Here is a 244,851-nt window from a genome sequence, read left to right as displayed (position 1 = left end):
TCTCTTGTTTAGTCTTCCTCTTTTTCTACTCCCTTCTGTTCTTCCCAGCATTGTTGTCTTTTCTAGTGAATCATGTCTTCTCATTATGTGTCCAAAGTATGCCCACCCTTCCTTAAGTGGAGTGGTTTAAGCATAGCAGGCTGAACACATGCATCTTGACAAGGCCAAGTTTGTTTTTTCCCAACAGCTAGATTCATTGCTTAAGTAGCAACATATTTTAATCAGTCTAATTTTACATCAAAATGCAGTTTGAGATTCAATTGTTAATGCAACCAAAATAGAATAGAATATCTTATTTGAAACACAAAAGGCTGTCTTCACTATCATATGGCATTAACCAATAAAAAGGCGTTGAAATTAATAAAAATAAATTTGACACAGATTTCTAGGATGAATAATGAGAGAAATATACTTTTCTAGGTTAAATTATCAGTAGAAAGAATAGTAACAGGAAAGAAACAAAAAGAAGTACACCAACAGACATACAAAAAAATGTAATTCTTCATCTCTGCAGTCCTGATTGCAGGTGTTGTCACCATTCACCATATGCTCAAAGGCACATTGTCAAATTCTTCCAAGCTACACAAGAAGTGGATTGGACTGTGAAAGATCAACCCAAACTGTGTTTGCATTTTTACAAATTTGTAAGGCAGTACAATACCTCACAGAGGAGGTCAGGTCTCCTGCTCCCCTGGTGCATTCATTATAGCTGCCCAATTTCCCTGCTTTTTAAAGTTTGATCGAAATATATTATATATCGTTGTTGTTATGTGCCTTCAAGGCAATTACGACGTATGGCAACCCTATGAATCAGTGACCTCCAAGAGCATCTGTCATGAACCACCCTGTTCAGATCTTGTAAGTTCAGGTCTGTGGCTTCCTTTAGGGAATCAATCCATCTCTTGTTTGGCCTTCCTCTTTTTCTACTCCCTTCTGTTTTTCCCAGCATTATTGTCCTTTCTAGTGAATCAGGTCTTCTCATTATGTGTCCAAAGTATAATAACCTCAGTTTTATCATTTTAGCTTCTAGTGACAGTTCTGGTTTAATTTGTTCTAACACTCAATTATTTGTCTTTTTTGCAGTCCATGGTATGCGCAAAGCTCTCCTCCAACACCACATTTCAAATGTTTATTTTTCTCTTATCCACTTTTTTCACTGTCCAACTATCACATCCATACACAGAGATCGGGAATACCATGGTCTGAATGATCCCGACTTTGGTGTTCATTGATACATCTTTGCATTTGAGGACCTTTTCTAGTTCTCTCATAGCTGCCCTCCCCAGTCCTAGCCTTCTTCTAATTTCTTGACTATTGTCTCCAGTTTGGTTAATGACTATGCCAAGGTATTGATAATCCTTGACAAGTTCAATGTCCTCATTGTCAACTGTAAAGTTACATAAATCTTCTGTTGTCATTACTTTAGTCTTTTTGACATTCAGCTGTAGTCCTTCTTTTGTGTTTTCCTCTTTAACTTCCATCAGCATTCGTTTCAAATCATTACTGGTTTCTGCTAGTAGTATGGTATCGTCTGCATATCTTAAATTACTGATATATCTCCCTCCAATTTTCACACCTCCTTCATCTTGGTCCAGTCCCACTTTCTGTATGATATGTTCTGTATACAGATTAAACAAATAGGGTGATAAAATACACCCCTGTCTCACACCCTTTCCGATTGGGTACCAATCGATTTCTCCATATTCTGTCCTTACAGTAGCCTCTTGCCCAGAGTATAGGTTGCACATCAGGACAATCAGATGTTGTGGCACCCCCATTTCTTTTAAAGCATTCCATAGTTTTTCATGATCTACTCCAGTGGTTTCCAACCTTTATGAGCATGGAATCCCCTTTATAAGCTGAAATTTTTTTGTGACCCCCTCCCCCCAGGGAGGCAGGCTGGCTGCCAGGAAGGAAGGGGGAAAGCAGCCTTTCTGTGCAGCCTTGCTTCTTTTTGCTTCACAAAAAGCCCTCTCCTCTCATTCTAAGTAAGGGCGCTGTCAGTAGCGGAAGTGGAAGGAGACGGGAATCAGTGATAGTAATCCCCTCTTCTTCCTGGTAGCCCCACCCTCAGCCTCCTTTGGCATCTGCCATGTATTTTATAGGCAGATGCCTGCCCTTAGTGAGCCTGAAAGACACTCTGGCGCTTCAGTAAAAGGCCTCCCCTCTCATTTGGAGCAAGGGGGAGGTGTCATCTGCAGCGCCAGTGGAAAGCAGTGTCAAGGGAGTGAAGACGTTTTAAAAAAAATAATAAATAATTCATTTCTTTACTGTTCACGGCCCCCTCTGGATTACTTCCCCAGGTTGGGAACCACTGATCTACACAGTCAAAGGCTTTGCTGTAATCTATAAAGCACAGGGTGATTTTCTTCTGAAATGCTTTGCTCCGTTCCATTATCCAATGTATGTTTGCGATATGATCTCTGGTGCCTCTTCCCTTTCTAAATCCAGCTTGGACGTCTGGCATTTCTCACTCCATACATGGTAAGAGCCTTTGTTGTAGAATCTTGAACATTACTTCATTTGCATGGGATATTAAGGCAATAGTTCGACAATTACTGCATTCTCTGGGATCTCCTTTCTTTGGAATTGGATGCATATTGAACACTTCCAGTCTGTGGGCCATTGTTTAGTTTTCCATATTTCTTGACAGATTTTACTCAAAATTTGGACAGATTCAGTCTCAGTAGCTTGTAGCAACTCTATTGGCATGCCATCTGTTCCTGGTGATTTGTTTCTTCGAAGTATTTGAAGAGCAGCTTTTACCTCACATTCTAAAATGTTTGGCTCTTCATCATATGGTTCCTCCATGAATGAATCTTTCATCCTGACATCTCTTTTATAGAGTTCTTCGGTGTATTGCTTCCATCTTCCTTTTATTTCATCTCGGTCAGTCAGTGTGTTCCCCCTGTTGATTATTCAACATCCCTTGTCATGGTTTAAATTTCCCTTTCATTTCTCTAATCTTTTGGAATAGGGCTCTTGTTCTACCCTTTTTGTTGTCCTCTTCTATTTCTATACAGTAACTATTATAATAGTTCTCTTTGTCCCTACGTACTAGTCGCTGTATTGTTGCATTTAGGTTTTTGACCATGTTTCTATCTCCTTTTGCTTTTGCTTTCTTTCTCTCTTTAACCATTTTAAGAGTTTATTCAGTCAACCATTGAGGTCTTTCTCTCTTTTTAATTAGAGATATTGTCTTTTTGCATTCTTCTCTGATCATGTCTCTGACTTCAGTCCATAGTTCTTCTGGTTCTCTGTCAACTAAGTTTAAAGCCTTATACCTGTTCCTTATTTGATCTTTATATTCTTCTGGGATGTTATTTAAATTGTATTTTGGCATTATGATCGCTTTGTTGTTCTTCTTTAGCTTTACTCTGATTTTCAATACAACCAGTTCATGATCTGTACCGCAGTCCGCTCCTGGTCTTGTTTTTGCAGAAAGTATGGAACTTCTCCATCTTCTGTTGCCAATGATATAATCACTTTGATTCCTATATTGACCATCTGGTGATGTCGATGTGTACAGTCATCTTTTCGGTTGCTCAAAAAATGTGTTCGCAAGAAACAAATTATTGTCTTCACAGAATTCAATAAGCCTTTCACCTGCTTCATTTCTGTCTCCTAAGCCCCATTTCCACACAATTCCGAGTCCTTCTCTGTTCCCTACTTTGGCATTACAGTCCCCCATGATTATCAACACATCTTGTTTTGGTGTGTGATCAATTTCCTCCTGTACTTCTGCGTAAAATCTCTCTAATTCTTCTTCTTCTCTGTTTGCTGTTGGAGCGTAGACTGGGATGACGGTTATGTTAATAGGTTTCCCGTTTAATCTCACTGATATAACCAGAGCTTGGAAAAATTACTTTTTTGAACTACAACTCCCATCAGCCCAATCCAGTGGCTATGCTGGCTGGGGCTGATGGGAGTTGTAGTTCAAAAAAAGTAACTTTTCCAAGCTCTTGATATAACTCGCTCAGACCTTGCGTTGTAGCTCCTAATTGCTTTTGCTACATCACTTCTCACTATTAAACCAACCGTTTCTTCTTGATTTCTCATTTCCTGCATAAAATATTTTGTAGTTGCCTGATTGAAAATGTCCCATTCCCGTCCATTTTAATTCACTCATGCCAAGTATTGTAATGTTGATATGTTCCATTTCTTGCTTGACAATTTCTAACTTTCCATGGTTCATGTTTCTCACATTCCATGTTCCTATTGTGTGCGTCGTACAACTCTGGACTCTCCTCTTGCATCTGTGCGCATCAGCCTCTGGGCTTCCTTTCAGCTTTGACCCAGCTGCGTCATTAGTCACAGCGCTACTCGTACTTGTCCTTTGTTCTTCCCCAGTAGCTTGGTGAGTGCCTTCTGACCTGGGGGTTTCATCTTCCAGCACTATCTCGTGTTGCATTTTGGATACTCTGTTCATAGGGTTTTTGTGGTAAGTGGTATTCAGAGGTGGTTTACCATTGCCTTCCTCTGAGTTTGGATGCATCTTAGTCTGGTGTCTCAGCTTTGACCATTCTGCCTTGGGTGCCCCTGCTAGGAGTCTGGCCTCTTGGTCTAGACTCCTGATGGCTTTGCTTTCAGCTTCTTCAACACTGTGCATCCTAAAGGGGGATCTTATATATAAATACAGTACGTCCCCGCATCTTGGCACCCTGCTTTTCGGTGTTCCGCTATTATGGCGCCAGCAGGGCAATCAGCTGGAGTGGGGGCTGGAGCTCCCCACGCTCCAGCTAATCTCACAGGAGGAGGAGATCAGGTGTAGTGCGCTCCAGCTGATCTTCTCGTCTTCCTGCACTATCAGACCCCCGCACTCCAGCTGATCCCTGTGATGTTCCTGTATTAGTGTATATATGGTAAGTGCTGTTTGAATAGAAGATACATGGTAAGTGGAATGAAAGAGGAGGGGGGAGTAAATGGGCAGTAGAATGCTGGATGATTGGCTGAGTGTTTGGATGGCTGGAGAGTATAAATGGAAGGATGACAGTTAAATCTGGGTGGATGTTAGTGGGTTGTTTTGGTGGGTTTTTGAGAGGAGATTGTGTGGAGAGTTGGTGGATGTGAGGAGTGTGGAGTTCGGATTAATACTAAGACCAGTACCTCAGGGATAGATGGAACCATATGCCTAAGTGCCTTTATAAAGAAATCTTGTTATCTTTGTTATTTAATAAATATATTTGGTTTACCAAAGGCCTGATCCTTGGCTGGGGTTTCACAGACCAGAAGGGAGGGTAAGGTAAATACCAAGGCTGAAGGGAAACTGTAACAAATGGTGGCAGTGGTGAAGGGGATAATATAACACCACAAGTATTCAGAGCAAACCAGAATTATATATAAAGATCAAAGGGATTGGGGACAGCTTAAGCACTCAGTCACAGAGGTAACCTGATAGAGAGACTCAGGCAGAGTCTCTGGGAATACTGGTTATAGGACGTGACTGGTGGTGCTGCCTAGCAGGGGGATCTGTTGAGATCTGTGGTAGAGCGGGGAGAGAAACCATAAAAAGGACAGTCTGGACTGGTGGAGTCCCTGGTGGTGCCTAGTGACAGGCAGTAACCACGAGCAGGTAGGAACCTGACAGGGAGATCCAGGGAAGGGCGTCACACGTGGTGGCACAGCGGTGGGATACGAACCAAAGAGAGTCCCAAAGACACGTGGTGACAAAGGAGAATACGTCACAGGTGTTGGCTGTAGCGGTGGTACGAATACTAGAGAATCCCTAACAGTGGTGTGGCAAACAGAAATAACAAAACAAGATTACTTGTGAGAGTGACTGGCAAAGAGTGTGTGGCAAAGAGTGAGTGAACTCAAACACCATGGCTGAATATATAAAAATGAAAAGAGAGGAGCTGGTGGAGAAGTGCATAACATTCAATTTACCTCACGAGGGTAAAGGGGTAGATGAATTGAGGGTAGCACTTATAGGATTTGCAACTGCCCAGCAAAAACAACCTGTCAGGGAAGAGATCCCAGAAGGATACTTAAGCAACCCCGCTTATATAGAGTATTTGAGAGAGAAGTTAAGATGGGAGGCTGAGGAAAAAGATAAACAGCGAGAGTTAGAAACTGAGAAGTTGAGGATGGAAACTGAGAGATTGAGGATGGAAGCTGATGGGAAAGATAGACAGCGAGAGTTAGAAACTGAAAAGTTGAGGATGGAAACTGAGAAATTGAGGATGGAAGCTGATGGGAAAGATAAACAGCGAGAGTTAGAAACTGAGAAGTTGAGGATGGAAACTGAGAGATTGAGGATGGAAACTGAGAGAATGAGAGTGGATAATGAGATACAAGGGGAAAGATTAAAATTGGATAGAGAGAAATTTCACTCTGAGGAGACAAGGAAAGACAGAGATGGAGCAAAAATAAAAATTACTCCAAAGGACTTTGCTGTCTATGAGCCTGGTCAAGATCCTCAAATTTATCTCACAACCTTTGAAAAGGCAGCTCAATTGTGGGGGCTACCTGAAGATAAATACATGCAGTATTTATCAAACCTGATCAAAGGGGAATTGGCAGAGGTATACCAATATTTCCCCTCAGACAGGCCCGTCACCTATGCTGAGTTTAAAGAGGCAGTCTACAAAAGATTCAGACTGGGACCTGACTATTTTAGAAAGTTATTCCGAAACTGTCAGATCCAAGCAGGGAGGTCTTTTGTTAAACTGGGAGCAAAGCTGATGGATATATTTGGAAAGTGGATGAGTAGTGCCAAAGCTCAGTCAGTGGAAGAGGTGAAAAGCCTCATGATACTGGATCAATTATTCCATCAGTTACCACCAGAAATAAGGCTCCTTGTCAAAGACCGTTCCCCTACATCGGTGCAGGAGGCCGCAGAGATGGCGGATCACTTTGCCTCCAATAGAACTGGCTGGGTGGGGAAAACACCAAGAGAGTTTAAACCCAGACCATATAATGGTGGCAGAAAGGATGTAGTACCACAGCGAGTGAGTCCTCCAGTAAAATCTGAAGGGCACAGGACACCCCAGAGTGGATCTGTATACCCTAAAATGGAGGAGAAATTATGCTATAAATGTGGTAGACCGGGGCACCTACGTTTTCAATGTGAGGTTGCCAACCCCATTAGTAATCCTGCTCAGACAAGGGCAGTAAAGATAGAACCAAAAGAGCTAACAGCGAAAAAGGTTCAGTTCTGCCAGATAAACTGGACAGAAGTAAAAGACTTGGATTCGAGTCTAAGAGAGGAAGTGTGTGTTCAAGGGGCAAATTATTGGGCACTGCTTGATACTGGTGCCGCTCAGACATTGCTGAGGCCAGATTTAATAAAATATGAGGAAATATTACCTCAGGAAACAGTGACTATCCAAGGAGTGAGGGGAGATCCAGAAAGCTTACCCATAGCCCTAATGAAAATGAAATGGAGAAATAAAGAGGGAAAATATAAAGTCGGTATTAATGCCCAACAACAAGAACCAGTGATACTGGGAAGAGATGTTATGGGGGCACAAGGGAAAATATATGTGGTGACCAGACAGCAGCTTGGCAAAGAAACAGAAGCCATGTTAACACAGGCTGAAAAAAACAGGGTGGAATCTGTTATCGAGCCTCAGGTCACCATAGCAACCACCAGCAGGCCTGCTGAAGGAGACAAACTGTATCAAGTGGTCTCTAATAAGGAAGAGACAGAGCATTTCAGAGAAGAACTGAATACGGATACCAGTTTGAAGCAAATAAAGGAGCAAGCCCTGACCCAACAGATTCCTTTCACTGACAAACTGAGGAATCAAGTTGTGTGTGAGAATGGGATTTTATATAGACTGTGGATGCCTGCTGAGAGAAAGGATAAATGTGAACCAGTGAAGCAATTGATAGTACCTAGCAAATACAGGACCAGATTGCTAGAGGTAGCCCACAATGTCCCATGTGCAGGACATCTGGGAATAAAAAAGACCAAGAGGAGATTGGCTGCACACTATTATTGGCCAAATATCTCCAAAGATGTAAAACAACATTGTCTATCTTGTGGTATATGCCAAAAGGTGGGAAAAAGTGGAGTAAAGACTAAGGCACCCTTAAAGCCCCTTCCTATAATTGGACAACCCTTTTATAGAGTGGGAATAGATTTGGTGGGCCCTTTTTCCAAACCCACAAGGCATGGCAAGAAATATCTAGTGGTGGTGGTGGATTTTGCCACCAGGTACCCAGACGCAGAAGCACTAAGATCTGTAGAAGCCCCTGTAGTGGCAGAGGCTTTGTTAAAAATCTTTATGAGGCTGGGTTTCCCTCATGAAGTGCTGACGGATCAAGGCAGTGTATTCATGGGAGAAGTGATGCAATGTATGTGGAAGTGTTGTGGTCTAAAACATCTAAAGACCACTACTTACCATCCCGCCACTAATGGGCTAACTGAGAGATTCAATGGCGTTTTGAAGGGCATGATAAGAAGCTATGTTCAAGATCACCCACAAGACTGGGATGAACGGTTGGGATGCTTCTTATTTGCATACAGAGAAGTCCCTCAAGAGTCAACAGGCTTCTCACCCTTTGAACTGATGTTCACTAGAAAAGTGAGGGGACCTTTGGAACTGCTAAAAAATTCATGGGAAGGAACCCTGGGAGAGTACAAAACATCTGTAGTAGATTTTGTATTGGAATTCCGCAATAAATTAACATCGATGACGGAAGTTGTGAAAGAGAATCTCAGTCAAGCTCAGCAGAAGCAAAGTTACTGGTATGACAGAACAGCCAGAGAACATGTGTATGATGTGGGAGATATGGTTATGGCGTTCATACCCAGGAAACATGACAAATTACAGGCTAACTGGGTGGGACCATATACCATAAGAGATAAGCTTGACACAGTGACGTATGTAATTACCACAGACCAATTAAACAAAAACAAAGTGGTTCATGTAAATATGTTAAAGCCTTACCATACCAGGGATGCAAAGGTGTTGCAAGTTACCTTATTCCCTGAGGGAAGTGGGCCTGAACTTCCAGATTTGGTACAGGAAAGCAAAGACAAAGGAGGGGAAGATCAAGTGGAATGGTCAGAGGAGGTGAAGGAGGAAGTAAAGGAAGAGATTCTGAGAGTTTTGAAAAACTATGGGAATCTCTTCAGCAATAGACCTGGCCGAACCAGTATAGTTATACATTCCATTGATACTGGAGATCATGCCCCAATCAGATCTATGCCGTACCGCGTGAATGGGAAAGTTTTGAGTGAAATCAAAAAGGAGGTCAAAGATATGCTGGAACTAGGAGTGATCAGGGAATCTATCAGTCCCTGGGCCTCAAGTATTGTCCTGGTTCCGAAAAAAGATGGAATGACAAGATTTTGCATTGATTATCGGCTAATCAATAAAATTACTGTCCCAGATGCGTATCCTATGCCCAGGGTAGACGCAATGTTAGAGTTATTGGGGGCAGCAACCATTATCTCTATGTTAGACCTCTGTAAAGGATTTTGGCAAATGGAACTAGACGAGCAATCCAGAGCCAAAACTGCCTTCAGTACACCAGATGGGTTATATGAGTTTGTGACCTTACCCATGGGACTAAGGAACTCACCAAGTTCGTTTCAGAGGCTAATCAATACTGTGTTGCGAGGCATGTCAGATTTTGCAGTGGCCTATATCGATGATGTGGCCATTTTTAGCAAGTCGGTGCCTGAACATGTCCAACACCTGACAACAGTATTAGAGGCATTAAGAAAGGCAGGCCTCACAATAAAAGCGAAGAAATGCCAGTTTGGGTTGAAGGAGGTGGTCTATTTAGGACATAAGGTGGGGAGTGGGAAAATCACCCCCTTATTGAGCAAGGTGGAGGCAATACAATCATGGCCTATCCCCTTAACCAAAAAGTAAGTTAGGGCATTTCTAGGTGTGGCTGGTTTTTATAGAAAGTTTGTGAAAGATTTTGGGGAAATAGCAACCCCCTTGCATGAATTGACAAAGAAAAAGTGTTCTGAGCGTGTGGTATGGACGGATGAATGTCAGAAGGCTTTTGATCTGCTGAAGCAACCCTTGTGCCAAGGACCTATATTAACAGCACCGGACTATGAGCAACCATTCATCGTGGCTACGGATGTGTCAGACCTCGCGCTGGGAGTCGTCTTGCTGCAGGAGAGAGAAGGCACCAGACATCCAGTGGCGTACCTGAGTCGCAAGCTGACGCCGAGGGAGAAAAACTATTCGTCGGTCCAAAAGGAGTGCCTAGCGGTCGTGTGGGGACTGAATAAGTTGCGCCCATACGTATGGGGACGAAGATTCACGGTAACAACGGATCATCGGGCCTTGTTATGGTTACAGACTATGAAAAACCATAATACTATGCTGAAGAGGTGGTCCTGGGCCCTACAAGACTATCAAGTGGACTTCCAGTTCATCAAAGGCAAGGACAATGTATTGGCCGATGGACTGTCAAGGCAGGTGGCTGGGACTGCAGTGACGTGACCAGACGGAGGAACAAAGAAAGACATTTTCCCCAGAGAGACTTGTTTTACTTATTAACGCGACATATGAATCCTGGAACAGGAATAATACTTTGCCGTTATTTTAAGGGGGGGGAAATGTGATGTTCCTGTATTAGTGTATATATGGTAAGTGCTGTTTGAATAGAAGATACATGGTAAGTGGAATGAAAGAGGAGGGGGGAGTAAATGGGCAGTAGAATGCTGGATGATTGGCTGAGTGTTTGGATGGCTGGAGAGTATAAATGGAAGGATGACAGTTAAATCTGGGTGGATGTTAGTGGGTTGTTTTGGTGGGTTTTTGAGAGGAGATTGTGTGGAGAGTTGGTGGATGTGAGGAGTGTGGAGTTCGGATTAATACTAAGACCAGTACCTCAGGGATAGATGGAACCATATGCCTAAGTGCCTTTATAAAGAAATCTTGTTATCTTTGTTATTTAATACATATATTTGGTTTACCAAAGGCCTGATCCTTGGCTGGGGTTTCACAGACCAGAAGGGAGGGTAAGGTAAATACCAAAGCTGAAGGGAAACTGTAACAAATGGTGGCAGTGGTGAAGGGGATAATATAACACCACAAGTATTCACAGCAAACCAGAATTATATATAAAGATCAAAGGGATTGGGGACAGCTTAAGCACTCAGTCACAGAGGTAACCTGATAGAGAGACTCAGGCAGAGTCTCTGGGAATACTGGTTATAGGACGTGACTGGTGGTGCTGCCTAGCAGGGGGATCTGTTGAGATCTGTGGTAGAGCGGGGAGAGAAACCATAAAAAGGACAGTCCGGACTGGTGGAGTCCCTGGTGGTGCCTAGTGACAGGCAGTAACCACGAGCAGGTAGGAACCTGACAGGGAGAGCCAGGGAAGGGCATCACAATCCCGCCCGAGGAGGGGAAGATCTTCTCCTCCTCCGGCACGATCAGCAAGTTAGGTTCCAGACCCCCACGCTACAGCTGTTCCGCTTTTCGGTGGTTTTTGCTTTTCGTCGGGGGTCTGGAACCTAACCTGCCATATGAGTGGGGCCCTACTGTGCGTGTACGTATATATATACTTTTTTGTGAACAAATTATACCTCAATTACAGCCTCCAAACATGAGTACTGCTTGACATAAAAATAAAATTATATAACCAGAACAAACCTGAAATTCCCCCCTCCCCCTTTGCTGCAGAATATTGAATTTAAAGCCTGTATATAGTAAAAATCAAGAAATTCTTGAGATAAAGTTAAAAAAGAAAAAAAACAAATATAGGATGCATGCGCATATCAATATAAATCTTTAAAATGCATACCATTAACCACATACAGTTTTAGGCGTTCCAAATTTGAGCATAATGTGGAGGCTCTCTACCATGTTCTTTTTGATTTACATAAACTATAAACGAATACCAAGTTTCATAGAAATTATCTTTCTTGGTGATACCTTGGGATACTCTCAATTTAATTTTTCCATGAAAGCAAGAGACCATGTTCTCCTATACCAATAATCTACTGTAGCATCTTGTAATGTTTTCCAATGTGTAGCTATAGTGATCCTGGCAGCCATCAATAAGTGACCTAATAGAGTTTTGTAGATTGTACCTTTGTTTGCTCCTTCGAACAGATTCAACATTGCCAATTATGGTATTCTCTCTGTTTGGAGATCATTATTTCAATTTCATTAAATATTAAAGTCCAAAATTTTTGTACTGAGGCACACTCCTACCACATGTGGTGGTAAGTTCCGGCCACTGCACATCCTCGCCGACATCTGGGGGAGAGTACCCAATTAATTTGAGATAGATGTACAGTATTGGTGTTAAATACCATCTGTGTGCTATTTTTAACATGGCTTCTCTTATTTGATTAGAAGAGGTTTTCAGCAAAGGTTTGTTCCAAAACTTTTTCCATTCTTCCTCCTCGACTTCTACTCCCCAATCACCTTCCCATACTCTCTTTCAGCCAGATAAGTTCTCTCCTTCTTTATTTAATAAAAGTTGATACATTTTTGAAATAATATCCCTATCCCTGTCTCTTGCTGCCAATATAATATTTTCAAAGGGGGCAAATTTGCCCTTCCTGCTTGTTTAATGTTAGGACGGTGGATAAAATCTGCTGTCTCCAATGTAACCATTGAAGATTTTGTCCCTCCAGTGCTATTGTAAAGGTCTGCCGTGTTACTGGAGAACCGTTAACATAAAAACCCTGAAGACGATAAAACCTCTTCTCTCTCCACTGCTGCCAATGTAAGTATCTATTGCTATTATAAAATTCTGAGTGAAAAAAGAGTGGTGTCATAGATGATATCTCAGATAAAAGGTGTTTTCCCCCTCTTTGCCAGCTTTGTAGTAGTGTATTGCTGAAGGGACTTTGTTGTAACAAATCTTTTGAGGGTTTCCTAAAGAGTACTGCCCCCAAAGGAATACCTGTCACTAAAATATTTTCTAGCTGAACCCATCTTTTTATTTTATTATCCAATATCATAAAAATAAGATGATATAATTGATTGGCATCAAAATAATGTTTTAAATGTGGAATTCCCCATCCCCAATTTTTGGACTGTCAGTATAATAATGTTTTCTTAATTCGGGGTAATTTTTTATTTAAAATAAATTGTTTGATTTCTTTTTGTCAAAGCTTTGTTTTTCCGGAATATAAACAGGGAGTGCATGAAATAAAAAGGTTAACTTAGGTAACAATGTCATTTTTATTGTGGTGATCCTTGCTGATAGTGAAAGTTGCAACTTAGCCCACTTATTCATATCAGCTTTTAATGCATACCAAATTGGTCTGTAGTTATTAACCATAAATAGTTTATTAAGGTTTCATGCACTCCGAGGTATTGCAGCTGCTTTGGGCATAAACGAATACCCAGAGCAGCTGAGAATTGGCATTGTGTCTCTGGAGGTAAGTGAAAGCACATTGCTTCCAATTTTGTTAACGATTAATTTGTAAGCCGAAACCCCTGCGAATTGCTCTAATTCAGTTTTTAATGGGAGCACAGCTTCCAGAGGATTGGTCACTGTCAATGCCGTATCATCAGCATACAAACTGAGAACATGTGTATCCTGATTTATCTGTATCCCTTTAATATTTTGGTTTTGTCTCAGGTGTTGTGCTAAAGGTTCCATCACCATCAAGAGCAGGAGAGGAGAGAGAGAGCATCCTTGTTTCATTCCTCGGTGGATTGTAAATTGTGGAGAGTCTCTGCCATTTATCCAAATCACTGCCGTAGAAGGTGAGTAAATTTGATTTTAAATTGTTAAAAATCAGTTTCCAAAATTCATTCTTTTTGCTTCCTCAATAAAAAGGGCCAGTGTACACAGTCAAATGCTTTGTATATATCTAGAGATAAAAAGGCCATAGGGATGCTATTAGGTTTGCTATAACAGATTAAATTTATTATAATATGCACTGGGTCTTCAATTTGCCTTCTGGGTATAAGTCATGTTTGATCTTCATGAATTAGATTTGTGTCCATAGTCTTTAATCTATTTGCCAACCAGGATGTAAATATCTTGTAGTCATTATTTGATAACGCTATTGGTCTATAACATCCTACAATGGAAGGATCTTTAAAGAGTTTTGGAATCACTGTGATTCTAGCTGTTTTCCATGTTTGAGGGAAGGGGTCTCCATGAAGAATACCATTAAATAATTGTACTAATTTGGGGGTTAAAATCTCTTTAAAATGTTTGTAAAATTCATTAGTAAAACCATCAGGCCCGGGCAATTTGTTGGATTTTAATTTGTCAATTGTTGTATTTATTTCATCAGCCGTAGGTCTCTTATTAGGATCTCTCTCTCTCCTCTCCTGTTAGAGGGCGAAGACCCGCCTTATTTACATAAGTTTCTACTGCTGAATGGTCTACCTGACAGTCTTCATATAGATTTGAGAATTCTGTAAAAGCTTACCTGAGCTTGTCCAAACTCTGGAGCCATCTGATTTTTGGATTACATGTACTGTAATATGTATTATGCTTACGTTTTAATCGATTTGTTAATAATCTTGAGCTCTTACTGCCATGCTCAAAAATTTTTTGTTTTGTTTATGGCATACCAATTAAAATTGTGTTTGTTTCATTCAAGTCTAGTTCATTTGATGGAAATATCTGTTGTCTATAGGTAAATTAATAAACCACATGGTTTGTTTTGTTTTTGCCTATTAGTGAATTTAGTCCATAGCGGCACCGGAAAGTGATATGATCTGGCCTTTTAAGAACATAAGAAGAGCCTGCTGGATCAGGCCAGTGGCCCATCTAGTCCAGCATCCTGTTCTCACAGTGGCCAACCAGGCGCCTGGGGGAAGCCCGCAAGCAGGACCCGAGTGCAAGAACACTCTCCCCTCCTGAGGCTTCCGGCAACTGGTTTTCAGAAGCATGCTGCCCCTTTTCACAGACATGGACGTGGAAGTAGTCTGTAATGGCAGATTTGGAGGGCTTCTTTATAAAAATTCAGAGGCCGCCATCCCTCAGATCCATGTTTTCGTTCTATGGCAGCGCTAGGAAAGCAAGGGATCCACCACTTTTAAGACTTTTACAGGGCAGTTGTAGGGCAGGAGAGCTTGTAAAAATCATGCGAATGGAACAGCGTCTGTTTTGATCCAACTAGACCCGACTTTTCGAGAGTGTGAGCACAGCAGAACTGATTTTCGATTATTCATATGATCGGGCTACATATTTCCCTCCTTCCAATCTCCCCAAAAGCTATCACCCTTGACAGCCCATTCCTTAACTGGGAAACTGCGGCAATCCCCTGCACGCTTACTCGGGAGGAAGCCCCGCTGAGTGTTGCGGAGTTTTGCCTTCGAGTCCGCGTCCGTAGGGTCAGGATCGCCTTCGGTCTAAGCAGGCCAAGGCTAGGCAGGGCTAGTCACAGCAGCAGGCGGGGCGGTGCCGGGCCGCCGTCGTCCTGGGCACAGGAAGCGGAAAACGCTGCTATAGCCGCCAAGTCGAAGCCTGGAACCGACGCGGGGCTGCTGCTGTGTTGCTCGCTCCGTCCACTGGGAGCTGCAAAATGGAGCGGCGGCGAGCAAAAGGTCAGTGAGCCCCTTCCTTGCCTGCCCCTTCCTTCTGGTCTGCTACCCGGCGCAAGCCTCCTTCCCCTCTAGTTCCCGCGGGTGCGGCTTCTCCCGCTGCTTTGCCCATCGAGCACGGAGCCGTCCGACCCAGCCAGGCGTCTTCCTCTCGTACCTTCGCCGGGGGTCCCTCCAGCTTTGCCCTCGGTGACCCTGCTGGCCCGGCGCTTCCTTGCCACTCTGCACGTGCGGTGGCTCGACTTGCTTGCGTCTATCCCAGGACAGCAGCCGGGATGGGATTGTGGAAGCTCTTCGCTCGGGCCCTGCAACTGCAGCGCTGGGTACATGAATGCACAGCTGTACTTTTTGAAAGCGAGGGGCGCTTGGGCCGAGGAAAGGGTGGCGGTCTGTGCTCCACCCCCGCCATGTGAACAGAGGATTGCTAGGGGTCAGCGGCTGTCTAGGGGGGGCCCTTTTGCTCGAGCAACAGGCCCGGCTGCTTCGTCCCAACTCTCCACGTAGCCTGGGCAACCGGGTGGCACTATTCAAAACGGGAGGGGGTGAGACTCAACCTTCAGGGTGTATTGCACGCTCCTTATTTGTGGTGTTCCCTTTTGGCTTTGGGCTAACAAGGTATCACCCGCTGTCTCCAGATGCAAAGCCACTAGCTGCTTCTCTACTCGCTTGTAGGTATCCTTGCAACGTGAGTTGCTTTCACATCACATGCAGGACTTTGCAGACTTGTACTGACCCTGGCTGTGAAAGCGGCATCAGTTGAGGCACCCTGTTTACTGACTGCAGATGCGCAGTGTACCATGCAGGGGTCTGTAAGGGAAAGGCTAGTGAGAAGTGGGCAGATTGGGTGCTGCTGCGTGAAATTACTCTGCGCACTTTAACACAGTGGATCCCAACCCCACTGGCTTTTTGTAAGGCTTCTTTCTTTTTGGCATTCTGTGTCACTGCTTCAGAATACCCTAACTGCCTTCAAACAGCAGTGTGCAACACACACACACTCACCCGCCCTTCCCAAAGGGAGAACTGGCAGGGAGCAGGGTCAGTTGGGCACCTCTGCTGGAAAGTGGCACATCTTCAGACAACAGCATGCAACATTCTCCATCTGCCATTCCTGCTCTGGAACAAGAAAGACTAGGGGGACAGCTTGGTCCTGCATGGCCAAGGCTATCCAGGGCATCTGCCAAACAACCCCTAGCCTCCTTCTCAACTTTGGAGCTGGGAAGGATTGGGAGAGTGGCCAACTGGGTGCTGCTGGCATGGGGTGAGTTGGGGGGGGGTGTTCTAGTTTGCCCATGCACGGTCAAACCTCATCAAGCACCTCAAGCAGGGAGCTGCCACATCACTTCCACTTTGGAGTTCCCAACTTTGGATAGGAATTCCTCACAACTTTCAGCCAGGATGGCTATGCAATTGCCGAGATGATCTCTACCCAGCTCTTGCAGCTTCAGAGTTGGTAGGAACGCTGAATGCTTGTTGTGCTTGCCAGGGGTGCCTCTGCAGTTGCCATAGTGAGCATGGCAAGCAGAATTGCTGAAGTGTGCTGTAATGTGATGTTTCCTCCTACATTCCTTCCTTTGCAGGACACAGTTACTCCAAAGGGAATGATGTTTTGGGGAGTTGTTAACCAAAATAGACTAATTGATCCACACCCTTGACGGTTGCTTGAAAACTTGAGGAGAAGTTCAGTATTGTTACACTTTGAGGTTGCAAGATTTCTTCCAGTAGTGATAAGTACTCTTGTTTAATAGCATGGACAAATTCCATGTAGGAAATGCAAAAACACCAGCACCAGGAAACACACATACTTGAGATCTCAGTGGGTTATATGGGTTCTGAGTAAGCATGCATAGGATTAGATTGCATACAATAAATGATTCGATAGGTCTTTCCTATAGTGGAGAAAAATTGATCAATGGTAATCTCATAAAGCTGTAGCATTCAGTAAAAATAAGATGTTAATTAGTTGATGCAAGTTGGAAGCTACTGCATCTACAATGTAGCCCTGTGTGCAAGCTGAATAGTCTCAGTCTATCTGGAAAAAACTATAATCCTTAAGCCTCTAAGGAAAAAATCAGTCATGCTGAAAATATCCTTCAAAAACCTCTGAGGTGCCTTCAAGCTTGTGCTATTGGAGTGCCTTTGTTAGTGTGGTGTTGCTGAAGTGAGGGTCGCCCCCACCTAAGAAGATAGTTACACTTTATTTTTATTTTATTTTTAACTTGTTTACATACTGCCTTTAGTAAAAAAAAATAATATTAAGGTGGTTCACAAAATATGCAGTGCAGTACAATATACAGCGTTAGCATCCAAGCATTGAAAAAAGGGTAGTAAAACATTAGGAATGCCTGGGTAAATTAGAGTCTTGCCTATTGCTGAAAATCTACCTACTGGGGCTGGTTACAGGGAGCACATGACTGTCATTACAGGGAACCCCAGGCTCTGGAATTCCTTCTTGGGGAGGTTAGACAGGCTCCCTCCCTGTTGTCCTTCCATTGGCGGGTGAAGGCTTTTCTATTCCAACAGGCTTTTGGGAACTGACTGCAAGGGCTATTAATAGAGTGCGGTTTTACGGAATTTTATATTGTTTTTTAATCACTATGTTTTAAATGGTTTTAATTCTATAGATAGTTTAATTGCATTTTAATTATAACATTATGTATATTTTACTTACATGTTTTTAGCTCCATTTGTTTTAATTTTTGTAAGCAACCTTGAGTCCACAGGGGGTCGTAGACCTATTACTTCTGTGGGAGCAGGGTCCCAGCCAGGTTCCTATGTATGAGTCAGTCAGCATGAAAAGGGAGCGTGTTAGCCACTGAGAATAGTCCTTGTCATTTATTCATTCATTATTAGATTTATATCCCGCCCTTCCTCCCAGTAGGAGCCCAGTGCTGATTGGAGCTAATCATAGTGAAAGGAGATGAGTCATCCACTGAGAAGACTCTTCTCAATAGCTAACAGCCTCCTCTTTTATGCTGATTGGCTGCTAGAGATGTCTGTTGTACTGGAATGTGGACTCATGAGACAACAGGGAGAGCAAAGGGGATGAAGGAAAGTGGAAAGGAGTATGTGGCTGTGAGGGGGTGTAGTGTGACTATCATGAAGGGACCCAGCTCTTCTGAATTTGCCACTACGCTACTGCTAGTGATACATTGAAATGGTGGTAGAAGAGAGATCTAGATCCTTTTCTTTGTTAACCTTCTCATAGAGTAAGCAGAGGGTAGACATGTTAGTCTGTTACAGCAAACAGAAAAAATAGTCTTGTGGCGTTTCAAAGACAGACTGAACATTTATTGTGCCATAAGATTTCATAGACAAGAGTAGTTTAGCTGTACTGTTCCATGTTTAATTCTGAGGGTGCACAGCTGAATAGTTGTACTACTTTTCAGTAGAGGGCAGCAGTTGCAGCATAGTCGATTACACAAGCACAAGTTGTGAATGAAGGTTAATAATTCATGGTGTAATGGCACATTGGTTCAGTTAGGATGCTTTTGTATGTAGAAAAGAGACAGGAGTAATCAGTACAAACCTTTTTTAAAAAACCTTATTTATAAAAACTCAGATGTTAACAATCTTAGAATCTTACTTAGTGTTTGGGCATCTGATATAGGTGGCTCTGGTGGAATCCTTTCCTCAGAAATAGCTCCCGCTGTTAATTGAAGCTGACTGTCAGGAAAGTCTTTATGGTGCCACAATATTGTTTGTTGTTCTAATAAATACTTGTTCTAATAAATATTTCCTAACCAATTTAACTGTCCTGAACATTATATAGATTTTTAGTTCAGATTCCAGACTACTGCTCCAAATTACTAGAATTAGAACCAAGGGTGATGTTAGCCCTTTGTGTCATTGACTGCAGTGAATCACATCTTATAATAATAATAATAATAATAAATTTTATTTCTGAGTCGCCTATCTGGCTGAATCAACGGCCACTCTAAGTAATAGACTTCAGTGGTAGACTGAAGTAATAAGGCAAGATGTGTATGAGCCTTTTGCCTGTGCAAAGTCTCTTTGCTCCTCCCTTTGTGATGTGAGCTGTCCAAGTAGAAAGCATCTAATTAAACACAGTTTTCCATTTCAACTAAGCCAGGAAATTATGGTTACCAACTTTGAAACAAGCCAAGATAAAGCCGACTTTAAAACCATGGTTTACAGGGCAATTATATACATGTCTACTCAGAAATACATCTTAATTAGTTCAATGGGGCTTACTCAGAGAAAAGTGAGTATAGAACTAGATCCGTAATAGCTAGTTTGTTCCAAACCGTACTTTGGACAAAATGGTAATTATGATTAACTGTAGACTTCTTGTGAGCCAGTGTGGCATAGTGGTTAGAGTGGGAGACCAGGGTCTGAATCCCCACACAGTCATGAAGCTCACTGGGTGACCTTGGGCCAGTCACTGTCTCTCAGCCTCACAGGAAGGCAATGGTAAAAAAATTGGACTGCCTTCAAGTCAATCCCGACTTATGGCTACCCTATGAATAGGGTTTTCATGGTAAGTGGTATTCAGAGGGGGTTTACCATTGCCTCCCTCTGAGGCTAGTCCTCCCCAGCTGGCTAGGGCCTGCTCACTTGCCACAGCTGCACAAGCCAGCCCCTTCCTTGTCTGCAACTGCCAGCTGGGGGGGCCACTGGGCTCCTTGGGACTATGTAGCTTGCCCATGGCTGCACAGGTGGCAGGGCACATAACCCCTGAGCCACTCACTGTAGGGGTGATCTTTAGCTGGCCCTTGACACCCAGGTGACACGAGCGGGGATTTGAACTCACAGACTCTGGACTCTCAGCTAGGCTGTCCTCTCCAATGTGCTATACCAGCTTAACCCCCTCTGAATACCGCTTACCATGAAAACCCTATTCATAGGGTCTCCATAAGTCGGGATCGACTTGAACACAGTCCATTTCCATTCCATAGACTTCTTGGCTTGATCGCTCATGACATGAAGGGAGGACCAAAGGGGCTATATGCATGGACATAAGCTTTGTTTCTATCTCAGCTTGTTAAGCAGGATTGATAAAAAATCAGTGCTTTTTAAAAGAAAAAATGGTTTTTTATTTAAATCAATTTTTTTGATTTTTTAAAAATAAAATTGTAAATTTCTCTCTCATTCAATTCAGTTTTTTTTACAAACATGCTAAACCTACACTTACAGTCTCATAAAAATAAATTAATGGCTCTGTCACACTCACACACATTAAGTTACCTACCAATCAAACATGGGCATTCATTTCAATTTTTCATCTTATAAAAATGGCTGTGCTCAGCATAACTGCAAATTCTTGGAAGTTCTGGACTTTCCATTTCTGTTTCTCTGACTGAAGTTACATGTGCAAAGACCCAGGCTGGATAGGAATGGGATTGTTGTTCTGAGTTTATGTGCTGGGCCACACAAGGCAAAGGAATTAGGACAGAGACAGTACAGAAAAGGACAGCTGAAGGCAGAGTAGAAAGGAACAGTGGATAGGCCCAGTGCCAGCAGGCGGCCAGGTTGGGCCCTGGTGAAGGGCCCCTGTGGCTCAGAGGTGCTCCTGAGATGCCCCTCCTTAGGGTGGGAGGGTGAAGCTCCAACTTGGTGATCTGCAGCAGTGTCAGGCTGTGGAACACAGTGACCCAACTCTGCCACAGATCACAAAGGGGAAGCTTGTGGGAGCTCCCAGGCACACACCCCCCGTGTTGGCAATGCGAGGCTTAAATAAGCCTGTCTGACCTCCCTACCTGTCTTGTCAGCATGCACGCCCATGCACATGTCTGCCATTACTCAAGATGGCGCCAGGGCATCCCTAAGGGGTTGCCGCCGCCCGCCACCATCTTGAGTGATGGCAGGCATGTGTGCTGATGCAACAGGTATGTGGGGCAGGCTTATTTAAGCCCTATGCTACCTGTATTGGGTGGGGTGTTTGGCCTTACGATGCCGTGGGCCCAGGTCAGGCTGGTGCCCAAGGGGCCAGTCATGCCTGGTGCCGGCCCTGACAGTGGTAGACTGGAAAGAAAAAAGAAAGACATTATAGTATAGACACAGCTTCCAGTTGCTATATTCACCCACACTTTTGCCACAGAAGAACTGTCATGGCTTCTGGGCATAAGAGAGACCCTATCTGGGAATATTTTGAAGAAATTCCTTCCCTGAGCAAAAAAACGCAGGAGTTGAAAAAGCAGGAAAACTTGTATTTCTGTTTCAGTCTATAAATAAAAGTAACAATGAGAGCGGGGAAGATGAAATCTACTTGCAGACATTTTAAGGGCAATGTATGTTTAGTGTTGTGGTGACTTCTTTTTTAAGAGTTAATAAAATGTGGAAGTTAAAAACAACACAGCCGGTAACCCAGAAGACTGCTGCAGATGCATTGTTAAGACATTTATGTAACATTTAAGATTAGCAAAGCAATCCAACTCAGAGGAGGCGCGCAGAAGCGGAGCCAGTGGAAGGCGCTGCCACATCCAACTGCCTTTCAGGAACCATTCAGAGGGGAGGGTGCTGGCTGCGCTGACAGGGTACACCAGAGGGAAATGAAATGTGTGTTTCCTTCCTCCACCCCTATTCCTGGCATACTGGCTCCCAGGAAGGAGGGCTGTTGGACTAAGCCAAACAGGCTCAGGATGCAGCGCAAGTTCCTCTCCCATTGGCTCCGCCCCCGGAATGCTCCTTTTTCAGGCCTTCTGCCAGCTCCACATGCACTGGTCTCAGCTGAGCCAGCTGGGCCCGGGTGGCAGTGGAGTTCTCTAGCAGCACCATGCCCAGGGGGAGACTTCTGCCAGCAGAGGGTGGCAGGGCTTTCCCCTCCGCTGCAGCTATGCCACATCCAGCGTCCCCTCAGCCCGGCGTATCTAGGAGGTGGATTGTGCCCTTAGTTTAATAAACTATTAACTGCTGTTGCATTTGTGATGTCGTTATTACCATTCCTAATGTACAGCTGCAACGTCTGTAGCTTGACATGGGCAATACAGTAGTGTAGTGGCAAATTTAGAAGTGCAGGGTCCCATCATCAATCATCAGGATCGACATCACAGGCCCAATTTGATGGGTGGTGCTACCTGCCTGTCAATCACATGACATGATTATGATGTCAAGTGATTGATAGGTGGGCTCTTCAACCCACCTATCAAAGCCCCTTGCAGGGGATCCCCAAGCCACAGTAGCCCACTGGCAATCAGGTGCTTGGAAATCGCAGCATGTCGGGCTTTGCTTAGCCCTGCACTCAGCACTTCCCAAAGCACCAAACAGAGAGCTAGCAAAGTGGTTCTTTCTCCCCTTCCCATGGGGGTTGGGGACAAAGAAGCTGATAGTTTACAGGAATTGCTGCATGCAAGAGAGGTCCCTCTCACAGCTGATTTGCAAAAAAATGGTTTATTCTCCTTGCATTTTGGGTATCAGCTGAGAGAAGGATTTCTTTCTTGTACACGATGCCTGCAAAATACAAGGGGCATTGCTTGACAAGCAATTCCTTCTTCTTGCATAGAAACACTGCAGCCATCACAGAGAGTGCACGAGAAGGGAAAGAGAAAAGGTCTAAAAAGAGTGAGTGGAGAGTTTGGTGAGGTGGCACTTCCTCACAAAGAAGGGGACAAAGGAAGGAAGCCTGAAGAAAGGAAGGAAGGCTGCCTGTAAAATACAAGGGGGGGGTTGCTTGTAAAGTGGTAATTTCCCCTCAATTGTGCTTTTTGCAGATTGTGAGAAAGGGGGGGAGACAGAGAGACTCATAGATGGTGGAAGACAGAAAGAGCAAAGGGCCAGGAAAGAGGGCAAAGAGCGAGGCTGCCTGTATTTTATAAGGGGAAGAAACCTGCTTTTTGTACATCAGCTGTGAGGAGTTCTCTCGTGTGCAGTGATATCTGTAAATTACCCTCACTCTTCTTAGCCTGTTGCCTCCTCCCCATCCACTTTCTCACAATCTGCAAAAAGCACCATCAGGGGAGAAAAAAAAGCTTTACAAGCAACGGACCTTGTATTTTACAAGCTGCCTTCAGCCTGCCTTCCTTTGTCCCCCTTCTCTGAGAGAAAACGCTGCTTTGCCTCACTCTTAGCTCTGTGCTCCCACCCACCCCCGGGGGGGGCTCTCTTCACTCACCCTCCACTATGGCTGCTATTAGTCTGCTGCGACTGTTTCAAAGCCCTTCATTTTAGTAAGATTGTGATGCAAACCCCCTCTCAAATTGGGCTTGGCTGTCCCTCCTCTTCTCTGTAAACGTCCCACTCTTAACTCCTGCTGACTCTCCCCCTCCTCGTGTTTCTCTCTTCCTCACAACAACAAGGAGATTCATACCGACTGCTAACTGGCTGTAGTGACTGCTGACCTTGCTGGATTCTCCCATCTCTAAGGCAAGGGGAAAGGGTGTAGCTTTTAAAAGCAAGCACCCAGCCCTTGATTGGCTGTAGAGACAGACAGAGGGAGACTGGGAGGGGGCTGCTTGCAAAAAAAGTAACAGGTCGTTGTCCCAGAGAGTCCCCCCCCAAAACACACCTGAGGCAATATTATGTACTATTTCCTAAATTAATAAAAATCAAGTTATCTAAACAATTACACAAAGTGCACCCTTCTTGTAAAGTGCTATGTTAAGTTGTAAATTAACATGTTTAGTAATCAGATTTGCACCATTGTTTCAGAAATATGTGAAGAACTATCACTGACCAACCTGATTTGAAACAAGTGTTTCTCTTGGTGACTTAAATCGCCTTGATTTAAATCAATCCACCCTGTTATTAAGCCATTGTGGGCTAGTTCCGTTAGAATGCTAAAACACAGTTTAGCATGACGTGCATGAACCACAATGAGCCTTACATTCAAGGCCAGCTCCAGGCAGGCCGGGGCCCTTGGGCATCAGCCTGCCCCGGGCCCCTCCAGTCCCCTTCCACGATCTGCGGCAGGAGCCATGCTGCGGATTGCAGAACAGGAGCTTCCGAGCTGCCTGCCATCCCCCCGCTTCACCTACCTTTCTCTGCTGTTTTTTGCGGCTGCGCGCACTGCACACACAGGGTTGCCATCAATCAAGATGGCAGCCGAGGTTTCCGTAAGGGTCTGAAGCCTCTGCCACCATCTTGATTGATGGCAACCTTGTGCGCACTGCAAAAAACAGCAGAGAGAAAGGTAGGTGAAGCTGGGGGTGGTGGGCAGATCGCGGAAGGAGAGCGGAGGGCCCCTCACGGGCGCCTGTAGCTCCGGGGCCCTTGAGCCAGTGCCCCACCTGGCCGCCCTTTAGAACCAGCCCTGCTTACATTATTTTAACTTTTAACTTTCTGATTACTACAAGAAGCAAAATGATATCATTTTGATCTGAAGGCAAAGATCTTTGAAGCTGATGGCTCCTTGAGTTCCTTTGGAGATGTCTGCAGTTCCAGTATGTATCCATTAGGAGAAGCTTTTGTATGTTGTCTGGGCTGCTCCTGACCAAGGCATTGGGGTTGTGTTTTGATTGGTGGCTCTGGAGCTGATAGCAAATCCTCCTCCTGGCTGTGCCTTTCATACTGAATGAATCCTGTCACTGTTGTTGTTACTATTATTACTATTATACAAATTTATAGACTGCTTCACAGTATAAAGCCATCAAAGCTGTGTACAAGATAAAAACAATAAAACACACAAAAAGCAATGCACTAAAAGTAATAGAAGTCAATTCAACAAACTCTAAAAACAATAAAACCATCCATAAAGACTCCAGAACAAAATAATTTCATCAGATAAAAATTCTAATAGCTTCTTGGGGTTTTAAAAACGTTTATATGCCTTTGCCCACAACATAGTCGTTTCCCTTTGTGTCTTGTTTTATGGATGGGTCATTATAAACCATAAGCTTATAAAGCTGCTTCAGTCACATTTTGAACTAATTAAAAACCCATTTGTTGTGACTTGCAGTAATAATTCATAAAATCTAGAGCCTGCCCTGCCAGTGTACAAGGTAAAATTACCAATCTAAGATTGAGAAAATGCATAATGGAAACCATACAAATTGAACATGTTGTATGGTATAGTCCCACATTGATCATGGTATAGCTGCTCTAGGTGTGAGTTCATCTTTATTCAGATTCATGTGTTCAAATAGTAAAGGGCCAGGTTGCATGGAAGCTTTGGCAGAGGCAACAATTCTCATCTCCTCATGACAAGCAGCACCTGCAAAATTCTCTCTTCCACACAACTATTAAAGGCACAGAAGCCCTGCTATCTCCCTCCAGGCACTATAGATACAAATTGTTTGTATATTAGTCCCTAAAGGCAGGACAAGTATCAATGCAGAAGAATTTACCAATTGCTTGTGTTTAATACACCAAGTCTCATTATTAAATTTTCTTTTCCTAGGTTTATGTTGAAGATGCTTCTCTAGACCTTCTCTAGAAGAATTACTGTTCTTTCAAAATTTTATACTTGCGGATTATCAAGAATCGGATAATCCTATCAACGGTCTTCCTCTGGACTTAGTGGCCCTCTTGGGTGTAAGACGTGTGCCTTTCTCTTCTGTTACCTGGCTTCTCTTCTGCCATGGATACTGAGTCAACCTACTCTGGATATTCCCACTATTCAGGCCACTCCAAAAAGGCCCAGAGACAAGGGTATGGATACTTTTAATTGCAGTTCTGGTCTAACTCTACCCACTTCAAAAGCCCCTCCTTCCTTCAGTTGTGTAGTGAATCTTTTGTACTGCTTTGAGACTTGTCTTGGTGAATGCAGCAGAATCCAAAGAGAGAATGGTCTATGGGAGAGAAGTCTGAATGGTTTCTTTGGGGCTAGTTGTGTCTCTTGAGTTGTAAAGGAGAAGTACAGTTGTGTCTCATCTGTGACAATGCACTCCCAAACTCCGGATGACCCCACTCAGTGGTTCCATGTAGATCTTAAACAGTACGGGGGATAAACGTGATCCCTACAGACCCCGTTTTGTAGTCTCTATGGAGCTGAACATCTCCCAAATAACATCTTCTGGAGATATCCATCCAAGTAGGAGCAGAACCACAGCACAACAGTGCCCCCTGCTCCCAACTCAGTGTCCCCAGAAGGATACCATGGTCATTGGTATCAACAGCAGCCAAGAGGTCAAGGAGAATCAACAGGGACACGTTCCCTTTGTCCCTCTTCCAACAGAAGGCATCATACAGGGCCTGAATCACAATAGAAATGGAAGCAGAAAATGGGATTCATCCAAGACTGCACGGAGTTGGCTTGTAAATCTTTCTGTTCACTATACTGGTTTGAAGCTGCAGATTCCCTCCCCCCCCCCAAAAAAAATAAAATCTACAAAATGTAGGTTCAAAAGGGCTTGCTATAACTGCTGGTTGGTGGCTACATGATTCCTTGTGAATTCTTTTTGAACTGCAGAGGAAAAATACTCCATTTGCTATTTGAATCCAAGCTGATTAGAAGTTACAGCAAGCTTCTTTGAAGGCATGCTTCCAGCACCAGGGGCTCCTTGTCAGCACCTGTCAGGAATACTTTAAGCTCCTGATTGTTCCTTTTTAGGTTCATCAGTACCTGCCCCACAGTTGACTTCACATGTGACGTTAGGTGTGAGGCAAGAGGGTGTGTTTTGTGGGAAAGACCTCACAAGGTCTAAGTAGGCCTGAAGGCCAGAGGTTCACCACCAGGGCACCAGCTTTGAATTTTCTCTTGTCATCACATATATACGTTTTCTGGTTTGACACAGGTCTGTGGAGTCGGAGTCGGAAGCAATTTTGGGTGGAGTCGGAGTCGGTAGAAATGTACCAACTCCGGCTTCAAAATAAATTTTGATTGACAAATTTTTTAAAATATAAATTCAAAATGTCAAAGAAGCTTCCCATGAAGTCAGCTGTATTTGAGCATTTCACCATAACTCAAGATGGAAAACATTTTGTGTGTCAGTGTATGACACAGGACCCAGATGAAGACAAATGCTGTGATGCCAAGATCAGCGCATATTCAGGCAGCGATAAAAATGCTCCTATGAGAGCTTCCAATTTAAAAAGACATTTACAGCCCTTTCCAGGGCTGTGGATTTGGAAGCAATTTTGGGTGGAGTCGGACAGTAGAAAAATAGAGGAGTCGGAGTCGAAGGTTTGGCGTACCAACTCCACAGCCCTGGTTTGACAGCCCCAGTGTGGAACAACTTAATGCCTACCCAGACTTTCTCTGAGCAAGAGGGATATTTAGGGATTTAGCTGCAGGTTGCATAAGGTCAGAGATGGTTAGCATATGTGTGAGTTGGTGTGAAATTCCAATGGACAGGAGAATTTGAACTGCCAGGAGTATTAAGCTGTTGCTACTTCCCTTGAGGGTGGGTGTGTAACAGTATGAGGGCAAATACCAGAAGAAGTGAGAGCTGCCAACCAGATTCTAAAATATTTGAAGGCCTTACCATGCGATGTCCTCAGAAGTGGTAAATAGGACCTGTTACCAGTGGAGCCACAGCAGGTTAATGAAATAAGACCTCCTCAGTTATTCCTTACTGAGGGGATTTATCAGAGCTAAGGAGCTATGCCATACTGCACTTCCTTCGTAATCCTCGTAAATGTTCTCATGAGGGATTGGATTGCTCTGTAGTCTCTCTTTCTGTTGACGGGAGAAGTGGCCTTATTTCATTGAGTTTAGTAATAAAAAGTTTGTAAAGCTGCCACCATTTTTCACCTGCTGCTGGGCCCGGTTAGAGCAAACATTTGCTGAAGGATGGAACAATCAGCTTGTGAAACCATTTTCTTCTCTTTTTTTGTGTTTTTGTTTTTGATGATGGTAAAGAAGCCGGGACAGACACAAACCACCACGTAGCAAAGATGGCAGTCGGTCAGAGAAATCTGTTACCATTCAAGCACCAACAGCAGAGCCGTTACTGGGCAACGATTCTTCTCGGGCAGAAGAAGCTCAGGTAAGGGGTGAGAAAGGTGAGCAGAGCATGGATTGCAGGTGCATAATTTTGCTGGCAGTGAATATCTTGGCATGCTACTATTTTTATTGTTGCTCAAAATATGTTTTTCATGTTAATATCATTTCAAGTGTAGGAGCAAGATGCTGTGATTAACTGTTGATTTTGTTCCTGACATGCTTCTAATCTGACATTTTTATGCCAAAGGCTGTTAGAGTATTGCCTGGACAGTTTAGAAGTTATCAGCTGTTCAATCCTGCTTCAAGGTCACAGACTTGGAATATTTAAATGTGTCTAAATGCTTTTGGCCAATGCTCCAGTGTCCGGTTGTAATCAGAGTTCTTGACACAGGATGCTACATTATAAATGGCACATATTTGAAAAATATCCATTGGCTGTTGTCTGGGTGGACTCACTGCTCATTGCTTCCATAGAAACTGAGACCTTCTGAATGCACACCAAGAATAGCAGAACCAATTTCTTCTGCACTAGAGACTTCAGAACTGTGGAATGCTTTAAAAGAAATCGGGGTGCCACAGCATCTGATTGTCCTGACGCTCAACCTATACTCTGGACAAGAGGCTACTGTAAGGACAGAATATGGAGAAACCGATTGGTTCCCCATCGGAAAGGGTGTGAGACAGGGTTGTATTTTATCACCCTATTTGTTTAATCTGTACCCAGAACATATCATATGGAAAGCGGGATTGGACCAAGATGAAGGAGGTGTGAAAATTGGAGGGAGAAACATCAATAATTTAAGATATACAGATGATACTGTACTCTTAGCAGAAACCAGTAATGATTTGAAACGAATGCTGATGAAAGTTAAAGAGGAAAGCACAAAAGCAGGACTACAGCTGAACCGTGATCCTAGCAGCACCTTGAAGTGCTCTTTTTAGTCCAGTTACTGTCAGTGACACTGTTGGCCCGGATAGGCGGCTTCAAGTGGTTGAGATTTCCAAACTCCCCACACCTGCAGACACTGAGGGTGTTACTCTTCCTATTAAATATGAAGTCCTACTTGACCTCCAAGATACCTTTGATAAAAAGGAAGAAAGCCAGCTGCTCCCTGATCACATGACTGTGTTACAGACCTAATTCTATAGAAGAATTAGGAAGAGAAAGAAATAACTGCAGCTGCAGGTACAGCTCAATGTTACCCCAGCTGACACGATAGCTGCCCAGAGTTTAGACCGATTAATCCCTTGCTAAGTTTCTTTAACCAGGCTCATCTAAACGCTGATGTTACACATTACTCACAGAGTGAGGTGGTGAACTTTTAAACTGTGCCATTTCAGATGACGTGTGTGTGCACTTGGGGGGGCATCTTTTTGCCATGTAAACAGTTCCCAGATGTAGTAAACTAACACATCATAGCAAGGACTAAAACTATAACTAATAGAATCATAGAGCTGGAAGTGGCCTATAAGGCTATCAAGTCCAACTCCCTGATAAACGCAGGAATTAAAGCATAACTGACAGGTGGCTGTCCAGCTGCCTCTTGAATGCCTCTAGTGTTGGAGAACCCACCGCCTCCCTACGTAATCGGTTCCATTGTCGTACCGCTCTAACAGTTAGGAGGTTTTTCCTGATGTTTAGTTGAAATCTGGTTTCCTGCAACTTCAGCCCATTATTCTGTGTCCTACACTTTGGGACAATCAAGAAGAGATTCTGGCCCTCCTCTGTGGCAACCTTTCAAATACTTGACCAGTGCTATCATATCACCCCCTCAGTCTTCTCTTCTCAAGGCTAAATGTGCCCACTTCTTTCAGTCTGTCCTCATAGTGCTTTGTTTCCAGTCCCTTCCATCATCCTCTTTGCCCTCCTCTGAACCCATTCCAGTTTGTCTGCATCCTTTGTAAGTGCAGTGTCCAGAATTGGACACGCTATCAAGATAAGGCCTAACCAGTGCCAAATAGAGGGGAACTAAGTCTTCATGCGATTTGGAAACTATACTTCTGTTAATACAGCCTTAAATAGTATCCACATTGCCCTGTTGACTCACATTCAGTTTGTGATGAATAACAATCCCAAGATCCTTCTCGCTGGTAATACTGCTGAGCCAAGTATCCCTCACCTTATAACTGTGCATTTGGTTCTTTTTCCTAAATGTAGAACTTTTCAGTTGTGCTTGTTAAATCTCATTCTGTTGTTTTCAGCCCAATGCCTCAGCCTGTCAAGATCCCTTTGAATGTTGTTTCTGTCTTCCAGGGTGCTAGCTATTCCTCCCAATTTCGTATCATCTGCAAATTTGACAAGCATTCCCTGCACCTCTTCATTAAAGTCATTAATAAAAATGTTGAAGAGCTCTGGGCCCAGGACCAAGCCCTGCATTCTCTGCTCATTACCTCCCCCAGTTTGGGAAGGAACCCTTAATAAGCACTCTTTGAGTATGATTCTGTAGCCAACTGTGGATCCACCTGATAGTTGTTCCATCCAGCCCACATTTAACTAGCTTGCTAATCAGGATATCATGGGGCACTGTGTCAAACGCGGTGCTGAAGTTGAGATATATTATGTCCACAGCATTTCCACAATGTACGAGGGAGGTTACCCAATCAAAAAATGAGATAAGATTAGTCTGGCAGGATTTGTTCTTAATAAATCCATGCTTGCTTCTAGTAATCACTGCATTGTTTTCAAGGTGCTTACAGACTGAGCACTTTATAATCTGCTCCAGAATTTTCCCAGGGTCATCAGATCTCCATTGAAGGCATTGAAATGGATCCTGTTAAAGTATGGTCAGTGTCATGGGCCCCAAGGAGAATCCCTGGCAAGATTGGGAGAATGAAAACGGGTACAGACGTTGAGGAGAACATTGCCAGCATTGATGATGGAAATGAGGGGTTTATAGAGTGAATGCCTCCAGAAGCCTTAAAGTCAGCTGGCAGAGTTGCTGAAGAAGATTCAGGCAGCCTTTCTTTGTCTCAACCAGCTGGTGGGAACTTTCTGCTGGCATAAAGGCCAAGCACAACGGTTGAAGAGATCAGCCTAATAAGCACTTCGGCATGTCTCCAGCTGTGAAAAAATTCAGCAGAGGCAGAGATTGCTGTCTTCCCCCCCCCCAATGATAGCCCCTGCTTTGCAGCTCGTGCTAGAAAGAGCCTGAATTAATTCATAGAGTTAAGCACCCATCCTTTTTTGTACGTAAGAAGTAACACTGCTTGTATTTGCTGTCACAGTAACTTGTCTGCTGCTGCTTCTGATGTCTAGTATGCCTGTTTCTGTTTGAATCCCAGTCCAGGCCTAGTATGAGATGCTAGATCCCTGTATTGATTTATGGAATAAAGCTTTATGCAGAAAAACCCAGTCTCCAAGTCCTGAATCTGCTTCTCTGGTTGGGAGCCGGGACATTAGTGTTCTCCTGGCAATTCCCCTGGACTAAGAAAGACTTACAGAGAGTCGTCTGTTTTGCCAGCAACTACCTACTGTTCCTGCTGAAGTTTGCTAAATTCGCTGCATCCGTGACCAGCTAGTTGAAAAGGGAAAACAAACCTTCCAGTGGACTGAGGAGACTCAACAGGGCCTTCTGGCAGCTAAAGTAACTCTGTCTCTGAATCATCCTGTAGTACGCTGATGGTGTTACTCAGCCTTTCACCATGAAGATGGATGCTTCCGATGCAACAATCAGGGCTGTTCTGCTTCAGCTGATTCAGAAGAAAGCAGGTCTTCCCCTGTGTACATGCTATTCTTGGAAATTAATCCTTTCAGAGCAAAACTGTATCACCTGGGAGATATTTTGCCATCAAAGCAGCATTTGAGGTTTGGCACCATCATTTGGATGGAGAGTCCACCCAGTAAAGGTATAAACAGACCACTGGAACCCTGGAGTATCTACAAACTGCTGGCAAATGCAGTCCATGCTAAGTTCTCTTTCCACACTTTCGATTCCAGATCTCATACATGTCCAGTTCCCAGAACTAAGAGGCTAATGCCTTGTCAGAAGCTGGAGAGACAATCCCCCATGGCCCTGATTCTGCAGCCTGAGAACCTGGTGGTGGCCTCAGAGTCCCAGTCTTGGATACATCAGCTGTGCGGCAAGCAACTACAAGTCCTGTTTATGCTCATCAAACTGAAGGAACTCACAGAAGGGGAAGGAAGCAAAACCTCTCCCTTTTCCACACAAGAGGGCTTCCTGTTACCACTATCAGCGCATTTATGTGCCTCGTAATTAGTTACGAGCTTGGGTGCTCTAATAGCGCCATGGCAGCCAAATGGAACAGATGGCCATTTGGAGCAATATAAAACTTTACATACAGTGACTTCGGAGTGTTGGTGGCACAAGGTACGGCATGATATGGGACATTATGCGCAGTCCTGGGAAACATGCTGATGGGCTAAGAATGTGCCTGGCAAGCCTATCGTGCTTCTTCAGCTTCTGTCCTTGCCCTCTGGGCCCTGAAAATAATTGTCTATGGACTTCAGTGGTTCCCCTGCCCCCTGTTGTAGTGGACAGAGAGGAAGAATTTGAGGCGGATTAAATTTTAGATACATGTCACCAGTGGGGTCACTTGCAATACTTAATACACTATGGGCCAGAAGAGTAGTCTTGGAAACCAGCCATGGGCACTTGTGCTCCAGTGTTAGTGCGTCACTTTCACCGGCACTACCCTGCTAAGGCACACCCAGAGGATGCAGGGAAAAAGAGCTGTCGGGGTGAGGAGTAATGTCATGGTTCTCACTGGGCCCTCTGATTCAGAGCAGGAGTGGGAGGTACTTGAGGATGAGGCCGGACGGCGAGGGGGGTGAGACTGTGCTGCAGAGCCCACGGGATGAAGACCCCCTTCCTCTGCCACCAGACTAGCAGGACCTGATGAGGCAGGAGACCAAGCAGCTACTCCTTCCCTGCCTGTGGAGGAAAAGGGGGGCTCAGAGGCACAGTGGAAGAGTTCAGAGGGGAACCATGCCCAGCGATGTCTCCCAGGGAGAGGTGGTGCATCAAGAGAAGGGAGGAGACTCCTCCCCTTTGGAAAAGCACCTGCCTTCAGGTCAGGAATTTCCTCAGAGACAGGAATTCTCATGATTAGCTAAGCCTTGTACACCTCTGCTTAAAACCTTGGCGGTAAGCAGGAAAAACATTAAAACAACTTCATAGCTCCCATGCAGTCTTCATACAAATCTTGGACTGTTCAATCTTGTCTGCTCTCAGACTAGATTGATTGTTGCTACTTCCTTGCCTTATAAGAGTTCCTGGACTAGATTCTGCTCTTTCCTAGTCTCTGAGTTTGTACCATTAGACTGCTGTAATGAAAGTTTACTTTTTTACTTGCAAGTAAATGCATCTGTTGTCTAGCTTGGGGTGAAAGCTAGGACAGATCTACCAGTTATGTTTGCCATTGGGTTTAATGCCATTTGGAGTGCAGTAGAGTAAGCCAAATTCCATAGGCAATCTAATTTCCTTAATGGCAATTCTATTTCAGATCCATATTTGACAGTCTAAATATCTTGACATCTAGAAAAGGAAAAACAGCACAACATGCTGATATCTGGCACTATCTTTAGTTGACTTTCTTAGTAAACATAGCAGGATAACAAAGAATCTCCCACTGGCTATCTGCTGACTGCAGCCACCTCCAAACAGGAACAATAAGCAGTCATCAGTGGCAAAGAACACTCCTTAGTAGGTAGAGTTTTTTCTTTTAAATTTTATTTTTTAATTAAGTTTATATCTCGCCCTTCTTCCCAGAAGGAGCCCAAATCCTCACTCAGCCATGAAACTCATTAAGGCATGATTATCCCAATGCTACCTATCAGCCCTATCTCACAACTGGCCACCAGGATAAAATGGGTGAGGGAGTCAAACAATGGCTCTGTTCATACATCACGATAAACTCGACTTTCTGTGAATGAGCAGCATGCCTCACTCCTCCCCTGGAGTGAGTGGACAAACAAACAGGAAATCCTTGGCTTTCCGTTAACAACCAAACCAGAGATTGTGGTTTGTTCCTCCCTAACAACCACAATTGCTAGCCGGTTTTAAGCCATGAATTGTTGTTGACTGACTGATCATGGCTTGTTAGGGAGCACCAAACCACAATTCCTGGTTCAGATGTAATGGCAGACCATGTTTTGCTTATCCCACTATTCTTAAACCTTGGGTTTCCAAATGTTCCAGCACAGGACTTCATGGCCTCCATGACAGCCGTGGGGCTGTCTCAAGTTGTCACTGGTCCGACACATAGGGCAGGACACACCCTCGACTTGGTTTTTGCTCCAGATGGAGGAAGGGGTGGGCTTGTTTTACTATGTTTTAAAGTCTGTTTCAAAGATGTTTCAGAGTGTTTTTAGTGTTTGTTGCCCTAAGCAGGATATAAAATAAGTAAGTAAATGTTGTTGGACTCTTAACTCCCATCATCCCCAGACAGCATGTTCAATGGTCAGGGATTATGGGAGTTGTAATCCATCAACATCTGGGGATCTAAGATTGAAGAACACTGATTTACCCATCGTGTTACAGGAGTAAGGTGAGAACAATCGGGCTGTGTGCAGTAGCGCAGTGCTTGCTCTCAGTAAGCCATGATAAGCTAGAAAGGCTGGCTTATTGTGATGTGCAGACATGGCTATTTTATATTTCCCTGAACTCCTGGGAAGGAGGCTGGAATAATTTTTTTAAGTTAGTGGGCAGAGGTGTTACTGTGAAACAATGACATTTCACTGGTTTTTTTTATAATTAGAATAAGTATGAAGCCTATTAATTGTTGTTCTTCATAACAATGTTTTTAAAACATGTGACTGGTCAATTGATCAAAACAATTTTGACCAGTCAAATGCCCAGTTCTAGCATTGAGGAATTGTCTGAAACGTTTCACCTTTTTAAAGTAAAATATTTTCTTCACAAAATAAATCTAAGACTGAGAGTCTGAGAGGAAAGCTGTGCAGCTTCCTGTAAGTAATCCCAGGTAGGTGTGTTGACAGTCGGCTGAGGAACTTGGGAAACATCCTAGGAAAAGGCTGGTGCCCTTTTCTCCAGGGCATCCCATTCAGTGTGGAAAACCGTTAATGTAGAGCGCGTAGCTTGCTCTGGTCTCTGGTCAGCCATGTGGACTCAAATGCCCACGCATATGGACTGGGGGGCTGGAAGCACTGAACTAGCACTCTTCATCTGCAAAATGAGGGCCTGACTACCAGGAGGCGGTGGTGATGGTGATGATGCTGTCATCATCGTCATAATCACCAAAATCATTACCCGCCATTCACCAGCAGATCTCAGGGTGGGTTACAATAGTCTAAAATGCAATGTTTAAAACAAAACAAGTTACAGTTGCAGGAATGGGGGAGGGATCCTGAAAATTTATATCTTGTGTAAAGGCCAGGGTAAAGAGGTGTGTCTTCAGCATTTGAACAGTTTGACTGTGCAACTCTTCTTTCTTTTCAGGATGACAACTGGGGTGAGACCACAACAGCTATCACAGGTACCTCTGAACACAGCATGTCCCAGGAGGACATTTCCAGGATCAGCAAGGACTTGGAGGACAGCGTCAGCATAGATTGCAAGCGCTACCTTGTCTTAACACTGGCCGCTGTCCTGGGACTTCTTGTCTTCTTGACTCCCATTGCCTTTATTCTGCTCCCGCAGATCCTGTGGAGAAGTGAGTTGGAGCCCTGTGGAACAGCTTGCGAAGGACTCTTTATCTCTGTGGCTTTCAAACTCCTGATCCTGTTGATTGGGACCTGGGCTCTCTTCTTTCGCCAGCCCAAGGCTGCCCTCCCAAGGGTATTTGTGTTTCGCACCCTCATTTTGCTCCTCATAGTTCTGCTGGTATTTTCTTACTGGCTCTTTTATGGTGTTCGCATTTTGGAGTCCAAGGATCTCAATTACCAGGGAATTGTACAGTTTGCTGTGTCGCTGGTGGATGCTCTGCTTTTTGTCCACTATCTTGCTATTGTGGTACTGGAACTGAGACAGCTGCAACCAATGTTCACAGTCAAGGTGGTTCGATCGACTGATGGAGAATCACGCTATTATAGCTTGGGACATTTGAGGTAGGTCAGAGGCCCAACCCGCCTATGGAAATTTGGGAAGCCGGAGCAGCAACTCCCATTTGATCTACTTCATGCTTTAGTTTTTAAAGGGGTGGGGGGGTTGCATTTAAAGAAACACAGAATTTATAGCAACAGTCAGAAGAGAAAAAGTGAAAATTTAATCAATCCACTTTTTTAAAAAATCAACAAAACCCACCAGATCATCAGTATTATTGTAGCACAAACTGTTTAATTGACCAGTTAGGTACTCCACAAACATAGTAACCCACCCCCGTTTATTGGATTAAGATCATCATCACACAACACTCTATAAATTTGTTACAAATATGAGATCTATTCCTCAGTAGCTCAAATATATATCTTATCATACCCATAAACATGATACTGGTTTAAATGAGGAACCCCCCTCGATAATTAATTTACTTCACTTGAAGTTTACAGGTAAAAGACTTGAAATTTCTTCTTTTGAAGAATTTCAGGAGACAAATCCAACAGAATTAATTCAGATGGATGAATCTCCTATTTTTAATTTTGGTCTTTGCTACATGGTGTTTGGATCAATTTTCTTCATCCCATTGGTTACTTTTTCAAGTTTCAGTGGTGATTGTTGAAAGCACCTTCAGCCTTAGCTTGATTTTCACATTCTTCAAGGTGCATAATAACATCACCTTTAGGATCCACATGTGATAGCAACTCAGAACAAAATCCTTCTCCTTTTAACATCACTACAGCCTGCTGTTCTAGCTCACCCTCAACGCTTTTTGGCTCACAACCTGACTACTGAAAGGTGGTGAGATGACTGCCCAAAGAATAGTGAAATAAATTCTAAAGTTTGTCCGAATGTCTCCTTGGGTGCATGACCAGTACCAGGTAGGTCCCCATACTGATTTCCACTTTTAGTCCCCCATCATAAATGTGATCCATGCAGTGAGATAACTCAGAAGAAGAAATCTTATTTTTGAAACCATTTTACAAAAGAACTACTCCTAGCACAGCCATAAAGGATATCTTTGTTTCTAACATTGAACTTTACCTAAACTCTTTTATTTACCCTTGCCCTATGCGTAGACTTTATTATCAATCCAGATCATCCCTTACTCCCAACTCTTCATTAACTCTGATTGGCTGGAGGCAGAGGAAAATGTTCATATGTTTTATGTACATCGCCCTGGGCTCTTCTGGGGAAGGGTGATTAATACATAAAAATAAAAATATGCTGATTTTCCCTATGTGTTCTACATGAGGAAGCATTCAAAGACTCAATCCCCCCCCCCAGTCTGAAATAACACTTCTTAACTGCACTGGACTTCCTTGGGCTTCTCCTTGTCTAAGAGCTGATCTACACATTATTCAGCCCAAGTACATTTCTGGACCATACCACTCAAATTGTAGGTTGGAAGGGGTTCCATGCCCCATGTAAAACATTCCCTTTATGTAGTCAACTAACACATTAGAGTGGGTTGCATCTCACAAGAACTGGTAGGAATGTGTTTGACCACAGCATGGAGAAATTCATCAGGAGAGCTTTGAACTGAATCCTAAGGGGGAGGGAGACATAAACTTGGTGGTACGAATGACATAGTCTTGTGCACGGTCAGACGAACTGAGGGAACGGCTCTAATGGGGCCCAGTAATAGTCTTCATACAAATGTAGGAAGGAAGCCAGTCCATAAATCAAATGGTCTTCGATGTCTGTATACTAATGCCCAGAGTATGGGAAACAATCAGGATAAGCTCAAACTCTTAATGCAAGAGAGTAAATACAACTTGATAGGTATAACTGAAACTTGATGGGATGACTCCCATGACTGGAATACAGCAACTAAAGGATATAATTTGTTCAAAAACAACAGAAGGAATAGAAAGGGAGGCGGAGGCGTGCTATATGTTAAAAATATTTTTTCCTGCACAGAAATACAGGAGGATGAGTTTGGTAGCTCCACTGAGAGTATCTGGATTTTAAAAATGGGGCAAGAAATAAAAGGAACATGGTAGTTGGGAGTCTACTACTGACCACCCAATCAAGGAGAAGACGAGGATGAAACTTTTGCAAAGCAAATTGCCAGTGTTTCAAGGAGGAATGATGTAGTAATAATTGGGGACTTCAATTATCCCAATATCTGTCGGAGGACAAATTGTGCCAAAGACAGCCCCTCCAAGAAATTCCTAACTTGTGTTGGAGATAATTCTCTCCTACAGAAAGCAAAGGAAGCAACTAGAGGATCAGCTATCCTTGAATTGATTCAAACCAACAGAGATGACTTGGTATGAAGTAGCAGTTGCAGGAACTCTGGGAGTCCATGTTATATTAGAGTTCTTGATTTTAAAGGAAGTAAAACCTGAGAGTAGCCATACGCGTACCCTGGACTTCAGGAAAGCCAATTTTAATAAACTCAGGAAAATGGTAAGTAAGGTTCTGTGGCAAGCCATCCTAATGACAAAAGAAGTCCAAGATGGGTGGGAGTTTCTAAAAGAGGAAATTCTAAAGGCACAACGGAAAAAAAAGGGGAAGACAGCAGAAGAAGCCAGAGTGGTTTCACAGAAAGCTTAGAGATAACCTGAAAACAAAAAATAGGATACATATAGGGCCAGACCACAAAGGAAGAGTACAGAAAAGTAGCACAGTATTGTATGGATGGTGTCAGGAAGGCTAATAGCTGAGAATGAGCTGAGGTTAGCAAGAGATGCCAAAAGCAATAAAAAAGCTTTTTTTCAGGTACCTCGATAGTAAAAGACAAAGAAATGGTGGTACAGCTACTCCATGAGGATGGCAAAATGAAAACAGATGACAAAAGAAAAGGCAGAAGGGCTCAATTCCTACTTTGGCTCAGTCTTCTCCCAAAAGAGGGTCTGTGACCCTCCTGGGAAATGTCAAGTTGAAGGGGTAGGATTGCAGCTTGAGATTGATAGATAAATGGTCAAGGGATACCTAATCACTTTGAACAAGTTCAAATGTCCAGGGCCCGATAAACTGCATCCTACAGTATTGCAGGAACTGGCTAAAGAACTCTCGGAACCACCATCTATTATCTTTGCAAAATTGTGGAGGATGGGTGAAGTGCCAGATGACTGGAGGAGGGCTAATGTTGTCCCTATCTTCAAAAAGGGCAAAGAGGAGGAACCTGGAAACTACAGACCAGGCAACCTGACATTGATCCCTGGGAAAATTCTGGAGCAGATTATAAAACAGTCAATCTGTAAGCACCTTGAAAACAATGCTTCAAGCCAACATGGATTTATCAAGAACAGATCTGCCAGACTAATCTTACCTCATTTTTTGGTTGGGTAACTTCCCTGGTAGACTGTGGGAATGCTGTGGATAGAACATAGACTTCAGCAAAGCTTTTGACAAAGTGCCCCTTGATACTCTGATTAGCAAATTAGCTAAATGCAGGCTGGATGGAACAAGTTGGATCCACAGTTGGCTACAGAATTGTACTCAGAGTGCTTATCAGCGGTTTCTTCTCAAACTGGGGGGAGGTAACGAGCAGGGTACCGTAGGGCTTGGTCCTGGGCCCAATGCTCTTTGCCATTTTTATTAATGACTTGGGTGAGGAGGTGCAGGGAATGCTTATCAAATTTGCAGATGATACAAAATTGGAAGGAGTACCATGGAAGACAGAAACAAAATTCAAAGGGATCTCGATAGGCCAGTGCATTGGGCTAAAAACAACAGAATGAGATTTAACAGGGATAAGTGCAAAGTTCTACACCTAGGAAAAAGAAACCAAATGTACAGTTATGAGATGGGGGATACTTGGCTCAGCAATACCACAAGCAAGAAGGATCTTGGGATTGTTGTTGATCACAAGCTGAATATGAACCAACAGTGTAATGTGGCTGCAAAAAAGGCAAATGCTGTTTTAGGCTGCATTAAGAAGTATAGTTTCCAAATCACATCTCTAGTCGGCACTGGTTAGGCCTTATCTTGAGTCCTACGTCCAGTGCTGGACACGGCACTTTAAGAAGGATGCAGACAAACTGGAACAGGTTCAGAGGAGGGCAACAAGGATGATCAGGGGACTGGAAACAAATCACTGAGGAGAGACTGAAAGAACTAGGCATGTTTAGCCTTGAGAAGACTGAGGGGAGATATGATAGCACTCTTCAAGTACAGTAGGGCCCCACTCATACGGCGGGTTACATTCCGGACCCTTGCCGAAAAGCGAAAAGGTTGTCACACAGAGGAGAGCCAGAATATCTTCTCGACTGTCCCAGAGTGCAGGACACAGAATAATAGGCTCAAGTTGCAGGAAGCCAGATTTCAGCTGAACATCAGGAAAAACTTCCTAACTGTTAGAGCAGTATGGCAATGAAACCAATTACATAGGGAGGTGGTGGGCTCTCCAACACTGAAGGCATTCAAGAGTCAACTGGACAGCCACCTGTTGGGTATGCTTTAATTTGGATTCCTGTGTGGTGTAGGGGGTTGGACTCGATGGCCTTATAGGCCCTTCCAACACTATGATTCTATGAGTTATAGGTTTAGTTCTTGCCATGATGTGTTAGTTTACTACATCTGGGAGCTCTTTAAATGACAAAATGGCAAAATAAATGCTCCCCCCAAGCGCGCACGCATGCCATCTGAAATGGCACAGTTTAAAAGTTCACCACCTCACTCTGTGAGTAATGTGTAACATCAGCGTTTAGATGAGCCTGGTTAAAGAAACTTAGCAAGGGATTAATCGGTCTAAACTCCGGGCAGCTATCATGTCAGCTGGGGTAACATTGAGCTGTACCTGCAGCTGCAGTTATTTCTTTTTCTTCTTCATCTTCTTCTTTTCCCCAAAGTGGGTCTTTCCAGAGAAGCACATCAGGTGTCAAAAGGCCTAGTGAAGCTTGAATCAGACTGCTGTAGTTCAGGAGCAGGGAAGCCAAAGCTACCATTGAAAATGGGCAATAAAAGGGGCAGAACAGAAATCTCATTCTTTAGATGAAAGACAGTATCTTAAGAGATTCTATAGAGCATAAAATGGTATTTAGTTTTAGAACATTTTCCTTAAATGTTTTTTATTTATTTATTATTTGATTTATATCCTGGCCTTCCGCCCAGCAGGAGTTTTTCAGTTGTATACTACCTAAACATGTCTGACAGGCAGGTACGTAATCCAAATACACTCAGGAGTGAGCTAGAATTAGATGCGGATTTCTGTTGTGTGTACACTTGATGACAAGCCCATCTTTGTTTCTGCTTATACCAGACTATTACTTCAGTTCTTGACTTCTGGAGGATGTACTTTTGAAATCTCAGAAAAGAAGCAATCCATCCCTCCTCTCCCCTTCCTCTAGTCATGCTAGTTTTAGATTCCGCAGGAGAATTGTGGATTAGAGAGATGCATAGTAATTGTTGGTCTGTAAATTCAGGTAATTAAAGTCCTCTTCAGGTATTGCTGACTTGAAGAGGCAACACTAGGTAACAGCAGGGCTGTGCATTTAGCCCTCATCCTGAGGCTACATGACCTTCCCCAGCCCCTCACATGATGGGAATGAAGTTCTGTAGTGGGTTGCCATGTGTATCCATAGCAGCTCCTGATGTGATTCAGAACCCAGATCTTCAGGGTTCTCAACTGTGTAGGCTGGATGCATGGCCCCACTGTACCCATACTGCCTCTTCAAGTCAGTAATGCCGGAAAAGAGCTACAGTTACAGGTACTTGCTTAATTGTGAAATGCCATGACTTAGTGTCAGTTTCTGCCTGATTAATTAAGAGGTGAGGATTGTTGAAAATGTGAAGCATTTGTTGTTGGTTCTTTCAGAGGGTTCATTGTTTGCTCTTCACTTGGTATTTGTTGTAAATCCTTGGGTCTCCCAAGTACAGGGATCACCAGTCTGGTATCCACAGGCTCCAGCTTGATGGCCCTTGGCCATTTGTTTTTCTGTCTTTTTAAAATCGCAGGCTCTTCCTTTATCTGTGGAGGGGCTTTTTTGAATGTGCGTGTGGAGGGTGCTGAAGTAGCTATGTGTGTGTGATTGAGAGAGATGCACTTGGGCAGAGAGAGAGGGAAGTAGATATGGGCTGTGAGAGGGAGGTATGTGTGTGAGAGAGGGAAGAAAGTGATTTTGGTGTGGCCACCTTGTATATTCTTCCTGTTCTGGGGAATGTTCCCTGTTATTAGCAACAACATTGTTGTGTATGTGGGGGAGGGATCAGTATTGTGCCATCTCCACAGTCAGGACCAGCAGGACATGGATTACTTCCCACAGCAAGCATGAGATTGTTCTGGAGTGGGGTGGGGGAGCGGCAATGACTGTACTCTCTCTAATTTTGTGTTATGCCATGCCCACTCAGCAGCCATTTTTTGACTGGCATCTACAGCTCTTTATCAAAATTCAAAAGGTGCCCGTTGATCCAAAAGAATTGGTGACCTAGTAGATCTATTTTGACTTGGCAGTATTTGAAAAGCCAAAAAAAAAAAGCATCCATTCCTTCTGCTGTATGGCCTACCCTATTCTGAAGGCTCAGAGTAAATAATAGTGACACAGACCCAATACAACAGATGGATTGATGTACTGAAGGCTTACAGTCTAGAGACACAAAGAGGAATAGTGAAAAAAGACACACACACACATATATATGCAGGTATGCGTTTTCAGAGAGATGAAGTTTATTATGCTTTACTGAAGTTTATGATGTTTTCATTCTAAATTGTGTGAGTGTGATAGAAGCTTCCTCAGGTCATGGACAGGCAGAATAAAGGTGTTTTAAATCCATAAATGAGGAAGCAAAGGAGCTGTGGAGTTTAAAGGGAGAGTCTGGCAGAAGTTAAAGACTAAGCAACCCTAACCATGTCTAGCCAGAAGTAAATTCTGTTGAATTCAGTGGGGTTAGGATTGCAATCTAAGGCTCATAAAGATAGATTTGCTGGGTAGATCAAACTGTAAGTCAGAGAACTGGTGAAGGAAGATTGTGGTATTAATTTTAAAAAGAATTATTGGCATGTGTAATTCACTACATGGATGTGATGGACAAGATGTGATGACTTCTAACTTAAAGGGTTTTTAAAGATGATTAAATAAATTCATGGAGAACCAAGTCTGTCAACAGCTAGTGGCCTTGAAATGTGAATGGACATTTGTATGTTCAGAGGCAGTACACCTTTGGAGAGCAAACCACATGGGACGTTTGTTACCTTCAGTGCTCTGCTTGTTAGCTTCCTGGAAATATCTAGCTAGGTGCTGTAGGAAACAGAATGCTGGCCTAGACGGGCTTTTGGTCTGACCAAAAGTGCCATTCTGAAGCAGGAGAACAGTTTCTGTGGCATCAGGTGTGATCTGGTTCCAGCATCAGGGTCAGAATGTGATAAGGCAGAAGCACCGTTCAAGAGGAATTAGAATCTGTCAATGGCTGCACATGTCTGGGGTCCTTTGACAGAGCCAGCAAGCACTACATGTAGTCAGCCACTTGCAGGAGGGCAGCTCAAATTCTAAGCAGTGTGATGAAGTTTCAGATATTTTTCAGGTGGTGGCACTATTATGACCTGGCCTTTCCTTCAGTTTAGGATAAACTGCTTACATTTAGGTTCCTGCCATTGTCTGTTAGTTAAATATTGGGAACTGGTGGCTATTGGGGCAAATCCTCACACCTGGAGATGATGCCCTTTAATTATCTATCCTTTTCTATGGGCTGCCTCAACTGTGGACCAGTGTCTGGAAGCAATTGAGGGCTGGATGAGGACCAGAAAGTTAAGACGGAATCCCAACAAGACAGAGGCCCTGTGGGTGGGTGGTTCCCATGTCAAGGAATTGGGTAGGTTGCCTGTTTGGGATAGGGTTGCAGGTACATGGTTTGGGGGTACTCCTAGATCCAGTTTTGTCAGTGGAAGCACAAGTACGGTGAGCAGTGTCTTTTACTAACTATGGCTGGTTCATCAGCTACAGTTGTTACAGGACAAAGATAGCTTAGTCAGGGTGGTCCATGCATGTGTGACTTGATTATTGCAATTGTAGGGCTGCCCTTGGGTCTGGTTTGAAAGCTGCAGCTAGTACAGAACGTGGAGCCATCAGCCAGGCATGATGGTGTAACACCAGTTTTGAAGGAGCTGCACTAGCTGCCAGTCAGCTATTGAGCCAAGTTCCAGGTTTTTGTGCTGACATCTATCATACACAGCTCAGGACCTATATACTTGGATCACCTACTCCACTATACAACAGCCCAGACTTTAAAATCAGATGAAGATGCCTTCTTAACAGTGTTGCGTTTGCCAAATATATGGTTATGCTGCAACACATGAGAGAATGCTGTCAATAGCATCACCCTGATTATGGAATGCCCCCCTCGCATATTTGATTGGTGTCAACCCAAATGGGTTTTAGGAACCTTTTAAAGAAACATCTGTTCACTCAGGAATTTGGTTAAATTGGTTGGAAGTAGAGTACATTCACTGTTTTTGACTCTGAATTTGATTTATGATCGTTTTGTTGAGTTTTTAGATTTGTTTTTATTGTTGAGTACAGTAGTTCTCTTTGCTGTGACCCACACATGGTTTGATTTTAAAAGTGGCTCAGATAAATAAAATAAAATAGAAGCTGCTGGTGGAGTGTCCTTCCTTGAATTCTGAATACTGATTTTCTTTGACATGATGCAGCTCCTTTTCGGGAACTATTAAGACTGTGGGAAGACGTAGATCATGTTGACTTTGTTTTTTCCTGATTTCAGACCCTGAAACAGGAGAGGTTTCTTAAAAGGAAAATTGTCCTAGTAGTACTCTCTAACCAGCATCTGCAGGCTTCAGATCCTAGAAGATTACACTCTGCTGATAATACATATAAATTGGTAATTGCAGTTACTAGGAAGACTGAAAACTTTATTATAGTCTTACTCCTTCCCACGTAGGATTTGAAAAAAAAATTCCACCTCTTCTGACAGCATGCTGTTATACACAGAAATAATTATAAGTAATCGCTACTGAAGTCTGTGACTAAAGGTACTTAGGATACCACTGCTGGTAAGGAAATAGCTCCATAACATCAACGGTATTATATGTAAGAGAACATATTCATAACCTACACTTGTGATTATTGTACTACAGTGCTTCAGATGGTGTTGAAATAAAATCTGCTGCTAAACAACTCTGAAAAGGCATATACTGCTAAAAAAATAGTACTAGTGCTGTCTGACCATTTTCCTTAGCACTGCTGTTGTGTGTAAGCTGTCTATCAGAGTCTGCTTTTCACCTCAGCATTTCATCTGAATCTGCTGTTAGCTTTCTTGGTGTTTCTTTTGCTCGTCTCCCCAGAACTGATGACCAAATAAATTAACTCCATCAATAAAAAGACTTCTGCTTCAACACTGACCGTTGGTGGTTTGGAAAGGGCAGCTGAAATAACAGCTGGCTTAGTGCAGCCAGTTGTCTTACTGTCTTTGCAAGCACAGGGCAAAAAGTATTTTGGCGTGCTAGCTGTGCTGTTTGGAAGCCTTTCAAGATCAGGAGTTAGAAACAGCTTCTGCAGTCAAACAGTTTCCTGGGAGTAAGAAATCAGGACTGGGTTAAAGAATATGCTAAAATGGATTTTAAAAAGCTTAATTGTGGAAAAGTAATTTGATCATAGCATCAGTCTGTTAAGAAGGAGACTCAAAATTGAAAGATTGGCATCTTCTTTTTTGTACTCTTTGTTGTCATTTTAAGAGTTTCAAAATGCTTTTGCAATCCCCGTATTTCACATACCTCATGCTTACACTGAGAAGTGCAAAGCATTTTTTCCTTGTGATTAGGTCTTCCTTTTAAGCCCCTCATAATGAGTAAATAAACATACAATTTATTTTTAAAAAAGGAATAACTTGGGAACTACCACCACAGATACTCTGGCAAGACATAAAGAAAGCTGCTTAATCTTGAAAAGATTTTTTGAAAGATTAATGGCCCTATCTCCTTCCTGGTCCATTCTACAAGTCAGTGGGAGATTTGGCAGATTCTGCTTCTGCCGTCATAGTAATAGCAGAAGCAGCACCTGTCAAACTTTTCTCTGCCCACCTTCCTCCCAGCCTTTTGGCTGCAATCAAATAGTAATCATTCCTACTACCCAAAGATCTATTTTATGACACTCATTGCTTGCTAAATTAACTCTTGTCTTTTTGTAGCCCTCTGTGTACGTATTGATTTACTCTGCAAGTGACACTCCTGTCTTCCGAATCTTTTGAAGATTACATGTGTTTTGGATTTCTTCTATACTATTTGGCATAGTGGTTAAGGTGCTGGACTACAACCTGGGAGACCAGGGTTCGAATCCCCACACAGCCATGAAACTCACTGGGTGACCTTGGGCCAGTCACTGCCTCTCAGCCTCATGAAAACCCTATCCATAGGGTCGCCATAAGTCAGAATTGACTTGAAGGCAGTACACTTACTTTACTTATTTGGAAAAGTGAGTGGAATTGCTATTAGTGACTGGCTTCCAAGAATACTCTCCTACTGTGCTGCTTATGGCAAGCGGGGCAGGGGGAGCAACGTAAAAGGCAGGTTTTTTTTAAAGTGGAACAAATTTGTGTGCACGAGGTTTTCCAGCACTCCTGGTTTTAGAACGGCACACACTACTAGAGCTGCCGCCTTACTTTCCAGATCATGCTCTGACATGATCCTTCTGCTGAGTTCAGTACAGAAAGGGAATGGTGATGCATAAGTCTGTTAGCAGTGCAGTAGGCTAGGCAAGGTTGAAGCAAGTTGTTGCAATGTCAAAATGAAATTGCATAGTGCTAAAACGCCTTGTAAAAAATAAAATCAAAAGATTTTTAGACCTGAAAGTCTAATGTTTCATACAACCAGTATGCATGCTGTTGTAAATTTTGCCCTCTTAATTACTGGGAAAGAGTGAATGTGAAAGTGGCTAGAGACTTTTTTAAAAAAAGTCTTACAGAACAATTCTATATGTGTCTACTCAGAAGTAAACCTCAAAGTTCAATACAGCTTACTCCTAATTAAGTTGGTATAGGATTGCAGCCCCAGCATTCTTTAATGGCTGGGAAAGTCTTCCTGATGGCCTTCAATCTTTTTCTAAGCCTCTGGAAGACAACACCATCCAGCTTAGAGGGAAGGCGGATAAACAGTAAGGAGCCAGTTTAGCTGTTTGAATTTGATAAGACTCAACGGTGCAGCCATTGTGGGGCTGAAACAGAGGCTCTGTGGAAATCTGATGCAAGACCAGAATTTTGCTCCCTGTTTTTAGAAGTCTCTTTACTTCCAGTTTTATATTTGTAAATAATACAAAGATGCAATTTTGTCTATGATGCCAACTTACACATTTCCAAAAAAAGAAGGGCAGGAGAGAATGCATCACCAAAAAAGAGGGTACAAATTTCCATAAAATTTTGTGTGCATGTGTGTGTGTAATATATGTGCAAATTTAAATAGAATGTTTTATTTAGAAAATTTGTATAACACTTTAACATAAAAAATATATCTACGTGGTGGGCAATACAATAAAACATAACATAAGAACATTAATATGTCTCACCATGGTGCGGCAGACTGTGACTAGGTGGCCTGTGTCCCTGCTCAGGCTGCTGTCCAGAGGCTAACTGTGGAGGGCCAACTTCTCCCTTCTTACCTTTATCTTTAAACTAGACTTGAGCTAAACAGCCTTTCAAATAAAGGACTCCCTCTGTAAATTGGGCATGTGATCACCCTACACAAGACTCAAGACCCTCAAGCAACCTATACAAAATTGGAAATACGCCACTTTTGTACTATTCTTCCCTCCCCACCATTTCTCCTGTTACAGCCTCTGGATCTCACAGCCTCTCTTCTTCATGCCAACTGCTTAGTCCTTTTCTCCAACCTCTTCTGTGGCTTGTTTCTTCCTTTCACACCTGGCTGCTCATTTGCCCAAGGGGATCTTGTCCCCTTGCCTGTTCAGTCCATCTTTGCTTGCCTGTGCTAGCCCCCTCTCCATTGTCTGCAAGTGCTGCTGATCAACAGAAGAGGCAAGGGCCAAGGCAGCACTGGGGCGTAGGATATTCCTCCCCTGTTCCTGTAGGAGAAGGGATCCCCTTACAAAAGTACCCTAGGCAGCCATTATAGGTCAAGTCTACCCATGGGTCTACTTTCAGGAGAATGAACCCATTCAGACAGTACACGTTTCCCACCCCGCATCAAAGCTTCTTTCTAACACAACAGTATTGCACTGTGGGACAAATATCTTACGAAAATGCTGCCAGGGACAAATATTTTGATGGCTGAGGTGGAAAATCCAAAATGTGTCCTCTTCTTCTGTCACCCCATCTCCTTGTGGAAAAAACAATGCATTTAATAACACTTGCTGTGACATTCTCTTAGATGCACCAGTAAAGACAGATATCAGTCAGAGGGTAGTTTCAGGTAGTCATCATGGTCCTGTTTGTGGTAGCTGTTTCACATGCAGCCCCCCTCCTCCTAAGGCTCGACCCTCCTACATAAACCACCCCAGGGGTTTCCCACCATAACATAAAAAACGTCTTACAGGGACATCACCATATTTCCCTCTTTTTTATACTAATACTAATTGTTGATAACAAACAACAGTGCACTAAGGTAATATCAACACTTAACAACTTTCAGTTTGTCTGTCTGGCTTTCTCATACCTCTCTTGGACCTCCATAATTGTATTCCAGGTTCTGGTGCCTGTTTTCTCTTACTGTTACTGTTTTTCTTACTATTTGCTGGGGCTTGGGGAGTTGTTTCCCTGCCTTCCATCCCTTTTGTGGATTCAAGTGCTCATTCTGTGCTTCGTGGTAGGGGTTTCCTACAGTAGTTTCCGAGTGACCCTTTGGAATTGGTAGATTCATTCTGTTCCATCTAAAGGCGGGTCCCTGTGGTGTGATCTCTTGATACGATCTTGGAGCCACTTGGTGGGACACTGGAGCTTTCTGTTCCCACATGTGCCATTCGAAATCAACACATCATTTTCCTGAAGGGGTGGCAAGTCTTTAGCATCCTCATCATAATAGCATTTTTGCTTGGCTTTCCACAGATTTTGTGTGTGTGTGTGTGTGTGTGTGTGTGTGTAGATGTAACATTATTCATTGACCTCACGGTGCAGTAGCTGTGGCAGTCTTGTGATGAGTTTTCTGTTGAACGGCAGCTCTGCTAGGGATAGACCATGTTGCATAGTTCCTAGCAGGGCTGTGGAGTCGGTACGCCAGACCTTCAACTCCAACTCCTCTATTTTTCTACTGTCCAACTCCGATTCCTTCATAAATGGCAAATGTATATTAGCTAGTAATAACACATTTACTGTAGTAAAATGGTAGCACAAGGCATTTCATCACCACCACGTGAATCCAGAGCTTGGAAAAGTTACTTTTTTGAACTACAACTTCCACTAGCCCAATCCCTGGGGCTGATGGGAGTTGTACTTTAAAAAAGTAACTTTTCCAAGCTCTGGATTCACGTGGTGGTGATGAAATGCCTTGTGCTACCATTTTACTACAGTAAATTTGTTATTACTAGTTAATATACATTTGCCATTTATGAAGGAGTCGGAGTCGGTACATTTTTTCCGACTCTACCCAAAATTGCTTCTTACTCCACGACTCCGGCTCCACAGCCCTGGTTCCTAGTCCTATAATTAAGAAGTGCCAAATAAGGATCACCATTTAAGTCCATAGCTTTCCTTAGTAATCTTTTCACTATCTGTGCACCATTTTCAACATGGTCATTGGATTATGGATACTCTGGACTGGATGTTTTGTGAAGAAACCCATATAGCTTTGCAAATCCAGAACTTGTGGCAATCAGATGTATGTGCATTATCTGTTAGTACTACTCTAGGTGTGCCATGGCATGAGAAGACTGATTGAACATGTGTGATTATTTGAGTGGCTGTCATGTTGTCCAATTGAGCTATTTTAGGGTAGTTGGAAAAATAGTCCATTATAAGCAGGTAGTTCTTTCATGCTAGCTCAAATAAGTCAATGCCTACCTGTGGCTGTGGATGCAGGGGCTCCTCCAATAACATCATAGGTTATTTCGTCTGAGCTGACCTACATGTCTAACATATTGGGCCAGCTTTCACTCTTCTTTCTGTGTTCGTATTCATGTTTGGCTAGCATAGAGCATCCCATGCCCTCCATTTGCATTTTTCTATACCCAAGTGGCCTTCCTACATATCTTCCTGTAAAGCTTTGGGTACAATCAGTCTTGTCCCTTTGAACAAGATGCCATTTCATACTGAGAACTCTTCCTTGAATTATGGGTTTGATATGTGATTATTTGGCCGGCCCAACCCAATTACCTTTTCCGGGGTTTCATCTGGACCTGTAGCGTGGGCAAATATTGACTACATCTTTTCTGAAACTGTTACCAGTCTTTTGATCAGATTTACATGTGTTGAGTCTATGTATGGTATTGACATCTCATAAGCTTTGGGCAAGGCATCTGCTATCAGTCACTCTTTCCCAGGCTTGTAGGCATTGAGGAGATCATACAGGTGCAGCTGAAAAAATAAACTTTACAACCATGGAGGCATGTCTGCTAATTCCTTTAGAGTAATGGAAACTAGGGGGTTGTGATCAGTTTCTGCCAAAATCAGCCTCCCGTAAATGAAGATGTGGAATTTTTTGCATCCGTACACTGGAGCCAGGGTTTCTTTTTCTATTTGTGCATATAGATATTCAGTGTTGGTAAGTACCCTGGAGGTATAAGCTACCAGTTTCCACACCTCCCCATGTTACTGTAATAAAACGACACCTATAGCATCCTTAGAGGCATCTGCAGGGAGCACAGTTACTCTCTTGTGGTCATAGTAGCTAAGAACAGGAGCTTTTTTATCACTTGTAGCCGTGTTATGTGGTCAGTTTGAAATTCAGTGTTGTGATTGTCTTCCCACATCTATTGGGTATCTTTTTTTGAAAAAGTTCCGGCATACTTGTTCTTATCTGCTAAAGTAAGAATGAATTTTCCTATAAAGTTAACCATTTCCAGATTTTTTTGTAATCCTTCCTTGTCCTTTGGGGGTGGCATATTAGTGATAGTCTTAATCCTTGGGGAATCAGCTTGCATACCTTGGTCAATTAGCTTTCTCCCTATATACGTTACCTCTTGGACCCAAAACTTGCATTTTTGTTTTAATGTTAGCCTAGTTGCTCTGGCTCTTCCTAGTGCCTTTTTTAGTCTCATATCATGCTCTTTGATGTTTTTGCCCCATATCAGTATGTCATCAGTGTACACACCATGCTTCCTCCAAATATTTGTTGAATTTTTCTGTGAAATACTTGACTAGCAGAGCATAAGCCAAATGGAAATCTCTTAAAGCAGTACCTGGGTTAAAAGTACATAGCTTTGAGGGGCAGGGAACCTTCTTGGCTCCAAGGGCCAGATAAAGGTAAAGACTCTGTGGGCCAACTTTCACAGGTGGGTGGGGCAAGCCATCTGTCAGTCACGTGACATCATTCTGATGTCCCTCCCACCTGTCAAAATCCCTTGCCCTATGCAAGTCTCCCTGCACTTTTCCTTTCCATCCCTGATGTCGGAGGTGGAAAGAGGAAGCAAAGGGATTCTTGCAAATTCCTCACCTAGTGTCCTCACCAGGTGTCTATGGTCATCTGGCAGAACCCTACAGATACATGTACAGTGGAGAAATCTGGCATCTTCTATATCCCCAAAGAGGTCATTCCTTGTGGGAATGGAAAAATATTTTTATATAATTGTTCATGCTTGAGGCATAGCCTCAGGGAGCCGTCTTTTTTACTGCATAGTTTCTGAAGAATGCAACCAGGATGTAGGCTGTTCTACTTTTTCAGCAATGTCCAGTGCAGTTAATCTGTATATCTCCTCCTTCAGCCTTTTTCTAAAGGCTAGGGATACATTTCTTGAGGATGAATGGTAGGTTTATTGGGTTCTAGTAACTGTATTTTGTGCTCAGTGTAGATTACCATGCCTTCATAAACATCAACAAATTCATCCTTTTACCGTACCTGAAATATTTTTTTCTCTGCTGTTCATCCTCTTATTCAGGTCTCTGCATGGTTTTAATTACATGATGGGCATTAGTGACATTAGTACTGTTCAAAACTGTATATATATGGCATTGCCTTTGTGTGTAATTACTAGCTCACACATGCCCTTGGTTGGAATGGGTCCCCCATTATAAGTCTTTAGGTTAATATTCTTATATTCTAAAAAGATGGGACATACATTTTGTTAAGAACAGGTTCAGGTGTAATATTAACTTGTCTCCCTCTGTCTAACTTAAAGGTTACCATGAGTCCAGTGATGTCAAGGAAAATGATCCAGTCTCATGATGTATCTTCCTCTTGTATCATGCCAATATAGAAGTCTTAACCACCCTCAACACTGCATTCATTCCCTTCAGGCGGTGTATGCACCCTTTGTTATGCTGCATATGATGTCCTTAATTGCAGGCCCTTGCAAAGTGGTGCAGCCTCTTGCATATGTTGCAACATTTTCCATATGCCATGCACTGCATAGGTTCATGAACACAGCCACATATGGTGCACAGTTTCTTGTTTTCTTCCTTATTGTGTCTTGGTGCAGTTGCTTGCTTGCTTCCATCTGGAGCTTTCAGTTTTATTTGCATTCTGCATTGCCTTGCGTGGCTGTAATTTAAGAATTCCTAGGACTTCTGTTAAGTCCTAACCGCCTTGCAATGTTTGTATTCTCTGCTCTGTTACTTCAGCTGTTTTGCAAATTCTGAGGGACTTTTCTAATGCAGCTTCACGATCTTCTAGCAGTCTTTTCTTGGTGCTGTTGGCTTTGATTTCAATTACTAGCTGCTCACTTACGCAGGACTCAGTTAACTCTCCATAACTGCATGTTTTGCTTAGCCTGAAATCAGCCACAAAAGCAAAACTAAACTTTCTTTCTTTCTTTCTTTCTTTCGAATCTATAATATTTATTTATTTATTTATTTATATAATATTTATACCCCGCCCTACTTCCGGAGAACTCAGGGCAGTTTACAATTAAGAACCATAAACAATTAAAACAGTAATCATACAGATTAAGACGTTTAAAATGATTAAAAATCAAGAGAAAATAAAAATATTCGTCAATTTCAGTTAAAAGCTCGTCTAAATAAAACAGTCTTCACCTGGGCACGAAAAGACAAAAGCGAAGGGGCCAATCGAACCTCACTGGGGAGGGAGTTCCACAATCTGGGGGCAGCCAGCGAAAAGGCCCTATTCTGTGTTTTCGCAAGAAGAACTTGCAGAAAAGATGGAATAGTGAGTAAGGTCTCCAAAGGTATCACTGCTTTTAGGAAAGCAGCATTCATCAAACTTTTCCTGCACAATCTTTTAGTTAGGTTTTTCAGTGGCAGAAACTTGTAAACCGCTGTATAGATCCATTACTTCTTTGCCTGCTACATTGAAAGAGAGAGTGTGCTATCTTCTGTGCATCTTCCATTTCTGTTTTTCCACCAGCCATCAGACAGAGGCCAAAGTCTTAAAATACCCTTTGGCATTTCCTCTCATTAAATATTCGTTAGGCGCCATCTCTGTTGTATTTTCTGCACCTACTTGAAGGACTTGCTCTTCCAACAAGCCTATACTTTATTAGGGTTATTACAATAAAACAGTACAGTCCCTTATTCCCTCCCCCTGTGCCCTCCCAAATCCACTGCCCCCTCACCCTCATGCCCCTCTTTTTTTTTGTTACAACATTTCTGATGTTCAGTTGTTGGTGTGTCATACAGTGTTCAGGCTCACATGGAGATCTCTCCCAGATGGAGATCTCTACCGTGGGATGTTCTATCAGATGAACCAGTAAAGACAGACACTGGATTTTTTTGATATAATGTTGTTTCACTTATTTAACACTCAGGGGATGTAGAATCTTAGAATAGTAGTACCTCCCTAGGAAATTGGTTCCATTGTTGTACCGCTCTAACAGTCAGGAATTATTTCCTGATGTTCAGCCGAAACTTGGCTTCCTGTAACTTGAGCCCATTATTCCGTGTCCTACACTCTGAGATGATCAAGAAGAGATCCTGGCCTTCCTCTGTGTGACAACCTTTCAATTACTTGAAGAGTGCTATCATATCTCTCCCCTCAGTCTTCTCTTCTTAACGCTAAACATGCCCAGTTCTTTCAGTCTCTCTTCATAGGGCTTCATAGTCCCCTGATCATCCTTGTTGCCCTCCTCTGAAACTGTTCCAGTTTGTCTGCATCCTTCTTAAAGTGTGGTGTCCAGAACTGGACGCAGTACTCAAGATGAGGCCTAACCAGTGCTGAATAGAGGAGAACTAGTGCTTCACACAATTTGGAAACTGTACTTCCGTTAATGTAGCCCAAAACAGCATTTGCCTTTTTTGCAGTCACATCCCATTGTTGGTCCTTCGAAAGCATAGCAAACCTGTTAAAGCAAAGGTCACCAGCCTTTTTGTAAAGAGGACACATCTCAAATCTGAAAAAATGCTGGGAGCACCAATTCACAAAATGGCTGCCATGGGGGCATGGCATAACACAAAATAAGAGAGTAGTCATGGGGCAGCTTTTCCCATAATTGTATTTTCATACTAGAAAAGGCTTGAACTGGTGGATTTCTGCCTGTCATACAGCTGTTAATGACACAAGAACCCTGTTTTTCCACAATGCAAACCAACGCCTAGGCTGCCATGCTGTACTCAGCTTAACCTGGAAGTAAGCTCCATTAAATACAAAGAGAATTATTTCTAGGTTGACGTGTATACCATTGTACTGTAACTGTACAGTGAATTCTTAATTAGTCCCTGGTCTTTAGCTCTTGCAAAGCAGAAAACACACCTAACTCTCTTTGCAAAAGTTTCACCTTTGTCCTTGTGAGGGTGGGATTCTTTAACATTCACCCACACTTAATGTGCAGTAGTATTTGCAGAAAAATAATTCCAAGCACTAGCTGATCGCAGGCGAACTCAGCACAGGCAAGATTCATCATGGCTGTGAGGGAAAAAGGAAGGGCAAACTATAGAGATTCCAAGGTCTAGGAAAAAAAAGTCAGAAACAGGACAAATGAGCTAAAAGAGAGGGCAAAACAGAGGGATTCCTGTTGCCTGGTGTCCAAACAACGCATTTATCAATCACAGCTCTGACTTCACTCAGTTGGCTAAAGACGCTAACAGGCAGGAGCAGCCTTTCACAGAAATCGCTTAGAAGGGTACCTGTGCATTGTTCCATAACCTTCCTTCGAGGAGGGCTAGAGACTTACTGTCTCATTTTGACATGTGTTAGAGCTGACTAGAGAAAAATGGCATGTCTGGTATATAAGCTGGAGGTATTTTTTGTGTTTTGTTCAGTAAGAAATGTTATGCGAAACTCAATACCATATGCTCTTTGCAACAGAAATTAGTGTCACTTGAATGCAGAAAAAAAGGGGCTACTCATAATCAATTATCTGGAAGCAACAACCCTACAGTAGCACATATTAAAGTGTATCTGGTCACCAGCCAAATAACTTCGAAAAAAACATTGTGTCCCGTTTTCTCCCTATTTCAATCATTCTAGGAGGAAGGGCAGGGTATAAATTTAATAAATAAATAAATAGTTGAACCCCTTTGAAAGCTGTTCCCCCCCGCTGACAGGATTTCCATATTTCAATACCACTTGGTAATGTTTGCTTAAAGAAATGATTGCCTGTGTGGGAAGACAAGGGTGTGTACATGCACTCATGTTGGGTTGGGGGTGGTTCCCATTCCTTTATGGCTCATAATACGCAGCCAGCAAAGCTGAGTTACAAAGGGTGGCGCTTCTCCTTGATGTGGGCAGGGCAGGAACATTTAAGCAATGCAGCCCCAGGGGCCCGTTTCAGGCATGTGCTCATTCTGCAAATTATTGTGACCTTTCTGGTTTTCTTGTTGGTGCCATCTGTGTAATTAAAGTCTGCTCCTCCCTGCATCATTTCAGCTGTCTCCTCTTTTCAGTGGGCAAAGGAACAAGTAAAAAAGGGCCTTAGAAAACTAGGAGCCATATTGGATCCACTGGATCCAGTTATTTTTCTATTAAAATACTTAGATGGTTCAGTAAAAAATGAACATAAAGGAATTATTTCTTATTTGTTGACAGCTGCAAGATTATTATATGCAGGCAAGTAGAGATTACAGATAATAAATGGATTGGGGGGAAATGGTGACTTGCTTTAATGGCAAAATTGATCCATTTTATGAGAACAAAAGGATAGACGGCAACAAAATATTTTTGGGGGAAAAACTTGAAACCCTCTTATTGAATATTGTAAAATGAATGCATTACTTCCAAAATCAAAGAGGAACTATAAATTATTTTGAATTATACTGTTCTGAAAAATAATATTTCTAATGGATTAGCTTAATAACGGTCCCTCCTTTAAATGTTAAGTTAATAAAGAAGCATAATTCCTGTCTCTGTGTTAGGAGTTTTAAGATATTAGAGTACTACATGTAAATGTGTGTATCTATCATAGTAATTAACACAGATGATATATTGATACAAAAAAAATAAAAGGGGAGACACATTTTAAGATTTACTAAGCTGCAAATGGAATTACCAAGCTTAGTTTTCAATACTTGTCCAAACAAATAATGCAATAAAGTTACCATTTTTAAAAAAGGGAAGGGAAAGAAAGACCTATGAGCAAAACTAGGTGGTGGTCAAACATCTGTGATTGGATCTCACAATTGTAGCTTAAAACACCTGCAGGGAACCCCCCTCCCTACCCCCCAGATCAGTCTGGTGCTGAGATGATAGGGAAGGAAAAGTTTATCATTTTTTCCTCCATCCTTTTCCTGATCTAAATAATATGTGATACCTATATGTGGCTGCTCTGGCAAGCGTGTAATTGTAGATCAGGAAAATGGGTGTGTGTGTATAAAGAAAGGGTAAAAAGAAAACTTCCCCTAGTGCTGCAGCCCCACCCAATCCCTCCCCCCTAACCCACTGAGAGAGAGCTGCTTATAACTTTTTAAAAACACAGCTGTGTCCTCTAATTACAAGAAGCTGGATGGAAAGCAGTTTCAGTGTTTGAAGAGGCTTACAAGAAGCATTGTGGATGGGCAGTGTTGCTCAAACATTCAACAGCATTGGCGTTACATGAGAAAGGAGTTTTACTGATGTTTGTTAGAAGGCTGGAACTTTCACTGAACCAGTTTGGTGGTGAAAAATTGCAACAGGCAGAATGAAAAGCAGGTTAAAAGCAGCTTTGTAATTTTCCGACACTACAATACATAGTCCTGAGATCTATGGCCTAGAGCTGAAAGCAAAGGTGTCCCTGGGGTCAGGTCTGTCAAAATACAGAGAGACTGTGAAAATTGTTCCCAATTTATGCGATTTTTATTAACTACATTTTTTTTTTAAAAAATCATGTTTTTCCTATTTCTTTTTCCAGTATCCAGTGTGCTGCTTTAATCGTTTTGGAAAATTACTACAGAGACTTTGCTGTCTATAACCCAATGTTGTTAACAGCTTCCAAAGCACGTGCAGCAAAGCACATGGCAGGCCTGAAGGTCTACAGTGTTGATGGTAGGTTGAGAGAGGGGAAACGGGTGGGAGTGTTTGGAAGCTGCTGCGTTTCCTTTTTTCTCTTTGCCGCCGTGTCTCGGACTAGAGGAAAGTCTGGAAGGCTCTGTTAGGATCCTGCACCTAGGGTTGAAGCATCTAGCTTATTTTTCACATGCTGAGAGATGTAATTGCGCGTTATGAGTAGGGATGGGTGAGAATTTCAATTCAGTTCGCATCCCAAGCAGAATTTGTCAAATTTGCAATTTCCAAAATAATATGAGAACCGAAACACAGCCATCCTTTGAAATTCACATTTATTAGAATTTTGGGATGCGGTTTGCCAACTAAACAACATTTACAAAAATGCATATATTAGGGGAAAGTGTGCATAAAAATGAGTGAAAATAACATGCAAAAAGGCATGAAATGATGAGAAATTGCTTTGCAAAAATTGTACCTTTGTCAAAACTGCCTACAAAAATGTGTTTATTTGGAGAAATTTGCACTAAAATGGTGGAGAGTTTTCATGAGGGTTTTTTTTTAAAAAAAAAATTGCAGATTCCTGCAGAAATGTAGAGAACTGAATGTAACATTGGAAAAATGAGAAACTGAGAGAACTGAGACAGACTTTCTATCCCTAGTTATGAGCCCCCCAAAGGCACACATACACACAGATACGTAGGGACAGAGGGAAATTATTATTATTATTAATTATTATTAATTATTGTTATTATTGTTATTATTGTTATTATTATCTTTATTTATACCCCGCCCTTTTTCCAAACTGGAACTCAAGGCGGCTTCCAGATAAAAGTAAGTGCATATCATTAAGAACATATAAACATGTAAAAATCAGCATTAAAACAGGATTAAACTATTAAGGTGTTAAAACCAATTATATACACTTAAAATACTGCAACCCAGTTTAAGAGCATACAAGTAAAACAATAACATACAGCACCCTCTTCAGTCACTACCCTTAAAGCCTTCAGTTCCAAAGGCCTGCCGGAAGAAAAAAGTCTTTAGCTGTCAGCGGAAGGACTGCACAGAGGAGGCCATTCTTGCCTCCCTAGGGAGGGAGTTCCAGAGCCTAGGGGCAGCCACCGAAAAGGCCCTGTCTCGTGTCCCCACCACTTGTGAAGGTGTTGGGATTGCGAGAAGGGTCTCTCCTGAAGATCTCAGGGTCCAGGCAGGTTCATATAGGGAGATGCGGTCTGACAGATAGCCTGGACCTAAGCCTTTATCAGGGCTTTTATGAGGAGTGAGACAGTATTGCTTTTCTCATTACTGTGGCTGTGTGACAGGAAAACTGCACCTGTTGAATTTTTCAGTCACCCAGGAGTCTGTCGAAAAGGTAGTGTAATCTGATCCTTAACTTGGCACCAGAGGGAAGGTCTCTTTCAGAAAAGAACTCACAACCCCTAATTAAAATAAGGAGTTATAATAATGGGCGCAAATTACAGGAAGCCAGATTTCGGCTGAACATCAGGAAAAACCTCCTAACTGTTAGAGCGGTACGACAGTGGAACCAATTACCTAGGGAGGGGGTGGGATCTCCAACACTCGAAGCATTCGAGAGGCAGCTGGACAGCCACCTGTCAGGTATGCTTTAACTTGGATTCCTACATTGAACAGGGGGTTGGACTTGATGGCCTTATAGTCCCCTTCCAACTCTTCTGTGCTTCTGTGAACAGGGGGCCTAGAAATGTACATAGCTACAACTGCTCTAGAATTTGAGGAATTCTTGTACCAGCCTCTCTCCTCCTCTCCCACACCTCTCAAATATTTAGTTGCAAAATAAAACATTAGCTCTTCCAGGTAAATGCTTGGCACAGAAGTGGAGAGAACTGGGAATTCCAGTGTTCTGTGCCTCCTGTCCCAGTAGCCCCTTCATGTGTTGCTCACATGAGAGGACATCACACAACTGCTACAGAGCAGGGCTGTGTGTGCTGCCAGGTGCCACCGGTAGATGTCCACATGTCAACATAGTCATCTGCAGGGAAGAAGCCTATGAATAAGCAGCTGCTCTCACATAAGCGTCCATCTGCAGACCATCGCATTAATGCATGGACATCTGTAGGTAAGACTAGACATCATGCACAGGGCCAGAGGCAAGGTACCACTCCCCCAATAATCATGTGATGCTCCTGTGACATAAGTAATGTATGGAGAGGTTTTCTCTGTCTTTTTATGACAACCAAAAGTGCTAAAAAGCTCAGAGTCCAAAACACAAATCTACAATATAAAAGACATAGGATTTATGCTGGCAAGCAGCAAGATCGACGAGTGCCAAATATTGGAAATCACTGGACAGTTTAACACTGCAAAACTGGCAAAAGAAACGATGGGAAATCACTCTATTAGAGAAGTTAACACAGAATATAAGAATGACAGAGGGAAAAAAGAACAGAAAGGACTCTTTTGAAGTGGATTGGTGGCCTTTTATCTCGTCTGCTACATCAGACGCTAGTTTGGGACCAGTGCCCTACCCTTTCAGATCGTTGTGGATATCTTAAGAATGGAAGTTTCTCAGAGAAGAAAACTACAAAATAAAATCTTGAAAGTTCATAGTCATTAAGGGAAAGGGAGGGAAGGAGGGGTGATAGGGGTTGGGGAAAGGGAGAGAAAGGGCTTTTTGTATTGTAACTAAATACATGTTAATGCAAAATGGAAATAAAAATAAATTAAAAAAAAACATTTTTGTGTAGGCAAGCTGAGCTCATCCAGGCACGTCAAATGCTGACATGTATTTTACTCTCTTTTTGCTTATTATTTTAATGTTTTTAAGTACCTGTTTTTAGCTGTGTTTATTGATCATTTTAATGTTTGTTATTTTGTATTACAATCAAGCGGTATATAAATGTGGTGAAATAATTAAAAAAAAGCTCAGAGTCACCAGACCACTTAACTGAATGGCATGCATCTTTTCTCCTCCCCTTGACCCTAATATTCACCTCCATGATACTGTAAGCCAATCGGGGAAAGCTCTGGCTCTCCAGGTGCTGTTAGACTAACAACACCCATCATCCCTAAGCATTGGCCACGTTGGCTGAATTTGATGCTAGTTGAGTCCAACAACATCTGGAGGGCACCACATTGGCTACCCCTGCTATAAGGTGTTCCTATAGAAAATTTAAATCTCTCTAAAGGTGCTGGTGAACTTCTCCACGCTTGACTGTGGTGAAGAATTTCAGGGCTCCATTAAAGCTTGCTTTAGAGAAGTGAGCTTTCAAATTCTCTTAAGTTCTCCAGCTCAGCTCAGCTCAAAATCTGAATTAAAAGTCCCTGCTTTTATGTTGCCCCCACTGGCCCTGCCAACCCACTGGTCCCAAACACCCTCCCCCTTTCCTGGCAAGTCGTGGTGAAAACAGCAGGTACAAGGCAAAGGATCTCCCTTCCCCACTTGTGTGAGCTAGGTGCAAAGCCCAGGGACTCATAGGAGATGTTGCTCTCCAAAGCAAGCTTGGGAGACTCGCCCATCTTTCATTCTCCTCTCTTGCCTTTTGTTTTGCTTTCTGGTTTTGTGTTTTTCCAATGCAGCCACAGACTTAATTTCTAGACCTGCACAGTTAGCCCAACATCCGGATCCATTGGACTAGGTGGGGCTAACCTGCAGGCCACATGCAGCATCGCCCTCAAGCAATTTCTGGTGGCCCCCCAAGGCCACAAACAGCTTGGTTGCTTTTCTGTTTTGTCAAGCAGCAAGGGATGCTATGGAACCCTATCATTGCATTGGTGTGGGCAGAGAGGTTTCAACCTCTCAGTCCAGACCAGCACAATGATGGGGATGTGTGGATGTATGTCTCCATGTCCTCTCTCCACTCTGCTGTGCGAGTATGTCTGCCTGCCTGCCTGCCTGCCTCCCATTTCTATGGCCCCCACCACTGCTGAGTGCAAGGGTGAGTGTGTGCCTGCCTGGGTATAATGTGTGGTGAGTTTGTGCTGGCCACATCCACCACTGACATCCCAACGACCTCGGAAGGGTAGTCAACTGTCAACAGGCTCTTTGTGTGAACAAAGTGAGCCGTCCCTGCTTTAGTGTTTCCCTCTCTGGAGTGAAAATGAGACCTGCCGATAGAAAACAGTAGAGGCATCCAGGACTTTAGCATAGCTGTGATTGGGCAGCAACATGTTTCTCCCTCTCCCTTCCACCCTCCCCCAACATAAGCACAGCAGCTACTGCCTTTAGCCTTCAACATGAACCCCTGATGTATCTTCTCCAGATTGTGAGATGAATTAATTTCTTATATTTTCCCCCTCAACTTGCTACTGATCATGGAAGCCTACAAGGCTATTTTGTCCTTTAAAAAAAATACTATTATTTTAATGTACACCATGTTTAGTTTTTATATACTTCTGCATCCCTAGGGAGCCTCCTGAGTACGTAGAAAACATTGTCTTATCTTTGCTTCCCAACTCATAGGCATTCAATGAACAAAGCTTGCTCTTAAAAGGGTTCTATCCGTCCCATCACCCTCCGACCCCCAATTGGGCGATGTAGAAGTTGCTTTTGTACTGGGAGCTTTCACATCTCCCCCTTTCCATAGACCCAATTTAAGATGAGAGCTAAACTAGACATGATGAGCCAGCCGTATTTAATATTCATGTACCAGCCTCGTTCACCTGTAAAGCAGGATGAGTGTCACATTTAACCTCAGAAGTGCACACAGGTGAGGGGAGCTGCGCTCACCACCATCTCACCTCCCTGTACTCGGGCACTTCAGTCACCTTTCTCCTCCTTTGGGTATCAGCTGGGCTGAAAGAAAAAGGAGATTGGGCAATGGCGTTGAAGTGGAGGCGAAATCAGCCGCTCACCTAATCTGTGTACCCCTTTTGATGTTGAATTTAAAACCCACCATCTATAAACAAACATAGTTTGACCCTATGATGGAAGATCATGGGGCCATGAGGCACTTGCTCTCTCTGTGTCTGTACTCCATTCCGAAGCAGCCGTCAGTGGGAGGCTTGCGGTGCTGAGAGGAGGAAAATGCTTTTGTTCTGCACAGGTTCACGGCCCATCAGTGGTTGTCCCCATGCCCATTCTCAGCCACTGTCCACAGTATCCCATCGGGACTATCAATTTCCCTTTATCCCCACAGACATTCTGCCTAGGATCTAACTGATGGTTGAATAAACAGCCTGCCAATCATAAAGGAGGGGAAAGAGGGTTTTCTGCTGTAAAATATGCAGCTAGAACAAAGTGTACGCATAGATTTTATGTAATTTTGTCTAGTTTGCATAGTTTTCATGCCTCAGAATTCTGGTATATAGCTCTAGAACTCCTGCTCTTAAGTGCGTAATTCTTGGTTTCGCTGTGCTGAGAACTGGGGGGTTTGTGTAGATTTGCATTCTTCTGTTGGGATCAAAAAAAGTGCCATGTTGATTTTAGCTTCTAGCTAATTTCACCTCAGGTAGGGAAAGGCCTAGGTGTGCCCTTATTTGGGGGGTGGTTAACATGGATGACTTGGGCACGTCCTGGGAAGAGTCTATAACCCTCCTCATGCTTTGCATACAGAGGATCCTGGGTTCAATCCCTGGCATTTCCACCTTTTTACCAAAAGGATTGCAAACAGCGGGGCTGACATAGTCTTGGAGAGCCACTGCAAGTTGAGTAGATGGCTAGAGGGACCCAGTGGATCTAACTCTGCATAGGGCATCTTCCTATGTTTTGCTTTTCTGGTAGGCACCATCTTGCTTTACAGTGACTTTTCCCCCCCCTAAAAAATATTTTACTGGTTTTAGAACTTTATTTTATTGTGTGTGGCAGTGCTTTTTTTGGTCTCTTGTCTCATGTCACTTGATTTTCTTATTTTCTGTCTTTGTTTTTTCCTTTTGAATCTCTCCCCTTCCTCCCATTTTTCCTGTCTTCTTTCCCACTCCCTTTCTTGTTGCTGAATTGCCATGTGTGTTCCAGCTGCCCTTGTGGCCAAACTGAGAATGCATTTAACAGATCGTATATATGTTCTCTATCTATGTGTATTCACTCAATTCTGGTTTTGTGTTTGTACATGATTCTGTTGAATTTGGTTATATGGGGCTTACATCTAGGCTTCATTTGCTCGTTACGTTTTGCTCTGCTGATTTGAGTATGTCAGAAAAACTGTCCTCTTACTTAACAGCCATACCTTAAGGAATATTTGGGGTGTGAATGCATTTCACTGCTTTTTGGAATAAGTATATAAAATGTAGTGTTAAGATGTTGGCCTTGATGGCAAGTTGACTGGCACAGATCGATTCTTCTTCTTTAAAGGCTTTCCATTCTTATCTTCAGTCTTTCTGTTCTCCTCCTTCAAGGGCCAGATAACAGTGCTCCTGGGCAGTCCAGGGCCATGATTGCTGCAGCAGCTCACCGCAGAGACTCCAGTCACAATGAGCTCTATTATGAAGAAGCAGACCATGAGCGAAGGGTCAGAAAACGTCGAGCAAGGTAAGAACTTTCTATAGGCCAACCACAGGAGATGACACAATTCTTCCTTAGTCGGGAATGGGGATGATACAGAGTTTCTGTGTACTCCCACCTATACCCATCCCAATAGAGAGGTGTTGCACCTTCAGCTGGTGAAGTGAAATGAGAGAGACAGAGACCTGAGTCAAACAAGATGAACTTATGCAAAAGCCATTGCAGGTTCAGAGAGGCAGCTGTGACTAGAGTGGAGTGCATGGCTCAGCACAGCTTGCTGGCCTGGGACATGACAACACCCACCTGAGTTTTCCAGCCTTAGGCAAAAAAGGACAGCTTTCCTTGCAGAGTGACATCATAGCTACTCCAGCTCATCTCCAGGATGTGTTCAATGGGGTGCCAGGAAAGAATGAAGGGACAGGGTACAGTTAAGGTTGGGCACATGGTGAGGGAGTCAGTTCCTAGTTGTAGTGGATAAAGTGGGACAGGTGTCCTCCTTCCCATGCTGTCTTCCCAAAGTGTTCAGATTTCCCTCAATATCAGTAGCCAGCCCAGCTAGGGGAGGGATTATTACAGCTTGCCATGTGCTTGAAAGCCCTCCTGCTTTTGCAGTCTGGTGCAAGCAGTAAAAGCAGGAAGTCTGTGGTGGCCCACCAGGGGCTAAATCCATAGTGGATGGGCTGTATTTGGCTTAGTGGATCACAACTTGCAGAGCTTGGAAAAGTTACTTTTTTTGAACTACAACTCCCATCAGCCCCAGCCAGCATGGCCACTGGATTGGGCTGATGGGAGTTGTAGTTCAAAAAAGTAACTTTTCCAAGCTCTGACACAAGTTAACATAAGTCTTACTTCTAGTAAATCCTACCCGCTTGTGACCTGCTCAGTGTCCCTTCCCACAACTATTCAACGGTTTCTACCAGCACCTCCAGCCTTGCCAAGAGCTCCTATGACATAAATGGCTGAAAGACTGGAGCTACGAATCAGAAAATCTCTTGTTCAGATCTCACATCTGCCTCTAACTAGGTGGCCTCAGGCTGTCTCTCTTAGCCCTCCACCCTAACTTGCTATATGGAGATGATAAAGGGTTTTATTACGATAATGCATATGCAGCAGTCTGAACATGAAGTATGATTATTACTAGGTGGAAGAGCTTTACTGTTCTTCAGCCACTTGTGAAAATCCATTGCAGTTCCTATGTATGGTTCACTCACAAAACACAGTCACCATGAATTTGGAATCCATCTCATCCACAGAGGCTCAGGAAATGAAATTGCCAAACTCAGATTCATTTAAACAAACTCAGTTCATTTAAGGGCTGGATCTGTCTGGAGATCTGTGCTATCCAGATAGCTGATGGCGGAATTATCTCCTGTTGCAAGAATATTTTTGTAACCATTTTGCATGTCCATTGAGAGAGCAGAAAAGGAGGAAAATGAAAAGGGTGAGGATTCCAGATAAGGAGGGTATTAGCAGAGGAGGCCAATCAGCTGAGGGTTTAGTGCTGCAGTTTGGGACCAAAGCGTTACGCTTCAATCTTAGTGCCACAGAAAAGTGGGATTGGGTGGATCCTGATTCTCTCAGCCACTGCTTAATACAACTCCCTGGCATCATGGAGCTGAGTCATTTGCTTTTTGGAAATATGCCATCATTGCAACCAGCGGGGTGAGAAGCCATTTCTCGTTTATGTCTCTGTTTATATAGTCAACCGGGGTGGCACTGATATTCCTTGTGGAGGTATGAAGCCAGAACCAACTCTTTTGCCAAGCTGACAATATGTCTAGAAGTATTTGTAGATGATTCAAATTTCCATTCTGAGTGACAACAGCAAGCAATTCCCGCAATCTTTTTCCAACTCTGGCGTCGATTCATTGTGTGAACTGGGATTCCATGTGATTGTGTATTTGTGTAAAGAGTCTGGTTCATACTGGAGGCTGTCTGTTGGGGTGGAGAGAGCTTGCACCAGTTGTCCACCAGGCTCTGTCAGTGCCAGGTTCTGCTGAATCTATTAGCTAGTAGCAGCTGACATCCCTTCTTAGACAGCCACTAGCTCCTTCTGCCCAGCAGTGTGCCCTGTTTGAGTATCTGTATTTTACTGACATCAGATAAAAAGCTTTCCAAGAGAGTTTGAATTCAGTCACTAAACAATTCGATTATGTGTCCAGGCAGAGCAGGTTTGAGCAGCAGCCAGACAATAGGAAATCCAGGCCGAATTGAAGAGAGTTCCTGAGGAGATCACTTGCAGCTTTATTTCCTGTCATCTGTACTTCCATATTCACATGTTGTCAGGCTGACAAAATTTATTTCCGGTTTCATTCTTTTGCATGAAATTTATCAGTGGAATTCATAGGGCTAAACTACACATAACATTAGTCACAGTTCTTAAAAAGCATGCATAAGACTGGCATTTTTATTTTGAAAGAAAGGCAGTTGTGCCATAATCCAATGCAATAGGAACCCTATGCCAGTTTCTCTCCAAAAACCCCAACCCTGGGCTGCTATTTGAAGATGCTGGTTACTGCAAACAGTGGGATTTTTTACAGGAAACTGGCACAGGGTCTGGATTGGGAGTCCGTGCAACTGCTTTTCTGTCAAAATAAAAGTGGCAGTGATGAACACATTTAAAGAAAAATGTAGTTTGGCTTTTAGTGATCTCAAGGCCAAAGTAGATGAGATGGAGATCCCTGATCAGATCTTGTGCCTGGCTTAAACTAATTCAAAAGAAGCTGCAGGGGTGGGAGGATTGGATCAGGGTGTTAGTACCTGGGGAGGGGGCTTCATTGCAAGTAATGGAAGGCAGTTTACGTCAGGAAAATGGTATGGGGAGAATGATCAAGTGCCCGCCCTCCCCCCAGTGTTGCTGTTGTAATCCAGTTTCCTTCACCCACAGCTGCTTTTCAAAGAAATTAAAAGAGATGGAGATCAATCCTGCACTTTTAACTATAATTAGGTGTACAAGAAATGGAGCTGTTTGTTTATTTAGTATCATCTATATGTAAGAATCTTTGCAAAGAATGAAATGACAAGATTTACAGCCTTCTTCCATTTAAATCTCCTGTCCTTTCTTCCCCCAGTTTCCTTGCAGCACCCAGCTATGGTTGCTTGCCAACCTTCTTTTGCATTTGCTAGGAACTGTCCTGAGTTTGTTTGCTCAGCTGCACAAAACCACAGGTGGTTAGCGAAAGTTCCTGCTCTGCAGATTAAGAGAGCTGAACATAGTCATTTGAGAAACCTGCTTGCAGGGCAGGAGAAAGGGACCATCCCAGCTGCTATCTTCTCCAATACAGACAACCTCTGTGGAAACCACGGACCTCATAATATGCAGTAGATTTAAGTGTTGCTAGATTATTTGCCTGGAATTTTCATGCCAGAGCCACAGTATTCTCAGTTTTTTCTTTGAACTCTTGTATTCAGGTAGGTAGGTAGAGAGAAACCCAATTGTATCCATGCTTGGCACTTGATCCTTATCTCTTGCACAGCAGTGGCACAGGGGAAGGACCATAGCTCGATGGTAGAGCCCATTGCCCCAGGTTTAATCCCCAGCATCCCAGTGGGAAAGATCTTTCTCTGTTAACTTGGACAGCTGCTCCCAGACAGTGTAGAGTAGACAACACTGAGCTAGATGTGCTCATGGTCTGTCTTGGTGCAAGGCCACTTCAACTCAAATACCTCAGGGATACAATTGCTGTGTTGCTTGGCATCTTACTGCAGGCAGAAACAACTCTCATGCCCAACGTAATTTAAAGGGGTCTGCTCTCTTCTGCACCCTTCAGGAGGAAGGGAAGTTGGTTACTTGAGCCAACCGAAATCAATGGGCCCTGGGTGTGCATAACTTTGCCATGTGATTGGTCTGTAAACTGGTGCAGAGGGAGCCTTTTTCTTCTCTCTCTCTCTCTCTCTCTCTCTCTGGAAGGCTATGGAGAGGACATGATTGGCTAAAATTAGGGATGAGGGAGACAGCAGGGCTTGTGGATTTCATTGAGGATCCCATATCTTTTGGCCGCTTCATTTAAGCATTGCTGTAAACCATCCCTAGTTAGGGCAACCACAGAGAACCTCCATCCGCCCACCATGGACACTCTCACTCATTGTGTTAGATGTTGCCAGTGCATTTAAATATACTGTTTATATATTTTGGATGAGATTAGATATCTGTATATATATTTTAAAAAAATACTTCTGTGGAGAGGGATCTCCTGTAATGTTGTGAATACTTCATTGTTGCAAAGCAAACTAAGCAATACTGCTTTAGTCCAACTAAATGTGAGCCCTGTTCTGGTTCCTTGGTATGTAGGCTTGTGGTAGCAGTTGAAGAAGCTTTCACCCACATTAAGCGTCTTCAGGCAGAGGAGCAGCAGAAAGCCCCAGGGGAAGTGATGGATCCCCGCGAGGCAGCTCAGGCCATCTTCCCATCCATGGCAAGAGTACTGCAGAAGTACCTCCGCACTACACGGCAGCAACACTACCATACCATGGAGAGCATCCTGCAACATCTGGCTTTCTGTGTTGCCAACAACATGACACCAAAGGTTTGAAATGAGTGCTACAACTGGGTGCACAATTCAGCTCTGAGAAGCTTGGTTTTCGTTTAAAGCAATTCTTAGGTTACGGAGTTATGCTTGGAAGTGTATAGACACATAATGTGGGCAGGCTTGCTAAATTCTTTTGTTCCTTTGTTTCCTTTTACCACTGGCTGCCTGTAGTCCTCCCATGTGAATCCCGGTCTTGCTTGGATGCAGGCAGACAACGTTGGTGGGGTGGGTGTGGAGGAATGAGGATTGTAGCCACCTTGGAAATAAAATGTTACTAGATCATTGCTTATCCCTTGGTCCACTCACTTCAATCCCTCCCTTTCTCTTCCCTGACCACATCCCCACACTTGGGGTCTCCTTCTTACCTCCCTTGGGTTCATTGGGGAACAGTCCATACTCATCACAGACAATTAGGGGAGCAATCATTGACCACTCTGGCCTATAGAGAATGAACAAACAGCACAGAAGATTTGAGTGCAGCTGAATAGCATATCTGTCATATATTACCTTTTGCTCACAACATTTTGTGCCCTCCACTTTGCCTCATTATGTAGTACCATCTGCCCATGGGCAGACACCCCCTCACTCCTAGAGCTCTCCAAACTCTGCTCCCATTGTGGGCAGGTGTATTCCTGTGTGTATGTCTGTCTACCCACAGAAAGCAAAAAGTTCTAGATAGCAACTCTGCCTTCCAACCTTAATGCTCCCTTTCCAGTTATTGCATTTGTGTTCCATTTGATCACACAGTGGAATAGCCATCCCTGTCTTGAATTGCAGTTCAGTAGTCCAGCTGCTAAGCATCTAACCATGACTGTTTCCAGCGCTTTGAGCATGCAGTGTATCAGCTCTGCTCTTCATACCAGCGTGAGAGTTATCAGCAAGCTTGGCGTCATGTATTCTGGCAGAGTTTCCCTGCCCTGCCCCACTGTTTGCACTGAATAACATATAGGTGGTATCGAGCAAGCACCTGAAAGCATAACTTGTTCTTCCAGGTGTGTGAACCGAAGGACTTTGCTCCTCATCAAATGTTTTGGCAGCTGCCTTTGCTTTTACTCAACAGCATTCTGCCAGTCAATGATAGGGCTCTTTCGTAAAGAGCATCCTAGAGTTGAAGGGTGAGGGGCTGCTGATCACATAGGCCTGGTCTGGAGCAAATGGTCTTGATTCTGCACGACTGGCAGAACAGCTCATTTCACTGGGCCTGACAGTTGTATTTTTGAGTGGAGAAATTCCCTGGCTGGCACAAGACCTCATTTTTTCTTTCTCTGGCTGGTTTTCTCTAGGCGTTTCTGGAACGTTACCTCAGTCCAGGACCAACCTTACAGTATGACAAGAACCGTTGGGTCTCCAAACACTGGACACTCATTAGTGAGGAAGCTGTTACAAAAGGATTAAGGGACGGTGTTGTGTTCATCCTCAAGTGCTTGGACTTCAGCCTTGTCATTAATGTGAAGAAAATTCCATTTATCAAACTCTCGGAGGAGTTTGTAGACCCCAAATTTCATAAGTTTACTCTTCGCTTGCAGTCTGAAACATCAGTCTAGATCAGAGACCATGTAAGTGTGTGGGTGAGGATAAGGTAATTTCTGGCTTCATTCTTTCATGTGTTTGGGGTTTTTGCTTTCTTTTTATTCAGATCAAAAAACACCAGGCAGTGGGCCATCTGCACTTAACAGGAAAGAGAAAGGAGTAGAGTCCCTCTAGAAAGATCTGAAGAGCTCATGGATTGGGTTGGTCCATTCATTGGGATTGAGTGGCTACCTTTACTTCATGCACATTTTAGAGGCCTGTCAGCCAGTGTAATGTTCTGCTTTTGCCTGCCACCCTGCCTTGGATTAGCTGGTGTGTAAGTGATGCTGCTGTTCCACCTCAGCCTGCCTCTGTATCCTCAACAAACAGCTTTCCACAAACTCTCATAATTGTGTTTGGCTTTTGGCAGTCATCTCTGTGACTCAGTTCAGACATCATGAAAAACCATGATCTTTGCTATCCATAGTATGGAACCTGGGTTGAACATCCAAATATACAGTAGGCAATTTATGGTTTGAAGCAGCCTGTTTGCCTTCACTTTTTATGCTCTCAACAGTCAGCACCATAAATTCATTCCCATCTACATACTGCAGCAGCTTCTGAAGGGGGAAGAAGTGCCTGCAGTTGTGATTTGTCAATTCAGACATCACATCAAATTAAAATGGTTGAAGCTTCCTTCCCATGTTTTTATTATGTTACAACTGACCCTTTGTGAAAATGGAAATGGACTGCCTTCAAGTTGATTCCGACTTATGGCGACCCTATGAATAAGGTTTTAATGGTAAGCCATTGCCCTCCTCTGAGTCTGAGAGGCAGTGACTGACCCAACGTCACCCAGTGAGCTTCATGGCTGTGTGGGGATTTGAACCCTGGTCTCCCAGGTCGTAGTCCAACACCTTAACCATTACACCACACTGGCTCTCAGTGAAGGGGTTTGAATTAATCCCTTTGGGCACTATCTGCTGGGGATGTGGGAAAGGCCATTGTACTTCTTAAAGAAGGCCATTTATGTATTTTGAGGGGAAATGTATCTACATAACTCCACCTTTCCACTGGCTAATGAAATTAGTTTTTCCAGCACTCTGTATTGCAGCTCTTTGAGTAGCAACCAGTGGTGGGTGTCTGGAACATAAATAAGGGGTTTTTTTATTCATGGATTTCTGCCTTTCAGCCTCCTAGACTTGCCCTACTAGCATAAGCACCTCTGTTCTTTCCTTGAGTGTATGTGGCTGTTCAGCTATTTTTCTAACCCTTCCAGGGTTTGTCCATTTTTCCTTCTCCCTATATATATTTAAGTGCTGCAGAATGATTGAGAAGAGCATGGAGCTTACTGAGTCTGACCAATCTGATTGTGAAGTGGGAGGAATGAATAGGTGGTATTGCTTCCTATTTATAAAAAGGTTTTCTATATCCCAGGAGAAGAGTAGGGATTTCTAGTCTATTTTCCAGCACATGCCTACAGGGAAGGGGGATATTTGATTGAGAGCAGGGAATACTTTCAGCGATTGAAACAGCTGCTTAAGATTTGAAACCAAACTGTGTTGAGTGTTGCTGTTTCCTGGGCTCCACATTATTAGCTGGCCTTAGTAGTCAGCTCTTACTTGTGGTTGCCACAGACCCTTTCACTCCCATAAGTCTTCTGTCTTACGCAACAAGTAAAGGGGTCAATCTTCATTTTAGGCCACCCTGAAATAGCGAGTCTCTCTCATTGCTTCTGAGTGTCTCTACAGCTTGAAGCAAGTCAACCGCCCCACCTCCCTTTAACCATGTTTTCTGCTTATGGGAGAGGGCAAGCGCCGTCTCTCCAGTTTGTGGAGACCTTGGGAGAAATGGGGGAGGGTCTCTTTGCTGAGCGACTTTGTCAAATTCTGGCTATTTGACAACTGCATTTTTGTGGACCTCTGAATGTTTCTTTCTTGACCAGTGTTGTACGATTTGTGTTCCTACATACCAGCTCTTAGGTTCTGCTGACAGCTGCTCTTGTTTGATTTGGGTTTTCTTTTAATCTATTTTATTTTATTTTTTAAAAGATATGCAAATATATAAAGTTAATCAGATGTTTAACTCAGATGTTAATGAAAGAGTAGTCCAATAAACATAACACTACCACAATTTTTTTCAGTCCAGATATATCCATCTTAAGCCATAGTTAACACTTCGCGGTGTTCCAATAATTAACAAAAGGAGGTCAATGTTTGTTTACTTTTGCACACACTTGAATTTATTTTCTCATCCCTCAAATGCCTAAAACATGTTAACTTAGTCTTTGAGGCTATCTGCCACACTTTTCTCAGCTTTTCATTCAAATCAGGAAGCAGGCTGTTTACCAAAACTTTACCAAGAATACTATATATAGCTAGCAATAACAAATTGCCCATTAATACTTGATTCTTTCTCACAGTACCTGCTAGATAACTACTGATTGTATTTCATAATCAAAGTCCTTTAATTCTTAAAATATGTTTCCAATATGTTTTATCCACCTATACAACTCCTCCACATTGGTATCTGCAATTTTTTGTCTCCGGTGATGCCCTGTACAATTAGTGTACATTTTTCTTAATCAGACAGATTTGCATTACCAATTTGCACAATTCTGTAGAAATACTGCCTGTGGCACATTATATATAATTTTTATAAGCCTATTTTAATAGAATATAAATGTCGTTATATACTATTAATAGTATATGTCTTAAAAATTTGCTTAGAAATGCAAATTATTAAGTGGTACATAAATGTCTTAAATAATCAATTTTAATCAATCAGTAAACATGGGCTCTAAATTTGAATATATTAGATGGCGTATTAAATGGAGCAGAAGCTAAGTTCACACCTGGAGCTGATATTCCAAAATGAGGTCTTTCCAGTTGGCTGGCTGGCTGGCAACATAGAAAAGGTTCAAATTGCCTATGTGAAGAGTCATTCCAGCCTAGACAAATAACAGAGTGCAAATAGAAGGAGCAGGTTTAAGCAAGTGAGTAGGCCTTACTTAAATTTGGAGTCAGAGGTGCTTAGAAATTGTTTGGTTTCAAGTTGATGTTTGGGGCTTCAAGCCATGGATGGCCTCTGTGCATTCACCCTTTTCAAGGCTGAAGATGTTTCTTGTGTGATTGTGTGTTTGATACCCCCTTCCATTTCCGCAGTGGCATTAAATGAAGTAGCCAAGTTACTTAAAGAAAAACACAGCATGGGGAAGGGTATGCCAATGAGGTTTCTTCTTAATAAGATTGTGATTTTTCTCTTCTACCTCCCACTACGTCTTCAGCCAAGTGTTCTGCTAGCTTGGGTTTTTTATTTAAGAAGCAATAGTGCTTTCTGTCTCTTTCAGTTTGACTGGAACATACCTGATAGTTTTAAAGACTTTTTTAATGAAGGAAATAACAGCCTCATCTAGTGCCTTCATTGTTACAAACCCATCTTAAGGAAACAGCTGCAGCTGGGCAACCAGTTCCTAAATATAAATTCCTTTTAACCTTTTTTGCTTGTTTATTTGCCTGAAAGTCACATTGACGTGTGACGTGTGGATTCAGAGTCAAAGAGGTCCATAGCCTGGAAGCTGCAGAGGTATATTTCAAGCACCAGATACCTTTTCCTTTTCTTCCTTCTCCACTTCCTTAAAATTTGAAGGTTATTTGCTCAGGAAATGCTGACATTCTTAAACGTGTTTTGTACTGTTATGTGACAAATGCTTGTGAGATGTCAGAAATGTATAGAAGAACCAAACTTGAGGCAGCATTAGTTGCTTTGAAATTGGGGGTTTCTTTAGCTCCAATCTGCACCCTCCAATTTAAAATGCTGTAAAAAATTTTGTTAAAACTCAATTGAAAGTTCTTGCCTGTTCAAACACCTTAGCTACTTCAACCTGAGTGAGACAACAAACCTCTCCCTGTTTGCTTGGTATGTTTACTTTTGCATTCTTTTGAGATCTGCAAAGGTTGAAAGAATGTGGCTTCAGTGGGACTCTCACGCTGTCTTCCATCTGCCACAGATTGTGTGTGTGTGTGACAGTAAGGAAATCACAGCCTGCCTGCCTTCTTTTCTTGGTGCCTCTGTTTCTTGTCCGTAACACCAATGTACAATGATGCTGCCCATCTTGCAGGGGCATTGTGAAGTTGTAATTGATTATTTGAAAAGTGTGTTTAGGATATCAAATGTGCCATACCAACAATAATACAGGAGCTTTCATATTGCTGTGCAGTTCTTGTGGATATAAACTTCATACCTTTGAATTCCAGAGGGCTAGAACTAACAGTTCCACTTTAAAATCCTTTCTTTTTTTCTTTCCTTTTTTTTAAGAGGAAAAACTGTTCCGCCTGATCATAAATGTAGTTGGTATGTTCTTCAATGTTGTGTAAAATGTTTTGGGCTTATTCACTCTGGATTGATTCAGTGTTACCACTGTGAGCTTTTGTTGATCAAGTTCCATGCCAGACCAGTAAAATCCATATCTAGGAACCAGGTGGGATGGCATGGTTCCTTCTCTCAGGAGTGACATGGGAAGCGACCGTGCCGTCCAGTTGTCTGACCCGGATTGTCATGTGCAAGTGTAGTGTAGAGCTTGATTATTCATAAGTAGTTCCTGTGCTGCAACAGTAGTTACACATATGCCCTTATTTGCTTGCACTGTGGAGATCAGGGTGCCTTCTTACTGGTTAGTTTTCAGCCAACAACTTACTTCCTGTTGCATTTCCTGGTTTGCCAAAAGTCTGGATCAGTGTTTCATTCATTTATGCTGACATAGTTTGAATTCACACCCAACCTCTTGCAGGTTCATCATTTACATTAATGACATGAGAAATAATGGCTTTGAAACTAAGCTATTAACCCCACTAGTATGCTACTGGCAGCAATTACACATGCTCACTGGTTTTACAAATTACATCAACTAATCAAGCTGTAGTTACTGTGTTGTTATGTCCTGAGAATATCTATAGTGTTCATATAATAGCTGTTATCAGGTGTGGTCAGATACATGGGGTTTTAGAGTGCACCCAAACACGTTGGCTCCTGTCGTAACCAAAAACTCTCTCTGCTGGTGCTGTCCAGTCCTAAGGAAGGGCAGGCAACTTAACCTGCTCCAGATATTTTGGTGTGATGCCACCATTTCCCCCCAACTCCACAATATTTGAAAACCACACTTGGCTGCTCTGGTCTGTCACTTAACACAGACTTAACTGTGAAGTATTATAATTCTCCTCAGTGCCTGTTACATAATTTACTCTAGCATTATTGTATATTGGGAGTAGGTATTTTCTGCTGAAAACTCCCCTTTTGATCACTGTGTACTGTTCAGCCTGACAACTTTTTCTGCACAAATTGTATTAAGTATCTATCTTTTTAAAGACGGCTTCACTGCACACGTAACTTTAATGTCAATTATATACACAGTGTGCGTTTTTTTTGTTCTAATTGTGGACTGAAGTAACTTAAGTGGAATTCCTACTTGCCTGTAACATTGAATGTACTGTGTGTCAAACATAATCAAGTGTTTGTAATGAAGCTGGATTCTTGATAGCTTTTTTAAAATTGAAGCTATTTTACACTTAACATATTTGTACAGTTAATTTGAAATAAACTGAAGTCAGAAATTCTTATGTTTGTGGCATTGGTATTTCCTCTGATTTATCGGTATTTCCTCTCACTTAGTAGTCAGGCCTTATTTTCTTTAAAATTAACATTGTGCTAGATACAACAAACTGAGCAAAAGGAAAATAGCTGTTCGTGGAACAGCATTAACATTTGATTTTGAAATTAATTTGAAAATTCCTGAGAGAGATACCCCTGGGAAGGAAACCTACTAAGTTGCAGAAAAATAGAGTCATCCATAGGTTTTTGTGCTTGGAGTATTTAACATTGATGAGGGGAGGGAGGTAAGTAAAGAATTTTTTTTTAAAGAATGAGAAGGAACTCACACAACAACCTTACTACTAGAATGGGGGATAACTCACTAACAGAGGAGACCCCCAAGTGCTAGGTGTGCAGCCTCTTAGAGTTTAGTTTCACTTTTCTCATGCAATGCTCTAGGTGAGGTATAAAACAGATCTTCCATGACTGTGGAATCTTGGGATTGTGGGGGGTCTATCAGCCACAAGATTTGGTTCATGTCTGCCACTTAGGGAAACGACTATGCCAAGTCTTTCCAATTTAACTCATGTTTTGGGACCAAAGCAGCTCTGTTGAAAATGAACCTGTTTCCCACCATTCACTATTACAGAGAATAAAATCAGCTATAATGCTTTTCCTTTTGCTTGAAGTGGATGACGTTTGCAGACATAGCAGTCCTTCCATAGTGAATTAAACATGGCAAGTTATAGTGAAATTAATCCAGGGATTTTGTGGCTGGACACTTTTTTTTTTTTTTGAAAAAGAAAACATCTTTCATTTTATTTTGGAAATGATTGAATGAATTCTGCAGCCATGGCTGCCCATTCTGAGCCATGAACCCTACCAAATCTTAGAAGAATAGCTATAGTGATTTTCCTGCAAGGCAGTCTTCAAAGGTTTGGAATAGCTAAAATAAAAACCGCCAAATCTCCCCTAGTATTTTGTGGCCAATTAATTTGAAAATTCCTGACATAAGAGAAGTACCCCTGGGAAAGAAACCTACCAAGCTGCAGAAAAATAGATTCATCCATAGGTTTTTGTTTTTGGAGTGTTTAAAGTTGATGGGAGGGGGTAAGTAAAAAATATTTTTAAAAAAAGAATGAAAAGCAACTCACACATAACAGCTGTAACACTGCACTCTGAACATTTTTAATACTAACGGTTGGCTCAAATGCAGTTCCTCAATTATTTCCATTATGGGTTGCCAACTTTTATTTATACATAGAAAAATTGTTCCTAGACTTTCACTCTGGAGAGTGGCAAGATAGTGTAACTACAATGGAAGTCGTGAGTTAATAGCTGTGCCATGCATATTTATTTATTTATTTATTTATTAAATTTCTATACCGCCCCATAGCCGAAGCTCTCTGGGCGGTTCACAACAGAATAAGACATCAATATACAATTAAAACCACCTATTAGACAATTCAAACACACAAAAATACTAAAATGTTAAAAAACTAGCATACTAAAATGCCAAAAATATTAAAATGTTAAAAATGAGATGTTATAGTGTTAAATGATTAAAATGCCTGGGAGAAGGCCCCAAACAGCTCTAGATACTTGCCACCTAGAGTTTTGGCAAGCCATTTGGTGAAGATGTGACGGGTGGCCGTGTATCTGAGCCTTGGTGGTGTCAAGAGACGTTCCAAAAGCCGAAAGTTGTCATCTTGCCAGTAAACCCACAGCTGTTGCTGCTGGCACAGCAGCTCTTTGCCCGATACTCACAGCAGGACCAGTAATGTGTGACCCTCCCAGGCAAGGCAGTCTTGCTCCTGACCTGAGCCAGGTGTCGGCACAGCTCCGCCCACTCTCACATGAAGTGCAGGTAACTGCAACTATTCCTCACCCAGGAGCTCAAGGTCTGGCTGCGCAGGACCTTCCAGGCTTCTTGGTAACTGGCAGCAGCTTCCTTGTATTCCCAGTAAGTCTGTAATCTCTTCGCTCTGAGAGTTTCTGGCAGATTCTCTTGTGGGATGCTTCTCACCAGCTTCAGGAATGCCTGGAAGAGTTCCACCTTGCAGATCCAAGACCTGGACTTTGGACTCCCAAATGCTTTCTTGGTTGTCCCCTGCTTGAAGCCACGTGAAATGACATCTAGTGGGTGCTCCGGAACAGCACTCCAGCTGATAGCTGCACCACACGGCACCACCTTCCCTTGACCCAGAGCATGGCTGGCCTCAACTGCTTCGCGGCTGTGGACGAAGAGCAGCTGGGACTGCAGGGTTTCCACCTCTTGAGCCCAGAAACCGTCTGGCAAACCCAAGACAGGCCAACACCTTGCAACAATGGCCCTCTGCAGGGCCTCCTTGCTGTAGGGACAACGGCCCACGACCACGGCTGACAAGCAGATGGGCTGCTGGAGAAGATGCAAGAAGACAATAAGGGATGCTAAAAAAGAATTTGAGGAGCACATTGCTAAGAACATAAAAACCAACAACAAAAAATTCTATAAATACATTCAAAGCAGGAGACCATTTAGGGAGGCGATTGGACCCTTGGATGATAAGGGAGTCAAAGGTGTACTAAAGAACGATGAGATTGCAGAGAAGCTAAATGAATTCTTTGCATCTGTCTTCACAGTGGAAGATATAGGGCAGATCCCTGAACCTGAACTAACATTTGCAGGAAGGGATTCTGAGGAACTGAGACAAATAGTGGTAACGAGAGAGGAAGTTCTAAGCTTAATGGACAATATAAAAACTGACAAATCACCGGGCCCAGATGGCATCCACCTGAGAGTTCTCAAAGAACTCAAATGTGAAATTGCTGATCTGCTAACTAAAATATGTAACTTGTCCCTCGGGTCCTCCTCCGTGCCTGAGGACTGGAAAGTGGCAAATGTAACGCCAATCTTCAAAAAGGGATCCAGAGGGGATCCCGGCAATTACAGGCCAGTTAGCTTAACTTCTGTCCCTGGAAAACTGGTAGAAAGTATGATTAAAGCTAGATTAACTAAGCACATAGAAGAACAAGCCTTGCTGAAGCAGAGCCAGCATGGCTTCTGCAAGGGAAAGTCCTGTCTCAGTAACCTATTAGAATTCTTTGAGAGTGTCAACAAGCATATAGATAGAGGTGATCCAGTGGACATAGTGTACTTAAACTTTCAAAAAGCGTTTGACAAGGTACCTCACCAAAGGCTTCTGAGGAAGCTTAGCAGTCATGGAATAAGAGGAGAGGTCCTCTTGTGGATAAGGAATTGGTTAAGAAGCAGAAAGCAGAGAGTAGGAATAAACGGACAGTTCTCCCAATGGAGGGCTGTAGAAAGTGGAGTCCCTCAAGGATCAGTATTGGGACCTGTACTTTTCAACTTGTTCATTAATGACCTAGAATTAGGAGTGAGCAGTGAAGTGGCCAAGTTTGCTGATGACACTAAATTGTTCAGGGTTGTTAAAACAAAACGGGATTGCGAAGAGCTCCAAAACGACCTCTCCAAACTGAGTGAATGGGCAGAAAAATGGCAAATGCAATTCAATATAAACAAGTGTAAAATTATGCATATTGGAGCAAAAAATCTTCATTTCACATATACGCTCATGGGGTCTGAACTGGCGGTGACCGACCAGGAGAGAGACCTCGGGGTTGTAGTGGACAGCACGATGAAAATGTCGACCCAGTGTGCGGCAGCTGTGAAAAAGGCAAATTCCATGCTAGCGATAATTAGGAAAGGTATTGAAAATAAAACAGCCGATATCATCATGCCGTTGTATAAATCTATGGTGCGGCCGCATTTGGAATACTGTGTACAGTTCTGGTCGCCTCATCTCAAAAAGGATATTCTAGAGTTGGAAAAGGTTCAGAAGAGGGCAACCAGAATGATCAAGGGGATGGAGCGACTCCCTTACGAGGAAAGGTTGCAGCATTTGGGGCTTTTTAGTTTAGAGAAAAGGCGGGTCAGAGGAGGCATGATAGAAGTGTATAAAATTATGCATGGCATTGAGAAAGTGGATAGAGAAAAGTTCTTCTCCCTCATAATACTAGAACTCGTGGACATTCAAAGAAGCTGAATGTTGGAAGATTCACGACAGACAAAAGGAAGTACTTCTTTACTCAGCGCATAGTTAAACTATGGAATTTGCTCCCACAAGATGCAGTAATGGCCACCAGCTTGGACGGCTTTAAAAGAAGATTAGACAAATTCATGGAGGACAGGGCTATCAATGGCTACTAGCCGTGATGGCTGTGCTGTGCCACCCTAGTCAGAGGCAGCATGCTTCTGAAAACCAGTTGCCGGAAGCCTCAGGAGGGGAGAGTGTTCTTGCACTCGGGTCCTGCTTGCGGGCTTCTCCCAGGCACCTGGTTGGCCACTGTGAGAACAGGATGCTGGACTAGATGGGCCACTGGCCTGATCCAGCAGGCTCTTCTTATGTTCTTATGTTCTTAGGAGAGCACCCTGGCAGCCAAGGACGTTCCAGCGTGCCAGCTTATCGCTGCACGACATGGAGGCCGTCTGGGCCCCACAGCCTGGCTTGACCTGTAGAAGCCCCACGGCGTGGAAGTCACCACCAGGCCGGTGGGAGTCCCCTGCCTCTCCGGGGACACACTTGCCCCCAGTCCGGTGGACATCCACCACACTGGCTCCAGCACCATCCTCGGCAGGGAGCTCAGCACCATGGGCTGAATGGCTGTCGGCCACTTTCTGTCTCTTGGGGGAATGGACAGCTAGCATTCCTTCAGTCTCCCTTCCACAGTCACCGTGAAAGCCCCTCTTAGGGGCCTTTGTTGGCTTCAGAGGCTGGCAAGGCTGGGCTTCTGCTTCCCTCACTGGGATGATTGACGCATCCCCACAAGGCGTGTGGCTGCAGAAAAAAATAAAGCTGACATGTGGTTTGAGAATCCACTTCCCTTCCTTGGTTCCTGGGTGGAAGATGCTGGGCTCTTGGCACACAGCAGCCAGCCACAGCTGGTGAAGGAGGTACCTCTGGAAGCTCCTCTTGGCCACCACTTCGGCATGACTGTCATTGACAATGTCTCCAGTCTTCCTCATTTCTGACTGCCCAATGCATTTTGTACCAGTTCCCATGGCAACAACTTCCTTAAGCGCTGGCCCGCCGCCGCCCGGCTCAGCCCAGCGCTCCACCTTCAGCACAGCCGCCAGTAGCGTCCACTCGCGCGCCCCCGCGGCCGGCTTCCCTCGCCGAGGCAGCCGCGTGTGGTAGTGGCCGTAGCACAGGGCGGCCACCTCGTCCGCCGCCCACATCGCACCCCAGGCAGCTCCGTCACGGGGGTCATCTGGGGGCCTCCGGGCGTCGCTGGGATGCGACTCCCACCAGCAGCCGCTCACAGACGGCGCGGGCCGGGCCGGGAGAGAGTGCTGGAGCCCAGCAGCGCCCACGCCTGCCGCACGCGGACTCCTCCTGCCCCACAGAGTCCCTCCCAAGGCGGGTCGGCCTCGCGGCGGGCGCGGGCAGCGGAGGTGTTGCAAGCCCTTCTCGGGCTCCGGACAGGACTTAGGAGGGAAGGCGGGAAGCCGCCGCGGGAGGAAGGCCCGCTCCACCAGAGCCGCCTCTCTGTCCTCGAGTGCGCACCGGGTCAGCAGCTAAAGAAATCGCCGCCAGCAGGGCAGCTCTGCGGAATGGAGCCGGGTGGTCACCGTGGCGAGCGGGAAGAGTGGCCCTTCCTACGAGGAGCAGCGCGGCGACGCCTGACGAGGTACTCCACGCGCGCTCACAGGCACTCTCGCACGGGAAGGAGTCCGAGCCTCAGCTGCACTTCCGGCTCCCAAAGGGTCACGCTAGCTAAAGTTTTTACACTAGCTAAAGTTTCCATTCCATTTACAAAGAGAGTCTCACACATTGAAGTAAGTAGCAGAGGTTACCGAAGCATGGCTGAGATAAACATCCTAGTCCCCAAGAAGTGGCAGAATCAGCTCACCAACTTAAACTGCTGAACCCCCTCCCCCTCTCCTTCTGCCTGCTGCCATGTGAGAATGCGGCATTAAGGCTGGGTTCAGGGCTCGTGCAGGTGAATCTGCTCGGGGAGGGGGAGTATTACCCATCCAAGGTAGCTAAAACAGTCTCGGAATGTTCTGCGATCATAACCTCAGGCTTGGCTGGATTAGTTTTGAATGGGTTACCCTCATTCAGGAAATGCTCCTGGAAATTAAAAATAGTGGGGTCAGTGTATTGATGATGTTGCTCTCCAGACTGATAAATTATTTCCCCAGCAACTGTGTACTGATATTGAGGAGCACTGGGTACAAGACAGGAACTTAAAGCCGAAGGGGAGTGGAGCATGAACTTATGAACCATCAGGCATCATCCTTTGGGGCAGGAGTGGATGCTCCACTTTGCCAGCCATATCAGGCAGGGTAGAAGGGCTCCATGCAATTCTATTCCTCAAGCCTCCTCTAAAACCTGATTGGTAATTAGGCAACAGTGTGAGATTTTGATTGATGAGAGTTTGAAATGTGATTTCCCACTACTTGACAAGTCTGACCACAGTTTGAGTTGGATCCAGGTCCCTTCAGCTGCGCCCCTCTCCCAATGCAGTCTGCACCCAACGCTCCTTGCCAGTTCCCCTTCTTGCCAGAATCTCTCCTGTTTGGTAGTGAACTTTTCCTACCTCTCCCCCGTAGGCTGTTGTGGATTTTTTTAGCTACTACCATTTAAAATTCCCAAGGTTGCTTATATCACTAAAAAAAAAATACACCCACATTAAATAAAACAACAGTTCACACTTGCAATTAAAAGCATCAGGGGGGGAAAGCAATTAAAACCATAAAAGCTCTGGAAGATAAAAACCACTTTCACCTACTATCTAAAGGGCATAAGACTGGCACCAGGTAATTAGATATGAGAAAGTGGTGCCTCAGTTGCACAACCTCATTCAAGAAGACCAGTTCCTAGAAAATGCCCACTTTATCTCAGCTGGTGGGCCTACAAACGATCTTAACATCTGAACAAGTTCATATGGGAGCAAGTGGTCCTTCAGATACCTACACATCCTTAGGGCAGTGGGAAATCTGTGGCCCTGCAGATGTTGTTGTATTACAATTCCCATGATTCCTGTCCTAGGCCATGCTAACCGGTGCTCGTGGCCAACCAGAAGCTAGCGGCCAACATCTGGAGAGCCACAGGATAGGGCTTTGCATTATCCCTATAGACAGACTGATACCCAGTTGAGTTGGAGGTTGTCAACATGTGGCTGTTGAGGACTTCCCCAGCACCCATAAAGCTGCTGAGCCCTTGCTGCCCACTTTGTCATGACGTGGCACTTCAGGTGATGGCTGATATTTGTGCATCCACCTAAAGAGCTGGTTCTTACAGAAGCCCTCACCCCCAAGCTGAGGACCTTATACTTTAATGGAAGCTTCAAAACAGGCGGAATCCCCATATCCTCACCAACATGATGTTTGTTGGTCTATTCATACTTCATTTTGTGTTCTGTGTGCTATTATACCATTCCACTACAGGCACAGATGGAGATGTACTTGGGAGATGCAGGTACACCCCTTAAGGTATCTCTGAAACCTGAGCACACTAACCTTTAAGGCCAAGATAACCATATCTACCTTAGGGTAAGAAAAGAAGGAAGAGTGGCTTGTTTTCCATCCCTTACTTCTTTTGAAACCTTGGAAGGTTTGCCCAGGTGGAGATGTATCAGTTCTCAAAATTGTCTCAGTGCAGTGAGAAAACCCATGAGTCCATTCTCACTTCCAATGTGGTAAATGTGGCAGCATTTTAATTTACATGGTTCACATGACGTTACTGGCAAACAGAAGCTATCACAGAGTTTTTCCCCTGTAAATCTGTACTAACCCAATCCACTGATAATACAAAAAGTTTAGAACAATATGGCTCCACTCTGCTCCACACGTCTGTGAAGACTGTTTGCTTCAATGGTTTTTAGTGGGCAGGTGAATCATCACTTTCAGCTGTTCCCCTTTCTCCGCCCACTAACTCTCCCATGAATTCCATTTTATTTTATTTATTTATTTATTCCTGGCATTTGTTAGTCGCTTTTTTTCAACAGTAGAACTCAAAGTGACTTATAACAAGAAAAAAACACAATAATTGAAATAACTTAAAGAGCAAGTTGCATTATCTAGCAACTTCCGACTGCTCTGTCCTCCCCGCTTCACGGTTTGCCGCAGCCCTCCCTTCTTCCCTCCCTTTCTCCCCGAGTAAACTTCCTTCACTCCTTGTAACTAGTGATGGGAACTGCAACTGGATTTTATCATTCTTTCTCATGTTCTCTGTATCTTTGCAGAGAGAATTTTGAAGAAACCTCTCTCTGCACCTGGCATCCAATTTTTTCCCTAAAGAAATGTAACGTGGATTTTTTTAAAAGTCACCTCAAAAATATCATTATCAACATTTTCTCAAAATATCAACATCGATATTGACATTTTGAGATAATACTAATATTGATATTTTATTTAAAATATATTACATTGATTTGTTTTTCCAGTGGGAAAAAATTAACTCAGAAAAAGCAAGGGGCAGTGGAGAAAGGGGGGGCAGATGACCCACTTCTTTTCAACCACCAACCTTCAGGAAGTGGCGGGGACAGGAGGGAGTAGAAATACTGCACAGGACAAAAATACTTGCACATACCCAGTAACTGAGCAACTGGAGGGAGTAAAATTAGAGGGTGGGGCCACAAGGAAACAGCAACACTAACCCTTCCCAGAGGAACACCTACTTGTATGAATGGAAAACAAAGGATTTGAAGCTACCATTAAGCAGGAAGTATGGACCTTGCAAATCTATTATGATGGCAAAAGTGGCGTATTTGCTATGAAGAAATACTCCCATGTGAATAAGCCCTGACTGTGCATCTCGCCGTCTTGTCTAGCTTGGCCCACATTTTATTTATTTATTTAACTTGTGTACTGTTTCATATTTCAACAGAAATCTCTTACGCTGTTTACAATGCTACGGGGTTGTCATGTGGTCAAGAAGTGAGTGGTGTTAAAGGTGATTTATAGAGCAGTCAACAACAATCAACATCTGTCATGGCCAATGGGCCTCAAAAGGACATGGTTTCAGTATCAAATCTGTATTGTACTTCAGTTGGATTGTGTGTAAATTCACACACGGTTATTTTTATTCCCTTTTTCAATAGTTCTGTGTTCTCCACAATCACATTCTAAGCTGCCTTTCTTTCTATAGGATAAGGATTTCTTCACTTTTGCTCATGTCTGTGTCCACCCCAAGCTAGACGTACACTGAAATGCATAGCAGCCTGCTACGTATCTCGTTTTTCATAAACTAATTACAGGGGTGTAAGAGCCCAATTCTCACTGTGAAGGCAATGAAGGGGAGAATTATATTTTCATTCCCCCATGCCAACATGAATAGGAGCTTTAGAGAAAGAGTCCCTGTTGGCACCAATGAGGACTACACAGACACACACACACACACAATGTGCTGCCTTCACAGTGAGAATTAGGTGCACTGATCAGTTAAGAAAAATTGAGAAAAGACACATAGCTACTTGCTCTATATTTAAGTACATGTACAGTTGGGCCAAAAGAGAAAGAGAGAGAATATTCAATTTTTGTACAACTGCTTTATCCTCTCCTTACATTTGTTCTTCTTTTATTTTAAACCATTTTATGCTTAATATTCAAAGCTGTTTCTTAAACTGATATCCTGTAAAGTGTACTTATGATTCTCCTTGTGCCTCATCTTGAAAGGCTGTTTCAGAAATACAAGTCAGGCAAAGCACAACCAAAATATATATTAATATATTTTTGTCGTAAGCCAGGAAACTCCCAACTCCTCGTAAAGTGTTATCTATCTAGCCACTATAATAATTCCATACTTTTTCTACTATTCTTACCAATAAAGAGTGAGATTTACAGAAAGCAAAGATACCATGCACTCACCTTTTTTAATTGATTTCAGTATGTCATATGCTTGGGGAACAGCTTTTGGAAGCTAGAATAGGACATATGTTGGAAATAGGTACAAAAAAAAGAAAACAGGTCAAGGAGCTTTCAATTACCCTTAGAAACAGACTTTGGAAGTCCTACAGATAAATGCTTTCCCTTTAGATGAGGCATAACATCTTGAGGAATACAAATTTAAAGTCCAGGTGGTTTTAGAGAGCCATAAGCTACTCATCATCATCTTCATCATCATCATCTTCATCAGCATCATCGTCTTCAGTGTTTATTTTCCCAGAAAGTACATCTTCTATCCAGTCTTCCAGTTCCTCAGCTGTGGGGAGGTCATCATCATCCCTGATGTCCATCCAGACACTATCAGCCTGAAAGAAGGAAAGGCAATACAGAGAGAGGTGAACATTTTCTTCACATAAAACAGTGGGACTTCGGGCCAAACTAAACATTTTCCATCTGGACGAGTGTAATACATTGTATTTGTGGCTGCCCTTGAAGCTGCTAGGCTGGTAAGTGGGGCAGCCAAATGGCACCACATATCACCAGTCCTAAACACTGCACTGGCTGCCAGTGAGCTATCGGGTCCAATTCAAGGTATTAGCAACTAACATATAAAGCCTTAAATGACTTAGGACCCAAGTATATAAAAGATTGCCTTCCCTAGAATCAACCATTTCAGACTCTACAATCAGCAGATGAGGCCTTGGTGGTGGTGGTGGTGGTGCCACCGACCTATGCCCGGTTGGCAATGACCTGTGACAGGGCCTTTTCAGTGGTTTGTGGATTGCCCTCCCCAGAGAGGTCCATCAGTATTGACTTCCAGGAGGAATTTGAAAACATTCCTGTTTACCCAGGCATTTGATGGCTGAAAGGGACTGTTCCTGGCAACCTGAAGATTACTGATGAAAGAATGTTTTTAACTGTGAAATGGAAATGGACTGCCTTCAAGTCGATCCCAACTTATGGCGACCCTATGAATAGGGATTTCATGGTAAGCGGTATTCAGAGGGGGTTTACCATTGCCTCCCTCTGAGGCTAGTCCTCCCCAGCTGGCTAGGGCCTGCTCACTTGCCACAGCTGCACAAGCCAGCCCCTTCCTTGTCCACAACTGCCAGCTGGGGGGCAACTGGGCTCCTTGGGACTATGCCGCTTGCCCACAGCTGCACAGGTGGCAGGGCAGATAACCCCTGAGCCACTCACTGTGGGGGTGATCTTCTGGCCCTTGACACCCAGGAGACACAAGCAGGGATTTGAACTCACAGACTTCCAGCCAGGCTCTCCTTTTTTAGAATAATTTTGTTTTAGAATGTTTTTAATTGTAATAGTTTTTTTTAATGTTTTAAACTGTTTTAGTATGCTTTTCTTTTTCTTGTTATTTTGTTTGTTTGTTTATGTTTACCACCCTGGGCTCCTTTTGGAGAAAGGGTTGGGATATAAATTTTTAAAGAATTAATTTAATTTTAAAAATTAAATCCAGATCAGTCTCCATTACATTTAAAGTGAGAGCTTACCATCCCTCCTATTCTTTTAGGTGTTTTTTTCCTCAGCCAAGTTCAGACACTGGATAGAACTAAGCTTGGCCAGGAAAAAAGCACCCGAGAGAGGCTATAGGAAAGTAAGCAGTAGGTGCAGGAAGAGAGTTCAGCTTTTCTCATTCCTTCACCCCCTTTTGCTCTAAAAACTGACCCACACCCACACACATACAGCTCTTGCTTTATATGAGATGAAGGGCAGACCTGGGTTTTAAACAAATGGGGTTTGTTGCCATTACATCTAGTTTGGTTGAGAAAGAGAGAGGGGGAACGTACAAAGTGTGAGTGAGTGAGTATTTACCAGAGTTCACTTGCTGATAGCTCAAATAATCATTAACCTGGAATAAGCCCAATTCATTATTTGTAGTATCAGCAATCTGCAATGTGTATGGAACATTTAAATACCTGAAAAATCACAATGAATGGAATGAGGGATCAAAGTGATATTTCCCTTCCCATCACATTCCCTTCTGTTAGGACATCTGAGTTACTCCTCAAAACAAGATGAATTCTTTAAAAACTGGCAATTGGCAACTTCTACATTACATGTAGTTGAGTAGTTCGGCAGCTGTATCCACAACTGAGCAGTCCTATTCAGGATCCACTCTGCTCACCCCGTATGGGGAGGGGGCTAGAAAAGGTGCCCTAAACATAGTCTGCCTCATCTCTCTCCCTGACTGGATCACCGCGTCCAGTGGGGTCACCGCTTAGCGGTCGCAAAAGACAAATGAACTTTGGAACGTGGAATATATGGACATTGCTGGACAGTACAGATAGTGAACATCCTGAACGCAGGACTGCCATCATCGCAAGGGAGTTGAGACATTTTAATATTGACATAGCAGCACTCCAAGAAACTCGAAGAGCAGGAGAGGGGCAATTGAAGGAAGAAAAAGGAGGTTATACCTTCTTCTGGAAAGGACTGCCTGAACAATAATAACAAATACATGGAGTAGGCTTTGCTATTAAAAATGATCTTGTGAAGCTCTTGTCAGAAGTTCCTATTGGCATTAATGAACGACTCCCAACTCTCCAGTTAAAACTTGCCAAAAACCAGCAGGCAACTATTCTAAGTGCTTATGCACCAACATTAGATGCTGATGAGGACATCAAGGAAAATTTTTATACCCAGCTGGACACCATCTTATCAGAGATACCTAAGGAGGATAATATCCTCCTGGGCAATTTCAATGCAAGAGTTGGGCATGATTTTGATTTATGGCCAGAAACCATTGGGAAATAAGGAGTTGGCAATAGCAACCTGAATGGCATTCTACTTCTGACTAAATGTGCAGAGCATAATCTTGTTACAAACACACTCTTTCGCCAGAAAGATAAATGTAAAACATCATGGAAGCACCCTCGGTCAAAGCACTGGCATCTCCTGGATTGCATAATTGTCCGTGCCAGAGATCATCGTGATGTACTCCTCACCAGGGCCATGACGAGTACCGATGACTGCTGGACAGATCACCGATTAATTCGATCCACTATGGCCATTAATATTGTTCCTCAATGTAGGCTCCAAGGAAGAAAAACAAGGCGTAAAATGAACATCCACACCCTTCAAGATCCTATTAAGCAAGCTTGCTTCCAAACAACTCTCAAGAAACATCTACCTATGGAACTCCCTGAAAATGTTGAGGAACACTGGATTAAACTGAAGACTTCCATTATTGCAGCATGTGAACAAACTATTGGATACCAAACTGAGAAACATCAGGACTGGTTTGATGAGAATGATAGTGAGATTGAATATATCATTGACAAGAAAAGGAAAGCCTTCCAGATATGGCAAAAAGATATTAACTGTGCTGCTAAGAAAAAAATCTATGCCAGTGCAAAGGCTGAGGTCCAAAGAAGAACTAGAGAATTTAAGAACGCCCAGTGGATAAAGCTCAAGAAATCCAGCATTTTGCAGATGCTCATGATGCACAGGGCTTTTTTAATGCCACAAAGGCCATCTACGGACCAACAAATTATGGTAGAAATCCCTTACGTTCAATGGATGGTACCAGACTTCTAAAGGACAAAGAGTCTATTGCACTGCGTTGGAAAGAGCATTACCATGACCTCCTTAATCGTAACTCTAGTGTGGCTGATGAGGTCTTCTCGCAAATCCCGCAACAACAAATTAGAGATGAGCTTGCAGTATCCCCTAATTTGGATGAAGTCAATAAAGCCATCAATCAAATGAAGAATAACAAAGCTAGTGGACCTGATGGGATTCCTGCTGAAGTCTTTAAAGGAGGTGGGCCTGAACTTACACAACTTCATAAACTCATCAAAAAAATCTGGATGAGGGAGGAGATCCTAGAAGACTTTAGGGATGCCATAATTATCAATCTTTTCAAGAAGGGTGATAGAACAGACTGTGGGAACTACTGAGGCATTTCTTTTCTAGCTACCGCAGGTAAAATCCTTGCAAGGATCCTCACAACTCGCCTCCTACCTATCTCAGAAGACATCCTCCCTGAATCCCAAAATAGTTTCTGCCCTTCCAGGGGGACAGTGGACGTGATCTTCACTGCACAACAGCTTCAAGAAAAATGCAGGGAGCAAAACCGACCTCTGTATATGGTGTTTATTGATCTGACTAAGGCCTTTGATACTGTAAATCGAACTGCTCTCTGGACCATCCTTCTGAAAATTGGATGCCCTGATAAATTTGTGAATATTTTGCAATTCTTCCATGACAACATGACGGTGACAATTTTGGATAACAATGGCTCTCAAAGTGATGCATTCAAAGTGGGATCAGGCGTAAAACAGGGATGTGTCATTGCTCCGACCTTATTTGCTACTTTCATTGCCATGATTATACACTTTGTTGAGGGGAAACTTCCCACTGGTGTGGAAATCACATATCGAACAGATGGAAAGCTTTTAAATCTCAGTAGGCTGAAAACAAAAAGTAAGGTAATTACAACCTCTGTCATAGAACTTCAATATGCGGATGATAATGTAGTCTCCGCACATTCAGAGAAAGATCTTCAAACTATCCTAAATGTCTTTGCAGAAGCATATGGAAAGTTTGGCCTCTCGTTTAACATCAAAAAAACCAAAGTGCTTCATCAGCAAGTGCAAACCAATCCCTCTGTAGCACCATCAATCCAGCTTAATGGTGCAACACTGGATCACTTTTCTTATCTTGGTAGCCATCTCTCTGTAAAAGCTGACATTGACGCTGAAATTCAGCATCGTCTGAGCTCTGCAAGTGCCGCATTCTCCCGAATGAAGCGTTGAGTGTTCGAGGATCGGGATATTCACAGGGAGACCAAAATGCTTATTTACAAAGCCATTGTACTACCGACCTTACTGTACGCCTGTGAAACATGAACCATCTATAAACACCACTCCCAACTTCTTGAAAGATTCCACCAATGGTGCCTCCAGAAAATTCTGCAAATTACTTGGGAAGATAGGCGGACTAATGTTAGAGTATTGGAAGAAGCAAAGACCACCAATGTTGAAACAATGATCCTCCAACATCAACTTCACTGGACCGGCCATGTTGTTCGAATACCTGATCACCGTCTTACAAAGCAGCTACTTTACTCCCAACTTAAGGATGGAAAACGGAATATCGGTGGACAGCAAAAGAGGTTTAAAGATGTTCTCAAAGCTAATCTAAAAAAAAGTAACATAAGCATTGAGAACTGGGAAGCCTTGGCCCATGAGCGTCCCAATTGGAGGTCGGCCATTATCAAAGGTGCTATGGACTTTGAAGAAGCACGAGTACAGGGAGAAAGGGACAAATGAGCTAAGCGGAAGACACGACAAGCAAATCCTCATTGTGACCATCTTCCATCTGGAAACCTATGTCCTCACTGTGGGAGGCTGTGTGGATCCAGAATTGGCCTCCACAGTCACTTTTGGACCCACTGTTAGACCTTACCCTGGAAGACAATCTTACTCTGCCACGAGTGATCGCCAATGAATGAATGACATTACATGTAGTACTGACCAATGACCACCAATAAAACACACTATCAACTAGAGAAAAGAAAAAAATAGGAAGAATTGCAAGTGTGCTCTTCTTGAATATATTGAGAAAGCTCCAGGAGTTTTCTGCACTGTTCTCATGTCCTCCCAAAGGACTAGGGGACCACTTACGAGTGCCATGCTACTCCCACCATTAGAGCTTCTGTTATGGACAGAGGCTGACTGCAATATGGAATATATTGGACTTGGAGACACCCAACTCAACGAGTATTTATTTATTTATTTACATTATTTAAGAGACTATTACGCCACCTTTCAAAATAGAAACATCTTTCCAAAGCAGCATGCAAAATATAATTTAGAAATTTAGAAGCAAAACATCAAGATTCATAATTAACAGACTTCCGGGAAGGGTGACTTAGCCTGTGCCTGCTTTTGAGACGGGCTCCTGCCTCAAAAGAAGCTTATTCAGATATATCAGTCAGTTTTTTCTTTTTTTTTTGACTGATTAAACTTCTCCCGGGTAGGGAGAAACGAAGAGATTAACCTCAAAGCCTATTTTTGTTGGGACGACCAGATCTCATTAATTTATGGGACGAGGTCCAGCCGACGAAGGTGGGACGGATTTTCAACAGCAAGCTCTATCTGTTAAAGCGAACGTTCATCTTATCTTCTAAGAGAGAACGCACTAACAGGCAAGCACCCTTCTTTCTATATTTTTCTTTTACTTGACTTAAATTGTTGCTGTTTAAAAGAGATTTGCCAGATTGATCGGTTTTTGACATCTCACTGGGGAGCCGTAACTTCTCTCTGCTACGCACTAATTAATAGCTTATCTCTGTTTTTGTTGCAAAAAGCTGTCCTGGATTTGCATTCTAAAGATATACACAGAAGAGGGATTTCTATTCCAGATTTTTATTTTGAAAAATATTATACTGTTTTGAGACTACTCTCTTTTTGGTCTATTTTATTTTGACGAATCTGTTTCTTGACGATTGCCATTAATTGTTTCGATCCTGGGAACTGCATTTTGTTTACTTAACTATTGGAGAGATAAGGCTGTCTGCTCTGTTTATACTGTGATGTCACCAAGTTTGGAGTATTAACCCAATTGTTGCTGAAATAAGAAGTGGTTTTCCTATATTTTTCTTTTAAAATGGCAATTAAGAAAGTGGCTGAGAATCTGGAAATAACTATGTTTCAGAAAATAATGGATGAGATTGAGATAACGAAAATTGAATTGAGTAAAATGAAGCAGGAGATTAAAGATATAAGGGTCCCTGTGAGAGAGGTGACCCTGGAAGGGGTCCCTGTGAGAGAGGAGACCCCGGAGATTGGAACAGGGGTCCCTGTGAGAGAGGAGACCCTGGAGACTGGAATAGGGGTCCCTGTGAGAGAGGAGATCCCGGAGATTGGAACAAACGTGGAACAGGAACAAGATTTGGAGTCTATGGACTTTAGAAATAAAATCTATTGTTTGGAACTCAATGTTATCTCTGAAGAAATTAATGAAGATTCTAGAGATAAAGTTATCAATGGCATGGATTATCTTCTGGACTGGAATGATGTGATGGAGCCCAATATAGAGAAAATCTATGGAATTAACTGCAGCCATGTGACAATGGAAAAACTTTTAAGAGATGACCCAGTGTATTTTGAAAAAAAGAACAGAGATATGATTTTACAGCAGTATTTCAGCAACCTATTCAGAATGGATGGCAAGAAAATATTTGGGATAGAGGTAATTCCCATCAGACTCTTACTATATGACTATGGCTTTGACAGCAAGATTATTATGGAATACTGATAATGGAAGATTGGATATTGAAATTACTGGACTTAACAAGACTACTGAAGATGGAAGATGGAAAATGGAACTAATAGAGATAATAGAACAATGGCTACTGAAATTACTGAACCTAACAGATTCTGATGTGATGGATTAATTGAAATGTTTATTTTGACTATGGTTATGACAATAAGATTATCATAATTAGTAATGAGATGGATTAATCGTTATGCTTATCTGGAAAAAAAAATTGATAGATATATTTCTTAAAGAATTGAAACCTCTCTTTGACTTTTTGTGGAAAGAATAAAGTAATGTTTATGAGATTTGATGATTAAGTAAGATAACTACTGGAGGAAAGTGATTTTATAATATGACTTAAGAGACAGGATTGTTATATATTATAGACTTATAACTGATTTGATCTTTGACAAATGGGAAGTCAATATTTTACTCTTTATTTTTTATTTTTGTTTTTTTTTTCTTTTTTTCTTTTTGTTTAACTATTTTTGATTTTGTTTTTTGTCTTTGAATGTTTTATGATTTTGTTTTGTATGTTTTATGAAAATCTGAATAAAAATTATTGAAAAAAAAAAAAAAAGATTCATAATTAACAGAAAAAGAGCAGTAAACCCATGTCAAGTCATTCCTAAGATCTAAAACCCTAACTCTCAGCAGATGATGATGATGATAAGTTAATAATACATTTGTTAGTTGATGAAAGTGTTGTTGAATTAAATTCCATAGTCCCTGGCCCTGGCCGTGCTGGGTGGGGCTGGTGGAAGCTGTAGTCCGACAGCAAATGAAATGCACCGCACTAGATAACCTTTAAACCAACACGTGGCCAGAGTCTTGGGCTAGACAAAGGAGTGTTGTTAACCCTGGCTATTCATCACTGGAAGCTACTTATTAGAAGAGTGCTTTGTTTTTTGTTTTTTAAATTGATTTTCAAGAATAATTAATAAGCGTTTCCACACGCTCAAAAGTTTTATAGCAAGCACTCTCATATGTGTTCATGCAATATTGTTCATTCTAGAAGTTGAAATGTAAGTAGTCCAGCATGATGATCCCATATTATCTCATTTGTTTTTCATCCTAGGAGAGCCCTCTACCTGATTCTATGTATTGCTGGAAGAGATCTCCTGTGGTTTCTATCCCCTTACCACTGTTTGCCATACCTACCCATGCCATTCTGGAACCATATTTCCTTTCACTGATTTCCAGTTCTTGACAATTATTTTGCCTTGCTGTTACAAAAATGATAGCATTTCTATAAAGAATACATTTGCATTTATATCATCAAAATTGTTAGCAAAGCCAGAGAACTTGACAGATCTATAACATGTATTCTTGTTATCTTATTTGACTTTGTTGTAAACCATGCTGTGCCTTGTGCAATAGGGGGTATATGAATATATAAAAAAATAAGGTGTTTTATTTTTGCTGATACTGATTTCATCACTCTTTTGTTCCATTGTTTATTTGTTAAGTGTTGACTCTAAATACTAAACCTCTATTACCAGAACCATAAAACTTTGCTACTGCCTCCATCTCAGTTAGGGTCCTTGGGCAGGTGTGTGGACGTTCAAGATCTCAGGGAGATCTTAGACCCCTTACTTTTTGGGGAACCAGGTCCCAGCAGGATCCCTATCTCTCCTGTGTCTATGAGTCAGTCAGCATGAAAGGCAAGTGTGTTACCCACGAGAAGAGTCTTCTAACTTGCTTCCTTGTCCTGTCTTGATGACTGGAGCCATTCAGCATGAAAGGAGATGAGTCAGTCACTGAAAAGACTCTTCTCAGTCAGTGGCACACACTCCCCTTTCATGCTGATTGACATCATTGTGGGAGAAGGTGCACACAAAAAGGACTGAAGAGTATGGAGACAACGATGGAGAGCAAGCAAATCACAGTTTACAGAGGAGGGTGGATACAACCAGGACACGGGAGATGAGGGAATGAGGAACTGTGGAAAACTTGGGCTGAAGAGGGGTCTCTCTCTCTCTCTGCTACATGTCTTCCAATGTGTTTGTTTGTTTACAAGGATCTCATTCTCAATCCAGCAGCAAAAAAAGGGTGGAGGGGGAAGATATTTGGTTTTGTTCCAGCCCAAAGCCAGTGGGGGGGGGAGAGTGGTGTTTCAGCTTTTAATTATGTTATTTATATCTATGGTGTGCATGGAAAGGTAAAATGCAAATGAATGTGTGTGTGTGGTGCAGTCAACGCCAGAGGTTAGGATCAGGAATTTCCATGCTTAAGTTTTCTCCTAAAACTCATAAGCTCTGCCCACATGGAGTTACTGAGTCTTAATATGGCACCCAAGAAGGGAAGCTCAGCAAAGAAAATTCCTTATCTTATAGCATGATGATGAAGATGAAAAATTGCCTGAATGGGCTAAAACCTCTGTATTTTTCTAACACTCTAGGTAGGTGTGGATGGAGGAGTGGGTGACACAGGGAGGTAGAAGGGGTTGGAAAAATCCCTTCCTACATTTTAGAAGGCAGGGCCACTAACAGACAGGTAAAAAGAATCCATTGCTCCCAGGCCCGGGACCACCAAGGGCTCCAGACTCTTAGCCAGCTGCTCCAATCCCTGTCCTTTCAGGTTTTTATTCAATAAGTGAGGTCAGAGTTGTGATTGACAAGGGATTTGTTGATCTCCAGGCAAAAGCTAGAACCCCTTGCAAGTTCTGAAAATAGCTACCTTTTCCTGCTTGTCTGCAGATCATATGAGTTGAGTAAGCTTTTAGGAGCACGTGTGCCTGCTCACGCCCAGTTTTCTCTCTGTGTGCATACACAGAGCATGAACAGATCACAGCAGGACCTTGGTAAGCATTCATGGTACCCAATTTCAGTGATGATTATAATAAAAGTGTATATGCAGGGTTTTTTTAAAAATTATTTGCAAAAAATTCATATTATACATTTGTCTATCAAATAATTTTTGAACAGAAATAAAAAAGTGTGCATTCAGCTTAGGATGCCATTAAAAGGTAAAGGTGTCCCCGCACTTATAGTGTGAGTCGTTTCCGACTCTTAGGGTGACGTCTTGCGACGTTTGCTAGGCAGACCGTATATATGGGGTGGGATTGCCAGTTCTGTCCCCGGCCTTTCTTTACCCCCCAGCGTATGCCGGGTACTCATTTTACCGACCACGGATGGATGGAAGGCTGAGTGGACCTCGACCCCTTTCACCGGAGATTCGACTTCCTCCTTCCGTTGGAATCGAACTCTGGCCGTGAGCAGAGCTTCGGCTGCATTACCGCCGCTTACCACTCTGCGCCACGGAGGATCTGGGATGCCATTACAATGTGTTATAGTTTTCTAAATATGAGTCAAAAAAGTTTTAAGTTTTCCTGGGCTGTTGAAGAGAGCACTTTGTCTAATTCATAGCCTGTTTTGAAAACAATAGGGGAATTTGCCTTTGCGCATGTTTTCTCCCCTTCACGGCATGGTTTGTGAATATGACCTGATGTATTTGCATCTGCTTTTCTTCCCGGGTCCTCCCCCACTTTCACCTTTGCAACAACCCTGTGAGGTTGATTAGGCTAAGGGTTTCTTTAAGTTGCTCCAATCTTTTAAATGTTATTTTAATTTTTAAATGTTATTTAATAGTATAGTATAGTATAGTATAAGTTTATTCCAGGGCCAAAGGCCTACAGATATCAAAACAACAACAACAAAAAACAAATAACAGTAAAATCAGTATAACATTTGTACAGAGTTGCAAAACTAGGCAGAAAGTAATAAATAAAATACAATCTGAATAAAATTTAATAACTAACTTAAAATAGAAAAGGTTAAAATTTAGTTATAAATTAGCTCCATTATTAGCAGTATCCAATGAGAGCGTGCTTTTAAAATTGGCCCTTAAATTTCGGGCTGCTAAAGTAAACAGCGAGACATTATAAGTGATCTCGGGTTCAAGATCAGACATTAAAATAATTATGTTTCCCTGGATTGAGATTAGCCTATCGTAATGCTGCACAGACCTAAGAAATCTAGCTCGGGGATTATTATAGATGGGACAGGAAAATAGTATGTGAGGAAGATCTTCTGGCTCCGGTGCACCACAGATACAAAACTTTTGGACATTAGGAGTATCAGAGAGCCAGCCTTCTCTAGCTGCATTAGGCAGTGAGAAAAAACGTAGAGCTGTAAAGGCATGTCTTAAGGCTAACGGGAGGGGTGATAAAAGGTAAAGTGAGCAGTCAAAATCTGACTTGAATCTCCAAAACCATGGGGCAACCTTTGAGTTCATAAGTGATAGTCTATCTACACTGTGAGAGTGATGAAAAATGACTTCTTGAAGGTGAGTAGAATTTGAGATCGAGTTAAATTCTCGTGGAAAAATATGATAGATACGTAGTAAATCCTCTAGGTTACTAAGCCACAATTTAGAGGCCAAAGGATGTGCAAAACATGCACTTAAAAGTTTTCCATCCGGAAGAGAATCAAACGATCTCAAAAACTTCTAAAGAGCATAGTGAATGCAGGCAGATATTGGGGGAAAACCAGTCTCCGAACGCAACATTGCTGCTGAAGTGCCCTTTGGTAGTAACAGAATACGTCTAAGGAAGTCATTTTGGGAAGATTCTAAGATCTTTATAATATTCTTATCCCATCCCCAAACCGTTACGCCATAAAGTAATTGAGGGATCACTTTAGCTTTATAAATTTTCAAAATTGGTAAGATCAAGTTGCCTCCTGACGTACGATAGAATTTTAGTATAGCTCCTATTGTTTTTGCCACCATAGCTTTAATATGGTGTATATGGGGTTTCCAGGATAAAGTGTCTGAAAATAAAATTCCTAAGTATTTATATGTTCGTGACTGTATAAGCTGAGTGTCTGCCATCCGCCAACGGTGGCTCTTAAATCTCTTTCCAAAAACTAGAATATTTGTTTTATCATAGTTTACTTTTAGGTTTTCATTGGTACAGTAAATTTGTAAACTACTTAGTAGCCTCCGAAGACCAAGAGGTGTTAAGGAAAGAAGAACCATATCGTCAGCGTAAAGTAACACAGAAATTTTCCTACACCCAACGGACGGTGGAAAAAATTGTGGGCCCGATAATGCAGAGATAACATTATTCAAAAATAAATTAAAGAGAAGGGGGGCCAACAGGCAACCCTGTTTAACTCCCTTCTCCACCAATATTGGGTCAGATAAAGCTCCTGTTTTGCTGTCTCTCACCAGGGCAAAGGTGTTTGTATAGAGTGCTCTAATGAGAAAGAGCAGGCGCGGGTCGATGTTTAAGTCATGCAACTTGGACCACAGTAGATTCCTATCTATCGAATCAAAGGCTGCGGCGAGGTCCACAAAAGCCGCATACAGATGTTTTGTTGGACCTGCAATACTCTGTTTCGCTATTAAATGTTATTTAATAATTATATGATTATGGTTTTTAACTCTTTATAACCGTTGCAAAATGCCTTGTGAGGGCAGGAACTCTGAAAGGCAGGTTAAAATCTGTCAAATAAATACATTTTAAATCAAGACTGGATTCAAAATAAGTGTTCGTGTTGGAAATATATATACATAAGCAGCGGTTTTTGCCAATAGATAGCAGGGAGATGAGTGGTGGTGGATGGGAATGTAGGGGGCCCTATCTACATACAGAATACCGGGCCCAGGAAATCCTGCTGACACCCCTAGAAGGTGGGAAAGTTCAAAAGATTGCAAATTGCTTTGCAAAATGCATGGTCTGCTTAGAGAGTGTGAACTTAGGAAAAAGTGTAAATTTAGTGTGAATTTAGGAAAAACAGGGCTTGTCTTAACCCCACAGCAAAAAGCCCCCATAGAAGGAGTGGGATGGGGAGTAGGGAGGAGAAGCCTTCATTGCTATAGGGCTTTCTCTGAGTCAGTTATGCAGGCCCCAGTGAGTGTCAATTGCAAGCAAGCCGTTATTAGTTTCTGCTTCAAAAAGCAAAGTTGTGGAGAGTGAGAATTCTGTAGTTGCAGAAGAAGAGACAGTGAATCCTGACGATAGCATCCCATCTACATCATCAAGCACTTTGGTACCAGCAGGAGATAAATATTTCCTTAGACACTGAATTCAGTAGTTCAAGCAATATCTCTGACAGTGAGAAAGGACAGTCAAATGGTGACAGCAACAGAGAAGCAGAAAACAGTATTCAAGCCTGGCCAGATTATTCTATAATCTTAGATTGTATAATCTTAAATTATATAATCTTAGAAGGGGTGTGGCTGTGAGGAGCATGGCTGTGACTATAATGAAGGGACCCTGCATTACTGACCTTGCCTTTTCGTGTTAGGAACTGAGGCAAAATGCAACATGACCATTGAGTGTGAAATGTTATATGGGAAAGACTGATCAGGAGAGAAGGTAGGGGACATGCCTCCCCTTTCTCCTCAGCTAACAAAGATATAATCAAGATCTCTGTGTGTGCCTGAGGCTGTGAAAGGGAACAAAGGGGGCTGCAGTTTTGGAGGGAGAAGCAGGGAGCCCTTCAAGAGGCAGCTGGACAAGCACCTGTCCGGTATGCTTTAATGTGGATTCCTGCACTGAGCAGGGGGTTGGAATCAATGGTCTTTTAGGCCCCTTCCAACTCTATTAATAGCTGGTATAGCACAGTGGGGAGGAGAGCCTGGCTGGGAGTCCAGAGTCTGTGAGTTGAAATCCCCACTCATGTCTCCTGGGAGTCAAGGGTCAGCTAAAGATCACCCTATAGTGAGTGGCTCAGGGATTATGTGCCCTGCCACTTGTGCAGCCGTGGGCAAGCTGCATAGTCCCAAGGAGCCCAGTTGCCCCCCAGCTGGCAGTTGCGGACAAGGAAGGGCTGGCTTGTGCAGCTGTGGCAAGCTGAGCAGGCCCTAGCCAGCTGGGGAGGACTAGCCTCAGAGGGAGGCAAAGGTAAACCACCTCTGAATACCGCTTACCATGAAAACCCTATTCATAGGTCACCATAAGTCGGGATCGACTTGAAGGCAGTCCATTTTTTGTTTACAAACACCCCCTTCCTCCTTCTCATCTTGTTCTGATCTGAGCCAGTCAGCAACACAAGGGGGGGGGGTGAGGAAGCCAATGGGAACCCAACAGAAGCAGGAGTCATGGCAGGAGGCGGAGTCAGCATCACTTACATAGGAAAGTGTGAGACAAAGCAACCAGCCTCCCTCCTCAGCGACTATTTGTAATCGCTGTTTCTCTCCTTTTTGGTGTATAGTTGGTATTGGAAACTCCAGATCAAGGGAGGGGAAAGTGTGGGAAGGCAGTGATTAGAGGAGAATGTTATATGGATGAGGGTGAATTAATGGAGGTACAAGGGACTTAGATTACAGATTATATGGGTTATATGGATGTAGGTATGAGCCCAGTATCCGCACCTATGCTCAATCGATTCTATGCAAATAAAAGGACCCTGAGTAAGTGCAGTGCCCCTAGAACTTCCCACTGTCTGAAGTAGGGCAAACATAACAATATTCTGGAGCAATTATGTTTCAGACATGGAATTTCTATTCTCAAAGGTCAGCTGCTGAGTAGAAGGTTCTGTGATTTCAAGGCCTTCTCAATCAGCAACAGTAAGTTATAGCAAAACGAACACGAGGTACAAGATTCTTATGGCCTCATGAGTTCTGACTACATTCTGACTTCCTATCCATATAACTGTAAAGAGTAAGAGAAGCACTGCTATGATGCTGCATAAGTAATAGGTCTGTTTACTAAACTCCTAAAACCAAAGGTAGGAGAATCCACATTTTGCTACAACGAACCTCAGATTTAGTTATTAGAATCAATAAGGCTGCATACAATACACATTTACTTAGGAGTAAGTCCCATTAAGGAGTAAGTCCCAACGGAGCTTACTTCTGAGTAGACATGTATTGGATTGCAGGCTAAGGCAAGTATGTTGCATAACTAATTCTAATTGTAATATCTTAATTTTATACAACTTTACTGACTTTATGAGTCAAATGAAAGAAGCTGTAATTGGGAATTAACAGGCTTCCTTCCCCCCCCACCCCACCCCACTTACTACTGAACTCACTATCAGGCTGTCAGGACTAATGCCACAACAACAGTAAGTGAGAGACTGCTCCCACTACATATATGATCATCCCCAATATCCAGCCACAGTTCTGTCTCTAGCTAAGCAGGACTTAATTTGGCAGAGGTATGCCATAGGTACAATTTGTCCCTTGAACTTAATAGGAACTTGCTGATACTCACATCTGTGACATTGACCACACCAATCTGTGGCTTGAATAGGTTGATCTGGAAGGTCTTTTCCCAGTATGTGATGAGCTATAGGAGCAAAAGAAAACTGAAGTGTGATTATACATTGAGGATTTCATATTAATATGGTGATGTATTAAGCGCTCTAAGCAGCAGTGCAAAAATCCAGGGGAGCCCGTCTAAATAATTGGGCCTGACAAATGAGATTGCTGAAGACAAGAGGGAAAGAAGTGGGCTTGCCCTCAACATGTGATTTGAATTCCGTCCTGTCCAGTTTTGAATTCCCTGATGTAACTTTACTTTAAAACTCAACAGGAATCTGGCTCTCTTTTTAGACCTAAAGCAGCCTGGACAGACTGTGAGTCTGGTGGAAGAAGGGCAGGAGGGGAGAGGATGCCAAACCCCTTCAGGTGTGGTTTCGGTGGGGGGGATTAACCCCCCCATCTCAACAGCACTCTTCTCATGCTGCTCTTTCATTTGCAGGGGAGAAGATAGGGAGAAAATGTGGGAGGACATGTCTTCCCCCACAAAGGTGCAAAAGCAGCTTAGTGAGGGTGAAGTTCAACTGGAAACGGACCAGAGAATTAAGGGTTATGTAGCCCCCCTTTTCTCTCTGTTGGATGGCTTTAAAATAAGATTGATGCAGCTATCAGTGGCTAATAGCCATGATGGCTATGCTCTGCCTCCGCAGGTGGAGGCAGTATGCTTCCAAATACCAGCTGCTGGAAACCGCAGGAGGGGAAAGTGCTCTTTGCACTCAGGGTCTGTTTGCGGGCTTCCCATGGGCAACTGGTTGGCCACCATGAGAAAGGATGCTGGACTTGATGGGGATTGGCCTGATCCAGCAGGCTCTTCTTATGTTCTTCGATTGTCTTTGTGCCACTCTCTCCCTCAGATTCACAGCCTGCATTGTGTTTGAAAAGAAACCACATAGGAAAGAATCCTAGAACTACACATAATACATTGCTTGAGTTTCAACGTTATTGAGCGAGATACACGAGATAAGAATTGTAATGCTTATTTTTAATATAATCCCTTTTGCATATAAACATGTTCTAGAGCCGGGGTGCGGAACTAAGGTAAAGCCCTTTGTTACCTCCCCCACAGGCCAAGTTTGACAGGTGGGTGGAGTTGCTCACTTGTCAGTCAACTAAGATCACAATGACATCAGATCAGTTGACCCTTTTTGCCCACAATTTCAAACCTTGTAATAAGAGCTTACAAAAGTGCCAGCTGATTTATCAAGTCTTGTGAAGTCCTTTGCACAGATCTTTGCAGGCCCACTGATTAGGTGATCACGGATGCCATTTGACTAAGCCAGGCCTTTACTTGCTGCACAGGTGTAGGGAAGGTAGGCATGGCTTGATCACAATGGCCTTGTTGGCTAAATGGAGAGGACTGGCAGGCTTAACTAGGTCTGTAAGCCAGAGGTTCCCCACTCCTGTACCAAACAAATTATTAAGAAATGACAAAATGCTGGGCCATTATACTGACCAGAGGAAAGTCATCTGGGTCAATCCATACAATGCTTAATTCAGGATTGTCGGTGTTATCTTTAGCAACCTGCTTGACAACTTCCAGGAATTCAAAGCCATCTGAAATTTTAAAAAACTGATTAAGTTCCTCTTATGTATATACGTCAGAAGAATCCTCTGAGCTTTCAGTCATCAGGGTGAGAATGGTGTGCTCCAAGCAACCTTGTCAGGGGCAGGAGAAGAGAAGGTGCCAAGTTTGGGAATTCCTGGCACTTAAGATGGTGATGGAGAATTCATTATTTGCCTGTGCCTTATTTCAGAGTCTGGTTTCAAACACATGACAAGCTATTCAGCCCACTGAGGACCTACCTTAGAGCCGCAAGGAGAGAGAGCTTTTCTGAGGGAGAACCTTGGTAGGCCAAATTCACCAAGGAGTTTTGTCGGTCTGTCCTCATTGCGAATAGTAGGCTATCAAAACAGTGGAGTACCATTCTCCTTTCATTTCAAACCGTTTCATTTTGGCCTGCAAAGAAGTGGGAGGATATCCTCTCCCATCCCAACCCCCACTCCATTTTGACCACCTGGATTACAGATAAAAAATGTTGGATTATGGAGATGCTGAGAAAGGGATGTTTTAGAATGTAGAAGAATGTTAGGTTAAAAGTGGCAAAAGAATTAGAGAGGTGGGAGGGTTTGGGTGGAAATTTTAGGAAATTTGTTTTACACATGTTGCATTCAAGATGTCTTTGAGACCTCTGTTTATTTCAATTTATTTAGCTAAAATGTATCCCCCTTCCCATCAAATGGAGCAGACATCCCATCAGCATTAAGCGTGCAGTCCTTATTTTAAAAGCTTTCTTCCTCTCTACCCTAATGATATTTTCTGCCTTTTCTGTCCTCTGTCCACGTCTTGCACACAGCCAAATCTTGTCTGCTGTTGATGAGTCCAGGGAGTGGTTAAGGCATTTTTGTGCAAGAGGGTGATGCCTGACGCCTTGAAGGTGTAAGGAGTTTGACTATACCTAAAAAGACCTTCCTTGACAAACTATTGCTCAGTCACAAATACCCCTTTTGAGGATAAGGTCCCAGCAAGAGTCAGGGCAGTCCAGCTGCAGAAACTCTGGGATGAAGCTAATTATTGTGACCCATTTCAGTCAGGGTCCAGGGCAGTCCCAGTTTTGGTACAGACATGGCCTTTGTCACCCCAGTAGATGACCTTCTTCAGGAGAGGGCAAGTGGAGTGCCACCTTGTTGCTCTCTAGCTTGATGCCTGTATGCATTTTAACTGTATTTTTATTGCATTTTTATGTTTTTATTTTATTGTCCTACAATTTGCATTCCATAGAATTCAAATTGTAATTCAATAAAATACAATAGAAGAAATGAAAGAAGCAACAAAATTAAAATGTCAACATGAATATCTAATATGGACATGCCATGGACCACCGGAATTAAGCTTGTGGACTACTGGTAATTCTTGGACCACAGTCTGGGAACCTCTATCTTAGGTTTCCATGAGTTGGGAATTAGTTGCACTGTTTTACAGTCGTTCCAATTCTACTTATGGGACTGGGTTCAGAGAATAGCACTGGAGGATTATGGGTCTTCAGCTATGCTATCAGATGCTACAGGACACTATTTTGTCCCCAATGCTATTTAATATCTATATGAAGCAGCTGGGAGCAGCCATTGCAAGATTTGGGGCACGATCATCAGTACACTGTTACATCTGATTAAGGAGAGACTGTGCCTTTTCTGAACTAGTGCATGAATGCAGTGGCGGATTGGATGAGGACCAACATGCTGAGACGGTATCCTGGTAAGACAGAGACTCCGTGGGTAAGTGCTTCCAGATCCAGGAGTTGGGGAATGAACCAGTTCTGGACAGGACTGCACTCCCTCTGAATGAACAGGTATGAGGTTTGGGGGTGCTCCTAGATCCATCTTTGTCACTGGAGGCCCAGGTAATCTCCATGGCAAGGAGTACCTATTACCAACTTAGGTTGGCACACCAAATATGCCCTTTCCTGGACAAGGCTAGCTTGGCCACCAAGATTCATGCATTGGTGACCTCGCAATGGGACTACTATAATGTGCTTTCTGTGGGGCTTCCCTTGAGACTAGTGCAGAACCCTGCGGCCAAGTTGTTGAATGGAGTACCTGGATGCACACATATTACATCTTGCTGAGGGAACTGCATTGGCTGCTGATTACCTACATTCAAGGTCTTGTTACTAACATATAAAGCACAGAACCACTTGGGATCAAGTGACCTGAAGGACTGCCTCCCCCTGTGTAGACCTGCAAGATCACTTAGATCATCTGGACAAATTTTACTTATGGCACTGCACCCTAAAGAACATCACAGGGTAGTGACCAAAAAACCAGGCATTTTCCACTTTTGTCTCTGTACTTCCGTCTGCCATAAGTGAAACATCATCCCTCAGTTACTTCAGGTGTCTTGTACAGACATATCTTTTTGCCCCGGCTTTCTTTCTTTGATCCATAAGACTGGAACCTGTTATTACTAGATTTCTGGTTTTTGATACTGTGTTATGTTTGTATTTTTGTATTAGCATTTTTAAATATTAAGCAGTTCAGAAATGCTTTTAAATAAAACAAAACAAAATAAAAATATTGGCCCCATGCATGTTCCTATTCAAGGCATAGGATGTAGCATAGCATTGTCTTCCTCTCTTTGCCCTTCTCCTTCACATCAGGACCTTCCTCAAGACTCAGACTGCATGCAAACAAAATGTTTCTTGAGCAGTGAAGCCACTATGGAAGCACACTCACTGAGGCCTTTGCAAACAAGGGGGCTATAATAAGCTCAGGAGAAATTGTTTCTGTGAGCAGCAGTAGCTGGCTATACACAATGTGGATTGGCTGGTGCGTGTGATATCAGAGACCCACCTCCCCCATATTCATGAAGTACTTGTACAACTTTTAAAAACAGTATTTTTTAAAAAGAGGCAATAAATGAACATTGAAATTAATCAACATATATGCGGTATTGCTGTTCATGACCAAAATGCCATGAAATGCAAAATACGGACTCTGATAGATTGAAATACTCTCAAGAGTGTGTTTGCAACTTCTTTTTCAAGCAGTAGTAGCTTCACTACACTAATTTCAACAGTAAATTACTTCACATTTGTATTATTCACACATAGCCATGTCAGTGGGGAGCACATTATTGTTACCTTTGCTTTGTACCCAGGGTGAGAAGAAAAGTACCACCGGCCAAGTATCAATCCTACAGCAGTAGGAGTGTCACTGGGGTGATAGATATCCAAGTACATGGTTTTTATTCCAGGACCTACTCCCTTAATTCAACCTACTCTAGGTATGTACTTGCAGGAAAGGATGGGTGGTATTCAGCTAAGTCCTACTCAGAGTAGTAGACCCACTGCAGTTAATCAACACAACTAACTCTGAGTAGGTGACCCAATATGTTGCAATTTCCTTTTATCTCTGAGACTCAGAAAGCGCCTATGTGTATGAAAGAATCAAAAAGATCCCCTACCTGGGTCATCTTCTTCAGCAAATGCCACAATGTGAATCCCATCTAGGTCGTCCTCCTATGGGCAAGAACAATGTCACTGATCAGTCCAAAGATAAGGACAAGAGGGTACTGGGCATGGGGAGATGGATCTGAAGATTGGTAAACCAAAAAAATATAAAGAAATATCTTGAATCAAGAATTAAGGTGTTTCTAGAAATTAATAGAAAGATCAATATGAACAGAATCACGTAAACATGAGGCAAAGGCCAGTGATACTCTGAGAATAAATGAGAGGACACAAGCTGGAGGCATGAAGTGCTCTAAATGAGCTGCCTCAATACACTATTTCCACATTTTATACTCATGGCTCCTACCAACATAATGCTGCCCTTGTTTGGGTTCAACCCTGAACCCACTGAATGTTCATACTCAACAGCAATCAATGACAACAACCAGACAATGCATTTGAAGCTTTCTGTGATTCATGGGCAGGTTCTGATTTGGGAACCTAGACCTTTTCAGATTCAGCAATTGTTGTACTCCATCCATAAGGCCATTCCCCCCAGCAAGTGCTTTTGTTGCAGAGGAATAATGTATCCCTGAACTCATAGATCAAGCCACTTATTTACAAATATACAAGCAGAATACTTTGGGAGTACACAGATTCCTCCTAAGACATGCAGCACACCTAGTTCTGTATCTGGTTCACAGAATGAGGGAATGAGTGCCCTTGTGATGCTGGAGAGGTGGAAACAGTGACTCCATCTATACTGTATATTTTATCGCAATCTACAAAGAACTCCAACTGAACCACTCAGAGCTTGGAAAAGTTACTTTTTTGAACTACAACTCCCATCAGCCCAATCCAGTGGCCTTGCTGGCTGGGGCTGATGGGAGTTGTAGTTCAAAAAAGTAACTTTTCCGAGCTCTGCGCACTCCTATCAGAAACCTTAGGCTGATCAGATGCATATTACGTCCTTCTACCCCTCTCTGATCAAAATATTTGCACTGCTCTCAGTGTTGCCAAATTTTGTGCTGCAGCGATTAAAATTCGCCATGAACTGACTCTAGCCATCCAGTAACTCCTGTCCTTTGCTGGGATCTCATAATTATGTCCTTGACAACTCTATTTTATAATATCATGTTTTAATACAACGTAACATATTTTTATTCTACAATGTTTATGTTTTTAACAGCCTTATTTGATTTTATTCTATCCCGTTTCATTGTATTCTACCTTTGTGTATATTGGAATAATTCCCCCCCCTCGATAGTTTTATGTTCTATGCATTTTCCTTCCCTTGTCCCTTATGCTGGTCACCAACCATAACAAAGATATATATATATATATATATATATACACACACACACACACACAGAATGAGGGAATGCATCTGAGTGGCAGTTCACTAAACTTTTATCTGTAGTCAATTCACAGCTCTTGCCTGTGTCTCTGCCAGTTTTCCAACTTTTGAAAACTCTTTCTAGCCTTCTTCACATGATCCCCTTATCGTTCAGTCAATGTGTGAAGGGGAAGCAGGAGCATATCAGCTAGTCATGCCCAAATGGCAGCAAATCACTCTGCTCCCCTCCCCAGTCACCTTTGTGGCCAGTTGAACATGTGAAAGGGGCCTCCTGCATACACAGGGCTTCCACATGATGAGGAACCTGCACAATCAGAATTCTAGATTATTTGAAGAATATATTGGATTATTTAAAGAATAAAAGGAAGCCCTTTTGTACATACAATGGTATGCATGTAGGGGCTCCTTTTGAGCTTTCAGCTTAACATGTCGTGGGCATGGCCAGAACAAAATGCCAACATCGGAAGCAGGGTTCCACGGTTCTGCTGCCCTCTAAATGTGTGCAGTGAATGCTGGAGAGGTTAAGAGGGCTCCCATCTTTCCACAAAATTCTGATGGGTATAACATTCCAAAGGCTGCAGAGAGATTCCAAGTCATTAAGGACCAATAAAGCAGTCTTGATCATTCACAGTTTGTCAGGCAAAGCAACATACATGGTAAACAAGGCATCCAAACTATTACAGGAGGTTCTTTCTGGGGCTGTCCAGAAGTGAAAATTGAGGGACAGTGGGGCTATAGCAATGGGAAGGAGCTACAAAAGGATTCAGGTAGGGGTGTCTCTAAAACCTAACAAGAGGAAAAGAGAGGTTAGCATTAAAAAAAATTCTAGGTGGTTTTCTTCCTAAAAGCCACAAGGCTGGCAGCAAGGCCTGGGGTATCTGGGCACACTGAAAATTATATTGGCAAAGGCCATCTGAGTTGGCAGTCAGGCTGTTTATTGTGCACCTGCTGTGAATATCATCTTGGAATAATACCATGGAAAACCCTCATGTTCCTTGTCTTCCACCAATCCCAGCTTTCAATTTCAATTGGTATTAATGCAAGAGGAAAAAATCCATCTAAATGCTAATTTCTTTCCCCTCTGAGCCCACAAGTTACGGAACCCCTATAAAATGAGAAGCTAAAAGAATAAGTGGAAAACATCTCGGGGGGGACGTTGTAAGAACGAGACTTTAGAGATGTTTGAAGGAGATTTACTACTGAAATGAGAGCAAAAATAATCCACTGTAATGTGTGGTTTGTGGGTTTCTTTTCTCCTCCCCCCCCCGAAGACAATTCTGTCTTAGCACAAACACAATACCAAAGTCGATAACTCATTAAACACGTAGCAAAGGCTCCTCTCTGATGCTGTGGAAGAAACCCAGGGTTAATTTTCCCAGGATCATCTGGTACGAGCGTATTAGAGAACACAGGTTGTCATTCAACTACAAATGGACAGGTCTGTCCATTTTGGTTTCTCTCACCTAATTTTTCCAATCTTAAATTCAGTTTGCCTTATTTCTGTATCAGTTTGCAATTTTTTTTTTAAAAAAAGCACAAAAATGTGTATGCATTTTCACATGCATTTCTCCTAATATATGCATTTTGTTCAATATTTTGCATAATATACATGTTTTTGCAAGCAATTTCCCTAATATAATGATGTTTGCACACTTTTATATGCATCTTATATGCCCCAGAAGGTTTCAGGCGAAGGTCCTTCTCAGCCCTGCAACCCAAGATACTTTTAACTGGGGATGGCAAAGATTAAACCTGAGATCATCTGTATGTAAAGCAGAAATACCCAGCTTAAATAATTAGTCTAAGACCAACCTCAGAGAACCTCTAACCGATGGGCCTAATTAGTCTCACCAAGCCTCCCATTTGGCCCACAACATGGTTTTGCCCAAGCCACACCCACCTATCCATCACCTGACATTATATGATATAAGGCGCAGGACAGGTAAAGCTGCAGTGCCATATTCAAAAGGAAGAATCAGAGCACACAGGCGATAGGCACACAGAATGGTTTTTCTGGCTGTTTTGAAGCGATTCTGCCCTTTGTGGGTCACACCTCCTTTCCCCACTGCTGACTTCAGCCCTTTCAGGACCACCCGCAGCAAAGTGTTGGGTCTATCACTGTCTCTGCCTGAGCCTGCAGCAAAGCATTTCTATTGGCCATACCTGGAAGGCTAATGGGTTGATCTACCAACCAGTTGTGAAATCTGCCTGAAGTTGAATTTAAAAAATCATGCTGGAGCTGATCCGACCAGGGTTTTGGAGTAAAAAGAGGTGGAGTTTGAGTAGGGTCATGTGCCCCCAGTTTTAGAAAAGAGAGGTGGAGATGCACTGAAACCAGCACAACAGTAAGTGTATCTCTACCCTTAAGAGTGTCTCCCCAATCCTTCCTTTGCACCCGCAGCCATGGCTTGAATTCAAACTGGGGGTGCAAAGGAAGAAGGGAAGAATCAGGGGCACACTTAGAATGCACTCCCAATTCTTCCGTTGCAGCTCCAGGTGAAAATTTGAATCATCTGACGCCAAAAGATATCAGGTGATTTACAGGTGGGTAGCCCTTCCCATGTGTTAAAGTGGCCTGCAGAGGGCAGGCCAGTTCTCGATCCAGCTCTTTGGCCAAATCCAGTTCCCCATCCTGGCGTAGACAGTTAGACAAATAGATAGCTTTTGCCCTAGGGTTCTGAAGCTGAGAGATATGGAACAGAATCTGACCTATTTTAGCTGTGATAGGTTTTATTATTCTTATTTATTAAAATAATGAATATACCACCTTTCATTTCTAGATGACCCCCTCTAGGATGCACACCTTAACATGGTGAGGGGGTTTGAGAGTGTTGAAGAAGCTGAGAGCAATGCCATTGGGAGTCTAGACCAAGAGGCTAGGCTCCTAGCAGGGGCACCCAATAATGCTGGGAAAAACAGAAGGGAGTAGAAAAAGAGGAAGGCCAAACAAGAGATGGATTGACTCCATAAAGGAAGCCACAGACCTGAACATACAAGATCTGAACATGGTGGCTCATGACAGATGCTACTGAAGGTCGCTGATTCATAGGGTCGCCTTAAATTGTAATCAACTTGAAGGCACATAACAACAACAATTTCTAGAGGAAATACCAAGATAGTTCACAAACAAATAAAATCACAAAAAGCTTTGTGGAAAAACACTCTAGTATCTAATCTTTTAAAATACAGTACTGCCTTGTACTAAGTCATACCTTGTGTTCATCTAGCTTGGTGCTATCCACTCTGACTCTGTTCTCTACTCTGTGCTGTCTACTCTGGCCTTTCCCAGCTCTGTTACGTGGGAGCCTTTAAACTGGAGAGGCTGGAAACCGAACCCAGGACTCTTTACCACTGCACTATTGCTCCACCCAATACCTGTTAGAAGTGGGACAAGAGCAACTCCTGTTTTGTTCTTTTGTTTATGTTCTAGAAGGGAGATAGAGTTAGGGTCCTCCAGATGTCTAGGCTTGACTACCTTTACCTGTGATGCTCTGACTGATTTCCTTCCGTCGATATGCTTAGGGAAACTTATCTGCCACTCCTCCTTCCATCCTTTCCCTCTTCTCTTCTTCAACTGTCCAGACTGTCCGAGAGAGAGGAGACACCTTTGTCTCTGCTCTCTCCCTCCTGAGCCATGAGGGCAACTCCCAAACCTGGGTGTTGCATCTCCAACTAAGTGAGTTAGAACTAGTTACATCTTTCCCATCTACTATGTATTTCTATAAATAAACTAGCTTTTCTTATTTTACTAAGTCCTAAGTCTCAGTGATGCTAATGCAGGGTAAAAGCCTGCCACTTAGGTAAATGCACTCACTGGCACACACGCATCTCAGACCATTGATGATCTCTGCTAATATCTATACAAATGTACATAACAATACCTTCTGTCTTCTCTTATCAGCATTTTAAATACTTTTAGAGCCTTTCTTTTATGAGCACAGGTCCAATTGGCTGTGTTTTTTCAGCACAGATATATCCACATGTCTGCTGTGTGCACAAACCTGCTCCTGCACCCACACTCCCTAAATATTATGGTCTATTTACAAGAAATGTATCAAAAACCAAGCCAGGTATTTATAGCAGCAGACAGACATACTTTGAGTAGTGAGGCTACACTCACCTGCCTTTGGACAGACATACCAACATAAGTCTCAGGGTAGAGACACACTTGCGGCTGTGCTGGCTTCAGTGCGTTTCCACCTCCATTTTCTGAACAGGGGGACATACAATGCTAATAAAACCAGGGGTGTCACTAGTGGGGTGCGGGGGGTGCGGATCACACCTGGGTGACACCATGAGGGGGGTGACACCCAGAGCCGCCCCGTTGTGGGGCAGGGCGCCCGCACCGTTGCCCGGCAAAGGAGCCGAGAATCGCTATGGGTTGGCGTTAGAGCAGCCAACTCCTCCTCGGAGGCGGGCAGGCAAGACCGGGAGCAGCGTCGGCGGGGAGAGGGAGGTGCGCTGGCGTTCCCAGGCCTGCTTCTCTGGCTGGGTGCCCCTCCAGTGCGCGCCCTCCCAGGGGCATGGACAGGGGTGGCTGGCCTCGCGCACACACACACACTCAGCATAAGATTTGGGGGCTCACCAAGGGCCCCCCAGCACCCGGTCCGGTGCACGCCGAAAGTAGGCGCCCGCTCACTGGCAGTGAAGCTGGGATGGGCCTTCCACTGTCAGCCTGGAGCATGTGGTGAGCGCGCGCACGAGGCCAGCCACCCCCATCCATGCCCCTGAGAGGGCACGCACCGGAGGTCCACACCAAATCTCAGAAGTCACAGCAGCTCCAGCACATTTTAGCGATTACATCTTCTTACCCATTTCTTCTCAGCTTTTACACAACTAAACACATTACAAAACCTCAGTTGCCTGCAAAAAACAACGGTGCCATTTACAGAGTGATGCTGATTTCATTCACACCATACATTTATTCCATTGTCATTCCACTTTAAACAGTTTATGAAGGTTGCTGAGAGATGTTAGGAGACCCCTATTCTCCTCCCAGAGCTACAATTTCCAGAGTGGTTTAACAGTCAGCCCCTCTTCCTAGAGGACTGTAGCTGTATGAGGGGAACAGGGCTCTCCAAACTACTCTCAGCACCCTTCACAAACTACACTTCCTAGGATTCTTTGGGGGAATTTATTACTGTTTAAAGTGGAATAAATGTATGATGTTAATGTGACTGCTATGAGCGGGAACAAGAGAAGAAGAATTTTGGCCCATGTCCACAAAACTCTACACAAGGGATGGTTCTGCTGGTGCTGTTGGTTTAAGCTCTGTAGCTAGTCCAGATACTTTCTCCTGGGAATATTTCCATTCCTACAGCTTACAACAACTCCCCACCTTGTTTCACTTACCCAGGTTTCAAACATGTCTTCTGGATGCAACTTGCGCAGTGTGGCTCTGGAAAAAAAATAGACCTCTATATGTTTGGTTTATAAGTAAATCTTTATACTGTTTGATTATTACGACTGTAAGAATGTATGTAACAAGAGCAGATTCAGAAGGCATGATCTTCCATTGGCAGACTAGAAACCAGACCCATGTAATGATCTATCCACTAGCCATTTTTCTACAACTAAACAGAAAAAAGTTGCTTTCCTTAACAAAATACAAACATTCACAAAAAGAGAGTTTAGCACAAATATTACATGAATATGAGAATTTAATATATCAAACAATAAAAACAAACTTTAAATGTTTATTTCAAAGGCACTTATATTTCCCATTTATAAGACAAATACATATTTACAAAGCACTCTTTGGTGTTTTGGCCAAATGCATTTCAACAACCTGTCTTCCTCAGTAGCCAAGTGCATGAAATCCAGGCTTTAAGTAAAAAAAAAATGGTTTCAAACTGAAAGCAATATGTATCAGTCTAATGTAGGATACTACAAATTAACTTTACAATTCCAGTGAATAAAAAACAAACAAATATATGGCTTCTTTGTAATACCTGTTTATTATTTTTATTGAAATGGGTCTAGAAAATCAGTTTCATCTAGAAAAACGTGAAGACATCAGCACCTGTTCGGTTTACACCTTGCCCCAAAAATGAATATTTTAGACTGACTAATAGTTATGTGCCACTGTTGAGTTCAGTGAGGGCTTGAAGCCAGATGGCATTATAGCATGCTAAAAAGAGGAATTAGCCACAACACTAACCCACTCAGTCAGTCCTTTTCTGGCAGCTTTTATTAGCCAGGATGAGTGAGGTTCTAAAGCACAGGTTTTGGGCCCCATATCTCCACAATCCTATCTACATACTTGGGCAACACAAGCTGAAAAGAATCCTTCATTGCAATCCATGTATGTGTGTGCATGCAGACACAGCCATGAAGATTATAACGTGTGCCAGTCAGTAGCTCTTCGCTGTGTTGTTCTCTTCACAAAGGAACTCTACAGGATTTCCAAAATATTGGTCTACTGATACATCCTCCTTTTGAGTTACCAAACATCTGTGAATCACTCGTGAAGAGGCTGTTGGTATAGGATGTGAGAAGAATGAGATCTGCAAAACTAGTGCCTATAAAACACAAGACATCTGTAGGCTCAGCTAGATGTAATGAATCTTTACCGCTCTCAGAAGAGAGACAGCTTGGGAAGATGGACACCTGAACTGCAGATGGGATGCCCTGACCCTATAAGATGAAGGGTACCATTCTGTACCTTCTGTGCTCATTCACAAAATCAACCAGTTCTCCTTCTGTGTACGGTTTGTCAGGGACACGGACTGGCTCATCCATAAATGGCTCATAGAAGTCCACCTCATTTAGCTTCAGGCCCAGTTTCTTTGCAACCTATGAGCAATAAAAGATGTTATCTGGTAAATTATGGGCACTTCTTTTGCTGAAAAGCATGGCTCATTAAGATATTGGTTGCTCACCCCGAATATAATAGGAACATTCAAAATGTAAATATGTTTAAAGTTAGAATACCAAAACAAAGAAATATAGTACTGCATTTTTAGTAACAATAAAAACATTACTTTATCTGATGTCTGTGCTTACTCAGCAGATTCTTCACAACAAGCAATGTTGTTTTGAAGACCAACAAAGCAACATTGAATTTTTAAAACATCTTAATCAATTAAACTTGGTACAAGCCTTTGCAGCACGCTATAAGGAAAAAAGAGGAGTGTAGCTGTAATTATGAAAAATAAATCCATTTATTTTATAAAATTATAAAACTTATTTTATACAGAACCAAGGAAATGCAAAGAAGGAAGATCTGTTCTAACTAGAGATAAGATAACAGAAAGGGAATTAACGTTAAAATGCATCTATGGTCCACACGTCGCAAGGATAATTTTTTAGAAAATGATGGAACAACTGGAAGAACTTATAGAAGGGGACTTGGTGTTCATGGGTGATTTCACTGGAGTAGCAAACCCCCAAAATGGATGGATCCATAAAAAATAATATTAGAAGTTTCTATACACTTATCAAAAGCCTAAATTTGACCCATAGAGACAAACGTGAGAAAAGAAGAGACTATACCTTTTATATTTTTTTATAAGCGTACTTACCGAGCAATCCAAATCATGGGAAGCCAGCGGGAGGGTGGGTTGCCAAAGAGGAGGAGGTGGAAAGCTCCACGGCATCCACTCCCCATTTGGGTGCCACTGGACCGACTGAATGCTGGCTCAGTCAGGAGCCATGTGTGGGGGCTGGAAAGTAAAAGCCAGCTCCTGCGAATACCCTACCGGGGAATAAGCGCTCTCCATTCACCTCCATGGAAATTATTTTAATCACCATGGAAATATTTAATCTGCCAATAGGCAGGCAGAAATTTTACCTCCATCAGAACCTGCAATGCGAGGAGGATGACATGTAAGTCCCCACCCCTTGGCTCCTCCTCTGCCATACACCTGGAACACCCCGTTTTGGGGCCTTCCACCGGCTTCCACTGGCTCTCCATCCACTAGGCTGGGCATTTGAGCTGGCATGATCCCAGCAGGACCATGGCTGAGCCGGGATGAGGAGCTTCTGCCAGCAGAGCTCAGCAGTGCCAGAAGTCTGCCAGTTCAGTCGGGGGGGGGAGCAGCCTGGCACAAATACTAGTTAGATTGTGCCCTTAATCGCAAATTGATTTTTTTCTTAGCCTCCCTGGCTCTATTAATACACAAAACTGAAGTAAAAAATGAGGCTAGGTTATATTATACTCCCATATTTTTTACCTGATTTAACAAAAATTAAGAAAACCCGACAACAGAAATTAGATATTACATATTTGAATAAAATAGATTTCATGAATCTAATAAAGCAAGAATTATGGGAATATTTTCAAATAAATACTACCCCAGAAATAACATGGCCCACAATAAGGGGTGCAGGCAAAGCCTTCACAAGAGGTATATTTATATTTTAAAAATCAGAAATAAACACAGTTGTATCCAACAGAAGGAACACTTGAGACAATTAAGACACCAAATTACAATTTTGGAGCAATTACATAAACAAGGTTCACATGAAAAACTTATAGGAGTCAAGAAACAGAACTGAAAGAGGTACAAAAAATGAAAGAATCCTTAATTTTCTCAAAACATTTTTTTAAAAATTAGTAATAAACCATTTAAAATGCTGGCTAGATTGTTAAGTAAACAGTGGAAGGAAAAAATCTTCAATATCTTACAAAGATAAAATAGCTAGAGCAGCTAAAGATATCTCAAATGTTTAAAATATTTATGATGAAATGGACTGCAGCCACACATATAAAGTCAGAGCACCTAGCGAGGGAGCCTGCTCCACGAGCTAGAGGGAGCCCCAGCTGACAAAGCATCAAGGCGAGTTAAGCAGCAGAGCGAGTTCGGCAGCAGGGTGAGGAGGCCAGGGCCCCCCACTCTGCCCTTCTGTTCCCTGACCTCAACTAAACCGCAGTCTCCAACCCATTGACGTAATAAACCTTAAACAAAACTATGCAGGTAAGAAGCCAGCAGGCGTGTGGGGGCTTTCCAGTGTTTTGCACAGCCTGCAGCATGTACGACTATCTGCCTGTTGGACAGCAGTCGTGGGTGTGCTCTCGGTGCAATGAGCTCCTGGCTCTCCGGGAACGACTTCATTTCCTTGAGGCCAAGGTGGCAGACCTGGAAAAGCTGAGAGAGGCAGAGAGGTGTGTGGAGGAGGCCTTCAGGGACGTTATAGCTGTGTCCCACTCCAGCGATGATAGCTCTCCTGCTATCATGGACAACGATGGTCTCGGGGAAGGAGAGCATCCAGCTGAGGAAGAGGGAAACGATCCCTTAGAAGGGACCCATTCCTTGGGGGATGAGCAGCTATCCTCTCGTGCCGAGGATATATCTCCAGGGGGTGGAGGGATCCTTGTAGTGGGTGATTCGATCATTAGGAACATAGACAGTGGGGTGTGTGATGGGCGTGTAGACCGCAAGGTGTTTTGCCTGCCTGGTGCGAAGGTTGCGGATATCGCCCGTCATTTAGATAGTTTGGTAGACAGTGCTGGGGAGGAGTCAGTGGTCATGGTGCACGTTGGCACCAACGACATGGGGAAATGCAGCCGTGAGGTCCTGGAAGCAAAATTTAGGTTGCTAGGTAGGATGCTGAAGGCCAGGACCTCCAAGGTGGCTTTCTCTGAAATGCTACCGGTTCCACGCGCAGGACCAGCCAGACAGGCCCAGCTTTGCAGTCTCAATGCGTGGATGAGACGATGGTGTCGGGTGGAAGGGTTTAGATTTGTTAGGCACTGGGGAACATTTTGGGACAAGCCGGGCCTGTACAAAAGGGACGGGCTCCACTTGAACCAGAATGGAACCAGACTGCTGGCACTTAAAATTAAAAAGGTAGCAGAGCAGCTTTTAAACTGACTGAGGGGGGAAACCCGACAGGAGCTGAGAAAGGTCCGGTTCGGAATAAACCTCCCCCCTGGGATAAAAACCAAAGAAATGATGAAATTTTAAAAGGGGTAGGCCTAGAAGTAGGCATTGTGAGAGCAGGGGCACAGGATATAAATTCAGAAGAGCAAAATTACCACAGGCCAAACCACAAGTGCCAAAGACACTTGAAGAGAGACACTGCTTACAAGTGCCTGTACGCTAATGCTAGGAGCCTCCGAACCAAGATGGGAGAACTGGAGTGCTTGGTCTTAGAGGAGAGCATTGATATAGTGAGCATAACGGAGACCTGGTGGAATGGAGAAAACCAGTGGGATATGGTTATCCCTGGATATAAACTATATCGGAAGGACAGGGAAGGACGTATTGGTGGCGGAGTCGCTCTATACGTGAAAGAAGGCATTGAATCCAGCAAGCTCGAAACCCCAAAAGAGGCAGACTCCTCCACAGAATCGTTGTGGGTGGTGATACCATGCCCCAGGAGGGACTTAATACTGGGAACGATCTATCGTCCCCCTGATCAAAATGCTCAGGGAGACCTTGAGATGAGATATGAAATTGAGGAAGCATCCAAACTAGGAAATGTGGTAGTAATGGGTGACTTGGACCCTTGGAGATGATTGGACCCTTGGATGATAAGGGAGTCAAAGGTGTACTAAAGAACGATAAGGAGATTGCAGAGAAGCTAAATGAATTCTTTGCATCTGTCTTCACAGTGGAAGATATAGGGCAGATCCCTGAACCTGAACATTTGCAGGAAGGGATTCTGAGGAACTGAGACAAATAGTGGTAACGAGAGAGGAAGTTCTAAGCTTAATGGACAATATAAAAACTGACAAATCACCGGGCCCAGATGGCATCCACCTGAGAGTTCTCAAAGAACTCAAATGTGAAATTGCTGATCTGCTAACTAAAATATGTAACTTGTCCCTTGGGTCCTCCTCCGTGCCTGAGGACTGGAAAGTGGCAAATGTAACGCCAATCTTCAAAAAGGGATCCAGAGGGGATCCCGGCAATTACAGGCCAGTTAGCTTAACTTCTGTCCCTGGAAAACTGGTAGAAAGTATGATTAAAGCTAGATTAACTAAGCACATAGAAGAACAAGCCTTGCTGAAGCAGAGCCAGCATGGCTTCTGCAAGGGAAAGTCCTGTCTCAGTAACCTATTAGAATTCTTTGAGAGTGTCAACAAGCATATAGATAGAGGTGATCCAGTGGACATAGTGTACTTAGACTTTCAAAAAGCGTTTGACAAGGTACCTCACCAAAGACTTCTGAGGAAGCTTAGCAGTCATGGAATAAGAGGAGAGGTCCTCTTGTGGATAAGGAATTGGTTAAGAAGCAGAAAGCAGAGAGTAGGAATAAACGGACAGTTCTCCCAATGGAGGGCTGTAGAAAGTGGAGTCCCTCAAGGATCGGTATTGGGACCTGTACTTTTCAACTTGTTCATTAATGACCTAGAATTAGGAGTGAGCAGTGAAGTGGCCAAGTTTGCTGATGACACTAAATTGTTCAGGGTTGTTAAAACAAAAAGGGATTGCGAAGAGCTCCAAAAAGACCTCTCCAAACTGAGTGAATGGGCGGAAAAATGGCAAATGCAATTCAATATAAACAAGTGTAAAATTATGCATATTGGAGCAAAAAATCTGAATTTCACATATACGCTCATGGGGTCTGAACTGGCGGTGACCGACCAGGAGAGAGACCTCGGGGTTGTAGTGGACAGCACGATGAAAATGTCGACCCAGTGTGCGGCAGCTGTGAAAAAGGCAAATTCCATGCTAGCGATAATTAGGAAAGGTATTGAAAATAAAACAGCCGATATCATCATGCCGTTGTATAAATCTATGGTGCGGCCGCATTTGGAATACTGTGTACAGTTCTGGTCGCCTCATCTCAAAAAGGATATTCTAGAGTTGGAAAAGGTTCAGAAGAGGGCAACCAGAATGATCAAGGGGATGGAGCGACTCCCTTACGAGGAAAGGTTGCAGCATTTGGGCCTTTTTAGTTTAGAGAAAAGGCGGGTCAGAGGAGACATGATAGAAGTGTATAAAATTATGCATGGCAAAGTGGATAGAGAAAATTTCTTCTCCCTCTCTCATAATACTGCCTCCATTCAGTCATCTTCTAACCGCCCAGCGGAACTTTATAAAGTTGTTCGGGGACTTTTACACTCTGGGCCTCAGAACGCAATAATACCATCAATAGCCCGCTGTAATGAGTTTGCGAGACACTTCCAAGATAAGATCACGAACATCCGCCGGGACCTTGACTCCAATATTGTAGCAGTTGAGCCTAATGAGGTGTCCGGAGCACAGTCTTATCCAGTTTTATTGGATGAGTTTCAGTTGGTACAGCTCGAGGATGTGGACAAGGTGCTTGGACAGGTGCGGGCGACCACTTCTGCTCTGGATCCTTGCCCCTCGTGGCTAATAAAAGCTAGCAGGAACAGAACAGCCAGATGGGCCAAGGAGGTGATCAATGCCTCCCTACGAGAGGGAGTGGTACCACCCTGCCTGAAACAGGCAGTGGTGAGACCGCTCCTAAAGAAACCCTCCTTGGACCCTGAAAATTTTGACAACTATAGACCGGTAGCAAATGTTCCGTTCTTGGGCAAGGTCTTAGAGCGTGTGGTCGCTCGCCAGCTCCAGGCTCTCTTGGATGAAACTGATTATCTGGATCCATGTCAATCGGGCTTTCGGCCGGGGTTTGGTACAGAAACAGCCTTGGTCGCCCTGTATGATGACCTCTGTCGGGAGAAAGACAGAGGGAGTGTAACTCTGTTGGTTCTCCTTGATCTCTCAGCGGCTTTTGATACCATCGACCATGGTATCCTTCTGGGACGTCTTGCGGACTTAGGAGTTGGAGGCACTGCTTGGCAGTGGCTGTGCTCCTACCTTGAGAATCGTCTCCAGAAGTTGATGCTTGGGGAGCATTACTCGAACCCCTGGATACTCCAATATGGGGTCCCACAGGGTTCAGTTCTGTCCCCCATGCTCTTTAATATCTATATGAAGCCGCTGGGTGAGGTCATTAGGAGATTTGGAGTGCGTTTCCAGCAATATGCTGATGATACGCAGCTCTACTTCTCCTTTTCATCTTCCTCAGGTGAGGCTGTTAATGTACTAAACCGCTGCCTGGCCGCGATAATGGACTGGATGAGAGCTAACAAACTGAGACTCAATCCTGACAAGACTGAGATGCTGTTGGTGGGGGGGCTCTCTGCCCAGATGGATGATGTCCGACCTGCCCTAGATGGGGTTACACTCCCCCTAAAGGAGCAGGTCCGTAGTTTGGGGGTCTTATTAGATCCGCTCCTGTCACTGGAGGCTCAAGTAGCCTCGGTGGCACGGAATGCGTTCTACCAGCTTCAGCTGGTAGCCCAACTACGACCCTATCTGGAGAGGGAGAACCTCACCACAGTTATCCATGCTCTGGTAACCTCTAGATTGGACTACTGTAATGCACTCTACGTAGGGTTACCTCTGAAGACGGTTTGGAAACTTCAGCTGGTGCAGAATGCTGCGGCCAGAGTCCTTACTGGGACTAAAAAAATTGATCATATAACACCTGTTCTGGCCCAGCTGCACTGGCTACCAATATGTTTCCGGGCCAGATTCAAAGTGTTGGTTCTTACCTATAAAGCCCTTAACGGCATCGGACCGCAATACCTGGCGGAACGCCTCTCCCGCTATGTACCTACCCGGTCACTGCGCTCGACGTCGAAGGCCCTTCTCCGTGTCCGAACGCATAAGGAGGCACAGAGAACGATAACTAGAGCTAGGGCCTTCTCGGTGGTGGCCCCCGAACTATGGAACGCCCTCCCTGACGAGATACGCCTGGCGCCTTCTCTGTTATCTTTTCGGCGCCAGGTAAAGACCTACCTCTTTGCCCAGGCATTTTAAAAAATTTAAAAATTTTTAAATTGAATTTAAATTTGGAATTTTAATTATGTTTTATTGTGTACTGTATTGTATTTACATCCGCTTGTATTTTAATCTGTTTTATTATGCTGTTCACCGCCCTGGGAGCTTATTGCTATAGGGCGGTCTAGAAATGTAATAAAATAAATAAATAAATACTAGAACTCGTGGACATTCAAAGAAGCTGAATGTTGGAAGATTCAGGACAGACAAAAGGAAGTACTTCTTTACTCAGCGCATAGTTAAACTATGGAATTTGCTCCCACAAGATGCAGTAATGGCCACCAGCTTGGATGGCTTTAAAAGAAGATTAGACAAATTCATGGAGGACAGGGCTATCAATGGCTACTAGCCGTGATGGCTGTGCTGTGCCACCCTAGTCAGAGGCAGCATGCTTCTGAAAACCAGTTGCCGGAAGCCTCAGGAGGGGAGAGTGTTCTTGCACTCGGGTCCTGCTTGCGGGCTTCCCCCAGGCACCTGGTTGGCCACTGTGAGAACAGGATGCTGGACTAGATGGGGCACTGGCCTGATCCAGCAGGCTCTTCTTATGTTCTTATTCCATAATGAATTTGTTGGTCTTTAAGATGTGGCATAATGAATGGGAGCATGTAATTGACTGGATGTGAAATAAGGAGCCCCAATGAAGTGCAGTTCCCTGGCAGACATATGCAGCCTAGTCCTATGTGTTAATATATAATAATATGGTAGTAAATGGCAAACTCCTTTGCCATGGAAGTGTGGCATGACTCTCTCTCTCTCTCTCTCTCTCTCTCTTTTTTTTGCTTTTTAATTGCTTTTAAATAAGTTTGTAAACCTTCTTTTTTTTAAAAAAATATGTTTTTAAAGCTTTTTAAAAGTGTTTTTAGAAATCTTTCAGTATGTTTTTAATGGTGGTTTGTTTTAATATATTTTAAAGTCTGTTTTTATGATGTGTTAACGTGTTTTGAGTGCTTTTCTTTGCCGCCCTGGGCTCCTACTGGGAGAAAGGGCGGAATATAAATCTAATTTATAATAATAATAATATTTAGCTATCACCGGATGGTTGCAATCCTTTCTAACAGCTCTTCTGGGGATTTGTGGGGTTCCAGCTGCTTACCCCTTTGTCAAAGGTAGCAAAGAACTTGACATAGGGCTGGAAGTGTTCAGCCGCCTCCTCAAATGCTTTGTAATCTGAGGAGAAAGGAAGGAAAAGAGCCTGTTTCACATTTGGCATCACCTTCTGAAAGTTGGGTTATAATAACCTGCCCCCTTGCCCCCTGCAAAAACAAGAAAAACACAATAGTCAATCTAGAAACTAACACCATATTAACCCCAAAACTAACCCCAATCTAGAAACATCCCACCACACTCTGGTCTCTTTCTCTTTCCCCTCCCAGACATGGACTGCTCCCCCTTGTGCTTTCCTCCCTGGACACAGAGACCTGCTGTCCACTGCATTGCTTTCTTCCCCCCACATGCTGAATCAGGGTTTGAGACCCTGATTAAATATGCAGTTGAGAATGGAGGGGGGGGGAGGACTCCCAACCTGCATCTCCTTCCAGCCGCTGGGGCTGGCCCTCAATTTGCTTCAGGGCCCGTATTGGGTCAGCCCTGGATCATCCCAGTCAGATTGGGGCCTATCCAAAGCTCCAGATTGGAACCTAGATGATATGGGGTGGGGTGTGTAAAGACCTACTCAGAAGAAAATCCCACTATTACCAGTGTGGCTTATCCCTAGGTAAAGATGCACAGGATTGCAGCCTAAATCATAGGGTTGTGCAAGGTCCCCACAATCCAATTTGGGGATCCAGATCCAGCTTCAATTAGGCACAAATCAATCCAGACCTGATCCGGATCCAAATCTTTGGTACTCCCAATCACTTCTATAGGGAAACAAAAATGGCCATGACCTTTTCTCCCCCACATAAGTGCATGAAAGGGGGTGGCATGATAGCCCCTCAATGGGAGATTAACCCTCTCCTTGCTGTCATATGAGGTATGAGGGTGCCAGCCTCGCAAGGATGCTTCTCCCTGCCATTGTATCCCTGCCTGTCTGGAACTGATTTCTGGGAAGCAGCAGCACTGGGAGACTGCCCAAAATTTTTGATGTGTTACACTTGTTCCACAAGACTTTCTGACCCACACAGACTACTAACAAAGGGAGACAAACGTAACAGAAGACAGCTATATATCACCCCCTACAAGCACATCCCTCCTCGCAAGTGCTGTGATTAGAGAGTGTTGGATGCGATTCTAGCCCTGGATTGGAAGCTAGAGCTCTCAGTGAGAAAAATCTAGCTCCCCTCCTCACCCTGGCGTTCTCCTTATACGGCGTTGTAATTAATAAATACAACCCTTTGGAGATAAGACTGTGTATAGATGCTGTTTTGAGCCCTTGATTGGCACAAATAGCTACAAATCTATGTGGGCTGACCCGACTGTTATACTGATCAGGATGAGACTAAGGATAAAATGGAGCTTCTTTAATCGTCCTTAAACAGTAAAACATCTGAGCTTGTTCTGCGCTAGGCTTCACCCAGCACTGCAACACTGATAACTCCAGTAACTAGATCAGTCTAGCTCCCCCTAGGGTGTGTAATACCCTCTAGAGAAAGTTAACTCTTCCTTTGCAGTGCATCTAACCCTAAAGACACATTTCACTACACCGACCTGCTCGGTAGCAATTTGTAGCTACCTCATCCTGATCTGGCATGGCCTCAATTCAGCACAAACTGGCCTAATTCATTTCGGGATTCAGCCAGATTGGTTGCACAGATTTCAGAAGGAGGAACAGTTACTACGTTGTTCTTGTGAAAGTTCCCCACGTTTGGTTTTACCTGGGGTGGTTCCCCAACAACAGCCAGTCCCCTTGCAGCAGTCCCTGGTCCCCTCTTTACCCTAGAGCTTGAGGCCTCTCTTCCTCTCCCCCAGGGCTGGCCCATTCATTAGGCAAGCTGAGGCAATTGCCTCAGGCAGTAGGGGCTTGGGCAAATGCCTAGCCCACTTGCCTTGTCTGCCACCACCACTCCTCTCCCCCCGTCCCTTATTTTTCATGTTTTGCCGCTGCAAACATGGTGGCAGGATGCCTCCTCATCCTCTCTGCCTAGCTCTGTGGAAGGGAAGCTGGTCCTTCCTCAAATGAGGCATTTGGGGAGAGGTGGCCTGGGAGAGCGCCTGTACCGCCACTGCTAGGGTGGCTAATTAATATAAGAATTACATTTCTTTAAATGTGTAAATTATTAAGTAATTTAAAAAAAGAATGTCTAGCTGCACCAGAAAGGTGGCAGTGGTACAAAAAGGGAGAAGGTGGAGGGATGTTGCTGTCGTATTCATAGCAGTTAAAAGGGAAGGAGGTAGAGGAACAGAGGCAGTGGTGGTGGGAGGGGAGAGATGGTGGTGGTTCACCTCAGATGACTTGCGCTGGTCCTCTTATAATCACTCCCTGCCTCTCTTCCTGCTTGGAGTATGCATTGCTGTAGCCTGGACTTGCACCCATAACTCCCCAGAAGTACACACACAGAACTTTCAAGCTATTTCCCATAGAAAAATTGTGTTGAGGCAGGCCAACAAAACCCACCACTTTCCCAAACAGCTTTCTTTTCTTAACATTGGAAACATCTAGCCAATCAAGACAGTTATTTCTTGCAATTTGGAAAAAGTGGTTGATTCCAAACCAATGCCCACAACCAATCCACTGCAAGCATTTCATAATATCCCCCCCCCATTTTACATCCAATTAAAAGAAGATGGGTGTGTGTGCTTCCTTTCTTGCAGTGCAGAAAAGCTTTATTTCTGCCCCTTTCCCAGCTCCTTGCCTTACTTTATCCCCACACACACCTCTTAGCCTCACTGTTTCTGCCCCTTCCCTTGTTTTTTCTTTCCCCTCAGACTCTCTCTTTCTTCTGCTTCCCAGCCCTAACCTTGCTCTGCCTCCCCACCGCCAGCACTTAAACGCTGTGTCTGTGTGGGTCATTGGTAACAAATGTGTCCTGCCCGTTGTGATCCCCGGCTCCACCTACCACTAGCTCCACCTGCTGTTAGTTGCTGTGCCCTCTGCTCTGTCTTTCACCTCACCAGCACCCACTAGGGATGGGGAAAAATATTAGCTCAATTGGATTATTACCCGATTTTGACTTAATCCGACAATACGCATTGTTTTCAGCCCAGCATTGATTTCTTGCGGTGGGTCACAGCTGTCATGAGCAGAATTTTTTTAAAAAAAATATGTTCCGAATTTTACATTATTGTCTTCGTAACCAGCTTTCCTCTAACCTGATGCATTCTTAACTTAACCCAGTGGAACAACTGCCTACAGCATAAACAAGCATGAATCGGCAATTGCACAAACAATCGGAAACAAAAAAAATGGCAGATCAGTACTGAAAGCCAGACTGTCGGAATTCAAACAGATAGGAACCGGCTATCGCACCCCATCCCTAGCAGCCACTATTGGACTTCGCAAAATGAGCATCATATTTTATTCCTCCATTAGTGCATGGGTTGGATTAATCTGTTTAGGAACGACTATGAACTTTGCTACAAGTGAACATGAGAGCTATCTTTGGCAGTGATCATACATTCACAAACAGACCAATCTTCCACCTAACATGAGAAAGATTGCAAGCAGTTTGTGATATCCCCATCTTTCCCCCCCAAACTGACAAGAGCCTCTAATTGGATTTTTGGGCAGTACTGGCTGTTTCTGAACAAGGGCTGGTTAACCTCATGCGTGGCTTAGGTTGCTGGGACGATGCTACTGGTTGTTAAAAGTCCAATTAGTATTCTTCAGCTGGCTGTTTCCCAACTTGAGGAGAGTTGTGGCTAGCCCTCAGGTACACTGAGACATTCCCTCCACCAAAACAAAACAGCAGGTCTATGCCCTGCAGGCAAGAAAGGGTTGAATACTAAAAACACACCATTCTTTGTGCTATTTTGTGTGCTCTCAGCTCAGCACTAGAGCAAATTGGAAATTTGAAAAACTCACTACAGACTGAGCCCGTACTGCAATAGTGAACCAAATGTCGACACAAAGTGAGCAGGAGTGACGAGAACCACAAGGAGAAAATCAGCACAGGCAAACAACAAGCCCCATCTCTTACGCTGCAATCCTGTATACGCTTACCTGGGAGCAAAGGCATCATTGAGCTCAATGGGGCTCAGTTCTGAGAAGACATGCATAGGATTATACTCTTAGTCCAGAGACCAGCAATCTGTGGGGGCGGGGTGGAATGAGAAACTTTCCTTCTATGTACAAGCTGTAGGATTTGTTCAGACTTTTGAATGAATGTGCTGAGCATGGGAGCAAGGAAAACAGGCACAAGCCCAACTCACCACCACCTTGCATTCCATCTGTACTACACACATCAAGTGATGAATATGTACTTTTTTGGTTTTATTTTAACATACTGAACATGTTCAGGCAAAGACAGAACACAAAAATTGTGTAGCAAGTATGGTTGCCCGGTTCTTGGCCTGAGACTGATCCTGTATCTTGAGGAGAAGAGAAAGTCAGCCAAGTGCAGGTGTTCATGCAACTCTGTAATAGGAAAAACCACAAGGTGGAATTCTCCCTCCCCCCTCCACAACTTTTAAAGATACAAAAGATCTCTTGGAGGCCGGGCCTGGCAACCAAGAGGTCTTCTGCATCTTTAAAAGTTGTGGAGGGGGGAGGGAGAATTCCACCTTGTGGTTTTTCTCATTACAGTGTTGCAAGAACACCTGCACTTCGCTGACTTTCTCTTCTCCTCAAGATACAGGATCAGTCTCAGGCCAAGAACCTGGCAACCCTAGTAGCAAGACAAATTCAGTAGCGAAACCGATGATGCTCCCTTAAGCATGTCTGTTGTGCCACAGAATTTGGATGAGAAATGCCAGCCTTCCTAAGCCCCCTAAAGATTCCATCCAGAACTAAGAATTCATTAACTAAACACACGTTCTGAGTCTTCTCCTTTGAAGTAGCCAATGAGTTTCATCTCTTCTTCCATGTTGTCAAAGGCCTGCAGCTCCAGCTTGCTGTTGATGATCTCCACTGCGTCTTCCAACAGCTGCCACGAAGAAAAAATTGTGGTCAAGAAGACAAACTTATTAACAACACAAATGGTGTGGCTATTGCCTGATATGAAACAAAGTGTCCCATTAAGCTGGGCTGTTTTTTCACAAGCCATTTGGCATAGTTCACCCAGCTACTCAACCATAGTACACCAGGATGTATATTTTAGAAATAAAAGTATTAAATCATAGTCCTAAGCAAGCAAGGACAGAAGTACATCTCTCCTACTTTCTAGGGTTTAGATGCATGCAGCCTAATCCTATTACATGGTTTTATTGTTTTTAGAGTTTGTTGAATTGATTTCATTGTTTAGAGTTTGTGGTTTTTTCCCTGTTTTTATCTTGTACATCTCTTTGATGGTTTTACGCTGTGAAGCAGTCTATGAATTTGTATCACCACCACAAACAGGTCCTACTATATTGTGTGGAACGTACTCCCAAATAAGTGTGCATGGGATTACAGCTTTATTGTACCCTTCTGTAGTGGTCATTAGTTATCTTAACAAGCTTGGATCATTCCACTTGAACACTGTTGAAGAATAAAGGAGACAGTGCTCTGAATAGTTTTTATATTATTAAACAAGTTACATCAGAAACTCCAAGTGATTTTTCTTTTCATCAAATAGTTATTAAAGCCTACTATAGAACGATATTGTGATCTTTGAATAATAATCTTCACTGATTAGTGTTTTAGTCAAAGTGAGTTTCAATTCACAATTTATGGCTTCCACTACATATATATTATGTTATTCTTGGTTTCCTGGCATATGTATCACCTAATAAAGTTGCAAAGAGCGCTATCACCATTCATGTGAATGAATTTTGATTTTGTATGCACTTACATCAAGAAGGAATTCCACCAAGACATCTGCTGCCATTTGCCCATCAAACTCAATTATATGGTCCTCCTTAAAGACATACAGGCTTCCTTCTTCATCCAAACCTAGGGAAAGGGCATAAGTGAAATGAGTTTGCAGTTAGACTGCCAAAGTGGTCAAAGTAGGTCTCCTAAATGTCTGCTCTGTTATGTTAGCTAGTTGTAAAAGCTAAAGATCCTCCTCCCCTGACTGAAGATGAACAGAAGGGGGCTGGCCTTCCCCCCTTCCTTGGCTGGAGGTGGTGTCAGCAAGCTATCTGTGTCTGAAAGAGAACAGAGGACAGTCATTCTTGAGAATGGACCTGAAAAGGGACTCGCTCTCTGTGCTGGAGCCAGCACTGTGGGCATTGGGAATCCCCCTTAGAAACCCAATGGGGGATCAGTGGGACTGTTAATACTGTGAACCTTCCATCTTATGCTCAGCCTATACGTAAGTGTAATAAACCTTATATCACAAAAAAAGCCAACATCCTCCCGTGACTTTCATTCCAAGGAAACCAAACTGAATTTAAGATTGGAAAAATTACAACCCGAGAGAAGCAAAATGGACAGATCCTTCCATCCCTACTCTGGGGTCACAGTATGCATTAAACATTTCTATTAACTGTTTTAATGTTTCAGAGTGTTGCACTCAATTCATGGGCCTTTCCCTCCCACTACATAGTTAGTAAAACATCTTTATCTTCATTTTCTTCTTTTTATTAGCCATGGTTACCTCTGTATACAGACGGCATTCCTGCTCCCACTGCTTCCATGACTGTGCCAGGATCTTTGTGTTGCAATCAAGTTCTCCTGGAATCATCAGTCCCTCCAAGTTTCTCTCAGTCCACTTTAACCACTGCTTTTTTTATATTTTTATAATATCGTTTCTCAAGGGGCCCACTGATTTCTCCTTGCCCTTCTAACAATCTCCCTCTGTTCCTGACTGTCTCCTGCTATTGCTGGTTTAGCCTTTGAGCTGCTTCATACATGCTGTGAAGCATCCTTCTAAAATAACACAGCAGTACAGCAGCTTTAAGTTCCTTCCAGCATAGTCATATAATTATTTTCAATGGCCATTTTGTTCTTCATGCTGGTTTTATTAGGATAATTGTGTACAAAAATTTGAATTCAACTGGTTTAGAGTAAAATTTGGGTAAGGACCTCACCATAGCATACTTGAGGCCATATTACTGTTGTAGCACATCTTGTTTGAACAGGGCACTGCAAGTGAAGCATAGATGCTGATGGTAACACCAAAAAATGCGGCAAAACACTGCTGCTCTGTGAATAGTGATTTGACTTTGGTCACCACACTGGCATCTCCTCTAGGCATTCACTCACCGTCTTAGGAATTGCACATACCTAGCTTTTTGGCAAGTTTTGCATCTTTCTTGGAATCCACTAACCCAAAACCAATGCCTTTCTCTTCCAGGACCTGTGCAGCAAGCTGAAGGAAAACCAAGACAAGATTGTAAGTCCAAACTCAATCAGTCCCTGTAATAGTCCAGCATCCCATAGACAGCAATGGATGCAGCAGAAGGATGGTGCAAAAGTACAGGGCAATGCAACGTAATAATTCTATCACCTTCCAGTTTTGAGATACTGTCAGGGCCTACAGAGGGAGGGATGGGAAGAGCCCTGTAGCCAGCCTTCCTTGTTAGGTGGGGCAGCCACATGTCTAGGTAGGGCATTGGGGAGGGAGGAGGCACATAGTGCCAGCCAATCCCCCCGCCTCACTGGTGGAGAGGACATGAGGGCCAGGCTAGGGGAAGGGAAAGGCAGTGACCTTCCCCCTCACTCCTCCTCCATGCAGAGAGTGTGTTGACTTACATAATGGGCTAGGTAAATTAACAGTCAATTTAATATGAACGCCAGGAATTAAATGACTAGCATATTTTTGGTTTCATAAGAAAAAGGGATGTTAAGAATACAGTGAACAAAGGGATACTGAAAGGTGTAAAAGAAAGAAAATAATTTATGCTATAACTAAGAAGTTAAAAACTAGTATGGAGCTTGTTTCCTCAAAAAAATCAGTTTTAATCTTGTATCATGATGCACCGATTAAAAACAAAAAGGTTTAGATATGCAGGTTTAGAGCACATTACAATGCAACCACAGTCAAGCATTTAAGGAGAGTGGTGCTGTGAACAATATGAATAATTTTCTTGTTGAAGTCAATGAGATTGAGTCCTTAACTTTGTAAAATATTTATTGCATTAATAGTCTTCATAAATTTATAGAACCTACAAAAATGCTTGATAAACATGCAAGAAAGCTTTCTGAATGGTAGGTTGACAACACACCTTTTCAGAGAGAGAGAGAGAGAGAGAGAAAGCATAGTGCTTAAAAGTCATACTTTAGAACAGTTGCATTTGTTGTTACCTAGAATTAAAGTAATGTAAAAATGTATCAAAATTATGATTAGCTGTCCTCTTTTTTCAAATCAAGAAAAACCACGTTTGCTAAACGCTTGTGAGTCACTGAAAGTCTCTGCGGCAGATTGATCTGAATTAGAACCGAAAATGGGAAAGTCAGAAATTAGGCCTGAGTTACAGCCTAGGTAGCCGGCCAGCCAGCTAACTGTAATATGCCCAGTAGTGCTTCTGTTCCTCTAGGGCTGTTTTCATCCTTTGCCATCAAGGACTCAAGAAAAGAAGAAAAAATAGCCACTGTGATTGTGAGTATAGTGAGTGCTTTAAAAAAAGTAAAGGGTAACTTAGGGTAGATAATTCTTTTAGATCCACTTTAAGTTATCTCTTAATTTTTCTCTTTAGCAATAAACACACAATTCTGTTCTACTCATCATCATAACTACAGAATAAACTCTCTTAGTTCTTACTGCAGGCAAAAAAACATGCTTCTTTATTGCTGGCTGGGTAGAGAACACAACTGAAACTGAAAAGCAAACTGAAAAGTCCAAGAGGTGGAGTCTAACTCTAACCTATCATCATCTTCATCATCATCACCGTTTATTTGTATGCCACCTTTCCTAGGGTTGCCATATTGCCCGGTTAGCCAGGTTTTACCCAGATTCTTTGCATGCCACCTGGTGCCCGTTTAGCCCCTTAGGTGGCCTGGATTGTCAGCTTTAATTTTTTTAAAAAAGTAAGTTTCTAGGTGGTCCGGTTCTTGAGATATACATAAAAATGTCAGCCGCCCCCCGACTGTTAAATCTGTATAGCACTTTATAGCTTTAACCCTGCCCGTTCAGGATTGCAGCCAATCAGTGAAGCCAGGGTTGCATTTGGTTGACCTGAGGCAGTGTCTAGAAAACCTCATTGCAATGCCAGAAAATGGTGGTCCCCCCCCCCGTTTATCTGAAAATCTCATAAATTGGGTAAGTATTTACATTTCAGTTTTTTCCCCTCTTGTGTGCAGGAGTCAGATCCTGGGCAGTGTTTTGAAAACCTTCCCAATACTTGCTTTTGTAAAAGCAATACTAATCCCAAATGCCCAGAGTAAATCCCATTGAATTCAATAGGACTTACTTTTGAGTAGACATGGTTATGAATGTGCTGAAAATCAATGGGACTTTGGAGTGAATGTAAAAAAGAATTGTGTTTGTGTTCTAACTCTTTCTGTCCCCTACTCCAGTCCTATTTTAAAGCAAGTAGGCAGGTATTACAGTTTTTATTCTGTAGGAAACTAATACTGATTTTTTAAAACTAATACTGATTTTTCTGCAATGACCAACTGGTTTGACAATGAACTATTATATGGGCTGTATGTATTTATACATCTGCAGTGTGTGTGTGCGTGCGTGTATGAAGTGTTTCCAACAACCCTGTGAGGTAGGGTTGGAAACCAAGGCAGCTCACAACAAGAAATAAAGCCATTTAAAATCCAATAACCATAAAAACAAGTATAAACAGTTGCAAAACAGAGTAAAGTGGCATGATTCGGAATTTTGGGTTGTGTGAATTAAGTTGCTTATCACTTGAGGTTGCATTTCTGTCCCTGTTTGAGTAAGCCCCACTGAATACACTGGGACTTGCTTCTGAATAAATAAACCTAGGATTGCTCTATAAATATCTTTACAGTTTGTGTAAATAATAAATATATTTGATAGTCATGCTTATATAAATATTTCTTCATTTATCATATTTTTGGTTTTTGGTTAGGAATCCTGACTGGTTGTGAGATACTTAGTTTTCTGCCTTACTCATAGGAATCTTGTTGTGGTTGGTATGGTGTTGCATTTAAGAAATCATGGTACGAAATGGCCTGAATCAGTATAAGGCAGATTCCTTGGTTCCTAAAAGTGGGAAGAGACTCAAGGGCCACAGTGACTCTAACATTTATTTATGTATTTTTATTTACAACATTTATATACTGCTTTATTGTAAAAAATCTCAAAGCGGTTTACAGAAAGAATTAAAACAATAAAAGTATTGGCAAAAGCGTTAAGGACAGATACTTAAAAACATTCAAAATAATAAAACCAACAATGAGTTAAAAACGGATTTAAAAACACAATAGCTTCCACATGCCTGGAGAGGCTTGCCTCAAGAAAACTGATTTTAGCAGGTGCTGAAAAGATGCGTCTGCCTAATGTCAATAGGCGAGGAGTTCCAAAGCGTAGATGCTGCCACTTTACAGGACTGATTTCTTACAAGAGCAGAACAAGTACTGTACTATGTGGCACCCATAATATGGAAAGCACAGCTTGAACTTGCCCTGGTAGCAAATCAGCAACCAATGCAGATTTCAGAGCAAAGGTATTATGTGCTGATAGGGTCTCACTCATGTCAGCAATTGTGCTGCAGCATTCTGCATTAACTGCAGTCCCCAGGTCAGGTTGTGCTGCATGGGGATTTCTGTGACCTTGGCTGACTGGCTGCTAGGATTGTTTTAGTTTGGGTTTTTGGTTATGAATCCTGACTGGTTGTGGGATGCTGAGTTTTCTGCCTTACTCATAGGAATCTTGTTGTGGTTAGTATGGTATTACATTTAGGAAAGTGTTACTGCCTTTTGTGTTGTTTTTTTCCTATTTGCATTTCACTTATCTTTAACCTCACTCCGTTACAGCCATAGAAGCAACAGCAGCATATGCAAGGTAATTAACTCCCATTAGTGATAAGATAATTCTCAGTGGTGGCCCCCGAATTGTGGAACAGTCTCCCCGTGGAGGTGCGCTTGGCGCCGACGCTGTTTTCTTTTCGGCGCCAAGTGAAAACCTTTCTTTTCACCAAAGCATTTTAATTTAGTTTAACTTAAATTTATACAAATTGTTGTAATTGATTTTTGTTTGTTTTTATGTCCTGTGGTATTTTATTATGCTTTTACTGTACTTTGTTCACCGCCCAGAGAGCTATTGCTAGTCGGGCGGTTTATAAGCTTAATTATTATTATTATTAATAATAATAATAATAAGAGCAAGAATTTATAATTATTATTTTAATTAAAACAAGAGGCTTATGAGTACTTTGAAGAGGACCAGATATTTATTTTCTTTCTGAGCCCACGACTGGGCCTTTCATGATGCCCATGGGGGGGGGGCGGGAGCAGGAGAGTAGTCGATAAGACAGACATCCTGGCATTGGTAATCTAATTAGTAAGGTATGTGTGGGGTTGTTGCACACTTCCAGGCCCAGTTTCATTTTTAGTATGGAGGTGGAAACTGTGTAGATGTGGTTGATCAAAGGGAGAAGAAATTTTGAGTTAAGCAAAGCTCTGCTTTTATAAAACCTAAGAAACATACAGTAGGGCCCTGCTTATACGGCGGGTTCCGTTCTGGACCCCTGCCGTAAAGCGGAAATCGTTGTAAGGTGGAACCCTATTGACTTTAATGGGGTGCGTCGCGCATAAATGCCATGAAAATGCCGCAAAAGCGGCAAAATCAGCTTTTAAAGAGGGGAGGAAAGCTGCCGCATTAGCGGAACGCCGGGAAGCAGAGTGCTGGGAAGCGGGGCTCTACTGTACAGATACTTTGAATGTCTGAGTGCCTGACACCAGTGGAATACTGGAGGAACTTGTAAAACTTGCTGCAACAGTATTTAGAACGGAGCATGTGGTGTGAAAGACTCCTTTTCCTAACATTTTGGCTTCTTGTTTTTCTCCACCCACCACATCTCTGAAATATATTGTATATGTAATGGTTAACCATACTAAAAAATGTAAATAAGTTTATTTCGGTCAATGACCAGCAAAGGTTAACCATACTGCTGCCCTGACTTACTTTATCTTTGTTGCTATTTTGTGTTTTTATTATGTTTTTATATTGATCGTGTATTTTTATTGTTTTTATTATATTTGTAAGCTGTGCTGAGCTCTGTTTTTAACAACAGCAGAAGGGCAGGATATAAATCCTCTTAATCAATCAATAAATATTCCATAGTATTGGAAACTAGAGTCTAGGCATTTAAGGCTGAAAATGTTGCTTTTTAAAAAAAGATTTCTCACATCTTTCCCCAGTTTTTGGTGGCAATTCCTAGGCACAAAAATAAAACAACTGGACAATCCAAATATTAATATGCAAATAATTTGCATAATATGCAAATTAGCCTGCCCAGATTTGTGGAACTGGAATATGGCAACCCTAGCATTTCCATAACAATTTATGCACAAGATGGCTCACAACATGAACAGAAAAAAAGTTACACAACTCACTGTAAGAAATAAATTCAAATAGTCAATAAGTTAACAAAAACATTTTAAGAAACTTACAATAAATTGATACACCCTTATAATTCCTAATAAGATCCAACAATAAAATACAGAACCATAATCTCATTAACAGCAAAACAAAAAACTGACCAGCAGAATTAAATTTTTACCCAAACAGAAGCCTCTAAACACCACCCCACAGTCAAGGTGGTCTCTGGCATCTTCAGGTAGTGATACCTTTTATAGCTGCAGTCAGTCAAGGCCCCACCCAGCCAGGCCAGGTGGAAAGAGGCCAGCAAGCAGGGAGAGGGTCTTACAGCCAAGATGGTTCTAATATGGTTCTAATATTTAACTCTTATTATTATTTATGTATTTATTTGATTTATATCCCACCCTTCCTCCCAGTAGGGTCATACAGGCTGGGCCCCTCGCTGGACCGTCACCTTGTAGTGGTGAGTGGGCTTGCGTGTTCCAATGAACCCTGTGAGTGATGCCGTTGGGAGTCATGTACTCCCAGCAGGGTCACCCAATGCGGTACAGTCAAGGGAGAGGAACCAGACAAAGAACGATCCAAGAAAGTCCTCAATGGCAGAACAGGCGGAGGATAACAATGTGTACATTACAACGGCTGTGAAGGCGGATGAAGGCTGCAACAGATAAAACACTTCCAATCGTTGTGGTATCCATGCCATTAGATCAAAGCCTTTTTCTGTCAAGATTGTGTGTCGATTGTTGTGCGCCAATCTCCCCACATAAAACAAATTCACGCACAGGCGTCTTCCAAGCAAAGACCTTATCTTGGAAGACAATCTTACTCAGCCACGAGTGATCACCAATGATAATGAATGAATGACAGGCTGTTTTTTTTCAGGATCACTTAAATAATAATAGGGTAATTGTCATCATGAAAAATCCACCCTCAGACAGAGAAAGTCTTGAGTGAGCAGATCTTTGGAGGTTCTTCCCAATGAGGCTTTTGTTGTGCACTTGCCCTGTCTTATTCACTGAATTTTTGAGAGCTTCCTATTCTTACACTGCTCCTGTTATTAAAATAAGCTGCCATTCTTTAAATGGAGGCTGTCATTGTCTGTCACATCACAAATTAAAAAGACAATTTTCTAAAAAATTCCTGGTGAGGGGAAGAACAAATCAGGGGGGACACTGCACCTTTCCCCCCATCCTGATTACAGGACTGGATGGAAAACAGGGCCACTTCATAGGTTAGCCTAAGACCAGCTTTATTGGCTTCTCTTCATGAATTCAATTATAAGAAGTTTGTCACTCTAAGAACTGGAGCCTGAGTTTGCTTGCTTGCTTCTTCCTTCCTCATCCCTTTCCCATTGTCTCTTTTAGGGCTTATCCATATGGGAGAATAACTTCATGCTAAAGATGCTGTTTTTACCTCCGTTTTCTGTTTGCACCGTCCACAGTAAGGGCTGAATGCCAGCTGAAACACAGTGTTTTCTAGTCACACTTGAGGGGAAGCATCAATCACGCAGTTTCCTAAAGACCACGCCCTCTAATTTAACATTTCCATTCCCTCTGGTTACCTGGCAACCAAGCATGTTCAGTTTGTTCTACCATTAAGTTTCATGTAAAAAAACAACAACCTGGAAGTGCAATTGTGCCCTGGGCTCCTGCTGGAAGGAAGGGCAGGATATAAATCAAATAATAAATAAATAAATAATAATTTGTATTTTCACTGGTACAGTACGCTGAAATACAAATCTTTTGTTTGAGCAGTGTTTTGCTTTTGTGCACAAGTTGGGGGGGAAAGAAAATAAAGGCAGTGTTTGCAGCAACATAAAAAAGGCTTGCAGAACAGGAAGAAGCAGCAGAAGTTTCCCTTCAGCCCACAGGAAATGAAATGAAAATTGGGAGGAGGCGGGAGTGGGCGTGGAGAGGGGAACGATTGACACATGCACCAAGAAGCATCAGAACAAAGCATCTGCCAGCCTTAGAGATACGTAGTGAAGACTTTTTTCCTTCCTTTATCAGAGGATTGGGTTAGTACAGATTTACAGAGGGGAAACTGTGATAGCTTTTGTTTGCCACTAACGTAATGCGAACCATGCTAATTAAAAGGGGATGCAAGTAGCACTAGACACACAGTAAACTCTGTGTAGATGAGCCCTTAGATTAAAGGCAGAGGGCAGAGACTGTTTTTTATGTTCTTGACCACATGTAAGTTGACCTGAGAGCCAGAGTGGGGTAAAATGCTTTCACTATATAAACAAACTTTTTTTTTGCTGCCTATCCTTTTTAGTTCTTCTCCTATGTCTTTACCCCAAACTCAGAATTGGAAGCACGTCAATGTTTTATAACAGAGTCCCCTTGATATTTTCTATTTTCAAGGTAATTCCCAAGATTTTATTGTACCTCTTTGAAGCATTTTGAGGAAATGCTATTAGAAAGCTACCTAATTTGGTTCCAAGATCTTTACTGAGGTTGTAATAGATGGAAATGTCCAAATGATATCCAAAAGGATGCCAGAGGTATTATTAGTATTTTATTAGTTTATGAATTGCTTTTCACACAAGTCTCAAGGTGACACAATCATGCAATAAAAACGAAAAATAGGTTTCAAGACAATACAAATAAATGCCCATGGCAGAGACCTATAAAAAAAACTTTAACCCAGCTGAGAATGCTTGGTATATAATATGGGTAGAAATATAATGTCAACGATCATTGTCAATGCCCCATAACCTGCTGTTTTGCAGCAGAGATGACATGTGATGGCAGCCAGATACGAAGGAGGGGCCAGAGCTCATGTAACTTTCATAGTGCCTGACAATGAAACTTGCTGAAATTCTCCCTCCAACATACCTGCTAAGGGTGCCAGAGCCTTGTGGCCCTTCTTTGTATCTGGATCCCTACTCTCACACTCTGTCTCCTTGGTTCAGTGTAATAACGCTTAGCATTGAAACTTGATTTTGAGAATTTAAAAAGTTTCACATATATGAGGCCTTGTAGCTGGGGTCTCTTTCCACAAGCTGGTTGAGTTCCGAGGGGATCCTTTCTGGGACAGATTGCTCCAACCCTAGCCAGGCACCCTGTCCTTACTCCTCTATCCCATATACCTTTCCCTCCTCTCCATGTTTGCTACAGGCTAATGGACAGGAACAAAGCAGCTGTCTTATTCCAAACGAGACAACCATCCATGTAGCTCAGTACTGTCTACACTGACCAGCAGTGGCTCTCTAGGGCAGCCTTTCCCAACCAGTGTGCCTCCAGATGTTGTTGGACCATAATTCCCATCTTTCCTGAACATTCGCAATGCTGGCTGAGGCTGATGGGAGTTGTGGTCCAACAACATCTGGAGGCACACTGGTTGGGAAAGGCTGCTCTAGGGTTTCAGGCAAGCAGTCTTTCCCAGTCCTACATGGAGGTGATGGGGAGTGGACCTGGGACATTCCGCATGCAAAGCAGATGCTCTCCCATTGAGCTACGGCCCTTCCCACTCTCTCCCCTTCCTAGCACTTCTCCCCTCTCCTAATACGGTAACAGTTATTTTACCCACCTCCCTCTCCCTAGAGCTAGTTATTTAGTCAACTCATGCAGGGTGCGGTCTGAGAAATCTTTGTGCAAATATATGCTGTAAACACAGTAGTTGCCAGAGCAAAGCGTTTCCATTAGCCACACCTGGAGGGGGAACGGGGTGATCTACTGATCAGTTGCGAAATCTCTGTGAAGCTGAATTTTTAAAAAGTGCACTCAGGCTACTCCCACCAGGTTTTACAGCAAAAAGGGGTGGGGTTTGACTAGCGTTGTGTGCCCACATTTTCAAGAGAGAGAGGTGGAAACACTCACTGGAACCAGCAGAACAGTGAGTGTGTTTCTACCCATATATTTGTATCTACTAACTGTTTTCTGTCTTGTAATAATCTCAAACCTCTCTGTTGCTCCTACAGTTGGAGTCTGTGTTGTCTTGCTATTTCACCCCTGTAATTGGCATGCAAGACAACTTCCCCATGGCAGACTGCAACACCAGGCCCAAGATCTTGACAGCATGCCTCTTTTGGTGACACGTACCTTTTCATGAATGAGTGGGTGCACATGTGATCAAGGACACACATTAACACTACCTAGCAGAATTATCCGTTCAGTGCTACTCCAATGAATTTGGACATGGCAACTGAGGTGCAGCTGTGCCCTGTCTGCTCGTGCAAACTCCAGACAAAGCTTTGCAAAGGGGGCATGACACTCTTGCAAGCAGATAGGCTGCTTTTTATAAATCTGCCTGCAATAAGCATAACATCCAGAATGTGTAAGCATAAACTCAGGAGGTTTTGCCAAGTTGGTGTCTTAGCATGTCAGGACACGTTCCCAAAGTAGCAGCTCCCAGAAAGGGGCTTGTTTTCCGCTTCCCATTGTGTAGTGTAGGGGTGATACACCTAGTCCTGGAATGGAAGCATTCAGATTCAGGTCAGGCAGAGAAGAACAGGAGAAAAGCAAATATAAGACCCACTGCATTTCACCAGAAAGATCTTTCTTTGGCTCCTCTGCTTTGAATCTCCTGTTCCGTATGAAGAGAATCTCTATTTGGCAGGCTTTTCAGGACTCCCCTTCCAGCTCACGCACACAATGGGCCTACCTGCACTCTGTTATATCCCCTCCGTTTATTATGTTCAGGCATTCTGCACACAATTATGATCACGTGGAGGTCTGCAGAGAGGAGCCTGTTCTCTGCGCCTTGGCTCCCCCCTGTGATTTAGAACACTCACAAGCAAGTGCAGGACCAAAAAACCTCGAGGGAACAGAGGATTCTGTGCTTCCTTCATTGGCTCTTGACCTGCAGCCTGCACAGAAGAAAGAAGAAATCTGCTTCTAAGATTTGGGGGGCTGTAGCTGTCTTCCCATGTCCACTTTGTCATAGTGCCCCTCACTCCATCAGCTCCCTCTCTTCAGGATTACTGAAATGTCATACAATAGCGTGGCTCCTGTAGAAGTCTAGCATGCTCTAAATCTTTGTTATAAATAGCCTGAACCCAAGTGTGCTGGGAAAGCACTAGGAGACTGAAGGAGATAACAAATGCCAGCTGCAAGCCTCACTTTTTTCATGGGGGTCTGCCACTAAATCTGGCTATGGCCCTCCTTGACAGCATTCAGACCTTTTTGAAACGTTAGAAGTGGGGCACAGCAGCTAGGTTGAGTCAGAGAGCTCTTTTAAAGGAGAATTACATTATTTCAGAAAGGCACAGCTCTCGAAGTGATGACTGCTTAATCTAGAAAACTGCACGCCCTTGATAGCACATGAAGTGGAAGTTGCCTGAGGAAGGAAGGGGCCATTATGTTTTCTGACATGAAGATTAATAATTGTGTTAGGAAAAGTATAGAAAACAGAATGTATTAATGGTTATGCAAGCATCTTGTGGCAAATGCCCTTCCATGGTCCTTACTTTCAGAATGGGAAGAACCACACATACAAATTTACATGCAAATCTCATTTCTGGATATTTCCAGTAAATCATTCAAAGGTCACATGCCACACTGACTTGCTTGCTATGGGAAGTCATTGCTCTTTCTTTATAGATATACCCATCACCCCATTCAAAAAAACCAGAGAGAGTCAAAGCTGTTGCTGTCCCCCACCCCCTGCGCACACACGCACACACTCACTATACGTATCAGGAAACTGAACAGTTGTGTGGCTATTTCACTGTTTGCCAGACTCGTCTTTAATTACTAACGTGGAAAACACTCCTGAAAGTTTTGGAAGAGAGGAAGAAATAATATAGTATCTGCTAGAATGTTGTGAATTCTGAGGATCTCAGCTCACAATTCTCTAAAGAATAAAACAAGTTTCTAGACCTTATGAGTATGCAGAGGAGCTGAAGGAAGGCTGTTCCGTTAGTGGAAGAGAGAGGAAGATTATTTTCACTAATCCCCCCCACACAGTGCCCTACTTTCCAGTTCTTCCCACACTGTTCCAAAAGGTCCCCTAACCCTCTAGTGCAGATTTTGGAAGCCTGCAGGGTGGAGGGGAAAACATACTCCTGACCCTCCCCATTCTGCTGATGGAAGCCTCTGCTTGACCGGAGCCGTCTGTCAACACAAAGAACACTGTTGGATATAATCCAGTGTTTAGTCACTTAGGTGGCACTCAAGTTCATCCATACTGTTGTATAAAATTGGTAAAAATCTATGTTTTCCTTATTCCTGGTAGTCCAAACTTGATCCTTCATGCATTCAAAAGAAATGGATTTATATTTTGGGGCTCAGACCCTACCTCTGCCTTGTACTCAGTTTGTTGGGCAGGTTACCTGGGAGCAGGGTTGCCAGGTCAGAAGCATTTCAACCCCTGAGATTGTAGTGGTGGGCCCTAGTGATGTTATGGGGCGGATCCAGGTGATGTCATGGGGCGGGCCTGAGTGATGACACAGGGGCCTAGTGATGTCATTAAGCATGATACATTAAGCATCAACCACAGTTGCTTGGAGCATACAATTCAAACAAAAACATTTATCCGATTGGAAATTAAGATAGAAATCTTAGCTAAAAGATAGAGTCTGGTAGGGATGCGTGTGCATAGCACGCATGCGTGCCATCAATGAAGATGGCAGTAGAGGCTTCAGCCCCGTAGGGAAACCTTGGCCGCCATCTTGTTTAATGGCAGCCCAGCGCTCACAGCTGCAAAAGACAGGAGAAACAGGGAGGTGGGGCCCGCAAGGGCCCGAGGCAAGCTGGTGCCCAAGGGCCCCAGCATGCCTAGCGCTAGCCCTGGAGCCTGGGTAGGGAACATTTAATCTAGGCTACTTGCTTCTGGCAAGAAGGGTTTAAGTGCCCTCAGGCCTGCCCAGTCACCAGAAGACCATTGTAGGAAGAAAGGAGCCTATTAATAATAATAATAATAAAAATTTATTTTTGGGCCACCTATCTGGCCGAATGAACGGCCACTCTAGGCGGCGTACATAATTAAATTAAAATACAACATATAATACAGTTTTATTATGTAGATGTTAGATGCGAGCAGGAGTAAAGATGGATGCCCCTGAAGGCTGCAATTCTAAACACACTGACAAGGGATTAAGCCCCATAGAACTCAATAGAACTTACTTCTGAGTAGATATAGTTAGTATTGTGCTGTTGGTAAAGCTAGGGATCCTCTGCAAAGATATCCATATCCAAGCAGGGTTGGCAACCCCCTGCCTGGAATGCCCTGCCCCTACCTGTTAACATGGCTGCTCCAAACTTCTATACAGATTTGACGCTTCACTTCAGAAAGAGGTCTGAGAAATGAGTAACAGCAAGAAGATTCTCTACCCTTTTCTGTCTACCCTGTGGGCTCCTATACTCTCATTTTGACAGCCAACCCAATTCCAGTGAGTAATAATTGACAGAGAGAAAACACACATGGTTTAGTCTACCTTCACAGGCAGCAGCTTGGGAACAACAACAATTGCAGCCACACTTCCCAGTATGTGAATTCCTTTTTACCACTGTTGGGCAAGAAACAAACTGTCATGCAACCCACAAGCTATATCATCAGTGGAAAAGAAAAACAAAATACAATGATGATTTCCTAAATGGAATACCATACCAACCACAACAAGAGTCCTATGAGTAAGGCAGAAAACTCAGCATCCCGCAACCAGTCAGGATTCATAACCAAAAACCAAAACTAAAAACATCTTGGCAGCCTGGCAGCCAAGGCAACAGAAATCTCCAGGCAGCACAACCTGACCTGGGGGCTGCAGTTAGTGCGGAATGTTGTGGCACAATTGCTGACATGAGTGAGACCCTATCAGCACATAATAATTCTACTCTGAAATCTGCACTGGTTGCTGATTGGCTACCAGCCCAAGTTCAAGATGTGCTTTCCATCTTACAGGTGCCACATAGTACTTGTTCTACTCTTTAAGAAATCTGTCCTTTAGTGTGGCAGCACTTACACTTTGGAACTCCCTGCCTATTGATATTAGGCAGATGCCTTTATTGTACTCTTTCCAGCATCAGCTAAAAACATTTTTGTTTAGGCAAGCCTACTTGGGCATGTAGAAGCTATTGTGTTGTTTATCTGTTTTTAACTCATTGTTGGTTTTATTATTTTGAATGTTTTTAAATACCTGCCTTTAACTGTTTTTGCCAATAATTTTATTGTTTTAATTCCTTCTGTAAACCGCTTTGAGATTTTTTAAAATAAAGTGGTATATAAATGTTGCAAATAAAATACATAAATAAATTTCAGAGTCACTGTGGCCCTTGGCTCTCTTTCCACTTTTAGGAACAAAGGAATCTGCCTTATACTGCCTCAGGCCATTAGTACCATCTAGTTCAGTAGTACTGAAATGGACTAGCATTGGCTCTCCAGGATTCCAGGCAATAGCCTTTTCCAGAAATTGAATTTTGGACCTTTGCATGCAAAACCTACCACTGAGCTACAACCCTTCCCCTGTTTAAAAAAGTATCTTTTAAAATTGTTCTTTTCAATTCATTAATGAATGCACATCATACCTAGGGCACACCATTCATTTAAAGCACATTCAACACACATTTGAAGCGCCTGAATCACACCACAGAATCATGGGAAGTGGGTGGTATAACTGTGAGGGGGAAACTACACTTCCCACAGTTCTTTAGGGGAAGTCATGCACTTTAAATGCGAGTTGGATGAAACCATAGTGTGAAATCAGATACTTATCAGGACATAGTATGAAGAAATATTTATATAAGCATGACTGTCAAATATGTTTTTATTTATACAACCTGTAAAGATATTTATAGTGCAATCTTACGTTTGTTTACTCAGAAGCAAGTCCCAATGTATTCAATGGGGCTTACTCAAATAGGGAAGTGTGAACAGAACTGCAATCTTAAGTGCTAAGGAACTTCACTCACCCAACCCAAAATTCAGAATCATGGCATTTTAAGCTGTTTTGCAACTGTTTATACTTGTTTTTATGGTTATTGGATTTAAAAAGGATTTATTTCTTATTGTGAGCTGCCTTGGTTTCCAATTGGCAACCCTACCTTACAGGGTTGTTGGAAAGATTCCTTATATACACACACACTGGAGATGTAAAAATACATACACCCCATAAAACAGTTTATTGTCAAAACCAGTTGGTCATTGCAGAACATTTTTTTAAAAATCAGTATTAGTTTACTACACAATAAAAACTGTGATACCCAAGTAAGCCCTGCCTAATTGCTGTAAAAAATAGGAATGGAGGGGGAGAGAAAGATTTACAAGACAAACACAATTCTTTGCTATGTTCACTCAAAAGTCCCATTAATTTACAGCACAATCCTAACCATGTCAACTCAAAAGTAAGTCCTACTGAATTCAATGGGGTTTACTTCAGGTACAGTAGGGTCCCGCTTTACAGCGCTTCGCTTTACAGTGCTCCGCTAATACAGCAGTTGTGAATTGTAGGAAGGCCCCGCTTTACAGCGCTTGTTCCGCTTTTACGGCGGTTTTTTGCCCCCGGGCGCCATTTTGGTCATTGTAAGTCAATGGGATCCGCTTTACAGCAGTTTTCGCTTTACAGAGGGGGTCCGGAACGTAACCTGCTGTATGAGCGGGGCCCTACTGTATGTGGGATTAGCATTGCAGCTTTATTCCCAGAAAAGTAAGTATAGGATTAAAGCTTCATATTGGGTAGGTTTTCCTGGGCTGCCCTCTTCAACAGCCCAGGAAAATTTAAACTTGTTTGACTCCTGCACACAAGAGAGAAAAAGTCTGAAAGCTATATACTTACTTAATTTATGAGATTTTCAGGTAAGCAGGAAAAAACAAGAGTTTTCTGGATTTGCAATTGGGTCTAGGTACTGCCTGGAGGCCAACAAATCCCTTGTCAATCACAACCCTGACTTCACTTATTGGCTACAAACCTGAAAGAGCAGGTTTAGAGCACCCAGCTATGAGCTCATTCAATAGAAGTTGCATGGTGGGGCGGCTGACGTTTTGGTGTATATCTCATGTGAACCACACCACCTAGAAACTTACTTTTTAAAAAAATGAAACCTGAGAGTCTGGAGATTAAGGTGACTCACCCAAAGACCCAGAGAGGACCCCAAAAATCCAGAGTTTCGGGGCAAAAAACAGAGACCTGAGAAGTCTACTTGGGAGAGTGCTCATGTTCTGCTTGTGTGCTTCTCACAGGTATCTGGTTGGTTGGATTAAATGGTCCTTCGATCTGATCCAGAAACACCTGTCAGGAATCACAAAATGGCTGTCACGGGCATGGCTAGGCACAAAACACCCATTTCACAGAAGGCAAACTGGTGAGGATAAAAGAGAAGTTATCCTCACCAGTTTGCCTTCTGTGAAATGGGTGTTTTGTGCCTAGTCATGCCCGTGACAGCCATTTTGTGATTCCTGACAGGTCCAGGCTCTTTAAGGTGTGCCTGGTGGAACTGGAGTTCTGTACCAGCCAATGTGAGCCTGGAAATTAAAGAGGACACACAATGGTGCCTGTTTTCCAAATTTTTGTTTTTATTTCAATACACAGTTATTGAAATCCATCCGATTCGTTTCTTTTACCATATTCATAACAGGGTGTAGTAATGAATTCTAGAGTTCAACATGGCCTTGTCCTACGTTCACAGGGCTGGAAAATACCGTTTATCTCACAGTCTAAAATTAGGAACACCCAGTCCAGCTAAAAATATGACCTAGCAGGACTATATTAAACATGCATCCGAAAGGCATCCGAAAGAGCCAGTGCACAGCCCACCATTGTGTGCCCCAGATGCCTGCAAGCCAAATTCCTGGAGCATGAGCAGAGGAATCTCTCTCCTGTTGGAAAGCTAACTGGAGAAGATACTCTCCAAGGGCACTTTAGGACTTACGTCTGTCTGCCTTCCTGGTAACGAAAAAGAAGTCACACAGGGTGTGTACTTTTACCCACAAATCCCACCCCCACTGCTGCCCTTGCCACATCACACCAGGGGTGAGTAACCTTTTCTGTGTTGGGCCTTTGTGGGTTATCTCTTGGGAGCCACATACTGGTAGTAGGCGGGGCAAAGCCAGTTGCGGGCAGGTCCAAACCCCAAAGTGCATGAAGCCACTCCTCCCTTCCCCCCCTTTCTCCTTGTCTTCTGAGTGTTAGCCAGAAAGGAAGAGGTTTCTTTTCTTTCTCACTGAGCCAGCGCGCAAATACAGTCTGCTGCAAGAAGCTGAAAAGATTGCTCTGTTCCTCACTTGCCAGGCCAACTTGCTTGGCTGAGGGGGTAGGTCTCAGGAGGAGAAGCCGCAGGCTAGATGAAAATGCATCCCTGCTTTACAGACAGCATCTTCACATCACAAATCATTAAAGAAATCCAACCACAGCTAACAACTCTTTGATACATATAAGTCCCTTAAACATAACTATTTCTGTAGACAAATTTCATACATTCCAACTGTTCATATTTATAAGTGGCAGTCCCTATATTTTGGTCTCCGTCTCTGCTACATCCCCGTCACTAATACAGTAGCCTTAGGCTGGTAATGTGAGTTGTTTGGGAATACACATTTTTCTGTAGTCCCTAGCTATTAAGTCTTTTAGCGGAGAGGATGTACCTTGTCTCTAGTGTGCATGCCTGTAAAGGCACATGCACAAATACTAAGGCAGTGTGCAAAGCTTTCCCACATTGCAACTGCTGAGGTCCATTTTGAACTGTTGACAACGATCTGTGGGACAATTATTCTTTTCTGTCATACCAAGTACAAAAACCTCTTGTCTTTTTAATCAACGGAGGGGAAGCTATTGCAGAGTAAATGAGTACAGCATACAGCAGAGGGAGTAGAGCCTTTGGTAAAGTGTTCGTATAGGGTGGGGAGGCCTTGGAATGTGATCTGTGGTGTGAAAATAGGGATTTTTAACACATGAAACAAAGGCTCAAGTTGGAGCAATTTCTTTTATTTTCTTGGATATGCAGTTTTTTTATAAATGTAATACAAATATTGTTTTAAAGAATAGGAATGTTGCAAGTGTGTCCCTAATTTCATCTGTGAAATCTGAAGATCCAAAGGGGCTACTATATCCCTACAGTGCTACATATATAGAAAACGAGCGAACATTCTTTCTCTCAAGACACCCCCCCCTTTCTTCTTTTGGACTAGTTCATATGTTGCGGTTACAAGCAAGGAGCTTGTACAGCACTGTTGCTTCTCAAATTACCCAGGGGGAGCCCACACTGCAGCTCTTCCTCACACTGGTGGAAGTGGCCTGGAGAATAGCTACAGGATGGGTTCCTGCCACACCTTACGTTGCCCCAGCAATTTAGGAAGCGGCAGCTTTGCAGTGGCTCCTATGCTGCCAAAGGGACAGTAATTGTGGGAGTGGAGCTGCTGGAGATCTGGGCATTGACACGGATGTCAGTGGTTCACACGTTGCTTCTCTACGGATCAGGTCTGCTCTACAGGGGGTGGGAGTGGTGATTGTTAAACATATGACATGGGTATGTCGTTAGCACCGATATCATATCCTGGAAGCATTATTATCCAACACTTCTATCCTTCCGGCGCCAGGTTAAAACTTTCCTCTTCACCCAGGCATTTTAATATGTTTTAGTATGTGTTGGAATTGTTTCATCTTTTAAAATTTTAAATCTTTTTAATGTGTTTAAATTGTTAAGATGTGTTTATTGTATTTTGATGTTAGTCTTGTGCACTGCCCAGAGAGCTTCGGCTATGGGGCGGTATATAAGTTTAATAAATAAATAAATAAATAAATTATTCACTCAGTTGTTAAGCTGAGATACAGTGTGGTTCATCTGAACGCCTGTGACATGTGCTGCTAGCATGCACGGCCCTCCCTCCGCTGTAGGCTCTTCTCACTGCATCAACTACATGTTGTGTTGCGTATTGTCTGCAGAGGAATTCCAACACAGGAACATGTGCAACATTCAGCTGTTGCAGGAAGATGACCCGCTTGGGGTGGGGTGGGGGGAGGCTCAAAGCACAGCCTCTTGCCGTCGTCAACATGGATATGACCTACATGCTGCTAACACCTGAACATGGCTAGGAAAAGCCTCTCTTAAAATTCAGGTGTCTTGCTTTGAGATGTCTGCAGGTCAAGTTCCGAATTTTAGCTAGGGTACAGAGGGACCAGAACAGCACGTGATGACTTTTCTGTACTTCTTTATTCCAAGAGCACAAGTCGCTATGGAAATACCTTCTCTCCCAGAAATCTGCCACTTGTTATCCTGCCTTTGCTTCTATTGCTGATGTCTTTATGAGATAGCAGTTGCCTCTCTTCCTCCCAACAGATACTCTTAGCCTTAATTTTCTGATTAATCAGATTGTCAGTTCGTCCTCCACTATGGCTTGTCCTTTACAGATTTAACTTACCTCTAGGATTCGTTGAGCAGCTACAGTATTTTATTTTGCTCATTGGCAGTGGAACCTTCTTACAACTGGAGCGTTAAATACATACTTGGTTCAGAAACAGATTTTTACCATAAAGGCAACAGAGAACAAATCTGTCTCTAGCACAGAATGGGGCCTTTAAGTAATGGGATATTTTTTCAGCTTGATTTAGTAAAGACTTTCCTGGTTAGTACTCCTGACGTGGCAGAAGAGTGGTTTTGCTACCAGAATGTGGGTGAAAAAAACATTTTGATTAAACATAAGTGACACAGGGAAATTAGTTTCAAGTGTTACAGCTTGGCAACTCAGCAAAACATCAAGCTTGCATTCTTGATCTGCTTAATCTCTCTTGCCACTTAATGCAGTAAATATGATTGTACAGTCCAAAGACAGAGGGCTTGCTCCACAAAAAAAACATTTATAGGTTGACATGAAACTTGTATGATGCAAAAATTAAGATTTATATGAAAATCTGTATTCATGCATCAGCTGCCTGTTCTGAGGCCCCCAATTTATACCCCAAGCTGCTCCAAGCTACAAGAGCTGTCGGTGGCAGATGAACATGTGCATGCATCCTGTACTTACCTCCAGCACCATCTCAGTCATTTGAAAACGCCTCTGAGAAGTTTTGTCAGAAGTCACAGGCTCATGGAGCAGCACAACGAGCATGTCATACTTCTTCAAGGCCTGCTTATAGTTTTTCTCACTCAGGTCAATCACACGATCTCTCCCATCGTAAGTAGGAAATTCTAGTCCTTCTTCTGCTCTATAGCAAGTAAGCACATACAAGCCTGCCAAGAGCCAGCAAGGTGTTTTCATGTCGGGGTGTTTTTGCTTGTTTCTCTTGGGGGAAGAAAAAGGAATTCCAAGAGAAGAACCTGCAGAGATTCGGTTCTCTGGCTGCCGGTTTGATCCCCCAAGCTTTCCTGTGAGTCTGTCTAGATAGATGGAGGTCACTGAAAACCAGCCAGAGCGAACTAGCAACCCTTGTTTGAAAGACAAAAGGCAGAAAGACAGACAGGAGAAGCTGGGAGACCAAACCCAGGATACCTTACATAGCTTGCCCTAGCTTCTGGGTCATTAAGAACTCCATTTTTAGGAAGCAGTTGTTTCAGGCTATAAATAGACCCTGCAATGAATAAAAAGGACAGATATGACACGATTGAGGGACTTTGCTGGCACTCTGCTTTGCCTCAGAGAGGGAGAAAGGGAGTAGCAGAGGGTGGATGAGGGGAAGGAAGGCTCTGACTGCTGTACAGAAAACGAAGGCATCTCTTAGAGTTTCAGAAGGGCACAAGCAACTACCCGGACTCTACGAATAACTTTCCTTAAAATACCCTCATTATTGGTTATACAACAATTGCAACAGTTATACAACAGCCTTGGAGTATGTTTTTTAAAAGTTGCTTTATTTTCTTCATTCGCATTCACCTCTCATGAAGGAGAATCAAACCACAAAAGTAGATGCTGCCAGGCAGTCAAGGGGGTTTACTATCTTTTATGGGACTGAAGCAAAGGGATTGCTTTTAGTTCACATTTATTTATTTATTACACATCTTTCCTCCCAGAGGAGCCCAGGGCAGATTATTATCTATTAATAGATAATGTATCTATTTATTCCTAAGTCACATTACTTACGTTGCCAAGCTTTTGAAATGGCTCACAGCTTTAACAACTACACCATAAATATGTAAATCAATTATCTGTGTTTATTTTCAGTGGACCGTTGGCCTGAGTTAAGCCTGGCTGTTCCGTGTAGCTAAAGGTGTAATTAACAAAGGGGTGTGAGATCAGAGGACACAACCTTGTTCCTCTCAATTCCTTGCAAACTGAGGTAAGATTTAAAGTGCAGAGTAGGCAAAGGGCTGAACGCTACTGCCACTCTGACCTAAAACAACAAATTTTAGCCTTTTCACTCCTGGAGGAGCAACTGATCCCTCCCCCTGTCATCCCTATTGAACTTCAAAGTACTACTCACCCCACCATTTTGCTATGTAGGGGCTTCAGGGCAGGCCTGATTCTGCACATGGCGCTGCTGTTGTCGCTTCTAGTTTGGACCTATGAAACTGAGGTATTGTGAGGCCACACTAGGAATATAGAAAAACCTCTGGGCTGCTGGCCAATCTTGACATGCCAGGGGTTCCAATTTGGCCCGCGAGGCCATTTTCCCAAAGCTGTCAGTCAACTGATGCATCAACTGAAAGGTGGGGTTCACGTCCCCTGACCAGGAGCAGCCCCCTGTCAAGAGCAGGGCTGACCCCTCCGCTCATCAGCAGGTAAGTGAAGAGCTCAGTTGTGATTTGTGCTACTTTGCCAGCACATTCCCTGTGGGGAATAAACCAGCAAAGCAGATCCCTGAGGAGAACAAGATTAAACCCTCCATTGAACAGCTGTGGGGAACTTGCTGGTGAAGCAGATCCCTGCAAAGAGCAGGACTGAACCCTTTGCACATCAGCTAGTGAGCAGAGAGTTCAATCCTGCTTGGAGCTATTTTGCCATTTACATCAGATGACTGACATGAGGTGGGAGGAGGTAAAGAACTGGCCTGCCAGGTTCAAACGCTTCCCCACCCCTGCTCTATAATCTACCTCCCAGGATCTGCCTTACACTACGCCAGCTTTCTCGGTGACCTCCAGATGTTTTGGACTACAACTTCTGCCAGGCCTTGCCAGCATGACCAATGGTCAGGGGTGATAGGAGTTGTGGTACAAAATATCTGGCAGGCACCACGTTAAAGAAGGCTGCGCCTACTCTAAAGTGAAAAGGATGATGAATGTAATGTTAATGTTTTACTCCAGGTGTAAACATGTCATAAGCCCTAACATTTCTGGAAGCTGAAACCTCTCTGGACAGATAGAATCTGCAGAAGATTTTTAAACTGTTCCTCCCAGATGCTGATAAAGAAGTAGTAAGCTCTTTTATAGTACCTATGCTGAAAGGCATAAGAGCCATGGTGATCTGTCAGTGGAAACAGGGTGGGGCTGGAACAGCAGGAAGTTCTGAGGAAATGGGGGCAAATCAGTTGCTTGAGGATCATAATTTGATTAAGTTATTATTATTATTTTTACCCCGCCCTTTTTCCAAAGCTGGAACTCAGGGCAGCTTACAAATAAAAATGAATACATATATGAAAAACATACAAAAACCTGCATTTAAAATTGAATTAAACTATATATGACATTAAAACATTTAAACATAGACTTAAAACAGTTAAAAACATTTTAAAAATAGTGTAATTAAGGCAGTAAAACAATACCGAGCACCTCTAAACCAGAGCTTGGAAAAGTTACTTTTTTGAACTACAACTCCCATCAGCCCCAGCCAGCATGGCAACTGGATTGGGCTGATGGGAGTTGTAGTTCAAAAAAGTAACTTTTCCAAGCTCTGCTCTAAACACTATCCTTAAACCAATTCCAAAGATACAGAAGACCTCTTGGAAGCTGGGCCTGGCAACCAAGAGGTCTTCTGTATCTTTAAAAGTTGTGCAGGGGGAAGGGAGAATTCCACCTTGTGGTTTTTCCAATTACACTGTTGCAAGAACACCTGCACTTGGCTGACTTTCTCTTCTCCTAAAGATACAGGATCAGTCTCAGGCCATGAACCTGGCAACCCTAGTCTTAATAGTTAAATTTATGTCAATATCAAGATGAAGATGTAAGTTACAACTATCCAGTTAGGTCATTGATCATTACAGTATTCCAGATGGTTAAGGGTACCTGTATAATAGCTAGTATACCTGATAATCCATAGATCCCCTTTAAACTCTTTGCTTCCTTATATGGTAATAAGTAGAAATATAGCCATTTTCTTTCTTTCCTTCTTTGCAAGCAGAGAAAAACCAGACTGCATCTCAGCTGAGCATTTAGCGTTGAGAAGACTGAGGGGAGATATGGTAGCACTCTTTAAGTACTTGAAAGGTTGTCACACAGAGGATGGCCAGGATCTCTTCTTGATCATCCCAGAGTGCAGGACATGGAATTATGGGGTCAAGTTACAGGAAGTCGGATTTCAACTGAACATCTGGAAAAATCTCCTAACTGTTAGAGTGGTATGACAATGGAACCAATTACCTCGGGAGGTGGTGGGCTCTGCAACACTGGAGAAGTTCAAGAGGCAGCTGGACAGGCACCTGTCGGGTATGCTTTGGCTTCGATTCCTGCAAGGAGCAGGGAGTTGGACTCAGTCTCAACAGGCTAAACATTCTTTCAGTCTCTCATCATAGGCTTTGTTTCCAATCTCCTAACCATCCTTGTTGCCCTTCTCTGGACTTGTTCCAGCTTGTCTGCATCCTTCTTAAAGTGCTGTGTCCAGAACTGGATGTAGTACTCAAGACGAGGCCTAACCAGTTCCGAACAGATGGGAAACAATACTTCACGTGATTTGGAAACTCTACTTCTGTTAATGCAGCCTAAAATAGCACTTGATCACACTGTTGGCTCATATTCAGCTTGTGATCAACAACAATTCCAAGATCCTTTTTGCATGTAGTATTGCTGAACCAAGTATCACCCATCTTATAACTGTGCACTTGGTTTCTTTTTCATAGTTGTAGAACTTTGCACTTGTCCCTGTGAAATGGAGGGAGGGAGAGATCCATTCTCACCTCTGCCCATCACTCTCTGTAAACAAGAACAGAAAATCTGCCTCCCCTCACTCTCTTTGGTTGTTTAAAGTGCCAACATTGGGAGAAACAGCAAGATTATGATTTCCAGGGGGTGGAGTTTGGAGGGATGAATGTTCCACCAATAGGAGTCGGAACGGGCAGAGGAATGGGGAAACTGGGCACAGGCAGTGAGCCGCTGGAGACATCGGAATTTGTAAAACTGAATTGAAACGTAGCCAGTAGAAACACCCTTGTTGCGTTTTGAGCCTTTCATGGGCACCTAGCCTCAGTTTCCTTTAGAGGAGAGGACATTCCTGTGCTCCATCAGTTTCTTCCCAAGTTCTCTGCCCCCTGCTTGGGTACATTCCTACATCCTGCCATGGGATTTTTCAAGGCGGGGGGTGGGGTGGGGGCCAGACAAAGAAAATATTGTAAATAAATAATCTGGTAGATCTGGTGACTGGCAGAGGGGCTGCCCTGGATAGAACTGGCCTCTGAGAAATTTATATTCCAGAACTGTTGTTTCTCAGTGGGTAGATTTGCTATCCATCTGTGGGTAAGCATGGCATCTGGGCATCTTTCCATTCACAGCTGAAACTCTCCATTCTTTCCCAAGCTTCCTTCATCCATCCCTTAATTAACTGCACTGCTATTACAACCAACTTCACAGCCTGCCCCCTTTTCCCCCCACACACACTGCATTTACCTCAAAAACAAAAAACACCAGGGTAACAGCACAGTCCAGAATAACAACACTGGACTAAACTTCAAGGTTGTTATACACTACTGTTCACTCCCCCATCCCCAGAAAAATTGGCATAACCACAACAGATTACTTTGCTAGACTGGTGCAACTCCTGCCCTCTCAGCCATAGCCTCACGCTTTGCAATATGTGTATAATAACATCAGCATCAATTGCATTGGCACGCTGACGGTGTAATGATTTAAATGTTTACAAATTTATTTATTTATTTATTATTTGATTTATATCCCACCCTTCCTCCCTGCAGGAGCCCAAGGCAGCAAGCAGAAGCACTAAAAACACATCAAAACATCATAAAAACAAATCCTAAAATACACCAAAACAAAACAACTTTAAAAACATTTTTTAAAAAAGCTTTTAAAAGATCTTTTTAAAAGGGTTAAAAACATATTGTTTTTTTAAAAAACATATTAAAAAGCAATTCCAGCACAGACGCAAACTGGGATAGGTCTCAACTTAAAAGACTTGTTGAAAGAGGAAAGTCTTCAAAAGGCGCCGAAAAGATAGCAGAGATGGCACCTGCCTAATATTCAAAGGGAGGGAATTCCACAGGGTAGGTGCCGCCACACCAAAGGTCCGTTTCCTATATTGTGCAGAACGAAACTCGTGCTAAGATGGTATCTGCAGGAGGCCCTCACCTGCAGAGCACAGTGATCGACTCGGTATATAAGGGGTAAGACGGTCTTTCAGGTATTGTGGTCCCGAGCTGTATAGGGCTTTGTACACCAAAACTAGAACCTTGAACTTAAATGCCCTATGTGAGGAGGCAGGCAGCTCCATTGGTCGAGGGGGCAGCAGCAGTGTGGGGCAGTGGCAGGGGCAGTGACGGAGCACAGGAATAGGTGAAGAGCATTAGCGGGCCCATGGCAGCCAGTGCACACCAGGGACTGGGGGGAATTACAAGGTGAGTTGACAAGGGAGTGGGGTACCTGGGGGTGCATTTGCGAGTGCTTGGGGAGTGCATTTTAGTGTGTGTGTTTCAGAGCCTATGGGTGTATGTTTGGGAGTTCTTGGTGTGTGTGTGTGTGTGTGTGTGTGTGTTGGGGGGGTGAGCAAAGCGAGCAGGGGGGCAGAGCCTCCTCCTCTATATAGAATTTTGTAATTACATAAATATATATTTATTTGTAGAATTCCCTCTTGAAGGAATTGAGAGGTCCAGAACATGTTGGACATTATTTTCTTCTACCCTTTGCTTCCTGCTTCCTCCCCTCTGCCCCTCCTCCTCCTCCCCCCCTCCCCCTCCAAGAACAGAAGTGAAAGAAAAATGTGATAGTCTTCCTCTGGTTGTAGGTTCCTCCCTGAACAGCTAGATTCTTCAAGGCACATAAAGCTACGCAAAACTTCACAAGGTTTTCTTTCACAGATCTCCATTTCTTGCATCTAAGTCTCCAGCTGATGGACTTGCTCAAACTTGCTGCTTCTCATTTGATCTTAAGAAATATAAAATCCCTCCTTTCATCAACGGCCTCAAAGCGATTCATGGGGGAAAGATATGCACAATTTTATTTTCACTTGTTCCTGCTTCCTTACGCTGGTTCAAGATGATTCAAGTTCCAGGTTGTAAAGGGAGGGAGGGTATAAAGAAGATGTAATTGCCGCTGTCTGTCACTAGATAGAGATGTTGTACAAAACTTTTAGAGTTAACCAACCACAAGCTGGAGAGGCCACACAGGGAACGTTTTTGCAGCTAAGGAGGGATTTAGTGCAACCAAAAACTAAGCAAGAGAGAATCCATGCCATGTTACAGTTGCCTGGTTGTGAATTGGTTTTCTTGATTTTTCTATCAGATAGGTACCCCAGTTGCTATTCAGCTTTGCCGTATGTGTAATTCAAATTGAATTCTCATATTGCCATTATTATACACAGATGGAAGGTTCAGGGTGTGCAAGACCCTTCTTTCTTTTGGGATTGCACCCATGTCCATCACTGAAAACTCCATTTGTTTCATGTTTGTTTGTTAGAATCCCATTTCAGCCATAGCATTCAGATCCATTGTGGGGGAGTGTTTGAGGCTGTTCCTTCTCCCCATAGTTCCCTTATTTTTTCCCTGCTTCCTGCAGTGGAGCAGACATTTTATTTTACCAAAAACATCATTTCTGGCCACCAATTTTTCCCTATGAAAAAGGCAACATGTGGTACATTCCTAGAAAAACAAAATGGTGGCCACCAAGAGCGTCCATAAGACAGGTACTGCCACAGCCAGTGCTGCCAGAGAAGGTAAGGCACTCCTATTTCCAAATGGAACATATTTCCCTCTGCATAAATTCCATATACACGGAATGGGCCTTGCTTGGTTCAGCTGTTTTCTCCAGTCAAAGGCAAATATATGAGCCAAGCAATGTTAAGAAACTGAGTTAAGAACTAGGAAGTCCTGATTCAAATTCAGCTGTGCTATAAACATAATATGTTGCCTTTGGGACATCATTCTCTCTTAGCTCCCTCATATCTGCAATATGGGGCAATAATAATGTTGGGTGCACCTCAATCCCCAAGTGGTGTGAGGCTTCCAGGGGTTATTGCACTTACCCAGGGGCTGTTTTCCTTGTAAGGAAAGACAGCAGAAACTGTGGTGTCTTTATGATATATGATTTATTTACACATATATACAACCTGAGTGTAAGATGGAGGGGTTCACAGCATTAACAGTCCAACAGATCTTGTTTTCCCATCAGGCTTCCAGGAAAGTCTTCCCAGCCAAAGCTTGGGGTTCAACACAGACAGCACAACAAGCTTCTCCATTTCTTTCCATTTCCCCAACTTCACTCAGACAAACTCATACACACAGAACCCCTTGTTGGGGTTGGGGATCACTCCCCTGCAAGATTTCCTGTGTCAACAGGACTTCTCTGGAACATATTCTTAATATGCAGATTGGTCAATCTAGTGAACAAAAAGACTGGCCAACATGATTTACTTATGAAAGGAACTAGCCTGACCAGCAGAGCAGGTTTCTCTACTACAACTCCACCTATACAGTTTCCAACCAGAGGTTGGAAAAGGGATCCAAAAACACCATCCATCTCAACCCCCCAATGCTATAACAATATTGGCTTATATTTCATGACGGTTGTAATCATTCTGATAATGTATGAAAAGTGCCTTGAACATTCTGAAGTACTATATAAATGCTTATTACTGATATGAGAATAAGTTAACATTTGAGATTGTTCTTTTATTATTTATTTATTTATTATTTCAATTTATATACCGCCCTTAGCGAAATAGCTCTCAGGGCGGTGAACAAACAAAATAAAATACAATATATCATAATAAAAATACAAAAACATATACAAACAAACAACGAAAAGCACAGCAAAAACAAAATAAATACTACAAAAATTAAAATACAGATTAAAAGATTTAAAAAATTAAGAAGATTAAAATGCCTGGGAGCATAAAAAGGTCTTTACCTGGCGCCGAAAAGATGGAAGTGTAGGCGCCAGGCGTACCTCTTCGGGGAGGCTGTTCCACAACTCAGGGGCCACCACAGAAAAGGCCCTAGATCTCGTAACCACCCTCCGGGCTTCCCGATGGGTTGGTACCCGGAGGAGGGCCTTAGATTCTGAACGAAGTGAACGGGTAGGTTCATAGCGAGAGAGGCGTTCCACAAGGTATTGAGGTCCCACGCCGTGTAAGGCTTTATAGGTCAAAACCAGCACCTTGAATCTCGCCCGGAAGCAAATAGGAAGCCAGTGCAGACGCACCAGGACAGGTGTTATATGCGAAGACCGACTGGTCCTCGTCAATAATCTGGCAGCTGCGTTCTGCACCAGCTGAAGCTTCCGAACTGTCTTCAAGGGCAGCCCTACGTAGAGTGCATTACAGTAATCTTTTAGAAAGATATTACTGGCTTCCCAACTACTATCACTGGAGCATCGCTGGGAAATGCTTGAAGACCTGGTCCCTAACAAAGATTCATTGTTCTAAAACATTTTTGTAGAACACAAGACTTTGGCTGCCTTCAAATTCTGAGTAAACACAAAAGAGTTTTACAGTGAGCCTATTTTGCTCTCCTTCAACATCTAGATTTAACTATGAGATTAAACAACAGATCATAATTGCTCATGTGGACCTGACATGTTCCTGTGTTTAAGCTCTTCCTGTAGTTGAAATTGTTTTTGGAAAGGAACCCTATATAATAAAATTCTCAGTTGTAATGGCCAGAAAAAGGCTTGCTGTTCTCATTTCAAAGGCACTTCTCTGTAGAAATCAATGTGAAATTTGTGGGTAGATTGTTGCATGTGATGTTTTTATACTCCTCCTCCTTCTGGTTCTCATCATCATCATCATCATTTTGCTATGTAAAGATGCAATTGCCCATGTACACCATATGTAACCTTCCAGGGGCCATATGAGAGTGGTGGGCAGGGTCAGAGGCAAAAAATGGACAGAGCAACAGCTGCAATTCTTACCCTTATACAGTAGGTGACATTCCAACCAGCAAGAGCTCAACGACACTTTCAACCCAGGGACTTGAAGGTACAGGGCAGGGCTTGTGAAGGGTGTGGCCTGGGGAGGGGCTGTGGCCTTGAGCAAGTCCTGAGGGCCAGACAGAGAGATCTGGAGGGCTGCATTTGGCCCTGGGCCTAAGGTTCCCCATTCCAGCCATATGCATGCAGCAGAGAATATGTTAGCAAAATGCCATGCAGATTTTCTGCTAATTTCTGCTTTGAAGTCATTTTACAACATTCTAAACGGCGCTAAGAAGCCTTGTATCATAATAGTACACTGCAGCAAATAGTGAACCTTTTTTGAATAGTGAATTGGTCTGCTCTTCCATTAAAAGGGCATTGGAAGAAGACCTGCAGGGTAGGCTTCACAGAAATGTGGCCACAAAATAAGAACTTAAGTGCCCAAGGGAAGCCAAAGCTATCAATGGAAGTCATGCTAGTCTTCGTTCTCTCCAGGGTATCTTTTTGTTTAAATTTGTACACTTGCATAACAGGCCCCAACTATGACCAGGTGCAAGCGAGAGGCAGAGCCCAGGTGCTGTCAGCATTCTGGTAGTATCTTACAAATCCCATAAACTGCTGTCTGCCTGTCTGTATATCTGTGAGATGCTATTATGGAGCCCTGCTGTAGGTTTCCGCAGGATTCATCCTGAGGAGAAGTAAAGAATCAAGCACTATCAGCATCAAGACCATGAATTAATTACTTGAGAGCAGTTCACTGAACGGATATCAGCTGAACCATTAACACATCATAATCAATGGTATAAGAAGGATATCCCGAAGACTAAAAGGTCATCATTTCCTCTGTTCAGTTTCATGTGGGATGGTTGGGCAGTGAACTAGCAGGAAGAGATAGGGTACAGAAAGCTAAGAGCGTAAGGAGGGCTGTACAGGATCTAATCAAATGCTTCCAGGAAGCCCCAAAACTCCAAACAAAGGCAATATCCCTTCTGTGCTCTTGCACCCTAGCAACTAGTACTGAGTGGCATCCTGCCTGTGAACACGGAGATACTATTTAGGAACCATGTTGCTAATAACCATTGATAGACACATCCTTCATGAATTTTTTCAAAGCCTTCTTAACTAGTGGCCATCACCAAATCGTGTGGTAGTGAATTCCATAACTTAGTTATATACAACAAACTACTTGTTTTTGTCCATCCAGAATATACAGCCAAACATTTTAATTAGATGACCATGAGTTTTATTATTATGACAGGTAAAGTCTCTGTATTGACTGTCACTACACCATGCACAATATATCACGCCACGTAGAAATCATAGAGTTGGAAGGGGCCTGTAAGGCCATTGAGTCCAACCCCCTGCTCACTGCAGGAGTCCAAATTAAAGCATACCTGAGAAGTGGCTGTCCAGCTGTCTCTTGAATGCCTCCAGTGTTGGAGAGCCCACCACCTCCTTAAGTCATGGGTTCCATTGTCATACCGCTCTGTTAGAAGGTTTTTCCTGATGTTCAGTTGAAATCTGACTTCCTGTAACTTGACCCCATAATTCCATGTCCTGCACTCTGGGATGATCAAGAAGTGATCCTGGCCATCCTCTGAGTAACAACTTTTCAAGTACTTGAAGAGTGCTATTAAGTCTCCCCTCAGTCTTCTCTTCTCAAGGCTAAACATGCCCAGTTCTTTCAATCTCCCCTCCCAGAGCTTTGTTTCCAGTACCCTGATCATCTTCGTTGCCCTGCTCTAAATCTGTTCCAGTTTGTCTGCATCCTTCTTAAAGGGTGGTGTGAAGAACTGGATGTGGTACTCAAGATGAGGCCTAACCAGTGCCGAACAGAGGGGAACCAATACTTCACACGATTTGGAAAATAAACTTCTGTTAATGCAGCCTAAAACAGCATTTACCTTTTTTGCAGCCACATCACACTGTTGGCTCATGTTCTGCTTATCAACAACAATTCCAAGATCTTTCTCACATGTAGTATTGCTGAGCCAAGTATCTGCCCTCTTATAACTGCATTTGGTTTCTTTTTCCTAGGTGTAGAACTTTACACTTGTCCCTGTGAAATTTCATTCTGTTGTTTTCAGCCCAATGCTCCAGCCTGTGGTGTAGTGGTTAAGGTGTTGGACTACAGGGTTTGAATCCCCACATAGCCATGAATTTCACTGGGTGTCCTTGGGCCTGTCACTGCCTCTCAGCCTCATGAAAAACCCTATTCATAGGGTCGCCATAAGTCGGAATCGACTTGAGGGCAGTACATTTACATTTTTATCAAGATCACTTTGAATTTTGTTTCTGTCTTCCAAGGTATCAGCTATCCCTCCCAACTTTGTATCATCTGAAAATATGATAAGCATTCTTGGCACCTCCTCATTCAAGTCATTAATGAAAAAGTTGAAGAGCACTGGACCCAGGACCGAGCCCTGCGATACCCCACTCGTTACCTCCCCCAGTTTGAAAAGGAACCATTGATAAGCACTCTGCATACAATTCTGTAGCCAACTGTAGATCCACCTGATAGTTGTTCCATCCAGCCCATATTTAGCTAGCTTGCTAAACAGAATATCATGGGGCACTTCATCAAAAGCTTTGCTGAAGTTGAGATATATTATGTCCACAGCATTCCCACAGTCTACCAGGGACGTTGTTGTTGTTCTTATGTGCCTTCAAGTCCATTTCGACTTATGGCAACCCTATGAATCAGTGACCTCCAGTAGCATCTGTCATGAACCACCAGATCTTGTAAGTTCAGGTCTGTGGCTTCCTTTATGGAATCAATCCATCTCTTTTTTTGGTCTTCCTCTTTTTCTACTCCCTTCTGTTTTTCCAAGCATTATTATCTTTTCTAATGAATCATGTCTTCTCATTATGTGTCCAAAGTATGATAACCTCAGTTTCATCATTTTAGCTTCTAGTGCTAGGTCTGGTTTAATTTGTTCTGTTTGTTCAATTATTGGTCTTTTTCGCGGTCCATGGTATCCCGAAAGCTCTTCTTCAGTACCACATTTCAAATGAGTTGATTTTTCTCTTATCTGCTTTTTTCACTGTCCAACTTTCACATCTATGCATGAAAATGGAAATGGACTCCCTTCAAGTCGATTCTGACTTATGGCTACCCTATGAATAGGGTTTTCATGGTAAGCGGTATTCAGAGAGGGTTTACCACAGTCCTCCCCAGCTGGCTAGGGCCTGCTCACTTGCCACAGCTGCACAAGCCAGCCCCTTCCTTGTCTGCAACTGCCAGCTGGGGGGCAACTGGGCTCCTTGGGACTATGCCGCTTGCCCACGGCTGCACAGGTGACAGGGCACGTAACCCCTGAGCCACTCACTGTGGGGGTGATCTTTAGCTGGCCCTTTACACTCAGGAGACACTAGTGGGGATTTGAACTCACAGACTCCGGACTCCCAGCCAGGCTCTCCTCCCCACTGTGCTATACCAGCTGTCATCTATACATAGAGATCAGGAATACCGTGGTCTGAATGATCCTGACTTTAGTGTTCAGTTCAGTGATACATCTTTGCATTTGAGGATCTTTTCTAATTCTCTCACAGCTGCCCTCACTAGTCCTAGCCTTTTTCTAATGTCTTGACTATTGTCTCCATTTTGGTTAATGACTGTGCCAAGGTATTGATAATTCTTGACAAGTTCAATGTCCTCATTGTCAACTTTAAAGTTACATAAATCTTCTGTTGTCATTACTTTAGTCTTCTTGACATACAGCTGTAGTCCTGCTTTTGTGTTTTCCTCTTTAACTTCCATCAGCATTCGTTTCAAATCATTACTGGTTTCTGCTAAGAGTATGGTATCGTCTGCATATCTTAAATTGTTGATATTTCTCCCTCCAATTTTCACACCTCCTTGATCTTGGTTCAGTCCTGCTTTCCATATAATATGTTCTACATATAGATTAAACAAATAGGGTGATAAAATACACCCGTCTCACACCCTTTCCGATTGGGAACCAATCAGTTTCTCCTTACAGTAGCCTCTTGTCCAGAGTATAGGTTGCGCATCAGGACAATCAGATGCTGTGGCACCCCCATTTCTTTTAAAGCATTCCATGGTTTTTCATGATCTACATTCTACACAGTCAAAGGCTTTGCTGTAATCTATAAAGCACAGGGTGATTTTCTCCTGTCTTTGTCCTTGGTTCTTCCTCAGTAGCTCAGTGACTGCCTTCTGACCTGGGGGGTCTCATCTTCCAGCTGTTGCGCTGTGTGTGCTTAATTTAGTTTAAAGCAACGCCACAGCAGCAGAGTAACAGCAGATGTTGAAATGCGAGTGTGCCAGCATGTGCGTGCGTTTACCTAAGAAAGCAGGCTTTTACCCTGCATCAGCATCACTGAAACTTGACTTGAGACTTAGTAAAATAAGAAAAGCTTATTTATAGAAATACATAGCAGATAGAAAAGCATACCTAGTTCTAACTAACTAAGTTGGAGGCATAACGCCCAGGTGCTGGAGTTAGCCTCGTGGCTTGGAGAGAGAGAGAGGCAAAGGGATGTATCCTCTCTCCCGGACAGTTGGAGGACAAAGGAATGGAAAGGGCGGAAGGAGGAGGGGCAGGTAAGCTTCCCTAAAGACGTAACAGTCTAGCAACAGAAGGAAGTCAGTCAGAGCATCACAGGTAAAGGTAAACAAGCCTATCCATCTGGAGGACCCTAGCTCTATCTCCCTTCTGGAGCACAAACAAAAGAACAAAACAGGAGTTGCTCCTGCCCCACTTCCAACACCAGCACTATCTCGTGTTGCATTTTGGATACTCTGTTCATAGGGTTTTCATGCTAAGAGGTATTCAGAGGTGGTTTACCATTGCCATCCTCTGAGGTTGGGTGCATCTTAGTCTGGTGTCTCAGCTTTGACCATTCCGCCTCGGGTGCCACTGCTAGGAGTCTAACCTCTTGGTCTAGACTCCTGACAGCATTGCTCTCAGCTTCTTCAACACTCTCAAATCCCCTCACCTCATTAAGGTGTGCATTCTAGAAGAGGACCAGGGAGGTTACTTGATCAAAAACAGATAATATTAGTCTGGCAGGAATGGTTCTTGATAAATCCATGTTGGCTTCTAGTAATCACTGCATTGTTTTCAAGGTGCTTACAGACTGATTGCTTTATAATCCGCTCCAGAATTTTCCCAGGGATTGATGTCAGGCTGACTGGTCTGTAGTTCGCAGGTTCCTCCTTTTTGCCCTTTTTGAAGATTGGGACAAGATTAGCCCTCCTCCAATCGTTTGGTACTTCACCTGTCCTCTATGATTTTGCAAAGATAATAGATAGTGGTTCCAAGAGTTCCTCAGGCAGTTCCTTCAATACTCTAGAATGCAGTTCATCGGGCCCTGCAGATTTGAACTCAGTCAAAGTGATTAGGTATCCTTGACCATTTACCTATCATTCTCAAGCTGCAATCCTGCCCCTTCAATTTCACATTTGCCAGGAGGGTTGTAGACCCTCTTTTGGGAGAAGACAGAGCCAAAGCAGGAATTGAGCACTTCTACCTTTTCTTGGTAATCTGTTGTTATTTTGCCATCCTCATTGAGTAGCTGTGCCACCATTTCCTTTCTCTGTCTTTTACAATGGATGTACCTGAAGAAAGCTTTTATTGTTGCTTTTGGCATCTCTCGCTAACCTCAACTCATTCCCAGCTTTAGCCTTCCTGATGCCATCCCTGCAATTCCATGCTACCTTTCTGTACTCTTCCTTTGTGGTCTGGCCTTCCTTCCACTTTCTGTATGTGTCCTTTTTTGTTTTCAGGTCATTTCTACGTTTTGTGTGAAGCCACATTGGCTTCTTCTGCTGTCTTTCCTCTTTTTTCCTTGATGGATTTGTTTACCATTGTGCCTTTAGAATTTCCTTTTTCAGAAACTCCCAACCATCTTGGACTCCTTTTCTCATTAGGGTTGGCTTGCCATGCAACCTTACTTACTATTGTTCTGAGTTTATTAAAATCGGCTTTCCTGAAGTCCAGGTTACACGTATGGCTACCCTCAGCTTTTGCTTTCTTTAAAATCCAGAACTCTAGTATAGTGTGGTCATTTTCCCCCAGAGTTCCCTTAACTGCCACTTCATCCGTCAAGTCATCTCTATTGGTCAGAATCTTTTTTCAAGCACTGATTGGATCAAGGTGTCATCAGCAAGCTGATGGTACTCAACTCTATTTCTCTGTAACATCTGAATCAAGAATGGCTGAGAAGACTCTGGATGTGTTAGTGGGCTGGATGAGGGCTAATAAATTGAGTCTGAAACCTGTCAAGCCAGAGGCTCTGTGGGTGAGTGGTTCCCAGGTCCTGGAAGTCAGTAAATTCCCTGCCCTGGGTAGGGTTGCACTGTCCTTGAAGGAACATGTAGTATGAGGGTGCAGCGCATATACTCAGCGCATAGTTAAACTATGGAATTTGCTCCCACAAGATGCAGTAATGGCCACCAGCTTGGATGGCTTTAAAAGAAGATTAGACAAATTCATGGAGGACAGGGCTATCAATGGCTACTAGCCATGATGGCTGTGCTCTGCCACCCTAGTCAGAGGCAGCATGCTTCTGAAAACCAGTTGCCGGAAGCCTCAGGAGGGGAGAGTGTTCTTGCACTCGGGTCCTGCTTGTGGGCTTCCCCCAGGCACCTGGTTGGCCACTGTGAGAACAGGATGCTGGACTAGATGGGTCACTGGCCTGATCCAGCAGGCTCTTCTTATGTTCTTATGTTCTTAAAGAAAAGGAAGCAAGCAAAACCTAGGGTGGGGGGAGGAGAGAGATATTGTCCTTATGGTGGGTAGTTTAGAGAAAAGGCGGGTCAGAGGAGACATGATAGAAGTATATAAAATTATGCATGGCATTGAGAAAGTGGATAGAGAAAAGTTCTTCTCCCTCTCTCATAATACTAGAACTCATGGACATTCAAAGAAGCTGAATGTTGGAAGATTCAGGACAGACAAAAGGAAGTACTTCTTTACTCAGCGCATAGTTAAACTACGGAATTTGCTCCCACAAGATGCAGTAATGGCCACCAGCTTGGACGGCTTTAAAAGAAGATTAGACAAATTCATGGAGGACAGGGCTATCAATGGCTACTAGCCGTCATGGCTGTGCTCTGCCACCCTAGTCAGAGGCAGCATGCTTCTGAAGACCAGTTGCCGGAAGCCTCAGGAGGGGAGAGTGTTCTTGCACTCGGGTCCTGCTTGTGGGCTTCCCCCAGGCACCTGGTTGGCCACTGTGAGAACAGGATGCTGGACTAGATGGGCCACTGGCCTGGTCCAGCAGGCTCTTCTTATGTTCTTAGGTTTGGGCGAGAGAGAGAGAGTGTGGTCTGAGGGTGAGTGGGGGAAGATATGGTGACCCTTTTGTGGGTTTGGAAGCTGAGAAAGAAAGAACACATTGAGGACTTGGGGACAGAAACTGAAGCACAGAAAGGGGAGATGAGCTCATGGAGAGGGAAACTCTGTGGGAAGGAACTGAAGCAAGCTGGGAGGCAATATTATGATCCTACAGAGGGAAACTCTGAGAGAGGGAAGTTGAGGCAGGGGGATGGTGAGTGGAGCCAGCAGGGAGGCACCTCCTAGTAAAAGCTATAAGCACAGTGGTGTGGATAATGTAAAGTGCATTCTTGCATTATGGGTAGAACATGTGTCAACATGATAAACTCACTGAAAGACTGAAAGCGCTTCAGGAAACTTTGACAGGTAGCCAGTCTGATTATCCTACTTGAGTGTTCATGATACAAAAAAAATTACAATGGTGCAATGAAAAAATCATTTTTGGGTAGAACATCTTCCACTGGTCTCTTGGAAACTGCACAATGGAAGATATAAAACTACAGTTTTTAAAATATTAAGCCATCAGAGCAGTCCTGAAAAAAATTACATTTATAAAGGTAAAAAACCAAGGTTAAATGAAAATTCTTTATTCAGGAACACTTAACTGAGAGGGAGGAAATTAATTCCCCATAAACTGGATTCTGATAAGTCAAGCAATTCACTTTGCCACTCATCCAATAATAAGAAGCCAGGCAGTCAGGCCATTAAACAAAATTTCAGTGGCCAACCTGCAACATCCTCTGTGATATATCAAACAGAGGACTTAGTGGGAACCCTAGAAGGCTTAAAAACTATATGGGAGAAGGTCTTCTGTTTGAAAATAGAGTCAAGCCAATGGAATAAGATCTAGATACCCACTTTCAGTCAATTTTGGTTGAAATACAGGAAAATATTTTAAAATCACACACCAGTGGTGCCAATGGTAGGTGTTATTTACAACAGTAGCAACTCACACTGCTGTAATGGTTGTGAAGTAATTGGTGAAATTACATGCAGTGGGAGTCTGAGGTGGTAAACTGCTCAGAGTGTAAAAACGAGGACCTACAGCAAAATGGGTTGTTACACTCTCCTTGATGGTATCAGCTAAATTAACAAAGGCAACGGAATTGCTCTTCAGTTGTGTGGACTATAGCCATTCTTGAAAATCAGACACAGAGGAGTTTGAAGGAACTTAATATTTATTACTTCCTTGGAGAAAGGAATAACTGGACATCTCCAGAGACAGATTGATCATTACGGTGAGACACTCCTCAAGACTGTAGGTGGGTGGTATAGCGCCTTACCTGTTGAAGAGAAATAAGAAAGATTCTGTTACTTTCTCTCATATTGATTTTGGTTTTGTGTATGTTGTCCTTAACACTTGTTGATTTACTGAGGAACTCTGGAAGAATGAAATCAAGACATAGCAGATGAACTTGAGATAAAGCGAAATAATCCTATGTCTTTTTAAAAGATTCCGACTTATGGCGACCCTATGAATAGGGTTTTAATGAGGCTGAGAGGCAGTGACAGGCCCAACGTCACCCAGTGAGTTTTCATGGCTGTGTGGGGATATAAGTAAATAAATAAATAAGGAACTGATGGAAAAGGACAAAGCAGAGAATTTAAGGCAGCAGAAAGTGATGGCTGAAAAGAGGAACAAATAAAAGTGGGATAAGACTGCGTAGAAGGATGAAACAGAGGAATAAGAAAAAAGCATACTTTTATAATAGGAAGCCAGAACAGAACAACATCTGTGCCATAGTTGCTATGCACAGTAATGAAGGTATTAACAGGCAAAGGTGAAGATGAGGAAAATGTTCTGACTGAAAATTATTTTGCCACCCTGGGATCTTTCTGGGAGGAAGGGCAGGATATACATTTAATAAATAAATAAACTAAAAATAAAATAAATATGTTCATTCGAACCATTTTCCTCATCCTCACTCTTGCAGCAAATAGAGAAGCAAAAGTCAAGAATAGTAGAACATAAAATAGTGAAGCATCAAGATTGAGGAGAAAAGAGGGATAGAATTGCAGAAAAAGAGAAGCAGAAAGTTGGTGGGAATTTAAAGCTGTGAAATTACAGAAAGATTTTTGGGGAAGACGCCATAGCATGCAGCAATCATTTATGCTGGGTTAAAGAGTGAAAGGAATATAAGGGAGAATCAAAATGAAACAGGTTATAACATTTGTCCATAAGGAGTGTTGGAGAATCAAAATGAGCCTAAGCATCAAATGAGAAATTGTTGTGAAGATTAAAGTAACTAAAAATAAGAGAAGGGGGAGATTTTGAGGGAAAGAAGAGTTAACCAAAAGTTAGAATCAGAAACAAGGAACAAAAGTCTGGCAATACACAGCAATATGCAGATTTAAAGGTGAAAAGATGCAAATAGCATAAATGTCCATCCTTTTGACCAAATGAAAGAACTTGAAACCGATAAAAGAAAACTCAACACCGTTTGAGTAGGTCGGAATGTATTATGGAGTGTGTACTGAAGCAGTCTTGTGCCTAACTCCCATTTTTTCAATTTGGGCCAACATTTTACTGGACAAACACTGCAGTCCTCTGAAATCCTGACAAGAGTGTGGTCTTTGGGGAGAAAATGCTTCAGGACAGGCTATTCTCCACAGTTACTTCATGCACTCTTAGACAGGAAAGATGACCTTCCTATCTGTTCTATCAGTTCTGATACTCTTCATTCAGTAGAGCACATCCTGCTGATACAGCTCTGAATATTTAAAATACCCAATAAGAAATCCTTGGAGGCCATGCTTAACTTTAGACTGATGCACTGTTGTCATCCAGCGAAGGCAAAATCAGCTGGGTGGTCTTAGGCATGGGTCTTGTTTTGTTTTTGGAACAATATGGCTGAATAAAATGAAAGAAATTAATTGTTATTATTTGATATTGAAAGAGAGGAGCCCCCTTAGGTAAATGTCTATGTTTTTGTGCATCTTGTGTCTTTCTCTGTACACCAGTGCATATGGCCACAATTTGAGTGGAGTAAAAGCGGGCCTGTTTTCTGGGTCCCCAGTGCTCAGGTCTCTGTTTGTGTACTGGGAGAGTTAATGAGAAGAGACTGCTATTCTTTCTCTCCGTTCCCCAATCGCATCTGTTCAAACAAAAGGCTGAAAGGAAGAGAGAGCTGAGACCCTGCTGGTCAAGAGGGGAGGGATAATAACACATATCCTTGGGCTACATTTCAGCACATGCAGCCTTTTCATGCTGTGCTACGGCTTTCATCCAGGCAAAAGAAAGAACAACTTCTATATAAAGCATATTAAAAACATGCAAAAGATGCATCAGACCTGGACAAAGGATTATTCCTTTCCTCCTCACAATATGCAGAAATCTGGGGTGGGGGGAGAGAGGCTGTTTGTATCACACACACATATACAAACACACACAAAATCTGACCTCTAAATTTGAAACGGTATGTATAAATCCTGTGTCAATAAGCTGAAAGTAACCAAAATTTATGCTATGCTATCAGCTGGTTTGTGGGTTGCTGAATTATTGTTGCCGTACTGTTCGTGTGCATGGCAGAGCCCTGTACCCAGGAGATTACAAAAAGACAAATCCCTGTCCCCAGGAGATTACAATCTAAATGTCAATAGCAGGATACACAGCAAAGGGAGGAGACACAGGATAACAAGTGATAAATGCAAGCAAGTGCACTTGCATAGACTACACACCTTTCAGATGTGTGTCTGTGTGTGTGGTGAAGAACGAACAGCGGATAATAGCACTAATTTGATGTGTGGAGCAAAACTGTGGTCACCTGCAAAATTCCTCACTCATATCGTGTTAACAAGCATATCTGCGTTGAGCTTGTGGAGGATGGCTTTAATGTGGGCTGTAGTTGTTTAATCCATTCACAGCCTCAGTCTTGGACGCTCCTAGGTCTATCGTTGCTGGAAGCCCAAGTGACCTCAGCAGGAAGCAACACCAGTTACCAGCTTCAAATGGGTCATCAGCCTTAACCATTCCTAGACAGAAACAGCTCGATAACTTCAAGTCTGAATTATTGTACTTTATTTTATGTGGGGTGCCATTAAGGTTGGTTCAGAGGCTGCAGGTGGTGCAGAATACAGGAGCTAGGTTTTTCAGTGTGGTTTCCTACCATACATGTATATACTTGTGCTGAAAGAGCTAAAATGGCTGCCAGCTAGCTACCAAACGAAATGTAAAGTTTCAGTGTTAGCTTATCAGACCCTACACAACTTGGGACCAGGTAACCTGAGAAAACACATTCTCACATATAGACTGGCCCAGATACTATGATCTGCAGAGGATGCCTTGTTAAATGTACCAAGGTCTGTTGAGAGTGGTGCAGAGAAGAGCTTTCTCTAGAGTGGTGCCTGCAGTGTGGAATGATCTACCCTTAGAGAACTGGGCAAGGTTCTCAAGAGGGTGGTTGCCAACCATATCCAGGTACTCTTGGAAGAGACAGATTTTCTAGATCCATTTCAATCAGGATTCAGGCCTGGGTTTGGTACGGAAACTGCCTTGGTCACCCTGTACGCTGACCTGTGTCAGAAGAGAGACAGGGGAGGGTGATTCTGTTGATCCTCCTTGATCTTTCAGTGGCTTTCGATATCATCGATCATGGTATCCTTCTGGGGTGACTGTCTTAGTTGGGTATTGGGGGCACTGCATTGCGGTGGTTCCATTCTTACTTGGATGGATGGCTCCAGAAGGTGGTTGTTAGGGAGCATTGCTCGGCTCCATGGGCTCTCCAGTATGGGGTCCCTCAGGGGTCAGTTCTGTCCCCCATGTTGTTTAACATTTACATGAAACCAATGAATGGGGCCATACAGAGTTTTGGAGGGCATTGTCATCAGTATGCTGATGACACACAGCCCTATTTCTCCTTTTTATTTTCTGCAGGTGAGGCAGTGGATGTGATCAATCAGTGCTTGGTTGCAATAGCATGCCTGAAACTTAATCCAGACAAGACTGAGATGTTGTTGGTGGGTGGTTCCTCTGACCGGCCGAGTGGTGTGCTGCCTGCTTTAGATGGGGCTACACTCTCTCTGAAGGAGCTGGTTCATAGTTTAGGGGTTCTCCTGGATCCACTGCTACTGCTTGAGGCACAGGTGGCCTTACTGGCAGAGTGCCTTCCATCAGCTTAGGCTGATGGCCCAGCTGCGACCCTATCTGGACAGGGATACCCTGCTTACAGTTATCTATGCTCTGGTAACCTCAAGCTTGGATTATTGCAATGCCCATTATGTGGGGCTGCCTTTGAAAACAGTTCGGAAACTTCAATTTGTGCATAACGCAGCTGCTCAACTGTTGATGGGTTCAAGGTGAACAGAGCATATAACACCTATCGTGTTCCAATTGCATTGGCTGCCTATATGCTTCTGAGCCCAGTTCAAAGTGCAGATTTTGACCCATAAAACTTCTTACGGCTCAGGACCCCAATACCTTCTGTAACGCCTTTCCCGATATGAACCTACCTAGACCCTTAGATCTTCTTCTGAGGCCCTTCTCCAGGTCCCCCCTTTGAGGGAAGCTTGGAGGATGGTGACAAGGGAAAGGGCCTTTTCAGTTGTAGCTCCCCATCTGTGGAATATACTCCCCAGTGAGGTCCGCCTGGTGCTGTCATTGACATCTTTTCAGCGCCAGGTAGACATATCTTTTCTCCCAGACATTTGACAGATTGAGATGTTTTGTTTTAATGCGTTGCCAAACCTTCCTATGGCTATGTGGGGGCAGTATTGCTATTGTTTAGTTGTTATTGTTATGTTTTTATAGTCTGTTTTATTTGTTTTAACATTGTGTAAGTCGCTTGGGGACCTTAGGGTATCAAGCGACTAATAAATTTAATAAATAAATAAAGGCAGGCACCAACTGTGGGGTCCTTCTACTGATAATTTTATTATTTATGTATTTATTAAATTTGTATCCCACCCTTCCTCCCTGAAGGAGTGAAGGGTGGCAATTTTAAATGTACCTGTTTACCCTGGTGTTTCCTGACTAATAATACAAGGTCCTATAGTTTGTGACTACTGCAAATGATACGGATGTTTTCTCAATATGACTTTTATTGTATTTTCTTAATGTCATTGCCCTGTGAACCACCTTGATATTTCTTTTCAAATAAAAGGTGCTATATGCATTTTTAAATAACTGAATAATCTTCATTCCAGGTTATGAGGGCAATTGTTGAAGATTACAAGAAAAGCTACATATTGCGTGTAATTTATGTGATGACTTTTTGAGACATTACAGTTTTTCACAGAATGCAGCCACTGAGCCTACAAACTGAAATGGAAGACCAAAGAGGAAAGTTTCTTCACCTTTTCCCATAACACCATTTTCCAACTGAAAAATTATGTCCCCAAAAAGCAATTGTTTGCCAACCTTCATATATCTAAAAAACCAAACAAAACTGTCAACATGTTTTCTCTTAACTCTTAAATTTATAAATCTGTATAAATTGCTGGATCAGGCCAATTGCTGCTCTAGTCCAGCATTCTCTTCTCAAAGTGTCCAACCACTTCAAGCAGGGCCTGAGTGCAAAAGCAATCTGCCCATGTGTGATTCCAGCAACTGGTATTCAGAGGCATCCTCCGACAGGGGAGGCATAGGCATAATGGCTAGCAGCCACTGATATCCTTACCCTTGATGAACTGGTCTAATCCTCTTTTAAAACCATCCCAGTTGGTGGCCATCACTACATCTTGGGGGAACAAATTCCTTAATCACTACGTGTGAACGATGGATGGATGGAGGGAGGGAGGGAGGGAGGGAGCACATAGTTTCTTTTGACTGTCCTGAACCTTCCAATATTTAGCTTCATTGGATGTCTCCAAGTCTAATGAGAGGAGAAAAACTTTTATTTATCTATTTTTTCCAAACCATACACAATTTTACACATCTCTGTCATGTCACTCTTTTACTCACCTTTTCTTTAAACTAAAAAGCCCCAAATGTTGTAACTTTTCCTCATAGGATCTTTTCCAGCTTTACAATATCATTTTTGAAGTTTTCCAAGTGTGGTGATAATTTGTATAAAGGCTACTTTGATATTGGAAGTCTTATTTTCCAAACATACACACAGCAAGAATAAAGAAAGAACCAACAAACCTGGATCACGTAAGCCATTCTACATTTGGGGGGCGGGAGGTACAATAAACAAGAGGAAAATGACTGTTGCTCGCCTCATAGAAGCCCTCCAAAAAGAACCCTGAGAGTTCAGAGGTTTAATCTTTTCTGCTATGAATTAGTACAAGAGATACAGGAGAACTATACCATTTCAAATGTTCCTGGTTTGGGCTGCTTCTTCAGCATGACAGTGTGTTACTGTTTCTAATGCGCTTCTACCAATTACCTATTGGGAAATCTGCAGAAGTCTTCCAACCTCTCAATCATATGGGCCACAGCTACAAGGAATATTATGAGATCTATGTGAAGGGACGTTGTTTGAGACCAGTGGGAACTGACAGCGGCTAACAGGAGTTTTCAATACTGGCTATTGATTTTGGAGATGTGATCAAATACCAAGTCCCAAAACTCCTGCACATAAGGCATGCTCATCACATTAAAAAAAAAATCTCATTCATTACATTCCCTACAACAATTAGATAACTATGAATTATTCAGATAATCTGGGTAAAATGCCAGTGGTGTGCTATCATGTTTTTAAAAACGTTTCTTTTATTGGAACAAGTATTCAAGAAGAATAAAATAACATACAAGAACCAAATAACCTAAAATAAACAGGTAACATAAAACATACCACATCTGGGCAATACACAGGTAAGTACAAGCAATACTGGATGTCAAATCATAACATCGATTTCACCCATAAAGGCATAGAGTTACACATTGGCAATCATTCATGACTGAGTAAGATTGTCTTCCAAAATAAAGTCATTAACAGTGGGTCCGTAAGTGACTGTGGAGGCCAATCCTAGATCCACACAGCCTCCCACAGTGAGGACATCGGTTCCCCGATGGAAGACGGTTGCGATGAGGATTTGTTTGACGTGCCTTCTGCTTGGCTCATTTGTCCCTTTCACTCTGTATTTGTGCTTCTTCAAAGTCCATAGCACCTTTGATAATGGTTGGCCTCCATTTGGGATGCTCATGGGCCAAGACTTCCCAGTTCTCAATGCTCATGTTCTCGGGAGAATGAGGCACTCACAGAGCTCAGACGATGTTGAATTTTGGCTTTGTTGGCTTTTATAGAGAGATGGCTGCCAAGATAAGAAAAGTGATCAACATTCTCCAGCATCACTCCATTTAGCTGGATTGATGGTGCTACACAGGGACTAGTTTGCACCTGCTGATGAAGCACTTTGGTTTTTTTGATATTGAGCAAGAGGCCAAGCTTTTCATATGCTTCTGCAAAGACATTTAGGATAGTTTTATGCAGGGTATTAGTAGCAGTGTATGAAATGAAATCTCACCAAACAGCGTAAAAATGTTCCAGGTCTTCCAATCCACTGGAGACCTTCAAATTTCAAGCTGTCTTTTCTGATATTGCCAGGTTCCACAGATTTTTGCACCACAAAGTTAGGTTTTCCATCTCTATGTGATAGACATTTTGGCTACTGCTGCCAACAACGATGCCAATAGTTCCTCAGGGTGAAAAGTGTTCATCTGAGCATCCTAGAGATTTAACAGCGAGAGCTGAGGAATCATTTGGATGTTAGTCTGGAAAATGTGGGTGAGTTTTCTTGATAAGATTTCCAACCAAACTTCAAGCACTGTCAGGCATTCCCACCATAGGTGAAAGTTCCCTTAGTCCCACATCCACAATAGTCCGGTATTATTCCAAAAGTTATGCAAGACAGCTGTATTGGCGTGTAGTGCCATCTACGGGCAAGTTTTAAAGAACATTCTCTAACATAGGCAGATACTGATCCACAGGGCTTAGCCATCCAGAAATGCTTAATTTCTCAATAATACAGAGCTCCTTTTGGGGAGCTCCTTTTGTTTTAACCACCCTAACCAATTTGGTATAATCAGCAAACTTGGCTACCTCACTGCTCACCTTTAACTTTAAATAATGTATGAACAAGGTAAAATCACAGTCCCGATACCAATCCTTGGGAGAGTCCACTTTCTATATCCCTACATTGGGAAAAGTGTCCATTTATTCCTACTCTCTGCTCCTTGTTTCTTAACTAGTTACTGCTAAGCTTTCTCAGGAGTCTTTGGTGAGGTATTTAAAGCCTTTTGAAAGTCTAAGTACACAACCACCATCAACAAGAAGTTTATTGTACTAGCCATCAGCTTTGACAACTTTATAAACTCCAAAAATTGTCAACATATACAATAATGTAAAAATAAACTATACAACACTAAATTTAAAATACAATCTTTATATGTTTTAAATGCAATACAGTAAAACCCAATTAAATTGAACACACTCTTAAAACTCTCAAACGTGACCTGCTACACTAAACTAGTTCTTTCCGGAGTTTCAGCTAAAGCATACAATGCTGTTCTCTCTGTCATAAATGGGTAAACATCTTCTAGAAGAACAGACGATTTCTTGGTCAGAACAGACAAAATATTTCTCAATAATTTTTCCCTTGGATCATCATTCTCTATTTGATTTAAAATATAGATGCAAATCTATTGGGAACTGGGATCTGTCTGTATCTACTGTCCAACACAGCAGAAGGCATAATCTGTAGACTTAGTGCTAAGAAGGCCCTGCATATGGGAAATGTCAAAGTACTCAATGTCAGTCTAATCTTGTGGATGCTCTCAGAGAACTCCAATAGGTCAGTGAGACAGGACTTACCCTTGCAGAAACCATACTGGTTCCGCTTCAGCGAGACTTGTTCTTCTATATGCTTGGTCATTTTGCCAATGCTTTCTACCAGTTTTCCAGGAACAGATGTTAAGCTACACAGCCTGTAGTTTTCAGGATCTCCCCAGGATCTCTTTTTAAAAATTGGTGCTACATTGGCCACTTTCCAGTCCTCAAGTATGAAGGCTGATCTTAGGGACAAGTTACATATTTTTGTTTGCAGATCAGCAAGTTCACATGTGAGTTCTTCAAGAACTCTTGGGTGGATGCCTTCTGGACTCGGTGATCTGTCAGTTTTTATTTTGTCAATAAGGTCTAGAACACTGTTCTTCAAACTTGGCTCCCCAGATATTGTTGGACTACAACTCCCATCATCCCCAGACAGCATGGTCAATGGTCAGGGATGATGGGAGTTGTCGTCCATCAATGTCTGGAGACCCAAGATTGAAGAACACTGGTCTAGAAGTGCATCTTTTGTCACCACTATTTGTCTTAGTTCCTCAGACTCCCTTCCTGTGAAAATTCAGGTAGAGGGATCTGCCTTACATCTTCTACAGTGAAGACAAATGCAAAGAATTCATTCAGCTTTTCTGCAGTCTCCTTATTCTCCTTTAGCACATCTTGTCATCCAATGGTTCAACTCTCTCTTTAACCAGTATCCTACTACTAATGTATTTAAAGAATATGTTGCTGTTGTCTGTATGTTTTTATATTTTTAGCAATGTGCTCCTCAAATTTTTTTTCTAGTATCTTATTGCTTGCACAGCCTCTCCTGATTCTGATGTTATGGAGAAGTAGAGCTCCGTGCTCCAAAACTCCTGATGACTGCTCCCAGTGGCTTCATATAGATGTTAAATAGCATTGGACACAAAATAGTGCCTTGTGGAACCCCATAGCACAGGTATAAGGAAGTTGAAAAGTACTCCCCCAATTTTATTCTCTGGACTCATCCATGCAGGTAGCAACAGAACCACTGTAGTACACTGCCTCCAATACTCATCCCATGCAGTCGATCCAGAAGGATACCATGGTCCATGGTTTCAAAAGCACTGAGAGGTCAAGTAATAGTAATAGAGTCACACTCCCCTTGTCCCTCTCTTGATTCAGGACATCCATCAGGTCAACCAAGGCCAATTCAGTGCAAAAACCAGGACTAAACCCAGACTGAAATGGATGCAAATAATCAGTGTCATCCAGGAATACTTGCAGTTGCTCTGCCACCACCCTTTCCTCAATCTTCCCCCACAATGGGGTATTGGCAACTGGCCAAGCAACTTCTGTTTTGGGCACAGCAGCTGCTGCAAGACTTCCTGGATGGACATGCTAGTCCAGAGACATATCCTGGCACATCTGCAGCTGTTCCTGCAGGTGTCATATTTTTTTAATCAATAGCTGGAGTTTTATTTTTTAAAATAATTTTTATTGAAAAGCTTTAGACGTCAAAACAAATACAAAACCAAGAAAGACATTAAAAACAAATATCCTAACAACCCTCCACCTCATTCCCGACAGCACATAGTAGGTTGATGAAAATTAATGTAGCATCGAATGACATCAGAAATCATTAAAAGAAGAGCTCATCAAACATAATACACAATGCACTGACAGTATAAAAAAGAGACAAAAGAAAAAGATTTTATACATGTAAACACATATTTTCCAACACAGAGTAAGAGATGAGTCATCCGGCAAGATGGATCACAAAGAAGAAAAATAAACTAGAAATTATGAGTTCCATATCATGAGAGGGAAGAAATGTATCACTATCTGTTTTGTTCAGAAGTGAAGGAAAATCACAGTTCACCACTGAAGTGGTCTCCTTTTATTTGCCCATGAATGCTTCAATTTATAGGTAAGTTTTTCTTCTGATGCCACCTGCCATACCTTTATATAAGTGCCTTCCATCATCAGGTATGTAATCAGTTGCTTGATTTGAAGCTCCTGATTGTCCCCAAGAAACAGGTTAAGCAGAGCTAAATGGGAGGATCTGTCCAGAAGCCAAGCAATGATCTTTTGAATTTCCCCAAAGATGGTTGACCAGAAAAGGTGGGTCTCAGGACAAAGCCACTACATGTGAAAATGCATTCCTCTTGCCTGGCAGCCATGCACAAAAAGGAGGCCGAGGGGATTTTCTGGAAATATGGACTGGTGTTACATACCAACGGAAGGCAAGTTTTAACATATGCTCCTTTATTTGCATGGCAGGGAGTGCCTAACCCAAAGCTTAGACCAAACATCATCATGTATTTCCGTTCCAAGACCATCTTCCCATAACCATTTCAGTCCACTGAGATCGCACAAGTCTTTATCCAACAGAAGGCTATACAGTTTAGAAATCTGACCCTTTGCTTTGGAAGTAAAATTGGCTACCAATTATTCCAATGAAGTCAGCTGCTTAATCATTTGCTCCTCTGTGTCTGCTTTTGAAAGAAAATTACAAATTTGTTTCTATTGCAGCCAATCTAAGGGTACTTTACCCAAAAATTGTTCACCTCCTGCTCCCCGAACAAACCCTCTGCTGTGATAAATCTCTTAAACTATAAAGCCTCTTGGAGTGCCGTTACACCCAGGGAAGTCACCTATGGGCACTGTAAAATTAGGGATGGAAATAAGGTGAAAATGACCAGGAGGAAAGTGTCCGAGCTCTATGAGTCCATATTTTAAACAACATCCCAGTAAAAAGATTTCACAAGATATCCATCTGTCTTTTTGTCTGCTTCCTAAAAAATAGCCAACTGATTATTAACCTGTTTTTGATAGATACCCAAGGCTTGCCAAGATCTTCTTGCAATAAGACTACATAATAAAGTTGATTGGCTTTGTGATGTGCATGCACGTGGAGAACACCCCAGCCTCCTTTGTGCATTTGCTTTTGCAAAAAACTATGCTTAATCTGCTGGAGGTGTCATTTCGGTGCTTGTAACAGGACTCAGCTGAACTGGTGGTGCGCTCCCCCACTAAGGTGGCAAAGGTGGTGTTGGCCAGTCCCATGCTGCACAACATAGTACCAGCACACTAGCTACCCATGGGCACGGAGTGATGCAGGCAGAAATCCCTAGGGTGCTGGGATGGGACGGATGCCGAGGGGGCACCCCAGCATGGCTGAGACCCCCGTGGGTTGGCAGCTTGCGACTACGTTGCCAGGGATTTCTTTGGGCTGTGATGCAGCCCTGGCAGGTCAATCCCGATGACCTCACAATGCCTTCTGGTGGGAATCCACTCCCCACATGCATGCTCCTATTGGTTCCTGAGCGGGGCAGTAGCTCATGCTACTGCCTGCCATCCCCTCTTCCTGGCCTGGGACGTCCCACCTCTACCACTCCAGGCTCTTGACCATTTCCATCCCCTGGACTCCCCCCCCAACCTGGCGACTGCTCTGCTCGCATCCACTTGCTAGGCCACCTCCCTCTTGCTCTTGGGCTCCCTCGTCCGGGACTCGGAAGGGTGTTGTGCCCCGGGTCTGTCTCCCCGTTGCTGCGTGTGCCTGCATATGCCACCGCTCGCAGATACGTTCCGTAGCTGATTCTCCCCGCGGAGCTCTGCTTCCTCGTTGTCTCTCTGGACGGCCCTTCCCTTTGCTGAGCGTAAACATCCTGCGGCAGGGCATGCTGGGAGTTGTGGTTCAAGGGCAGAGTCTGGGACTGCTGCCGCGAGGGTTCTGCAGAGGGGCTCCCGTGGCTCAGGTGGCCCGTGAATAAATGAGAGAGTGAGCAAACAGTTCAGAGTTCTGATTTTATTGCGAACGATCATCAGCACCTCTCAGCAGCTAATTGGAAGAAAGAGGGACTCTAGGTTACCAAGTGGTCTTCTCATAGAGGGCCGATCCGAAGGAGGGGGCTTCATGGTGACGGCAGCATCTGTTGCATGACAGCCTGCAAACACATGAAGGGAACAACAGCAGAGTGATTTACCATTGAGGGTACTGTAGTACCTGTGTGGGGAGCCAGGAGTGGGAGTTGTGAGGGGGCTTCTTGAGTGCTGCTGGTACATCTGCCATGAGGAGTGAGCAGGAGCACACATATCCCAGCGACCAACAGCTTATTTACAGCACCCCCTGTGGTGCGGACACGGCCCCGCAGACTAAACGTGGTTCTTTCTACTGGGGCCAAATCCCCTGTAAAGCAAAACATACAGGAGTTTCTTGGGGGTTGTGGGGTGCTTGCTTGGAGCGGTCCTAGCTTTAAGGTATCCCTCCATGCAAACTAGTCTCTCGTCTGGGCTGGCTTCTGTTGCTGCTACTGCTCAGGCCTCTGTTGCAGGAGCAGCTGTGGGCCTATAGTCCCACTTCTCTTTCTGTCCTGGGCTCCTGTACAAGTGCTTGTCTGCATGGAGAAATAACAGAGGACTTGTATATGCATCAACTCTCAGGCTTTGTGAACCAGAAGCAAGCACATCTTGTATGTAAACTTAAAAAGGGCTTGTATGGACTCAAACAAGCTGCAAGGGCCTGGAATGAGAAACTGGATAAAATGCTCAAGGAGCAAGGCTTCACGCAAGGTGAAGTAGACCAATGCCTGTACACCAGAAGCAAAGATGGACATTTGACTTATATCCTGGTTTATGTTGATGACTTGATCGTGGCGACTCAACGGGATCAAGACTACACAGAAATTGTACAGCATTTAAACAAGGAAGTTGAGATTAAAGAATTAGGCACTGCAACATACTACCTAGGCATTCAAACTGAAAGGGAAAGAGATGGCTCCTACCTTCTCAACCAAAGGCAAAAGATTGTTGATCTTTTAGAGACTCTAGAACTCAAAGATGCCTATCCTGTAGCAACGCCCATGGTGACAGACTTTCTTAAAGACAATGATGTATGTGAATCTTTACCAAATAACAACCAGTACAGAACAGCAATAGGAAAACTTCTGTACTTAACCACCAACACTAGACCTGACATAGCAAGTGCAATAGGGATTTTAAGTAGGAAAACTAGCATACCCACACAAAAGGACTGGATTGCTGTCAAAAGGGTACATGAAAGATACTTGAACGGGACTATGGACTTTAAGCTGAGATTGCCACCTAATAGTGACCCAAAACTTGTATGTTACACTGATGCAGACTGGGCTGGAGACAGTTCAGACTCCAAATCAACTATGAAGATGGACCTATCCCCTGGGCTAGTCACAAGCAAGATATAATAGCATTTTCTTCCACAGAATCTGAATACATAGCTGCTGCAGAAGCATGCAAAGAAGCCATTTGGCTTGCTAAAAGACTTTGGAATAAGAGTACAAAGGCCAATTCAGATGGTGGAAGACAACCAGAGTTGTATTAGACTTTCTCAGACTGAGAGAATCACACCACGCACTAAGTATATAGGGATTAAGTACCACATCATACGTGAACTGACAGAAAAAGGATTCATCAAGATGAACTACTGTCCAACTACAGAGATGACAGCGAACATCTTGATGAAACCATTGCCAAGAGACTGTTTCCAGAGACTTGGGGTCAAGATGGGGTTCTGGGGTTTTTACATGCAAGCTTTAGGAGTGTTGGGTTTAAGCAAGCTTGCATGCCACCCCTTTTTACAGGGAGATGTCCCCTCTAGCTAGAATTGGAGGACATCTCTATGCTTCTTTACCATGATGTAACTTCCTAAAGGGTGGGGTTATTTACCTTCTCTTCCTCCTTCTTTGTTAAAGGATATTGATCCTTTTTGCATATTCTCCATTAAGGTTGAGGGAATGAGAAGCATATGCATGCTTCTCTTCCAAGATGACCATTACCATGGATGACTTCTATATTTCTATCCAAGCTACAGCCTATGTTTCCTGAACATATGAAAGGCCATGAGTAAACATTCTTTATACTTTTTACCTAAGAAGACTGTCTGCGTTGTTTATTTCAATTTAACTAGTGTGCATGAGAGAGGAAGGTGGGACTGGTTGTTCTCAATTCCACTGTTGTGTACAGGCGGGCCCCACTTATATGGCAGGTTCCATTCTGGACTGCTGCCGTAAAGCAGAAATCGCTGTAAAGCAGAACCCATTGAGTATAATGGGGTGCGTTGCACGAAGATGCCGCAAATAGCAGCAAAATGCCACAAAAGCGCATTTAAACGGCTTTAAAACGGGGAATTTCCCCTAATTGAAAGCCGCCGCATTAGCAGAACGCAGGAATGCGAAGCGCCAGTAAGCGGGGCCCTACTGTGTATACTTTGCTAAGAAATAGGACTACAAACTGTTCCTATTTCATTTAAACCAAACACACACTTCTACATTCAAATCCGCTGTTTTCCATTCACACTAGTTGGCGTTCCTCTGGGAAGGATTCGTGTCGCTGTTTTGTGACCCTGCCCTCTATTTTGCATGTTTACTGCATCCAGAGTATCAGTATTGTTAATGGAAAAGGGGATGCTTTTTGAGGGCAGTTTTATTGTTTCTTGTCAATTGCACACCTCTCCTGGCTGAACATCTTCCCTACCTCCCACTCTAGTTATCACAGCATAAATGAGTTCTGTCCCCTTCACTTTCTTGGGGATTGAGGAGGCACCCCTTCCCCTTCAAAAGCCTTCTCTTCTTCATGTGTGTGCATGTGAGGGACAGAGAGGGAGGACTGGCACTTCCCGCCTCTCTTTTGCCCCGGAGTGGCACATTGACTTAAGGAGCCATGTTCCTCTATCACAGCCTCCTTTTTCTCATCCTTGCTGTTGGGTTGCCCGGAGCATTAGTCGCCTGATCTTCTCCCTCTTTGAAAGAATGAGGCATTCTTCCGCCCTTTAACTTTGTGTGCATGTATTTCCCCGCTTCTTGTGTGGGAGACCAGGGTTCGAATCCCCACATAGCCATGAAGCTCATTGGGTGACCTTGGGCCAGTCACTGCCTCTCAGCCTCATGAAAACCCTATTCATAGGGTTGCCATAAGTTGGAATCGACTTGAAGGCAGTACATTTACATTTTGTGTGGGAAAGCTTCTCCTACCCCCACCCCAAGACAAAGGGAAGGCTACATTTTCCCCCTTGTTTCTCTTCCCTTCTGTCTTTTCTTCCCAACTGCAGAGGCTGAGGCGAATCCCAGCCAGCCAGCCAGCCAGCCAGCCGCTCCCCCTTCACAAATCACTGCGGGACAATCCGGGGTCTAATGAAGGGAAAGAGGAGGGCAGGGTGTGACTGCCTTCTGCCACATTTCTTGTAATTGGGGAATATAACAATATTGGGAAACGGAGCGCATCACTGGTTTCAAGGAGTAAGGGGAGGGAAGGAACTTAACAGGGGAAAGGGGGGTGAAGGAAGGCTGTATCAAATGTGGGAGGACAGAGCAAAGCCAGAAGTGGCTGGTTTAGCTGCTGGAAAATGGAACTCACGGAGGGTTTAGTGCATGGAGAAAGGGAAGTATCTGAAAGCAAGGATCCACCCGCCCAGCAAAAAACGTTGAAGCAAAGTGTGCACATGCAGGAACGCAGCAAAGTGGAGACGGTTTTTCCTTCACTTTTCATATCATCCCTGGATTGGTTTAATGCAGATTTAAAGAGGAAAAACTGTGTCCTACCTTCTCTTTGCCTGCAACGTCATGTGAACCATGTGAATTTAACGGGGATGCAAGTGGCACCAGACTCACTCTAAACCTCCATGTAAACCAGCCCCTTGTTAAAAAGCATAGGTCCCAATGCTGATCCTTGGGGGACTCCACTTTCTACATCCCTCCATTGGGAGAACAGTCCATGTATTCCTACTCCTATTTTATTTATTTATTTTATTTTGTTCAATTTTTATACCGCCCAAAGCCCGAAGGCTCTCTGGGCGGTGCACAGCATAAAATTATTACAACTATAAAATACAATAAAATCACAATAAAAACATCAAAACATACTTTTCAAACATTCAACATCCTAAAACTTTATTAGCTACAAGTGAAATATGTTAAAATAAGTTCAAGTATTAAAAATATTAAGAATATTACAATGCCTGGGAGAATAAAAAAGTTTTGACCTGGCGCCGGAAAGATAAAAGAGTGGGTGCCAGGCGCACCTCGTCTGGGAGACTGTTCCATATTCCTATTCCTGATCCACAAGAGGACCTTTCTTCCTATTCCATTACTGCCAGGGTTACTCAGGAGTCTTTGGTGGGGTACTTCGGCAAAAACTTTTTGAAAGTCCAGGTACGCTATGCCAAATTGATCACCTCTTATCTATATGCTTGTAGACACTCTCAAAAACCTCTAATAGGTTAGTGAGATAGGACTTACCCTTGCAGAAGCCATGCTGGTTCTGCTTTAGCAAGGCTTGTTCTTCTATATGCTTGGTTATTTTATCTTTAACAATACTTTCCACCAGTTTTTTTGGGACAGATGTTGAGCTAACTGGCCTGTAATTTCCAGAATCTCCCTGAATCCCTTTTAAAAGACTGGTGTTACATCGGGCACCTTCCAGACCTTAATGGTGCCTGCTATAACACAAGCTTCATCTAAAAAGAAGTAATACTTTTTGCTTTGGAACTATTGATTTTACTTATACCTAAATTTGATTGATTGATTGATTGATTGATCAACTAATACCCACACAATTAATTGGCCAGGTTTTTTAAGATTATGTGACAACCATAGTTTAAATGGTACTTATTTCTTCACCTTGCGATATCACAGCCTACACTAGCAATCACAAACCAGATTCACCCCATTACTGGAAATGTCTGTTTTCAGAATGAAGATCTAGTAATGATGCCTTTTGATGAGTATGAGAGAAATAACACCAGCTCTAAAAACATGTCATCCCCAGTCCAGCAAACAAGGTTTTCCCAACAATGATGCATTCCAGGTGCATTCGCATTGCAGTCCAAGTCCTTCTCTGGATGAGATCTGAATGTGAGAATCTGCACATTGGGTTGAGGATCCAGTTCACATCTGAATGGCTGTGTGGATGGAACTGCATATCTCAACAGATTCTCTTGCATTAGCAGCATTTTCCTGTATATGCCTGTAGCTTGGATCAGAGCCTGTTGGGGTGTGTTTGTGTGTGTGTGTGTGTGTGTGTGTGTGTGTGTGTGTGTGTAGGGTAATGGTGGAAGTATTTTGTGCTCTTGTTCCAAAATAACACTGAGACTAAGGAGGACGAAGCTGTGCACCCAGTGTCACCTTCTGGGCTGGGTGCAAATGAGGACATGTCACTGAGGCCTGATTACAGGCAGGTCAAGGTTGATGGGGTAGTGCCCCAGTTGACCTGATGGACCAGCCTCCCCTGTCCTAGGTACTGAAGATGCCTGGGATTGAACCCTTCAACCTTCTGCCTGCAAAGCAGGTCACTCTAATGAAGACAGCTTCCACCCAGTCCGTGAAAACCTTTCAGCGATGTGTAATAGCGTGGAATGGCCCAGCCAGTGATTTCTGAAATGAGAATTGTGTCCCTAAGATCCTGGAGTGTTTTGCTTTCTTTTCCTTTTCCTTGCTTAAGGCAACTGTGTTTTACATTGGGATGGACAGATCTGTCTGTTTTGGATCTCTCCATTCCTCATTTTTTCACTTTCAGGCACCATCTGCACTGTGCCTTTTTAGCAGTATCATACCACTTGAAACAGGGATGGCTTCTCCCAAGGAATCCCGCGTATTTTTGAAGCCCATGACTTTGACATTCAAAAGAGCAGCCCTGAAGCAACTGAAGTAAAAACAACGAGGTCCATACCATTGATAATGGGCTTGGTGCTTTCCCATCACCTATAGGGAACCGCAGCACCCTCACTAAATACCTGGGGGAAAGAACTTCCAGGGCACTCTGCTGTCTTTCAGGTTGGCTCAAGCCCTGAAATTTCACTTTAGAACCAGAAGTTTTCTTCACCAAAGAGCCGCTTACTTGCTTTGTTCTGGTGGCACTGTCCCTCTGAGAATACACAAGCACTCTGTGTCATCTGCATTCACAGTGAATGTGTAGGCATTAGGCTAGCATGGTGTTTCTCAGAATTCTCTGAATACAGAGCACTGTATTCGTGTGAACAGAAGCCAACCCCAGCACCTATTTTCAATGCCAGTAGGCTTACATGAAAAAAGAACAGGACATGCCGTTGGGTGGGTTGCTATTGTTTACCCCCACAGCCCTGACTTCTCCACTGCCTTGCCCCACCCCGGTAATGTATTACCTGTCTCTTTAAGAGCTGGCCAGGATTGTATCAGCAGCTATCCTTCCTCCTTGGAGGGGTCTGAGTTTTTCCTTAATCCAGTCAGAACTGATCAGGGCAAAGCAGCCATCATACTGCTCTCTAGATGTTATTGAAACCACCAGATAGGTCATAGTGAAATTTGTCACTGGCCCCAATTTCACAGTCTTTATTAACATTCACAGCATCAGTCAACAATTTTCCACTGACTATCACTGTATCATTTTAAGGGTATCCTCCTAAATGCAGAAGTGAGATGTGTGTTGGAAGCATGTGTTGAATATCTTTCCTGTCTTCTCCATGTTCTGTGGAAAATCTTGCATATGGAGAATGCTGTCAAAGGCTGCCTGCGTGACCTCCTGTAGGCCAGTATCAACCATTAGTGGTCCACAACCAATAAATGACCTTAATAAATGCATCCCTCCGAAGCACAAAACAAAAAAAATTCAAATTCAAACTTGCACCGCTAAGACATCTCTGCAATAATTCCCTCTGTGATATTTCACCTCGTACACTGAGGTGATCCGCTGGAGGCATGTCTATCAGGGGAAGGTATTACTAAATTTAATGTATTTGTTTATTAAAATGTATATGCTGCCCTTTGTCAAACAAACACAGGGTGGTTTACAATATAAAACATAATAATATAGAATATAACATAATAATCATTGAACATTTATTTATTTATTTATTTTGTTCTTGTTGTTGTTGTTATGCGCCTCCAAGTCGACTACGACTTATGGCGACCCTATGGATCAGTGACCTCCAAGAGCATCTGTCATGAACCACCCTGTTCAGATCCTGTAAGTTCAGGTCTGTGGCTTCCTTTATGGAATCAATCCATCTCTTGTTTGGCCTTCCTCTTTTTCTACTCCCTTCTGTTTTTCCAAGCATTATTATATTTTCTAATGAATCATGTCTTCTCATTATGTGTCCAAAGTATGATAACCTCAGTTTCATCATTTTAGCTTCTAGTGATAGTTCTGGTTTAATTTGTTCTAACACCCAATTATTTGTCTTTTTTTCAGTCCACGGTATCCGCAAAGCTCTTCTCCAACACCACATTTCAAATGCGTTGATTTTTCTCTTATCAGCTTTTTTCACTGTCCGACTTTCACATCCATACATAGAGATCAGAAATACCATGGTCTGAATGATCCTGACTTTAGTGTTCATTGATACATCTTTACATTTGAGGACCTTTTCTAGTTCTCTCACAGCTGCCCTCCCCAGTCCTAGCCTTCTTCTGATTTCTTGACTATTGTCTCCGTTTTGGTTAATGATTGTGCCAAGATATTAATAATCCTTGACAAGTTCAATGTCCTCATTGTCAACTGTAAAGTTGCATAAATCTTCTGTTGTCATTACTTTAGTCTTTTTGACGTTCAGCTTTTGTGCTTTCCTCTTTAACTTTCATCAGCATTCGTTTCAAATCATTACTGGTTTCTGCTAGTAGTATGGTATCGTCTGCATATCTTAAATTATTGATATTTCTCCCTCCAATTTTCACACCTCCTTCTTCTTGGTCCAATCCTGCTTTCTGTATGATATGTTCTGCATATAGATTAAATAAATAGGGTGATAAAATACACCCCTGTCTCACACCCTTTCCGATGGGGAACCAATCGGTTTCTCCATATTCTGTCCTTACAGTAGCCTCTTGTGCAGAGTATAGGTTGCACATCAGGACAATCAGATGCTGTGGCACCACCATTTCTTTTAAAGCATTCCATAGTTTTTCATGAACTACACAGTCAAAGGCTTTGCTCTAATCTATAAAGCACAGGGTGATTTCCTTCTGAAATTCCTTGGTCTGGTCCATTATCCAACGTATGTTTCTGATATGATCTCTGGTACCTCTTCCCTTTCTAAATTCAGCTTGGACGTCTGGCATTTCTCACTCCATATATGGCAAGAGCCTTTGTTGTAGAATCCTGAGCATTACTTTACTTGCATGGGATATTAAGGCAATAGTTTGATAATTACTGCATTCCCTGGGATCCCCTTTCTTTGGAATTGGGATGTATACGGAACGCTTCCAGTCTGTGGGCCATTGTTTAGTTTTCCATATTTCTTGACAGATTTTAGTCAAAATTTGGACTGATTCAGTCTCAGTAGCTTGTAGCAACTCTGTTGGTGTGCCATCTGCTCCTGGTGATTTGTTTCTTCCAAGTATTTTAAGAGCAGCCTTCACCTCGCATTCTAAATTTTCTGGTTCTTCATCATATGGTTCTTCCGTGAATGAATCTGTCATCCTGGCATCTCTTGTATAGAGTTCTTCAGTGTATTGCTTCCATCTTCCTTTTATTTCATCTCGGTCATTCAGTGTGTTCCCCTGTTGATTATTCAACATCCCTACTCTTGGTTTAAATTTCCCTTTCATTTCTCTAATCTTTTGGAACAGGGCTCTTGTTCTACCCTTTTTGTTGTCCTCTTCTATTTCTATACAGTAACTATTGTAATAGTTCTCTTTGTCCCTACATACTAGTTACTGTATTGTTGCATTTAGGGTTCTGACTGTGTTTCTATCTCCTTTTGCTTTTGCTTTCCTTCTCTCTTTAACCATTTGAAGAGTTTCTTCAGTCATCCATTGGGGTCTTTCTCTCTTTTTAGAGGTATTGTCTTTTTGCATTCTTCTCTGATAACATCTCTGACTTCATTCCATAGTTCTTCTGGTTCTCTGTCAACTAAGTTTAAAGCCTCAGACCTGTTCCTTTTGATCTTTATATGCTTCTGGGATGTTATTTAAATTGTATTTTGGCATTATGATTGCTTTGTTGGTCTTCTTTAGCTTTACTCTGATTTTTGATATGACCAGTTCATGATCTGTACCGCAGTCTGCTCCTGGTCTTGTTTTTGCAGAAGGCATGGAACTTCTCCACCTTCTGCTACCAATTATATAATCAGTTTTGATTCCTATATTGACCATTTGGTGATGTCCACGTGTATAGTTGTCTTTTCAGTTGTTCAAAAAATGTGTTCGCAAGAAACAAATTATTGGCTTCACAGAATTCAATCAGTCTTTCTCCTGCTTCATTTCTGTCTCCTAGTCCCCATTTCCCCACAATTCCTAATTCTTCTCTGTTCCCTACTTTTGCATTCCAATCCCCCATGATTATCAACACATCTTGTTTTGGTGTGTGATCAATTTCTTCCTGTACTTCTGCATAAAATCTCTCCAATTCCTCTTCTTCTGCATTTGCCGTTGGAGCATAGACTTGGACGATGGTTATGTTGATAAATTAAGATACATCAGCATCAATGCATCTGGATAGGCTTGCCTAAATAAGACACATAACACAATATCTATACAGTATCACAATTAAAATAGTTATATAAATACAATTCATAATATGCAATACATAGTAATGGATAATATATCACAGTACATAATACACAATTAACATAATAAATACAAACTAAGCAGCAATGTCAATTTACACAGAATGTCATCTCAAATATGCTATTTTACTTTTTAGCTGGCTTTACTTACCATACTACTTGGTGGACTACTCTGCGTTGCTATGGTGTTGAGGAATCATTCATCACTGACTTCACGAAGAGGCAATTTAAGTCTTCCGCTCATTGTAGTGATCTAATTTGATGAGCAAAAACTGTAAGGCTAAGCACTGCTTAGCTTCATCTTTTGCCATAGGAGGTTTTTGGGACCTATGTAGTCGAGGAGGATCGGAAAATTTGTTTAATTGAGTGCTGGAGTGCTCACGGATTTATCAGGCAGCAAAGCCGCTATAATATATAATCACAACTGCACTTATTTTAAAATGCGCATATAGAAATAAAGTTGTTCATTTGCTTGATATCCCAATCACTGACCACAAGTTTTTCCATTTAACGTTACCTGGACAATATGTTATTGTACGTTTTGAGTAAGAACATTTGCTGCATGAGCATTTATGGCTTTATCAGTTACTGAAACAAGGGAGGCAAATATCTCAAATTGCCCAAAGGTTACAGAGTGGTATCATCTTCTTTTGGCATCTGCACATAAAGGCGACATAAAAACAATAAAAATATGTTTGGAACACCAACATTCCAGGTCTGCCCCTTTGGCACCTGGACTACGAAGCCTGACAGTTGGCGCCTGTCACTATTCCCTCACAAGGAATGGTCTCAGAGATGCTGATGTGTGTTGGTGTCTGGGGGTGGAGGTCGAGGCTTGTCCCTTCTCCCGTAGACATCTTTATGAATACACAATAAAAGGATAAATTGGCAATCCTGCAAAACACTGCACTGCATTCACTCACAGATGTTAAGAATATTTGTGTCTACCTGTGCCCCATACAGTGAGGGGAACTACAGTCACTAGCAAAAGTTCCTTTGTAGCAATTCTGTGCTTCATGGGTATAATTCCTTTACTTACACAGCACAGAATACAGGAAAAAAAGCAGTTGTTTTACATACTTTATTTTACAGGTGGAGAGAAGTCATTTTGCTAGCAAGACTAATGGGTAGTAGCATAACGATGGCTGTACAGCAGCAGGGCTTGCCCAGCATGCCAAAGCTATGTAAAAGGATACAGACGAGATAGAATCAACACACAGGATGACACACAAACGGAAGATAGACTCCTTAGCGATAGGTGCAAAACGTTTCCTTTAACAGCTACAGTTCTACTGACAGCCACAAAGACAAACATATGCTTTCATTCTGAAGACATAATGCAACAACGTACACCGTGCACAGTTAATCATTATCATTGTTTTAGTTATTTATTTATTTAATATATTTGTAGCCTACCTTATCACAGAACATTTCAAGGCATCTAACAATATATCACAGAACAGTGGAAAATAAAATGCAATATTTAAAATAAAGGAAAAACAGCAGTTAAAATAGCATTAAGATAACATTAAAAGCAGCAGGCAGGCTGGAACAATGCTAAAAGCAGTAATCAAATAGAGCTACAGCATGATAGTGTAAAATACTCTTATTTATTTAATGTCATGCCCTTCCTCCCAGAAGGACCTCACGGCAGCAAACGAAAACACTAAAAATACTGTAAAACCCAGTGCCTGCAGGAGAAAGGGGACCACCACCGTCCAGGGAGGGAGAGCCGTTGCTGCCTGCCTGCCTGCTTGCTTGCTGCTGCTGGGCTACCACCACCACCACCCTCTCCCTGTTGGACTTCTGCTCTGCAGTGGTCACTCCTTGCAGGACCAGGCCCCAGGTACTGAGCCAGCTGTGGGTGATTCCTTCCACGTGTCCCTTCTTTGGAGGGGATACATAAGCCGGCTGGCTGAGGCGGCTCGTGCTTTGTCTGCCTTTTTGTGGTTCTTGAGTCATGTGCCTGGGAGAGAGGACTCAGAGCCAAGTGGGGAGATTTGAGGGCCCCCCAATTAGTGTAGTGATGGGTAGAGGGAGATATGGTGTTGTGAGGAGGACTTGCCAGGTAAGGGGAACGCGGCCCAGGCAGTTAACGGCTGTGCCTTGTTCTGGTCCTCCCCACACCCACAGGTTTGTTGGTTGCCCTATCAGCCATCTCTCAGGCCTCCAGATGCTGCTCCTAAATGCCAGATCGGTGCATAAGATCTCCCTCATTCATGATTTAATTGTGGATGAGGCAGCCAATCTGGCATGTATAACCAAGACCTGGGTGGGTGAGCAGGGAGGAGTCAGTCTCTCCCAGCTATGCCTGCCAGGGTACCTGGTCCAGCATCAGGGTAGACCTGAGGGTCAGGGAGGGGGGGTTGCTGTGGTCTATAGGAGTTCCATCTCCCTCTGCAAGCACCCTGTCCATGTGACTACTGGTCTGGAGTGTTTGCACCTTATGTTGGGTCAGCGGGACAGACTGGGGATTCTGTTGGTGTACTGCCCACCCCGCTGCCCAACAGACTCCCTAGCTGAGCTGACGGAGGTGGTCTTGGGTGTACTGTTGAGATCCCCCAGACTGTTGGTTTTGGGGGATGTCAACATCCATGCCGAGGCCACCTTATCCAGGGCGGCTCAGGATTTCATGGTCTCCATGACAACCATGGGACTGTTCCAATATGCCATTGGCCCAACACATGTAGCAGGGCATACTTTAGATTTGGTTTTTGCAACTGGACATGGAGTTGGTGATCTGAATGTGGGGGGCCTTACATCAGTCCCTCTGTCATGGACAGATCACTGCTTGCTGAAGTTTAGACTTACAGTGGCTTTTCCCCTCTGCAAGGATGGGGGACCTATTAAGTTGGTCCGCCCCCAGAGACTAATGGATCCAGATGGTTTCCAAAGGGCTCTGGGGAGTTTTCCGGCTGATAGGGCTGGTGCTCCTGTCGAAACCCTGGTTGAACTGTGGAATACAGAAACGACCCGGTCGGTCGACATGATTGCTCCTGAGCGCCCTCTCCTGTGCAGAGCTTGTACGGCTCCATGGTATACCCCAGAGTTGAGAGCGATAAAACAATATCGGAGATAGCTTGAGTGCAGATGGAGACGAACTCCTGGTGGATGCAATTATACACTGGTAAGTGCCTATGGAAAGCTGTATTTAGGGGCAGTAAGGGCAGCAAAAAAGCAATATTTTGCTGCCACTATCAAATCATCAATCTGCCGCCGAGCGGAGCTCTTCAGAATTGTCCGGGGGCTATTATACTCTGGCCCCAGGGACATGGTAGAACCATCTGAGGCCCGCTGTAATGAATTTGCTAGGAACTTTCAGGATAAAATCTTTAGCGTCCGTCAGGACTTAGACTCCAGTGTTATAGCAGGTGAATCAAGTGAGGTATCCAGAGCACAGCCTTGTCCCGATTTCTTGGATGACTTTCAGTTGGTGCAGCTTGAGGACATTGACAAGGTGCTTGGACAGGTTCGTGCAACCACTTCTGTGCTGGATCCTTGCCCTTCTTGGCTAATAAAAGCTAGCAGGGATGGCACTGCCGGCTGGGCCAGGGAAGTGATTAATGCCTCTCTGCGAGAGGGGGTGGTCCCTGGCTGCCTGAAAGAGGCAGTAGTGAGACTACTCCTGAAGAGGCCCTCCCTGGACCCAGAAAATCTTAATAACTATAGGCCGGTAGCAAATGTTCCATTCCTGGGCAAGGTCCTGGAATGAGTGGTTGCAGGCCAGCTCCAGACACTCTTGGATGAGACCGATTATGTGGATCCATTTCAGTTGGGTTTCAGGCCTGGTTTTTGGCACGGAAACAGCTTTGGTCGCCCTGTATGATGACCTTTGTCAGGAGAGAGACAGGAGGAGTGTGACTCTGTTGATTCTCCTTGATCTCTCAGCGGCTTTCGATACCATCGACCATGGTATCCTTCTGGGGAGACTAGCTGAGTTGGGAGTGGGAGGTACTGCATTGCAGTGGTTCCACTCCTACTTGGCAGGTCGGCTTCAGAAAGTGGTGCTTGGGGAACATTACTCGGCACCCTGGACTCTCCAGTATGGGGTTCCTCAGGGGTCAGTTCTGTCCCCCATGCTGTTCAACATCTACATGAAACCGTTGGGTGCGGTCATCCGGAGCTTTGGAGTGCGTTGCCATCAGTATGCTGATGACACGCAGCTCTATTTCTCCTTTTCATCTTCTTCAGGTGAGGCTGTCAATGTGCTGAACCGATGCCTGGCTGCGACGATGGACTGGATGAGGGCTAATAAACTGAGGCTCAATCCAGACAAGACTGAGATGCTGCTAGTGGGTAGTTCTCCTGACTGGATGGTGGATGTCCAACCTGTCCTGGATGGTGTTGCACTCCCCCTGAAGGAGCAGGTTCATAGCTTGGGGGTTCTCCTAGAATCATCTCTGTCACTTGAGGCTCAGGTAGCCTCAGTGGCACGGGGTGCCTTCTACCAACTTCGGTTGGTGGCCCAACTACGTCCCTATCTGGACAGGGATAATCTGGCTTCAGTTGTCCATGCTCTGGTAACCTCTAAATTAGATTACTGCAATGCACTCTACGTGGGGCTGCCTTTGAAGATGGTTTGGAAACTGCAAAATGCAGCAGCCAGATTGGTAACAGGGACCAGACGGTCCGAACATATAAAACCGATTCTGGCCTGCTTGCACTGGCTGCCTTTATGTTTCTGAGCTCAATTCAAGGTGCTGGTTTTGACCTATAAAGCCTTACACGGCTTGGGACCACAATACCTGATGAAACACCTCTCCTGATACGAACCCACCCGTACACTACGTTCAAGATCAAAGGCCCTCCTCCGGGTGCCTACTCCAAGGGAAGCTTGGAGAATGGCAACAAGGGAGAGGGCCTTCTCAGTGGTGGCCCCCAAATTATGGAATTATTTTTTCGACAAGGTGTGCCTGGCGCCAACACTGTTATCTTTTCAGCGCCAGGTCAAGACTTTCCTCTTCTCCCAGGCATTTTAGCATGTGTTTGATATTGTTTTAAATTTTTTAATTGTGGTTTAAATTTTTTTTAAAAGATGTAAATTGTATTTGTTTTTAGTTACTGTAAACCACCCAGAGAGCTTTGGCTATGGGGCGGTATACAAGTATAATAAATAAATAAATAAAATAAAACATCATAAAAACAGACTTTACAATATATTAAAATAAAACATCTTTAAAAACATATTTTTAAAAAAGGTTTAAAAACATCTTCAAAGCAATTCCAACACTGATGCAGACTGGGTTAAGCTCTCTACTTAAAAAGCTTGTTGAAAGATAAAGGTCTTCAGTAGGTGCCAGAAAGATAACAGAGATGGCGCCTGTCTAATATTTAAGGGTAGATGCTACAACACTAAAGGTCCGCTTCCTATGTTGTACAGAACAGACCTCCTGATAAGATGGTATCTGCAGGAGGCCCTCACCTGCAGAGCACAGTGATCAACTGGGTATATAAGGGGTAAGATGGTCTTTCAGGTATCCTGATCCCAAACTGTATAAGACTTTCTACACCAAAACCAGAACCTTGAACTTAGCCCAGTAGCTAATGGGCAGCTAGTGCAATTCTTTCAGCAGCAGAGTAACATGTTGGTGATACCCTGGCCCAGTGAGCCATTGTGCCACAGCATTTTGTACCGCCTGTAGCTGCTGGACCAACCCCAAGGGCAGCCCCACATAGAGCACATTACAGTAAACCAGCCTGGAGGTTACCACGGCATGGACAACAGTGGTCAGGCTATCCCGGTCCAGAAACAGCCACTGTCTTACCAGCTGAAGCGATAAAAGGCACTCCTCGCCACTGAAGTTACTTGGACCTCTAGTGACAAAGATGGATCCAGGAGCAACCCCAGAATATGAACCTACTCTTACAGAGGGAGTATGAAAGCAGGCAATTGACCAATTATCCAAACTCAGGAACCACCAACCCACAGTGCCTCCGTCTTGCTAGGATTAAACTCAGTTTATTGGCCCTCATCCAGCCCAGCACTGAGTCTAGGCACTGGTCCAAGGGCTTGCACAGCCTCTCCCGATTCAGATGCTACAGAGAAACAGAGCTGGGTATCATCCGCATACTGCTGACACCTCGCCCCAATTCTCCTGATGACCACTTCCAAGGGCTTCATATAGATGTTAAACAGCACAGGGAACAAGATGGTACCTTACGGCACCCCACAGCACAACTGCCAGGGAGCTGAAAGACAATCACCCAATGTGATTCTCTGAAAACGACCTTGGAGATAGGATTGGAATCACTATAAAACAGTGCCTCTGATATTCATCTCACCAAGTTGGCTCAGAAGGATACCATGGTCAATGGTATCAAAAGCTGCTAAGAGATCAAGTAAGAATAACAGGGTCACATTTCCCCTTGTTCTTCTCCTGATAAAGGTCATCCATCAGGGCAACCAAGGCCGATTCAGTCCCATAGCCAGGCCTGAACCCAGATTGGAATGGGTCAAGATAATCTGTTTCATCCAGAAGTATTTGCAATTGCTGTGCCATAACTCTCTCAATCACCTTCCATAAGAAGGGGGTATTTGTGACCAGGTGGTAATGTCACAAACCAGTGGGTCCAAGGTGGGCTTTTTCAGGAGCAAGCGAATCACTGCCTCTTTCAGGGCTGCTGGCACCACTCCCTCCCGCAATGACACATTAACCACACCTAGATCCACTCAGTCAAACCTCCTTGGCAAGCTTTAATAAGCCAAGGAGGGCAAGGGTCGAAAGAACACCTTGCAGGCTGTAGCATCACAAGCACCTTGTCCACGTCATCAGGCTGCATCACCTGAAACTGATCATAAGGGATGGTGCCAGGGCCAGGGGACAGCCTTATGAAGGGCATTCCAGACTTGGGGCACCACGAAAATTAAAGCCCTGTCCTTGATCACCATTGCAGCACCATTGAAAAAAAGTACCTGTTTTGTGATATTTTGGTTGAACTAATAAATTTTTCTGGCACAGTCATTTTTCACTGGTAATATGATTTAATCTCTCAAAGGCACTATTGAGAATACATTTACCAAGCTCCTGTTTATTCAGGGCCCACTGCATTTGAACTTAGATATGATCCCATTCTGGTTTTCAGATTTGGTTTGGAAAGATAAGTTGTTTATTGGGAATTAAACTATGGCTTTTTAGAGTAAAGAATCTGTTCAAGATTAAATCTGAGATATTTTATAAAGGGAATAGTCTGATGCATTTTAATATTAAGTTTCTTACAAGAAAGCACTCAAATTTTAAGGGCTTTAAAAAAAAATCTCCAAACTCTGAAGTATCACAGAAAGGGTCTGTGTAGGTGACTAGTTTGGATTTATCCTGATGTGCTCAGAAGCTGATCCTGCAGTAAAATGTAGTTTACACTGTTTTGTTTTGGCATTCAGAATCTATTAGGGTCAGTCAGAAAGGAATTGTTCCCTAGGTCAGAGTTTTAAAGCACCTTGAAATTTATTTTTACTTACACTGCTTGTAAATGCTAATGATTAAGTGGTGTATAAATGCCTTAAATAAAAAATAAATAAGACAGATAAATGACTAACAAATTTATCATGGCGTACGTTTTCATGGACAACATATACAGATGTTCAAAGGTGAAGGAAAGGAAGGTGGAGAACTGACTACCAGGAACCATCCAGTGCAGCTTCTGAATTTCTTTCTGTCTATAGTAATGATGTTTCTATTTCAGGGGACAATACCTGTTTTGGGGTGAAAAGCTGGCCAGGGGCTGGAGTGACTCATGTTTTCATTCTCCCATCAGCACTGATATGAAGCTTTTCTTTTCTGTAATGTGGCGTCCTCCCTCCCTCCTTCATTTCCCAGAGGAGGCGACAGACGGTCCTGTAATTTGGTTGCATGCGCTCGACTGAAGCAACACCTGCCTCCATCCCAAGGGGACTCAGAGGGGCTCATCCCAAACCAATGAAGAGCCAAAGACAAATCTGAAGCCCACATACACGGAGAGAGGGGGAGAAGGAGAGAGATTTATCCGGTTCTTAATAGAAGAAATACAGAAGAAGGCTTTTAGTTGAGAGAATAGAAGAGCAAAGGAAAATGTGCCTAATATTTACATAAATCTATCTACACAAAAGGGCCATATTACTTGGGTACATAGTTATGCAGATGAAGGAAGGAAGGAAGGAAGGAAGGAAGGAAGGAAGGAAGGAAGGAAGGAAGGAAGGAAGGAAGGGTAGATGTAAAAAAAAAACTATTGAAGGGACCCTAAGAAACCTAGACTGTAAAGATGAGATAAGCTCAAATATCTATTCATAGAAATACACTAGGAAAGCCCTCTTGTCATTGCAACTCTCAAATGAAACTGATCTGGGTCTCCTCATTAGCAAGAATATGAAAAAGCCATCAAACCCATTGAAATCCTTTTCAGTATTTTCCCAAACTACCCTAGTTACCTTGTTGAATTAGTCATCCATGCAACCCAATAAAACCATACTGGGGGTGGGCGGTGGGGATGCTGTGCTTGCAGACTGTAGGTATGCCCTATTTATGAAGGGTCCATATTCCACTGTAGGGAAACACTCCTTGACATCCAAGAAGATCCTCTACTCATTAAAAATTGTAAGCTGGTTAGCTGTTTTGGCTTCTTTTATCTGACTGATTAAAATCAACAATACAGTATCTCAATAGTAATGAAATACTGAAGGAATTAGATGACATTTGATAAATTTCTCACAAGTGGTTTGGGATTGTGGCAAAAACTGAAGAAAAACAAGTTTTTTCAGAGACCTGAAGAAAGTCTGAAAGACAGATCATTGCTCATGTCACGTATACCCTCAGCCTACTTTTGTCTCTGGCAAACAAGTTTAGCAGATTTTTGTATTGTGTTGTTCTGCAAAGCTCCACCTGTGTGACTAGTGAGAGTACGGCAGAAGACCTACAGACTTTACATCATAGGAATAGATGCCTCTTCCAAAATGATTGCTTCTTTCCAGGTCAGATGAGCTGGGAGCTAGAAAGTGCTCAGTTCAAATCTTGCCTCAGTCATTAAATGACCTTACATCAGGTAAGATCAGCAGGGACACCACAGTTATGGAATATCCTCCCAGATGAGATTTGACAGAATCCCACTCTTCCCACGTCCTTTTCATTCAAACAAGCATCTGATGTATAATCCTACTGCTGTTTTGCTTTGATGTTGCTTTGTCTTGTTCTTGTTTTCTTGCTATTGTTGGTTTGTACTATTGCCACCATGAATACATTTTTTGTAGAAATGAAATGAACTAACAAGTGCTCTCCTCTTCAACCCCCATCTGCAGCAGGGGGGATAATAATACTGACCTGACCTTATAGTTTTGTTGCAGATTCTGAGAGAATGTACATGAAGCATGTTGAACATTCTAAATTCAAAGTATATGGATGTATATAATTTACAACAATGCCATTGCTTTGAACACACCTTTTCTGAAGGCACAGTGCCAACAGAAATCCAAATGACATATTTTAAAGATGTGACAAATGAATCAATCCATTAATTCCACTCATCCATCCATCAGTACTGATGTTTTTCCTTACTACACCTGCATATTTGCAGACTGTATTATGATTTCCCTACATGTTTTATTTTTCCATTTTGTGCTCACATTGTAAGTTCAGGTTCCCACATATAAACACACTAAAATTAGTAAAATTAACAGTATGAATACTGGATACCCACTAGAATAACAAGCTAGGCTTGGCTTGTATTGTTTCTTCACAGTATACCCCATATTATCATACATATCTTTATGCCCTTGTGTGTGTAAGGTTTTTTATACAAGTTGTTGTTAATGAATCTAGCTTATTCACTTGACTGGGGTCACCAACTTTTTTTAAGCCAGTGGGCACATTGGGAATTTTGAGAAAGTATGGTGGCTGCCATGGGGGTGCCAACATGGCCATGCGGGGGTGCGTGGGAGGGCTGTAAGAGAGGCCCAGCCAGTGCAAACAGAAATTGAGCAGGATGAGCAAACCCTCACATAGCACAGTGGGGAGGAGAGCCTGGCTGGGAGTCCAGAGCCTGTGAGTTCAAATCCCCGCTCATGTCTCCTGGGTGTCAAGGGTCAGCTAAAGATCACCCCCACAGTGAGTGGCTCAGGGGTTACGTGCCCTGCCACCTGTGCAGCTGTGGGCGGCATAGTCCCAAGGAGCCCAGTTGCCCCCCAGCTGGCAGTTGCGGACAAGGAAGGGGCTGGCTTGTGCAGCTGTGGCAAGCTGAGCAGGCCCTAGCCAGCTGGGGAGGACTAGCCTCAAAGGGAAGCAATGGTAACCCTCCTCTAAATACCGCTTACCATGAAAACCCTATGCATAGGGTAGCCATATGTTGGGATCGACTTGAAGACAGTCCATTTCCATTTTCCATTTACTGAGACCTTTCTTGGGTACCACAGGAGGTATCGGTGAGTACACTGGCACCCACAGGTGCCACATTGGTGACCCCTACACTAAACAGTGTAAACTCTGCTTTAGGAATGCAACCAAATGTAGTCTCAACCCTGTAGCAATAGCTTGGAACCTGATATCAGGGAAAGTGACAAACAATCAGCTTTCCCCAGTGCTGCATCCCTATGCGACAATAGAATTACGTTTGTTGAATTTCCGCCTTTTTCATGATGCTGTTAAAGGTGCAAGAATTGTGCTACAACCTGCTCCCTACACTGGCCTTCTTTAGAATTCTCTGCAGCACACACTATAGCACGTGTTTCCTTATCAAACAAAAGAGGAATACTGGTGATACTAACAATTAGTCAAGTGCCTAAACTCACGAAATACTGTAAAAAGTATATTTAAAATAACTTTTTGGTTCAGTGCTACTGTGCTTTTCTACATTTCCCATCCCATTTTCAGAGAATTTCCTGCTGGATTGTATCTGAGGAGTTTTGCACATTCACTGGCACTGTAACCTGAATTAAAGACACAACAGAAATGAAATATTTTAAAAGCACAAGGTGTGTTTAGCAGATGGCCTGCCCTGTACCAAAGACCAGCTGGCAATGTTGCCTGCAGACTTTTGATGTTGCTCCCATTGAAGTAGAAGGCTTCTCTGGAACCAGATACCATTTTACAGAAGCACTGCTTAGTCATGGCTTGCGTAGCCTCTGCAATCCTGCTGATTTCAGTGCTATGTTTATTTTAGTTAACATTACTAATTATTTGGATGCCACCGATAATTACCCCCAAAAGCTGAGCTCTGGTTTCTCTCATATCATTCCACGTTTTCAAATCTGTGATACTGGGGAAATGACTACTCCGTTGCAGGGCACGAGCGTACTTGAAAGTGAAACCTGTCACTGGAAGGCCAAGCCAATTGCTAACTGGAGGATTTCTTGCGTCAGTTCATTTTTCTGCAATTTGCCATTGGAAGCAAAGTGAGGAGTTGCTTTATTTATTAGAAATTCTTCCCAGAAAGCATCTGACTCTGGACTTTTCAAACCACCTTTATTTTTTATTTTAAGTACAGGTTTTATAGCTATGATTTCTGCCCAGCAATAGAGGACCAAGAGTGGCCCACTTTCATTATCCCATTCATTTTCATAATTAATGCACCATTTGTTTTGGTGCTCATATGTGAAAATCCCATTTATTTCAGTATTTTTTCATCAAAAGTGCATTCAATTCATTACTCACATTTGTATTCTTTCTTTCTGGTTTGAGTGAACTTTTTGGCCACTACCTGTGATAGTAGAGGCTGCAGAGCTTTTCTTGCTCCTTAGTAGCTGCCATTTTATGTGAATAAAATGGGGGTGCAGGGTAGTGTGTGTGTGTGTGTGGGTGATACCCTCCACACACACAAAAATAACAGCCTCCCTTGCAGCCACCATTTTTTGTGTGGTAGTTGTCATTTTATTTACCCACTGTGCCCTGGGACGATACAACATTTTGCACATTGCAGGAGAACAAAATGGTGGTTGCCATGAGAAAGCTGTCAGAAAGGCATCTGCTGCTGCTAGAGCAGGTAGGCCCCTTCACCCCAGATGGCACAAATGAATATTAATGGACGTCCTGTGTGGTATGCCCATTCATATCATTCATTTTTTGCATTTGTTTCGGAATGAATGATAATTGAACCAAATGGACCCCACCCTGTTCAATTTTACATTTGTTCTTGAACCAGTGCAATGGTCACACCCCTAGCTGACTCTGTGGAATCCACAATACCATTAGGATGCTGTAGCTCCTTGTATGCTGTTGCTGTAACTCATCCATTTCTATCCGGAGAACTGGCTTTGAACTGCACATCAGCTGTACCACTGTATCAAATACCATGCTGGCCCAACAGCTCAAAATGTCAACCTCAACGAGACTGCTTTTGATGCATGAATGCACCTCAGTGTGTGCTCACAGGACTGAAAGCACTATTCATCAATTGAAGCTCCACAAAGACTTCAGATGCAATGAGCCAAAACCCTAACCTACAATCGTACATTTTCACAACTGGGTGTACACCACCTTCATCTTTTTTATTTCTGCCTCGACCTATTCAATTTCTTTTTTTGGAGGTTTCAGTCAATAATACCAGGAGATCCATGGAGTATGTAGTCCCAGGCGATGGTCTGAAGGCACAAAGGCCAGCACCCTGCTGAGCAGGGTCAGGTCTGGTCAGTGCCTGCATGGGAGACCGCCTGGGAACCATACGTAAGCCACCTTGGGTTTCATGAACAAAGAAAGGCGGGGTATAAATGTAATAAATAAATAAAATTACCATCCATATGTTTTTAAATTCTTCATTAAATGGAAACATTCTTGGTTCTTTAAGAATTCTCAAGCACCCAGGGACACAATTGTTTTTGCAATCACCTCTCAATGCTCCTACATTTGTTTCTTTCATGTTTTTCATACTTAAATGCTGATATTTATCCCAAAGAGCTGAGCCACTAGGTCCATTCCTTGTGGTATTGAAGAATGAAGAGGTAACCAATAAATGTGCTATCTGTTCCTTTTTATAACTAAAAGTGTAAATACGGTTGGCCACTATGTCCTTCCGCAAGGTAAAAACCTTGCAAACCAGACTCAACAAAACAGTATTATATCCCAACCCAGGACAATTTTAATCAAATTGGAATCTGATAATCAAAATTCCACAAAATGATATAGTACAGTATAGTAACAGTATAAACTAGTTACATAAAATAACGTTATACTGTGTATATGAACAAATCAAAGCTGACATAACTTATACTCATTTGAAAACATTCCACTCAACCTTGAGAAAGTTTACCCAGTGCAGTAGATTCAACACAAAAGATTTGTGCAATGCAAGATGGGATGATGGCCACACTTGCTCAGGGGAAACGTGACAAATTCACCGAGGACTAGCTGGCAGTGGCTGGTACAAGTTGCTTTTATTTATTTGTTTGTTTGATTTGATTTACACCCCACCCTTCCTCCCAGTAAGAGCCCAGTGCAGCAAACGTGGTACTTCTCTACTGAACACCACTGCCCATCCCTAGTACCTGGCCAGCTTATAGGAGGCAGGGAGCAGCACGCAGCATGCTGTTGTTTAAGTTCCGGGGTGGGGGTGGGGAACGAAAAGCATCCCTCTAGTTTCTGCTAAGCAACTGTTGCAAGGACATGAATGACTCCTGGCCCATAGTCTAAATGCTCATCTTTTAAGAAGCCTCCTCTTTCTTTATTGTCTCCTGGTCTTTCCTTCTCTCTCTCATTCCAATTATCTTCATATGTTTTCCCCGTTTTCCCTTCTGTGTTTTGCTATTTTTTCTCCACAGAGGGAATCCCTGCTATTTGGTCTATCCTGCATTTGACCTTCAAGAAACTCTCCCCCCCTCGCCTATACATTTTATATTCCTCCCTATTTATTTTATTTTCTCTTTCTACGTCCGCATTTGTAATCTCTCTCTCTCTCTCTCTCTGGGCAAACTTCAAATCAGCCAGTCCTTGTCTCCAGTCCTTCCTTTCTAAACCACACAACACACTCATCTCGAGTTCCTTCTCGACTTCTTATCCTCCACCTCTCTTCCTGACCCTTTCCAGGTTTCCATCCACCTCACTCCTCCAAAAGAGGGCTTTGTAAAATGCTGTCTCCTCTCATTCATCTTGCTGGATATGATTGATATTTCCTCTTCAGTTACTCCATAACTTCTGTTCATACTCCTTCACTTTATTCTCTGCACTCTTCCTTTTGGCATGGTAGTCATTTAGGTCTTCAGTACGATTGCTCTGTCCTTCTGTATCTTCTACCATCTCCAGGTGCCTCAGATTTTCCTATATAATCTGACCACCACCTTGATACAGGGAGAAAAAAAGAACTCCTTGTCTTTCATCATCTTATGCATTCCCTACCACATTTTCTTTCCCTTTCCATCAATATTTTTATCCTCACTCTTATCCACAGGCTTATTTTCGATTTCTCTCTTTGCTTTCATTGCACTCATTTTCAAGCTTAAGTTCTGTCGTTTGTTTTAATATTGTTACAATCTGTTCCTTTTTCTCTTCTGCCTGGCCCTGTCCAAAATGTTATTTGATGGTATTTAACTCTTTCACAGTTTATTCTGGTTCACTGGGCTCATATGAGGGCTTGCACATGGATCTGATCATGTCACTCCTCTTTGCTTCCACATCAAATTTAGTATTTTGCTTCTTATCTTTCAACGTATCCAAGGACTTGGACTTCTCTACTTTCTCTATCTTCTCACCACTTTTCTAACACCTATCAGATAAAAACGTTCGGGCTTTACTTAGTGTTGCACCCCCCCAATGTTTCTATCGCCTCCTCTGTTTATTTATAAGGGTTTCAGCAGCTGTACAACAGCCAAAGATAAAATAAAAAATGGATTTGGGATCCTTTGTAAGCCTCTCTTCCCACTGTATGTCCATGTCATCTTTTAAGCCTCTATACTGTTCTTGAGATACTGCCGTTTGAATTATGATGCTCGACATTACTATGCACTTTACATATGTATTCTCAGTAATCTTTATAATCTTTACAAGTGCTCTTTAAACCTATCATCCCCATACTGAGGTTGGGGCACTCAGAGGACAGGCTCTTGCCTCAGGTGACTGAGGTGAGATTTGAATGAGGATATTCCAATTCCAAGGCTCTCTCTTCATCACTATACAACACCAACTCTAAGAATAAAATCAATACTGTACTTACATCATGCCAAATATGTCCAAATGTTCCTTTAGAACAGCGGCATTCAAATGACTGAATTTTATTCAATCTAGTTTTCAGTCTGTTCTGTTTTCTCTACAAATTGAAGCTGCAGTCCTTTTATACTCACTCACCTGGGGGTAAGTCTCATTGAACTCAATTAGACTTACCTCTCAGTAGACATGCATATGATTGCGCTGTAAAGGGATACTGTCTGCAGCAAATATAGCGCAATCAAATTTCTGAAGGCGCATACAAGCATGTAGGTGGGGAAATAAACTATTTTGTATGCATAATATTTATGCAGTGCTGTTTAATAAATAGGACTATGCATACTCACACATAGTGCTTTCCAGTTTCTAATTGCAGAAGTCACCAGAAATATTGATTGCAGGTTAGGTTATTGTGCAAGCTCCATACACTTGAGGGGCCTTACAAAGGAGACACTCGTAACGGAATGTGCCATAACTGATACCTTTTTTGTTGCTGTTCCATCTTATGGAAAAACCAACATTAATAACACTGGGAAAAAACAGTTTCGCTTGATACTTTTATTTATATGCAAAACAGTGCACAATTCATGAGAGATATGAAAAACGCTTCTGATAGAAACCAGATTTCTCTATTTTCACTACAAAATATTGCCTTATACAAAGCAACACACACACACCAAAAAACCCTGAAAAAGACTAAAAATCTTTGGATAACAGATGTGTTCTTTCTTTCTCTAAACATACTTTTGTTTTAAGAGATTCACAGCAAAAGAGCATGAAACATTTTCTGGTTTTCAAATTTTTTGGTTGTCATAAAGGAAAGTAGTCTTTTTTTCCTTAAAAAGAAAAACAAGTCTGTAAAAACACACATACATATGCACACACTCACAAAAAGACAAACAAAAACTACTTCCCTTGTAAATGGTTTGCAAAATACTTTTTAGACAGAATTACAGCTCAGAATAACCACACACATTTTTTAAAAAAACCCTTCAAGTGAAGTGCTAATATTCTGATTTCACACACAAAATAAATTCTCAAGGACAAAGTCTGAATATATAAAATACGGTTAGAAACAGGGAAGTGGTGTAATAAACCCAGAGCAAAATGAAACCCACAATCTGGTTCCAACAAACACTTCCCAAGTCAGACAATTATTCCACAGAAGAAGAAAATGTAAACACTTGACTATAGAAAACCAGTTGGCACAAATTCTTCAACGCAAAATCTTTACCACTCTCAAAAATCAAAAAATAGTCTTGGGGGAAATAGTCTACTTATGCTAACTTAAAATAAAAAATAAATAGTTATTTTGAACTGCACTCCGTCCTGCATCACACGTTTAAGGTCGCAAGTAAATGAGATTTTTGGATATAGAGAAAGGGGCACTTGACAGTTCGGGTTTGTTGCTGTTGTTGGTTTTTTAAGGAAAATGTGAGTCCCACCTTCTACAAAGGATTCGCCTCCTCTTATAGGCTGCCCGATGGCTCTGGCAGGGGAAGGGGGCCCTGCCACTCAGTCCCCCCCTTGGAACCTCCTCAGGGGGAACTGTTCCATTTCAAGTTTCTCTTTTAGGGCCCGATTCAGGAAAGCCCTTTAAGGCACGAGCTTAAAGCCAAGGAAGCTCCCGCCAAGCTTCCATCGGGTTCTTAAATACTTTGCTGAATTGGGACCTACCGCGCGCGGGGGGGGGAGGTGTTTTGGAGTGGGGAAATGGGGCTCTGAAGGAAGAGACCGGCCCCGGCTGCCCATCCGACGGGGAAAGGAAGGCTCAGGGAGCGTCGCGTGGGTGGGGCTGACTTCCAGGGAAGCGTGCATCTCATCAGCAGAGTAACCCAGAGAGGCGGCGGCGGCAGCAGCAGCATTGCTTGGGGGGCCCCTGCAGCCCCTTTGGAGTCTCCTACAGTTCCCCACCTTGCCTGTCACTGTCCCTGCCTCCACTGCTCCCGCCCTGTCCCTGGAGGGGCGCATCTGCCCTACACGTCGAGGACGTGGTTGAGATAGGAGATGTAGCAGATGGCCAGGCGAAGGATCTCGATCTTGGACAGCTTCTTGTCCGGCGGCAGTGTGGGCAGGAGCTTGCGCAGCTCGGCGAAGGCCAAGTTGAAGGCCTCGACACGGATGCGTTCACGCGTGGCGTGGGCCGAGCGGTATTTGGCCGTGGCCCGACGGCGCCGCCGCTTCTCCTCGCGGCTCAGCGGCTGCTGCGGATGCAGCGCCGGGCGGCCTTCTCCGCCCGCTCCCGCCCCTTCGCCCTCGGGCGCCTCCAAGTCCGACGCGCAGCAGCTCCGCAGCCCTTTGGCCTCCAGAGACTCCGGATCCGACGGCGCTGAGGACGGGTGGTCCGAGTCCACCGCCTGGTCCGGGCTGAGCATCATCTGCGGGGGGTGAGAGAGAGCAAAAGGGAAAAAACCGGTCAGCATCGCCAATCCCCGCAAGTAGCCCAGCTCAGCCAGCTCTCTGTGCTCATCCCCACCTGGACTCCCCCTCGACGGCGGAGGTGGGTGAGATGGGGCCTCGGGGAAAACCGGGAGTCGAACACTATCTCACCTCACAACCAAGGTGGCCGTCTTTTACTGGAGTCATCCCGTTTCCATCAAGCGTGGCCAAAGCAGCGTTTGCTCCAAAGGGAGTTGGAGCTGGCGTGGATAATTCGGAGCCATGAACTCTGCCCCCGCCGGCCAGCCCGTCCCGAACGAGTGCCAGACGGAATCCTACTGTACTAAGTAGGTACAAAGTGCTTCAAGTACGTGATCTCGTGGCATCTCCTACAGTAACCCGGTAAATTAGACCAGTGTTGTTATCGCTAAGGCGTCTTAATACAAGATCATGTATGTGAAGCGTTTTGGACTCAAGAAAGTGCTGTGGAACAACTCTGGACCATTAGTGCTCCATTTGGCACTCGCTCAGAGAGCCGCAGAGGATCTGACTAGGTAACTCGGCTATTACAGACGGGGCGGGGGGACTGACGCCGAGAGAGAGAAACGGCGTGCCTGGGTTCAAAGCAGGAGCGAGATTCAAACCAGGGACTGCCTGATACTTTAGCCATCTCACTGCGCCAGGTCCTAAAGAAGAAAGAACAGTCCGGAGTAATTCTCTCTCTTTCACACGCACGCACTTATTATTGTCACGCTGCTGTTTTGTTACAATTCCACTTAAATCGCGACTACTACGGATACCAGTCTGCCGTCATAAAAACTAGTGCAAATAACAACTTGAGGGAAGGCATCGTCTCGATCAACTGGTGCTTATCAAAGTTTTGACCGGCCTAAACACTTGGTAGACTGGAGAGTGGGGGAAAATAACATAAACCTTAGAGTTAGACGAAGTTTGCAGCCAGTTTGGACTGGATCTTGCAACAGGGCAGTTTAGCTTTGTCGCTGTTATTTATTCTGCTGTTCTAAGTTCTGCGGGCACTCTAAAAAAAAATCTGATGTTCCTAAAACACACCAAATCGCTTTTCTTATAATAATAAAATTGTTATTCATCATCATCGTCATCCAAACCATAGCTACCCATCACTCTACTCCCATAACACGGAGTCAATTTCCAAAACGCATTAAAGTTTCGAGGGGTACGATCCTATGTATGTTTACTTGGAAGTAAGTCACACTGAGGTCAGCGGGACTTGCTCCCGTCACGAAGAAGTGTTCAGGGCTCTTTTCACTATAGAAGTTGGTAAAAATTGGTCTTGCATTCTGGTTTTTAAATTCAGATCAAAAAGTTACATTGCCATTGCTCAAAAGTGACCGATTCTGAGCTCGACCCGGTCACTACCGGGCTGAACGCGGAGCGAAGCTCAAAATTAAGGGAGATTATAGCCACGATGGGAAATCCAGAAACCGCCGCCTGAGAACGTTTTTGAGCTGGTCGTGGTCAATCGGGCGTGGCTATGATGCAACGACGAATGTGACCTTGCAGCCCCTCCGTCTCCCGGCTTGCACCCCTCGTCTATGTCAAAAGGAGCCGGATCTTCCCTCCCCTGGAGTGCCGCGACCACCTCCACCCAGCACGATGACCCCACAGCTCGGGCCCAGGCAACTTGCCCAAGAGGGGCGGAATGGGAACCCCCTCGTGGGACTAGGGAAGGTCCCTCGTTTTCAAGTCTCTGCCTCCGAAAGGACCAGGCAAACCGCAGGTTCGAGCTCAGATGCCGCCTGCCGAGGCCATTGGGCACGAGCCTCCAGCTAAACAAGAGCGGTCACGAATCGTCGGCAAAAAGAGCCCTGCGTCCCTGCCTTCCACTTTAGCACCCAGTTGTTCGCCTTGCAAGCGGCTTCCTCAGGAGTAGGCCCAGGAGGCGCTGCGGGGCCGGACGTGGGTTGCGAGAGGCTTGCTTCGTAATCTGTGCGCCCCTGCAACCGCACCCTGCCCTCTTGCTGCCACACATGGGTTTCGCTTGAAATGGAGCCGGTGGAGGTGGATTTGGTGCCTGGCTCGGCCATCAAGGCAGACCCCCGGGAGGGAGAGGGAGAGCGGCTCCCGCCCAGCCGCAGGCCCTCACAGGACCCCCGAGTCGCTCTCCAACAGCCTCCTTCCCAAAGAGGGCCGCTTCCGGGCGCGAAGGCCTTTCCGGAGCCACGTTTGCGGGGTTGGCTCAAGATTTGAAGGGCTGTTTTGCCAGGGAGGGGGGATCCTGAACGGCCTTTGCCGCCCCCGACTGACCCGTCCTTCTGGGACGCGCCTTTCAAAAGCAGCAAATGGAATCCCATCCCCTCGCCGGCTCCCAGGGCGCCATCTGTCAGGGCGACGGCCGTGACAGCCACCCGGGAGGAACTTCCAGCGAGGCGCTGGCAGATCGTAAAACAATGCAGCGAGCAGCAGGATGAGAATAACCTTGGAGGGACTTGGGTGCCTCGGCTGGGGGAGGGGAGAAAGAGGGGGGCAGGACCGAGAGCGGGGTCCCGGCCGAGTGGGAGGGCGGGCTGACGTCTCTGAGGAAAGGCAGGAACGGGCAGGAGGACACGGCCGTGATTTGCATCAGTATTATTCAGCCGAGGCTTTGGCAACGGGAAGGTTTTCATGTGACAAAGGCTCTTCCTGAAATCCAGATGCGAAAAGATTTTTGCGCTACGTGGTTGATGCATCAAATGCATCCATACGGTTTAAAACGGTTCTAAAGCTGCCCGAGGGTGAGCGGTAGAAAGACCCACGAAAAACTGCCAGGGCGATCTAGAGGGGGTGAATCTACTAAATCTATTGTATTTATTTATTTATTAAATTTATGTTCCGCCCTTCCTCCCAAAGGGGCCCACACAGTACAGTATTTACGTTAGATGGCCGACAGTGAGCCAATTACTGAAGTGTTGCTTTTGTTCCCCATTCCAGTGTTTTATCCTGGAAAAGCGGGGAGATATCAAGGCTCGGGAAGGCGACGTGTTTCCCTCCGAAGTTGCTACCTAATTTTTAGAAATACCTCTTTGTGATAACAATAATAAATAGCCACAAATAAATAGTCCAGGTTTTTTTTTTAATCACCTCGGCCGGCAAACTGGAAGGAAAATTTCCCAGCCAAAATGAAACCTAGAGAAAATGTTTTGAAATCATTTTTACGAGAGGAAATCTGCTTGGAATTTTCCGGACTTTCTGCATTCGAATTTCGAATGTCTCCCTGCTCAGCTGGAGAGCCAAAGTTCTTGCAGGGAAGCCTCGTTTGCCCGTTTCTTCACTTTGAAGTAAGTGCCTTTGATTTCGATGGCATTTACTTCCAAGTAAGTCAGCTTAGGTTTGCGACCAAGCAACTGTCTCCCCGGAACAAGGATTGGCGGACCTCCTCTATACAGCTACACAATTCCGACGGCCTAAATAAGACACCGTCTTGTTTTGTTGGCAGTGAATGCTGCCAACCTCACCTGTACATTGTAACATTTTAAAGGAATTTACCTTGCAGGAGTCTTTGTAACAATCTTCCCTTATACGCTGCCGACCCCTTTGCGCCTCAAATAAAATTCCAGAAGGGGGACATCGCAGTCTTTAAAATAAAATAATTTGAAAGGAGAGAAAGAGAAAGAGAGAGAGAGAGAGATCCACATATCATAAACGAATTAAAAATTCAAAATATCCTATAGCTAGTAGTAGATCTGAGCCGGTAGAGAAATGGAGGAAGATAGCATAACTGTCAACCAACAAGGTACTTCTAGAAAAAACAAAATGCATTAGAAAAACATCCGGGGGGCCGGGGGGGACACCTCTGCAGGTTTGTAATACGGTGTATAATCGATCACGCTCAATTGTGCTGATGTTTGAAATGATGCTGGGAAGCCGCCGCCGCCGCCGTCTCCTGCCAGATCCCGACAAGTAACAAAAGATGGAGCGATAAAGGGCGGCCGAGATGGGGAGGAAGAGTCGGGTCCTTTCCACAAGACGCCGGGAACCTTCGGGCCGGGGCTACGGCTCGCCCGGGAGTCAGACGGCTTTGCCGCGACGAAGGCTTTTGTTCAGACGACGCCTCCTCCGCTCGCCGCCCGCGACCCAGGCGCGACCCTTTCCTTCCCGCCGCGACCCTTCTGGGGAAGGAAGGAGTCGCGTCGGCTCCAATTCTTCCTGCGGCCCATCAAGAGCTGCTCCGCATCTCCCGATCCCTCTTTGGGCCAACAAATGCGCGAGGGCCAGAGGTCGGGCCTCTCCGAGCGGGCAGAGCAACAGCGGCGAGAGAGGCGGCTGGATCCCCTCCCGGTTCCAGTGGGCTTATCCCGGAGAAGCTGCGAGATATAAAGGCGCAGGAGAGCGCCGGGGAGGAGGCGCCGGCATGTTTCCCCCCGAAGTTGCTACCCAATGGGCGATCTCATTGGACTGCCAGCGAGAGGCGAGTCGCTTAATTGGACTTGACATCTGTCACCGTGTGGGAGTTTCGCGGCCCAAATATTGTCAGCAGGCAGCTCAGATTCTCCCTCCATCCGCGCCACGGATGATTCTAGGAGGAGAGGAGAGGAGGCGCCCCCTCCTTACACCCTCCTGTCCAAGGCGAATTCACACATGCACGTTCATCACGCCCCGACTGAAACATCGGCTGATGATTTGCGCGTGTGAAACAGCCACTGCCGCCGCAGGAAGAGCCTTCGCATCGCTTAAACAAGTGCCTTGCTGCAAGGTCCGCCTAGTCCAGCATCCCCTGCAAGAAGAATCTGGCTTCTCCCTATCCCTGACCTACAAGGATGTGTTTTAATGGAGGTTATCTGCCAGAAATCCCCTCTGCCCAACTTGGCTGACTCCAGATTTGCAGAAAAATAAGGGCCAGGTGCTGAGTACTGGACAAGCAGGAATGGAGGAGTCACTGGCAGGGCAGGCCATCCTACAATTAGGCAGAGCGAGGCCACTGCCTCAGGCAATGGATGCTGAAGGATGCACAGTGGCCATCCCTGTAGTGGCCATTCCTCTCTCCTGGAAGACAGAAGTGTGTGTGCCATGTGGCCTCCCCTGCCCTCCCAAAGCTAGTCTGCTGCCCTCAGGAATGGCAGAAGATATATTGCAGAAGGTGTTGGAATGTATGAGGTTCAACTCCAACTTGGTGGGTTGAGGCTGCATGGGGTTAAAAAGGGTAGCTAGGGAGGAGACCTCTTTGTTGCTAGACTATACCTGTCCTTTGATCCTTGCCATCTCTCCCCCTCCTGCTAGACTGATATGCAAAGGATGTTGATCCCAGTTCCTTCCCTCCTTCCCAGTCTTCTTTTTTCTCTAGAGGGGAGCAGACATCTGTCCTTTGTCTCTCCCTCTCAACCAGCATGAGAGCTGCACTGGGACCAGTGCAGACTGCTCCAACATAGTTAGTTAGCTAGATGTAAGGTCTCTTTCCTATCAAGCATGTACTTCCAGAATAAAGTAGTTGTTTCTTATTTTACAGCTTAAAGTCTCTGTCTCACTAATTTGCAGGGAAGATAGAATCTTAGCAAAGATTCAAACACACACACGTAAGCTCACTCGATACTCTCTGTTCCGCTACGCAACCCAATAGAATTCCGACAGAAGGGAGATTCAACTACCAGTCCAGTCAACTTCTGCACATAGAAGAGGGTGGGGGTGTCTTGTCATTTGCCTCAGGCAGCAGAATTTCTTGGGGTGGCCCTGCTGCAGGATCTCCTGACACCAGACTGGGGGGTTGCTGATTTTCTCCACACCAGGTGAAGTTATTGGTGGTGGGAATCCTAGTTTCAAGATGGAATTGTTGTGCAAATGATCCTTATAATGTGTCTTCTTCTCAAGTGAATCCAGACAGAATGAGTTGATTCATGTGTGCTGAACCAGTTACCTGGTCTGAACCAGAACCATACTGAAACAACTTCAGTTGAAGCTGAACAGAACCACTACAATCCCTATGGTCTTTGTTTATACCTTCATTGTTTTTAGGTTGTTCCTAGTGATTTTACTGGGTTTTGGTATATTTTTAATTTGTTTTATTGTGCTTTTTTATTTTATTGAAATAAATCAATATCTGACTATTCGTGCTGTTAACTGTTGTTGAATTGAAAGGCAGCCCTGAGTTTTTACTCTGCACTATTTGCACTTGCACTATTTACATCACAAGTGGCGAATCTTGGACCCTCCATTTATTGCTAGACTACTGCTCCCATAATCCCTTACTACTGACCATGCTATCTGGGGCTGTTGGCAGTTGGAGTCCAACAGCTTCTGGAGGGCTGCAGCAAACCATTCCATCCTGATTTGCAGAGCAATCCAAATCTCGGCCAGCGGAAATCTTAGGAGCACTCTGAACATGAGGAAGATGCTGTGGAAGCCCCCCCCCCCAGCTCCTCCTCTGCTAGGCCCCTGGAACACCCTGTTTTTGGGCCTTCCACTGGCTTCTGCCAGCTCTCTACCTCCCAGAGGGATCCCCAGCTGAGCCGGCAGGGTTCCAGTGGCACCACGGATCAGACGGGATGAGGTGTGTCAATTATAAATGGTAGAATGTAGAGGACAGATGAAATATAGTCCCAAGATTACAAGAAAAGTAAAAAAAATGGAAAACGTTTACACATAACAGTCAAAAGACATAAGAGTTCTCACAGTGTAGGTCAGCTCTCCAGCACAGAACAAGCCAAGCCACCCATAAGCCAAAAAGTTGGATTGTGGGAGCTCTGTTGTCCCCTTCAATAAACCTGGTAGAATTTCAGTAGCATCCAGGAACTTGTATCTACATTAGAGGATACCAGCTTGCTTTTTAAAAAATCCAGAGAAAAATATGTCCCTTCATAGTGCAAAGACACATTGCTATGGTTAAAGGAAGCAACATTTGATGCCTATAAAACAAACACTGCGTCCCCTTTTGCAGTGATTTTATACCTTCTTCTGTTCCTTCACGACAGTCATCTGAGGCAGGGTAAGCCCAGGCTGCATAGACACCATATCTTTAAAGCACATTCTCTCCCCCTCCCCCAAGAATCCCAGGAACTGTAGTTTACCCTTCACAAAACTACAATTCCCAGCACCCATAACAAACTACAGTTCCCGGGATATTGGGGTTTGTGTGTGTGCTTTGAATGTGCTTTAAAGGTATGGTGTGTATGCAGCCTAAGAGATGGTGGCTGGCCTAAGGCAGAGAGTGAGCAAAAACAATGATGAGTTAAGTGAGCTTAAAATGTGAAACTGCATTTGTTGAGACAGTCCCCCCCAAATATCTAGGTTGTTTTGGTTTGCCGTAAAAAAAAAAATCAGAAGTGGAATGTAGCAATCAGACCACAGCTTTGTGTGTGTATTGATTTGTAGTGCCTCATCACTTATTTTTTGCCTGTCAATGGTGTAATACAAATTATACAGTTACAGATGTTAATTTTTAATATATATCAACTTGCCCAAATGTTTTGTTGCTGCTGTTTTTACTCTAACATGTCAAGAATGCAGAAGTGGAATGGTGGGGTGGAGAGAAACGCTCACTGTTTGCTTCACAACTGGGAGTGTTTTCTTGGTGTGTTGTCTCTCCCCCCCCCCCCCGGGAAATACAACTGTGGAGGAGTGCTGGTTAAGTTGACTGTAGCAGCAATATGTGGGCAGGGGTTATTAGTTACTTTGCCACCCATGGGGGGAGAATATGGGGGTTCCTAGTGGTGGGTTGTTGGGTGCTGGTATAAACACTTAAATGGGTTGTTGTTGCCTTTACATCACATTTTTTTCTCCAAAGAGCTCGAGGTGGTGTACCTGGTTCTTCCCCTTTCAACTTTACTTTCATTACAACCCTGTGAGATTGGTTAGGCTGAGAGATCGTGTCTGGCTGAAGATCACTCAGTAACCTTCATGTCTGAGTGGGGATTTAAAATCCTTTTTGCTCAAAAAAGAAAAAGAAAAAATTGCTGTAGTTATCATGAGATATTAATAACTACAATAAAAAGATACAATGCTTGCTTTTTAAATGATTTAAATCTTGCATTTAACTGTAAACCGCCCAGAGAGCTTCGGCTGTGGGGCAGTATATAAATACAATAAATAAATAAATAAGCATGATCATCCAAACAAAATTGCTGTAAATCTTAAATCCCCTTTGACTCCTTCCATCTGAAATACCCTGCCTGAATGTAGTATTGTCAGTTCATGAAAGATCTACAGTAATATTTACATGTCATGGTGTATGGTTAGCATTAGAAGAGACCAGGGCTCTTGTGTCTTTAACAGGTATGTGGCAGGCAGAAAATACTTTTCTAGTATGGAACAATAATTATGGAGGAAGCTTGTTTACTTATTCATTAATTTAATTTAATTTAATTTATATCCTGCCCTTCCTCCCAGTAGGAGCCCAGGGTGGCACCTATATAGTACAAAACTTCCACATACGTATGCTGGGCCCGTAAAATCCTGTTGACTGAGGTGAAGACCACATAGCTTAGTAAGGAGAAGCTTCTGCAATTGGCTGTCCTCTCTCAAGAAGATGTCTGCTATTCAGCTTCCCAGCCTGTATATTTATCTCTAGCACAAACCCCTGGGATGGTCCAGAAATGGAATAAGGGGTAATGGCCAAGATGCCAATATTATGGACCAGTTTTTCCAGACTATCAATGAAGATGGCAAAAATGGAACTCCTCAAAGTGACCCAAGAGAGGTTAAAAGCTGTAGTGTTCTCTGTGTGGGTTTGGTGGGGGGCAGAATGGCTTGAACACATAGTGCTAAAGCAAATTTAGTGCAAAGATTCCTTTAATTAAAGAATCAAAATATGGAACCAGTCCTTGAGTTCAGAGTAAAAATCCCATGGATGAGCAAACTCAGATGGGCTATTTTCTGTCCTAAAACATCCCATTGAGATGACATTGGTAATAAGCAATTTTGCAGGCATTTTGGAGTCTCAGACTGTTGGATATAACACCAAACATGGAAAATCCATAATGTGGGGGCAAGGATCATGACCGCTACAAAGCTTCTATGGTTTTGCTGCATGCAACAAGCACCCCAAAATCAAGGAGAAATGTTACAAAGCACACCTACACCCCCAAGCTTTTGCTTTGGTAGCCTGCACCTGAGGAGGTCCAAATTTGGCCTGAAAAGGCCCCAAGAGACTCCCTTACAAGAAGCAAGGCACACACGTTTAAGCAAGCTGAGTTGCAACACCTCTGATCAGAGGTGTAGTCGTCCAGGGTCTCAGGGGGTCTTAGACCCCTTCCTTTATTAGGAACAGGGTTCTAGCAGGTTCCCTATGTCTCCAGCATCCTATGAGCCAATCCGCATGAAAGGGGAAGGTGTTAGCCACTGAGAAGAGTATTCTAACATGATCTCTTTCTTCCCCTTATGATGCTAATTTCTTCCTCCTTAGTTGTCTCATCTCCAAATCTCAGATCCCCCTTTCCTCATTATCCATAGCCACCCACTACGAATATGGGACTTTTGCAAGCAGCTCTAGTAGTCAGCAGCACTCATTTCCCCCTTCTAGTACCACCTTCCCTTCTTCATTCAAATCTCCTTCTCCTCCTTCTTCAGCCAACATCTTCCTGCCCCTCTATTTCCTGACCAATCTCACCACATCATAGTTTTCCTATGTGCTCCCAAGCATGCTTTACAAATAAAATCTCGTATTGTTTTTTAAACTCTTTTAAATGTAGCCTTTTATTAGTTAAGCTGTTTATTGATTCTAGTATCTTTAGGAAGTCGGTCAATTTCCTTTTTGATATAATACATTTACTTTTGCTTTATCTCTGTGTCTTTGTTATCTCTTATGTCAGGTCTCAGTGTCAAGAGATCCCATTAGGAAGGGTCTACACTGTAAGCCAGAACTGCAAACATCTGTTCTTACAATTCATAAAAACAGTCCAGAAAAATGTGTAAGATGTGTGGCCTCCACCTCCCTTTCCAGCCACCCCATCCTCCAGTCTGACCACACTGATGCTGTTGTTACTCTCTCAGCCATGAGTAAGCCTCAAGAATTTCAAACCCACCGAAAGAGTGCACAGAAAATTAATTGCCCTATCATAATTAGTTCAAAGCAGCCACTGTATCTAAATGGTTAGGAAAAGAATCACAGCTGTCAGACAAAAGGGCCAGGCAACAGGAGAATGGTATAATCCAACCCATTCATAAAGTCCTTAGACTCATATCATAGATATGTAACTGGTTCATTAACAAAGGAGGAAAGGGGAGATCCCATGTGATATAAACAGTTTAAAAATATTACCATGACTACAATTTTCATAACATTTAGAACTAGACCTGCAATTTTGATAGCACAGTCATCATGAGCCGTGAGCTCCTGACAACAGCCAGAAGCAATGGGCTAGTTAGAACTCCATGGTCAGACCCACAGCAGTTCTTAAGGCAGATAAACTTATATTGATATTCAATTCACTAACAGGCAAAAAACCTTGTGGTTTAAGAAAATACCTATAGCCCACAGCTATTTCTATCAAACTTTAAAAAGCAGGGAAATTGGGCAGCTATAGTGAATGCATCAGGGGAGCAGGAGACCTGACCTCCTCTCTGAGATATTGGACTGCCCTACAAATTTGTCAAAATGCAAACACAGTTTGGGTTGGTCTTTTACAGGCCAATCCACTTCCTGTGTAGCTTGGAAGAATTTGGTAACATGTGCCTCTGAGCATATGGTGAGTGGTGGCAACACCTGCCATCTCCAAAGATAGAGAATTATATTTGTGTATGTTTCTTGGTGTTCTTCTTACTTTGCTTCTTTCCTGTGTTACTAATTTTTCTAGAGAGAATCTAAACAAGATCAGTACAACACATGTCTTCTTTCTGTTATTTGGGCTGATTGCACCACTCACCACTCACCATATGCTCAGAGGTACATGTTACCAAATTCTTCCAAGCTACACAGCAAGTGGGTTGGACTGTGAAAGACCAACCCAAATTGTGTTTGCATTCTGACAAATTTGTAGGGCAGTCCAATATCTCAGAGAGGAGGTCAGGTCTCCTGCTCCCCTGGTGCATTCACTATAGCTGCCCAATTTCCCTACTTTTAAAGTTTGATAGAAATAGCTGTGGGCTATAGGTACGTTCTTAAACAGTAAGGTTTTTTGCCTATTAGTGAATTTCCCTGCTTTTTAATCTGGGAGGTAAGAAATGGGATCATGTCCAAGTTTGCTGAGAATGGATTGATCATTTGCATGCTTATTGAGTTCAGTGGGATTTACTCCCCTGCAACCATGCTTAGGATTGGTGAAACTGACCACAGGGGATGAGGGGAGGAAACACAGAGGGGAGGATTGGGATGGGAGCAGGCAGGAGGGGGAGGGGAGAAGGACAGGTTTGATCATTTGCATGTTTATTGAATTCAGTGCGATTTACTCCCGTGCAATCATGCTTAGGATAGGTAAAACTGACTGGGGGGGAGGGATGGAGGGCTGGAGTGGGCAGGGGAGGAGGAAGAAGGAAGAGGGGAGGGGAGGGGAGGGGAGGAGGAAAGTAGAGGAGAGGGGAAGGAGGGAAAAAAGCAGGTCTGATCATTTGCATGCTTATTGAGTTCAATGGGATTTACTCCTATGCAATCATGGTTAGGATAGGAAAAACTGACCATGGGGGAGGAGGAAGGGGAGGGGGAAGGACTGTATTGGAGGGGGCAAAGGAAGGGGGAGGGGAGGGCAGGTTTGACCATTTGCAGGCTTATAGAGTTCAATGGTATTTACTTCCGTGCAATCATGCTTAAGATAGGTAATACTGACCATGAGGAGGAATAAGGGTAGGGGGAGGAGGGGGAAGGGGAAGGAGGGGATTGGAAGGGGTTGGGGATTGGGAGGGAAGGGCAAAGGAAGGGGGAGGAAAGAGGCAAAAGGGAGGGAATAGGAGGGAGGAGAAGGGAGGGTGGGTTTGATTGTTTGCATACTTTTTGAGTTCAGTGGGATTTATTTCTGTGCAATCATGTTTGAAAATGGAAATGGACTGCCTTCAAGTAAATCCTGACTTATGGCGACCCTATGAGTAGGGTTTTCATGGTAAACGGTATTCAGAGGTGGTTTTACCATTGCCTTCCTCTGAGGCTGAGAGGCAGTGACTGGCCCAAGGTTGCCCAGTGAGCTTCATGGCTGTGTGGGGATTCGAATCCTGGTCTCTCAGGTCATAGTCCAACACTGACCTGGGGGAGGGGCAGGGAGGGGAGGGGGAGGTGATTGGGTGGGTGGGTACTGGGCAGAAGCCCCTTTCCTCTATTTATTTATTTATTATTTGATTTATATCCCGCCCTTCCTCCCAACAGGAGCCCAGGGCGGCAAACAGAAATGATAAAAACACTTTAAAACATCATAAAAAGACCTTAAAATACATTAAAACAAAACAACATTAAAAACATTTTTTAAAAAGCTTTAAAAACATTTTTTGAAAAAAAGGGTTAAAAACATTATTAAAGAAAACATATTAAAAGCAATTCTAACACAGACGCAGACTGGGACAGGTCTCAACTTAAAAGGCTTGTTAAAAGAGAAAAAGTCTTCAAAAGGCGCCAAAAAGATAGCAGAGAGCAAAAGGAAAACATTGTGAACAGTATCACTGCTTTTCAGCGTTTCCCTCACCTTTTTATTCTACAGCAGGCACATGTATCCTCCCACCCAAATTTAAACCAAAGCTGTCCCTGGCCACATCCACACCAGGCCTTTTTTTCACTTTGAACAGTCATGGCTTCTCTCAAAGAATCCTGGGAAGTGTAGTTAGTGAAGGGTGCTGAGAGTTGCTAGGAGATGCCTTGTTCTCCTCACAGAACTTCAATCAGAGTGGCTGACTGTTAAACCAGTCTGGCCACTGAAGCTCTGTCAGTGGAATAGCAGTCTCCTCTCAGCACCCTTCACAAACTATACTTCCCAGGATTCTGTGAGGGAAGCCATGAGTGGCTCAAGTGAAATCAAAGTCTGGTGTGGGTGTGGCCCTCTTATTAGCCAAGCCCAGCAGCTGTGAGGCTTTTAGAACACTGACAGTTGGTTCTTACTGAGCATGCCCCGCGTTATCATAGGCTTCCAGCCAAAATTTCTTAAATTAATTAAATATCAGCCAGGCATTTTTTAAACTTTTAAACTGCAGAAGATGAAGGTCAGAGTATGGGGCAAGGTCAGTATTCAGATTACAGGTACTCTGTGAATATGGCTGATTTTTAATGAATTTCAACAGATTATGAGAACTGTGAGAGAAAAAAGTCCAAAAGGGCTCTGGGTTTTCTTTCTCTCTTTTTACACTTTGAACTCTCAATTCTCTCTGACTGTTTTGTGTATTGCCATGAAAATTGACAGGGTTGTTAAGCAAGCGTTTCTGAGTTCAGTACTATATGTTTTGTAAGGTTTTGTTTTGAAATGAACTTATGGGGAGCATCAGAATGGCATGGGGGTGTTTTCAATTTAACATTGCGGAATGTGAAAAATCCACGCTGGGTATAGTATACAGCTACTCTCGTGGCTGTATAATAATTAGAGCCCTGCCATCTTTAACAGCCTCCTATCCTGTTCAATATGCAATTAAGTCAAAGTGAATAACATATAACTGGAAGTAAAAATATACATTTTAACATTTGGATACTTTGTTTCATTATATAATTTTGATGCCCGATATTACTGTCACTGCCTATTCAGAACATGGATTCTCAACATACATCATTGTGAGTCACCTAAAATCAGTACTATTTATTTATTGTTAATATTTACATACATTTGTACCCTGCCTTTCTATACAGGATGTACATGGCAAGAATAATTTTGTTCAATATTCTTTTAATGTAACTAAGGTTGCAGTCCTTATCTCATTATCTGGAATACCTGAATGGGGCTTTCCTCTGCACAGAAGAAATATAGAATTGCACTGTTAAGTCATTTTAAAAATAAATAAATAAATAAAAGGAGTAGTTTCAAAATACTGCTGAATGAGGGATGACTATTTTTGTCATTAATTTATACTGTTAGCTTCCTACCTGCCAAGGTACTCAAGGTAGGAAGTATTCAGTGATAATTTACTTATTACATTTTCATCCCATCCTTCCTCTAAGGAGTTCAAGACAGCCAACTTGGAAGCTTCTGCTGAAAGGTGAGACAGAAAATCTCTGTAAATAAATGGCTAGCCTCAACAACCTTGTAAGGTAGGTTAGGTTGAGAAATAGCCACTGTTCCAAGTTCATTCAATAGCTTTGCAGCTGAGCAAGGATGTGAATCTGGTCTCCTTGGTTTAAACCTAACATTCTAGCCCAGTCTTCCCCAGCCTGGTGCCCTCCAGATGTTTTGGACTACAAACTCCCTTCGTCCCAGACCATTGGCCATGCTGCCTGTGGCTGAGGTAGTTCAAACCATCTGGAAGGCATCAGGTTGTCGACCCAGTGTGCGGCAGCTGTGAAAAAGGCAAATTCCATGCTAGGGATAATTAGGAAAGGTATTGAAAATAAAACAGCCAATATCATAATGCCGTTGTATAAATCTATGGTGCGGCCGCATTTGGAATACTGTGTACAGCTCTGGTCGCCTCATCTCAAAAAGGATATTCTAGAGTTGGAAAAGGTTCAGAAGAGGGCAACCAGAATGATCAAGGGGATGGAGCGACTCCCTTACGAGGAAAGGTTGCAGCATTTGGGGCTTTTTAGTTTAGAGAAAAGGCGGGTCAGAGGAGACATGATAGAAGTGTATAAAATTATGCATGGCATTGAGAAAGTGGATAGAGAAAAGTTCTTCTCCCTCTCTCATAATACTAGAATTCGTGGACATTCAAAGAAGCTGAATGTTGGAAGATTCAGGACAGACAAAAGGAAGTACTTCTTTACTCAGCGCATAGTTAAACTATGGAATTTGCTCCCACAAGATGCAGTAATGGCCACCAGCTTGGATGGCTTTAAAAGAAGATTAGACAATTCATGGAGGACAGGGCTATCAATGGCTACTAGCCATGATGGTTGTGCTGTGCCACCCTAGTCAGAGGCAGCATGCTTCTGAAAACCAGTTGCCGGAAGCCTCAGGAGGGGAGAGTGTTCTTGCACTCGGGTCCTGCTTGCGGGCTTCCCCCAGGCACCTGGTTGGCCACTGTGAGAACAGGATGCTGGACTAGATGGGCCACTGGCCTGATCCAGCAGGCTCTTCTTATGTTCTTATGTTCTTAGAAAGCTGCTCTAGCCCCTACATCATACTGGCTCAGGGTTAAGCTTGACAGGTCTGTAGGAAGCAGATAATAATGAAGGTGGTTAGTGGAAATTTCATTCACTGATTACTTGTGTGGGCTTATTTCTTGTTCTTTTATTAAAGTTGCATTTGTTTCTCAGGCCTTGCTGTTCCCCTCTTTCTTCCATCTTTCCCCTTTTCCACTGTTCCCCCCCCCAAGTCATTAAACAAGCTGGCCAATTTACATTTCTCTTGCTCTGGCTAGGCCGGCCAAGGTTTAAAACTGATTGCTGCCAATTTCCCACATTTCTTGTTCCAGGAGGGGATAACTTTGGGTCCAGATCCAACAGAGATCCGCATAGATATTGCCATATTATTACTGTGCCTTTACCTCCCAACTGTGTTAGGAGTAAAGCACCAATGCTTGTAACAAGTAACTTGAACCATTGTGTGTGTGTATGTGTGTGTGGGGGTGATAGACAGAAAGGCAACCTATTCTTCTCTTGCTAATTCTTTCTCAAGTAACTATTTATTGCTGTGTAGATTGTTTTTCTCAGGCTTTACTTCCTTCCTTTTCCCTGTTAGTTAGAGTTAGGGTTAATCTCATGACTCTGCGCTGGCCTCATGTATGTCTGTACTCAGAACAGCTTTATTTCCCAGGGGTAATAAATCTTAGGTTTCTTATTCTTTCAACCACCATCTTACCAGACTATTTGTTTCTGCACTCCACTGCTATATGTACCAAACTCCAATAGGTTATGGACTCAGTTTACTAAAGTTGCAGAAAGTTTTGAATGAAAAAATAAATAGGACAGGCAGGCATTAACAGGTGTGTCTTGATTCCAAATCTGCAACCAGAAAGTTTCCATGCATGGACGTACAGAAGTGAGATGCAACTGGATGATGAAGGACTTGGAAGTCATGAGGACAGGAAGACCCACAGAAGGAGCTGACAGCATCATAGCATGGAGTGCTAAGGACCATAAGGCAAAAGCTCTATTAATTCAATGTCTGGCTGACTTGCAACTTATATAAGTGAAAAATGAAGATCCTGCAAAAGAGATATTTGTTAGCCTTGAAAAATCTATATGGGACTTCCGGGAAGGGTGACTTCGCTTGTGCCTGCTTTTGAGACGGGCTCCCACCTCAAAAGAAGCTTATTCAGATATAAATCAGTCAGAACATTTTTTTTTTGACTGATGAAATTTCTCCCGGGCAGGGAGAAACGTAGAGATCAACCTCAAAAGCCTGTTTTTGTTGGGAGGACTGGATTTCATTAATTTATGAGAAAAGGTCCAGCCAGCAATGCCGGACGGACTTCCGAACAAGCTCTATCTGATTAATGCGATACGTTTATCTTTTCTTCAAAGAGAAAACGGACTAACAGGCAAGCACCCTTCTTTCTATTATTTTTTTTACTTGGTTTAAATTGTTGCAGCAAAAAGAGATTTGTCAAATGAATCAGCTTTAAAGAACTTCTGGGTGAGCTATAACTCTTCTCTGTTATTCACGAAATTAACAGCTTATCTCTGTTTCTATTGCAAAAAGCTGTCCTGGAAGTGCATTCTTTTTTTTAATTATTATTATTTTTTTACAATAATTTTTATTCAAATTTTCATAAAACATACAAAACAAAATCATAATACATTCAAAGACAGAAAACAAAACAAAACAAAAATAATTAAACAAAACAAATAAAATATTGACTTCCCATTTGTCACAGATCAAATCAGTTATAGGTCTACAATATATAACAATCCTGTCTCTTAAATCATATTATAAAATCACTTTCCTGCAGTAGTTATCTTAATTAATCATCAAATCTCATAAACATTACTTTATTCTTTCCACAAAAAGTCAAAGAGAGGTTTCAATTCTTTAAGAAATATATCTATCAATTTTTCTCCAAATAAACATGTCGATTAATCCATCTCGTTAATAATTATAATAATCTTATTGTCATAACCATCACGACGTCACATAGTGTGATGTGTCATAACCATAGTCCAAATAAACATTTCGATTAATCCATCTCATCAAAATCTGTTAGGTTCAATAATTTCAATAGCCATTATTCCATTATCCCTATTAGTTCCATCTTCCATCTCCAATAGTCCTGTTAAGTCCAGTAATTTCAGTGTCCAATCTTCCATTATCAGTATTCCATAATAATCTTGCTGTCGTAGCCATAGTCATATAATAAGAGTCTGATGGGAATTTCCTCTATCCCAAATATTTTCTTGCCATCCATTCTGAATAAGTTGCTGAAATACTGTTGTAAAGTCATATCTCTGTTCTTCTTTTTTACAAAATGCACTGGCTCATCTCTTGAGAGTTTTTCCATTGTCACATGGCTGCAGTTAATTCCATAGATTTTCTCTATATCAAACTCCATCACGTCATTCCAGTCCAAAAGATTATCCAAGCCATTGATGACTTTATCTCTAATATCTTCATTAATTTCTTCAGAGATAACGTTAAATTCCAAACAGTAGATTTTATTTCTAAAATCCATGAACTCCAGATCTTTTTCCAATTCCACATTTGTTTCAATCTCCAGGGCTTGTATCTTCCCTTTATTTTTTCTTTTCTCATCTCTGATCTCATTCTCCTCTCTCACAGGATCCCCTATTTCTTTAAGCTCCTGCGTCATTTTGCTCAGTTCAATTTTCAGCTCCTTACTACCCTGTCGCAGGGTTTGTTTCGTTATCTCAATCTCATCCATTATTTTCTGAAACATAGTTACTTCCAGATTCTCAGCCACTTTCTTGATTGCCATTTTTAAAACCACGAAAACAAAGCAAAACAAAATTAAAGAAGAACCACTTCTTATTTCAGCAACAATTGGGTTAATATTCCAGGCTTGATGACATCACAGTATAAACAGAGCAGCCTGCCTTATCTCTCTATGTTCAAGAATGCAAAACAAATTTAGTTCCCAGCATCAAAACAGTTAGTGGCGTCATGAAGAAGCAGATTCGTCAAAATAAAATAGACCAAAAAGAGAATAGTCCCAGACAATATAATATTCCTCGGAATAGAAATCAGGAATAGAAATCCCTCTTCTGTTTATATCTTTAGAATGCACTTCCAGGACAGCTTTTTGCGACAGAAACAGAGATAAGCTGTTAATTTCGTGAATAACAGAGAAGAGTTATAGCTCACCCAGAAGTTGTCCAAAGCCGATCAATCTGACAAATCTCCTTTTGCTGCAATAATTTAAACCAAGTAAGAAAAATAATAGAAAGAAGGGTGCTTGCCTGTTAGTCCGTTCTCTCTTTAAAGAAAAGATAAACGTATCGCTTAAACAGATAGAGCTTGTTCGGAAGTCCGTCCGGCATTGTTGGCTGGACCTTATCTCATAAATTAATGAAATCCAGTCCTCCCAACAAAAACAGGCTTTTGAGGTTGATCTCTACGTTTCTCCCTGCCCGGGAGAAATTTCATCAGTCAAAGAAAAATGTTCTGACTGATTTATATCTGAATAAGCTTCTTTTGAGGCGGGAGCCCGTCCCAAAAGCAGGCACAAGTGAAGTCACCCTCTGGAAGTGCATTCTAAAGATATAAACAGAAGAGGGATTTCTATTCCGAGGAACATTATATTGTCTGGGACTATTCTCTTTTTGGTCTATTTTATTTTGACGAATCTGCTTCTTCACGACGCCACTAACTGTTTTGATGCTGGGAACTAAATTTGTTTTGTATTCTTGAACATAGAGAGATAAGGCAGGCTGCTCTGTTTATACTGTGATGTCATCTAGCCTGGAATATTAACCCAATTGTTGCTGAAATAAGAAGTGGTTCTTCTTTATTTTTGTTTTGTTTTGTTTTCGTGGTTTTAAAAATGGCAATCAAGAAAGTGGCTGAGAATCTGGAAGTAATTGTGTTTCAGAAAATAATGGATGAGATTGAGATAACGAAACAAACCCTGCGACAGGGCAGTAAGGAGCTGAAAATGGAACTGAGCAAAATGACGCAGGAGCTTAAAGAAATAGGGGATCCTGTGAGAGAGGAGAATGAGATCAGAGATGAGAAAAGAAAAAATAAAGGGAAGATACAAGCCCTGGAGATTGGAACAAATGTGGAATTGGAAAAAGATCTGGAGTTTATGGATATTAGAAATAAAATCTACTGTTTGGAATTTAACGTTATCTCTGAAGAAATTAATGAAGATATTAGAGATAGAGTTATCAATGGCTTGGATAATCTTCTGGACTGGAATGACGTGATGGAGCTTGATATAGAGAAAATCTATGGAATTAACTGCAGCCATGTGACAATGGAAAAACTCTCAAGAGATGAGCCAGTGCATTTTGTAAAAAAGAAGATCACAGATATGACTTTACAACAATATTTCAGCAACTTATTCAGAATTGATGGCAAGAAAATATTTGGGATAGAGGAAATTCCCATCAGACTCTTATTATATGACTATGGCTACGACAGCAAGATTATTATGGAATACTGATAATGGAAGATTGGACACTGAAATTACTGGACTTAACAGGACTATTGAAGATGGAAGATGGAATTAATATGGATAATGGAATAATGGCTATTGAAATTATTGGACCTAACAGATTTTGATGAGATGGATTAATCGATATGTTTATTTGGACTATGGTTATGACAATAAGATTATTATAATTATTAACGAGATGGATTAATCGACATGTTTATTTGGAGAAAAATTGATAGATATATTTCTTAAAGAATTGAAACCTCTCTTTGACTTTTTGTGGAAAGAATAAAGTAATGTTTATGAGATTTGATGATTAATTAAGAGAACTACTGGAGGAAAGTGATTTTATAATATAATTTAAGAGACAGGATTGTTATATATTGTAGACCTACAACTGATTTGATCTGCGACAAATGGGAAGTCAACATTTTATTTTTTTGTTTAATCATTTTTGTTTTGTTTTGTTTTTTGTCTTTGAATGTTTTATGATTTTGTTTTGTATGTTTTATGAAAATTTGAATAAAAATTATTGTAAAAAAAAATCTATATGGGAAAAATGGGAATGCAAGATGAGATCCACCTTTATACAGAACTGGTCCTAGTCAATTAAAGGAATGGGGATAGCCCCTTAAATCAGATGGAAAAACTGGTGGATTAAATGGACAAACTTAGCCTTAATAATGAGCAAAAGATTGCAGTCTTGCTGGCATCTTTACCATATGAATATTCTTTATTTATTTCTGGTGTTAATGCAAAGACAAACTCAGATTTTAAGATAGAGTGCTGACTGATTTTAAAAAGGAGGCAGACAGATGTGACCAAGGTTCCCCTGGATCAAATTACACAGCCAAGGAAAGACAGAGAAAGGAAATCTGCATGTGTGCCACCCAAAAGCCAACCCGAAAAAGGAGCTCAACCTGAATGTTATAACTGTGGCCAGAACTGACATTTTGATAGAAAGTGTCTCACCCTTTAAACAAAGACAGGCCAGCAAGTAAGAACACAAACAGATCGGTACACAGTAAGCCCACACTCATCCAAGATTTGATTGTGTCTGAAGGTGCCAATTTGGTGTGCTTTACTGAGACCTGGGTGGGTGACCTGGGAGAAGTTGATCTGACCCAGCTTTGCCCACCTGGATACTTGGTGCAACACCAGCACAGGCTACAGGGATGGGGGGAGGAGTTGCTGTGGTCTACAAAACTTCCATTTCTGTCACCAGGAAACCACTCTGTCTTGGAGCTGGCAGTGAGGGCCTGCACTTGGTGTCGGGCCAAGGAGGCAGGAAAGTAGGGTTGCTGCTGGTGTACCATCCACCCTGCTGCCCAGCAGCTTCTCTGACTGAGCTGGCGGAGGCCATCTCAGCTGTGGTACTGGAGGAGCCCAGAACGATTATCCTGGGTGATTTCAATGTCCATGCTGAAGCTGCCTCTAGTGTTCCGACTCGGAACTTCATGGCCTCCATGACGACCATGGGGCTGTCTCAAGTTGTCACTGGCCTGACGCATAGGGCAGGGCACACCCTCAACTTGGTTTTTGCTCCAGATGGAAGAAGGGGTGGTCTGAAGATAGGGGGATGGATGTCACCCCATTGTCATGGTCAGACCACTTCCTGGTGATGTTTAGTCTTATGGCTCTGATCCTTCCCTGCAGGGGTGGTGGACAAATTAAGACGGTTCACCCCCAGAGACTAATGGCATCCACTGGATTCCTGAATGCCCTGGTGGAGTTCCCAGTAGATAGAGCAGGTGACCCTGTTGAAGCCCTTGTCTTTGTGGAACAGTGAGGCAAGTCAGGCTTTTGACACAGTTGCCCCCGAGTGCCCTCTCTGGCATTGTGGAGCCTGGTTTGCACCTTGGTACACCAGTGAGCTAAGGGCAATGAAACAGGCTGGATGAAGGCTAGAGCACAAGTGGCAAAAGCCATGCTGTGAGGCTGATCGGGAGCGAGTAAAACATCATAACCGTGCCTATTGTGTGGCAGTGAGGGCAGCGAGGAAAGCCCACTTCTCTGCCTCCATCGCATCCTCAAGTAGCCGTCCAGTGGAGCTTTTCCATATTGTCAGGAGTCTGTTGACATCAACTCCAGGAAGTGGAGTTTTAGACTCTTCAAAGGCCCCCTGTGAATTGTTTGCAAGGCACTTTGAGGGTAAAGTTGCTTGCCTCCATAGCAGTCTTGATGCCCCATCCACAACTACTGTAGTCCCCACTGAGGTGTCCAGTGCAACGTCTGCTGCAACTTCTTGGGAATGGTTTTAGTTGATGCGGCCTGATGACGTGGACAAGGTACTTGCAATGATGACACCAGCAATGTGTCCTCTCGACCCTTGTCCTTCTTGGCCCATTAAAACTTGCAGAGTGGGGTTGACCGAGTGGATCCAGGGTGTGGGCAATGCATCATTGTGGGAGGGAGTGGTTCCAGCCACTCTGAAAGAGGTGGTGATCCGACCACTCCTGAAAAAGCCAACCCTGGACCCATTGGTTTGTGACAACTACTGACCGGTTGCAAATACCCCCTTTTTAGGGAAGGTGATTGAGAGGGTTGTGGCACAGCACTTGCAAATACTCTTGGATGAAACAGATTACCTTGACGCGTCCCAGTCTGGTTATAGGAATGAATTGGCCTGCATCACCCTGATGGATGACCTTTGAATTGGCTCCAGGCCTGGTTATGGGACTGAATTGGCCTTGGTCACCCTAATGGATGACCTTTATTGGGAGGACAGCGGGAGTGCGGCCCTGTTACTCTTACTTGATCTCTCAGTGGCTTTTGTTACCATTGACCATGGTATCCTTCTGGGCTGACTTGGTGAGATGGGTATCGGAGGCACTGTTTTAGAGTACTTCCGATCCTATCTCCGAGGTCATTTTCAGAGAATAGCATTGAGTGATTGTCTTTCAGCCCCCTGCCAGTTGTGCTGTGGGGTGCCATAAGGTACCATCTTGTTCCCTGTGCTGTTTAACATCTATATGAAGCCCTTGGGAGCATCATCAGGAGATTTCAGGTGAGGTGTTAGCAGTACGCTGACGATACCCAGCTCTATTTCTCTGTAACATCTGAATCGAGAGAGGTTGTGCAAGTCCTAGACTCGGTGGTGGGCTGGATGAGGGCCAATAATCTGAGTCTGAATCCTAGCACGATGGAGACACTGTGGGTTGGTGGTTCCTGAGTTTAGATAATTGGTCAGTTGCCTGCTTTGGATGGGGTCATACTCACTCTGAAAGAGCAGGTCCATAGTCTGGGGGTGCTCCTGGATCCATCTTTGTTGCTAGAGGCCCAGGTGACCTCATTGGCTAGGAGTGCCTTTTACCAGCTTAAGCTGGTAAGACAGCTGCAGCTGTTTCGGGACCAGGATAGCCTGACCACTGTTGTCCATGCACTGGTAACCTCCAGGTGGGATTACTGTAATGAGCTCTATGTGGGGCTGCCCTTGAGGTTGGTCCGGAAGCTGCAGCTAGTGCAAAATGTGATGGTGAGACTGCTCACTGGGTGTCGAGACCCAGGGGGGGCTGGATCCAGGGCTGGGGGAGCCCCAGGATCCCTTCCCAGTGCAGAGTGACTCTGGGGGGAGTGCACACACCCAGCTCCGCAGATGGGAGAGATGTCAGATGGGGAGGATGCTCCTGAAGATCTGGCGGGAGGAGACATGCCCAACCACTCTCCGATTCTCACGGGAATGTTGCCCGCTCACGCGGAGACCCGTCCTTCACCAAGCATCCCAGGAGAGCCATTGGAGCAAGACCTCGCGTGCGGGGCAACTCCACCCCTCCAGAAGTCCTTGGCTGGCCCTTCAAATGCCTCCTCGCCAGAAACGTCTCCTCCCCCTTCAATGGAGTCAGCACCTGAGGGGTCTAGACTGTCTGATGAACAGACATGTGTGCGCCCTCTGTCACTCTGTGCATGACACCGAGAAAAGAGGCTTGGTCAGAAGGAGGCACCGCACAGGAGTCAGAGGTTGCAAGCAAAAACCTTTCCTATATAAGCCTGCGCGCCTCCCTGTTGTGGGTGCTGAGTCAACTTCCCTTACATGCTGCAGAGTAAGCCTGAGTAGTTAGGGATTACAGTGAGCTAGTTAGTGACCTCTATGAGTCGCCTTTCCTTTGATGTTACTTTAATAAAACAAGACTTGATTCCAGTCTTGCCAACGTTTCATGCTTCTCACTCTGGGCAGGACAGCTTGACTCAGCCACTATCCCTCTGCGCTGACACTCTCATGACTGAAGACATGGAGATGAGTGGCAAGGATGAAGGGGGAGTCGCAGTGACTCTAGAAACCTTGTACACTGAGGTCAAAAACCTGCAAGCAGAGACCCATAATCTCTGGGCAGAAAACCAGAATCTCCGCGCCTTGATTGCCCGGGGGGGAGTGCCAGCAGCAGCTCTGCATGCCCCTATCAAGTATCCTGTCGGGATGCCCTCCTGCTACAGTGGGCAGAGTGAGCAGTTTACCACATTCCAGGGCCCAGTGCGAATTGTATATGCCCATACATCAAGCCGAGTTTCCAAGTGATGACTCCAAGGTGGGGTTTCTCATCAGCCTTTTGGAAGGAGAGGCAGCCAAGTGGGCCACCCCATATCTAATCAGGAACGACCCTGTTCTGGGACAATATCCAGCCTTCATTGCCACCATGGAAGAGATGTTTCGGGATCCCCAAAGGAAGGAGACAGTGGCCCGTCAACTTGGAACTCTGAAACAGGGAGGGGTTCTGTGGGAGCCTACACCAACACCGTCCGTGTCTTGGCCCAAGAGACTGAATACAATGATCCGGCTTTAATGTACTTTTATCGGAATGGTCTGAATTCGGAGGTGTTGGACAAATTGGTGCGCACCTCTCCGTCCAAGCACTTTGGCCGAGTTGATCCAGTTATGCTTACAAATCAACAGCCGACTCGAGGGGTGGCGACTGGAGCGTAGAGCAGAGCTGAGTCGTTCCCAGGAACCGTTGCCTCTGCCCCGCAACCCCCATCTGGCCAGCGTGGAAACCCCAGCTTCATCAGGGGTGGAGCCTATGCAAATTGGCAGGGCCTGGCCGCGCCTATCGGAGGAGAAGGAGAAGCACAGATGCTCCCGTGTCTGTACTGCGGGAAGTACTCCTGGCTGTGTCTGTACTGCAGGAAGTCAGGGCACCTGGCCCGCGGTTGCCCAGCCAAAACAGAGAAGGTCCAGGCGCTGGAAAACTACAAATCCCAGCCCTCATACAGGCTGAAGAGTTGGGAGCCAAGCCTTTGAACTGGCCTCAAAACCAACCCCTGCCATCACAGGCTGCCCTGCTTTTGCCTGTGCGGTTAGTTCTGCCTTCGGGACAGATTGATAGTGGGGCGTCCTCAAGTTTCATGGACTATACCTTTGCCCTCAAACACAGCATCCCTATTCAGACCCTGGAGCAACCCTTGTCTGTGAAGACCATCAATCAGTCCCCTAAAGTCAGGGACTGTAACCAGAGCGACCGAAATGCTGCGAATGGAGATCCCAAGACATGTGGAAAAGTTGTCATTTTACCTGGCGGCCCTGCCCCGTTTCCCGGTAGTGCTAGGTATGCCTTGGTTGGTGCAACACAATCCGACCATCTTCTGGGAAGAGGTGGTGGTGGCATTCACCTCGCGATATTGTCAGCATCACTGCCAACCCCTTGAGGGCACCGATCCGGAAGTTGTAGCAGCGATTATGGTGGTTCGGGAAGACACCCCTTTACTGGGGAAGTATGCGGAATTCCTTGATGTGTTTGATAAGAAGGATGCCAACCAATTGCCTCCCCACAGGCCCTAAGACTGTGCCATTAATCTAATGCCCAGAGCGCCTATACCGGCAGGGCGCATCTACTCCTTATCTGAACTGGAGTTGGCGGCATTGAGGGAGTTTTTGGATACGAACCTGAAGAGAGGCTTCATCCGCCCTTCTCAGTCCCCGGCTGGGGCACCCTTGCTGTTCGTTAAGAAGAAAAATGGGGAATTACGCCCGTGTAATAATTATAGGGCTCTGAACCAAATCAAAATCCCCAACAGTTATCCCCTGCCACTCATTCCAGAGATGCTGGAGTGCCTGCGGACTGCCAAGATTTACACCAAACTGGATTTGTGGGGAGCATATAACCTCATGCGCGTAAGAGAAGGGGACGAGTGGAAAACCGCCTTCAAGACACGTTATGGACAGTTCAGTTATGTCGTAATGCCCTTCGGGTTGTCGGGGGCCCTTGGAGTCTTCCTAAATTTCATCAATGACATCTTTCGGGACTATGTGGATCACTTTATAATTGTGTATTTGGATGATATCTTGGTTTACTCGGATACTCCTGAGCAGCACGCAGAACACGTGAAGGCTGTGCTGCAGCGCCTTCAGAAGCATCAGCTTTATGCCAAACTAGAAAAGTATGAATTTGACATGTCCAAATTGGACAACTTGGAATACTGCATCTCACCCGGCGGGGTGGAGATGGATTCGGGCAAGGTCCAGTGTGTCCTCATGTGGCAACCCCCCCGCACCAAGAAGGATTTACAGCGCTTCCTGGGGTTTGCCAACTATTATCATCACTTCATTGCTAACTACTCAGACAAGACGGGGCCCCTCACAGACTGCCTAAAGGGGAAGGGACCTTTCTGTTGGACTGAAGCCATGCAGCAAGCCTTTGAAGAGCTGAAGGAGCAGTTTGCCTCGGAGCTGATTCTACAACACGCCGATCCCGCTCGTCCTTTTGTGGTGGAGGCAGATGCATTAGACGTAGCTCTTGGAGTGGTGCTTTTACAATCAGCATTAAAAGGGGGAGGGCTAAGACCCTGCGCCTGCTTCTCGCGGAAGCTGACCAGTTCAGAGCAAAACTATACCGTGTGGGAGAAAGAGTTGTTGGCGATCCGAGACACCTTTGAAACCTGGCAGCACCTGTTAGAGGGAGCACAGCAGGAGACAGAAGTGCGGATCGACCATCGGAATCTGGAGAGTCTCTAAACTGCGAGCAAGTTGAACCAGCGACAGGTGTGGTGGGCCCAGTTCTTTGCGCGGTTCCATTTCAAAATTCACTACATTCCACAGGCGCAGAACAAGAGGGCAGATGCATTATCCCGCAAGCCACAGTACTTAGGGAATTCAAGTCCCCAGTTGCCTCAACTGATCATCCCACCCCCAGAACATCATGGTGGGTGCTTGCCAAGAGTCCTGGGTGGCAGAGTTGAAGGCAGCCCAAGAACAAGATGCATTCTGCTCAGGACACCGGGAATCTGGAGGGCTTCATCTTGAAGGAAGGGGTGCTGTATCATCATAGGGCTGTATATGTCCCTTCTGGGGAGGTAAGGGCCAAGGTGCCGCGCCAGTGTCGTGATGCACCCTCTGCCGGGCATTTCGGAGTGTATAAGACATTACAGGCTGTCAGCAAGGATTTCTAGTGGCCTCGGATGAAAGGAGAAGTGGAGCACTATGTCCATTCCTGTTCTGTTTGTGCCCGAGCCAAGCACACCCTGGGACGACCTGCAGACTTATTGGAGCCCCTTCTGACCCCCCAGGGGCCCTGGCAGATGGTCACCATGGACTTTATCACTGACCTCCCTTTGTCACAGGGGAAGACTACAGTGTTAGTAGTCGTAGACGCTTTTACGAAAATGGCTCACTTCATTCCGTGCGCAGGGCTTCCAAATGCCCAAGAAACGGCTCGCCTGTATGTGCAACATATTTACCGTCTGCAATGATTACCGGACAGCTTAGTCTCTGATCGAGGAACTCAGTTCACAGCCTGCTTCTGGCGGGCCATATGGCAAATTTTACAGAGTGAACTGAGGCTCTCCTCAGCTCATCCTCTGCAGACGGCTGGGCAAACCATGCAAACTAATGCCACACTGGAGCAGTACTTACACTGTTATGTCAACTACCAGCAGGATAACTGGGTATCCCTCCTACCCTTGGCTGTCAGGAGGATGAGCTGGGCTCCTGGGGGGTTGTCAGAAGAGGATTCAAATGGCTGGCAGAGGGAGGAGGGAGGAACTTACCCTCTGTGGAGCGAAGCCGAAACAGAGGACATGCCAGAGATAGGGTCGCCTAGCAACGGGGAGCCTGAGAGCCTTGAAGTTTTAGAATCCCCCCCAGACATTCCCAGGTCCTCCCTTCTCCGCAGCTCAGAGCAAGAGGGAGGGCTGATCACAGCAGAAAGGCGGAGAGATGGTTTACCCTCAGCCCCTCTTTTATCACCCATAGGGGAATCGGACACTTCAGAAGAGGAGGAGGTGATGCCTCCCCCCTCACCACATACACACGCAGATGGTTGAAAAGACAGGAGAGAAGGGGGGGAAGGCGGGCAGTACCTGAGGGGGAGTTAAGGAGGAGCGAAAGGTTGCGCGCCCGTTTAGCCCCTTCTTAAAGAACAGGCGGGAAGCAGCCCCTTGCTCCATCAACTTTCTCCCAATGTCGCAGGACCTGTATCCCTGTATTGCTTCATGAGAAAGCGCAGTCTTTGTTGGACATTACTCTAATAAAACACGAATTAACTACAACCTCTGGTCTGGTTCCTGAGTCGCATCCTGGGCCTGACATTGGTGGAGTTTGCCTACAATAATGCTGTGCATGCCAACACGCAGCAAACCCCTTTTTTCGCCAACCTGGGCTATCACCCTCGAGCTTTTGCTGCTCCACACGCCTCTCCTTCCGTTCCAGCAGCCGAGGAATTTGTGCAAGAGTTGCAAGCCATGCAACAGCTCTTGAAAGAGCAGTTGGACCGGGCCAAGCAGGATTATAAGAGAACTGCGGATCAACATTGGCAGGAGGGCCCTCACCTTCTAGTGGGGGACAGAGTATGGCTATCCACACGTTATTTGCCCTCCCAGGGTCGATGCCATAAGCTGGAAGATCAAAGAGTGGGCCCTTTCGAAATAGAGATGCAAATCAACCCGGTGGCTTTTCGCCTAAAATTGCCTCCCACCTTCAGGATACACCCTGTATTCCATCACTCCCTATTAACTCTAGAACATCTCCCTGACCTTCATCGAGCCTCCATGGAGCCACTGCCTCCTGTCATGGTGCATGGGCAGGAGGAATGCGAAGTGGAGCAGGTCTTGGACTCGAGGAGACGCAGGGGGGCCCTCCAGTACCTCATCCATTGGAAAGACTATGATGCTTCCGAGCGGTCGTGGGAAGTGGAGGAGGACCATGCTACAGAGTTGGTGAGAGAGTTCCATGAAGCCGACCCAAGTAAACCCACACCACGGGGTTGGAGGGGAATGGTGTATGGAAGGGAGGATGTTGTCGAGACCCAGGGAACCCAGGGGAGCCTGGATCCAGGGCTGGGGGAGCCCCAGGATCCCTTCCCAGCTCAGAGTGGGGGGGAGTGCACACCGCCAGCTCTGCAGATGGGAGAGATGTCAGATGGGGAGGATGCTCCTGAAGAGCGGGGGGGAGGAGACATGCCCAACCGCTCTCTGATTCCCACTGGAATGTCGCCCGCTCACGCAGAGACCCATCCTTTGCCGAGCGTCCCAGGAGAGCCATTGGAGCAAGACCTCACGTGCGCAGCAACTCCACCCCCCCAGGAGTCCTTGGCTGGCCCTTCAAACGCCTCCCCACCAGAAATGTCTCCTCCCCCTTCAATGGAGCCGGCACCTGAGGAGTCTAGACTGTCTGATGAACAGACGTGTGCGCGCCCTCTGTCACTCCGTGCATGACGCTGAGAAAAGAGGCTTGGTCAGAAGGAGGCACTGCACAGGAGTCAGAGGTTGCAAGCGAAAACCTTTCCTATATAAGCCCGCGCGCCCCTGTTGTGGGTGCTGAGTCAACTTCCCTTACATGCTGCAGAGTAAGCCTGAGTAGTTAGGGATTACAGTGAGCTAGTTAGTGACCTCTATGAGATGCCTTGCCTTTGATGTTACTTTAATAAAACAAGAATTGATTCCAGTCTTGCCTCCATTTCATGATTCTCACTCTGGGCAGGACACTGGGGCAGGGTTTTGCCAACATGTCACCCCGCTGCTGAAAGAACTGCACTGGCTGCCCATTTGCTACCGGGCCAAGTTCAGAGCTTGGAAAAGTTACTTTTTTGAACTACAACTCCCATCAGCCACAGCCAGCATGGCCCCTGGATTGGGCTGATGGGAGTTGTAGTTCAAAAAAAGTAACTTTTCCAAGTTCTGGCCAAGTTCAAGGTTCTAGTTTTGGTGTACAAAGCCCTATACAGCTTGGGACCAGGATACGTGAAAGACCATCTTAGCCCTTGTATACCCAGTCAATCACTGCGCTCTGCAGGTGAGGGCCTCCTGCAGATACCATCTTATCAGGAGGTTCGTTCTGCACAATATAGGAAACGGACCTTTGGTGTGGTGGCACATACCCTGTGGAATTCCGTACCCTTAAATGTTAGACAGGTGCCATCTCTGTTATCTTTTTGGTGCCTATTGAAGACATTTCTCTTTCAACAAGCCTTTTAAGTTGAGACCTTATCCCAGTCTGTGACTGTGTGGGAATTGCTTTTTAATGTTTTTAAACCTTTTAAAAAAACAATGTGTTTTTACCTTTTTTTTTCTTTTTTAAGATGTCTTCAGAGCTTTTAAAAAAATGTTTTTAAAGATATTTAGTTTTAATGTATTTTAAAGTCTGTTTTTATGATGTTTTAAAGTGTTTTTAGTGGTTTTGTTTGCTGCTCTGGGCTCCTGCTGGGAGGAGGGGCAGGATATAAATCAAATAAATAAATGAATAAAATAAAACAGGGAAGAGCTGCTTCAAACCAATCTGAACCAAAAGTCCCCTTATAAAAGTTTCTCAATAATGCAGAATACAAAATTTAAAAAAAATCAAAATTCTAGAATTGTAAAGCTGCATTGTGGCTAATTGACAGTGAAACTAGTGCTCACTTGACTTCCAGTGCAAACTTTTTCAAAAATCTGAACCCAAATGAAAATGGAAATGTATTTTTGCAGATGGAAACTCTGTAGACATTAAGGGATGTGGAGAGGTTGCATTAAACTGCAATGCAGAGCTTGGAAATCACATGATAAAAACAAAGGACATTTTGCCTATTCCAGAATTAGATGGAAATGTATTGAGTGTCTCCACATTAACCAAAAAGGACTTTAATGTGCTTTTGTGATAACCTGTGCATGATAACAATGGATGGATTATTATTTGCTAGAGCCTTTGGAAGCAGGGAATTTTTGAACTACACTACACAAAGGAACAGGCAAGCAGGATAAAATGCTGTGAAGTACAGATTATCTTGAGCTATGACACAGACAACTTGTACGCTGCAATGTGAATGCCATACTTGATCTGGAAAGAAAGAATCTAACCAAAGGTATAGCAATTAAGGTGGGTAACTGTGGCAAGGACAGCCGTATGAACTCCATAAAAGGGAAGAGCACCATCCATTCCCAAACAGAGTGAAAGGCATTCAAAGAAGCCACTGGAGCTAGTACACACTGACCTATGTGTACTCATTCAGATAGCTACTAAGGCAGAAAATAGTTACTTATTAATTTTCGTAGATGATTATTCCAGACACTGCATGTGCTACCTGCTGAAATGGAAGAGTCAGACCCTGCAACTGCTGCGAGGATATGTTGCAACTCAAAGCAACAAATTTGGCAAGAAACCTGAAGCTCTTCAAACAGACAGTGGGGAAGTGCATGTTGCACCACACCCAAACATATCTGAGAGAACAGGGCATAGCACGGAGACACACAATACTGTGTCAGTTTCACATGTATTCAAATACAAGTCCATTCCATCCTATTTCTGCATTTTAAAAAACAACCACAAAATGCATTAAAATGTATATTAAATCTGTTTGTGCAATTTTATCCCTAAAATATTTTTGTGACCTGTTGTATAAATCCCCCCAAAAATATGTATTTTGTATGCATTTCCCCCATAAAATACTATTTTTGTGTGCATTATGAACTGAAATCTAGGTGCGGGACTATCTAAAATGTATTTTAATAATTGTTTTTATAGTGTATTTTAAATAGTATCTTATTATTGTTATATTTTGATGTTGCTTGGTTTTTGTTGCTTGTTGTTTTGATTTTTGATTCTGTTATATTTACTGTATCTATATCTTGCTTGTTTTATCTTTTATGTACACCGCCCAGAGAGCCTTTTTGGCTTAGGGCGGTATATAAATAAAATAAAATAAAATAAATAAATATATACCTGAGCAGAATGGTGTGGCAAAGAGGAAGTATAGATCAGTAATGGAGATGGCGAGGTGCATGTTGGATTCTAAGCTACCTAACCAGTACTGGGAAAAAGCTGTGATGACAACTAAAGGTAACGGTAAAGGTGTCCCCGCACTTGTAGTGCGAGTCGTTTCCGACTCTTAGGGTGACGTCTTGCGACGTTTACTAGGCAGACTGTATATATGGGTTGGGATTGCCAGTTCCTTTCCTGGCCTTTCTTTACCCCCCAGCATATGCCGGGTACTCATTTTACCGACCACGGATGGATGGAAGGCTGAGTGGACCTCGACGCCTTTTACCGGAGATTCAACTTCCTCCTTCCGTTGGAATCGAACTCCGGCCGTGAGCAGAGCTTCGGCTGCATTACCGCAGCTTACCACTCTGCGCCACGGAGGATCTGTGATGACAACGACATACTTGCAAAACAGATTGCCAATCAAGGCAACAGGCACAACTCTTTTTGACCTATGGCATGGTTAAAAGCCAAGTATGGAGCAAAATGTTTGGAGCTAAGGCCTATGTTCATATACCAAAGGAGAAGAGGTCAAAACTAGATGACAGAGCCAAAGAGGGAGTAATGATCAGCTACCCTCTGGTAGCTACAGAATATCAAATCCAAGAACAAGAAAAATCACTGTGAGAAGTATTGTGTACTTTGATGAAGGTGAGAGAACCAACACAGGGCATGCTGACGCAGAGTGCCCAACAGAGGGAATTCACAGCCAAGAAGAGCAAATGATACACCAGCCAATATGCAGATCTGAAGGTTACTCCCCTCCACCACCAGTAGAAAGGTGGAGAGATGGAAGACCATAAATGGGCAAAATGGGATGTGGAACAATCAGAGGAAAGTGCAAAACCAGAGGTTGCCAAGCGAGCAGATGCATCTCCTGAACCAGAACTCAGATGCTCATCCCAATCCAACAGAGGAATACCAGTTACAGGATTGTCCTACCTTGCAAAGATGGCAAACACACATGAACCTTCAGTGCGGGAAGAAATAGAAAGAATGCCTGCAAAAGAAGCTAGTGAATGAAGAAAAGCTGCACAAGAAGAAAAAGAGTCTCTACACAAAAATCAGACTCGGATACTCATAGAACTAGTGGCAGGCAAAAAGCCTGTGGGATGTAAATGAGTCTTCAAGGCAAAACAAGAGGAAATCCAGAAATTATAATGTCAGATTAGTAGTCAAGGGCTATCCCCAGAAGTATGCAGAGGATTACAATGAAATATTTGCCCCTGTAATGAAATATACTACAATATGGACACTTTTAAGTGTGGCAGTATCAAGTAAAATTCACGTTGAAAACTTTTATATATAAATATTGCCTTCCTACTAGGAGAAATTAAGGAGGAAATTCACATGGAGCAATCTCCTGGATTTGAAAAATCAGGAGACAAACCACTAGTCTTACCAGACTATTCATTTTTGCATTCTGCTGCTATATATACCAAACTCCAATAAACGGATTCTTTCCAGTCACCATTGCAAGCTCTGCATGCTGGTGGCTAACAAGAGCTGCTTCCTGATAAACTGGCTTGGAAAATGCTGCTGCCCAGGCTAACAGCTAAGCACAAGGAGCTGCTTCTGAGCCATCTGGCACTACCACCTTAGCCCTCCCAACCGTGATTGGAAAGATGCCCCAGAGGCCTCTGCATTGCTGCAGAACCCCCGGAGGTGTCTCTCCGCTGACAGAGATTCTGCCAGCAATTCTGAAAGGAGTACATAATTCTGAGTCTGTACCTTTTGCAATACACCACATACAGCAGTGTACCAGCATGAGTGCACAATATGATATTTTGGGCACTACCAGCAACGTGTGTGGCAAAACCCACTGCTAAGAGAACGGTTAAGAATAAAATTAGAATAATGTAAACCCACAAAAACAAGAAAATGCAAAACTGAGCAACTGAGCATTAATTCTATGTGGCAATGAGAGGTAGTACTAAAAAGCTTCTATAAAATTAAGCAACAGGTGTATGAAACATGTGCATGTGAAAACAAGTTATGTATCCTTAATTGTGAGGCTGCCCTTGAGGTTGGTCCTGAAGCTGCAGGTGGTGCAAAATGCAGCAGCAAGACTGTTCACCCTGCTGCTGAAAGAATTGCACTGGCTACCTATTAACTACAGGGCTAAATTCAAGGTTCTGGTCTTGGTGTACAAAGCCCTATACAGCTTGGGACCAGGATACCTTATAAACCCAGTTGATCACTACACTTTGCAGGTGAGGGCCTCCTGTAGATTCCATCTTATCAGGAGGTCCATTCCACACAACATAGGAAGCAGACCTTTAGTGTGGCGGCACCTACCCATTGGAATTCCCTTCCCTTAAATATTAGACAGGCTCTGTTACCTTTTCGGTGCCTACAGAAGACCTTCCTCTTTCAACAGGCCTTTTAAGTAGAGACCTTAACCCAGTCTGCATCTGTGTTGGAATTGCTTTTTAATATGTTTTTAAAGCTTTTATTTTAATGATGTTTTAAAATATGTTTTGTTTTCATGTTTTTAAGGATGTTTTGTTGTAATATATTTTAAAGTCTGCTTTTATGATGTTTGAGAGTGTTTTCATTGCTTTTGTTTGCCGCCCTGAGCTCCTACTGGGAGGGAAGGATATCTGATAAATAATAAATAATAAAAATTGTGCTAAATGTGTGTGTGTGGGAGAAAACAGAAAATATATTGTACACTTTAAAGTCATGATCTTAATTTATAAGCCTTAAATGTGGTGATCCACAAATGAATGATTTGTGGGACTTGCTATAAGCACTATAGATCCAGAGTGTTGTGGGGCCATGTGAGAGTCAATCTAGGACTAGAGAGTCCTAGGTTTCGATTTCTATTTAGCCATGAAGCTTGGGCCAGTTGCCATCTCTCAGCCCAACCTACCTCACCGGGTTCTTACGAGGGTAAAATGAGGAGGGGAGAACTATATAGAGCATCTTAAGCTCCTTGGAAGATGGGTGGGATGCAAAAGTAATCAAACATCTAATTTATTGTACAATGATGGCTATTAAGGTCAGGAATTTCTCAACCTATTATTTATTGACTTTAGAGTATTTAAACTCCTGAAACCTTTTTTTATGCATTGGATTTATATAAGGAAAAGAATGCCTTTCTCAGAGCAACTGACCACACAGTTGAAAATTGGATCTTTGCTTCTGGACTACAGGAAAATTAATGAGGAATTTGCGATGTACTACTTGAAACTATACACATTAGACAAACCAGATGACCACAAAATAGAGGAGTATCTGGCACAAATAGAATTGAAAAATCTCTCTCCAGATCAGATGTCATATTTGAATCAACCAGTGATGACTGAAGAAGTCATCGATGCTATCAACAATCTGAAAAATGGCAAAGCTCCAGGCAATGACGGATTCACTAGCGACTTTTATAAGACATTTAAAGTGGATCTTGCTCCCTGGCTGATTCAACTATTTAATAGTATTCTGTCGGGGGGAACAATACCTGACACTTGGCGTAACTCAAAAATAATAGTACTACTAAAGCCTGACAGAGATCCTCAGTCACTGAACTCCTATCGCCCCATAGCACTTACAAATCAAGACACCAAATTGTTAACTTCAATAATGGCTAAGCGACTGAATATATTTATCAGACAAGTTATATCCCCAGATCAATCTGGGTTTATGACAAGACGTAATATTGCAGATTCAATACGCAGGGTCCTGAATATTATACATGTTATCAATACTAACAAACTTTCTGCAGCTTTGGTATCTCTTGATGCACTTAAAGCCTTTGATAGGGTGGAATAAGGGTTCCTAAAAAAGTTGTTGCATAAGATGAACTTTGGAAAAGCATTTTCACATCTGATTGACCAACTATATTCAACATCATAATATGCACAAATGGTCTAGAATCTCCCCGTATAGAATTGGGAAGGGGAACTAAAAAAGGATGCCCTCTATCCCTGTTATTATTTGCCCTCACTATAGAAGCCTTAGTGCAAGGGGTAAGGCTTAACTCAGGGATAGAGGGCATCCGTGGTGGAGGCAAGGATCATACTATTAACTTATTTGCTGATGATGTGTTATTGATGCTTAAGAATCCGGACAGGGCAATCCCATTTATAAAAGAGGCTCTAGAAGAGTATCGCAATGTTGCAGGCTTAGAGATCAATTACTCAAAATCAGTAATGTTATGCTTTCATATGTCGCTGGTTGAACAAAATCGGTTAAGCACAACCTCAGGCTTTCGATTAAGCCATGGAGGATTCCGCTAGCTGGGAGTATTGATCTCTAAAGATCTTAATCAACTTAGGCGACGCAACTTCAACAAAGTCACAAAGACAATAGTCAAAGAACTGATGGGTTGGTAGCATCTGAAACTGTCCTGGATGGGCAGGATAGCCGCCATCAAAATGATCATTTTACCTAAATTATTGTTTCTTTTGCAGGTACTCCCAATTTCAGTACCTAAACGTTTGGCAAATGGCAGAAAATACTAGAAAAAATTATTGCGAAAGACAAATACAATAGAACAAGTGCAATGACCAGATACAGATACAGAAATGTGGGAGGCTTGGGGGTAACTAATCTAAAACTATATTATGATGCTTTCCAACTCAAACAGCTTTTGCATATCATTAGGAATTCCAAAGATACAGTGTGGGTAGCCATGGAGGCAGAGAGAAAGGTACCCTCAATTCGAGCATGGCCATTTCTATCCCCATCATGGCCACAACTTAAACAGATTCTTGAGGAGCAGGCCAGAGATAAGGGGGGGGGGAAATCAGCAAGGATACAGGAACACACCAGAGCTCAGAAATACTTTGTTCCACAGGCAAGGAATAAACTGGAACTAGAGCCTTCTTATACTCTGCCCTGTCCAGGAGAATTCAATAGCCAGCCTGTTTGGGTGGAGTTAGCCAAAGGTCTGAGAATATATTGCAGAGGCTCATCAAGTTCTGTGAATAGGTTGAAGTTTAGCAGCTCACCACACAGTGTAGCTGCACACAGATCCAATTCAAGTTCCAGCAGCTCCTGACAGCTTATGTGTATGTGTTATGTGCCTTCAGGTTGATTATGACTTATGGTGACCCTATGAATTAGCGACCTCCAATAGCATTTGTTATAAACCACCCTGTTCAGATCTTGTAAGTTTAGGTCTGTGGCTTCCCTTATGGAATCAATCCATCTCTTGTTTGGCCTTCCTCTTTTTCTACTCCCTTCTGTTTTCCCAACATTATTGTCTTTTCTAGTGAATCATGTCTTCTCATTATGTGTCCAACAGGGCTGTGGAGTCGAAGTCGGAAGCAATTTTGGGTGGAGTCGGAGTTGGAGTTGGAAGCAATTTTGAGTGGAGTCGGAGTCAGAGTCAGTAGACATGCCCTGACTCCGACTTCAAAATAAAATTAATATTTTAATATTAATATTAATTTATTAATATTAATACATTGATATACATTTGCCATTTATGAAGGAGTCAGAGTTGGAGTCAGACAGTAGAAAAATTAATATACACTTGCCATATATGAAGGAGTCAGAGTCGGAGTAGGACAGTAGAAAAATAGAGGAGTCGGAGTCGAAGGTTTGACATACCGACTCCACAGCCCTGGTGTCCAAAGTATGGTAACCTCAGTTTCATCATTTTAGCTTCTAGTGATAGTTCTGGTTTAGTTTGTTCTAACACCCAATTATTTGTCTTTTTCATGGTCCACGGTGTCTGCAAAGCTCTCCTCCAACACCACATTTCAAATGAGTTGATTTTTCTATTATCCGCTTTTTTCACTGTCCAGTGTTCACATCCATACATAGAGATCAGGAATACCTTTGTTGTTCTTTTTTAGCTTTACTCTGATTTTCGATATGACCAGTTCATGATCTGTACCGCAGTCTGCTCCTGGTCTTGTTTTTGCAGAAAGTATGGAACTTCTTCATCTTCTGCTACCAATTATATAATCAATTTGATTCCTATATTGACCATTTGGTGTGCACGTGTGCAGTCATCCACGTGTGCAGTCATCCACGTGTGCAGTCATCCACGTGTGCAGTCATCCACGTGTGCAGTCATCCACGTGTGCAGTCATCCACGTGTGCAGTCATCTTTTCTGTCGCTCAAAAAATGTGTTTGCAAGAAACAAATTATTGGTTTCCCAGAATTCAGTAAGTCTTTCTCCTGCTTCATTTCTCCATAATTTCTAGTTCTTCTCTGTTCCCTACTTTTGCATTCCAGTCCCCCATGGTTATCAGAACATCTTGTTTTGGCATGTGATCAATTTCTTCCTGTACGTCTTATAAAATCTCTCCAATTCCTCTTCTTCTGTGTTTGTTAATAGGTTTCCCATTAAATCTCATTGATATCACTTGCTTAGACCTTGCATTATAGCTCCTCGTTGCTTTTGCTACTTCACTTCCCACTATTAAAGCAACCCCGTTTCTTCTTAATTTCTCATTTCCTGCATAAAATATTTTGTAGTTGCCTGATTGAAAGTGTCCCATTCCTGTCCATTTTAATACACTCACGCCAATTATTGCAATGTTGATATGTTCCCTTTCTTGCTTGACAATTTCCAACTTTCCCTGGTTCATGCTTCTCACATTCCATGTTCCTATTGTGTACATCATACAATTCCAGACTCTCCTTTCGCATCTGTGAGCATCAGCCTCCGGGCTTCCCTTCGGCTTTGACCAAGTTGCATCATAAGTCACAGGGATACTTGTACTTGTCCGTTGTTCTTCCCCTTAGCTTGCTTAGTGCCATCTGACCTGGGGGTCTCATCTTCCAGCACTATCTTATGTTGCATTTTGGATTAACATTTTTTAAATGGCTTCAAATACTTTCAGGAAGGCACATAAACAATAATAATTACCAAACTACCCTCATTTTTGCCTCTCAGAAGCTAAGAATTTAACACTGATGAATACCTGCTTGTAAGTATGTCATCAATGGCAGGAGGCATTATTTATATAATGTAGTACTCCAATCAGGATTTTCACATAGGAATTTTGTTCTTAGTGAAATTAAAAGGCTTCCAGACTGAAATTTAAAAAACTACATCTTAGATGAACTTTCTGGAAGGCTAAAAAAGGGATGGAAGCTAAGAACACTTAAAATGGAAGGGAGAGGAAAATATGTGTAGAGGAAAATAGAGGAAATACTCTATATTGGAAGATTAAACTCTAGTTGTGGAGTAGGGGTAAAAGGAAAACCCTACATATATATTTTCAGATCAGTTAAAAACCAGCTAAAACCTAGTCCAGTTTATCAAAGCTGGAGTGCAAGCTACCACTTAAAACTACAGGTAGCTTGCAGTTTAAAAATTGTGTTCTGCTTAGTAAAAAAAAAATCAGGTAAAACCTAGTTAGGGTTTTTTTATTAAAATATTTCCCCATAAGAATCTATCTCAGGAAGGAAACTTCCCCAAGGAGTTAATCCCCAGTGAATTCACCGCCCACTGTCCACTTCATCCACACTCATTGTTAAGTCCCTATTCCCAGGGGCTAAACTGACCTGATTCTATCCCCCTTTCA

General features: G+C 43.4%; 4 protein-coding genes and 1 long non-coding RNA gene across 12 annotated transcripts; 2 read left to right on the top strand and 3 right to left on the bottom strand.

Annotated features, from left to right (window-relative positions):
* Positions 1–13,565: 13,565 nt before the first annotated feature.
* Positions 13,566–104,587, top strand: VANGL1 (VANGL planar cell polarity protein 1). Of its 8 annotated transcripts, XR_009764381.1 has the most exons (11): positions 15,221–15,452; positions 25,741–25,991; positions 28,144–28,270; positions 35,646–36,253; positions 57,521–57,654; positions 63,928–64,060; positions 68,325–68,559; positions 69,846–70,118; positions 84,552–85,944; positions 86,401–86,537; positions 93,912–94,265. XR_009764381.1 is itself a non-coding variant. In XM_061638921.1 (9 exons), exons 2-8 carry the CDS (start codon positions 25,921–25,923, stop codon positions 70,104–70,106), a joined length of 1,569 nt encoding a protein of 522 aa, XP_061494905.1. In that variant the 5' UTR covers positions 15,221–15,452; positions 25,741–25,920; the 3' UTR covers positions 70,107–70,118; positions 104,246–104,587. The 8 variants fall into 8 exon arrangements, 7 of the variants coding, with proteins under 7 accessions (XP_061494878.1, XP_061494905.1, XP_061494888.1 ...); XM_061638921.1 differs by lacking the exons at positions 84,552–85,944; positions 86,401–86,537; positions 93,912–94,265 and adding an exon at positions 104,246–104,587; XM_061638904.1 differs by lacking the exons at positions 84,552–85,944; positions 86,401–86,537.
* On the bottom strand, positions 76,905–81,476 carry LOC133390420 (tRNA-specific adenosine deaminase 1-like). The gene is made up of 2 exons (XM_061638978.1): positions 80,077–81,476; positions 76,905–78,069 (listed from the first exon to the last, which is right to left on the bottom strand). Exons 1-2 carry the CDS (start codon positions 80,894–80,896, stop codon positions 77,510–77,512), a joined length of 1,380 nt encoding a protein of 459 aa, XP_061494962.1. The 5' UTR covers positions 80,897–81,476; the 3' UTR covers positions 76,905–77,509.
* On the bottom strand, positions 85,518–148,960 carry CASQ2 (calsequestrin 2). The gene is made up of 11 exons (XM_061638944.1): positions 148,491–148,960; positions 129,362–129,446; positions 127,983–128,083; positions 127,025–127,136; positions 122,210–122,283; positions 114,015–114,145; positions 112,703–112,748; positions 106,008–106,062; positions 102,501–102,601; positions 101,001–101,075; positions 85,518–85,914 (listed from the first exon to the last, which is right to left on the bottom strand). The coding sequence occupies exons 1-11, from the start codon at positions 148,722–148,724 to the stop codon at positions 85,762–85,764; spliced, it is 1,167 nt and encodes a 388-aa protein (XP_061494928.1). The 5' UTR covers positions 148,725–148,960; the 3' UTR covers positions 85,518–85,761.
* On the top strand, positions 146,717–152,705 carry LOC133390425 (uncharacterized). The gene is made up of 3 exons (XR_009764396.1): positions 146,717–146,946; positions 149,625–149,739; positions 151,737–152,705. It is a non-coding gene; the product is annotated as an uncharacterized LOC133390425 (long non-coding RNA).
* Positions 152,706–205,249: 52,544 nt separating this feature from the next.
* Positions 205,250–205,651, bottom strand: NHLH2 (nescient helix-loop-helix 2). The gene has a single exon (XM_061628500.1). It carries the CDS (start codon positions 205,649–205,651, stop codon positions 205,250–205,252), a length of 402 nt encoding a protein of 133 aa, XP_061484484.1.
* Between the last annotated feature and the right edge of the window lie 39,200 nt (positions 205,652–244,851).

This window comes from Rhineura floridana, chromosome 1 (assembly GCF_030035675.1).
Source record: "Rhineura floridana isolate rRhiFlo1 chromosome 1, rRhiFlo1.hap2, whole genome shotgun sequence".
Taxonomy (NCBI): Eukaryota; Metazoa; Chordata; class Lepidosauria; order Squamata; family Rhineuridae; genus Rhineura; species Rhineura floridana.
The sequence above is the reverse complement of the archived record's forward strand: the minus strand, read 5'-3'. Positions and strand labels throughout refer to the sequence as shown.

What these genes read in the sequence shown, in the direction of transcription:
- VANGL1 (XM_061638921.1), top strand. Translation starts at nt 25,921, where the DNA reads ATGGATACTGAGTCAACCTACTCTGGATATTCCCACTATTCAGGCCAC. An exon ending in CTCGGGCAGAAGAAGCTCAG is followed by an intron (nt 28,271 to 35,645) that starts GTAAGGGGTGAG and finishes CTTTCTTTTCAG; the next exon opens with GATGACAACTGGGGTGAGAC. An exon ending in CCAACAACATGACACCAAAG is followed by an intron (nt 68,560 to 69,845) that starts GTTTGAAATGAG and finishes GGTTTTCTCTAG; the next exon opens with GCGTTTCTGGAACGTTACCT.
- LOC133390420 (XM_061638978.1), bottom strand. Translation starts at nt 80,896, where the DNA reads ATGTGGGCGGCGGACGAGGTGGCCGCCCTGTGCTACGGCCACTACCAC. An exon ending in CTGCCAGGGTGCTCTCCTAA is followed by an intron (nt 78,070 to 80,076) that starts GAACATAAGAAC and finishes TTATTGTCTTCT; the next exon opens with TGCATCTTCTCCAGCAGCCC.
- CASQ2 (XM_061638944.1), bottom strand. Translation starts at nt 148,724, where the DNA reads ATGAAAACACCTTGCTGGCTCTTGGCAGGCTTGTATGTGCTTACTTGC. An exon ending in CAAAGGAGAAGACTCAGAAC is followed by an intron (nt 122,284 to 127,024) that starts GTGTGTTTAGTT and finishes CTTTCTCCTCAG; the next exon opens with ATTACAAAGCATTTGAGGAG. An exon ending in TTGCTACCTTTGACAAAGGG is followed by an intron (nt 114,146 to 122,209) that starts GTAAGCAGCTGG and finishes TATTGCTCATAG; the next exon opens with GTTGCAAAGAAACTGGGCCT.
- NHLH2 (XM_061628500.1), bottom strand. Translation starts at nt 205,651, where the DNA reads ATGATGCTCAGCCCGGACCAGGCGGTGGACTCGGACCACCCGTCCTCA.